Source organism: Microtus pennsylvanicus, chromosome 2 (genome assembly GCF_037038515.1).
Source record: "Microtus pennsylvanicus isolate mMicPen1 chromosome 2, mMicPen1.hap1, whole genome shotgun sequence".
Lineage (NCBI taxonomy): Eukaryota > Metazoa > Chordata > Mammalia > Rodentia > Cricetidae > Microtus > Microtus pennsylvanicus.
In genome coordinates this window covers 96,239,016-96,461,628 of record NC_134580.1, presented here as the reverse complement: position 1 = coordinate 96,461,628, position 222,613 = coordinate 96,239,016, and the positions used below count along the sequence as shown (strand labels likewise).

At 44.9% G+C, this 222,613-nt stretch overlaps 2 protein-coding genes across 3 annotated transcripts; one reads left to right on the top strand and one right to left on the bottom strand.

Annotated features, from left to right (window-relative positions):
* Positions 1-10,186: 10,186 nt before the first annotated feature.
* On the top strand, positions 10,187-129,869 carry Fsip1 (fibrous sheath interacting protein 1). Of its 2 annotated transcripts, none has more exons than XM_075963784.1 (12): positions 10,187-10,383; positions 13,780-13,912; positions 16,063-16,243; positions 18,399-18,562; positions 19,834-19,927; positions 28,851-28,952; positions 30,066-30,178; positions 32,727-32,837; positions 35,575-35,733; positions 43,272-43,406; positions 125,759-126,263; positions 128,351-129,869. In XM_075963784.1, the coding sequence occupies exons 1-12, from the start codon at positions 10,289-10,291 to the stop codon at positions 128,404-128,406; spliced, it is 1,848 nt and encodes a 615-aa protein (XP_075819899.1). In that variant the 5' UTR covers positions 10,187-10,288; the 3' UTR covers positions 128,407-129,869. The 2 variants fall into 2 exon arrangements, with proteins under 2 accessions (XP_075819899.1, XP_075819900.1); XM_075963785.1 differs by having other exon boundaries at positions 10,201-10,383; positions 28,854-28,952.
* Positions 129,870-132,087: 2,218 nt separating this feature from the next.
* Thbs1 (thrombospondin 1) lies at positions 132,088-147,970 on the bottom strand. The gene is made up of 22 exons (XM_075961765.1): positions 147,766-147,970; positions 147,156-147,250; positions 146,264-146,823; positions 145,348-145,423; positions 144,883-145,085; positions 144,673-144,795; positions 143,818-143,911; positions 142,338-142,511; positions 141,678-141,854; positions 141,187-141,360; positions 140,810-140,937; positions 140,553-140,705; positions 139,977-140,195; positions 139,436-139,543; positions 138,728-138,887; positions 138,477-138,595; positions 136,350-136,584; positions 135,952-136,179; positions 135,510-135,781; positions 135,013-135,110; positions 134,768-134,907; positions 132,088-134,158 (listed from the first exon to the last, which is right to left on the bottom strand). The coding sequence occupies exons 2-22, from the start codon at positions 147,220-147,222 to the stop codon at positions 134,151-134,153; spliced, it is 3,516 nt and encodes a 1,171-aa protein (XP_075817880.1). The 5' UTR covers positions 147,223-147,250; positions 147,766-147,970; the 3' UTR covers positions 132,088-134,150.
* Positions 147,971-222,613: the final 74,643 nt, after the last annotated feature.

Genomic DNA, 222,613 nt, shown 5'->3' with positions numbered 1-222,613 from the left:
TTGGCAGAGAGAGACCTGGCGTCCAGTGATGTAAGATGTAGAAGTGGTTCCGTGTGTTTGTAGGTTGAGTCCCGGGAACATAAAACATCAATTAGAATAGTAATTCTGGTTTGTCTATTATGATAAAAATGAAGAGAAAACAAAGCAGACTCCATTAAATAAGGAGTTATGACCAAATACGCAAAAGGCCTAAAGTACAAAATCAACATTTATCAGAACGGCTCGCTCCTAGTCTACTTCACACAGTGGGAGTTCAGAGAGAAACAGTATTTTGAATGTAAACTATGAAAAGGGACCCGTAAGAGACAGTGCAAGCTGTTTAAAATGCCAGGACGGGGCAGCCTGGCCTTGACTAATGAGCTGTCCTCTGTGGCTATTCTCTTATTATTTATTTTGGAGATGTTACCCCGAGAAAAATGATCCCTGTGCATGGCTGCTTAAGACCTTGGGGCTGGTTTGCATACAGCCTCACCACGCTACGCTAATTGCTCTCACTTCCTTAACTTTATATTGCGCCAAGTACAGAAGTTTATGCTAGGGCCAAGCTCTCCATACATATCGTCTCGTCATTTAATTACAATTGATGGTTGATCTTGTTTGCCAAGGTGACAGGTTTAGAGGCAGTCTCATAGGAGAGAAACCTCTTAAGGCTGTCGAGGAGGACAATTCCAGGGCGGTTTAGCTGCAGGTGAGGAGCTGTACCCTGACTACAGGGAGCACCACTCCCAGCCTGAACAAAGAGGAGAGGGTCTATGGAGCACCAGCCTTCGTTCCCTCCCCCTCCCAAGGCTATGTAACCAGCTGATTAACCCTCCAGCTGCCACAAGCTTCTCTGCCATCATAGAGTATATCTCCTCAAACCAGGAACCTAACTAAATCAACAATTCTTCCCTGAGGTTGCTTTGATCTGGTGTTTTTTCATAGCAACTAGGCAAAGATAACTATCACAGAACCCAAGCTGTATTTTAATATGTAGGGCAAGCTACGGAACACAAGGGACAAACACATAAAACTCCGATGGGGTTAGTTCCATTTTGGATTCAAAGGCAAGCTTACCAGTAGGCGGCCTGGCACCTATGTTGGTTTTCAGCCCAGGGTTGATGGCTGCCTTGAAATCATCAATCTTCTCCCCAGGAGTGGCTGTCTCATCGGCCCGCCCCCAGCAGTGGGAGATACCAGGAGCAGCAAGGAGCAGTCTCAGCTGGCTTCAGTGAGGGACCTGCCAGAGTTTGCCTCGGGAAGTTCCTGGCAACTCTCTAATACTGTGCAGGTACAGGGGTGTGCAGGTGACATGACTTTGGAGCTAGCAACATGAGAAAGTTAAGCAGGGTGCCACTGAGGGGACCCCCTCAGAGAAGAGAAGCATCTATCTGTCCCTTTCTCTGAAGGAGGCACTGGGTCAGAAGCTCTCTTGAGGGCAGAGTTAAGAAGATCTTCTTCCCCAGCCCCAAATCACAGCAGGTATCAGAACATAGCTTCATCTTCATTTGTGGTTTCTCTCCCCCCCTCCCTCTCTCTCTTTTTAAAGATTTATTCATTTAGTATTCTGTCTGCATACATGCCTGCAGGCCAGAAGAGAGCACCAGATCTCACTACAGAGATGGTTGTGAGCCACCATGTGTTTGCTGGGGAACTCAGGACCTTTAGAAAAGCAGGCAGTGCTTTTAACCACTGAGCCATCTCTCCAGTCCCATTCATTTGTGCTTTTGCAGGGGACCTGAGTGCAGTTTCAGCTCCCACATTGAGCTTCTTGCAACTGCTGTAACTCTAGCTCTGGGGGGACTGGATACTCTTTTGCAGCCTTTAAGGGTACCCACAAGTGCATGAGTGCACACCCATTTTTACACACACACACACACACAAATACATCAATTAAAATAGAAACCCTTAGCAACAACTCTACAACTTACAGCTCTACTTCTTTGTGTGTGTGTGGGGGGTCGGGGATGGTGGTGAGTGCACATCTGTGAGCACCAGTGTGTGCTAGTTGTTATCATCACCATCTGGCAAGCCCCACTGGACAGTCACAGCACCTGAACAAGGTCACGTGACAATGCATGCCCTAACTCCTTTCACTTAAAAACAAAAACAACAGAAAAACCAAAGGCATCATTATGGTTTTGGAACAACAAGCATTGAAAAGCATCGAGCCTTAAAAAAAACAAAAAAAACCCCAAAAAACAAAAAACCATTGACCAGGACCTGATTCCATGTAGGCATCCACAGTGGACAGGAAGAAGAGGGAAGGTGCAGAATGAGGGAAGTGGGAGGGGCAAAACATTTCCTGTTTCCTACCTTTCTGTTTACAGAGGGACATTACCTGGAGAGCCCTGGTGGGAGCCATCTCTAGGAGCCGCACATTCTGGCAGTGTGGTGCTATCCCAGACCTCTCTGGGCGCAGGGCCTCACCACCCACCCTTCTGAACCATGAACTCTGAACCATGAATTCCCATCATTGTTCCTCAACAGGCGCAGGGTCCAGCTGCCCCCAAATCACTACAGTACTAGCTAAAATGCAGGCTCCTATGTGGTACCCAGACCTGCAGAGTCAGGTTTATAATAAAAAATCAGAGAGAAACTGGGGTTCAACCTGAAGGTCAGAAAAGCAAAACAGCCAGCCACTGGCTCTTACCTCTGCCTCAGTCTGAAATGGCGATCCTGCCTCCAGGAATCTTAGGATGAGACTGGGTCTGAGAGCTGTCTCCTCCAGTTTAATATTCCTCCCTAGGGCTAGGATTAAAGGCATGCACAGCCCAGCTTCTAAGGCAACTCCTGTGGCTACTGCCTGGTCTGTAAGGCTGACCAGTGGGGCTGCTTTACTCTCTGATCTTCAGGTAAGTTTTATTTATTAAAACACAAGTGAAATGCCACTACAGGGTGAGACAAAGAGACCCTCGGGCATCACTGAGAACTCACTGGCAACAGGTTTAGTTCAGTTTTAGTTGTTAACAATGATGCCAGAAAAAGATACTCAACCAAAAGGCATTTTACTTGGAATAAAACGAGACGTTACCCGGGCATTCTTTTAGACATGTTTAATTCCCAGTTCACCCTGGCCTATGTGGATGGCACTGTGGGTATGCTGAACTAGAACGTGCTGGAAGTTAGTGTAAAAAAGAGGAAGTAGAATAAAACATACCCTTTGCACATCTGCTGTTTTTATATAAATAAGTGAGAATTTCCTGTTTTTCTAAAATCATCAAATGGTTTCTATTATCTATTTATAATATTTACTACTATTTTCAGATCTAATTTTCACTTCTCCCGTTTGAATGGCTATTTAAAGATACACCCCAAGCACAGTTCAAGGAACCTGAGATTTCAGTCCAGTGGTCTCTCAGGTCACACCTAACATCCAAGGAAAGCAAGCACCTTTGAACGGCAGAGGCAGTCATTTCAACAGATAGCCAGCGCCATCTAGTGGATCTAAATAAATGTCACCTTTAGACCTTCGCACAGACTGAGAGTCTTTTAGACTCTTAGGGCAGGTTAGTTCTGATGTGACCTGGGGGGGGGGGGCGGGGGGGGGAAAGAACCTCAAACCTAATTTTTTTGATGCTCACCTTCTCAAATATAAATCTGCACGATAATTATTCTAACTAGGGGGATATGGGAAATGAGCAATGAAGAATCTGAGACAAGTCCTAAGCATTCCACAAATGTCATTTTCAATAATGCTAAGCACAGAATCGTGGGAGGTGTAGTCCTCTGTGGCACACACTAATAATAGCCCCTTCACAAGAAATGGCTTTTGAGTTTGCTCTGTGATGCTCTCCCAGCACACTGTTACAGTTGGTAAAAGGCGTATGGTAAGACGGAGGAAACTGGGGCACTACATCTGGTAGTTGCAGCCCCAGATGGAGCACAGTGTGGGCTTTTTCTCAGTCCTTCAAAGCTGACTCTACTCAGAAGGAAAGTGTCAAGAGCGGGGAGAAGTGGGAAACAAAAACAAAATCTGACACAAAATCAACACTGCCATATGTCCCCCAACCTGGAATCAGACCAGAGGAAATTCAGCTTCAAGCACGTTCATCCTACAAAAACTCTTTCTGAATTCTCCTGTAGGCACACTGCTCTCCAGGGAGTATCGGCAGGATGCAGAACTGTAGAAAAAGATGGCACTTCCTGTCCTCTTTGAACGTTAACTGTTTTGAGAGCGACCCCCTCAATATGACACAGAAGTATATGCAAAAAAAAAATTAAGAACAAATACGTAACAACTTCAGTTTGTTAAAGTTTGCTCTCAGGGGCCACACAGACTCTGAGCAGTTTGCAAAATGAGAACAACCGGCGGGAAATACAGTGAGAAGACATATAGAGACAGAAACAAACTCCTCAGGACTGTTTTATGCAAATATGATCAGTAAGGACTTAGTGTGGGATGACTGCGGAGTGAGAGGCACACATTTTCTTCCATTTGGTTTATACAGTTCTCATGTTGCATATATTTTCACAGGCAACTGTTTAAAAAGGGAAAACACCAGAGATCATAGGCAGTCTTCAGAGCTCTGTATTTTCGTGTTTCCTTCCTCCGTCACATCACTAAGAAATGTGAAAAAATTTTAATGGGCCTCATTAAGCACCCAATATAAAAACTGGAGAAAGGGTTTGGGGACCTGGCTCAGCAGGTAAAAAAAAGCACTTGAGTGTGAGGACCTGGGTTCATATCCCTAAAGCCCCACAAAAGCTGGAGGGGGTGATAGACATCTGTAAGCCCAGAGCTCCTCTGGGGAGATAAGGAGTGAGAAAGGGAAAATTCCAGAAAGTTCACGGGCTAGCCAGTCTCAATCTCACATATGCTATGGAAAGATGAAAAAGAGATTCTGTCTCAAGCAGGTGGAAGGTGAAGACTGACACTTGAGATTGTCCCTTGTTGACAGAGGTTTCTGTCCCGCCCGGTTCTTTCATCCCAAAGAAACACACAGAGGCCTACATTAATTATAAACCGATTGGCCTATTAGCTCAGGCTTCTTATTAACTCTTATATCTTACATCTTAACCCGTAATTCTTGCCTGTGTTAACCATGTGGCTTGGTGCCTTTATCACAGGGCATCTCATCTTGCTTCCTTTGCATCTGGGTGATGACTGCAGACTGAGCTTTCCTCTTCCCAGAATTCTCCTGTTCTTGTTGCCCTGCCTCCACTTCCTACCTGGCTACTGGCCAATCAGTGTTTTATTAATAGTAGTACAAGTGACAGGATAAAAGACCATTGTCCCACAGCAGTCTCTGACCTCCACACCCATACTGGCACACCTGGGTTGCATTTGCACACACACATGTGTATTACACAGTCCTTCACATAGTATACACACTTGCACATGCGCACATATAAAGAACAGTGTGTTGGCATGTGGAAATCAAGAAGCAATTTGTGGTCCAGGAGCCCTGATGGCACCTGTGACAGTCCCACCAGAGACCTGATCAGTATTTTATCAAGATCATCCATTGGATGATGTATTTACCATTAAAGGTGGAGCAAGCGGTGTCGATTTCTGACATCTTTGTTCTCAGGGCAGCCGTGGTATCAGTAGTCTATGCAATGATGATCTAATGTGCATCGGGGATCAGAACTGCAAAGCCTTCCCAGCCTCATTTCCCAAGTGCGGACATGGTGGCTCATAAACATTTTTGACTTTATCTAAGGCTATCCAACTATTCAATACTACACTCCTAATAATGCTACTTTCTTCCTTATTACAAACTTTTTTTCATTTCTTATTTTATGTGCATGGGTGTTTTGCCTGCAAGTATGTCTGTGTATTACTTGTGTGCAGTGCTTGCGGAGGCCAGAGAGGGCATCAGATCCCACAGAGTGTTGTAAGCCTATAGTGATACTTTGTTTATGATCTAACAAATAAACTTTGCCTGAAGATCAGAGTGCAAAGCTAGCCACACTAGTCAGCCATAAAGGCTGGGCAGTGGTGGCCACACCTTTAATCCCAGCAGCCACACTAGCCAGCTATGGAGGCCACCAGGCAGTTGTGCACGCCTTTAGTACCAGCTCTAGAGAGGAATATGAGGCAGGATGAGACAGGAACTCGCTCTCCTTTCAGTCTGAAGGTTTCATAGAGGTAAGAGCTCTCTAGTGGTTGGCTGCTTTGTTTCTCTAATCTTTCAGCTTGGACCCCAATATCTGCCTCTGTGTTTTTATTAGTGTTACATAAGCCACCATATGGATGCTGAGGACTAAACTCCAGCCATCTTGAAGAGCAGCCAGTGATCATAACTTCTGAGTCATCTCTCCAGCCCTTCCTCTTTATTAAAACATTTAAAAAGTCGGTGTCATAATTTGGATAACTGTCCCCTAGTGGTGCCAATGCATGTTTCCAGCCTGTGCTGCTATTGGGAGATGCTGCAGCCTTTTCGTAAGGCAGTTGCATGGTATAGTTAGGTGACAGGGAAGGGGAGAACAGTCTCCTTGTCTTCGCTGCTCAGCTGTCATCAGGAAAGCTGGCCTGTCTACCAGTGCTTCTCCCGCGATAGACTGTGCTGCCAAAACCCAAAGAGAAAGGGCCAAGTGATCATGAACTGAAACCGCCAAATGCATGGTCCAAAAATCCAAAAATCTTTCTTCTTTGTAAGTTTGTTCGAAGTGTGATTTTAGATGATTACGTCTTGGGGTGACAGGGCCTTCTCAGGAAGCAAGCCACACAGACATCTGGGAAGCTGTATTCCAGGTAGAGGAACTAGGAAGCTGGTGTGTGTGTGTGTGTGTGTGTGTGTGTGTGTGTGTGTGTGTGTGTGCCTGCACAAGCAGGCCCACTTCTGTGTGTGTGCTGAAGAGACAAGTTGTGTTTCTAAGCCCCTAACAAATACTGACCTTTCACACGGAGAGACAGGAAATCAGAACTACAAGGTTTTGTTTCTCTTTTCCTTTGGTGCCTGGTACCAAAGCAGGCTAAGCACACACAGGCTAAGTACATATTCTGCAATTAAATTACTCTTAAAATACCTCCAACTTTTGTATTCTTACCATTATGATCCCCAAAGCATGTGTTCAAACAATGAGAACTATTAGGGCTGGAAATACTGCTCAGAGGTTAAATGCTTGCCTCTTTGTATGTGTAAAGAAAACAAAGCTATATTTCCATCTCCAGCACCCCCACAAGGACAACAACACCAAAACACAAAGTAAGAAACCCCCCAAATCCAAATTATTAAATTTAGAAGAGTTTGGAAGAATAATAAATTATATTCAAATTCTGGAAAATGCAGAGACCATTACTAAGTAGTATTTGAATAATAAAATATTAACTAAGAGACAACTGATACCAAGGCCAAAGGTTGTAGCATTTTTGAGGGGAACAGAGACACAGAATTATAGTTTAGGTCTACGGAACCAGGTTGTCCCTGAGCAGTATCTGTTAAGGCGAGCACAGGTGGGGTGTTTTTGGTTGTTTGTGGAGACAGTTAATTGACGAGGCATTCTGACTAGTTAGCTAACTAGGTAAGTCCAGGCGAGAAATGCTGAAGGCACTGTGGACACTGTTTATAGCTGTTTACCCAGCTCTGCCGGACCATTTTGTGTCTGGCTGTTAGCAGATGGGCAGGTCCTCTCCCCGCATCTGGACTCCACTTCAGACAGGCAACCTTAGCTCCATCTTTTTCTTTGTTTTTGGTACTGCCATGACTCGTACACAGGGCCCCTCACCTTCCAGTGAGGTACATGCCCAGTCTGGTTACTCAGTTTTTCATATAGCATGTTAATCTACTAGTCAATACCATGTATTGGGAATTGTGAAGGTAAAGAATCCCAATAGTTTGAATCCCAAACTCATTATTTCTTTTTTTTTTAAAATGTATATGTGTATATAAATATATATATGTATATATATGTGTATATATGTACGTGTGTATATATGTATGTGTATATAAATATATGTGTATATATGTATGTATATATAAGTATATGTATGTATATATGTATGTGTGTATGCATATGTGTATATAAATATATATGTATATATGTATGTGTGTATATATGTATGTATATGAATATATATGTGTATATATGTATGTGTGTATATATGTATGTATATGAATATATATGTGTATATGTGTATGTGTGTATATATGCATGTGTATATGAATATATATGTGTATATATGTATGTGTGTATGCATGTGTGCCATGATGCCCATGTGGAGGTCAGCAGAAGCTGTGTGAGTTGGGTCTCTTCTACCTTTACATGGGTTCTGTGGCTTGAATTCTGGCTTCCAGGCATGCATAGCAAATGCCTCTACTTGCTGAGCTGTCTCCCTGGCCCATTTTTATTTCTTGAAACATTGTTTATAGAATTTTTATAATGCATACAATGGTATCAGCTTCCTAATGTTATTTTATTTCCAAGAATGATTCAGTGCAAGTTGGGTGTCGTGATACAGACTTCTAGTTCTAGTACTCAAGAAGCCTAGGCAGAAGGGTGGCAAGTTCCAGAACAGTCTGGGCTACACACACACACACACACACACACACAGAGAGAGAGAGAGAGAGAGAGAGAGAGAGAGAGAGAGAGAGAGAGAGAGAACAGACAATATTAGAAGTGACTCCCTGCTGGCACAGGCAGGGCCCAAATACATATCAGCTCTAAGAAAGAAGTACAGACGAAACTGCATGCCCCTCCCTGGTGTTTCCGCCTGGGTTCCAGGAAGTGGGGACCCCAACTTGTGACTAAGTGTCATAATTTCTGCTCTTGCTTTGGCAGCGGTGCCCTGGATTCTTCGGTTACATCTCTATGCAGGCTGCTAAGGGTTAATTCTCATCCAGAAGCAGAATATTTTCTTCGTTGTTTTGGATCTCCAAACTTTAAGAAAAGGGGGATTTGGAAAAACATAAATTTCCTGAGAAGTCCAGTGGAAACATTAACAGTGAAGGCTAGGGCAACAGAGGCTGGGACAACATTTATCGGGAAGAGACGGCAAGACTGGAGGGCTGCGAGGAAACAGTTTGATCTTTAGGACCTGCGGTCAGTGTAAGGATTTTGAGAAAAGGAGAGTCATGGGGAACACGGAGCCAAGGACGGAGGTTCTGAACATACTGGAGGATACTGTGTTTCCAGTATATAGAAGATGAGGGTTGGGGTGGGGGGGAGGTTGAACCAAAGAGACTACAGGCAGATTATTGCAAACAACTAGGCGAAACCCTGCAGGTGTGAGAAGCCTTTGGATTCTGATACATTTGAATGCAGACCAGTAGCATTAATAAAACACGTGCGAGGAAGAAGAATCGGAGAATCGGTGCCAAAGTTGTTGAGTTGAGCCTGGGAGGAGGGGCTGGAGCGGAGAGAGGAGACAAAAGTGGCTTGATTTTTTTTTTTTTTTTGATCTGCTAAGTTTGAGAAGGTTCTCACACAGCTGAGGGGTCATGCGTTACTGAGGTCCGATAAAGGAATGGGGTTCAGGAGAGACGTCTGACCTGCAGATAGAAAGAGGACCAGTAGCACACAGATGGCATTTACGGCCAGATTTTTACACCCTGTTCTATTTTAGATTACAGCTGTGCTCTTTGGGCAACTCAATTTATACTCATTTGTTCTGACGAAAAAGGTTGAAGAAATACTGTACTTATCCAAAGGCGGGAGCATTAAGGGGCGCTGGGGTAAAAATACCTTGTAAACAATCCAGGGCTATTCAGACCGGAACACAATAGGTGTTGCAAAGCCCCGGGGATGAAGAAAGAACACCAGTTTGGTGATCCAGGCAGCGAGTCCTTATGCACTGCGCACAGAGGAATTTTGAGTAATTATGAAGGCATATAAAGCCATGATAATCCTCTATATTTTACTGCAGCCCAGTCCTTACAAAACGCACACACAGGTGTCCGAATTTGACAAGACTTTCACGTAGGACATCTCTGAGCTGCACATCAGTTTTGCAAGGAGGAGATGACAGTAATATGGGAGGTAACTGAGATCTAAGAGGACAACTGACTTGTAGGACATCCGAGGAGCCGGTCAGAGCCACGTGAACAGCGGGATCCTCGTTCCGGAGACGAGCCTAAATAGGAACAAACCATGCCTCACCGAGAACATTCAGTAAAGGTTATAGGCGGCCTTAGTCTCACAACCTCCATCCCCACCGCTTCAGCAATCTTCCTCGCGCTTTCCGGTCCCCAGTGCCCCTCTCCGACGGGACAGCCCTTTACACATCTCGCGAGACCGAGAGCGCGCGCTTCTAGTTGCCAGGGCAACAGCGTTCTTCGAGGCAGCTGGCCTGGGACCGCGGCATCTTTCATCTCCACAGAGGTGGTGGTGGCGGGAAAAACCCGTCCCCTTCGAGGGGAAGTGGATGACGCTTGGATGTCAGCGGAGCCAGTTAGTGCCTAGGCGTCTAGCCTTCGTCCCCACCGGGAAGGTGAGGGACCGCACGGACCACGGGCAGAGGTCGGTAGCTGTGCGGACCGGCGGAGTCCTGTCGGGCCTCCACTAGGGGCAGAGGGCGGACTTGGTGCCCAGGGACAGGGCCATCGCGGTGGGTGTGGCCTGTCCGCCCAGGCCATAGCAGGGCGTGGCTACAGGGGCGTGGCTATGTCTGGGAGGGCCTGTGGAGTCTCAGGGAAATCACAGTCCCAGCTGGAAACCCTCTGCATTAGTCCATCTTTCTGAACCTTCTTGCCACTGAGGTCTAGAGAACTAGTCAGTAGTTTAGACTGTAAACCGCGCATAGTCATGACGTAGAAAAAAGTGAAAATAGGAAGAGGGCTGGTAGACACTGGCCGGGAACTCTGCTTTTCCTATGATGGAAGAAACGTAAACCAAACCTCTGAACATCTGTCAGGCTGGAGAATATGAACAGGCTTTTCAGACAACCAGATTGGCAACAAATCAATCTAGGGAAACGGGCAGTTTTACCTCATCAGAGAAGATCATGTGCTAACTACATGAGCTGATCAAAAAAAATGGTACAAAACATTGGCATGTATGAGCAGCTATTTGCCACCATTAGAACCTGGTCACATATCTACTTCACTGACTATTATAAGGTGTCTGATATTTTAATTTGATTCCTTTAATACCCTAAGAAAATGTGCATTGTGTATCTTTAAACGAGGAAATGTCTGGAACAAAAACTCTGTTCATACCAGTTGCTCTTTTCACAGTAGACCCGCCTAAGAGTGATTACTAATAACCACACGACAAGCAATATTAGGCTGACCTGAAATCTCCTCTGCCAAGGAAACGAATCCATTCCTTTTCAATGTTGCCATAAGCAAATGTGTAGGGCAAGGGCAGAAAGCGTCCGCATCCTTTGCATATCCTAAGAATGTGCTGTGGCCCAGTTGGCTAGTACTGTTTGTTCCCCCTGGAAGCTCTGGAGGTTTGTGGGCCTCCACAGACCACATGCTCTCAGCCCTGTGTCTTCCTCCCTCCAGCTAGGATGGCCAGATAAACTCCGCTTACAAAGTTCAATGATTTTCCTAGTCTAGAGTCCCGGAATCTTCCAGTTCCTCCAGAACACAGTATAGTCAGACCTGTCCCAGAAATAATCCATTCCTTGGTACCAGCTTCTGTCTTAGTTACTTTCCTGTTACTCTGACAAAGAACCATGGCCAAGGCAACTTGTAAAAGAAAGCCTTCAATGGACTTACAGGCTCAGAAGGGGCGAGTCCATGACGGCAGAGCAAAGGCCATGGCAGCAGGAACAGCTGCGAGCCACGTCTTGGTCTGAAAGTGGAAGGCAGAGAGAGCTAAGAGGGAATGAAGAGAGTTTATTGAAACTTCAAAGGGTGCCCCCTCTCTCGCAAAACACCTCCTCCAATAAGGCTACGCCTCCTAATCTTTCCCAATCGTTTTTACTTTACTTTACTTGTGGACCAAGTAGTTCAACAGAAGAGCTTCTGGGGGTGTTCGCATTCAAATCACCACGATGCTTAGCACATCAGTGATTTCTTTGCCAACTATATATTACTTTTAGCAATAGCTTTTGCTTTTACCAAAATAATATGGCCCAAGTGTTAAACTGTGAAGTGGAATAGAGAAGTTCCCGGTCACGGCCTCTGGAGGCAGCCATCTTGAACTCTTAATTAGCTCTTGTTTTGGCTTTTATTAATTTTTGGATATCCTCTCCAATTTCCTATTATAATAGATTCTTCTACACCCGTCCTTTTGGATACTGTTCCCCACCCCCATACACTCAGTGAAGGCATGATATTGGTTAAATCCATACTCAGTACTCATATAACTAAGCACACACTGTTTGGTTGCTTTCTTGTACAGCTCTTCATTTTTCATGTGGGATTTCTGTGTGACAAGTGGTTCCTTAAACACACAATACATCTATAAGCTCCCAGAACAAAGGTCTTTATTCTGACTTCTTTTCCAGATGGTGAAATACACAGACAGTCTGTGTCAGTTACATTTTCTGTGAACCATGATTTATTTAATTTGATATGCTTGGGAGGGAACATAATAGCAACAGAGCAGATTTTGAAGCAAATGGAAAGATTTCTGGGGTCTTTTAACTGATCCATGACACGGCTGGGTCCCTGTGCCCTGGCCTTTTTTGGATGTGTATCATATTGGCTCTGCCACATGCTTCACTCTCCACTCCTCTCAGGCTGCAGTAAGTCCCCCTTGACAGGATGCTAAGGGCATGGAGAAGACATTTGGCCTTTTAGTGACTTATGCTTTTCGGTGGTGACGTGACGGGGCCAGGGTGATCCATCATCCCACAGTAACCATGTCAAGCCCTTCCTGAGCGAGCCCTGGCCCTTTTACACCGTGTGAATAATGTTGACACCAATGCCTTTCAGTTGCTGAGTGGGAAGGGTTGGCCAACTGTTCTCTGCAGTCAGCAGCAGTTGCACACGGGGCAGCTGGAGGCCAGGCCATGTCATTTCTCAGTGAGCCCGAGAGCAGCTTCAGCTCGTCAATGTCGGAGCTTCCTTCGGGGTGCCGAGCCTCTTTGGACTCTGAGTCTGCGGCTCACAAACTGAATGAAAGGCAGTTTTGTAGGATAAGGAAGGACATTGCAGTCTTAGTGCCTATATATTCATTCATATTTGAGTGGGATTTTCAGTTTCTTCTGATTTCCAGCATGATATTGTTCCCCTGTCCCCAGCGGATCTGTAAGGGTCGTTGTCAAGGGCCTGGTTTGGAAGGGTCTATCCCCAGTGTTTGTCTTCTCCCACTCGTTCAAGCCGTTCTGCCCAGCGTGAGCTAGTCTCACTTCCAGACTTCGCACTAGACATACAGTGGCGATGATGAAGACAGCCTGTGGAGAGTCCCATGCAAAGTGGTTAAGGAGGCAGTTGACAAAGCACAACCAGTTATGCAAGTCTGTCTTGTAATAAAGGCTGCAGGTTCTATTCCCTTGTGTCGGTCAGAAGCAAGACTGCGGACTTCAGGAGGAGGGCTGATTAAATGAGGGCTGTGCTGTGGAGGAAAGCACTCCAAAAAATGTGACCTATCTGGAGCAGGAAGGCTGGAAGGAGGCAGGCTGGAGGCCTTAGCAAGTCCTTATGATGCAGGGGGTTAGGGTTAGAGAGGTGTCCTTGGAGTGTTCTCCTGCGGAAGAGCAAGGTAGCACATTTTTGTTTTTGTTTTCCTGCATCAAGACAGTGAGACAGCATTCACATCTACATCCTGCTTTAACTGCTGTTGGTACCTGATGCATATTCCATGTACTAAGATTCTCTTGATGACACTGAGGAGCGCTTGCTTAAGTATGTGACTGTGGTAGTGAATATGTTCTGAGTCATTGTCTGGAAGCCTAGACTGATCAAGGAGACGTTTAGACCTCTAAATCACTTGCTTCTTAATTCTTTTGGCTTGGTTTAGGATGTCAATGGATATTATAAAGGGAAACCTAGATGGAATTTCAAAACCAGCCTCAAGTTCACGATCACGTCCTGACAGCAGAAGTTCCAATGCTTCTCTGGAGGTGCTCTCGCCAGAACCAGGGGCCTTCAAGGTAATCTTTCATTTGGAAAGGAATCGAGCTCTCTCTCACAACACTTGAGGAGACCAAGGTTGACTCCCATTTTGTCTTCAGACGGTATTCACAGGTTCCTGACTTTTCCGTAGATTGTTCAGGATGTGCATGCTACGTTCTTTTCTCCTCCTCCCCACTACCTTCTTTATTTTTGGGTATGCTTTCTTAAAATCTGTGTTAAACTTTGTTGTGTGTTGTTTGGCTTCATAAGGAAACTTTGTATTCCAGTATCTAATATACACCCACTGATATTTACTATGAAAATGGCTCAGTATTTAAAAATAGATGGTTCAGGTAAACTGCTTGCCACGTACTGTGAGAACCTGAGCTTGAGCCCCCAGAACCACATAAATCTGGGTGTGCCAGTGTACATCGGTATGTCCAGTGTGTCTGTGGTGAGGTGGGGGCGTGTTGGAGACAGGAGAACTCCCCAAAGCTTTTGGCCTGCTAACTTGCTGGCCACAGTGCCTAACAACGGAGACCCTGTGTTATGAAGAGACCCTGTGTTATGAAGAGACCCTGTGTTATGGAGAGACCCTGTGTTATGGAGAGACCCTGTGTTATGAAGAGACCCTGTGTTATGGAGAGACCCTGTGTTATGGAGAGACCCTGTGTTATGAAGAGACCCTGTGTTATGAAGAGACCCTGTGTTATGGAGAGACCCTGTGTTATGGAGAGACCCTGTGTTATGGAGAGACCCTGTGTTATGAAGAGACCCTGTGTTATGAAGAGACCCTGTGTTATGAAGAGACCCTGTGTTATGGAGAGACCCTGTGTTATGGAGAGACCCTGTGTTATGGAGAGACCCTGTGTTATGAAGAGACCCTGTGTTATGAAGAGACCCTGTGTGTAGTAATATGGAGCGGCGACGGGGCTGCGTCTCCAACACCCCAGCCACCTGCTCGGCTAGCTTATGCCCCAAAATAATTACACAGACACTGTATTCGTTTAATCACTGCTTGGCCCTTAGCTCTAGCCCTTACTGGCTAATTCTGATATCCCAATCAACCCATCTCTAATAATCTGTGAGCACCGGTCTTACCAGGAAAGATTCAGCATGTCTGACCTGGCGGCTTGCTTCATTGTGTGCGTCTTCCCGGGAGCAGGGAGCATGGCGTCTCTCTGAGGCGTCTGCTCCGGAGAAGGGAGCTGTCGAGTCTGACCTCACTTCTTCTTCCTCCCCGCATTCTGTTCTGTTTACTCCACCTACCTATGTCCTAACCAATAACATGGGCCAAGGCAGTTCCTTTATTAGCCAATGACCTTCCTCTATCACCTGTGTTATGAAGAGACCCTGTGTTATGAAGAGACCCTGTGTTATGAAGAGACCCTGTGTTGCGCACTTGTCCGTTTATTCTTAGACTCCCTTTTACCTTGAGAGTGGTCCTAGGGCTGCCCATCGCTATGGTGGCGTATCCCACATGTGGGTCCCCCCAGCGGCTGAGGCTGGGGGGCTGGAGTAGACGGCTCCCCTCTGTGGAGAGAGTTTCTTTGAGAACTCAGCTCTTCCTGGGTGTGTTCACCTCACTGTGCCTCCCTTTGTCCTTGGTGGATTTTGGAGGTTTGCAACTGATTTCTCTTGACCCATCCGAGAATGTCCCTTTTTGCCCTCTCTCAGGAAAGCATGGCGGGGCCAAACTGCTGTTTTCACAGTGAAGTTTGCTGAAGCGCAAAGGGGAGTGGAAATAAAATAGGAGAGTGAGATTCACCCAGCATGTGCGTCTCATTAGAAGACTCTCATTAGAAACAGATCTCATTCACAATTTAGAACCGCTTCTGAGTCCTTCAGCTTGCTCAGCAGCAGGCCAGGGGACGGGGCTGCTGCTGTGGACAGCGGGGAGCAGTGCTCCTGGCTCCCGAACAAGGCTCTTTGGGGCCAGTCTCAACTCTTCCCCATTATTACTTAAGATGGGGGGGGCAATGGTATCAATTTAATTTTCAGTGAAGTTGCACTTCATTAACGTTTCTAGAACTCCAGTGCTGGTGTGGGTATTTACACATCTCCATAGGGCTTTCATTAATGTTAAAGGCTACGATATGTGAAGTTTTAAGAAAACATATTATCCTTTTAAGTGTCTTTGAGTGTGAGCATTGTAATTTGGAAATTCTTTTGTTGAAATTATTTTCAGATTGACATGGTCAACAAGTTGAATTCTAATAAGGAGGGCCACTCATCCAGTAGTAGTGTGGAAGGAAGAAGAAATAGTCACGACTGTAAGTGGGCAGACGACTCTGAGCGCACAGACCCAGCCAGAGAGGGCTCAGATGAAGACCTGGACTTGGCTCAACCGATGGTGCCCGAGCCTTCAGGTGGGGTGATCGCTGGGTGATTGGCTGATGATAATCGCAGATACTGCATTTAAAATATTAGAACTATACTTTTTCAGCTAAGTATAAGCAATAAGCCAAAAAGGAAACATACTTTTGGTAAGAAATTAATCATGTTTTTTAGTCTTTGAATACATTTAGAAATATAACAAAACATGTTACTTGATAAGATTATTATTTTGCTCATCTTACATTCATTAAGGGGGAGTATTTCTGTATTGCATGGTGTGGTTCACGGGTCGGTTTTGATGGCTAATGTTGCAGAATGAGATGTTTTAGGCCATTTCTAAGTACCCGTTAAGGGTACTCCCAGTGATGGTGACTGATCCTGATGTCTTAGGAACTCTTTTTCTCATGATATTGAACTAATTCTGGTCGGACTGAGTTAGAACAGCAGTTCTCAGTTGTGAGCTGCAGACCTCTGGGGATGTGGGTGTCTCCGAGACTCTCGCAGAGACCCTGGGAGGTGAACACTATTTTAATCCCACACTGAGGTGCCACCTGCATTTTGGCCTCCTGCCCTGGTAAAATGCTCTGGGAGTGATGATCCAGAAGTAATGGTGAGTTGGCTGCTTGGGCTGAACTGCCACTCCAGACTCTGGCACCAAACTGTACGGGGCTGAAATTAGCTAACTGGCTGTGCCCAGCATCTCTTTATATATTTTTTCATATTGTGTGAGTTTATTCAAAATACGACCTGGCATATGAACTAACTATGGACCGTGAGCCTGGGAATGCCAGGACTGGTAGCTGGGAATTAAACTAGAAGCTATTATATTTGAAGTTTGCAAACAGCATCATCTTAGTAACCTCTTTATTAGGTTGATGTTCTCTTTTTCTCTTAAAAAGGTAGAGATGTACGTTATAGGCAAACATCACTGACTCTGGGCTCTCACTTAGCATGACGCTCCTTTTCAAATGATCTGACCTGGGAGTTCTAAGACTTAGTACTGGAGTTTGTCAGTTTTCACAGGGGTAACTGAGAGGGTAGCTAAGTGCTCACACTATGGAGTCAGACACATGTGGGTGGAGCTTACTGTTTGTTTACTAGTTAGAACACTTTGAATATGCATGTAATTCAGATACAAATTTGCCTCAGTTTACTAATCAAAAGGAAGAGAGAATGCATTGGGCTGCATGAGACTGGCCAGGGCATATGAGTAAATAAATCACTTTGCATTGTGCCCATTGGGCAAGTCTACCCAGACAGGTGCTGTGATTATCATTAGTTGTTACGTTGTCAGGTAAGCCCTGAATGAGAAAACCTCTAAAGTCCTTCATTTCAAATAAGATATCACCTGTTATCGTCTTGTCACAAACATCTTTTTATTTTATTTATTTATTTATTTTTTTTGGTTTTTTGAGACAGGGTTTCTCTGTAGCTTTGGAGCCTGTCCTGGAACTAGCTCTGTAGACCAGGCTGGTCTCGAACTCACAGAGATCTGCCTGCCTCTGCCTCCCGAGTGCTGGGATTAAAGGTGTGCGCCACCACCGCCCGGCTGTCACAAACATCTTTATGTGATTCAGAAAACCAAAGAGAGAGAGAGAGAGAGAGAGAGAGAGAGAGATCGATCAGAAAAAGGCATGTGTGTGGATGTGGAATCAGTGTGTTTACCCACTCTGTGTGAATACCTACCCAGCGTGACCTGCCCTCTACTGGAGTTCTCTGGTACCTGTCTCCTCTTTCAGTTAGTCTGAAACAGTTTAAAAGAGCGTCCATGTCTCAGTCTTTACTTTGGATTTTGCAGGTTTGGATATAAACAATCTCGCAGGATGGAGGAGAAACAACTTGGGACTTAAAATCATAAGAGAACCACTCCTGTGCCCAGCGCCATAACTTACTACCCCTTCAAAGGGTCATGCGGTCCCACTGTAGAACAGAGATAAATGTCTGCCTCTCAGTGTGATCGGACGGTTATATGAGAAGACTCTCAAGAAGTCACTTTGTCCATGAAGTTTGTACTTGATACTAAATGTATTAGGTGTTACCATTGGCCATCAGTATTGATACTAAATGTACTGGGTGTTACCATTGGCCAATGGTATTGGTTGAATGAAAGAACGAGAAGTAAAATCAAAGCAAAGCTTTGCTGTTTTATCAAACCTCACATCGATTTCTCCCTTTAACACAATGCAGATGATTCCAAGCTGGCAGAGCCAGATGCTCAGCTCCTAAACGCTATTCGTAAGATGCACAGACTGGATAAGATACTGGCCAAAAGACAAAGCAGAGAGAAGGAAGTTAAAAAGCAAGGTGCAGAAATGAGGATTAAGCTGTGGGAAGAACTCAAGATGAGAACTGTAAGTCAGTTTCCTAGAATAGTAAGAAAAGTGTGGCCTGTGGTGGTGGTGATGTGGTTCTGCCTTATTGATATGTTTCGCAAAAGTGGTCGCAGTGTGAGTGTGTGTGTGTGTGTGTGTGTGTGTGTGTGTGTGTGTGTTGGGATGGATATTTTCTGGAGCCAGAGAGGATAATTGAGCTGTGACATTTCAGCCTTCTGACACACTCATTACCTGTGGGCAAGCCCAGCAAACCTCTCTTGCTAGCATCTGAGTAGGAAGGGGTGTGATGACGATTTTTATCAAAGATGTATATCTGCTTTTTCTCCTTTGAGTTTATAGTTTGGAGAGAAATAGACAAGCACTCACAAAACATTAAGTCATTATTGGTGTTGTTGATTAAGTAACCCTTTGGGACAAACGAGTCACAGGGCTCACTACATAACGCGCTGCCCAGACTCCTGAGAAGTTACAAATGGCCTCAGCCTGGGCTGGGCTCCATTTGCCTCCCTGTTGCCGCATTTCTGGAGCCTGATTTCAACTTAATGTGGCCTTCGCTGGTCTCTTGTTCTCCATAGCATCAAGAGGTTGCGGATGAACAAATGTTGGCACAGTCTCAGAGCCACTGACTCAGAGGAGAGCAACTGTGAGAAAGGGATTCTGTGTAGCACATGGCCCTTGCTGACAGCCATCCTTGCCACAGGCTAACCTCAGAGGAAGCTCCCTAAGCAGTAAGAGTCAGATGGAGTGAGCAGGGATACATTTATGGGCCTCCTGGGAAGACCATCTGGGTGGGCAGAGAAACTGCTGTCAAATTTAAACAAGAGGATGATTTTATATAATTTAGCAGAAAAAGTGAGTCTGTTTTCTGCTGAAACACAAAACAAATTTTAATTTGTATAAAACTAAGAATTACAATTAGAAGCATAATAAAACATGAGGACAATTTTGAAATTTCAGTTTGGTGGGATACCTGTGGATAACTCAATACACACACACACACACACACATAACTCAATATATATTTGTATGTACCTATGCATCTCTCTCTATATATAGACACACACACATATACACATATATGAAGATACTTTAAACTATAACACTATGTATGTAAGTTCTTTTCTGGAATTTTGGAGAAACAAGAAATTGTAGCAGATTTCCTAGGCAAACGAATGCAAATGAATGACCCCTCTGTGTACATACCCAATTGAGAACTGGGTTGAAATAAGAACGGACAGGTATTTTTACCTTTCTTTTTCATATTTAAACTTAAACTCTTCTCCCATCAGTCTGCAAAAAGTACTGAAGACTTGGAAAATGACGAGGAGTTGGAAAACACGAAAAAGTTTTTGTGTTTGACTTCGGAATCTGCAGGAACAGCTGGTAAGCAGAGGAGGCCGCTAAGCCTTCTTATCCCAGGTTGGCGTGTGCTGCCCCTTTTCTCTGTGAGTTGGCGCATTTCAGAGGAAGAGATGATCGCATTAGATAGGACTGGAGGGAAGTGTCTGAGGATAGGTCTGTTTTAGTGTTTTCAGGGGAGAGAGGGAGAGGGCAGAGGAAACACTGAAGCCAGCCCGGGATGTCTTTGCATTCATTTCCTGTCCTCTTAGATCCTCTAGATGCTACTTCATAACCTCAGTCCTCTCCCTGCTGAGGTCCTGTAAGCAGGTGTTTCTTTCCCGCCCACCAGTTCTCAAATAACCAACTCAGAGGTTGAATATGAATTATAAATGCTCAGCCAATAGCTGAGGCTTATTCCTAACTAGCTCTTACGCTTTAAGTTAACCCATATTCTTATTTACACTTTGCCACATGGTGGCACCTTTATTAGTATAACACATTCATCTCCTGCTCCCTCTTGTGTCTGGCTGGAGAGACTCCTCTGACTCCCATCATTGTTAGTTTGGTCACCCCACCGATACTTCCTGCCTGGCTACTGGCCAATCAGCGTTTTATTAAACAAATTTGAGTGGCAAATCTTTTAAGTGTACAGCAAGGTCTCACCAGAGATCTCTCAGTCCTGTGCAGCCCCCTTGTAAAAATCTATTGCTGGTTTGCCTATTTCTTGTTATCTCACAGCCCTACCTTTAGAGGCCAGCTAGTTTGCTTCTTTCTTTGATTTTTTTTTATTTCCCTGTCTCTCCTATCCTTCCTCCTTTCCTCCCTTCTTTTACAGCAGGATTGTTTCAGACTCCCCTTCCACACGTCACATAGGTGATACTCCAGTTTTGTGTAGGTAGGGCTGCTCTAAGCAGGGCCTCTGAGTTCTGTGAGAAAGCTGGGTTCCTTTTGTCCTTACAAAGGGAATGTTTAACATTTCAGAACCCAAATGCCTGATTCAGGCTCCTGCAAGAGTTCTGGTGGAGGTGTGGTTTGAGGGAGAAAGTCTCTTCACACTTGCTCCTTTTTGGTTCCAGCACTGAGAGCTCAGAACCTTGAATGATTGGGTTTTTTTTTTCCAGTCAAGAATTTCTTTTATTGTTGTCAGTGTTTCTGCTGAATATATATCTCCCAGCATGCATATTGCCTTTTCTGTGATGAAATAGCATTTAAAGATATGGCACTTTGATGTTCCTGCTTAAAGCTTTAGATATGCTCATTACTATTGTGCACCAGACTTTTCTCCTAAGAGTCTGGGTGCTACGTCTGCATTGCCCCGTCTAGATTGAGGGACTTCTTTGTCAGTGAACTTTTCCAAGTCTCTGCTGGTTTTAATGAAAGTGATAAAACATATGCTGGAAAAAGGACAGCCTGCTAAATGACTAGTCCTGGCAAAACATGATAGCTATCTGCAGAAGAATGAGACTAGACCCATGTCTCTCATCCCACACAAAAATCAATTCAAAGCAGATCCAAGTCCCTAGTTTAAACCCACAGCACTGAAACTGCTAGGGACACTTTAGGATACAGGCATTGAAGGAGTGTTCTGAATGGAACCCAATACCATAGAAAATAGACCCAAGAATTGACAATGGGATTTTGAGAAACTAAAAACACTTGATGGGCCAATGAGATGGCTCCGTGGGTAAAGGCACTTGCATCCAAACCTGAAGACCTGGGTTCAAGCTCCAGAATCCACTTGGTAGGTGGAGAGAACCAATCCTGCAAGTTGTCCTCTGACCTCCCCATACCACACAAATGCACATACATGCACATGAGAAATGAACAAATATATATTCAAATAAATTAAAATCTTTGACACAATGAAAGGAACTAACTACAAACTAAACAGAACAGAGAGCCTGCAGACCAGGAGACACTTTTTTTTTTTTTTGGCCAGGACAGATATTCTCAAAAGGAGAAGTACAAATGACTAGTAAATATTTGTTAAAGTGTTCAGCATCCTTAATCACTGCAGAAATATCCATGAAAATGACTTAGGTATTCTGTCTCACACACTCTCAGAGTGACTGTCCTAGAGAAAGCAAATGACAGGTACTGGGGAGGATGTGGGGAAGGAGGAACTCTTCCCCACTGGTCTGGATATAAACTGGTGAAGCCACTGTGGAATCAGGGTGGAAGTGCCTCAGAAAGTCCAACCAGAACTGCCCTATAGCCCAGCGACACCACTCCTGGGCATCTGCCCCAAAGACTCCTGTTCTTATGTAAAAATATACACATGCTTGCGTTTTCTGCAGCTCTATTGACAACAAGAAAAGGAATCAGTCTGGCTGTCCATCGAAAGGTGAACATATAATGAAAAGGCAGTTTATGCACACAGTGGGGTTTTATTGAGCAGTAAAAAAAGTGAAGTTTTCCAGAAAGGAGCTGATTTCCAGGGAGGTCGCCCAGTCTCAGAAAGACAAAGAGTACACTTCCTTGTTCCTATACTGATCCTAGATCCTACTTTTTATATGTGTGTGTTTATGTGGGAGTGAGTGTGTGCAGAGGTCAGGGAACTAGAAAATGGCCCAGGAGAAGGGGAAAGGCAGCACTGAGGGGGCAGTTGGGCAGTGTAATAGAACTCAGAGTGTGAAAGTAGGCTGAGTGACGGAGGCTTCTCAGGATTTCCTTCTTCCTAGCTTGTGTCAAGTGGGCATAAAACTAGCCGGCACACTGATGTCTAACCAGAGAGTGTCTGTGTCCTTAGGAAAGTAGGGTCTTCCCTTGCTGTGACCACAGGAGTGCCAAATATTTGTACATCAGCCACTAGGTGGCAGCATCTAGTCACAACCCGTTCTTAAAGGCCCAAAGCTCTTAGCAGGGGACCTAGTTTGTCTTGAATTAAATTATGCACCTACAGTTAGTGCCGCCTGATACCTAGAGGTCTTCCCTTAGTAACAGCTCCCCAGAGGCGACTCCGTTCTGCCTGGCAGCAGCTCGCCTTTTCTTCTCTTAGAAGTCTAGTCTTCAGCATTTCTCTCCTACACCATTTAGTTTTAGTCTCTCTCTCTCTCTCTCTCTCTCTCTCTCTCTCTCTCTCTCTCTCTCTCTCTCTCTCTCTGTCTCTCTTTCTGTCTCTCTGTCTCTGTCTCTCTCCTCTCTCTCTCCTCTCTCTCTCTCTCTCTCTCTCTCTCTCTCTCTCTCTCTCTCTCTCTCTCTCTTTCTCTCCCTTCTATCCTTATTTCCCTGTGGTATAACTGTATTAGTTTACCTGTTGTGTATAACAAATTAACCTCATAACCTGGTATATTAAAAAACAAGCAAATCTTCTCATGGAATTTCATCCATTTGGAGAAGTGTGGCTGGGCGGTTCTGACAAGGTTTCCTCCTGCCACAAGCTGATGGCCATCTGAAGGCTCCGAGGAGGAGCCCGAGGCAGCTCCTAAAATCACTCACAGCGCTTCCTGGGAGATCTTAGTTCCCTGCTCACCTTTGACAGATTTCTTAGGTTTCTCATGAATTCCACGAATTCCACTGTAGAATACATATGTGTCCTTACAACGAGGCAGCTTGTATCCCTTAGTACTGGGAATGAGTACTCAATAGATTGGGTTATAGTTAGCATTTCCGTGATTACTAGACAATAGTAAAAAGAATATGGTGTCTAACATAGGCTCTTTCGTGTACCAGAGAATTGGCAGGTCTCACATATTTATTAGCAGATTTATTGATTTTGTAGAGCTCTTTGCTATTGCTACCTCAATTGGGGATTACTTTGGCATATTTCCCCAAGGTCTAAGTGATATGGAGAAAAGAGTTTTTATAAATTTATGATTAACTATATTGTAATTTTTAATTATACTTGATTGCATAATATTTTATAATTAATTATATAATGCTATTCATTCTGATTATCTTTAGTTGTATGCCTTGGATTTTGTTAATTTTAAACATATCAACCAGAAAAAAATGTTACTTTTTTGTCTTCTTCAATAATTGTTCTCATTCTCAACACTAACCATTAGTGTTGAAGATTATTCAACCCATTTCAACATCTAATTAAATTATTATGGATTTCTTTCTTGATAAAATTAACATTTTTAAATTAACAGATTTAAACAATGAATCTATCTTTTACTCCTAGGTCAACCCTTCTTGCTTGTGGAAGATTATTATTTTAGTTGGTACCGATTTGAATGATTGAATTTATTCAGATTTATTCAGAAGTTTTGTTTCTATAAAGCAGGATTAGAGGCAGAGAGATGGCTCAGTGGGTTGAGGTACTGGCCGCCAAGCCTGATAAACCGAGTTCCATCTCAGAATCTGCATCCTGAAGGAGAGAACGAGCGCCCTTAAGTTGTCCCCTGACCTCCACATGTGCACTGTGACTTGAGCATGCCCAGCATATATACACATCTATGCACATAAACAAACAAATAAGTAAACAAGTAGAAGCAAAATGCGGCAGGATTAGGTTGTGTGTGTACATGTGTGAGCATTTGTATGTGCATGCACGGATGTTGTAGTGTGAGGGTGAGAATTGGAGTAGTGGGTGTTTGTGTGTGTGTACCTGTGTGAGCATTTGTATGTGCTTGCACAGATGTTGTAGTGTGAGGGTGAGAATTGGAGTAGTGGGTGTTTGTGTGTGTGTACATGTGTGAGCATTTGTATGTGCATGCACGGATGTTGTAGTGTGAGGGTGAGAATTGGAGTAGTGGGTGTTTGTGTGTGTGTACCTGTGTGAGCATTTGTATGTGCTTGCACAGATGTTGTAGTGTGAGGGTGAGAATTGGAGTAGTGGGTGTGTGTACTTGTGTGAGCATTTGTATGTGCTTGCACAGATGTTGTGGTTTGAGGGTGGGAGTGCGAATGGGGGGTGTATGTGCTTTGTTATGTCAGCTTCAGAAAATGAGTGGTCATGGCCACCCATTTATTTCTATGCTTTGAAACAGTTTACATAACATGGGGATTATCTGTTCCCTGAAAGTCTGAACAATTTCACTGGGAAACCCATCTGGCCCAGATCATCTTAGAGGCATTCTCTGACTGTTTCCTTCTCGGCATCTGTCATGTCCACCGTCCTCTTGTTTGCTGGTTCTCTGACTCTCCCCGGTGTCTCTCATGCCCACCGTCCCGTCCCCCTGTTTGCTGGTTCTCTGACTCTTCCTGACACCTCTCATGCCCACTGTCCTCCCATTTGCTGGTTCTTCTGGAGTCAGTTTGGGCAGGACTCCCTCACTCTAGACTTAAAGTCTCCACGTACACAATAAGAAAAGCCCCACTAACGCAGCATCTCGGATCAGTATCTTATTAGTCATTCTCCGTTTTGTGTGTCTTCTCACTATGTCTAATTTTGTTCTTGGTTTTCCCTACTTGAAAAAATAAGAGGGAATTAAGAAAAAAATAAGCCTTTTAATTTTAGCATAGCTCCAAATTGGCAGAAAAATTACAAGCATGGTACAGAGATTTTTTTTTTCTGTCTACACCACCCCTTCAGGGATACCTTTTGTGAGTGTGGTATGTTTGAAGTGAACCAGGCTTGGTATGATCTTATTAAGAAGAGTCCAACTCTATCCACTTTATTCACATTTCTTTAGTTTTTACCTAATTTTCTTTTCCTGTCCCAGGATTCCACGCGTTACATTAGCCTCCTTCGTCAGCTCCTCGTTGTGACACTTCTCCTGCTTCCTGTTTGAGGTGATCTTGGCAGTGCAGAGGCACACTGGTCTGGCATTTTGTAGCTTATCCACCAGTTGGAGTTGAGCTCATGATATTCCCATGATCAGACTGAATTGCACACTCTTGGGAGAAGGATGGCGAGGATGGCAGGGTTAGCGTGCCATTTTCATTACATCACGGTGTTAGCGTGCGTACCGACCGCGCTGTCGATGCTCACATCCCTCCCTGGCTGAGGCAGTGCTGGTCTGAGTTTTCTGTTTTTGTAAAGTCACTCCCTCTCCCTCTGGCCAACTGTTGCTTTAATGAGGAAGAAACTATGCATAGTCTCCATCTGAGGAGTGGGGAGCCTTGCTTTGCCTCACTGCGGGCAGCCCATGGGCCTACATTATTCCATGTTATTCTGCAGGGGAGATGGATCTGTTTCTCTTTTACTCATGCACATCTGTATCAGCATTAGACTGATAAAAGTGGGTTTTGGTTTTATACTTTGAGGTAGATTTCAGTGAACTTTATTGGGTTGGCTCCACTTTCCCATTTTGGCCACGCGATGGTCTCTTAGCTGGTACCTGCCTCCCTTTGCCTCATTTCTGTCACTGTGGGATTTGTTCTGTGTCTCTTGCCAGGCATATCTTCTCGTTTTGATTTCTTGTATATTTCCAACCCAAGCTTCGAATCAGGCTTGTCTCCAAGGAGCCCCGATTCCTGTCACTGGAGAGTGGCATTTAACATCAGCATCTGGATGCCAGGTGCAATTTCCACTAGGAAAAGAAATGTGTGTGCGTGTACTAACCCCTTGTGGACATGTCTGTAAGTGTGCCTATATGTAGCCTTCTCTGTATGACCCAAAATTGAGTTTGCACACACTCATGTGTCTGCCTGTACTCCACCACCCCACGTGGACCATGTGGCCTAACCCTCTTGCTTATCTGTCATGTTCTAGCCTTCTCTCACCCTCTGCCATCTCCTTACTTAACTCTTTAGTTGCACGGCACACAGACAGTGTCGCTAACCCATAGAAGACTTTGGTCACCTGCAATGTAGTCCTCATGTTTAGTTCCTGTTGCCTTTGGTCTTTCAGGCCCCATTTTTCAGAGAGAGAGAGAGAGAGTTTGGGCACCTTTTCATCTGTTCCTATTTCACAAGCTTGCACTCTGCATTTGCTGTACATCTGGATGGTCTCGCCACATTTCTGCATTTCATATGCAGGATTCCTCAGTCTCTTAGTGAGTTTTTCAAAAGGTCTACGAACGTTGATTTTCGCTCTTTATGTTCTGGTGGTAAATGCTTTTTAAAAAGACACAGTGCCATGCATTCACAGTTACTGAATGATCTAGAATAGTTTAATTGCCCTAAAAGAACTCATGTGTGAACCCTCATTCAACTCTCCTTTCTTCCCCAACCTTCTAGCTGCCACTAAGTTATACTTTATTTAATACACTTTCAAGAATGTTGTATAATTGGAATTTTCAGTGAAAACGTTTCCTGACTTCATTCTTTCACTCAGAAGTACATACTCATGCCTTTTGCTGACACGGTAGATAGTCTTTTGTTTGTTGTGAATAATATTTCATTCTATTGATCCATATCTCTTCTAGCTGTATTTTTGTTGCTGTGATAAAATATCCTGACAAAAAGCAATTTAGGGGAGAAAGAATTAGTTCCCAGTTCCCTGCTGCAGTCGTCACCGTGAGAAGTTACAGCAGCAGAACTTTGAGACAGGTGGTCACATCACACCAGTGAAGGGGACAGGTGGTCACATCACACCAGTGAGGGGAGACAGGTGGTCACATCACACCAGTGAGGGGAGACAGGTGGTCACATCACACCAGTGAGGGGAGACAGGTGGTCACATCACACCGGTGAGGGGAGACAGGTGGTCACATCACACCAGTGAAGGGGAACAGGGGGTCACATCACACCAGTGAGGGGAGACAGGTGGTCACATCACACCAGTGAAGGGAGACAGGTGGTCACATCACACCAGTGAAGGGGAACAGGGGGTCACATCACACCAGTGAGGGGAGACAGGTGGTCACATCACACCAGTGAGGGGAGACAGGTGGTCACATCACACCAGTGAGGGGAGACAGGTGGTCACATCACACCAGTGAAGGGAGACAGGGGGTCACATCACACCAGTGAAGGGAGACAGGTGGTCAAGCAGAACGGGTGCTGGAGGCAGGAACTGATGCAGAAGCCATGGAGGGGTGATGATTACTGCCTTGCTCCACATGGCTTTCTCAGACGGCTTTCTTATAGAACCAGGACCACATGCAAAGGATGGTACCACCCATAGTGAGTTGGGCCTTCCCATGTACTTGTCTGTAAGCAACCTTAAGGGAGACATTTTCTCAACTGAGATTCCCTCTTCTCCAATGACTCTCTAGCTTGTGTCAAGTTGATGTAAAACTGGCCAGGAAAAAGATACATTATGATCAAATTAGTTAATATGAAAACATAAAAAAATCACTGCTAAAGAAAAAAAAATGTTTAACATTGCAGTGTCCTTTCTTCTGCATGGATCTTAGCTAACATGGGAGTTTCTAACTTCCATGAGTCTCCCAAATATTCTCTCTCTCTCTCTCTCTCTCTCTCTCTCTCTCTCTCTCTCTCTCTCTCTCTCTCTCTCTGTGTGTGTGTGCAGGTAGGTGGGAGTACCTGCATCGCACATGTGTGGAGATCAGAGGACTTTGTGGAGTTGGTTCTCTCCCTCCACCTTTACTTGGGATGGAGCTCAGGTCTTAAGGCTCGTGCAAGTGCCTTGGCCCATGGAGCCATCTTGCAGGCTTTGTTTTATGTGGCCCAGACTGGCCTTGGATTTGCTCTGAATTCCTGGACCTCTTGAGTTTTCTCCCTATTGCTGAAATTGCAGGTATTTTTTTTTTGCCATCCTGCCCAGCTCAAAGGCATTCTGCTAATGGCTGACTATATAGCTTTAAAACCTTCAACTTGGAGGCCTAAAATAAAGAGGAAAACATAATTCTGTTACCGACTGTGTATATTGCCTGTGTCACAAGCGCGGGGATCTGCCTGGTTTCACCAACAGAGAATGGGATGCTCTAGCATGTTCTCCTGTGTCTAGGAAGTACTGTCTGGCTGTCCTCTGCAGTTTGTTTCCAGGGCTCATGTGATGATGACTGCCATGTCAACTTGGGAGCCACACGGACTTTTCCAGAAACAGTTGTGGTGTGTGGAGCGGACTGAGGAATAGTAGAGAGGTGTTCAATCCTTTCTCTCGCGTCCACTGTGTAGATTATCTTACTTTGTGGACGTTGAACGTTCTTTTTTTCTCTTTTTGTATCAGTAGAGCCTTCACACTGTGAGTTTGAAGACGACTTTTTCCCAGTGTTTCATACTCAGATTTCTCCAGAAAATTATGAAAATTTCATACAGAATATGAAGATGGGTATGTTTAATTTGTGTGATTACATAGATTGTCACAAGAGGATGTTGGCTGTATACGGAAATAGGGAACTTGGTACAATTTAGAGTAAATGGATGAAGAAGAAGGAGCTAGAGTTTAGGGTCAGCACAAGGGCTTAGGCTGAGCTCAATGGCAGAGAGCTCACCTAGGACTTGGAAGGTACTGGGCTCAGTCACAGCACTACGAACATATGTGGCAAATAATCCTTTGTGAGTTGATCCATGGTGAAGTCACTGATTGAAACTTCATTATTGCATCTGATTACTGGATATTTGAAATTTTGCATGATAGTTTTTAAAAAGTATGTAGCAGACTACCTGTCCTTTGGCTCTTACAGCCTTTTTTTTTTCACAATTGTGATTACATGATCACTTTTAATTTTTTCAATGCTAGATTTTACCTGTGAGGAGGGAAAGAAATGATGCATTGATCAAAACAGAAAGGAAACCTTTTTCAAACACAGAGAGGATTTCCTCTTCCCTAACGTGCTCCAAGCCTTAAGTGCAGGAGTTGTCTTTAGATGTATCACTGGGGCTGGACACTCCACCATTGTTTGTTCTCTGCATTTTGATTGGCTGTGAGAAAGGGGAAGATTGTTCTCTGCAGGAAAGAGCCTCCCAATTGGTTATCTAATACCAAGTGGTCAGTCTTCAAATCATATCATACAAGTAACTTTATGCAGACTGAGCAGATTGCATTTAAATGTTTGTGTATCTGTATAATATACATGTCTCAACAATTAAAGGAAAAGAGGCCATGATTTGGGAGATACAGAGAGCAAGTTAGGTACCTGGTAGTGGTGGTGGTAGGGGTTGGAGATAGGAAAGAGAAGGAGGGAAATGATATAATTGTATTTTAATTGCAAAATTATTTTAAAAAGTAGGCTGCCACAGATAGAAATTTGGCTTAAGGAGGATGGGGAGAAAATAAATCTAAAACAAAGAAAAAGTCCATACTCTGTTTCTGGGTCAAGAATTTAAAAATTATTTATTCTATTTATGTTTTTAAGATATATTTTAACATAAACTTAAATGAATTTTTTTGTATGATTCACAATTGTAATTATGAAATCACTTTTAACTCTTCCAATACTAGATTTTACCTGTGATGTGCCATTGATCAAAACAGAAAAGAAGCTCTTTCCAAGTATAGAAAAGATTGAGCTTAGGAGTAAACTCAGCCAAGACTTTATTAAGCGAAACATTGAGGTAGGTATCTCATGATTTGAGAGACAATGTGGGAGTAAGCCGGGGCTGAAAGGGTCATGGTGTGTAATTTATTTGTTGTCTCATGTGTGCATACATGGTGCACATGCCCATACAGGCTTTCTAGTCTAATTACATCACGTCTCCCACCTTGCCCCGCCCCCCCCATCTCCCTCTATCCTATTCTGTCTCTTTCAAAACAGCTAGCTGCAGCTAGGCTTTACTTGATCACTCAGGATAGTCGGAAAAGGGTTTGAACAGTACTTTCCTCCAGATTTTAATTTGTACATCAATAAAGTATGCATGCCAGTGTAACATGAGGGGGCCTGCTTGATGGGGTTTCTGTTCCACCCGGTACCCCACAGCTGGCAAACCCCCAAAGAAAATCACACAGAGGTCTCCATAAGTTATAAAATTGATTGGTCCATTAGCTCAGGCTACTTCCTAGCTCTTGTAGCTTATAGTAACCCATTGTTCTTATCTATGGTAGCCACATGGCTAGTACCTTTCTCAGACGGGCAGATACATCCTGCTTCTTCTGTGGTCTGGGCAGGACTGCGGAGAGCCTTCCTGCTTCCCAGAATACTCCTGTTCTCCTTGCTCTACCTCTACTTCATGTCTAGTTTTCCTGCCTATACTTCCTGCCTGGCCAATCAGCATTTATTTAAAACATGATTGACAGAATACAGACAAGTCTCCCGCACCACGCCAGTATTTATTTATCAACTCATTCTCCTTATGGGACTCGATATTGTAGCTCCTGCATTTAGAACTTGGAGTGAAAACGTTCCTGGCAGAGCAGCAAGGCTGACTTAGAGAGGCCAGCTGGTAATCTACCCCTCTGGCCCCACCTACTGATCCCCCTTCCTACCCCCTTCAGCACCCCCTCCTATCCTCCCCTGATCCCCCAGCATTTGGTCACTATCCTTGATTCAGGGGTCCATCCTTGGTGCACCACAGTTCAGGTAACCTGATTTGGTTTGTCTTTAAGGTACACACAGATGAGTTAAGGGCACAGGGACTTCTTTATTAGCCCAGAATGCTAATTAATTAATCTACAAGATACGTCTGAGGAGTGTTCAACAGTAACAACTTGGACAGCTAGTCACTGGGAAGCCACATTGCAGCAGAGAGAGAGCTGTTTCCTCAGCTCAGGCCTGAAGTTCTCACAACTGGCATGCCATTCCAGGAAGCTTTGTTCCTGCGTCAGTCTGCCACTGCCAGGCTGGCCTCGGCCTCTCTGCCTTCTGTGCTCCATGCGTGTGTAACGTCAGGGAACCGCCTCCAACTTCCTCTACCCTTGTCTCTGCTGGCCCATTGGATCTTGATGTACTGTTTTGTTTCCAAGAGTAGTGGAGTTTTCCGTTTCTGAGTTCTTGCTGATGCACACAATAGCTTCAATTTAGGTCCTCTTCTCTCCTTTCAACAGCAGCAATGGAATCTTTATTTAAATGCCTTCTATGTTAGTCTAGAAATTAGTTTATTTTTGAGATAAGGTCTCATGTAGCTCAGGCTGGCCTCACACTTGGTGGGCAGTTGAGGATGACCTTGAACTTCTGATCCCTCTGCTTCAACGTCCCAAGTGCTGAAATTATAAATACGCGCCAGGCTGCCCAGCTTTGTAAGGCGCCAGAGATTGAACCGAGGGCTTCATGCTTGGGAGGCTACTCCTACCAACTAATCAGTATGCCCGGTCCCAACATTCTAAAAATTTAAAAGCACTTTCACTAAGTGGATGTGTGGTACCAGAAAGTATCCAAGAGTCCTTCTTGGTGTTTCGGCAAATGTTTTTCTACTTCTACATCTGTATATCCATATCTTCTTTAGCAATACATCTGTCTGTCTATCATCTGTATCTATATATATGGAGAAGTTTAAAACAGTTTACACTAATATATATATATTATAATATAAATATAAATATATATATATATATTTATATATATATATATATATAAATGATTTTTGGTGGCTGGGCAATGGTGGCATACACCTTTAATCCCAAAACTCTGGAGGCAGAGTCAGAAGGATCTTTGTGAGTTCTAGTCCAGCCTGGTCTACAAGAGCGAGTTCAAGGACAGTCAGGACTACACAGAGAAACCCTGTTTTGTGGTTAATAAGAAGGCCTGCTTGGAACCAGTGAGATGACTCAGTGGGTAAATAAAGGGTGCTTGCCTCGAGCCTGAGTTCTCTTCCTGGGATCACACAATGAGAGAAAGGGCTCTTCAAGTTGTCTTCTGGCCTCCATATATGTGCTGTAGCTGACAGATGCACACATGAGTTCCAGAGCACGCATCACACACACACACACACACACACACACACACACACACACACACACACACAAAAGAGGGCTTGCATGTCCTGAAAATACCTGCTTGGAGAATGGTCATCTATAAAAGATTTGTCGTAAAATAAAATTACCTAGAAAATCAAAATGCCCAATCTCTCCAGTTTTGAAATTCAGTGTGTCTATTTTGTAGAGTTCTCATTTTATCCCTGGACTTCACACTGCACTGTTGCTTACATTTCTTACTAATACATCCTGTAGTTGGCCAAGAGCCCCAGAAGCCCGGTGGTTATGATCGACAGAGAGAAGAAAAGGCTGGACGAGCTCCTCAAAGGCCTAGACGACACAGACTCGGGCCTGTCCAGTTCTGAGGTATGTAAACTCGGATTGTCAATGACTTTACCTAATCTTTATTACGCCATCAGCTTTTCAGCCCAAATTGACACTTTTCCCCTTAGAAGATATTCTCTGCATTAAAACCCTAATGTTTTCCAAGTTATTCCCTCAAAGAAACATGCTCTTCGTGCTCCCTGAAACACTTGGCATTCTGGTCTGACTTTTATTTCCTCGGACTGAATAAGGATTTGACAGGACCAGAGCATCTTGGCCCTGCCCGTATCCCCTTGCCGCATCTGTTTGTGTCAGATGGCCTGCAGCCAAGTGGGAGACCAGGGTGTACAGGCACACAGGGCAGCGTTGACTGGCGGTTCTAGAGCAGTCCATATGCAGTGATAGCTGAGGTCACAGGGAGGCTGTGCCAGATAACACTAGGCCTCAGCTCTGTGACTATCCCCAGCTGCCAGGATCCTGCAAACGATTTGAGAGAAGCTAGAATATCAGACTTTTAAATGGGAAGCATGTGTTTTAAATGTCACCAATTAATTTCTTGGAAAAAAATTGTATGTGAACAAACATAATAGCCCTTCTTCCACCCCAAATCCAAAGCAAACATCAGAACCTCACAGATTACAACCTCTGAAGGCCCTGTGGCTGCTGGGTGCAGTAATGGAGGCTGGAGCGCGGGGCAGATGAAGCACACTGCTAAGCGCCACCGAAATTTGAGGTTACTTCAGTTTTGCTCATTAGGGTAAATATCTTAGTTTACTAACAAAAACTTAGGTAGCAGAGTTAGACACCCAGGTTTCATTGGTAGTTATTAACTGTGCAGCTGGGCGAGTCACTTCCTGTGGAGGTGGTCAGTATACGTACCTCTCTCTCTAACTGTTCTTGCATTGCTTTGACAGTGAGCTTTTGTGATTAATATTGTTTGGCTTATTGGCTTAGTTAGTATTTATGTTTTATCCCTCACATATTTTAAACACGTAATATCAATTTAAGCAGTATTTTTATTATTTTTAGCTATCTTTTGTTGTTATTTGGAATGACCACTGAGAATATTTGGAACATTTCCTGACTTTAAATTATGGATTTTAGCCTGGTGGTGGTGGCACATGCCTTTAATCCCAGCACTCGGGAGGCAGAGGCAGGCAGATCTCTGGGAGTTCGAGGCCAGCCTGGTCTACAAGAGCTAGTTCCGGGACGGGCACCAAAGCTACAGAGAAACCCTGTCTCAAAAAACCAAAAAAAAATTATGGATTTTAATAATCATATTTGATCTTTTTATTCACTAACTCTTTTTCCAACACATTATTTGGGAATCCAGTCCTATTTCTGACCTGGTATTGTTATATCTATCAACTTCAGAAGTAGTTCCTTGTTCTGGTTGGGTTTGTGTGTCAACTTGACACAAGCTAGCGTCATCATAGAGGAAGGAGCCTCAGTTGAGGAGAGAGGCCTCCATGAGATTCAGTTATAAGGGGTTTTTCTCAATTAGTGATCAATGGGGGAGGGCCCAGCCCGTGGGTGGTGCCACCTCTGTGCTGGTGGTCCTGGGTTCTATAAGAAAGCAGGCTGAGCAAGCCAAGAGAAGCAAGTCAGTAAGCATCACCCTCCATGGCCTCTGCATCAGCTCCTGCCTCCAGGATCCTGCCCTGTTTGAGTTCCTGTCCTGACTTCCTTCGGTGATGAACAGCAATGTTTGGAAGTGTAAGCCGAAAAAAACCCTTTCCATCAGAACTTGGTTTTTGGTCATGTTGTTTCGTCACAGCAACTAAGAAATTCCTAAAATTTTACATCTTGACCGGCCTAGGTTTGTGGGAGGGTTGGTTTTCTCTTCTCCCACTCCTTTCTGCAAATAACATGACATAGTCAGAGCCCTTAGGTCAGTTTTCTGGGTGCAGAAACCACAGTTGAACACCACTCTTCACACTTTGTTCCACCTTTGCAGCCCTGAGGCTGGCAAGTCCCGGATGCAGCTCTTTGTGCCCATTCAGATGGGCTCACCTGTGCCCGATACATAATTATGCCCTATAAACATTCAGTGTGGCAATTTTGAATGGATCCTACAATTGAATCTTAATTTTTAAAGTTTTGTCTTTATTTATGAGCATGCATGCATGCTGTTCACGTGTATGTGCCCACAGAGGCCAAAGCGGGGCGTCAGATCTGGAGGTGAAGTTATGGGCAGTTGTGAGCTACCTAATGTGGGTGTTAGGACCAGCGCTTGGTTCTTTTGCAGAAGGAGGGCCAGCTCTTAACCACTGAGCCATCTCAGCAACTGCCGTGATTGGCTGAGACTCAGTTACTTGGCTACAATAGCATACTGTTAGGTTATAACTGGTTTATATCTTAAGCTAGCTATAGTCCACTATACACAAAGATTTTGGGCTAAACTTATTTGGGCATGGAGACTAGCTAAGGTCAAATTATTTTGCTTCACTGGGATAAAGTTTAAAAATATTGTATTTATTATCAGTTAAAGCTGATTTCTTCCCATCATGTCATAGTTTTATTTTTTGTGTGTTTGTAATTTTTAAGTAGAATAGTGATTATATGAACAAGAATCATATGAGGCTGAGGGAGCCCAAAGAGGCCCTCAGAAGACACTTTACACAGGCTGAGAAGAGAATGCAATCATAGCTTTCCTACCTTTTACTACCCAGGGTTGGTGGTGTGCTTATAAGCCTGGGCTCTGATGGAGAGCTCTGAGAAGTATGTTTTGAAGCAAATGTCGCGTGGGAATGACCTGGTCACATTGGTTTCCTTTTAGGGTGACCAGTGTGGTTGGCTGGTCCCGGGTGAAGGCTACACCCTTGCAGCCACGGAGTCTCAGAAGCTTGCTCAGATTGACACGAAACTTCAGGAATTCTCTGTGCTCTCACCAACGGTCGTCAGTCTTTCTCCAAGACTCGAGAGTCAGAGCAATAAGGTATGTTATTTATTTTTGTTTGTTTGTTTATTTGAGGAGAGAGGGGGAGTTGAGACAGGGTCTCTCTCTATAGAATCCTGGCTGTCCTGGAACTCGCTCTGCAGAACAGGCTGGCCTCAAACTTACAGAGATCTTCCTGTTTCTGCCTCCCAAGTGCTGGGACTAAAGGCCTGCAGCTCCATGCCTGGCTGAACGATAAGCTGTGTTTAACCCAGGAGCACAGATTGCTCAGGTTAGTGCCTGCAAACATTACCACACATGCTTTCTGATCTCAGCTGGAGAGGTTTGTCCCAGCTGCTCTTCTGTGAGTACAACTGAAGATTTTCAGTTTTTCCAGCAGTGTGTATTTTCTTTCGGTTATGTCTACTTTTTTTGTTTTGTTTTGTTTGTTTTTTTCAAGACAGGGTTTCTCTGTAGCTTTGGAGCCTGTCCTGGAACTAGCTCTTGTAGCCCAGGCTAGCCTCGAACTCACAGAGATCCGCCTGCTTCTGCCTCCTGAGTGCTGGGATTAAAGGTGTGTGCCACCACTGCCTGGCTGGTTATGTCTACTTTCTACCCATTTAACTTTCAGTTTGGAATTTTCTAAATTGAGAAATGGGGCAGTTGAGAAGCGACTTATTTTAATAATATCATTTCATCGTGATGTAAGGTAACTTACAGTCATGATTAGGAAGAAGGAAGAAAAATTAATAGTATTCATCAGTCCTTCCAGCCTTTCATCTTTTGGGCCTAGATGTGAACAGAGCCGGTCATGTGCCTCTTACCTGTCACGTTCTTCCAGGTCCTTTAATAGCAAGAACGAAGCTTTCCTGTGATAATCTCTGTCCTCTGACAGCTCTGAAATAAGTGTGGATGGCTCGCTCCAAACTTCTGCGAAGTGCAGAGAGTGTAGTGGACAGAGAAGAGCAGGGCTCGACACAGCGAACTTCCTTCCTGCTCCTCTGCATTCCAGTTCCAAAGGGCTGGTTTGGGCTTGGAGAAAGTGGTATGTGTGTATGTGTGTGCGCGTGTGCGCCTGTGCGTGCATGTGTGTGTGTTGGGGGGTGATTTTGCCATCTCTCTTTCAGCTTTGTAAAAGTCTAAGCAAATCATTTTTCACACAGTTCTATGGTTGTGGGGTTTTCTTTTGTCTTTCAAAAAATTTAAGTATCAGTAATTTATCAGTAAGTCCATTCTAGAAGATACTATTGCTAACTGAAGTTCCCTTAGCTAAAGAAACTGTTAAGATGTCCTGACGAAACAGTTTAATAACTGGTGGCACCTTGGGAGCTTCTCAGCTTCCCTAGGTTAAGTGTCTAAGAGTGGGGAGGGAGCTATCTCAGCTTCCCTAGGTTAAGTGTCTAAGAGTGGGGAGGGAGCTTCTCAGCTTCCCTAGGTTAAGTGTCTAAGAGTGGGGAGGGAGCTATGCCTGACCCCTTGAGCTAGATTTTTGCTAGATTTTGTTTTCATCATCTAAGTCACATTTTTCTTCCAGAGCCCACATTGTGGTTCAGGTAAAGTCATCTCTGAGCCATAATGAAATGGAGAAACCAGTGTACAGCTGTGCCGGTGCGGGCTGGGACCATACAACTGTGCCGGTGTGGGCTGAGGTCATACAACTGTACTGGCGTGGGCTGAGATGGTGCAGTTTTATGGGAAACAACACTTTTTTTTTTTTATACAAAGAAAAGAGAAAACTGCTCCTGGGCTTCCCACTGAATGCAGGAACAGACCAGGAGTGTCATGGTTGCTGAAAAGAAGTAACTGATGCTTCTTCCACACAAAACAGCATATCTTCTCAACATGTGTTCAGTTTCCTCTTGGAGCTTCTCGCCCAATCCAGCACTGCACATTGAACTTTCAAGTAGAAATGCAAACCTAGCGAATTCATTCATGGTGATTATCTTTGAATTGTGAGGTCTTCTGAATAAGTTCACTGAAAAGAATGCGTAAGCTCTTTTTATCTCTGTGTTGCTGGTGAATGGGCTCCAATCTGTTGTTGAGCACAAACACTTAGCATTTGAATTCGTCTTAGTTTCATTCTTCTGCAGACCATTAGCTCATCAGTGGTATTTCTTCTCGAGCCTTTAGGAGAATGCCTTTTAAGTGGATTACACATTCCTACTTAAAGACTTATTCTTATTTCTGTGTGCGCACGTGTGCGAGTGTGCCTGCCTGTGTGTGTCTGCGTGCGTGTTCATGTGGGTGCTAGCAGAGACTGGAAGAGGGTGCCGGGCCTTGTGAGCCACTCTGAGTGCTTCACAGAGCCGTCAGCACTTGTAACTGCAGAACCATCTCTCCTGTTTCTAGATTTCTGCTTTCAAACCAATTCAACAAACATATAGCTTAGGGCTTACTGTTTATTAGAAATTACAGGGACTTAAAGATAAGTCAGGCACATAGTTTACCTTAGAGTACAAAAGCCTTGCTTTGAGTAACATTTTTCAGATCGAGCAGGTTCTATTTAAGATTATATATGTGTGTTCATATATACATTTAACAACAATAAAAAAATAAGAGGTCACTGAAGTTTCTGCTTCCAAAGCATGAGGACCCGAGTTTGATTCCCAGAACTCACCTCAAAAAAGCCACAGAAGACTGCCCACCACATAGCTCAAGGCTGGAGCTGGTGGCTGTGGTGCCAGATAAATTCACAGATGGGTTTCCTTAGGCTCACAAAGTGTTTACAAATGTTCGTAGTCAATATTTAAAAGTTAGGTGAATTCAAATGAAAATGCTAGTTTCTAGTTTTTCTTTGAGAAATTAGAGAATATGCCAGCCCTTCGCCTGACTCCTTGGTGTGGGCTAGTGAACTAGCCTGAGCTGAGTGGCAGCTAGTGTCTCTTCTGGTTCTCCACTTTCCTGTCCACTCGCCGTTCTGTATCATGTTGTCAAGAAAATGGTTTTCTGCACAAGTTGAACACACACAGGCTCCCTGGCATAGCTGCTTGTGGTTACTGTGTGATGTTAAGTTGGTAGGCATGGAAACCTATGACACACACTTTGAAGGTCTCTAGAGATGATCACAGAGGGTACAACCAAAGCTCTGGTCTTTGCAAGAGGGAAGGGGAACATCACCTCTCCTTGCCCTTAGAAGTTTGCGTGTTATGATCTTATATTAATCACATGCCTTATATTAATCACATGCCTGGTGCTCTTAACTATGGAAAAATGTTCTTTAAAGATTTATTTACTTTATGTATGTGAGTGCTCTATCTGCATGTATGCCTTTGTGTCAGAAGAGGGCATCAGATCCCACTATAGATGGTTGTGAGCCACTATGTGGTTGGTGGGAATTGAACTCAGGACCTCTGGAAGAGCAGCCAGTGCTCTTAACCACTGAGCCATCTCTCCAGCCCCAACTATGGAAAAAAGTTTTTAAAGCAACATTTGCCTTTTCCTCTGTGAAAACAAAACCTGTTCTCTCGCTGCTTCTGTAATATTAACAATGCTGTGGCTGCGGTTTCCTTATGTGCTTTTAATCCTCATCTTTGGGAGCCAAAGAGAGCCAATCTCAGCCGTGTTTATTCCTAGGATCTGTGGATTAACCGTGCCTACCTGTGCTTACCAATCTCTTGAGTTGCCAACAAGACAGTCAGTTCTTTCTCTGTATTGGAAAGCGCCCTGTAAAGTTGAGTGATGGCATATAATTTTGTTTTTCTCATTTGTTGCGTAGACTAGATTCCAGCTTTCTCCAGAAGTATCTATGATATGGGAGAGTAGTGTAACATTTAGTTCCTTAAATCCTCAGCAACTGGATTCAATAGTCAGTGCTATTCTTCTTGGCTCTTGTAAAGACACAGACTTTCTTCATCTCTCACGCGATCAGTCTTACTAAATCTAGGATTCCACTTCATGGTTAGAGGGTTCTCCCCCTGCCCCCCATCAAAGGCGAGTTTTCAGAAATGTCTCTTACTGACAAGAGGTAGTTCTTTGTTCTCAAACCACCTAACTTAATTGAATATAATGACTCTCCTTAACTTGATTTTTGTCCTGTGCTTAGAACATTAATTCCATCACTCACAGTTTGATAATGCAAAAACAAACAAACAAACAACCCCCCCCGAACCCTGCAACTATTTGAGTGAAGACATAGTATTTATATTCATCTCTTTTCTTGCCAAAAATCACACAACCGCTGACAGCAAAAAAAATGAGTTTGGTTTGTTTCTTTCTTTCTCAACACTAGCTAACTTAGGAGCAATTTGACATGTAATCCTGAAAAACTATATATTGCCAAGTCCATTCCCCCCAGATTTAAAGCATGGGTTCAGAGCAGGAATCCAGTTACCACTTGGTTTATGCCAGTTACAAGCCCTGACTTTACCTCCCTGCAGAAACCATGGCAGCGTGTCTCAGGGGCATCTGCGTTTGCACTGAAGAATAAACCAGAACTTACTTTAGCATTGCTGGCCTCTAGAGCCAGGCTATTGGAATTCTCATTTAGATCTGGGAAATTGCCCTCGTCTCCCAGCCTCCATTTTTACAGATTATTTTGAATTTTATACTTTTTTTTCTTGCGATGCCTCCAATGCTGGCAAGGTTTCTTTCGTTTCATGGCAACATTCCAAGATGATAAAAATAGTCTGTTTGAAAGATTTTCCCCACTACATTTGGGCAACTGACCCATGTGAGACAAGAAATAGGAGTGAGCCTGGACGTGCAGGGCAGGCTGGCTTCTCCCACGCAGGCCTGTGCTCTTACCGCATGGCTTCTTTGAATATCAAATAACTCAGTGAGCTCTGAGTAATTTCCTTTGTATTTGACTTATGAAAAATGAGTTTATTTAGCTTCAAAGGCCTCTGTGGGCCCAGCCAACATCATAGATATTTTTTAAAGGGTAAACTCAGAATCTCTTGGCAATCAGTTAGTCAGAATAACAAATATCAATTTACCTCAGGGTTAATTCTCTCCTTCTGATGCCATCAGGCACTCTGAGTACATCACAGAGAGCTTTTGCTGAGTTCTCCGCGAAATCCTTGCTGTCTGACTCAGAGTTACAGGAGCAATCTGTTGCTCAGAGACTCCACTGAATTAAATCTCAAAGATGGTGAAGATGACTTCAGCTGGTGTTTGCCGTCAGGAAAGAACTCCCGGCACCAGGCGCTGGCTCAGTCTGCAGCGGGTCACTGGAGAGCACCAGTGATGTTCACTGTTCTCTCCTGGCTTGCCTTCATTACATGGTATTGCTCAGATACTTGAAATAGACAATTATGCTGTCAGAGAGGACGACCAAGGGACCAAGAAAAGATCTCACACACCCTCCCTCCCAGTGCAGAGAACTGCAGATGAGGCAGCAGAAGTTGAGACTTGGGAAGAAGGGATGGCATCTTAGTTGCATACCTGATTGTCCTAGCAGAGTCTGACTGAGCTCTGACCGCCAGGCCTGCACTGTTGAATATGCAGACCATAATCTCTGTCAGAGCAGAACAGAAAGAGGGTTGGTGGAATGCCATGCTTGCTTAAAAATTTTAAAATAAATGACCTTTCTACTTATTAAATTAGTACATTTACTGTAGAAAATTCAAGAACCACAAAAACTAAGAACATTGGAACACACACACATACACTGAATGCAAGGCTTCATGCATGCCAGTCAAGTATTCTATTACTGAAATAGATTCCCATTATTAAATCAAGTTTTATTTTTTTCAAATCATCAAGTTAATTACTGTTAAACTTTCTTCCAGTTTATTCCTGTGCAAAGACAGCTACTGACCCCTTCCCAGGCAATATATCAGTTGGGACAAGAAACAGAAAGCACAGCCAGCTTGGATTTCAGATGCTTGTGCCACTGTGTGCAGCTTTTTAGTGGGTTCTGAGGACCCAAACTCAGGTCCTTGGGCTTGTGGCAAGCGTTTCACACACTGAGCAAACTCCCCACATTACCAGTTACGCAGGAGAACTCTGTCTAATGTGCATTTTGCTGACATTTGTTATAGGTATGATCAAACATTAATTGTGATCAAAGTTCTGAGAACTGACATTAGAGTTTATTGGTCAATACTCGAGCAGCTTCAGTTTGTGTACAGCAAGGTCAGCCATGCTGCTGTCTAGGCAGGGATGTGTGGTATGTGCAAGGAAGGGCCAAGTGATCATAGGAACAATAAGATGGATACAGTGAGCAGGGTTTCCTTTCCAGGTACAGCAGAGAATACTAAAGCTAGATTCAAATGAGTTAGTCTCTGAAGGGAGGTGGAGGGTGGATGCCTGGGGTAGTGGGGAATTAGCAGCAAGAGCATGGCTGAGGTTTGACTCTAAGACCCAGGGGAGTCCCCAGGCCATATATACCTCACTCCTTGCTGTGTTGTTTCTCAGCAGAGGAGGAATCAATCACACTGGAACCCTTTAGTAGGCTTAAACAGTATCTTAAGTAATTCTCTGTTGGGGACTGTGGACCCTCAGACCCAGAATTTTCTGTGACCCCCTTGCCTGCCGGAGTAAACAACTTGTTTTCCTATGGTTGCAGCTGCTCTGAGCAAGAGACCCTTGTGAGTTCCTGATGGTAGGGGAGTGGTTTCTGGTGTGCTTGCAGCTGAAAAATCCCGAGAGCTAGGGCGTGACCATTAGCCAAGGAGAGCCCTATATAAGCTGCCCTGGAACACAATAAAGGGGGCATTCTTGTTTCAAGGATGACCGTCTTTCTCTCTGTCTCTGTGTCTCTCTCTGTCTCTCTCTTTGTGTGTGTGTGTGTGTGTGTGTGTGTGTGTGTGTGTGTGTGTTTCAATCTCCAGCCCCTTACCTGATTTGTGAACCATCCTGTGGTAGACAGGTGGTAACATCATCTTAGTCAGGAGCCAGGTGGAACCGAGATGCAGAGCTTCTGATGTTGCCAAATCCAGTTTCTCCCATAACTATATACCTGCTTCTAATAAAATGGATGGGCACGCTTACAATGCAGCAACAACAGCTGTGATTACCCACACAGTCTCAAGCAGCCACTGTTCCAGTATAGGTGGTGGAAGAACTCACAAAGCCCTGCTTCCAACCAAGGGGTTCTTGGCAACTGATAGCCGCTGGGGCAGGAAGAACCATTTCTTTTTGGAGGTGCAGCCACTGGTAGATGGCACACGCTTCATTCAGTGGACGGCCCACAGCAGTGCACATACGGGCAACACTAAACAGATGTAGTGAGTTATTTGTGTTTTAGAGGAGAGGACATGAAGTTGGGAGATAGGCATGTTGGGGAAGACCCAGGGGAACCAGAGAGGTGAATGGGGAGTGGATATGGTCATATTTCATTGTACAAATGTATTTGCGAAGAATTAGAGAAATTAAAATGAAAATGTGACAGTGCGTAGAGAAACAGCGAGCAGGACTCGGGCTCCTACCCAGCTGGGGCTCTTCCTGCTGTGCCTTCCCTGACTTTATTCCACCGTTTCTTCATGGGTGTTTGGACTTTTAATTCCTCAGGTAGGAAAACTGAAAAGAATTCTAAGCACGGGTTCAAGGGAAGAGACGTTGAGCAACGCAATTGACCCTTACGTCTCGGTCACATTGGGGGGTTTGTGACTGTGCTTTAACCGACCCGTGAGTGAATTATCTCACTTTTAAATTAGGAACCTGACCTGGATGAAGAAGGAAATATGGAGCCAGCTCCAGGAGAAAAGATACTCCGGGACAACAAAGAGCAAAGGGACCAGCGGTCTCGACTGAGAGCCATTGATGGGAAGCTGAGAGAGATCAATGAACAGGTGTGCGCTTTCTCACTTGGCCTGATCGTAGTCCTTCATTGTACGGAGAAGCTGCTCAGTTAGAGTGTTTTTATTTGTTGAATTGGGCATGAGACCTTGCCAGTCTAAATCAAAGCAAAAAATATGATTCATAGGATTTAAGATGATAATATTATTTAGTAATTTACACACGTATTACCTGTAAAGTACTATCTGAACTCAGAATCATAGTGCACAATGATCTGTCTGATAGGAACACACATGTGGAAAATATTCTTATGTATTAGCCTTAATGCTTAAATATTCCCACCTTTGGTTTACAATTAATACAGTTTTAGTTTTAATACAGGGTTAGTAATTTTAAGTCTACTACATATTTTCTTGCTTTTAATTTAAAGCTATATTATTACTGATGACAGATTATATATATATATATATATATATATATATATATATATATATATATATATATATATATTTTATCTAGAGTCTCACTATGTAGCCCAGGCTGGGCTTGGACTTGGTTTTAAGGTGGGAAGGAGTCTTTTGGTTAACAGTTTGCGGTACAGTACATCACGCCAGGGAAAGTGTGGTGGAGAGAGTGACTTTAGCCACTGACTGTGGCAGCAGGAGCCTGAGGCAGCTGGTCACAATGTGTCTGAAGTCAGGAAGCAGGGAGAACAGAGGAACAGTCTCCGATGGATGCTTCTGAGAACTGCTTATTCTGCCTTATTTTCTTATTCTTGACCCCATGATGGAGTATCCTTTCCAGATACTGCTGTCTAAGCTCAGGATCCGAGTTTGAATCCTGAAAGTTATGGTGGAAGAGAGAACCAACTCTTGAAAGTTTTCTTCTGACCTCCATACATGTGCTGTGGCACCCACCTGCCCTCACACACATACACACATACCCACAAACATACCACATGCACGCACACACACATACCTCACATCGCATGCACACACACATATACATCACATGCACACATTATTATAATACAATAATTTAAAAATCCCTGATTTGGTGAAAGGTATCATATATGGCCACAGGATTGGTGAGTTGAAGATCAAACCCACAGCCAGTCTTAGGGAAGGAAAAGGAAGAGCTAAACACGATACAGGAGTCCTGACACCCACTCCCAGAGACACCTGGCTCCCGGGACTGGCTCGTGAGCAAAGGCAGATAAAGCTGCCTTGTTCTGTGCTCCGATGGTTGCCGATAGCTGTCGTGGTCAAGGTTAGCAGAGAGAGCGGGAGTCAATCATTCTGTAGATGGCCGCGGGCCTGTCGTTGCCAGTGAACTTAGCTGTTAGGAGTTGTGGGAAGAAGACACAGCACAGGGAGGTTGAACCCCACACATTTGTATTGAACTGAATATTCACACAGGACTCCAAGAAACAGCTACATAAAATGGCCTCCCTGGGCAAGCTCTTTATTACTTGCCATACAAATGACAGACAGTCTCTGGGGCGGGCACTCTAGTGGTTTCCTCCCTCAGAAGTGGATTTCTGTTGTTTTGGGCGTTCTTGTTCCATCCAGCCTTCTAACCTCCCCCCCGCCACACACAGACTTTATAACTTCCCAGACTATAGTCCTGTTTTGCAAGCGTCAGTTGTGGACACCATAGTTATGATCCAAATTGCTCAACTTTGTGATGTTAGTATGTTGTGAGAATTTTTTCAGGAGGAGAGTGAGCAATCCCCTCCCCCCAATTCCTTAGGTCCTAAAGCTCAACTCCACCAAAGTTCACCGTGGGGACCAATGAGTTCACTAGGCTTACTTCCAGATCCTGAGTGGAGGGTTATGGGCAGGAGTATGGGTGAGCTTAAAGCAGCTCCAGTAGAAGAGCTATGCTCACATGGACGGAGGCTTCCCATGCTGCATGGATGGAGTCCTTCCCCAGCCTTCCTCAGCCTAGATATGTTAGCTCATTCCCAGGCCCCAAGGTTACATGAGATTAGGGCAGAATCTGACCGGGAAGAGTGGATCCTCCAGCGAGGGTCCAGTGACCCACTTCATCCCCTCCTCCTTTGAGGGAATGCCTAGTTGGCAAGCTCAGCTGTGATCTTTTGCGAGCAGACACATCAGTCTCAGGAAGACGGCAGTTATTCTGCTCTGACGATACGACTGTGTATTTGAGTGAGCTTGTTTCTAGACTGAGGATGGGAGCACAGACGGTGAAATGGAAGCTGGAGGGGGGTAATCATGCAGAGGACCCGTGAAATCATCATCCTGGCCAAGGACAGATGAAAGGTGGAAATGCTGAGAGCGAGGAAGGTCACTGCTTACACTAGCAATCAGGGGAGGAGAAAGGACAGGATTGGGTCTCTGAGGGCCAGAAGAGTGCGCTGGTGAGCAGCAGCCCACGGGAAGCCCATCAGCAGGGATTGGCGGTCTCTCTGACAGCCTTCCAAAAAATAGAGACAGTGGGCATTGAGTGGAAACAGGGTGAGGAGAGCTTGGATAATTGCAATGAAGGGCCAGAGGGCGAGGGAGTTGATGGTACTTCAGATTTCATAACCAGAGGAAAAATGAATGCAGTATTGTGTCCCAGATATCAGCTTGGGATCCCGTTGCCCTTCTTTGTTCCAGCTTCAGAATGTATTCCGTGTAACCCACACAGTGCCATGCAACTGCCAGATGTGCGAGGTAGATCTCTACTTCTTGAAGAGAAGATGTCTAGATTCACAAGGAGGAAGATGTCACCACATGAATCAATGATTGCTGTGATTCCATTTGTGTTGAGAATTCATGTGGAAATCCTGGACCCGTTTAGTGTCACATGCTAGCCGCGATAGCTTTAGTAAGGATAGGGATGATGGAAAGGCGAAGAAAGGAAATACACGTTTTCTGGCATGCTAGAGGGAAGAGCATATTGGGACGAAGGTGAATTTTATATTATGTTTTGCATTTTTCTCTATCTTCCCAACTTTAAAAGATGCACAGGTGTTATGTTTGTAAGAAGCGTTAATGTTTATGAATGCGAGAATTTATTGCTGTTTGTCTCTTGCCTGATCTTTAAGCATTTAGAGACAGAGTCACTACAACAAATGGGACTTAGTCTTACTGGTGACTCAGATTCGCATCCACACACCTGTTAGGCCAGCGGAAATATCAGCGATGTGGCCTGATTGTGTGTGAGTGGGGTGAGTTGGGACACAGTCATACTTGAACATACAGCTAGCTTTCCAAACTGTTTTTTCCTCAGGAGACAATTGACTAATAAATATTACAGTGACTATAACATTATTTATATTTGTCCATGTAATCTTACTTTTATAAATATTTCCAAAGAAATAATATCCAAGGAAAACCAAGCCAAGTAGAACAGGAGGCACCGTAAATGGTCTCATATTAATGAATGCTCACACAATTTACACATGGTGAGCCCAGCTGAGGCTATGGCAGGACAAAGATAATGAATACCTGGACCTCAGGAATATGGGACCTTTACGTGGAAATGTCTGGTAGAAAACATAAAAGTCAAAGTTGAAGGTAGATCTCACCAACTGTATGTAATGTATATTATGCACATTAGTGTGTAATGTGTGAATTACATATCACATATGCAATGTGAATATGTAATATGTGACTAGGAATAGCTTTCCTGCTTCCCACTGACTCCCCTTTTCTTCTAAAGGAAGAGGAGTCATAACTGAGGACATCCTAGAAGTTCAGTGTCTCATTTAGAGATATTTTAATTCATTGATGTAATGATGGACTTCTTGATAATTTAAGAAGTAGCAATTTGTGTTTTATCTACACTGAGTGTTCCATTCTGATATTAAGATTTTTTTTTAAGACAAGAAGATCTTTATGTTCTAGGCTGAGGTAAAAATGTCTTTCAGGAAGCAGCGTGGTAATTCCACAGTTAACCACTTTCAATTATGAGATTTGGGATTTTCAAAAGAATCAGCAGTCTGCCTTTACCTCGGCGAGCCCATGAATGATAAAATGGACAGCGGTTTGTCAGCATTGGGAAACTCTTCACGGTTCTAATTGTTCTAAAGTATCCACCACACTTGTCAGGTCTTTATTGTGTCTCCTTTGGGTTCTTTCAGTATTTTGATCTTTTGACATTGCTACTCTATCTTTGCACATTCCTTCCTGTTTCTGTTTCCTGGAAACCACAGGTTGACCTTGTTTGGTGAGTGGAGTTATAATTGCATCAGGGTGCTTAGCTCTCTAAGCCCTGTTGCTTAGCATCGGCCATAAGAATGTGGTTCGCAAAGGGCTATCAGTCCTTGTGTTCTTATGCTTGTTTTGGCTCGTGCTTATCATTTAGCCTGCTATAAGAATATACGGAGCCAAGCCCACAGACCAGGGGCTTTGTTTGCTCAGAGCACTGGAAATCAGCTGTAGAGGGCGGAAGCCTGACTATCACACAGGCAGTTCTGTAAGCTGGAAACCAAAGCACTGAACAGGTAAATGAGATTTCAAAAACTCACAATTAGTTAGCAGTAGACTTAGGCCAACCCTCAGTTTTTCTGGTACCTGAGTCTGTGAACTTCTCAATAAATACAACTATTAATTACTTCCATGTGGGTCAGCCATTCTGTGTGTGGGATTTGTGACAGCCTCATATAGACTGAACCAGTGTGTCTGGCTTTTTTATATTGTTCTGGGAATTCAGCTTAGGTCCTCATGCTTGCTCAGCAAATGCTTCACCGACTGAGCTCTCTCCTTGGTCCACATGCATGTAACTTTTATTAGAGTACTTCTGGCTGGTACCAGTCTCTTGGCGTGCCCAATTTATGAATTAAATGTATACATGTGTGTATAGGAGAGATGGGGCTTGGTGCTAACTGGGGTTTTAGGCATCCAGTGGAGCTCTTGGAACATGTCTTCTGGGGGAATGGATACTGCTTTTCTTCCCCTTTTCCTCCCTCCCTCCCTCCCTCCCTCCCTCCCTCCCTCCCTCCCTCCCTCCTTCCCTCCTTCTTTCCTTCCTTCCATTCTTGAGACAGGGTTTCTCTGTGGAATAGCCCTAGCTGTCCTGAAACTCACTTTGCAGCCCAGGCTGGCCTTGAACTCACAGAGATCTGCCTGCCTTTGCCTCCCAAGTTCTGGGATTAAAGGCGTGCGCCACCATGACTGACTACTGCTTTTCTCATGGTTTCCATCTAAAGCTACTTCTGTCCCGAAGAAAGGACTGACTAAGGCAGTGACACACAGTGACAGCTGCCGGGGTCTGCTTGAAACTTCCCTCAAGTATGAATCCAGACACTCTCTGCTTTATCGAGGAAGATTTGCTGACTAGCAGAGCTGATTTAATTCTGGCACAACTCCTTTGTGAAGACTAGTAGCTGACAGTTTGAGGGTGGGACTGACCAGTAGGCTGTGCTACGCAGGTCGCTGAGTTCAGTCTATCCTTTATGCTGGTACCACAGCTGTGGTGTTAGCCTCCAAACTTCTGGGTCTCAGTACTTGACTCTCCTCTTTCTGTTCTCTGTGTGGCCTTGTGTCTCCTGGACCCAGACTTTCCTAGATATACTCTTGATGTGGTAGGTTCTGCCTTGTGTTTAGTTTAACCATTGACTCCCACATGGCAGGGGATTATGTGGAGGTTCATTTCCTGACATACTGGACCTAGAGATGATTTGTGTGTATTAAATTCTTGTTCCTAGTATCTTTTGTTTACATGACACGATTGGTCTCCAGTTCTGTATTTTTTATACTATTATTTTCAGAGAAGACTTGGTGGCACATGAAAAATATCATCCTTAAAATTCTACCTTAAAAATTTTATTTAAAAAGTTTTTCAGGATTGGCAAGATGGCCCAGTGAGTCAGGGTGTCTGCTGGTAGGCCTGGTGATCTGAGTTCAGTTCTCGGGATACACATGGAGGAAGAGAACCTACTTCTGCAGGTTGTCCTCTGACCTGCACCTGTGGGCCATGGCACCTGAGCACCCACCCCCACACACAAGCACACAACCAATAAATAAAAGTAAAAAAAAAGTTTGATTTTGATTTTTGATCAACTTTATGTATTGACCTAAATGTTGTTTGCTTTGGCTTCAAAAATAAAACAACTTAAAAAGACACATTAATAATAAGAGATGTGCGTGTGTAGGGCAGACATTCGGTAGAAGACACATTAATAATAAGAGATGTGTGTGTGTAGGGCAGACATTCGGTAGAAGACACATTAATAATAAGAGATGTGTGTGTGTGTAGGGCAGACATTCGGTAGAAGACACATTAATAATAAGAGATGTGTGTGTGTAGGGCAGACATTCAGTAGAAGCGCGAATGTCGGTGTCACTTAGCCTGGGTGTTCACTAAGTAGAGTGTGAGCTGGGATAGACGAAGCTCCTGAGGAGGGAAGGGGTGCAAAGGTCAGATTTTCATGGGTATGGCAGAAGGTTTGAAGAAGGACTAACCTGAAAATAATGAATCAGATAAGGTTTCACATTTAGAGACAAACATGGCCGTGCAGTCAGATTTTGTGCCAACCTCCGAGTAAGAAAGTTCTGATTTTACTTGCATGACAGACTAGATGTCTGGAGAAACTCAAAGACCCAAACAAGCTGCATAAGATATAATTTTAAGATGGACTCTTTTTTTATTGAGATATAACCATTCATTTTTATGGGGTAGAGTTTGACAATTTGATACATTGCTTCATCAAGTCATGGTCACAAACACTCTCAGCCTCTTGAATGTCAATAATGTCTACATAGTGGGGACTTTGGTCTCTTTTAATTATTTGAAAAAAATCATAAGTTATCATGACCGATAATTATCCTATATGCTATAGGAAATCACAGTGAATTTCTCCTGTCTGTGCTTTGATTCCCCTTTACCTAACTTCCTTCTGTCCCCTTCCCTCCGCACCCTTCCCTGTCTCTAGTGACCACCATTTCACCTCATTTCTCAGATCAACATTTTAGTTTCCATGAATGAGTGAGAACTGTATTTTTCTTTCTGTGTCTGGCTTGTTTCCCTTAACACCATGGCCTCCAGTTCCATCTGCAGCAGCACGAACGGCAGGACTTCATTTATTTTTCTAAGACTGAATAACATTCCGCTGTGCACACACAGCGTATTTTCCTGGCCCGTTTATTCCTTGGGGGACAGCTTGGCGGAGTCTGGACTTGGCTATCGTGAGTGGGGCAGCAGGGTGGTGTGGAAGGCAGCAGGCCTCTCTTTGGTACAGTGACTTCATTGCTTTGGGGCATGTACTTGTTGGTGGGACATCTGGATCATATGGTGGCTGTATATTTAAAGTTGTTTCTGTGCTGTTTTCTATAATTTTACTAGTTTTTCTTTAATCAGTAATGAATAAAAGAGTTCCTTTGTCTGCACGAACCTTCAGTATTTACAGAGGTTTTGATAATAGCCATTCTTACTGGGACGAGTGATATATGATTTTGGTAGACATTTACCTGGTGGCTAGTGATGGGGAGAGCATGTTCTCAAGCACTTCCTGGCCATTTGGATGTCTTCTTTTGATAAAGGTCCATTCAGACATTAACCGTAGCCTTGAGCACTCTGGCCAGAAAGTCCTCGGTGGATGGACTCTTGCACCTGTTCTCCCCCATTCCGAAGCTGTGTCCTAACTGCCCTGTGTTCTCCCCCATTCTGAAGCTGTGTCCTAACTGCCCTGTGTTCTCCCCCATTCCGAAGCTGTGTCCTCACTGCCCTGTGTTCTCCCCCATTCTGAAGCTGTGTCCTAACTGCCCTGTGTGCTCCCCCATTCCGAAGCTGTGTCCTAACTGCTCTGTGCTCCCCCATTCTGAAGCTGTGTCCTAACTGCCCTGTGTTCTCCCCCATTCTGAAGCTGTGTCTTCACTGCCCTGTGTTACCTTTCTTGTACAGAACTTATTTGGTAAAACCCCATTTTTACTTTTGCTGACTGCTTTAAGGGGACTGTTTCCCAAATTCTTTGCCTATAAAAATGCCTTAAAGTCTTTCTCCTGCGTTTTCTTGTGGTGATTTCAGAGTTTAACAGTCAGGTCTTTGGTAAATTTTGAGTTGGTGTTTTCTGTATGGTGAGAGACAGTCGATCCAATGTCGCTGTTTTGCATGTGTATGTTCAGTCTTACCCGTTGCATTCACTAAAAAGACCCCTCTCCAGAGTTTGCTCTTGATACAGGGTAAAGAAAAACCACCTGGCTAAAGGTATGAGGATTAGTTTTGGGGTTTGTATTCTGTTCCATTGACTTGTGTGTTGATTTCTTTGCCAGTAGCGTGTTGTTTTAGTTGTAGCTTTGCAGTATGTTTGATGCTCAGCATTCTGATGCTTTCAGCATTTGGCAGGGTGGGAGTGGGGTTGCCTTGGCTGTTCCTAGCCTTTATAGTTTCACGTGAATTTTAGGGGTTTTCTTATTTCTGTGTAGGATACTATTGATGTTTTGATGGGAAGTTGATTGAATTTCAGATGCTTTTGGGCAGCACAGCCATGTTAACGATACTAGTACTTCTGAGCCGCAAATGTGGGGCATATTTTTATTTTTTTGTCTTGTATAATTTCTTTCATCAGAATTTTGTATTGTAATTGTACAAACTCTGACTTTCATGGTTAAATTTACTTCTAAATATTGCTTTTGCAGATGTTATAAATGGGGTTACATTCTTGACTTCTTTTTTCAACGAGTTCAATCTTAGTGCCTGAAAGCACTGCTGTTTGAATGGTAGTGTTTGCACCCTTCAAACATACCAAATTTCTCCATCAGTTCCAATGACTTTTCAGAAAGATTTGTCTATTTATTTATTTAGTGTGTGAGCATTTTGCCTGCATGTAATCTGTGCACTGTGTGTGTGCCTGGTGCCTGCAGAGGCCAGAGAGTATCATCAGATAGATTCCTCGGGGGTGAAGTTACAGACGATTGTAAGTTGACGTACGGGTGCTGGAAATCAAATCTGGGTCCTCTTGAGGAGCTGCCAGTGCTCTTAACAGCTGGCCAGCTCCCCAGTGCCATGTAGAACATGGCTTTAGCTGGCAGAAAAATAATAGAGTTTCTTGGAAGACAGAACTAGGAAGACAAGAGGAACTGAGATGGAGGTAAGTGACAGCTGGGACAGCCATTGTCCCTGTATGAGCCATTGGTTTCCAATGTGAGGTGTGAGCTTTAACAGGATGTGTATAGAGTTTCAGGAAGTGAAGCACAAGGCAGGGCGCAGGTCAACCAGAACTCCCATGCTGAGCAGTGCCCCACACAGTGAAAGGCCCGTGGAAGAATTAGGAAGAACCTGGGTCTGGAGAGGAAATTGGAGTGTGTGTGTATGTATGTATGTATGTATATGTGTGTTTGTGGCCCATATCTCTGCTTAGGTTGTGGGTGGACTAGGGTAAAATAAAAAATCTGAGAATTTCTAAGTAGAACATTTGGTTCTGAGTTTACATCCTCACTGCTCATAGTTCTAGGTCCTAGATGGGGGGCAGGGGAGGAGAGCGTCATTCCTGGCTGAAGAAAAGGGAAATGCCCTTGAAGAATGAAGTTTAAACCCAGGCATTAACTAATTCTCACGAGCAAAGCTGAAGGAGCATGAATCCACAATAAAGAACTACCTGCTTCCCTTTCCTGCCAAAGTCTAAGGGAATAACCAACTGTGAACAAGAGTTAACGGAAAGCCACTGTGGAGTCACCTCCACACAGAGCACAGAGTTTGGAATGCCCTATTTCAGAAGGTAACCCCACTCTGTTTAATGTGGTTAAAGAAGTCAAAGTGTCCAGACTGTGTCAAAAGAAGACATGAAATGATGTCCTGTAGTGCTTACACAAACACAAGAATAAAGAGGAGGACATGCTTGGGACTGGGCCTTGGTCTTTTACAGAGTCCTGGTCCCTCATCTGTCACCTGCCCATTTCTGTGGCTTTTCTAAAGCCTTGTGTTGTTATGGCAAGAACACTGTCGGTATTTTCAAACCCATCAGAGAAACATTGTTCTGGAGCTTTTCAGTGCTGGTAGATACCAGGTGTCTACATGATAGGTATGTATATTATTACAACTTAATCAGGATAATGATTTCACTGCTTAATATCTCAGTTTTCCATTTACTCATCCTTCCTTCCCCTCCCACGAGCTCTAGACAATTCTGATCTTTGCAATGGCTCATTTTGCCCCTTCCAGTATGGCACCCAGCAGGATTAATACAGTATGTAAACCTCCAGATGTGTTCCCATCAATTACCCCTGCCTATTGAAGGCGCTCCCTTGATCTTCCATGCATTATCACTGAGATGCGGTCCAATGCACCGTGTTCCTGGTTTACCTGCAGAAGTACATCTTGATTGTGTCCACATTTTGGCAGCTTTAAAGCCGCTGTAATCATTCCTGTGCAGGCTTCTGTGTCGATGTGTTTTCAGTTCGCTTGGCCGTGTATCTAGGAAAACACTGGGTAAATTTTATGGCAAGGTGCTGCTGTTTCAGTTTGCAGCTCCTGATGACAAGTGAGGTGGAGCCCCTATTTATATGCGTCTTTATCAAATGCGTATGTTCCTTGCTAAGTTGTCTGCTCAGATATCCTTGCCGTTTTCAGATTGGGATCTTCATTTGTTTATTGGTGACTTTTATTTATTTATTTATTTTTTATTTCAGATAGAAGTTCTTTATAAAATAAGAGTTTTAGAAATCTCTCTCCCCTTTGTCCTTTACTTTAAGTTCACAAAAACACTTCTCATTGCCTCCATGGATTAATTTTATTTTCTTTTTGCAAATAAAAAAATCTTGATGTAATTTAAAACAACATAAAACCCTAGAGTTTAAAGAATTGTTTTGGGTAATATATAATTGCTCTTTCCATAGGTCAAAAGTGGGGTATTGGCAACTATATGTAATTTGGCCCAATAGAAACCAGAACTCCTGTTTGTAGCTTTCCGCGTGAGCACCTGCTGCTCAAGAGATGATTCTGGGCAGATGTTGCACTCATTTTGGAATCACAGCAGATGCAGACTTCACAGCACAGCCTCAGCTTCCCAAGAGAACCCTGGTGTCAATTCCTTTGCTCACCTACCGTAGAAATGGCTCTTACCTTACGAATCCTTCCTGCCTAAAACTGCATGTAAAATGTGAATAGGCCTGGTCATGGTGCAAATATCCCGGCTCCTGTTTTTTGTTTAGAGCTTCTCTTCCCCTCTCTAGAAGCATAAGCATTTCTTTCTTTCTGAATTCTGCACTGAGTTCATGCAGGACCCCTTGGGCTGCAAAGGGCCCACTAAAGCTTTGGATAGCCTGGGACCAGCCTTTCTTCCCCAAGGCAAAGGGTAGCCCTTGAGGTATTTGTCAGGGCTTCAGAATGGAAGCATTGAACTGTTGCTCTTTCAGAGTCACAATTCATGACTAGTTTTATATTACTTTTACTTGTTCCACAATAGAAAAGGCTCAGAGTTAATTAGATGTAATCAGATTTCTGCATATTTACTAGGTATATTATAGTATATTATATATACTACATATTTCCTGAAAATGGAAGGTGAGGTATAGGCTCAAACTTTTGATTTTGGGGAAAGGATGGGGCTATTCACCAAGTGTGATCATGTGCAGGAGAAAAGAAAACAGCAAGAGACATGTGAAGAAAGTGCTTAACTCGGCCCAAACAGGCACTATCAGAATGGAGACTAATTGCCAGGGAGGCCGCAGGAGAGGCTCTGTGGAGCTGAGGCACACAGTAAACCTCGGAGGGTTTTATTTGGCTCTAATGAGGGCGGGAGTAAGTGGGACTGTACTGCTGGGGAGGGCCAGCTGTGGAGAACTTGGGCGGATCAGCAGCACTTGGGGGTGAATCATAGGAAGTCTGGACTTTCTGCCCCTGACCCAGAGATTCACGATGTTTTAGAAACCTGAGTTTTGCTGAAGCTAAACTGTGAATAGGCTTGTTTGGGCCCAAGTCACTGAGAACATTTTCCAAACTGAGAGCGCATTTTCGGCACCTGGGCGGCATGCTCACTCTCCACCTGCCTTGGCCTCCATACTCGTGAGATCCCAAAAAACACATTTTAGTGTCCTTTCAAGTAAAGACCTTTGGGTTAGTGCTCAGAAAGACGGCAACACCACCTGGGTTCAGTTTGAGTAGATCTGACATTACAGAGATGGCTGATGTGAGTTTAGAATCTTGCAAATCCCTTGGGAGGAAGCTGTGGTGCTTGGGGTGTGTGCTTGTGCTGGGGGATGGGAGTTAATAAAGGGAAGCAACGCTGTATAAGTACAAGGGAGCCATATTGAATAGCAGCCAATGAGTGGCCAGTGAAACTTCAGAACAGTTTGATAAGATCTGAGCTCAACTTTTAGCAGATTATTCTTGGCTGGTTGACTGTGTTTTTATTATCAACAAAGATACATGTGAAAGTTACTTGGAGGATTTTTTAAAACATAGTTGTTCAGTAGAATGAAAGAATTCACACACAGATACTACATTGTCAAAGCTTCCATTCTCCTTACTCTGTGTCCAACACTAATACTGCGGACTCTGCTGAATTCTTCTGTAATTTCTCTCTTGACACTTAGCTCCTCTCTCTCTTAAAGACTTGCAAGCATATTGGTAAAGATACACTTAGAGTAGACCTCTGTAACTTCCTACCCTAGTCTATTACTGTCCCCTCTTATTGTCAGAATTCGGAGGCAACAGCCACATTCCTAAGGAAAGCCCCTCACTATTCTTTGTAATGGAGGTGCCAGGAGAGAGAGGCAGTTCTGTATAATAAGACGAAAGTAGAAGTTTTCTATAAGAAAAGGACTTGGCTGTCCTGTGTCTCTGTCCTTTCCCTTTCTTCGTGGTTGGCACTTGAGGAGAGTGCCTGAGCCCTTTGGAGGCATCTGAAACTGCAAAGACAGTGCAGAGTGTGGTGAAGGCTGGGACAGGGAGGTGTCATGACACCACTGCGTCACCGTCTCTCTTTACCTTGAGCTGATTTCTTCAAATAGAAAACAAAAACAACCAACCGTTCAGAAAAACCCTTTGGTTTGCTGGATTTCTTTTCTGGAAACCATGATAATTAATCTACAGTTCACCTCTGGGCAGATGTAAGATGGTGAACATTTCCTGCTGGGGACAGAGGGAGTTCCAGAGTTTCACAAGGGACAGGCAAGGCACCTTAGCGGGTTTACTCTGTGATAACTGAGTTTGAATCTCAAATGGAAGGTTACACATGCCGTCATCAGTAGCAGGCAGGAACTCCTCCCCATCACGCAAGCATGTGTGGTATAAAAGACCATGGAGTGTGGACACTGTCAACTGAACACAGTCGAGCCGGAACTTCAGGCTAGCGCAGAGTCTCTTGGTGGAGAATAAGTAACTGATGACCGTTTCGTAGACCCCTGAAGATGGCACTGATGAAGACTTGTTGTCTAGGGGCTATAGTGAGCATGTAGAGTGTGAGGGACACTCTTAAGAACCCTGACATAGTAATGTCCTGGACCACTACTGTCCCCTACAAACGTAACAAAAACTGCATCTTTGGAAATCTCCCCAATAGTTAAGAAGGCAGAAAGAAAATAGAGAAATGATATTTAGCCCAACACACTCCAACTATGTTAATGTGTTGTGTCTACTTCACATGTCTCTGAATTGTAGCCTGTGAGCCACAGAACACATCATGGCCAGCCCGGTTCAAGGGCACAGCCTCACAGAGATAATGACTGTCGTGGCTCCAGAGAACAAAATGACAGGTAGTGCTCATGCAGGCTGAGTTATCCTTTTCCAAAGCATTTTCATCTAATTTTACTTTTCTGATGCTGTAGAAGAAATTTCTAGAAGGCTCTAACACTAGGGAACAGTTCTGTGGCAGTGTTTATGCTCTCAGAGTGAGTCTGAGCTTGGCTGTTAGATTAGATCTTTAATACTGGTGGGTAAGGGTGAAAACGGAAATCTCATGGTCACTGAAACCTCATGTGTGGTCTCGGAAAAGAAAGACTACTCTTAATTTTCTCTTAATTTTCCCTTTCCGGTATATGGAGAGGTAGGCAGAGGAGGCCTGTTTGGAGTCAAGTCACTCACAGCACGGTGTCTGACTGACAGGATGGGGATCTGTCAATTTGTTTTTCTTTTCTTTCTTTATTTTTACCATTGTGCCCTTTATGCTGGGAGAGGTGAGAAAAGATGATCCGGGGTGCAGTGCAGGCTGGGCGCCTTCATAGAAGAACTGCTGGGCTCCCTCTCAGCTGGAGCTGTTTTTGCCTCCCAAGGCCTGAGTGTCTCAACAGCATTTCTTTGGGTGCTGTCTGCTAATGTGACCGTTATTTATCCCAGATCACGGGATGCATCAGGTATTCCAGGAAGGTGTCAGCACTTAATCAATCAGCATCAGCTTCATGAGATGGTGTTTAGGCTCCATCGCCACTAAAATGCTTCCCACAGAAGCACTATACATGTGGGAGGGTTTCTGGGTATGTGGAGGCTTTACACTGTTCTCTCCCTGCCTGCCCTGTCCTTGCTCTTGGGCTTCCCTTCCCTTCCTCATCCTTCCCTGGTCTCCTCTCCCTCCATCCCTCTTTCATACCCTTCTGCTGCTGCTTCTTTCTCTTTGTAACTAGATGCACTTTGTAATTGAAAAACAAATTCCTTTGTGCCTAACTTGAAACAACAGAGAACCATTTCAGGAAATAAAGAAGGCAAATTTATTGAGAGAGTTCTTTCTAGTTGTAAAGTACTTATGCAAATATGGTCAGCATTCAGATTTATCTACATAGTAAAAATGATGTCTTAGGGAACCCGGCAACTTAGAAAAATATGTGTCCCCCAAATTCATCCCCCACCATACAGACACAGACATCAACACAGAGACAGATGTACATAGTACAAATGGACACACACAGACACACACACAATACATACAGACACATACAAGCACACACACAGAAACACACAAATATACACACATATGTACCCTTTATTCTTTCCTTTTCTCTGTTCCTCTTTTACTTCTTTCTCTTCTTTCATTATCATTTTACAAAGCCTAGGTCATATCCTTGCATATATTTTAGAGTCTCACTGTTTTGTTTGATAATGCACAATGCAGGGCAGAGAGATCACGAGTGGTCAGGAGTAGGTCCTGTGCTTGCAGAGGACCCACATTGGGTTCTGGTCACTAATGTAGCATAGCTCATAACCATGTGTATCTCCAGCTCCAGGGGACCCAACACCTCTGGCCTTTGAGAGCATCTGCACTCATGTGCAATCCCCCATGCATACACACAATTAAAAATAATAAAAATAAAACATTTAAAAAATAGACAATGGATGATTTAATAGTATGCTATCATATGACTATTGAATGATTCCACTCTTGGTTCATGTCTTGTTATGTCAATGTTTTGTTGTTAGAAATCATGATAGCATGAGTGCATGTTTGTGCCATTATTTTCTTTGGATATATTATCATAACTATCGGTGCTGGAGATCAACCTCATATCTATCACCGAGTTACATCCCAGCCTTTAGTTTTTGACCCAGAGTCTCGCTATGTAGCTTAGACGTTTGAGATGTTGCTCTTTCTGCCTCAGCCTCCCAAGTGCTGGAATTACAACCTTTAGCTGGTAGGACGCATTTGTAAGTGGAATTGCCTGGAGTAGATGTGGGAAGGGTTTGGGTACCAAATTGGCTTCCAGAGAGCTTTTTTTCCCCAGAGAGCTTTTTAATCTGTAGTCTCACTAACAGAGTCTAGAGAGCTGGATCTGTGCCTGCAGTGGTAGCATCCTTTTTAATTTTGCCAATCTGATAATTTCAAGATGATGTCATGCCTTAATTTACATTTTTGGATTCTAGAGAAGTTGAATGTGCTTTCAAATATTTATTAGTAGTTTGTATCTTGGAGCATTTATTTATCAAGGTATTTTTCTTTTAAAAATCTGTCTTTCTATATGTAGAGCATATACTTGCTGTCATACGCGTTCCACATTTAGCTTTTTCCTAAATGTTAATTCTGACTGTTGCTCTCTGACATTAAATTGTTTGCGCCCTTCTTTTCCAATGGAGTCACTGATGAGAATCGTTTTTGGCTGTTGCAGCTTGTTTTTCATTTCTTGAAAGGATTCATCAAAAGTATTTATTTTCTTTTATGTATGAGCCCTGCACTATCTCTAGACTGTGTTTTGAGGAATGCCCCTCAAATCCCCAGCTAATTACATCACGAAAGTACTTGGCATTAGCTTTGAAGACCGCAGCTAATCTCTTCTTTGCTGCACTTCTTGGCATCTAAGGTTCAGATAAGCAATGACAAGTAGAAACAGAAAAAGCTATTTTTTATTGATTAGTCAGCTTTTAGTATTTAAATATAATTGAGAAGTAGCAGTTGCACCCTTTGTATTTTTGTTCATTTAGCTCTTACATTTTATAAAATTGTGTACAACCGACATGACCTAAACTCATCCTTCAGGGAATGTCCTCAGCGAGTTGCTCAAGCAAAGGTTAGTCATCAGTGCTCTTGATAGTCTATTGTGATGAGGCACCATGTGACAGGGCCACCCACTGTCATGAAGATAGCATGGTGATATTAACTTTAACTATAGATTATAATAAAATTAAGGTCCAACGAGATGGCTCATTGGGTAAGGCATTTGTTTTGTAAGTCTGATGACCTAAATTCAGTCCCAGGAGGCCACAGTGGAAGGAGAGAACTCACTCTCAAAAGTTGTCCTTTGACCTTCACACAGGTGCTGTGGCAAATGTATGCACGTGTGCATGCACATGCGCACAAACACACACACAGACCCCCCCCACAGAAACACAGACAACACACTCCACAACAAAAATAAAAATAAATAATTTTTAAAAGATAATAAAAGTAAATCTGTATCTCTAAGAATTTAAAATTAAGTAGGGAACACAAGACAAAAGATAAAACTAGTGGGTATATAAATAATCACGAGAGGCTTTGAAGGATGCATTGTGGAAGATGGTAGGCAAGAAAGAAAACATGGCAGGTAGAGGTTGAGACGTCATTCCAAGAGGAACGGAGGTCTACAGCCGAGGAGGAGCAGTTGGGCACCAGATGCCACAGGGTATGTCTGGGGCTTGGCAGCCATGGTAGGCCGCTGGCAGAGGGCATCGAGGCAGTGTTTAGCAGTGCTCCAGGGTCTCACCCCAGAGAGTCAGTGAGTTGTTTTGCCAATGACATGACTACCACATGAACCTCAGGAAAACAGGCTAAAACACGGGTATAGGGGAGGCGAGAGAAATAGTGCCCACAGAGAAGCAAGATGGCGATCTAAGGGACCCAAACTGTCCTCTTCTAGGACTCTGTCTGCTGGGAACACATAATACTGTTAGTGCATCCTACTATAAAATTGGGGCAAGTGGCTTGAAAAAGAGATATCTGTGAGTGATTGCGGATCTCTACCTCCCTCACTGTAAATATGTCTGCACCTTTTCACTGGGTGACTTTGTGTCTTTAAAAGTGAGTCCATGGCCGGGCGGTGGTGGCGCACGCCTTTAATCCCAGCACTTGGGAGGCAGAGGCAGGCAGATCTCTGTGAGTTCGAGGCCAGTCTGGTCTATAAGAGCTAGTTCCAGGACAGGCAGAGCCACAAAGAAACCCTGTCTCAAAAAACAGAACAAAAAACCAAACAAACATAAACCAACCAACCAAAAAAACCAACAACACCCCCCAAAAAAAACAAAAACCAACAAAAAAAGTGGGTCCATGCCTAATGAGAGCTTGGTACACTGCTGCGCTCAAACGCAGGACTTCATCGGCCACTGCAGACGGCATCTGGATCACTTTCTTTCCTAATGTTTGGTAGGCCTTAGTCATTCATTTAAAGTCTTTAGACAAACCTACAGTTCTTAAAGTTTGACATGTTGATTTCTGTATTCTTAACCACAGCAGGTTGAGGAATGCCCAATGATAAGCCACAGTAAATGGGATCTGCGGATTACGTGGAGATGGCTACTTGCTAAAATCCTTGAATCAGAGTGAAAAAAATATGCCATTTGTAAAGTATAACTATTTTCTTTCTTTTTTTTTTTAATATACGTCACGGTTCTCAGCGTTTGCATCCCTCTGCAATTTAAAATTTAATTGATGTGGCAAATAACAGTTGTGTATCTCACTGACACTTGATGTTCTGATGTATGTGTACACAGTAAGAGAATTAAATCCAGCTAATAAACACAGCCACCACCTCACTTTATTGTTTCCCTGCGCGTAGTGAGAACGTCTCAAATCTATTCCTTAGGTTTCCTGCAGCTGGGATACGATCTTCGTGCTAGCCTGGCAGCTAGGTGGCATAGCCATCATTACTTCTGTTACCTGCAGGCGACAATACCAAGACCCTGAGGGACAGCAGGGACTTGCCCATCCCCCACATTTCCTGCCTTCCAGGACAGCACTGTTAACACCGCTGTTTTAAGCCTCCTTTACCATGATCGGTTGAGTGTCTCCAAGGCCAAGGGCCTCGCTCTGCTGCACATGTCATTTCGTTGCAGGCTGCTTACCCATGGTGTTCAGATCTTTGAAGGGCGAGTCGGTCCTTTCCTGAGTAGGGTAACAATACGGCTCCAGCTCACACAGGTGGTTAGGATAGTTAACTCTTACTCTGGCAGATGTTTTGGGAAATGAGGTGTAGCGCTAGGTCAAGTACCACGCACTGGGCTAGGTCCTCCCCCAGAGGCTTTATTGTTGTGTTTAAGCGTAGGGGGTAAAGCGGGCCACAGCATCTTTCACTGAGCCTGTGGTCATGGAGTGGGCCTCAGTCATCAGCGCATCTGCGAGGGCACAAACCCGGCAGAAACTCTTTCACACCATCTTTACGCGGTTCCTGTGGCTTGTACCCTGGGCTGTTCAGGAGCTACCAGACCATAAAATCCAGCCAGCAAGAAAGCTGGAAGTCACACAGCCCAAAGGTTTATTAAGTGGCATGAAGCGCTATTGTCTTGTGCATGTGTTAAATCACTGCTGTCAGCACAGGACTGTTAAAAAAATCCCGGCTAGTAATAACACGAATAGCACTTTATGGCTGCTAGTAATAACACGAATAGCTCTTTACAGCTTCAAAAGGAGATAAAGAGAGCTCTTAGTCAGCGCTCTGATGGCATCCCAGCACACGTCCTCCTCCGTTTGGTTTTACGAGGACATTGCTCTTGGCAGACGCTCTTGCTTCTGGCAGCAGACTCTAATTATCATACAAATTAAGCTGGGAACTGAGGGGAGGCGCCCAGCCTGCCCCTAGCTGCTTGGACCATAGTTTCAAGGGCTACAATGCCAAGCAGGCATAATGCATAATGCCGGGCCAGGCCTTTGGGAGGACAGGGCTCTGCTCTGTTCCTTCCCACCGAGTTCCACTGCAGGAACCTTAAGTGGCTTAGCTGCCGTGCACACACTGGGACCATTCTTTCTTTTTTCTCCCCCCACCCCCACCCCAGCTTCTTACCCAGGGTTGTCTCTACAGCGTTCCATGAATTAGCCTAACCCACCTGCTCTCATTCAGCGGCTCACATTATGTTTCGGCAGCCATTCTTACACACGAGATTACAAGCGTCTTCACCTGAATCACTTGTAAGTCGTCCTGAAATTGAGGGTTAGGGCTTTCCTTTCCGAGGGTAACAGGCTTTGCTGTGTTGTGTGAGGGGATTAAGCCCTCCATTTAAAAGCCAAAGATAAAGACGCGGATGATGAATCATTTTTTTTTTCTGTATTTTATTCAAGCCAGTGTGTCATTCAAAACTCAGTAATGCCTGCATTTCATGGGTGAAATGATGTTCTAAGCACTTAGGTAGCTCAGGGATGTGAGTCGCGGAGCCCAGCGAGTAGAAAAAGAATTGTGATCCTTGGAGTGGAATCGGGATTTTTAGTTGCTAAACATTTCCCACATAAGCTATTTTGTTTGGACTTTAAATAACCCTTGGCAGGGGTAACTTGGGGTTAATGTGAGGTGAATATTAAGGCCACGGGATTGGCGGCACAGCTGGTACCCAGACATCCAGACATACATGCCATCTCCTTTTTTAGTGGGGTGATTGTTTCTTTCACTTCATTCTGTTGATTGACTTCAGTTTCTATGCCCCATTAGCTCACACCTGTCTCAAGTTCCTGGTCAAATTATCACCCCCCCATTAATATTCTTTCTATTTTTTTTTAACTAGACTTTTGGAACTTGATCATAATTTGTAGCACCTAAAAAGAATCCCTTGGGAACATTTTGTGTAAATTTAAATTTTGCTGACAGTATAAACATTTCCCCCACTCTGGCAAAGAGTTCTACCTTAAAAACAAAACAAAACAAATACCCAAAACACAACAAAAACCAAACCAAAACATAAACCTCTCTTTTCTTCCTGTGCTCCACCTCCCCACTTCCCACTAGTCCATCTCTATGTTCGTTCATTCCCTCCGTCCCTCCCTCTCTCCCTTTCTCTGTTCCTCTTTTGTCCATCTCTCTGTTCCCTTCCTTGCTCCCTTCTTACAAGGCTTTAAGCCTCTTGAAAGAATTGCGAAGAGGGTGGACTGGGGAAAATCCCTTTCAGAACCAACTAGTTCAAAAAAAAGAGAGACTCACAGATGGCTTTTCTTCAGAGAGGAGATTCAGATGGGGGAGGGTCGCCAGGCCTGCTCTCCTCTGTCCCCATAAGGAACCCGAGCGTCCACCCATCCCTCTGCCGGATTGGCTTCACCTGGTCAGGGTCGGCACTTTGGAAAGGAATGACCAATGTCTAGAATGTTGATTCTAGAACTTAATTTCCTGAAGAAGTTTTAGCCTTGGTGGTGCCAGGCGGAACCATGGGGGTGCCTGAGCCTGTGATATGTTGTAGATGAGTCTGAATGAGTGGGCAGAACTGCCTACGCCTCATCCCTGCAAGCCGTAAAGCCAACAACAGGGTTCCAGATAAATCAAATGCCCACTGCTCAGACTAGATCTTATGACGTTGCTCTAGTCATGGGGAATTTGCTAACTGTAGGTGCTGCAAGGTCATAGGCTGGGTTGATTTAAAGAAATCTCTTAAAACCTCAACACTGTTTGTTTAGATTAGACGCCAAGTGGTGCACATTCTGTCTAGTGTGCAGGGTCCCTTGGCTTTGAACATGCCGGGGCTTCTTGACAAGTTATAGGGCTTTGTTGTTTTATTTACTTTCTTACTTATTCGTTCATTTACAGCTTTTGTGCACAGGGCTTATGAAGTGACCTAACTTCACTTAAACACTCAGCCAAAACTCCTGTACCAGCCAAATTTCATAGCCTGGAAAATCTTGAGAGTCATTTTGCTGAGACCCATTGTGTGATAGTGTAGATATCACTCGCAGCCTTCGGGCATGGCATTTTGAAGAGGGTGTGGACGGTGCTTTCCCTCTCGGGTAACCAAGGATTCCCGTTGGGTCCTTTCCGGAGATACCTATGACAGAAAGGATGAGGAAGCCATCTCAGTGCTGTCCTGTGAGCTGAAGGATGCTTTTCCTCAGACAATCAACATCCTGTCTATACTGAGCGGGCTCTTCTTAGTTACTTTTCTGCTGCTCTTGTAAACACCACAACCAGGGCAACTTGTGAAAAGAAAGAATTATTTGGCCCTATGGTTCCCGAGCGGTAACAGTTTATCACAGCGGGCATCCTGACAGCAGGTGGCAGATAGAGCAGCAGGAACAGCCGAGAACTCATATCTCAGACCCAAAGCAAGAAGCAGAACTGGGAATGGCATGTGGCCTGGAAACCTCAAAACTCACCTTTGGAGACATACTTCCTCTAGCAAGGCCACACCCCCCAAGCTACCCAAACAGTGCCACTGCCTAGGGAGCGAACATTCAGATACATGAGCCTATGGGAACATTTTCATTCATACTACCACATGGGCAAAGCTGGGTGCTGTTCCCACACTCAGGAGGCTGAGGCAGGTAGAGTGCTAAGCCAGCTTAGGCTACACAGTGAGTTCCAGACCAGCATGGGCTACAGGTGAGACCCTGTCACCAACAAACAAGACAAAGGAACAAATTGACAGTTGCATAAGATACTCTTTACTGACTTTATGACAAAACATTGTATTTCGTAGTTATAGGGAGAATTAAAGTGTGTCTTCTAAGTTTTATCTTTGCTCATTTGTTAAATGTTAAGTGTGGTATCTTCTTTTGAGGCACCGTTGATTCTTTGGGACAGCTCTAGGCACTATGAAGTACTATTAGGAGATGGAGCAGGGTAGTGGTGCCACCTAGTGGTCACCCTGGTGTGTCTGGTGCAGGGTTGTCCTGGAGAAAGTCCTTGAGAAGAGGTGACAATGATGAACATGCTTTTGCCCTTGGTGGGATAATATTTTATCATTGCTTTCTGGCCACCAAGATTCTCTTGTTCCAAACTTATTTGAAATTAGTTTCAAACAACCTTTTTCCCCCTTATATTTTAAGTTATGTTAATCAAAATTTTGGATTAAACTTGAAAATCATAGCTTAGTCATAGTTTACCATTTTAGCGACATGTTCTCACATGTGATATTGAGAAGCACTCAGGATATCTGCGGGGTATCCCAGATCTTAAGCAAACCTGGACGATGGCCAGTTACGGTGAACTCTTGTCAAAGCCTGTTCTTTGGGGAACAATCTGTTTTACAGAATAGCATAGAAAGAAGAGCAATGAAAATCTGTGTTTTTTAAAGAATATGTTTTTAGTTGAATTGTGTTTCCAAAACACCCAGCACATCAGAGAGGCCACAGGTAACCCACTATATTAATCTCTCTCTCTTTTAAATCCTTAAAGCATCTGTAACCCAAAACTATAACCAATACTGAAGTTTTTCAAAACAAACTGTTAGTGATAGAGATCTTGAATATGAGAACTATCCCCAGGTGGTAGGGCAGACTGCCTACTTAGTAACAAGAAGCCTTTGAAGGTTCCTTTCCATCAAAGGCAGAGCCCCGCCCCCCCAACCCCAAATATTTTTAGGAAAGGACTTTTGCTGACTGTCTTAGGGTATCTATTGCTGTGAAAAGACACTATGATCACGACAACCCTTATAAGGAAAACATTTAATTGGAGCTGGCTTACAGTTTAGAGGTTAGTCCATCATCTAGGGCAGGAAGCATGACAGTGTGCATGCAGGCAGACATGGTGCTGGAGAACCAGCCTAGAGTTCTACATCCAGATCCCCAGGCAGCAGGAAGTGAGCCCCTGGGCCTGGCTTGAGCTTTTGAAACCTCAAAGCCCACCTCTGGTGAAGCATTTCCTCCAGCAAGGCCACACTTCCGTAACTTCACTTCCTATGCATCTGTGGGGGCCATTTTCACTCAGACCACCACACTGACATATAGTTTCTTAAGGAAGATTTTCCTTGACTAGTATCGTGGAATTGGGAAATATTTCTGTGAAAAGCCATAACATGTGATACATACAGCACTTTATTACACACAGATACTTTCCTTCATGGAAAGTCTCCAAGGGGGAGTGAAATAATCGTTACAGAGGCCTTAGGAGGTCTCTCCAGAACACATCAACTCGAGCTAAAGCTTGCCCTCCCTGTAGATGGCGCTGGGTTTGTAGACAGCCCTGATGCCACACAGTTATTAGATTTCATAGGTGCCCGGACTTACTGGGCAGTGACTGCTTAGAGCAGTCAAACCAAATCAAACCACCAACAACCCAAACCAACCAAACCGAACCAAACCAAATAAACCAAACCAAACCAAAACAAACTAAACCAAATAAACCAAACCGAATCAAATAAACCAAACCACCAAACCAAACTAAACCAAATAAACCAAACCAAATCAAATAAACCAAACCACCAAACCAAACTAAACCAAATAAACCAAACCAAACCAATAAACCAAACCATCAAAGCAAACAAACCAAATGCCAAACCAAATCAAACCAAACCAAACCAAACTAAACCAAATAAACCAAACTAAGCCAAATAAACCAAACCACCAAACCAAACTAAACCAAATAAACCAAACCAAACCAAACCAAATAAACCATACCATCAAACCAAACTAAACCAAATAAACCAAACCATGAAAGCAAACAAACCAAATGCCAAACCAAATCAAACCAAACCAAACCAGAACAGAAGAAAGCATGATAATGTTTGGGTTCAAATTGCTGGTATTTCAGTCCTTGCTCTGCCTTGACAGCATGGGACCTTTAAGTAGCTCTTTGTTCATTCTGTTAGTGCAGGTAATAAAACCTCACGGGGTTGAAGGTAAATGCCTGGGATAGTGCCTACTTGGTGTTCCACATATATGAGCGGTTTTCATCCTGTTATGGTAGGGTGGTCACAGTAAGGACACAGTGAGGAGGACAGGGAAACACTCTCTTATTGAGTAAGAAATAAAGACGACTGTCTAGGGAGTGGATAGAAGAGCAATGCATATAGGCTGAGATAATTTGGAAAAGAACTAGAAAATAAATCTGAATTTTAGTATTCCAAAATGCAAGTTATTTTATGTTAGTTTTTCTCATTTGATTTTCCACTAAGGAGAATAGTTTATGATGATTCCTGGTACTACATAAGTGTGTGGACCATTCCCTGATCTTTCATCCAGTGCCTGTTTTGGGGTTTATATCTGTGCCTAAGCATGAGGTGACACCCTTACAGGTTCAGGTTCTGTTCTCCAACATTTTATTTTTTAAGATTTTATTTTATTTTGAGATGGGGTCTCATTCTGTAACACTGGTTGGCTTGGAACTTTGTATGTAGATAAGGCTGATAATATCAAACTTATAGGGATCTGCCTGCCTCTGCCCTCTGAGTCCTGGAATTAAAGATGGATACTATCATGTCTGATTTTATTTTATTTTTACATCGCATGCGCGCGTGCACGCGTGTGTGGGTCAACGTTGTCAATGCCTTTTCCTTGCTACACAATTTCCCGCTGGTTCTGAACTAGCACAAGATGCCAAAGCTACCATCACCTAGAAGATACTGTGCCTTCAGCCTTTTTAGGTCTGAATCTTCAGCGGTTCTGTGAACATTTATGGTCACATAGCTACAATCCATACAGCAGCCCCTGTCAGTTAGGATGCTCAGGGAAAAAATGATCCTGTATTGGACACATCTACAGGACCTTAGCCAGTGTGTACAAGCCTGTATCTGGAATCTTCTTCACTTGACTTCTTTGGTAATTTTAGCTTTTTCAGGTGCCTGCCCTCCCTCCATGTCAGGCTCAGTTACTGTTACTGGGGCTTTAAATCAAGTTGGAATAATGTAGCTGGAAATGGAGTTTTGAAAAGATGAGTTTTGTTATATTTTTTTCCAGCAAATTCACACTTTTTCCATAACTCACAATGGCACATGTGCTCTTCAATGACAAAATTGTAAGCCTGGAAATTTCTGATTGCTATTATGACATATGGTACACACTGCTCTTCCAGAGGAGCCAGTTTGGGTTCCCCGCACCCACATCAGATGATTTACAACCAGAGAATCTGATGCCCCTTTCTGGCCTCTGAGGGCACTCACACACATGTGCACTAACAACACATGTAGACTCACAGATGTGCATTCACATACATGCACCCACACACACATATACTCACGCACACATCTGCACTCACACACATGTGCACTAACAACACATGTAGACTCACAGATGTGCATTCACATACATGCACCCACACACACATATACTCACGCACACATGTGCACATATACACAGACACACCTCTATACACATACTTTTACAAAAAGAAATCTTCATGGCTTTCTCAAATGATTATGGTAATACTGGATGAGTATAAAAATGCAGAGGTCATAGAAGTGTTAAACACAGGAATAAAGGTACTCCGAAATTCTTTCTTTTGGAAAAAAAAACCACACCTTAAAACCAAATCCTCAAACCTAAGAAACTATCTGGTGTTATGTGGCGTGACTTCGAGTTTGTCATACTGAATTTATAATGAACATCTCTCTCTCTTTCTATGTTTGTGTGTATGCATGTGTATGTGTGCATGAATGCTTGTGTGGAGGCCAGAGGTTGACATGGGATGTCTTCCTCTGTTTTCCCACCATATTAATTAATTTTTTTGCAACAATATTGCTCACTGAATCTGAAGCTTGCCAGTTGGCTAGACGGATGGGTCTGTGGCCCTCAGGGATCTCCCTCTCCCTCCAGTGCTGAAGTTACAGAATCATGCTACCACGCCTGGCTTTCTGGGTGCTGGAGATCTAGACTGAGTCCTCACGCTTACACGGCTAGTGCTTTCCCGCTCTGTCACCTCTGCAGCCCCATTGTTTCATTTTCCTATAGAAATCTCAGCAGTGTAACTTCGTGCTTTCTGTGCTGTGGGCGGGAAGGCTCATCATTTCTTAGTGTTCTTAGACTGCTTCGGGAGAAAGGGTTCTTTTTCCTTTATACGACAGACCAGTGCAGCTACAGGTCTCTAACAGTGGGGCTCACAACCCACATGGCATCTGTGTTGGATGGACTTTTGTCCTGGTACTGAGTCTAAATAATATCCCTCCTATATGTAGGATATATGGGAGATCCAGGGCTGTCTGGAGTTGCAGTTAACAAGCACTGGGTCTCCTTGTACCCCGATGCTGATCTGTGTACCATGATGTGATCCAAGATGGCTGCTGGAGCTCTGAGTATTGCAATCATTTCTCAAGTCAGGGATGAAGTCATCTGAGAAGTCGCATATAATATGCATATTCATTATCTACTTAGAAGAAAAAGATGCTGGGGAATGCATCTTTTAACCAAGTGGCTGTATAGGCAGCTAAAGACTGATAATGATGTCAAAAGGGAGTTTCACTGGGAGCCAGCTTGCACCATATCTCAGCACTGGTCGTTACTGAGGTACAGCGGTGTTCCGATGGGGCTCTCTGTACTAGTTCCTGATCTAGATACTTCACAGGTGCCTTGGAAAACTTGTTCACGTTTTCATTTTCTGCTTCTTCATCAGAATATTGGCCAATGGATGTTTCTGAACTTTTGCATATAGATCTATCTTCTTTTATCCTAAAATTCATCTTTAAAATGCTTTAAGATCTTCCTGGGGCCTAGAATTTGGGGCCTCATTCTTTCAGTTCCCCTAGTTCTTGCCACTCTTTGGAGAGGTGTGCTTTATTCATGAAGCTAGCCGAGCACTGGGAGGATGTGTTCCCAAGTTAGACCACCTCAGGATTGCAGCTATGCGACCGTTCACAGAACCGCTGAAGATTCAGACCTAAAAAGGCTGAAGTCACAGTATATTCTAGGTGATGGTAGCTTTGGCATCTTGTGCTAGTTCAGAACCGGCGGGAAATCGTGTAGCAAGGAAAAGGCATTGACAACGTTGCTTGTGATGGTATAGTTGGCTCCTTCTCCTTTCTTGGGTTGGTGTTTCTTAACAAGAGTCAGTCATTGAAATAGTGAGTGTGGGTGTTCCCGTGGGCATCTGCAGCCTCCTGGCACATGGTGGCAGCCTCCCGCTTGATCAGCTGTCAGGCCGGCTCACATTTGGCAGAACTAAGTTAGATTCCACTGCTGTCTCTGTCTCTACTCTGTGACGAGAGTCTGGGTGTTAACGGGGGACTTGACCTATTTCCCGTATCATTTTCAAGGGTCAGAAGTTTTGTCCTAGGTTTATCCAGATATGGCTGATTTCTTTCCTTCTTCCTCCCTCCCTCCTTTCCTTCCTTCCTCTCTCCCTCCCTCCCTCCCTCCCTCCCTCCCTCCCTCCCTCCCTCCCTCCCTCCCTCCCTTCTTTCTTTCTTTTCTCCTCTTTGAAAGAGATTTTCTATTTATTTATTTTTAGTATTTATTTGTTGTGTGTGCATGTGTACACAGTAGGACAGCTTGTGAGAGTCAGTCCTCTCCCCAGGGTTTGTGGATCTTAGAGGTCCAGCTAAGGCTCTCAGGATTGGTGGCAAGAGCCTTTTCCCTGTGAGCCACCACTTTAGTCCCTATCTAATTTTTAAAGCTGTGTTGACGGTATCCAGGGTTCCTGTGGCCTACCATGTAGTCTTTGGGAACATGTTGACTATACAATAGCAACCTTGAACTATCCTCTTTCTAAAAACATTAATGACAATTTAGTTGCTTTTAATTTATAAAAGGAAAAGTTGATTTTTAAGCCCTGGGTAGCTTAGTGAACTTGGCTAAGAATAGACATGGTAATGTGGACAGGTGAACATCCAGACAAGCCCACTCTTGCTTGTGAATTCTCTTTTGAGACCTTTATGATGGGATTTTACTATATTAGAGAAATGCAATAAAATGATACATAAGGAATTAACCCCCCTAAAATCCCACATCAGTTTTCAACCATTTAATCCCAGCAGCTTCATGGCTGGGTGTGGTCAGTTTCCACAGGAAGGCAGACTGGTCCAGGTGATTTCAGGGGCCCTCCTGCATCCTTGGACTGTCCCCAGGGAGGACCCCGGAACTCTGATGTAGTTATTGACTTTAACGCGAAAGAGTGGGAGGATGAATCGGCAGCAGAGGAGAGAGACGCTGCAGCCTGGGTGGGAACTGGGTGGGGGGAGAGTCGCATTGCCACAAAGTGAAGTTTAGGGGTGGTTACATTTTCTGGTATGTATTACTTTAAAATAATCTGAGGATAGTTTTGTGATGTGTGCCTCAGTATTATAAATATGAATGAATGCTGCTCTGTTCCCAACAGAGCACCCCCTCAGTATTTACCTTTCCGACGGGATACTTGACTTGCGGCTCTATTTTTAAAGCCTGTGCTCATTTTGGTGGAGTTGTTCTTGTGGAGTTAGACCACATTTGCATAATTTCCTCCCCCATGAGTGTCTCATTTCAGACTTAAAAGACTATCAAAAGCTTTATTTTTTGTAGTTGTTGGATGGTTTACAGTTAGAAAACACAGGCAAAAGCAGTTACATCTGTTAGCCAAATTCAGCTTTTTTACTCATCGAGTATAATTTTTGTAAATTTTTAAATGTGATGATTGCTAGGTTATATGTCTTAGTAAATGTATTAACTCTTGCTTTAACGTTTTCATATATTTACTATGTATCTACAGAAGCAAACATTACTCACGCATATCTACATGACAGAGCAGTCTACATGCACATATGTGTGCACGGTATGCAGGAAGTCAATAATTATGCTTTGTAAACACACTTTTAATACCTGTCTAAGCCTTTGCCACTGTGTGGGGTTTCACATTTCTCATTTAGATTTTGTACTGTCAAAAATTATTCTAGGGGCTGGAGAGATGGCTCAACAGCTAAGTGTTGCTCTTACAGAGGACCTGAGTGTGATTCCTAGCACCTACATCAGGCAGCTCACAACCTCCTATAATTTCAGCTCCAGGGAAGCCAGAAAATGTGTGTGTGAGTGTGTGCATACATTCATGCACAAGCACATGCGTGTGCCTGTATCAGAATGCCTGCTACAGAATAATTCTTTTTTATGTTTATAACACTATCAACAGTGCATGTGACTTTGGAATGTGCACATGCTCCTCTGTGATTTGTTGTTTCTGAAGGATCAGGCCCCTAAACTCTTCCTCTAATCCCCACCCCGGAGCCCCAAGCAGGAGGGTTCTAATTACTCCACATCTCTAGAGATATAGATTGCAGTACTGGGATTAAACCCAGAGCCTCTTTTTATTTTTATTGAGCTCTACATTTTTCTCTGTTCTCCTCCCTGCCTCTCCCCTCCCCTTCAACCCTCTTCCAAGGTCCACATGCTCCCAATTTACTCAGGAGATCTTGTCTTTTTCTACTTCCCATGTAGATTAGATCCATGTATGTCTCTCTTAGGGTCCTCATTGTTGTCTAGGTTATCTGGGGTTGTGATTTGTAGGCTGGTTTTCTTTGGTTTATGTTTAAAAACCCAGAGCCTCTTACATACTAGGCAAGCGCTCTGCGAGAAGATAGACTCCCAGCCCCCATGTGTGTACATCAGAGAACATAGCTTAGGAAACAAAAACATTTTCATTTTGGCTATTGTCTATCACAAACCACACACCTATTAACACTGACATCATTGATCTGGAGTATTCCTGGGTGTATTCCATGGGTGTCCCCACTGTGCCTCACTCACACCTGGCTTTGTTCTCATTTCCATGGTTGTATGAAACTCCCTTGTGTTCACCTGTGTCTTGACATCTGTCATAGGCAAACAGCACAGCCGTGTCAGTTGGGAGAGTTGAAGGATACAAACTTTTATTGTGTTTACTTTCCTTTTTCTTTGTGGGATGTGTGTGTGTTTGTGTGTGTGCATGGATGTGCGAGTGTGAGTGTGTACATTCCTCTCTGTGCACACACAAGTTAGAGGAGGATGTTGGGTGTCTTTCTCTACAGCTCTTTGTCTTATTCTCTTGGCAGGGTGTTTCAATGGCCCAGAGCTTGCCATTTCAATGAGGCTAGCTGGCCCCTAACCTCCTCGTACATACCCTGGAGTATGGGAACACATAGCCATGCCTGGCTTTTTACGTGGATACTCAGGGTGCAAACTCAGGTCCTCATGTGTGCTCAGATACCAACAAGCTATCTCTCCCCCTAGCTCACCTACTTCTCTTTCTCCAAGGCAGGAAGACAGTTATTTCATGTGCAGTCTTTATAAATGTGTGTCAGTCATGCAGGACTGGAACTCGACCACCTAAAGCAGAGAGCATGCATGTGATGCTTTCATATCTAACTTACGGGTTCTCTAGCATGACTGCTTTAATAGTGTAGAAATGTCAGTCATTACAGGATTTAGGACAGCCTGTTGATGGCTGTGTCTAACGACTATAGCATGTTAAATACCTGACAGTCTGAAACAGCGCTTCATCCTAGAGTACTTCACCTTGGAGGTGAAGCCCACTCTCCTGGAGTTTCCTCTGTGCATTGAACTCTCTCCCCATGTCCAGAGCACACCCTCCTCAGGAATAGTTACTCTATTCACTGAGCTCCTCAGGCTTCTAATTTAGTAACTAAAGGGGCTCCTTTGCTCCTCTTAAAGGTGACCTTTGGGCAAACGTGTGACCGTCTCCATTCACTCAGAGATGGTCACAGATGGGCGTAGATTATGTGGGTGTCTTCTGGAATGCGCCTTTTCAGGGTAATGGTCCTAGTGTTTTTCTTGTCCCCTAGTTTTCCATGGCTGTGTTTATGGCTGAGTGTGTGAACTCGATGTCAAATGAGCAGGCAAAGTGTCCTAATGGATACACAAGCAGAGGTGGTCTAAGGTCTGCTAGCAGTCATTGTTAGTTACACCCGCTTGTATTTCCTTTGATCATAATGAGTGGCGTAGTTTCAGCATCGAGTAAAATAAGTGAAGCAGATCACATATCATATCACGGAAGCTACAGAGGTTTGCACTGTTCAGTGTTTAGGTGGGTGGGGGCTTTAGTTTGATAACAATCAAATTTGGATACATGGTTTAATGTGATCTTGTATTTTTTATTTGAGTTTATATTTGGTTAAAGAGTACCTTTGTGTTGTTAATCTCCTGAGACTTGGTTTATAGGGTTTATAGTCTTATGTTGAAACCATCTCTCTCTCTCTCTCTATTATATACCCATCCATCTACCTACTTATCATCTATTACCCCATAAATCTGTCTATTTTCATCTATCTTTCACTCTATCTATCACTCTATGTATCTGTCTATCTATCACTCTATCACTCTATCTATCTATCTATCTATCACTCTATCTATCATCTATCTATCTATCTATCACTCTATCTATCTATCTATCACTCTATCTATCTATCTATCTATCTATCTATCTATCTATCACTCTATCTATCATCTATCTATCTATCTATCTATCTATCTATCACTCTATCTATCTATCTATCTATCTATCTATCTATCTATCTATCTATCTATCACTCTATCTATCTATCTATCTATCTATCTATCTATCTATCTATCTATCACTCTATCTATCTATCTATCTATCTATCTATCTATCTATCTATCACTCTATCTATCATCTATCTATCTATCTATCTATCTATCTATCTATCTATCACTCTATCTATCTATCTATCTATCTATCTATCTATCTATCTATCACTCTATCTATCTATCTATCTATCTATCTATCTATCTATCTATCTATCTATCACTCTATCTATCATTTATTTTTTTGCAATCCTGAGGATTGAACCTAGAGTTTCATGCACGCCAGGCAAGCACTTTTACCACTGAGCTAACAGCATGTTTGCATGCAGCAGCAGTGTGTCATTGTTAAGGGATGTATAATGACCATGGTGGGCTGAATTTGCTTTAATTTATTGAATATTGTTGCTATGATCTATGTGAATATGTCATCTGCACTACATGTACAAAACTGTCCCTAGTTTCTACTTTGAGTGGATTTAGTGGGTAATAATCCATATTAGAAGTTCTGGTGACACAGCCTTCCAAAGGACTTGGACCAGTTTGTATTCTTGTTGACAATGCTTAGGAAACCTTGCTCACCTGTGTTCTGGTATTACCAGACTTTAAATTTTTGCCAACTATTTGTGGGTTTATAAGTAATTTAATTTGCATTTTCTTGATCACCAAGGAAATTAGATGATTGTTTATATTCTTTTTTACTATAAACCTTCTCTTTAGGAATGACCACTCAACAAACGAACAAACAGAAAATGAGCCGAGCCTGTATGAAAAATAAGAACTATTTTTAATGAAAAGAATAGAAAGCCCCTACTCAGTCTTCTTTGGTTACATTTCCTCCTTATTAGAGGAACTCTTTAGATAGGTTTTTATTTTTAGTTATGTTTATGTTCATATGTGAGAGGACATCTGTTGGGGGCAGAAGAGGGCAGTGGTCCCTGGAGTAGGAGTTTCAGTCAGTTGCGAGCTGCCCCCCATGGGTGCTGGGCACTGGACTCAGGCCCTCTGCATGAGCAGGATGTCCCCATCTTTTCACACAGTTGGTACCAACCTTTAGGTGTTGCTATGGACGAGAGGAATCCTCTTCGCTTTGTAACTCGTGCCTTCACTTTTGTTAAGACGACTTTGGATTCGCAGGTGTTCTTCTAAAAGTCAGGCTTCTCAGTACTTTATTCTCATTTAAAAATTGCAAATAAATAAAAACATTGTGTGGGTAAGCTGTGAATGAGGACATAAAGCTTATTTTTCTACTTCTCATTCTGCATGAGTTTGTTTTTGTCGGGGGATAAGTGCATCAAATATACTTGATGCTGAAAATGTAAAATTGAACATGCAACTCCACAGCTTCTGTTCCTGAATCTAACGTGGTATTCTTTTTTCTTTTAAAATTTTAATGGGAATGTGTCTGGGACATAGCTCAGTTGGTAGAGTGCTTGCCTAGCATGCATGAAGTCCTGGGTGTGATCCCCAGTGTTACATAAATTGGATATGGTGGCAAGGGCCTATAATTCTGGCTTTCAGGATCAGGAGGCAGAGGCAGGAGGATCAAAAGTTCCAGGTCATCCCTAGTTTGATAGGGAGCTCTTGGCCAGGCTGTGCCAGACACCATATCACAGGTTTCTTTTCCCAATGGATTAAAGCAAAAAAATTAATAATTAATATTTAAATGATATAATTAAAAACAAACATTATATATTAAAATATGGCTTGAACACACATCAGCGATAAATGTGTGATTCAGGATAGCAGGCTGTATAGCTGGGATGGAGAGAAACATTTGTTGCTTATGAATTGTCCGTGTTCTAGGTCTTGTGTCAAGTGCCAGGCCATGAGGCATGTTATAGTATTTGAAATATACAGGTATGCATAAAATGTAAATGACTAAATACAGAATTTGGCATTCATGGTCAGATAAGCAGATGTGCCATAAGCTAAAAGTAATAATTAACCAATTTTACAGTGGCATAAAGAAATTTCACATGACTCATAATATTGAGTTGTGTTTGTTCTTAAGTTACTAAAAAGAGCCTTTGAAAAGCCCCCATTTGTTCTTCATCATGACTCGCTAAGTTCCCTTTAATATAGAGACATTGGGGCAGGTTTTGGTCCTGAGGTTTGCTACCCATACACTAAGAATGTGTGTACTGCTGCAGTGGAGAAGTCCACGGTCATCCATGCTGTCGACTGCTCAGCTCTGAAGTGACCAGCTGACTGATGGCCCACATAAAGCTGACACTTAGTACAGAATGCACTGTCAGAGGGTCTCGCACCTTCTTTTGGGTGCTTGGATCACACAATTCCATACTCAACATGCCAGAGATTCCCCTCCCACCTCACTCCACCGTCTCCTCCCTTGATGAACACAGGAGTGGGAGCTTTGTGACCTGGGGAGGGCACCGAGAAGAGTCACACTTGGTCCTGAGTACCAAGACATCTCAGTCTGTCACTTTTCTCCTCTGCCTGATTGTTTCTCGGAGAAAAGGGAAGAGAGGCGGGCAGACAGACATCCCTTAGAGCCAAGCTCTTTCGAAGCACAGCTGAGGGATAGGAGTGTATACCGTGCTGGTGAGAAGGGCAGGGAGGCCAGTCTCTCTGCGACAGCCCTGGATTCTCACCAGCTCCCTGAAGTACACCTTCATCTGGAGAGAAGGAAGCCGAGGCTTGGAGAGGTCTAGTCCCTAGTTCAGTGCCGTCCTGGTAGTGATTGGTAGAGCCAGGAGACACGGAGTGGTGCAGTCTTAAACTCATACAGGTACTCACCACCTGTGCAGACGCTGTGCCTGCAGTGGGGGCCCCAACAAGAAGATGATTTAGTCCAATTCCCAGAGCCCTTTGGGAAAAGGAACTTGGGGAGTAATTTGGTCGCTTTGCATTGAAAGTTAAACTTGAAGTGGCTTCTTTTCATCATTCGCCATGGATAAAGACCGTTTAGATGTGTGACATTTGTGACTGTGGCTGCATTTGGGATTTTTATGTCAGAGAACCAAGGTTTATGAAACCCTTCGGAAAATATCCGCAGCATGCTGAAATAAAGCTGGCGCTGAATAAAAACGTACATTAGTGCAGGAATCCACTGCTCTCCCGGTAAGCACAAGAGGCGTCTGTTGAACCTTGGGAAAAACAAACTCTCGCTCTCTTGGCTTTGGGGGGGGGGTGGCACTAAAATTTGGCGGTTGTGCCCAGGAGTGGGGTAGCAGGGTAGAATGAAAACAGCCTACGGGAGTCTTTAAGACTTTCAAACGCAACCAAATTCAACACCAACATAGTCTTTATAGACCCAGTCCCTGAGTCCTTCATCCCACACAGACAGCTGGGTCATGAAACAAACTGTTTTTGAAAGACAAATTCAATTTAAAAGGATAATTTGCTCTTCTATTTTTACTTAGGATTTAATCCCTCATGCTTAACCAAAGGATAAAAGTATAAAATTTTTCTGTGTAAAATTTCTTCTCAGGGACATCAAAACACCACACAGAAATTATTTAAATTTTTAGTTTTAAATTTTAAGTAATTTATAAAAAATAATTTTAAATAAATTTTTAAATTTTATTTTTTGTTGCTTTGCTTTCTTTATTCAATTAAAAGAATATGCTCAAGAAGTCATTACTATTCATGGTTCAGCCTGATGAACAAGTATTTTATCACAAATGAAATATGTCTTAGAAACGATTAAACATTAACAAAAAACAAACATCAACCTGGTTTTTTTTCCCAACACCTTTTCTCTGTGGGAGGTAACTTTTTTTTTTTAAACTGTTTTTCAAGCACTATTTTTTCAGCCTTCCTCTGGCTTGATTAGAGCACATTTGGTTTAGTTTTGAACTCAGTAAAGAATATGATCGAGTTCCAAAATACAAAATAACATCGTATTTTTCAGGCCAGGTTTATAAAAACGCACATTTAGAAGTTGTTCCCCACAGTCTCTGGGCTGTCCCCAAACATTTGGTATTGCTGTGAGCTGAAGCTTTTGGTAACATGGTTACTTTTGAGTCACAAGAAGTTTCTCCTGGCAGCCGGATTAGGCTTTCCAATTAAGTGACTTTAGCAACACAGCCTTTGACCACACGCTGACAGCCATGGGTCTGTCCAGGAAAGAATTTGGGCTCCCTATTCCAGGCTAACCTAACTTCAGTATTTTTATTGTTGCTTTTTGTCTTGTTTACTTTTGAGTCCTGTCTGCTGTGTGGTTCAGGCTGGGCTCAAATTTGCCGTCATCCTCCATCCACTAAGGCCGGGAGCACAGGTGTATACCACCATACCCGTCTTCCCCAGCTTTCTTCGACAGCGTTAGCAAGTTAAGAACCATCTGTGACTGATGTGATGCGTTTCATTTATTCCTAGTAGGTGGGAAAATAGGTTTTGTTTCCATTATGACAGAGTTTCTTTTCTGAGCTCCTATTTCTCCTCACCCAGCAATCGCTACTGGGACAGGTCTGCTCACTCAAGAAGATTGAACACAAAGCACCCAGTCAAGAGTGTTTGAGTGGGCAATTGCTGGCTGAATGAAGACAGCCTTTGGCTACCGCGTTCTCAAGAAATGGCAGCATGCAGCTGAGATAGCTCACCCACGGCCTCTAGATCAGTTCTTGATAGTGTCCTTGTTCCCTCTTGAAACCTCATGAAGCTTCTGCAATCATATTATTTGGTGGTTTGAGTCAACAATTATCTTCATATCGGGGTTATTCAAGTTGTGTTTTAAAAATTAGCCTGAGCTGCATGCGTTGGCATTCCAGTGTTTAAACATTGTCTCCAGATTTAGGTAAAAGTGAAGTTGTGTCGTTGGTCATAAGAACATATAGAGAAATATTGTAATTTGGAAGGATGGAGCTTCCACAGGTGAGGGCTTGCTCCTAGGACATCTTTCCTGCTGTCCCATGGTGGTGCGCTCTATGATGCTAATGTTGTTAGCAATCACAGCTGCTTGCTAAGCAGCAGCCTGCCCTTCAACTTCAAACTCATTCCTTTTCCCATCAAACTGAACATTGCCTGTGCCTCTCTGTCCCACTTATTGCTAACTTTCATTGTAGACCCAGTGCAGGGGTTGTTATCACGAGACAGCCTGGATGCTGTGGGCAGTTGCCATGACACGGTCCGAATGACACTCTGTCTTGAAATTTCCTCCGCTACACAGATGAGTCCATCACTCCTGAATTCAGCCTCACTCAAGTTCTCAAGGAGCGGGCAGAATGCAGCCAAAATAGCACACCAATGGCCTCTAGCCCAGTTCCTGGTAGTGCCCTTGTTCCCTTCTGAAACCTCATTAATAGTTTTTTTTTGTACCCTGATAATAGGTTTCTCTGCTGATGTAGTAAGTCAGATGAAACCGAATTGAAAAGTAAAAGTTCAGGTTTATTCTGAGCAAAGCAACTCCAGGTGAGTCTCCCGGTACCCGCCCCCGCCCAGAGGTGGAGGCGGGGAAGAGGCAGTAGAAGATCACAAGGCCTAACTAAAGCAGGGTGCTTATGTACCCTGTAGTCAGGGGTGATGATGTCTTCTCCGTAAGCTGGGTTTATGCCCAATTATAACGCTTTTGATGGGGATTAGGCCGCTGAGAACTTCAGGGGAGAAGCTGCCTGCCATGGCCAAGAATGTGGAACTGGGGTTTTGCTGAGAGGGTTTGGAGAGAGAGAAATGGGGCTTTGGAGGAGCGAGCTTGAGCTTTCAGCCTAACACTCAGGAGCTTGGCCTCCACTGACCTAGTTTCTCTCAGTATTCTTTCAAGCCTCCTCACCCCCATAGCCCCTAAAGCTCTTGCTCACAGGATACACGGACTTTTCTAACCCAGAGTTCCCAGCCCTTGGGATCCCTCCTGTAAAAACAGAACTGCAGCAATGGTGCTGCTGTCTGGTACTAGTTTTCTGTGTTAGTGTCTTGTCTTGTGGTGGGGACAAAATGCCTAGCACGATCAACCTAAGAAACGAGGCTTTTTTTGGCTTACCATTCTAGGAGACACATTCAGTCATGACTGAGGAGTCCTGGTGGCAGGAGACTGAAGAGGCAGCTGCTCACATGGCATCCATGCCCAGGAAGCAGAGATGGATGCTCCTGCTCAGCCAGCTCTGTAGTTGGCATTTTCATTGGGCCGCCCACCAGCTTCCCAAATAAAGTCACAGAGACTTCTTATTAGTTACGGATGCTGGGCCTTAGTCCCACTAGACTTTTAACCCCTTTCTAGTCATCTACATTTTGCCTTGGGACTTTTAACCATTCTTTCGTTCTGTATGTTTTGCTTTCTTGCTTCTTTCATGTCCTTCTGTCTGTCTGTTCCCTGTATCTCCCTGGTTTCCTCTGTCTCTCCTGAGCCTAGCTTTTTCCTTCTACTTATTCTCTTTGCCTGGAAGTCCTGCTAGTACTTCCTGTCTAGATATTGGCCATTTGGCTTTTTATTAGAGCAATCAGGTGCCTTAGGCCGGCAAAGTAAACAAATACAATACATCTTTACATGGTTAAACTAATATTCCACAACATAGCGCTCTCTCGCTCTCTCTCTCTCTCTCTCTCTCTCTCTCTCTCTCTCTCTCTCTCTCATTTTTCAAGACAGGGTTTCTCTGTGAAACAGCTCTAGCTGCCCTAGAACTGGCTCTGTAGACCAGGCTGGCCTAGAACTCACGAGGTCCGCCTGCCTCTGCCTCCCGAGTGCTGGGATTAAAGCTGTGCACTACCACCACCTGGCAAAACGATTTTATTACTTTATGTATATTTATGTATATGGTTGCTCTTTCTTTCTGGGCATCTGATCCCATTACAGACGGATGTGAGACACCATGTGTGTGCTGGGAATTGAATTTAGGACCTCAGGAAGAACAGCTAATGCTCTTAACTACTGAGCCATCTCTCCAGCTAGCTATCTCCTTTTTTAAAAATGGAGTTTTAGGATCCCAAGATCCCAGCCCATGGAACAGTGCCTCCCACATTCCGGGGGATTTCCATCTCAATGATTTTTTTTTACTAGTAATTTATGTATCCTGTAATGTCATATTAAAAAAAATCACAGCAATTTTGATTTACTTAACATACTGTTTTCCTTGAGTCATTTTATTATAAGAAATGATAGCATTTAAATATTCTTAATTAAACTATTTTTTAAGGGAGTATCTGTTTTGGGGGCATAGTACTGAGATGAGGGAGTACCAAACACTTTGTCATGCTTTCTCATTAAGTCTCCTGTATGTTTGTTGTTGTTTGAACCCATAAACTCATCTCTTTAGATCTGAGGGTCTTGTCAGAGAAGGAAGAGCCAGGAGAGGCTGAGGAGGAAAGCAAAGACTGGAACTTGAGGCAGAATAGAAAGCAGGAGACTGTGGACATGGAGGGGAGGGAGTGTGGTCGCAGCTTCTCAGCAGCTGAAACCAACACTCCAGCACATTTAACCTTGCTGTGAAGGCCCACGGAGACAATGCTCTTTCTATACAGAGATGTTTTCTAATGTGAAAGTTAAAATAGCGATGAATGATATTTAAAGCCCAAGTATACGTTGTTAGTTACTGCCCTGGTGGCCAGCCCTGGAGGCTCTCCCGTCATCACCTGTCTCCTGGTGTCTTTCCACACACACCCCTTAAAAGTGCTGTCCTTTCTCTTGCTTTTGTTGCTGCTCTCTGGCCTGGTCTGTCTGTCTGTCTGTCTGTCTGTCTGTCTGTCTGTCTGCCTGCCTCTCTCATGTCCCCACTCTGAGACAGCCTTCACTCATTCACTCTCCCCACTCCCTTACCCTTTTGTACTAATTCCGTTGCCTGTGCTGTGTTTTCTTGGTGGCACACCTTGACAGGGCGCGCTGCAGGTACCCACATCGTGCTTTTTATCCTTTGATATTCCCTCTCCTCTTTCTATTTCCTGGTAACCCCACAAGCAACACTATTCATTTTGTTTACATGGAAGTCATCTTAAAGTCTCAGGCAGCTCTTGTGATGTAAGGTTTTCCCTGATCTGCTGTAATCCTATTCCGCGAATCTCAGGAAATACTCCACAATCCCGTTTTCATCCCTTAGTAACCTCTTGAAGATAGTAATTTCAAAACCAAGCAGCAAAATCACACATGGGAAAGACCAATAGGTAGGATTCTCCATGGAGAAGTCCATATGCTCTTGGGTATGTTATTAACCCTTGTGCTTAAAATCCATGGTTTAAAAAAAAAATCTCTCTTAATAAATTCTAACTTTGCTTCCTGCTGGCATGCCCTGAAATTCCTTTCAGTGGTGCAGGCAAGGACCCAGCTTTACCTGAACGGAATTCTCTGAAAAGGGCTCCCTAGGCTGCAGCAGGCGGTGGGGTGGGCTGAGGTGGGGGTGGGTGGAGGTAGACTAGTCTCTGACGGACTCCCTGGTTCAGAGGCAAATCTCCACATAATGAGCTCATTTCGCGGCTGTTTTGTGCTGGTCTGAGTTCTTACTACAGAACGGACACCTTCCATTTTCATAGGGAACGCGTGGAATGTCTGGAATTCTGCTTAGAGAAAGGAATCCGCCTCTTGCTGTGTGGCAGACAACTCTTGCTTTTTTTTTCTTCAGCCCAGCTCACCGGCTTCGTGGGCTTTCCGCTACAGGCTACAACTGCCTGTGCCCGATTCTCAACTGCAGAATTGCTGTAGGCAAACAGGACGGTTAGGTACCCCGCTTCTGAAACATCACAGTTGGAAAGGTTTCAACATCTGGGTCATTCACTTTGAATGTGGGATTTAATTAGATGTTGTGTCTTTGTGTTTCATTTTGCAAGCATTTATGACTATTTCCCGTGAATATCTGTATTTACCCTGAACAAAAACAATTGCAGTTTAATATTGTTATTCATTTTAAAGATATGGGGGTTGTGATCCCACGAGGGGCTGTGGAGGGTCACCTGAGGCCAGGGGGGAGGGGGTGCAACAGGTCACCCAAGGTCTCGTGGGTTAGTGGTGGGCAGGACTTCACAGTGGGTGAGAGACAGATACACCAAGCAGAGAGAGTTTGGGTATAGAGTTTATTTAGTGGGTTATGGAGGGTAAAGGAAAAGAGGGAGGGGAGAAAGAGAGAGAGGCAGAGGGGGGGAAGCAGGAGAAAAGAGTGAGGGGGAGAAGGGGGAGAGAGACAGAGAGGGAGAGAGAAAGAGAGGCAGCAGCCACCTTATCAGAAGAGGGACTAAAAGAGAAAGATGGCAGGCTAGAGGAGGCAGAGATCCTCTTGCCTCAGCAGAAGGGGGAGAGGGGTTGGAGTGGGTGGGGCTTGTCTCTTAAAGGGACAGGATTCCCAGGTAACAGGCCAGCAGATCATAACAAGTATACTTACTGGTTTCATCTTGGCAGCTTCTGTAATAAATGCCACAGCCAATGGACTGAACAATAGTTAACAATTCTCCGTGCAAATAAATGGAAAACAATCATAATAATCCCTTTCTTTGGAAATTTGTCTTTTTTTTATTATACTAAAACTAATTCTTGTAAATTGCAACTTCTTTATTATGTTTGTCTTTCCAGCTCTTGACTGTGCCCTGCTACATACATGACCTGTGATAGAAACCGGAGTTTTAAATGTTGTCATTTTTATTAGATTGGCCATTTTTCCTTGAGAGGTCCTGGATACACAGAGCTGCAGATCAGTTAGTCTGTTCTCTTGCTCCGTCGTTCTGTCTATCGTTAACCAGCTCCAGGTGGCTTACATTTGCTAGAGTTAGTAAGTATGTGAGGTCTCTATGTTGTGAATGGCATCTCTCTCTGTGAAATACAAGAATTCATGAAAGAAAAGGAAACTCGCTGTTTTTCTTTTATACTCGTTATCTTTTGAGACACCACAGAGAAAAGAACAGCTATTTGGATGAAAAAAAAAAGTAAGGACAGGAAAGGACTTCTCCTAGGTATGGCAGAAGGGAAAGTTAATTATAGGTACATGGGCGAACACAGCCAGGGACAGGGATATCTGGTCAACTCCAGAGAGGGTATGACCAGGCTGAGCTGGGCCATGTGGGGAAAGAGGGAGGAGAAGGGAGAGGAGAGAGAGGGATCTGAGGCAGCTCAGTAGCCTGGAGGCCAAGGTTACAAAAGGGTGGATAATCAAAATGTCTGGATTATTTGGGCAGAGCCTCTGGGGGAAGGGCAGCCTAGTCCCTGGGCTTGAGAGTTCAGGGTAGAGGGGGTGTGTATGCCAGCCATACCCTGCAACAAGTAAGCACTGACAGATGCCAGGAGAACCTGGAGGCCAGGTCTGCTTCGATGTGGTAAATAAACAGGCTCCTCAGCCATTTGTGGGTTTGAAATTTAACTCTATTGTACTTCCTACATGACTTTTGTTTAGTTCTGGATGGTACAGTTTGTCTAGAGGAGATACCTGGTCATTAGTTTTTATTTTGTTTTGTTTTGTTTTGTTTTGTTTTGTTGAGACAGGGTTTCTCTGTGTAGCTTTGGAGTCTGTCCTGACCATTATTATTATTAGTAGTAGATCCTCTGGTCTACATTTTATTTAGTATGATAATTAATTAAAGGTTCAATCTTGCCTGGCATGGTAGTCCCTGCTTCAGGCTTTGCTGAGAGGACATCTATAGCTCAGATGTTTGGAGCAAGCCTGAGCAACCCTAATGTGATTATTTGAATATGGATGGCCCATAGGCTCATATATTTGAATGCTTAAGTCACCAGGGAGTGGCACTATTTGAAAGAATTTGAAGGATTAGGAGGTGTGGCCTTGTTGGAGGAAGTACATCACTGGGGGTGATTTTGAGGTTTCCAGAGCCCATGCTAGGCACAGAGTTTCCCGTTCTCTCTACTTACTGATTAGTTGTAGCTCTCAGTTATTGCTTCCGCACCTGTCTGCAGGCTGCATTCATCCTGCCATGATGATAATGAACTATCAGCTAGCCCCAGTTAAATGCTTTCTTTTATAAGAATTGCCTTGGTCATGGTGTCTTTTCTCAGCAATAGAACAGGAATTGAGACACTAAATAAGACTCCATCCTACTACCCCAACTCCTCCCAAGGAGAAAAGACCTCACCCACTGCCTTTATTACTTGACAAATGAAATTATCAACTATCTCCATCATAATGATGCTCTTAAACCTAAGCATGTAGATTGGGAGGAAATGAAGCTACATTTTGGTGTTGGTGACCTTGGGTAAATAGCTCTAAAGGGGTTTGGTTCCAGATTCTTCATTGTAGACCTGGACTATCTTTTCACCAAATTAAATGGTATTCCACGTTCCTACTTCATGTCTAGGGGACCATTACAGGTAAAAAAAAAAGTTTTTGTTGTTGTTGTTCTTAATAAGTATTTTGTCATCTTCCATAGTTCTTGTGAAAAAAAGTAGAGGCTGAATTAGAAGTGATTGTACCAAGTAGTTTAGCCTCTGCCTCAACTCAGTTGAAGAATCTCTTACTGTCTTCATTCCGGCGTTGACTTAGTCTTTAGTAAGCAGTGAACAAGACAGTCTTTTCATTCATTGTTTTATAATGTGGAATGGGAGATTTGGGGGAATTATACATAAAAATATTCTTCCCCTTGGCCAGTGAGATGGCCTAGTGAGTAAAAGTGTCTGCTACTAAGTCTGAAGGCCTGAGTTCCGTACCTGGGACCCACGGTGGAAGATGAGGAAGAACTGCCTATTGGGCTGTAAACGTGCGTGAGTGTGTACGTTCGCGCTGTGACATTTGTGTGACATATGACATTTGTGTGGATAATGAGGCTCTGAGAGGGAGAGTGGAGCGATGATGAAGGCAGTAGCCGAGAGAAGACTTTCAGCAAGTGCTCCAGGAATCTAGTCCATCTATTCTATACGCATGCTCTTCCATGTGTTAGAGATTAGGATGAATGAGATAGCCCTGCTCCCACGGAGGGAGCCAATGCTCCAGAGGAGAGGCCGCAGCTTCTTTCAAATGGGCCTTGTTGCAGCCCAAGAGGAGGAGGTCTTTCCCCCACACAGTGCAGGTTCATACCTTGGGGAAGTCAGAGGTTGCGGTGGAGGAACAGAAGAGCAGCCCTGAAGAAGGCTGAGAAGGAATGTCCCCTTAGAAATACTGAGGAATCGAGGCAGTGTGGAGTACTATTCATGAATCCCAAATAAACTTACTTCATTAGGTGATTTTTCTCCACTAGCGTTCAGCCAGCTTGCAGCAAATTTCTTGATTTTAGTGAAGTTTAATAGGGCCGAACATTTTGATTGGTTACAACAAACAACTTTGGCGAATGAACGGATTGCTTACCTATTTTTAGGGACCTGTTTGAACTTGAATGTTGGTTTAAAAATTCTTGAAAGTGTGCCCATTTATAAGGCAAAACTAAATTTAATTTCTTCCAATTTGTTTAAAGCACAGGCTTTTTGCACACTGGCAAGAAAATGCACCTCACCCCAGTTTTAAATTAATGTACAGACCCGCTAGCCAGCTTTTAACAGCGGACTAAATCGTACCGGCTGAAGGGGTTGCTGTTGAACTTTCAGGATTTTGAAAATGCTGTAATTTTGGTAGCGTGGAAAAGTCTGGTTTTGGCCAATACTGTTTCATGCGAGGACCTCCCTCATCTGGCTGTTGTTGGGGAGCTGTTGTGGTCCACGGGAATCATGCAGTGAGATTGCAGCTGATGAGCAGAAGGCTGACCCACCAGAACGAATGCGTTCTGATGGAGATGAACACAGCTCTCAAAGTGCTGGGCCCGCCACCTTTCACATATCAGCTGAATCTCACAGTGACTCTCTTGTGAAGCCATGAGCACTCTCCCTTGGTGCAAGATTCAGCAGAGTGTGGATTACTGGGCACAGCTTTTTCCCATGTACTGGTTGGTATATTTGGTCATTCCTCCCACTCTGTGGAACCACCAGTGGGAAATTTCATCACACAGTCAATAATCTCAGTTCTCATGGTCTAATCTCTGCTTCGTTCCCTGAGATACATTAGAAACCACCTCCCTGCAACTATCTTCCATTTGGCAGGACATGCAGTCAGGAAAGGAGTCTTTCATATAGATCACATTTGGGACCTTCAAAGATAAAGGGATGTCCAAGCTCAGAGAATTGCCTTTGTTTTGCATGTGTATATAAACTGGAAACTTTACAGAACAGGAGGAGACCAGCAGGAGAAGAATAAAGAAACTGATGCAGAAAAGTAGGGGAGAATTGATTTCACCCTCAGATCTAAGTCCTGTGCTTGCTGTGAGTCTTCTTCTGAACCCTGAGGGGACACTGAGCCTGGCACGCAGAGGTCCCTGAGAGAGCTGTTCTGTTCTTCCCTTCTCTGTATTTCTTTTAACATTCCTCCAATGCTTCAAACAGCTTTCAGTCACTATTAGAAAAGGGTCTACAGTTGGTGACAGACTACTAGACAACACCATTCAACAAGGCTCCGTTACTCTTCCCACTGTGTAATATTTGTCTCCAAGAGCTTCCTTCTTTACAGGGAGGGAGAGGTCAGACTGTCAAACCACTGAGTAAGGCCTTAAAGACTTTAAAAGCCCAGGTTGTAGGAAGATTTTCTATGCCACCAGCCGGTTTTCCAAATACCACACAGAGACTTATTATTAATTATAAATGCTTGACTGGTAGCTTAGGCTTACTTTAACTAGCTCTTGTAACTTAAATTAACCCATTTCTATTCATCTACGTCCTCCTCTGAGGCTTGTTTACCTCCTGTACACACTTCTCATCCTGCTTGCTCTGTGTCTCATGACGTCTCCTCTCGCTTTGCCCTTCTCCCCTTTTCCCCAGCATTCTCTCTGCCCCCCAAACCCTGCCTAGCCATGGGCCAGTCAGCTTTTTATGAACCATGAGAGCAACACGTCTTCACAGTACAGAAGGATTATTCCCCAGCACCAGGTATCTATCCTTTGGAGACTTTTGGCCAGTCTCTTAAAACACTTAAAAAAAGTTGGGTGGTGGTGGCACATACCTTTAATGCCAGCACTTGGGAGGCAGAGGCAGGCAGATCTCTTGGAGTTTGAGACCAGCCTGGTCTACAAGAGCTAGTTCCAGGAAAGCTAGGGCTGTTACATAGAGAAACCCTGTCTTGAAAAAATGAAAAACAAAGAAAAAAAAACCCCCCAAACAAAGAAAAACAACAACAACAACAAAAACCAAAATCCAAAAACCAAAAAAAAAAAAAATCAAAGAAACAAAACAACAACAACAAAACCTTTAAAAGTCTATTACTACAAGTATTAATTGTGTTCTTTCTAGTGATGCAGTGGCCTTTTCTCAATCTCACTCTGTTGTGCTGGATAGGAAGATAATCCTACCTGTCCCCCAAGGCATCAGGAAGTTGATGAACTGCCCAGCATGGATGTGGCAGGCTAGAGCCCTTACTGTCCCCTAATGTGTGCCTGGATCTTCTCCACGAGCAACCTTGCTTGAGGAAGAACTGTGGAGTGTATGACTTAGAGTCTAAATCCAGAATGTCCACCACTTGCCTTTCTTACCATAATCTTCCCTCATCATTTTTGGGGGATACCAGAACCTCATTACAATTCATCTCCCAAAGAATCCTCTTAGACATTGTTCAGTTGTCACCTTTCCTTGATTAGCTTTGTTCTAGGTGTGCCTAACCACAATAACATCATTAGTATTTAACAATAATTTAACTTGCCTAAAACAATTTTCCTTGAGTACATTCGAGAGATGATCTATGCTTCCTGCTCCTCAGAGCTCTCCCACCTCCCCGATTCCAGCCTGAAAGAGAGGCAAGCGCTGTATATTAAATAGGACGTTCTTTTTATGCCATACACTGGATGCTCAGCTGCTTCTGGTTAGTCAGTGGCTTGTTTGCCTGCATTATAATATCCTTTAGGGGTGATCTAGTAGGTTTTGAAAGACATCCTAGCCTGCCTAAGAATATGTATACCTTTCCAGCCTTGCTCTGTGCCAGGTGTTAATGGATGCAGGAGAGTGGGGGGCCCTGATGGGCACTGAATAATAGCCCTATATTCCCCACTAATGGCAAAACCAGGAGAGCTGAGCGAATGAAGAATGCTTCACAGCTGGGCTGAGCTCTATTAGCTGTGACCTGGAATTTATGTCTGTGGTCGGGAAGCCGCATCTCCAGGAGTGTGACGGAGGAGGACTGGGGTAATAAAGTTAATTAGTTTTGACATCTGTAACCAGACCCATGGTGCCCTGACTCTAGATTGTCACACTTTCAGTGGGTTGAGAAAAATGAATTTTCACTAACATTGTCTAGAAAAAGAGAGAAAAAAAAACAATAAAGAAACAGTCTATCCTGGATGTTAAGTAAACACGCCACATCCTTATGAAGTTATATTTGAAATCTTCACCTCACTCAGACTTTTTTTTTCTCAGTGTGATCATGTTATTAAGTACTGGCATGAGAAATGATCCAAATAATACATGTACAAAGAGTCAGATTGACTTAAGCGGGAAAGCTTTACATCAGCTAATCTAGGCTTAGGCAGGCCAGTCTCAGCAGCTGCTCGCCTTCGCCCCACCTGAAGTGCTCACCACTTAGAGGAGGAGGCTACCCTGCTCTGTACTGAGGGAGCTTGTTAAGATAATGGGAGAAGGGGAACACTTAACCCAAGAGTTTGAAGTTACTATTTGGTATACCAGTACCCAGTAACTTTGCAGTAGAGATCCCGAGAAGGATACTTAGTTAATGTGTGTGTGTTTGTGCACGTGCACGCACACGCATGCTTATGGATTGTGTGCACATGCATGTCATGACACATGTCAAGGTCAGATTATAACATAGTCTGTGTTTTGTCCATTTAATGCTGCTACAAAGGAATTTCTGAGAGTGGGTAATTTATAAAGGGCAGAGGTTTGTGACTCTAGAGACTGGGACAAGAGCAAGGGCAGAGGTCTTCTCACCATGTCCTTATGACAGAAGGCGGAGGGAGGAAGGGAGAGGAGAACTAGGAAGAAAGGGGAGATCAGAGGGAGGACAGACTTTCTGGGAGATGGTGAATTTTAAAGCCCGGACCCCACTTCAGAAATAATGGCACCCCTCTGTCACAAAGAACTGATTACCACTTAAAGGTCCCACCTCTCCATGTGTTTGCAGTAAGTTTCCAGCACATGCATTTTGGGGGGCACATTCCACACTTTGGGGGGTACATTCCAACCATGGCTTGGATCTTTTGTTTCAGGAACACATAACTAGTTTTGTAGGAAGGAGGTTGGGAGGCCTGGAGAGGTGCCAGAATGGAAGTGGGCAGAGCTCAGAGGGAGTCTGGCGAGGTGTGCAGATTTGCTTGGTTTCTCAGGAGCCCTATAGGGAACACAGTGCACACTGAAGTAACATTGCAATGCTAACTGAACGGTGCCCTTTGTCCCCAGTGACTTGTGTAGGTACTCCTGAGAATGGCCACACTGTAGCATTAGGTTCCCCCAACCTCATCCTTTATTATGTTCTCATGTGAATTCTGACCACAGACTCCCTGCCCCAGTCAGGTCTATCTTCTTGGTGCTCACAATGACATCTTAGGGTTCAAATCTTTTCTTGTGTGGAGATGTTATCACTTGTCATTTAAAGCCGTCGGAAGCATGCACAGCTACCCTTCTACCTCATCCATTCTCCACTTCCCATTCCATCCGGGCAAGTCTGCCTCAGGCCGACCCTCCTCAACCCAGGAGTCCTTCCCCAGGGCCTTCATTGGTTTTCTCTCTTCCTCCTCCCAGATTCTGTCTGTCCAGTCCTAGCCCACCTTTACAGCCTGGTCAAGACCCTTCTCCATTCGAACTTCCCACAAAGGAAGACAGAGGGGTAGGACAGAGGATATTCAAAGTAGCTGGAACCGGTCATTGTGAGGAAACTCCCACATCGCCTACAACATCAAATGCGCCCTTTCAGCTCCCTCGTATGTGCAGCTCACTGATGTCAAGCTGACTCTGATTCTGGTGCAGCGAGCGCCACAGTTCATCCCCAGTGTGTTTCCTCTTCCAAATGGAACTGTAGTCCTTGAACACAAGCCCCCCAGTCCCTCCTTCACCAGTCCCTGGCAGCCGCTCTCTGTTTCCGGGAATTGGCCACCCTTAGCAGCCCATGTAAGCTCACACAGCTTACTGGATTCCGTTTGCTGATTTCACTTGATATACGTCCTCCAGTTTCGTTTATGTTGCTGAAGGGCCGGAGTTCATCATTTCCAGGCTGAATTACGCCTCGATTCGTTTGTCCACTGTGCTTTGTTTACCATTCACCGTCTGTCAGTGGGTGCTTGGGTTGCTTCCACGTTCTAGCTGTTGTAAAGAATGCTGCCATTAACACGGGTGTCTAAATTTCTGTTTGAATCTCGGCTTTCAGTTCTTTTGGGCATATTCCCAGAAGTGGGATTGCTGAGTCCTATGGTAACCCTGTGTTTGAACGCTTAAAGAACTGCTGTGCTGTTTTTCACAGCAGCTGCACCATTTTACACTCCTACCAGCAGCCTGCAAGGATCCGAGTTTCTCCAAAGCCACAATAGCATTCATTGTTTCCTATGTTCTCCTTCATTTTCACACCCCAGTGATTAATGGGGGAGATTGAGCATTGTTTCACGTGCTTGTTACCATTTCTATAATCTTCTTTAGAGGAGAGTCTATTCATATTCCTGGCCCACTTTTAATTTTTTTTTTTTAATTTTCTGCTATTGAGTTGTTTCCTGTTGTCTTTCTCCATGTGATGTCTGCCTGTCTTGAAACACTTGCCAATGTCTGGCTTGTGTTGGCATGAGCTGCATGTGCCCCTGCCTTCTAGACAAGGTTAGAGCCTAAAAGACAGCGATGGCTTACCTACCTCATTTTCTGGTATGTTTTATGAGGAATTTGAAGTAGTTTACGTGTGCAATTCAATTTGAGTGAGAATGAGAAAACCAGGAAAGGGAAACCTCAACACTGTGTTAAAGAGCTCGGGATGCATATACCTTTACCATACACCTATGCCACACACTGTACGAGGAACGATGAGTGCCAGCCCAGAACCGAGACCTGCAAGCCCTCACTGCTACAGTCTGGAATTTACAATACTCTACCAGGGGCCAGAAGCTTCTGGAAGGCAGAAGCTTTGCTACTGATTGTGCAGTAGCGGAGAGGCTTATTTCAGAGCTGATTACAGAGAATGGAGTATCCAGACCTCCATTCCGTTTCCAGTCTATCTTATCCAGATTATCCAGATTACTACAAATCACCAGGATTGGGAACTCTGAGTATCTTCTTTCTAACCCCACAATATGCAGTTGATGTTTGTGCTGGCTAGTGTCATATCAGCTTAGCACAATTAGAGTCATTTGGGAGGCAGTGACCTCAACTGAGAAAGTGTCCCTGGTGGGCAATCCTGTGCGACATTTTCTTGATTGGCGTGGGAGGGCCCAGCTCACTGTGTGTGGTGCCATTCCTTGGCTAGTGGTCCTGGTCGCTATAAGAAAGCACACTGAGCAAGCCTGAGGAAGAAGTCAATAAGCAGCATTCTTCCGTGGTCTCTGTTTCTGTTCTTGCCTTCAGGTTCATGCCTTGAGTTCCTGCCCCGATTCCCTGGTTGATACACTGCAAACTGTATAATGAAATAAACCCTTTCCCTTCCAAGTAGATTTTGGTCCTGGTGTTTTTTTTTTATCACAGCAATGTTTAATAAGCTTTTTTGGCTAATAAGTTAGTTATGTTCAACCTAGTCTAAAAGAGGATTGTGTTTGCTTATGGAATTTCAGCCAGTTAATAGCTATTAGATGCTATTAAGAAGGAAGTGCTTTTGGATTGAGTTTTTGAGCAGTTTCATCGATAATCTTCCTTTTCCTTTGGTTTTTGAAGTTATTTAAATTAAATCCTGCAGAGAGGAAGTCTGCTTAGATGAGTATATCCAAGATATTTTTTTTAAAGAAAAAGATTAGCTAAGTGAAATCTTTTGATCATCTACTCCACATGTACAAAATTCACAACACTTCTTTATTTCTGTATTCCTTTATCCCCGAATAAGTAGAATTTGCTTTTATAAATACAGATGAAAGTTGAAAATACATAACTGACAAAGCCCTAACTCCAAGTGTAGCAGATGTTTAGAATTAACTTTTAATCAAAACATCAGCACATGTGATTGCAGTCCGCATTGGAAAGTACTCATTGCGGCTGATGAGTTATTCTTCATTCTTGAATAGCGCTGAGTTTTAGGGTTTGTGTGTATGTGTGTGTATGAGAGCGAGAGTGTGTGGGTGTAGTGTGTGTGTGGGAGAGAATATGTATAAGTGCATGTGTGTGTTTGGCGTATGTGTGCCTGGGGGGACATATGGGAGCATGTGGAGAACAGAGGTCAATAGTGGTTGTTGTCTTCCGTTGCTGTCTTAGTTTTAGGAATGGGTTTTTCACTGAACCCGGAGCCTGCTGGTTCAGCTATGTTGCCTGGCCATTGAGCTTCTCGGACTGCCTGTCTCTGTCCACTGATGCTGTGGTTTCAGACTTTCTACCATGGCAGTCTCTTTAGATGGGTCCTGGGGGCCCAGACGCAGGTCCTCAGGCTGGCACAGCGAGCCCTTTACCCGCTGAGCCATCTCCCCAGATATAGGAAAACTTCTGTTGATTTAAATCCAAATGACAAGAAACCCAAATGAATAGTCATTTTATTTAAAGAAGGAAAAATAATAAGAAATGCCTTAGAGCCAGCACAGAGACTTTTAAAATCATGTATTCTTTGAGAATTTCATGCAATGCATTTTGGTCTCATTTACCCCCTCACCACTCTTCCCAGATCTTCTTGGATGTGTAGCTTTCCTTTGGAGCAAGACTAAATTACTGGGAACTACACTCTTAAAGAAAGCCGACTCTCCCTCTCCAGGCAACTGCCAGTTGCCAATAGCTCCGTGGTTAGTATGGGACCTTGTTCCTGCCTCTTCTCTCCATGCAGAGATTTGGTCTGGCTTGAACTTGCATGGGGCTTGTGCATGCTTCACCATCAATGTAAGTTCATGTGCACAGCTGCCTCCTGTATCTGGAGGACACTGTTCCCCGTGTTTATCCATCTCCTCGGCTCTTCCAGTCTTTCCTCATCTTCTGCAGGGGTCCCTGAGCCTCGGGAGGAGGGGATTCTGTATACTTCTTAGAAAACTTCTGGAGGTGTGGCTTAGTCACTGTTCTGTTGCTGTGAAGAGACACCATGACCAAGGCAGCTCTTATAAAGGAAAGCATTTAACTGGAGACTTATTTATAGCTTCAGAGGCTTAGTCCATTATCATCATGGCTGGGAGTATGATGGCACACAGGCAGACATGGTGCTGGAGCAGTAGCTGAGAGTTCTATATCCTGATCTACAGCAGTAAGGAGACAGAGGGAGAGGGAGAGGGAGAGATAGCGCCGGATATGGGCTTTGGAAACCTCAAAGTCCACCCACAGTGGCGTACTTTCTCCAATAAGACCATACCTCTCAATCCTCTTAACCTTACAAAGAGTTCCACTCTCTGGTCACTGGAAGGCATTCTTATTCAAGCCCGCACTTTCCATTCCCTGGCCCCCATAGGCGTGTAGCCATATCATAATGCAAAATGCATTTAGCCAAACTTCCATAGTCCTCATAGTATATCAGTCTCAACGCTATTTAAAAGTCTAAAGTCCAAAGACCCTTCCGAGACTTAAGGCACTCTCTCAACTGTAAACCCCTGTGAAATCAAAATAAAAAGAGCAGACCACATACTTCCAGCATACAATGGCACAGAATATAAATACCTATTCCCAAAGGGATGGAAATGTAGCATAATGAGGAAATACTGGACCAAAGCAAGACCAGGATCAGTAGAGCAAACTCTGACTTCTGCATCTCTATGGCTGATGTCAAAGCACTCTTCAGACCTGCGACTCCTTTCAGCTTTGTTGACCGCAACACACTTCTCTCTCTTGGGCTGGTTCTGTATCGGGTCTCTAGTGCTCCTCAGCAGGTATTCCGTGATTCTGACATCTTTAACACAGCTTCACACAATGCCTTCTCTGGGCCTCCATGTATTGACGCCGGACATCAGGGTACACGCCTGGCCCCAGCAGCTTTCCTTAGCCAAGACCCATAACCGTTTCTTGTATTTGGCTTTAAAGCCAGAACTACATGGTTGAAGCCTCTTAAGTTGTGTTGCTTCATGGGGCATCAGCTTTCTGTTGGCTATGGTCCCCTTCACTGCCTGTGCTTTTCTTTAATTTCTTTCCACAAGAAAGAGACTTAGTGGGATGGGGTCTTGCCCCGAGGTCATCACTCCCTTTATTGTTTTTTTTAGCATCAGCCGTTTCCTTAAACTTTTTATCTCCTTGAGCACAGGACTCAACTTCAAAAAAGCATTTCATGGTGCCCCTTTTCTCCTCAAACTGTGTTTTGTTTGTTTGCTTGTTCTCTCTCTCTCTCTCTCTCTCTCTCTCTCTCTCTCTCTCTCTCTCTCTCTCTTTTTCAAGACAGGTTTTTTTCTGTGTATTTTTGACTGTCCTGGAACTCACTCTGTAGACCAGGCTGGCCTTGAACTCACAGATCTGCCACATTTTATAAATGAGAGTGACCACTAAAAACCACATGACACAGTCAGTACTAGACTGTCTTAGAATTTCATCTGCCAAAGCCACTAATCCAAAGCCTTTCAATTTAGCTTCAGTCAGACTTTAGGACAAAGGCAAAAAGCAGCCACTTTCTTTGCCCAAATCTTAGTAAGTAGACCACTTACTAATATTCTTCCCTCCATAACTTCCTGAGCTGGGCCCCTAAAATTCAAATTTCCCTCAGCACTGTCTTCCATGTTCCTGCTCCCATTAAGCACTGTGGTGTGGGAATGAAACCTTTAGATCTGGGCGTCTTTCCTCACTGCTCTGATGAAGACACTGAGGCACAGGGAAGTGGTTTGCATGAAGTCCTTTTGTGAAGTGGAACCATTTTCTCTGTGTGAGTTCACCCAGCTTCAGTTGCCAAAGATTTACCAATAGTTCCACTTCCTAAGGTAAAATGGGTAAATTAAGCATTTTAGAACATTTTCATCAAAGACTGAGACAAGTACATATTGCTTGGTCTTTGCATTTGAGGGGTGGTAGGAGGTAACTCTTTGGATATTTAAAGGAGACTAAGGAACAAAAAATTAAAAGAAAGGAGACTAGATGTATGCAAAGAAGGAAAGAAGAATAAAATAATAACACCTAATTGATGGAGGAAGGTCATTGGTTAATTAATAAAGAAACTGCTTGGCCCGATAGGTTAGAACATAGGTGGGTGGAGTAAACAGAACAGAATGCTGGGAGGAAGAGGAAGTGAGCTCAGACGCCATGCCGCTCCTCTACAGGGCAGACGCCATGAAGCAAGCTGCCAGGTCAGACATGCTGAATCTTTCCCGGTAAGACTGGTGCTACACAGATTACTAAATATGGGTTAGACAAGATAAGTCACCACCTCGTGGTGGTACACACATTAATAGAAATGGGCCAAGCAGTGTTTATATGAATACAGTTTGTGTGTTGTTATTTTGGGGCATAAGCGAGCCAGGCGGCCAGGAGCCGGGTGGCAGGAATGCAACCTGCAGCTCCTTCTACACCTAATAATATCCACTGGTGTATAATTAAGTGATAAAACGTGAAGCATCAGCTTTGACTATTCAGAGACAGCATTTTCCAAACAGGGTTTCCTTGGGGGATCAGTTACTATGGAATGGGATTTTCATGCTCAAATGTCCTCGTTAGTGTTAACAGTCACCTTGGCACAGCCTAGAGTCATCTTAGAGGAGAGCCTCAACAGAGGAAAGGCCCAGGTCAGCTTGGCCCCTGGGCCTGTCTGTGGGAGACTGTCTTGACTGTTCATTGGTTCAGGAGGGCCCGGCCCACTGTGGTTCATGCCTGTCTAGAAATGGTGTTAGTGAGCATTCTCCTCCATGGTTCCTGCTGTATTTCTTTGGCTGGGAAGGGAGCTCCTTGGTTGCAGGTAGAGCCGTATTGAAATAGCAGGCAGGCTGCCTTAACTTCCCTCAGTGATGGACCATGACTGGCATTATAAGTTGAAATAAGCCATTCCATTCTCCCAATCGCTTTTGGTTAGAATGCTTTACTACACAGGAACAGAAAAGAAATGGGAACACACAGGGAGTCTGTGGAATGCTGATTCTTAACAACCCATGCTAGCTTATTAAAGGCTCAAAGAGTTCACAAACACGCTTGACTTAGTTCAGATCAGTTCCAGATTGGTTTGAAATGTTAACTGTGCTAGAACAGGGCTACATGAAGCCAGAATGAAGCATGCTGGTTAGGGTTCCTGAGGATGAGAAAGTTGACTCTCAGCCCGGCACAACCGAGGCAGCTCTGCTGAGGACCTGATATCCAAGCCGGACACCTAGTGCAGGCAAGAGTGCGGAACTAGCGTCACCACCGGGCTTGGCAGTCAGCTGGCATTCAGTAAATGCCTGCCGAGTCAACACAGGAGGAACAGCTCTGTCTCAGTGGAAGGCCACGGGGCTGTTGCTTGACTGGGATGAAGATGCTGGAAGAGGTGGAAAGAAAGCTGAAGAGGCAGACGTCAGGTTGCGGAGGGTCAAGCAGGGTGTTAGAGACTTGAGCCAACAAGGAGCTCTTGTTGGTTTCTGCACAGAGGGAGACATAGTAGAAACAGTGTTTGGGGGAAAAATAACCCGAGGTGGGATGGAAAAGACCTAAAATATGACGAAGAGTAAAGAGCCCCGGAAAGCAGTATAACCTCTGCGGCTGGAAAGTAGGTCACGTACTGACTTTTAGACAGGCCTAAGTAAGCACATAAACATAGGGTCCTTTCAAATACGGGAGAGAAAAAATAAACTAGACTGTGCCACCTCAGCTCTCTGTGACATCTTGACAAACAGGGACAGTGAAGTTTTATCTGGTTGGGTAGAAAAAATATTCTTACTTTTCTATTAAAACGCGTGAGTTACTATTTTTCTAGAGTATGGAATTCATGAGAAATGCATCTGTCAGGACATCACCAGCTAAGAGAGGGCTAGCGTGGATTTACAAAGTGTTTTTGATGTCTTTAGTTACAAACATGTATGTGAATGAGCCTGCAAGCTCTTCCTCTGCCTCTTATTCCTCTTAGCATCTTATGGGGATCTTCACGGAGCTTTCTGGACGAGAACTAAGACAGTGGTCTGTCAGTGGCATAGATCTGGTCTTCGTTTTGCTGTCGAGGGTTTGGTGGTTTTTCCTCGTTGCTCTGTTTTCTGTTTCCTGTAGGGCAAAGTGTTTTCCGGACCAGGCACAGATGTGATCAAAAGGGGGAAACTCCGCAGCAATACACCTCAGATATCCTACGTAGTGTTTATTTAAAAATGGTGACGTAAAAATGGCACATTATTTAGAGCCTTTATTGCTTGGCAGCTTCCATGCTCAAATTTCCTTAAGGACTGGTCTTGAAATGCGTCACCCTGTGATCTGCTCTGTGGGGATGATGTCTATGTCAAATCCACATTATGAAAGAAGTCCATAAGGAGTCATACAAAGCCATGAGTCCTATGGCCATATGGCAAATGTTTTAGTAAGTTAGGGACTAAAATTAAACTCGTCTGGGTAATTTCAATTGCCAGTACACTCTCAAATTTCTCTGTTTTTTCTTTTTGTAACAATTTAATAACAGATTTTTGTAGCAATTAATGTTTTTCCCCCTTTCAGCAAGTGCTGGGAATTGAACCTAGGAAGTTGAGCATGCTAAAAACACATTCTAGCACTTGAGCTCTTTCCTTGTCCTCCAGTGACTGACTTGATCAACTCAGACAGTTAAGCACGGTCACAATAAGCTTACTTTTAAATTCCAAACTTGGTGCGTCACTCAATATTTTAAAAACCAGTATACCAATCCCATATTCCCGTGTCCCAATTTAGTAGATATTGGTAGAATATTCATGTGCTTTCTGGAAAAATTGCCTGAGGAAGTCTTTATATATATATCTTGGTCCATCCTTGGTGTTTGCAGTCCTGGATTGATTATTTCTTTTGGGAAAGGCAGTCAGTACTGGGGATTGGACCTGGGACAAGCACCTGCAACTAAAATGTATGCCCAGCTCAAGAGAGCACAGGTTTGGTTCACCTGGGGCCAGTAGGACCAGACATGGACATGTGATGCTCCCTACCAGAAAATAAAGCCATATGCTTATGATGGAACCCACCCTCCTGCCCTCTGTCCTGTGTTTCTTAAGAGCAGCTCTGTTCTGGCAGCTTCTCTGGGCTAGAACTGCCTGATGATGGCTCAGTGCCCTTCCTGGGCTTCTGAGTGAGGAATGGAGCCACGGCATTTTACAAGAACAGTGTGAAAACTGGAGGTTTTTCCACTCCAATGGGCAGCAAGCCTTGCAAAACAAGTTCCCCAAACAACATGAAATAAACTGTACAGCAGTTTACTCACAAATTCAAAGTCTCCGCTATGTCCTCTTTTCAGTGCTTGTCCAGAAACCAGCGTCTGTCCTGGAATTTTGAATGTTAATATCTTTGGATACTGCCCTTTCGCCCCTGTGGGAATACTTATTCTTCTTGAGTTTTAAATTTGAAGGTATGGGGCAGAAATCCTCAAGAGTTCCTAACAGCCATAAAACAAGTCATGGGCAATTAAAACAAAGGTTGCCTTCGTGTGTGTGTGTGTGTGTGTGTGTGTGTGTGTCTTAGACGCGCACCTGGAGCAAACCATCATACTAGATTTGACTGATGAACGGGATGGGAGGGTGATGCATGGCATGCCAGTCCGACAGGATGCCTTGGCTGGTGGCAGCCACAGAGGGTTTGGAGGGACCTGTCCCTGGGAAACAAAATGGCCAGCTGTTCCCATCCATCAGTCACCTCTGGACTAGCTATTTTAAGTCCAGAAGTCTAGCTGATACGGACATGACTCACTCAGCTGGGCGACTGGAGGTTAATGTGTCTTCCTGCTATGGGAGGAAGCCCTCAAGGTACCCCAGTTTTGGGTTGTGATGAGCATGGCATTCTAGAAGGAGGTATGTGCAGAGGGGCCAGGGTACAGGGGATGTGTCTGAAGTTCGTTTTAAGAACTTAATACTGAAGCCTGAAATCTAAAGGTGTAAGAAGATGTCTCCCAGGCTCTCTTGGTTGGTAGTTTCGGCTAAGGAAAATTCCTGTTAGCAAGGTGTGCCACTCAGAGGCCTCCTGGCATCGGGCCCTTTGTAGACTTAGAAACCACGCAGCTACATTTTGGCCCTTCAGATATTATTTTAATTTATGGTTGGCACATATCCTTGGCTTTGCAGAATTTTCCACTCATACCAGAGTAAACTGGATGGTTTAAAAAATGTGTTGCTGAGGTTTCAAGGCAGGGTTCAATTTAAGTAACTTGCTTATGAAAGAAAACTTCTCCTGGAACTCAGACTGCAAAAGCACCTTTGTTAAGTATGTGGCATCTTACAGGAATAACCCCCAAAGGACTAGGCCCCGTGTTCCCCTTAATTTGGCTGATGCCTAGTGTTTCTCACCAGATATGTTAAGGAGCTTCTGAACAAATCCAGATAAATTTAAGACTCAAACATGTTCCCTGCTCTCTCTTTGGTAGTTGACAGACAGGCTTGTTATTTTTATTTTTTCTATTTTTTGAGACAGGGTTTCTCTGTGTAGCTCTGGTTGTCCTGGAACCCACACTGCAGACCAGGCTGGACTCAAACTCAGAGACCCGCCTGCCTTTGCCTCCTGAGTGCTGGGATTAAAGATGTGCACCACCACTCCTGGCCCAACAGGCTTATTTTTGATCATAAAATTGGCAAAAAATTTGCTCATGGCCACCCCTTCTGAGTACCTTGGGACTTGTTAATAATGCCCAAGTCCACCTAGTGAGGCAGCTTGCATAGGAGCCTCCTTTGGAGTGTGCTTTGTTAGGATTTATGTGTGCATGCATTTTCCCAGAATTTCTCGGTTTTTATTTCACTAATGATGTTGGTTTTGAAACCAGTAAGAAGAAAATAAAGTCCTTGGACCACATCATGCCACTGGTTAACATTTAAATATTTTAATCCATATAAACTTTGGTATTTCCTCCTGAAATGAAGCAGTTGGCCCCTTCATCTGTGGGTCATTCTTCCCTTTATTGTCCTCTCGTCCCCACTCTATGTTGAATGCAGATCTTTTCTGTTAGGATCTAAGTGAATTCAGCCACAGTTTGACCTCAGGTGTAAATGATTTAGTATACTGCTGTAGGATTTTTTCTGGAGGCAGTCTAAATATGAACTTATCAATTCAAATTTGTGGTTACCATCTGAAAATGGATTGCTTGCTGCTAGAGAGTGGGGGGAGAGGAGAGAGAGGTATGTGTAGATGGCATATCTACAGAGGTCAGACGGTAACCTGTGCGGCTGGCTTTGTCCTTTCACCATATGGGTTCCAGGGGTTGAATTCAGGTTAACAAATGTCTTTACCTGCTAAGCCATCTTGCTGGCCCCCAAAGGAATTGCTTTGAAGACTAAGTAAGGTGCATAATGAAATTTTCCTTTAGAGAAATTTCATTTTCTTTTTAAAAGCCCTGGGGGAAAATGTAGTAGGAAATTCTATTGGAGACAGTGTCGATGAAAGTCGACGGGTTCAGTGACAAGAACCAGTGTGATATTTTACCAAGGGACTAGCTGGATGTGAGTTCTAATCTTAGGTTCACTTAATGGATTTTGATGTTGTTTTGTGAGTCTCCCCAACGTTAGCAAAAGTCCAAATCCTTTTGAAAACTAGTTCCATGTCTCCTTGAGAAACATGTTTGGCTGGGTCTGGAGATGGTTCATTTGTCACAGAGTGTTTGCTGCTCTTGCAGAAGAATTGGTTTAGTTTCTAGCATCCACATGGTGACTCACAGTTATCTTTAATTCTAAGTTCAGGGGATCTAACATGAACTTACGGCTTCTGCAAGCTCTGCTTGCATGTGGTATACTTACATGCAGGCAAAATATTCATTCATGTAAAAATGGATTTTAAAAAGCAGGCTTGGATTTTCTTACCCTGAGAGAGATGGTTTCCTACAAGAAAGGCAAAAAGGCTTTGTAACTTTGAACTTGCAGGCCAAGTCCCAGGAGGGCTGAATATAAAGCAGAAAGCATGTGTGCACTCCTACCCCGAGCAGCATCCTTTATCCCTCCAGATTCCTGTCACAAAAGAATTTGGCTAAATCCAAAGACCCCGAGGTACAAAGGTACAAAAAGACTTTTAAGAGCCACCTGCAGTCTGTGAGTGAGCTGAAGCCAGTCCCTTGCAGGGGTTAGCCCTGCCTAGCTATCGCTCACAAGCAAGTTTAAAAAACAAATTAATTATAGCGCGAGGGAGGCGAAATGTGTATTAAGCTGTATACAGGAAATCCCGTGAGCATCTGGGGAGCTGTGTGCACAGTGAAGAGATGGTCGTTAAAGGGTCATTTTTGTACCACGAATGCTCACAATGTGATACAGTGAGCTTACGCCACTGCAACATCCACAGTGTCCCGGCGTCTTAGTAACTTCGGCAAGTATAGCATTAAAATTGGTGGCTCCACAGCAAAATATTAAATATGAAATCAAAAACATGAAGAGTAATTGCAGGGCTCCCAACCCACATTCTATTCCTGTGATTGCAGTTTGGATTCTTGCAGCTCCCTGTAATTGAGCGCTGCTCAATACTTTTGTGACTATTCGCAACGCCAGAAGACTTACAGCTGCAGATTTACCCTGGCAGCTGGGTGATTTGTTCTGAGTTCTGGAATTTTTTTTATTGTGCTGTTTATTGATTATAAAGGCCCTAGATGGGAGTGGTAGAACTTGTACTTTTTTAAAAAAAGATTTTAATTTTGTTTATGTGTATGGGTATGTGTATGTGTGTATGTATGTATGTGCACATATGTTTGGGTGCCTGCAGAGGGGAGGAAACAGCATCAGATCTCCTGGAGCTGCCTGATCAGGGTGCTAGGAATTGAACTCTGGTCCTTTGGAAGAGCATCCATCTCTCCAGCCTGCAACTGGCATTTTAATTGGATGTAATTATGTTAAGCCATAGGAAAGAGGACAGATTTTGGTCGTAACTCATGCTAATGGTGACAAACTCAATGCCACGACTCAGTTTATTCATTCAGCATCTGGAACAACATCTCATTGGGTAAACACCAAGAAAAACTGTGGCTGGAAAGCCAAGAAGGAAATCCAGTTGTTTGAGGCAGGGTTTCATCCCTGTGTTGTAGCTCAGGCTGGCTTTATCATGAACCTCCTGCCTCGCCTTTCCACATCACTTCATGTATCATAGTTTATCTGTCATCCTGATTGATCGCCTTATTAAATGTTTTGTTAATTGTGGCCAGTTTCCGTGATTCCTTTTTTATTCCTGTCAGTTTAATACGACTGGGTACCATGTGGGATGAGAGGTGCAAAGCAGACATCGGGGAAACTGCATCTTCTCATCACTGATAACCCGACAGTCACCAGTACCCATGGTGCCTCTTCAGAAGACCTGACCGTTGCTTCTTGTTCTGGTGGTGGGTGAGGAGCTGATGCTGCAGCTCAGTCTGCTGTGCCCTGGGGAGCCAGTCCCGCTTCCCGGAGAATGACAGGAATCTGAAAATTCTTTGTTTGACTTAGAAATAGGTAAATGTCATGTGTGCGATGTATTATCATCTTCCCACATTCCCTTTCATTGTTGGAGGCACGCTTGTCTCTAAACATTTCCAGATGTCTGATGGCACTCCCCAGGGCGCGAATGTGAGCCCTGGTGGAAGGGGAATTTTGAACCTTCTCTGGACTGAACAGCTGTGGATATCTAGCCTTTCCCCTAGCATTTAGTTTTTGTTAGTTTTGTTGTAAAATCCTAGTACAAGACAGGAGCTAGATAGTTAGGGACCTGATGTAGCATTGGTATAGTTTCATAAATTTGACTGTTAAATTTTACCTAACACTGATAGAAAGAATGAAGTGTGGGAGGCAGTGGACTAACTCATAAGCCCTGTGCATTTGCTGAAACCAGTTTCCACTACCTTACAGGTGAACTCGGGGCACGGGGGTGCGGGGGGGGGCTCACTGGTCTCAGGGTAGCACCGCTATTAGAATGGAAGCAGAGGGGAATCCAAATAATAAGTGGTCTGAGAAATATTGTATTCTTAATGAATGATTAAAATTATTGCCAAGCCAAGTGTAGTGGCGCATGCCTTTAATTTCAGCACCAGGAGGCAGAGGCAGTAGGACCTCTGTGGGTTCTAGGGCAGCTTGGTCTACAGAGTGAGTTCCAGGCCAGCCAGGCTGCTTAATGAGACCCTGTTTCAAAAATCCAATAACCCAAACCAAGCAATATAAAAACTATATTCAATGCAAGTTAATGAGTATCAATTCAATACAAGTTAATGATGTCATCCTTCAGAGTTCTGTGTGACATGGGGTCAAGTTTTCTTCCTGCTGCCATAGACACAGGAATACAGACAACACTCAAACTCTCCAAAGAGTTCCTCTGCTGTGTTAAAGGGGTGAACCAAGTGGTCCACAGGTTCTCTTCCAGCTTAGGCCAAACAACACACGCAGACTGGACCTTAGGTTGTGTTTGTTAGGCCTGCTGGAGCAGAGGAGACCATTACCTACACCTTGGCAGACTCTCTTCTCGGAGGCTCCCATAGCTGCTTCGTTCACAATGAACCCCTGTAATTTGAAGACAGAGTCTGCAGTATGGCTGGACCAATGGAGAAACTGCTGACCAGAATACCCAAGGATGAGTATCGTCTTCCTTCTTGTGGTTTGGTTTCTCTCTCTTTCCTGTTCTCATCTTCCCAACATCAACTCACTCTTAACAATTACTTAAATATTTTTTATCCGAGGCCCAAGAATAATTTAACTTAAATTGCACATATACGTGAAATAACTACTTAATTTTGTCATCCCCCCCACATGATAGCTGTTCTTTATGCAGTCAGCACACTCCTTCTGAGCTTCTCCACCAGGTAACTTGTTAAGTTCTGGGGTGACAACCACAGCGAGGCAAACTTGACTGTTGCCCAAAGGGCAAAGTACTATATGTGCTGTTTTCATTTCTAAAAATTTTAGATATGTGTGTGTGTGTGTGTGTGTGTGTGTACATGTGCACACACACATATCAACCTTGAATGTTGTTCTCAAGAGCTGTCCACCTTGTCTTTTATGAGACAGAGTAACTGGGGTCTGGTGCTTGCCAATTGGGTTCTGGAGATTCCCCCTTCTTGGCACTGGTACAAACACCAACAGACCCATCTTTTTATGTGGATGCCAGGGTTGAACTTGGGTCCTCAGACTTGCATTCTCTCTCTCTCTCTCTCTCTCTCTCTCTCTCTCTCTCTCTCTCTCTCTCTCTGACACACACACACACACCAATAAAAAATAAAAAAAGCAAATTTAAAAAAATGTGGACCAATAAATCTAATCTCCATGCCTATGTGTGGTGCATGCTGTGAATCTCCAACATTTGACAGTGCATTGCTTCTTTCTTTATATTTGTTATTTCAAGTAGGGAAGGTCTTCTTCGTGTCACTGTGTACTGTAGGGAAGAACCAGAAGGGCAAACCCCTGCGAATGATAGGGCTCGTGTGAACCCCTGGCATAGTCACCCCCATTGCAAAATCCCAATGAGAAGCACAGCATATCCCCTTGCCAAGTACAGCCTTTGAAAAGCCACGATTGTCGAGTTCTGCACACCAGCTTCTAATTCGCTTTTGTTTTTATCCTAAATTACACATAGCTGAAATTATTTGTTCCGATGACAGATGAGGCTTGTGGTTTCCTGGCTTTCTTTTTCCGCTCAGACTTGCAAGAGCTATACTTAAGAAAATGGAGTCAGAAGAACAAGAAAAGTGCCCGTTCTGGTTCATCACCTCCAGTGCGTGCCTCCTGAATTCCTCTAGACCCACCCCACCCCCTGCAGGCCTTCTGTGTTCAGCCAGCACTGACCTCTTGGGTGCAGCTTCAGCAAAAAACCGGAACACTGTGTCTTGGTCTTTGGTGTTGGTGTGTTGTTGGTCAGGAACCCAGAGAATCTGGTAAATGGTGTAAATGTGACTTGTGTCTTGTGTCTTCAAGCCTGTGTCTTGAAATCATCTCCCTTCCCCTTCCTTTTCTTTCCTGTTTCCACTAGGAGAGTTGAATTTCACAATATTCCTCAAATCTCATGGGCTACGTTTGGAATCTGAATGTTTACCTCTGTATTTGTTTTCTTTTTTTATTTATTTTACATACCAACCAGTCCCCTCCCCCCTTTTCTCCTTCCATCCCCTCCACTTTCCCATCTACCCCCTCCCCACTCGCTCCTCCTCCATCTCCACTCAGAAAGGGACAGGATTCCCTCCAGCTTGCACAAAGCTTGGCACATCAAGTTGAGGCAGATCGGAGCTCCTCCCCTTATGTTGAGGAGGGGCCAGGTAATCCAGCATGGGGAATGGGTTCCCAAAAGCCAGCTAAGTGCCAGGGAGAGAGAAATCCTGCTTTCACTGTTAGAAATTTTATTAAGGGACCAAGCTACACGATTGTCACACACATGCAGAGGTCCTAGGCTGGTCCTACACAGGCTTCCTGACTGTCGGTCCAGTGCCTATGAGCTCCTGGGAGCTCAGGTCGGCTGTGTCTGTGGGTCCCCCCATCACAACACAACTGGCTGGTACAATCCCTGCTCCTTTTCTTCTGCAAGACTCTTGGAGTTCAGTGCAGTGCTTGTTGGTGGATCTCTGCCTCTGCTTCCATCAGCCACTGGATAGAGTATCTCCAACCTGTTTTCAGCATGTAACATTGAATCTTAAGTAACCCGGCATTAATTTCTTATAATTTAGAAGGAAGGAAAAAAGAGTGATAAGGTTTAAGGCTTCTGTCAAAATGAAGCAAGTTTGCTAGTCCAAGCCACATACACGTATGTAGAACGAATAGCCCATTCTTTTCCTTTCTACAGATTTTTGTTTCTTTCTAACTTCCCTCCCCTTCCCTCTCAGTCCCCATTGTAGGGCATTCAGCCCAAGTGGTGTTCAGGGCTTTCTCACTGAGCAGCTTACGTGTAATCAAAATACACAGAGTGAAATGGATCAACGTCTTCCATTGATGAAGATTTGTAGGCTTCATGATGTTGCCTTTGTGTGTGTGTGTTTGTGTGTGTGTGTCTCAGAGGACAATTTGGGGGCATCTATTCTCTCCTTCTACCATGTGGGTCCCAGATCATCAGGTCTGGCAGTAATAGTGTGTGGACTGTCACAGCCCTCACAGTTTTCCGTGGCTTGTAGCAAGGCGGGAGGGGACATCTCTGTCCAACACGGGTAATTACTGTTTCTTTCTGTAGCAACTGTATCCTCCGTTTGCTTTGTTTCCCCGATTGTGAGGATTATATTTATTATACACGACCTAGCTATACCGCTCCTTGTCACAAGCCCAGATTTGACATCTTCCTCCGTAGACACTTGTTCAGTCATGCTCATTGCTGTTATTATTCACAGTGGTTAGGAAATGGAAACAAAAGTCCCTTCACTAATGAAAGGATAAGAAAAATGTGGTGCATATACACAGTAGAATATTGTGAGTTTGTAAAGAAAAAAATGCAATCATAAAACCGCAGGTAAATGGGCAGAGGGAGAAAATGTTATATTGAGTAAGGTAGCTGTTTTGTGTGTCTGCTGTGGGGAGGGTCAGCTTGGCACAAGCTACAGATTAGCCTGTAGGCAAGCTGTTGGGGCATCTTCTTGGTTAGTAATTGATGGGAGGGTCTAGTCCATTATGGGAGGTACCACTCCTGGGCAGGTGGTCCTGGATGGTATAAACAGGCTAAGACATGAAGTACAAGCCAGTAAGCAGTGCTCCTCCAAGGCCCCTGCACTAGCTCTTGCCCTGGCTTCCCTCACTGCAGTCTGACAGCGGTAAGCTGAAACAAGCCTTTTCCTCCCCAAGCTGCTTTTGCTCATGGTGTTTATCACAGAGTAGAAACCCTATCGAAGACAGTATCTGAGACCCAGAAAGACAAATGTTCTGTCTTATTCGTGGTTCCTAACTTCAGATCTTCAGACATGAGTCAGTCACCTAAAGTACCAGCAGATACCAGGAAAGTAGAAAGGGACCATGGGGGATGAGGATGGAGCTCAGGATAGGGCCGGGGAAGTCAGACACAAATGATGGGAAGTGGGGAATGGGAACAACAGAGCTGGGGAGGCTTGCCTGGGGGGGGGTGTAAAAATCCTCTTTTTTAATATTGTGAGAAAACAAAAAGCAAAACCAGCCTGCGAAGATGAAATGTCTGAAGTCGCTAAGGACGCACCAGTCCCCTTGCCTAGCCCCAGGCTTCCTTTTACCCTTCTCCCGTGGGCTTTCTGACGCCTCTCTTGCCTTCGCCCTGCTCTGCATTGTGCTTTAAGCCTGTTTACCGGGAAAGACGGACTCAAGCTACTCTGAGAATTTTTCTCTTCTTTGATGCACATATCTGTCCAAATCGGTAACAAATGTTCGTTCTCCTGTGGGTTTAAAATATTCTTGGGAAAATATTAGCAGATATTTTTAAATACTTTTTATGAATCAGCCTTATTGAATACTGAGGGGAAAAGATGAAGGATTACGAATATTATTTCCAGATTCTGTAATTTGTATGGTCAAGGGAGCAGCTCACCAGCTCTCTCTCTTTGCTGTGAAACATTCTTCTGCACCATCTTCTGCAAATTAAGGAAAGTTTTGCAACGTTTTTGAACTTTGTATGAAATCTTTCCAACTTTGGTCCCTATAAAACTCTGTAATTTTTTTTTGACATAATGATGCTTCCTAATTGTTGTGGAATAGAATATTTATTTAACTATATAAAGATGTTTTGCATTTGTTTTTGCTGCATTTGTTTAACTATGTCAAGATGTGTTGCTGTTTCACCTCGCCTGCCTAAGGCACCTGATTGGTCTAATAAAAAGCTAAACGTCCAATACTTAGGCAGAGAAGGGATAGGTGGGGCTGGCAGGCAGAGAGAAAGGAGGGCCAGCTGTGGGGGGGGGGGGGGAGCCAGCCAGATACGGAAGAAGCAGGAAAGCTGGATGGACAGTTTGTAGACGAAGTAAACGAGGTTCAGGACAGCACATAGATCAACAACACTGGGTTCAGTAAAAAAAAAGAGCTGGTCAGATACAAGCCTAAGCTAAGGCTGAGCATTCATAATTAATAATAGGTCTCTGTGTCATGATTTGGGGGTTGGCAGCCCAAGAAAGCCTCTTACACCTAATGATACAAGGAGATGCTTGTAAGGGTTATTTGTCTTTGAACCTCCTTATTTATGAAGCGTGGAACTGGGCATTCCACACTATGTGACTCTTAGCAGGATACCCAACTTGCCTCTCACTGAGAATTCTGGGACCCCCTATTGGTGTTCCTAGTTCTGCTACGGGCATTTGCTGGGTGTAGGCTAGTTGGTATCTATACCCAGAACTGAAGGATGGGCAGTCCACTTAGTGTTTGTCATGTGGTGGAAGCACACAGTTACCAAGACAGCGAGGAGAGTGGTCCAGGCAGTGGCATTGTGGCCCAGGTGGTACGAAGTTGGTGCATTAAGCTCAGCAGAAATACCAGCCACAGATTCCTCGGTGGGATTTTGCTCAGGCAGACTCCAATTCGCTCCTGGTTGGTTGCCAGCACCCTTCTCTAGCCTCCTCAAAAACAGCGTGAGCACATCTGACATGATTTTAATTCCGTTTCTGCTGCAGAAGCCAATAATATCAGGTTGGCTCTTTTTATTATTTGCTTCTAAGAACCCTGATGGATGTGGAATTTGACCCAGGAAATGGCTACAGGAAGTAGAACTGCCAGGGCACGTGTGGCCACTGGGGTTGCTGTCTGGGTTGGTTGGAGCGGATGGCAGTGAAGAATGCAGCTCTAGCAGAGATGGGATGTAGGTGCGCTGTCACACACAGAGGAAACCCCACAAGGGGAGAGAGACCCTATGAGCTACTGGAATGAGGTGCACAGGGAGGGAAAGGCTCACAGGCACGCGCAGGGCTTCCATTAACCAGCTCCGAAGGGATGAGAACCAGCAGCAGGGAGGTGATGCAGCTACTGCTTCTTACCAAGACAGGTGCTTTAAAGAGAGAGAACACGAACTAAAATTCCGAAGTTACCTGTTTTGTTATGGCTCAGAACATAAAACATTCCTATGAACACATATAAAGAAAGTCTCTCACGTAATTTGTTTTATAAAGGTGAAAAGTCAAATCCAGAATGCCAAATTACAGTGTTGGTTAAATCCATAGCCAGGTCCCTTAGGCTTAAGTTACGGCATATCCGGGGAGTGGGACCTAAAAATAGGCAGGGGATAGCAGCAGAAGTTGGTGGACTCAGGGTGCTCTAAGTCCCCAGAGTCCTTTAAGCCAATTCTCCCAGCTGAAGAAGTCCTGCACCTCACTTTGCTGGGGTTCTTCCTGCCCTGAAAATGTCTGTCTCCTGACTCCAGCTGTGTTAGTAAGGCAGATCCGTTCTCTTCACTCATTTTGTGGCACTGCAATCAAACTATCGCTGATAAAACACCCAAGGAACGTGTTTGACAACCACATTTGAAGGGTCTAGGATAAGTAAAGAAAAACAGAGTTTTAGATGGGTTGGATTTCTTGCCAGGGAAGCACTGAGCCAGAGACTCTGCATCCAATATGCTAACACGAATAGATGACATTGATTCTAATAGTTTCTTTGATCTGTTGACCAAAACTTGAACAAAACCTTAGCCCAGAACGAGATGTGTTATGGGATCATGAATACCAACACCCAAGGCTAAGATTGTTGCAGGGGTGGGGGTCTGTCTTGAGCGTGGAGACCTGTATGACAACTGGATTCCTTAAGAGTGTCTTGATGGAGACTTTTGGACGAGAACCTGGAAGATTAATGATGAGGGGCCACTGGAGTCTTTGCGAACAAGAGAACCATTCTGCACTGGCCAGTCCTGATGATGGATGGGGCTACAGTTGTTGCTAGGGACGTTAGGCACATGCAGTAGTGCTTTAGAAGTCCTAGCACTGTACCACGAGAAGACACTGTGGGTAAAATAGCCGCTATAATGTGCATAAAAATGCATATTTAAACAGGAGTAACTAATAAGGGTCCTTGGACATGATCATTGATAACAGGATCTTAGTAACTGAAATAGTCACAGAATTAACTATGTCATCTGGTTTTTATAACAGAAACTCTTGGGTTGGTTTAAGTCAACTCTTGGGTTGGTTTAAACCATTACAACAAACAGACCAAGACCTACGAGTTTATGGGGGCTGTAGCAGGTAGGAGATCTCCTAAAGAAGGTAAAGGTGCTTACTGCCAGACCTGATGACCTGGAACCCACATGGTGGAAGGAGAGAATAGATGCCCCCAAATTGTCCTCTGAGACACACACACACACACACACACACACACACACACACACACACAGGCAACATCATGAAGCCTACAAATCTTCATCAAGCGCCTGTCATTTGCCAGGCCTTGGGAAGATATGGGGACACAGGGTCGAAGAGGACCCTATTCCCTCATTGAAGAAGGTAGACACAGAGGGTACTGCAATGCTGGAACCTGGAGTTCCATGTCTGGGAGACACAGAGGGTGCCTGCCCTCTCCTGGACTTCTCTTGTTCGCACACTGACCTCAGGCTATGAGGTGAAAGGGGCTTTTGCTCTAGGCTACTGTTAGATGTCAAGCAGAAGGGGAGGCATGAGCCCTGCATGCTGTCTGTCAAGGCGTTTCCCTGGGAACAGAATTTAAACTCTCTTGAGCATCAGTGTGAAGGCAAGCTGTGAAGATGAAAAGACCTGGCTGCATTGTTTATTAGATCTGGACCTTGGGTAAAGGTATTTATTTAATCTCTCTGAGCCTTGATTTTCTTATCATTTTAATGCAGTACTCTCAACCCTGTTTATCTCAGCCTCAACTTCACCTGACTCTGGTGCAGCTGGCTGATGATGCAGGCTTGTCTGGACACTTGTCTAATAAAGGACGATGTGCAGGGGAGCAGAGGGATTTGTCTCGGCTTTCTGGGAAAGGGACCACCGAATGCATCACTTATGAAACAATAAAGCACGCCATGCGGACCCTTCTGCATTTGTGTCCAGCTCGCTAGGAGGCTTTTCTGGTTTGCTGGCTAGAGAATTTAGCTTCTAGGATTTGGATGCCAGCATGGCTTGGAGCGTGCTACCCACAGTATATCGTTCTTGGTGGCAGCGCGATCTCACTTTGAGACTGGAAATGTGAAAGGACAGTTCACTGAGCAGCGCTATTAATGGGAGTGCCGTGTTTATGTCGGGCTTTGTGTGCCGTTTGGAAGGCTCGGGGTAATTAGATGCTTCAGATACATGTCTAGACAGGGCCGGGCTGTGGGGGCACTTCCACCCTGGGAAACGCTACAGGTCGCTTGTTTGTGATCAGGAATGGCTGACCCTCATCGGCAAATTCAATGTGAGGTTAGATCTATGGTGCTAGGTTTGTAACCCGCAGGAAAATCAAAGCTGATGCAATTTGACAGGACTGACGGTTTGTCCAACTGGGCCAGGACTGACTTTGCTTGGTGTGGCCTGATTTAAGTGCTGAAAGGGATGGCTGGCTTCCAGATAGCTTTCTGCCATCTGGCCGTGGGCCGGGATTCTGAACTTCCTAGAATCAGGGCTTTGGGTTACATCATTCTGACTCAAAAGGGCTCCTCTAATGTGCGTTATTCCTTGAAAGAGTTATAAGGTGTGGCCTCAGGAGAGTAACGGGGAAGCACAGTTTAGGGCAGGTGGGCCTGAGGTGAGGCAGTAGGACTTGCTTTGAGGTTTTGGACAGAGTATATTGCATGGGGATGGTGTGCTTAGATCCAGAGGGGAGAGTGGGCAGTGGGAGGTCTACGGATGCCTTTGAGAAGTAGATCTTAGCCTTCCTAAGGCTGCAATCCTTTAATGCAATGTCTCATATTGTGGTGACCCCCAACCATAACATTTTTCCATTTCTACTTCATAGCTGTAATTTTGCTACTGCTATGAATCATAATGTAAATATCTGATATGCAGGTTATCTGGTACTCGGCTCACAAAGGGGTTGCAATCCACAGATTGAGAACCGTCACCTTAGGGTCTCGAAGGGGGAAAGGGATAGTGGATACCTGTGTGGGTGAAGCAAGAGACACCCCTCTCCTTACACCCCACGCCCCATGTTTAGGTTTCACAGAGATCTCATTACTTTGAACAAAAGTAAAAGTATCTTGAAGCCAGCCGCTTTCTGGTTATTTCCTTTGGTACTCTCTGGTGCTGGAGATGCAGTTGGCCTCGCTGTAAGCCGGAAGAGTTACATTCTACCTTTGTCCCATGTTGGCTGGCTCTCTCCCAGCATCTAACGGTCTCTGTAGCCCCTAGCCTCTCAAATCTGTCAGGATACATGGGAATCTACTCATGGCAAGTGTTGTGAGATTAACTCTGAAGTTTCATTCTTGGTACCTCAAAGAGACCCTCAAAGCTAAGGGCCAGTCGAATCTGGAAAGTGCGAACTTCAGCCCATAGCTTCCTGAGAAAGCCATCTAGTAGCTGCTGCCAGCTGCAGAGGAAGCTGCGTGCTCACATCCTGGTGGTGGCTGGCACTGCACCTCTTCTACGCCAGGCTTATACAATGAGCACCTTTATGCATGCCTATCTTGCTCAGTACAAATGCTTACTTGTTAGTCTTTCTTAAACTACTACTTTGGAGTCAGCTAGATCCTAGCATTTTTGCCAGTTAGAAGTCTGAGTGGGAGGTTCTGTGGTTTGTCCAATTTTAAACTACGGGAGGAAAAAGAGGACAAGTTTAAACTTACAAATGTCCGTCTCCCCCTGCTACTCGATGGTGTTGTTAAATGCATTGCCTGTCCCTCTGGGGAGAAAGCGATAGTTTCTAGAAAGACAACAGGCAAACCTAAGGAACATTTCACTTGCGGTGTTTTCCCACGTGGCCATGGGATTGCACAGAACGTAGAAAACAGCATGGAGAAAGGGTACGGGAGACACATCTGAGATGCAGAGGAACACCCGGTGTTTGCATGACCTGCCTGGTCTTGCTTTGACGCCTCAGGGGCTGCCAGGGACTGCGGCTTAACTCCCGTCAGACCGACCCTTGTGCTCTGCCTGCAGAAGGTGAGCAGCCCTCCTGTATTTGCAGTGGACAAGTGAACCTTAGCAGTCAAACAGCACCACATGGTCTCTTCTCCACCTTATGCCCATAATTCTCTGCCTGTTTGGGTATGATTTTGGCTTTCTTCCCCTGGCTCAGTTTATAGCCTCCCTTTATGCTCCCTCTGGCTGCTCTGAATAAATATCCTCCCAAGTTTCCAAAGAAATTCCTACTTCCATCCTGCCCTCTGGATCATACTCTGCCACTTGGGTCTTGGCAATGACAATAGGAATCAGCTGGTAAGCCCTGAACCCCAGGGGCCCTCAAGTACCACTTTGCTTTCAATGGTGTTGATGCTGCTGGCCATGACTCTGTGGTCTCTGTACATCGTGAGCACAGCTCTGTGGGCCTTGTGGATCAATTTTCAGAGAGTGTGTGGAGTTCACTGGTGCTGTGTCTCCAGTTGCACCCAATGGGTCAAACCGCCACCCCTCAGAGTCTGCCCAGAAGAGGAAGCTATTGCTTCTTGTCTCGGTTGGGAACAGCAGAACTTGGGGAAATGCTTGGGTGGTTACCACTTAATTATTCAAAGCCACAGCTAAGAAACAGAAGCAGGTGTTAGCTGGTCAGGGCTCACAGGCAAGTGTGACCGATGGTTTCCTGTTGTGAGCCATCTCTAGAGGTATCATGGCTTGACTATCTGCTGGGGGAAGGAATTGACTGATTTGCTTCCACTCCATTGGCTGAGCTTGGCCTCGAATGCAGTGGTGCTCAACTTCTGGATTGTGACACCTTTGGCACACGTCTATCTCCAAAAATATTGACATAACAATTCATAACACTACCAAAATTACAGTTATGAAGTAGCAATGAAATAATTTCATGATTGGGGGTCACCACATTGTGAGGAACTGTATTAGAGGGTCGCAGCGTTAGGAAGCTTGAGAAGCACTGCCTACCTGGTATTTATTCTCTTGCCGTCGTGCAGATCTAGGTGATGGACAAACCGAATCTCCTCACACTGGAGTGCTTCAGTGGCAGGACAGTTTGGCTCCTGGACATGGTACTGTGAGAAAATTTCTTGCTCAACTCCTCTTTTTAGTTCCTAAGGTTGAGCATCGTTTCTTGTGTGGGTTGGGTCCAGGTGAGTGTTCTCTCTCATGGGGGACGGACATCTATTTAAGTCATCTCACAAGTTAGAGGGATCACCCTTGGGGTAGCTATGACTGAACTGATCATACATTGTGGCCCCAGCTCCGGAAAGCAGGAGTCCTTATGATCCTGAGTCAAGTCCTTACCCCAGCTCTTGACAGGTTGCGTGAGACCAGGTACGTCTACTTTGTCTTTACCTAGATTTTGTACCAATAAACAGCCACCTTAGTGCCATTCGTGGGGAGATGTAAGTGGACATCGTTTATTATTCTTTATTATCATTCAACCCTTGTTGACCTGACCTGGCCTTTGATGAGTTCTTCTGCAAGGTAACCCTGTGCTTAGCAGCCATCTCAATCCAGCCAAGAAAACATTGTTGAAGACCTTAGGGACAGTGTTTTAATGGTACTGTAGCTTTGGTTCAAAGTTTGGGTAGTGACAAGAACAAGGTAGCAAGCTGTAGAGAGGCAGTCCCTGTGAGCTGGAGAGGTTCCTGAGGGGCCCATGACACTTTTGACTCCTACATGTAATGAGGCAAGATTTGGCTCTGCCCAAGGTTAAGACTATTGGCTAATGGATGTCTTGACTTCTGCTCCCATCATGACTTCTCCTAACTCAACTCACTTCTATCTAGTAAAATTAAGCATGCACTTTGAGTATAGAAGGCCTTCAGCCATGCAAATGATTCTCATAGCTCATACAAGGCAGGGCATCAGGAATCCCAATGAATTGTGGGAGTGACATACTGGATATTCGTTCCCAGGGTAAGGTATGGAGAAGTCATCTAGTCCTGTATGACCTGAACATCTACTCAACCTGGAACCCCTTTTAGCTTCTTTTTGCAAAGTTGAAAACCTTATGCCCCAGTCAACTTTATTTTTCTGGGAAAATGGGGTGGGGTGGGGCGCAGACCCTCTCTTCTGTAGAACTAGAGCCCTGGCCTGGTTTCAGGAAGGGGAAGGGATAGATATGTGATCAAGGCTATTCCAGTGACTTGCCCAGGACAAAAGGGACCTTGTCTCTAGTATCAGGAAGCAGGAATCTCCCAAAATCCTCTAACAGTAATTGTCCAACAAAATAGAGAAATCAGGACCCTTATTACCAGACACCCACTAGAAATTAGAGCAGTGAGGTTGGTCTTTCTCCTGGGCATTTCCACACCTTTCTTTTTTTAAATATTTATTTATTTTTATTTATTTATTATGTATACAATATTCTGTCTGCTTGTATGCCTGCAGGCCAGAAGAGGGCACCAGACCCCATCACAAATGGTTGTGAGCCACTATGTGGTTGCTGGGAATTGAACTCAGGACCTTTGGAAGAGCAGGCAATGCTCCTAACCTCTGAGCCATCTCTCCAGCCCCTCCACGCCTTTCTAACTATGTTAACGCCACCACAAAAGCCACCGCTTCTTCTCAGGGCTGTTTGCCTTGCCCTTCATCACACGTATTGTTTTTCGTTCCTCCAGTCCTCCCAGCTTCTGACCAGCAAGTGGAATACGGAGGGGCGGACCCAGGGAAAGGACAATAGCCCAAACCCTCTTGAATCCTTAGTTCAACAGGGACAGCTGTTAAAATGAACACTAATTACTTTATAGCCACACTCTTAAGATCTGTTTAACTAACGAACAAGGTTAAAAGAAGTGATATGAGCCTCGTAAGTGTACTATCCCAGTTTGAGTCCAGATTGTTTTTTTCTCTATTCCACCTGGAATGTATTTATAATCTTGTTGGCAAGGGAATGCTCTCCTTCCTTCCATCTGTCTGTCTCGCTTTGTGGTCCAGGCCATCCTCCAGCTTGCAGTCTCCTCACCTCAGCTTGCTGAGTGCTAGGATTACAGGCAGGCGTCACCACACCCAACCACAAGTAGATGTTTTCTGACAAGCAATTCGATTTTATACCTTAGTTCACTATTCAGTGTGTGCTCAGATTTAAAGAGGTTGGTGATGTTGGGCAACACCTTGACAGATAACCCTTTAACTGGCTAGAGAAGTGTCGTTAAGTGACAAGTCCTTTCTCACAGTTTATGTGCTGTGCTTCACAATGACCAACATGGTAGTTTTGGACGTATCTCCTGCCTTGCTTATGCCTGTTCTTGGGGAATCATTCCTACCCCCAATTCCGCCTGAAGCATTGACTTGGTTGGCCATGTTTATACTATGTGAGCCTCACTATATAGGAGATTAGACTAGTGGTGGACACTTGAACCTGACATAGCAAGTCCATCAACTTGACAACGATCATAAAGATACCGTGTTGAAAATTTGATCTAAAGGTCAAAGTGTCTCTAGTCACTGGTGGGTACCAGTTGCACAGGCAAGTGGAGCGGTGGAGGGGAGAAAGAGAGTGGATGGCGAGGATGCACCTGGAAGGAGCACATGAAGAGGCCTGGACCGGAGAGTGATAAACCCTTGACGGGGCTCCCGGTAGCTCAGCTCTAGACTCCAGAAAGCCTGTTGAACTTCATTTCCTGCTCTTGCTGTCCATTAAATGACCTCTTAGACTTCATACCTGTAACTTTGTCACCCTTTTAAAGAAAAATTTATGTGTATGTCTGTATGAGTGAATGCTGTGTGTATGCAGGTGTGTGTGTTCATGCCTGAGTATGCACAGAGGCCAGAAGAAGACTTTGGAGTCCTTGAAGCTGGAGTTTACAGGTGGTCATGAGCCAATCAGCGTGGTTACTGGGGTCCAAACTCATGTTCTCTAGATTGGTGCATGCCCTAAACCTTAACTAAAATAAACTAATACCCATGTGCTGCCAGCAGGGATTGGAGAGTTGTAAACTTTTATCTTGGTAACTAAGGTGCAATGTTTTCTCCTTGTTTGTTTTGAAGGAGAAGTAGTTTTCAGTGAAAACCTTTTTACCTTCGCTCTTGCAGTTGATGATCTAGGACGTTCTGTCTGCCCACCCACTCTCCCTTGTGATCTGGAAATGGTTTTTAGATGGTGTTCTTCAGGAACTCTGTTGGGGAAAAGATGCCTGACAACTTAAGCTCACATCAAAGTCCCGGATTGCTTCTGCAAGCTTGTAATGGTGGATTTTACGGTTGTTTGCACTACGCACCTAATCTCAGTGGCTCTGTCAACAAATCCGGTGCCCAAGTAATTAGAGACTTTTATGGCTGGGGAAACTATAGATGTTGAACACAGGAGAGGTAGGGCTGGGAGTGAGGCAATCCACATCTGTTTCACCTCCAGCAATCAAAATTTCCCCTGAATCAGATTTACTTCCTATACTCAAACTGGCGTTATCTGGGCGGGGAGTGTAAACAGTGGGCACCCTGAACTTTGGGTTCAGAAACTTTGGCTGTAGTGTTTTTATTTTATCTTATTTTTTTAATGAGTTAAAATAAAGGATACTGTGTTTATCTAAAACATAAATCTAGTCTGGGTCAAGATTGAGGATCAAGTGAAATACTCTTTGGAAGAGATTTTTTTCCCTTCTTGAGAAGATGGGTAGAAAGGAAAAGAGCATCAGTGTGGAAGAAGACTCTTGGAGAAGGAGAGAGAGAGAGAGAGAGAGAGAGAGAGAGAGAGAGAGAGAGAGAGAGAGAGAGAGAGAGAGAAAGACTATTTACAGTGACTTCCGTTCAGAGTCTGGACCCAAACCATCTGTGTTCAACAAACCCCAACTCTACTACTGGGCGGCTGTAGACATTGGACATTATTTAACTTATTGGTGCCTCATTTTCCATATCTATAAAGTGAAAATAATAATAAGAATGATATCTATCTCTCAGGCTCACTGCAAAGATTAAAGGAATCAGTGCATATAACATGCATAGAGAAATATCTGGCCTAGAGTAAGTACTTAGAAAATGTTAATTATTACTATTTTGCAAGATATCAGATAGTGCCAGTCAGACCAGTAAGGTGCCTGAGAATTAACCCTACATGTGCTATATGATTTCTCTGATGAAACAAAGTCCAATACCTTTACTCTGATTATTTTCTGTGTGCACGATGACTAATAAAAAAGAATATTCAAAACAAAAGAACTCCGAGTTAGATGAGACAGCTGAAGAATACACATTTTTCTCAGCAGTCTATAGAGCTTCTCTAAAATAGATCATACAGCAGGACCCAAAGCAAGTCTTAATAAGTATAAGAAAACTAATAATTCCTTGTCTTCTCTCTGACTGCAGTGGACTAAATCTAGACATCAGTAGCTAAGAAGCTACAGAACTGCAGAAACTCAAGGAGATTAAACATTGCACTACTGGACGATAGCTAGGTTCTTGAATAAATCAAGAAGGAAGCAAAAATCCAAGAATTGAATGAAAATGAAAGCACACATACCAAAAACATATGAGATACCATGAAAGCCGGCCTTTCAGGGAACTTTACAGCTCCAAGTGACACATGAGAAATCAGATCTAAAGCAAACAACTAGCCCTGCACATTAGGGTCCTGGGAAAATAAGAACAAGCCAAACCCCAAGCAGGAAGAGAAATAAGATCAGGGTGGAAATTAATGGACTAGAAATGAAAAAAGAGAATTCATGAATCTATGAAATAAAGAACTGGAAAGATGACCAAGTTCAACAAACTGCTAACCAAAATTGAGAAGAGAGGCAAACCAATAGAATTAGAGTTGAAAGGGCAGACAGTGCAGTGCATGCCAGGAAACTTCAGAAAACCATCAGGATATAACCTAAAAATGTATAATGCACTAAACTGTTAAATCCAAAATATGAGATAAATATTATCAGACTTGTAACAAGCAATGAGATTGAAACAGCAATATAAAATTTCCCATCTAGACAAAGGGAAGGGCCAAAGAAATTTGCTGATGGATCCTACCAGACTGTTAAAGGTGAACTTACGTCAATCATCCTCAAATTACTCTGTGAAACAGTGAAAGATGGAGTGCTGCCAAATTCTGCTCACAAAGTCAGCATCCTCCTGATACCACGACAACAAGCAAAGGTGTGGACCAGTGGTAGCAGGAGGATGCTGACTTTGTGAGCAGAGTTTCATCATTCCATGTAAGAATCACCAGTAAAATGCCAGCAAACCAAATTCAAGAACACATCAAAAGTGCCATTCACCACAGTATGCTGCTTTCATCCCAGAGATGCAAGGGTGGATCAACACATGCAAATCAATAAATGTAATATGTCATAGAAATCATACGAAGTAAATCACATGACCATTGAGATGTATGTTGAAGGGCTTCTTGTCAAAGATCCAGTAATGTTTTGTGACAAAAGTCCCAAAGAGACAAGAAAGAGAAGGAATGCATTTCAAGATAAAGGATATCCATGACAAACCTGTAGTCAACATTATACTAACTGGGGACCAGACCGGACAGCCACATGGGGAAGAATAAAACTATATCCTGTCCGTCTCCTACCCTGCATGAAATTCAACTCTAAAAGAATCTAGCGCCTTAATTTAAGTCCCGAAGCTGTGAGGGGAAAACAGCGGAGAAAATAGTTCAAGATATTGGCACAGGCCTGTGCTTTCTCGCCAGGGCTCTAGTCGCTCAGCCCCTGAAATGAAAAGCTGTGTAGCAAAGGAAAACATTGAGAGAAGAGGCAGCCCACAGAACGGGGAGGATTCTTCAGTAGCTGCACACTTGACAGAGCGTTAATATCTAGAACACACAAAGAACCCCAGAAGTTGAACAACAACAACAACAAAATCAAACAAACCAGCCAACAGATGGGCTAGGGAAATGAACAGACAGTTCTCAGAAGATGAAACACAACAAACACGAACAAATGTTCTCCCTCACTAGTACGCAGCTTCAGAGGAACACAAATAAAAATGGCACCGAGATTCCATCTCACCCCACCAGGATGGCAGACATCAAGAAAATAAGCAACAGCAGATGCTGGGGGGTGTGGACTAAGAGAACCTTATGTATTGCTGGTGGAGATCTGAATTGTTGTGGCCACTGTGAGAGTCGGCATGGAGGTTTCTCAGAATAGATATGCCGTATGACTCAGCCACATCATTCCTGGGTATTTAACCGGAGGAATCCAAGTTACTGTATTACAGAGATATTTACACAGCAGTGATTATTATAGTATTGTTCACAGTAGCTAAGTTATGGAGCCAACCTAGGTGTCCAACAACTTGGCAGTGGGTAATTAAAAAAAAACTCATAAAGAATGAAGCTATATTGTTGGAAGGAAAGTGGATGCAACTGGAGATAATTGTATGAAGTGAATTAAGCCTGTCTCAGAAAGACAACTATTGGTTGATTTTTCTCTGTGACTCTTATACACACACACACACACACACACACACACACACACACACACACACACACAGAGCAATGATATAAAAGTAGAAGTCAAACAGCTTAGGGGAACAAAGGGGCTAATAGGAAGGAGAGAGAAGGAGCCACATGGGAAATATCCTCAAAGTACATACATACTTTTACAAAACCTTTAAAAAATAGAAGGAAAGAGGACTTTAAAAGGGCAACTGAAATGAAGAAGGGAAGAGGGGCTTTTGCTCTCGGCAGCAGCGGGATCATGCCTAGATGCGCTGGATGCAGGGATGACAAGAGTAGCTGGTTCATGACAGTGTGGAAATCAGCTGTCGTGGACGGTGGATTCTTGGAGATGAGTGCTTGACCAGGTTCCTAGACTTCTTACACAGAATGGCTTAGTCATGGAGCTTGCTAACTCAGGGACATCATGAGCAATCTGGACGAAGCCTTGGCCGTCATAGTCAGGGATGGCTGTATAGAGCCCAAGTGTAGTCCAGCCTAGCATCGTGAGCAGTTAAGTACTTTCCAGAACACTCTGGGCCTCCTTCACTTAACTGATTTCTACCATAGCCATTTATTGAGTTTTCCGTGGGGAAGGCTCTATTGGGAACCGCGAGATGGGATAAGTGGCTCGCGTGGCATTTTCTGATCTACACTGGCACCCAGAAACACTGGGCTAAACTTAAAATTTCAAGATTACTGTATTTGACTCACTTCTGCTGGTAATGATTTCGGGAGAAAAATGATAACAGTTCATCACTGTATTGTGGAGAGGCTAAAGAATACAAGTTTTATTTTTAAAATTGTTTTTGTACCCATAGTCAGCTACTCTCCTGTGTTAACAGGGAAGTGTTCTCTGCACTGGCTTTTTTTGTATGTTTTTCTTTGCATTTTGGTGGCGCTGTGGACTGAATCCAGAGCCTGCACATGACGTATACTCCCTGCCCCCTGCACGTGATGTATACTCCCTACCCCCCAGTGGCGCCTCCGCCCTTTATCTCTTTTTAAAAAACCAGTTGCTTATAAAAAGCCATTTCAGAGGAGTTAGTTGAAAGCTCATCTTCGGTTCTCCATTTCCAAGGTCTTTGTTTGTCCTACAGATAAAAATCACTTTTCTTTTGCCTGGTTCTCCCTCTTTCCCATCCTCTGTATGTGTTTGACTCGGCACCCCTCATTTTCATAAAATATTTTGCTCTCCTCTCAGAGTTCATAATTGCTTTACTCTTCTGGGTAGCTAGCCAAAGTCATCGTCAGAATTTCCAAGCTTCTAACCTATCAGTGTTGCTCTTGGAAACAGCCAAACCTAGACGATTCCATGCCAGTTCCCCCTCCCACCTGCTGCCTCAGAGACCCGACTTCCATAGTCCTTTATTGTCTTGCTCCAACTGGGACCAGTTGTTCTGTTGTCTGACAACTTCATAAGGACAAACGTCCGATAAGGGTGTTTATGTAGTGGGTGTTTATGTAGTGCCTTCTTTCTAAACCAGCTGGCAGTCCCCTCCTTGTGAACGTTTCATGTAAGCAGCACTGGAAGGTGTATTATAAGCCCCTACTGCCTTTGCTGTCTAGTTAATTAGGTTTGTATAGTAGGGTGAAGGAGATGCCCTGAAAATAGGACTAATACCACATCTGGATTCTGGAAGTTATTTATTAAAAGTATGATCTGCTATTCAACTCCTATTTCTTCACATGTATATTGACTTCAGGTTAAGCTATCTGAATTGTATTCCAGATTATCCCTATGAAAACATTTCTAGACAATTTCTTATTATTGTCAAACTCACAGTGGTTGCCTATGAGTCCAAGGCCAGTTTGATCTACATAGTGAGTTCCAGGCCAGTCAGCATTGCAACCCTGTCTCAAACGAAAAAAATTTTTTAAGAAAATAAAAAGTCAGTGGCAACCACTGTGACTATCCAGGGATGAGTGTTTTAAACAAGACATGAATTTAAAAACCCTTTTTCCTGTACCATCATGTGCAGAGACTTGAACCCAGGACTCTGTCCTCCTGAGTGCTGGGATTAAAGTTGTGCATAACCATGCCTTGAGTGACTGAGTTTTACAGATTAGATCAATGTAATTTGGAAAAAATATGATCTATTTTAAAAGCATGATATAAAACTTGTCTACTCTACTGCTTGTTAGTTGCCTGAAAAGGGGTAGGGGAGAGGAAGGAGTCAATTATGCTTGTTCTAATAATGGCGAGACCAACCAGTACTGTACATGTGCCTATACAGCATATACAGAATTTTAGCTGCTTCTTCTGGTTTTGGGGTGTGTGTGTGTGTGTGTGTTACTGGGGATTGAATTCAGGGCCTTGTACACGGTAGTTAGGTACTTCCCCACTGATCTTCATCTCTCATTCCTTCTTTGTGGATATTCACAGCAGGCGAAGAGCATTGCTGAGGTAGAAGTTATGGCCGTGGGGATTGATGAGTAAGCTTTCTTATGGGGCCTGCTTGTTGTCAGGTAGGCGTATTAGTTAGTGTTTTCTTCCGCGTCTCTGAATGCCAACTTACTGGAGGAGGGCACTTTTTCATTGTGTTTCAGTGAAGGAAGCCATTCCTTTCTGAACAGGTTCAGTTTTGTGTTTCCTCAGAACATCACTGGAAGAAAACTGCGGGGTTTTAATGTCAATCACATTTGTTTTTAGAGAATGTCACACATATCGTCAACACACCAGCCACTCCGTAACTCTGTTGGCAGAATGCTTGCCTACCGTGTGCAGAGTCCTGGGTTCATGTCTCTGCACATGACAGTACAGGAAAAAGGGTTTTTAAATTCATGTCTTGTTTAAAACACTCATCCCTGGATAGTATTTACAAGTGGAGACTGAATATGTGTGATCAAATCTTTCTTCCCGGATACGCTGCTCTGGGAATGCCCCTGGCCTCTGCCGAGGCCTGTCACTTGGAAGCCACCGCACAACTCAGGACAGTCCACACCTTCAGCCTTCCTCTTCTGTCCACGGCAGTATTGTCTACTGAAAGCAGTGGACAGACACGTGAATGGTGAATCCCGGGGGTGGGGGTGGGGTGATGGCGGTGCCATTGGTCCTGGTTTCCCCCAGTTTCAGAATTGAGTGGCATGCGGTCTTCCCCGAGGACTGGGTGGAGACAGAGGAATTCCAACAGGAAGTCATGGAAGGATTCCTTTCCGTGTGACCCAGTGGAAGGTGCTTTTTCTTCAGCTCCAGTTGTTTCTCCGTGTGTGGAGGGTGCTAGTGGTTCGTTTTTCTAAAATCAGTGTTGTATGAGTTCCTCCTCCAGACTGCAGTGTACAATTGATTCTGAATTTATTCTGGACATTACTGTCTAGCCTCCTGCAGCTGGAAAGACTTCAGATCAACTTTGCTTCCTGTTTGCACGTGTTGGGTGTGTGTTTTCCTGACACTTGAAGTTCCACTGTATTCTGGATGCTTACCCAGGATAAACACGTTCAATCAGCCAATTGACCGTGAAAACTTCTGATCTGTCTCCTCAGCTGAACACACATCTCTCCGAGGAGCAGCTGAAGTGTCTTCTGGAGGAGTGTATATCCCAACAGAAATGCGTCCCTCTTGCCCTTTCTTCTGGAGGGGAAAACAAAGACGTTGACGCAGCTCCTGAACCTCCCCAGCTTTGCCCATCCATCCCCTGCGGATTACCAGATGAGTCCGAAGTCGAGGTCCAGAAATCCCCGCTAGATGATGCAAACAGGCTTGAGGACGAGGGGTGTGGACCTGCCGTGGGCTCCTATCTCACCAGAGCCTTGGCTGGGCACTACAAAGCAGAAGCTCTCATGGCAGACATGGAGACCATGAAAGAGCTCCAGTTCGCCAAGGAGGAGGCTTTCAGTGATGCAGCAGACTATTTTATGTCAAAGACCGTTGGCATTGGGAAACTGAAAAAGCCCCCTTTCTTGGAGGATGCCCTGGATGCCATCGATGTGGAGTCCTCTTCAGAAGACCAACAGCCAAAGCCTCATCCAGTGGAGCCAGCAGCAGCAGGTAGGCTGGAGAGCGTGTGGTTTGCAAACATTTCTCAGAGTCATCTCAACACAGTGATCCTGTGGGCTAAAGTAGAGGAGGGTGCAATGATGCGCATCTAACGTCAGCCCAGGCACTGCCATCAGGAGCGGGCAAGCCTAGGCGCGTATTTATCAATGTTCTTAAGAGGTGGTGGCACAGGCCTTTAATCCCAGCACTCCGGAGGCAGAGGCAGGCAGATCTCTGTGAGTTCGAGACCAGCCTGGTCTGCAAGAGCTAGTTCCAAGATAGGCTCCAAAACCACAGAAAAACCCTGTCTCGAAAAACCAAAAACAAAAAAAAAAAAAAGAGGTAAGGAGTGGTTAACGCGCTCAGGAGTCTTCATTGTAATTCTACCACCCTGAAGACAGTGTTGATTTTTAGACACAGAGAGAAAGCGTTTTGAATAGCAATAAGTAATTTAAAAAGATTTCAGCCTCTAAACTTTAATAATAAAATTGGCTCTCAGGGAATGTGTTTGTAAAAGACCATGCTCAGATGTAAAGTGCCTGCCCAGACCACTTTTACATTTCCAGATATAATGCATTTTACAATAGTGCAATGGCTCAGGGCCAACCACTATGAGTAGCTTTTAACACAAACAAGTATTCAATTACTTATCTGTGTCAGAAATTGATGTCATAATTTGTGAGCCTATTTAAACAGTTTAAGCTTTAATCTCTAATGTAGCCTACTCTAAAATCCATTCTCTCTCTCTGTTACTATCTATCTATCTATCTATCTATCTATCTATCTATCTATCTATCTAATGTCTGTCTATCCGTCTATTCCCTTTGAGGTCTATGATTGGTTGATTTTGAACTAACACCCACCCCAGTCCCGTGTTTCTGCCTGCTGGGCCACTTCACTTGACAGCCCCACGCTCATTTCTTCATCTTTCCCTCTTAACTCACATTTCCCTCCTGATTCCTGTTTCTTTAACCACTTGGGATGAGATTACAGGAGAAGCAATGGATGCTGGGAGATGGGAGGTGTGATTAGAGGTTAGCCCCCAAGCGTGAATAGCCCTTTGCTGGGTGGGATTTGACCACTGCACAGAAGAGGACTCAAATTCACAAAGCATAGGGCATGCATGTGATGCTATAGCCCCTTCCTTACCTGTCCCAGCTCCCTCTACATCCTGTTTGATACTTCCTTGTAATTACAATGTCACCACAGTTCTTTACCTTGAACCTCTGTAAGTTTGCATGCTCTGAGTATTTCCTGAAGATGGCATTATAACACACACTTTCTGTGCTTGCTTTTTATGCAGAGCACAGTGTTCCCCAGATTTACCCATGTTGCAGCATCTATCCCTGCTCTGCTCTTTTTACTTTGAGTATTCCCTTGTATTGATACAACCCATTTAATCTATCTGTTCATTAATTGATAAGTTCTTGGGCCCTTTTCACCTTTCAGCCATTACATATAATGCTGATATAAATATTTAAATATGACGTTTTGTTGGGCTTTTTTTTTGTGTGTGTTGTTTCCCCTCGAGCTCGGGCATATATGAAGGAGTGGAATTGCGAGGCCTATAGTAACCTTTTGAGGGCAGACAACTTTTGACTATACAACCTACAACTTTCTCCTGATTCCCTTTTTATTGTCTTTTCTTATTTGATTTCATTGTGGTTCTACCTTTTTTGCTAGCCCTTCTACCAAAGACAGAAAACTATGTTCCATTTGCGGAGCAATTTTCCCCCTCTTTTTTAAGAGAAAAAAAGGCAGTGGGTCCTCATGAATCCTACATGCAGCGTTTACTTTTGGCTTCAACCTACTCCTCAGAAGCTTCGTAGAAAGCTAAAAGGTAAATTTTACGTCTTCCCCTAAATCTTCAATTTTTCAACCCTCAATTGTTTTCTGAACAATAGCCCCAGTGAAAAGAGAGACCTTATTTTCCCTGTTGATGTCATCTGCAGTTTTTGGTAACGACTCTATATCAGCAAACAGCCTGTGGTCATTATATTATACAGCAGAATGAATGACTTAATGCTTAACAGGCTGAGTGATTTTTATTAATTATGTGTGTATTCCTGGTTGCATAATCACTGTAGTTATTTTATTAGCAGATACACAGGAGCCTGGAGATGCTGCGGATGAACCAGAAGAACGGAAAGCATGACTTTCTGGGGTTTAAGCCTAAGAAAGTTGGAAATGAAGTGGCGTTATCTATTTTTTCCTGAATTCTTTGTAACAGTGAATGCGTTGTAGAGACTATTCCCCAAATGATCTCAACGTTTGAATTCCTTCTTTGCTGATTACATTCTTTTGATAGCTTTGAAACTTGGGGTGTAAATGTTTGCTGGTTTTTATTCATTGAAATTCCTGGGAAAATTGTTTACAAATGTATCGCTAATGTTACGATCTCAAGGATACTCTATAAGAACCAACATTGTAACATATACGCAGGTGGTGTGAAGTCTAGACGGCACTAGTTTGTTGCTCTCTTTCCTTCTGTTGGGGGCAGTGCAGGAGATGGAATTCAGGGCCTTGTGCATCTGGATGCAAACGTTTTGTTACTAAACTGTATCTCCAGCCCACTGTGTTGGGCTTATGTGTTTCCACTCTTTATGATTCAGGTGGATTGTGGCCACTGTGGCTTTTTGTTCTGCCTCATTTTCCCTTCTCTGTGCCCGTCTGATTGTTTGTACACAAGGAAAGTTGCTGAGTCTGTTCTAGTTAGCGACAATACCTTTCTTTTCTTTCTTTTTTAAAAATACATTTGAAAAATGATTCATTTTTAGTTTATGTACATTGGTATTTTGCCTGTGTGTATGTTTGTGCGAGGGTGTTGGGTCCCCTGGAACTGGAGTTATAGACAGGTGTGAGCTGCCATGTGGGTGCTTGGGAGTGAACCTGGGTTCTCTGGGAGAGTAGCCAGCGCTCTTAGCCGCTGAGCTAGATGATACCTTTCTTAAGTTGCAGCGTGATGGATTTTTTATTACTCTCAGTTTGTTACATTCTTCTGGAGGGTGGGCCTTTTAGCATGCAGGAAATAAAGGTGGGCCTTATTAAAAGAAAGTCTGTATCACCATTTCAAGAGAGAATGTTTATCCAGTTCTGGGTCAGTAATCTGATCTCATGAGAAGCTTTTACGGCCACGTGTGTATGTTGGGTTGGCCTCATAGATGTAAGACTAGTTCATTCCTAATTCATAATAAGCTTATCGCAGCCCAGACTTAGTTTGGATTACTGCATGGACAGCATTGTTTGCTTTTGTCATTTTTGTTTGCTGTCCCTGCTTGACATCAATGATTGCTTATATATTTTCCAGACTTGTTGAAGTGAAGAATCCTATAGCTATTCAAGGGCATGAACATTCCTATGGCTATCTTTGTCCTGTCTTCCCGTTTCAGTTTCCTGTTGGTTCATTTCTGTCGATTTTGAGGTACAGGGGACTGAACCCAGGGCTTTGCACATGCTGGCCAAGAAGCACTCTCCCACATAGCCACACCCTAGCCTATTGTTTACCCATTTAAAATAGCAACTGCACACACTGATGTCCATGTACTGCAATGTGGTTTATTGTAATGCCTGACTTTTGCTGTGTGATGCCGGCAAAAATTAAAAGAGATCACGATCCTGGGTTCTCTCAGAATGCTTTGTGGCACTCCTGGGTACTGAAGAGTTCGGTGGGAACAATCAGAGGGCAGGGGTGGCATGGGGGGGCACTTGGAAGTGGGACAGAGAGAAGGAAGCTATTATTGCGCACCAGCCCTTTAGAAGAGCTCAAGCCTTCTACATCCATGCTTTTCTTGTATTTGGGCTGCGTGTATGAGAGGGGGTGATGATGGGGAGGCAGAGACATAGAGAGAGGAGAGGAGAGAGGAGAGGAGAGAGAAGAGAGAAGCCGAAAGAGAAACACAAAGGAAGCCATTTCTATGGAAATTGCACAGGCTTATGACTTTACAGACAGCTTCTGCAGATGGTGTTTGAGGTACAAGGAGCCCGGCTATTGCCAGAGTTAGGCAAGGGGAAGGAGATAATGAGGTTCCGTAATGAACTTTTTCATTAAAAAGAGTAACACCCTTCCACAGCATGCCAGCTGAAAGCGGCAAGGTTGAATGAGCTAGCTATACAGTGTAATTTAACAGCAGTCTCCTGATTTAAAACCTAACCAAGCCACACCACTCTGGCTTCCTATAAGCTGGGGCGTTTCCTCCAGAACAAGAACAAGAATAAAAATTATAGGGGGGGGGAGAGAGAGAGAGAGAGAGAGACTGACTTTATGAAGGTATTCTGGGGCTGTAGTATAGTTTTTCTAGAAAGGACTCATGAGTAAGCCACCAACACCGCTTTGACTGTAAATTCTGCAGGACCCAGTTTATGGCCTTCCAGCCAAACAGTCCTAGAACACATGACAATAAACTCCCGTATGAGTCAGAGTTTATCATCCAGATGATGTAATTCTAGTTTTTAACAAGTCTTTAATCTGGAATAGCCTACTGACTTGAAGGTCGTTCCTACAGTGAAATGGAAGAAGCCTGGCCCCGAAAGCGCCGACCTGGCCACTTTCCCTGCCTCAGCCCGGTGTTCTCCATCAGCTTTGCTGCAACATTTTGCTAAAAATTAAACAGGGTTCTCCTCCAGGAATCCACATAGGGAGCAACCCGAGCGGAGCTGAGGCCGCATTTCGGATGGTTGTTACTGTCGATCACGTTCTCTGCAATCTGCTAGCTGTCACTACTTCTCTGTGGGCCTGTGGGGCAGGTGCGGCACTTCCTCCTTGCCTCACGCCACCCAAGGCCGTGGTTTTCGACTAGAGAGGTCCAGCCAGGGAAGCAGACTCCACTTACCACAGCCAATCTGTTCTAGTGTTTCCCAGACCTCAAAGCCATCTTTCACCTACTAGTATTTCTCCCTTCATTGATCTGTTTATTAGAATTGGAAATTAGTCAGCTCTGCACATCCATGGTTAATCCATCCAAGCCTCAGATTCTGCTCAGATGTTGAACAGGATAACATTGTCTTCACTGAATAACTTCACACCCACATACATGCCTTCTAAAATTTGCTGTGTTGTAACAAAGTGATCAGAATGATGATGATGATGATGACTGTGTGTGTGTGTGTGTGTGTGTGTGTGTGTGTGTGTGTGTGTGTGTGTGTAGTTTGTAAATGTGAGTGCAGGTGCCTACAAAGGCGACAAGAGGGCCTCAGATCCTTGGCTAGTGTTGCCGGAGATGGCGGTGCTGCCCACAAGGGACACTGTGCTTCGGCTCTCTGCTAACTGCTCAGCCATCTCTCTAGCCCCACCTCTGTAATTCTTTAGTTCTCTGTTTGTGCCCTAAGTCTGTTTTCTCCAAACTACTATCTAGAGCACTAGGCTCAGTCCCAGGACAGCTCCTCCCTGAGGCTTCCCTGGGAGCTGCTGTTCTGTGATCCTGTGACATCACTTAGGGTCAGGAAAAGTCACATGTTCTCCCAGCTGTCCTTTCCTTTGTCATCACTGTTCCTTTTAGAAACAGAACTGGACTTTGAGGATTCAACATAAGACACCTAATATTAATAAAATACGAAATGTTTTCTTTGGGGCCTATGACTCAAGGGTCATTTTTATTTTAAGGTTTTCTTGTGGCAGATTCATGCTTTTTTTTTTCTTCCAAAAATCTAGCAAATGTGTCTTCTGAGTCTAGCGTCTGTCAATCACACAGGAACCATGAATGCTATTTCCTGCCATGCTGTATATGTGGTTAAGAATGTATATGTGGTTAACTGTGCTATTGGTTAAAGGATGACTTTTGCCCATACCCCCATGATAGCCAGACAATCAAGAACAAAATAAACACAGACACAGAAAGTATAAACATAAATTTCCATATGATTTATTGTTGTTCCTTGTACATCAGAAACAGTAAAATACAAGTTACACTGCTTTAGAATGTAAAATGGATAAAAATGTGTACAAAAAAAGCATGTTCCTAGAAAAAAGGGGTATTGGCAAATAGTAAAAACTGGGGAGTCAAAAGCAAAGACAAAAACGAAACCAAAGAAACAAACTAAAACAAAATAAGAAAAACCGACATTTCTTCAATTCAGTGTGCAAACATATAAAAATAGAAATACCAACTCTACAGACAGTATTTCCTGATAAATTATTTAAATAGCATATCTACATAGTCTGAGATCTCTGTTCCAATGGCGATGAGAAAATAATTTATAAAAATAAAGCAACGGAGTACAAGATGTTAGGACAAAACCAGAACCTTGAGAGGTTGTATTTAACATTTCAAAGCTATTTCTTTATTGGGATCATCTTCCGCAAAGGATGCTCATGCTATCTACAACACTGACTTTTCAGACACGACAGTAGTTTTAAGTTTATTGACACTTAAACTCTTTCTACTTGATCCAAAATTCTTTACTCAGTCACACAACAAATGAGGTAATATTTGTATATAAGTTCCACCTTTGTATCTTTTGGGGAAATGAGAGAAAAAAAAAGGAAGGTGATTATGTTTTCTCCTCCCTGGAATAGGCACAGGGTGGGGTGGACTAGCCCTAGAGTATTCATGGCTTCCTTTACAAGGAGAAGCTCGTGCAGCTGGTGGCCACCTAATTCCACTTGGAAAGACAGAAAACTCAGGGGAAAAGCCAAGGGAGCATGAATCATTCACTCTAAGCCCCGAACCGAGAAGCAGCAACTTCTGCTGGCTTTCCACACACTGGTTTTGGAGAGCTTTGCTGATCCACCTCAGCTACCTGCTCACAAACATTTGCCATATGCAATCTAATTCCAGGTAGAACAGGGTTAATAAATAATCTGTATTTACAATCTTACAGTCATAAAGACTCACTACGAGGGTGATTCAGATAGTCCCACGCTTCCTGTTTCAGTAACAATCCTTCAGACATGTCCTCTCCAGAGTAGGGAGAAAAAAAATATAAATATATTACATTGCTAAAGCGTTTGTTAAACAAAAACCAGAAGAGAATTGGAAAACTCCATGGTAATTGAGGAAACAGAAAAAAGAAAAAAGGAAAAGGAATGTTTCAGGTAGGTTGATAGAAAATTTGTGCCGTTCTAACCATAAAATGAAGGCGTGCTGCCCTCCTGCAGAGGCAGCGAGAGCTCACTGAGATGGTCTCCTGTGCTCCTGCTACATCTGCACATTGCGTGTGCAGAACGAACCATCAGTTCCAGCATGACCAGCCAAGGGCAGCCAGACCCCTACCCTGACCACTGCAGATGTGTGATAAGCGCCCGAAGGGAGGAAGTCTGGAAGCCAGGCTTTCCTTCCCTTCCTGTTACTCAAGCGCCCATATGCATGGTCGGGTTAACTCACACAGGTCAGCAGATGGAAATGCAGCAAGTCTGTCTGTCTGTCCCCCGAAAATGACTTAGTACCGAACAAGTAACAGCGCCTCCGGATTCTCTTCATACCATCGTCTCTTGGGTAAGCATCCTCCTTTGGCTCCTGCTTCCCCACTCCTGAGGACCGACGTCAGGGGTGGCTCGGTGCTGAGTTCTAGTGAGTCCTTCTTTCTCTACACGCCTGGAAACGCTTCTGAGAGCGCTGCCTGGAGATGCCCTCACAGAAGCCCTGGCTCTGTGAGGAAGGCGGAGTGCAGTGGGCACCTTCCCAGCGGGAAGTAAAGAGACACTTTCGCTTTCGCGAAAGCAAACTGACGTCATTAGTCTTCATGTTCTTGGAAGATCCATTCTCATTCGTTAAAGGCCGAGAGTGTTGAGTCTGGGTTTGAAGACTGCATTTTCTTGAGGCAGGTCACAGGCTCTAGAAGTCCGTACTACTTAAGAAGAGAAGCAAGGAAGGCAGGGAGAGGTGGTCCTGGCAGGGGGGTTTCCTTTAGCCCTTGGTTCCAGAAGGTGCAATGCCAGTGCTGGTTATGACTGACAGCTAGTGATTAGGAATCTGTTAAGTAAGCAAAGACGTATGTCAATGGAAAGCAATCAACAGGCACACAGTCATCCTAGTATGACTCACTGGACTAGCGGCTCAGGGCTGACTCTCTAGCTCTGACAGGCACAGAATCATGAGCTTGTGGACATCAGACTCAGCAAATATGTACTAAGAACTTGCTCTGTGGTGGGTCTGATGCTAGAGTTTAAGTAACCATGGGATTAAGGAAATGGAGGCACTAAAGCTAAGGCTATCAGTGAAAACCAATACTCTTCCTGTGCCTGGTCTTGTGTTGTGATGGCATGAATAAAACCATAAGCCAAGTATGAGCTACAGAAACACACAGACCTTCAAAGTGCTACCCATAAAGTCTAATGTTTGTAGCTACTTGCTTACTTCTGCCTCTGACCTGTGTAGGAGTTCAGAGACTGCTGGGCAAGCTCATATACCTGATAAAGATTCGGGATGCCATAGATTTCACGTTTAGCATTGTATCCTCAAAAGCAAAATGGAAATGACCAGCCCTCTCCCCAACATCGTCTTCACATGAGACCCTCCTGTCATTGCAATCCTTTTGCTCTGTAGACATGTTAACTGTATGTTCATGGGTGTGGCTCCTACCTCGACATTCGTATTTCATGTCTGAGAAGAACACCATTTCTTGAGAGAAGACAAATAGACCTAGTCTACCACCAGCGTAGGTTTTATCATAAATGGGTCCTGAGTCGGCCATGATTTTCTTTCCTTCATACATCACCACCCTGCACAGAAGAAAAAGATCTCATTCATGGGACTGCCACTTCCCGGTCTTATCCTTTGAGCAGATTTGGTGTGGCTATAGTGAAATTTAATCACAGCAACCTTACCTGATGTAACCCGTCTTTGGCCTGTGGCTAAGCCGCCACCTGTAAGCGGTGAAATCCTTCCAGCCTATGTGACGAGGGTCGTGCCACAGGGTGCGCACCTGAAGGAAAAGGACCAGAAAAGGTTGAAACCCAGCTCCCTCTGAAGATTCAGGTTTCATTCCACATAAAACGGCTTAAAAGCTAACGAGTTGACCTGTGTTTGGAGAAGGGGCAGTATGGAACTTTCCCGAAGGCATCTCTCAGTTACTGTGTGCCACTCAGTGACCATAAAGCAGAGAGGGGACAAGGAAAGGAGGGTTTGGATTGAAGTGGCTGACACTGCCTGAGGATTTAAAGCAGAACTCTTCGCTTTAACCCACTCGCTTCTAACACACTAGAGTTCTGTACCACTGTTGGTGATTCTGGGAGCTTGACAGTCAAGACTCCCCAGTGTGAACTGTCTCTTGTCCTCCCCAGGGGTCCATCAACTCTCCCTTCTAGATGATGTAGCTTCTCACCTGGCCAGGGGTGTTTCCTGTGTGCCACAGGGCATTCCGCAGGTGCTCGCCAGGCCCCGTGGTGGAATTCACAACCTTTACAGACAGGCCTGAATATCCCTGAGCCCTTGTGGGGTTGGTGTCCCAGTAGGTCTGGGTGACTTGTTTCCACATCACGACGTAGAAGCGGCTGCTGGACTGGTAGCCAAACACGAAGCCAGCATAGTCGTCATCCCTCTCGGTGTTGATGAAGAAGGTGCCACTGAAGTCCACGGCATTAAACTCATCATAGCCTGGAAGGCAAGGCCAGAGTCAGATTAAAGGCGGTGGCTTCTACAGGGTTCTCCACAATGTTCCCAGATACCCTGAGGTCATAGGTCCCCTCCACAAGCTCAACGGCCATAATTCATGTTTGCCTCCTTCTGGCGTTATCCCCTCTGGATCTAAGGAGCTCACTACTCACCCACAGCAAGACCAGGGTCACAGTTCACTGTCTGGACAAGCTCTTTGCCCTGATGGCGCACGACCCAGTTAGGGTCATTTTGGGAGGTTCCCTTGGGATCTAGAGGAATCATCTGGAACCGGCGGAAATCGGTTTCACTGATGTCAACGTTCTCAGGACAGATGTCATCAATGTCTGGCACACTGTCATGATCAAAGTCGTCTTTGCAGGCATCACCTCGGCCATCACCTAAGGTCAAAAAAGGCAAACGTTGAATGAAATTCTGAAGTGCTATCACAAATTCACAGTCTCAGAAATACTGGTGTTTGGTTACTTTGTCTTTTCAGGGGCTCTGCTTTTCTTCCTTCTAGACAGCTAAGATGTCAGGCATGCTATTCAGTAGTGGCCACATGACTCACCATCAGAGTCCTTCTGGTCAGGATTGGGCACCAGCCTGCAATTGTCCCTGTCATCAGGGATGCCATCATTGTCATCATCATGGTCGCAGGCATCTCCTTTGCCATCTTTGTCATGGTCGGCCTGGTTGGCATTAGGCACATAGGGACAGTTGTCCATGTTGTTCTGATGGCCATCCTCATCGATGTCCTGATTGTTGTCACAGGTGTCCCCTATGCGGTCTGAGTCAGAGTCCAGCTGGAAGAGAGGCATCAGTGGAGCGTGAATCAAATAATACACACTAAGGTTAAAGGCAACATCAGCACCCCTGGGGCAGGGAAATTCTCTATGGACAGCGGGACCCAGCTTTACTTTCCTATTACCACAGAAGGACTCATCAAGTTTTAAAGAGGGTTTTACCTTGATCCTTATTTTTATGTGACAGTTGGGAAGAGATATTTAATATTTGAAAAATATACACAAGAAGGCTTTCTAACTAACACAGAGTTATTTTTATACCACTCAAGGGAACTCGATGTTTATTGTTTATATCTTAATGCTTACTGAAATCCCCTGATGTACATTTCATAATTTCCCATTGACATTAACAGCCAATTACTGACAGGTCAACTTCTACTCCAGGCCTTGAATCATGGCACAGTCTGTGCAGACTGCTTAATAGGTATGAGATATTAATTACTTTTTTATTTTTGAAGCATTTGATTTTATACATCTATTCCATAAAGATTTCATCTGTTGGCTCAGATAAAGTGTCAAACCCTAAATTTTTTTCAAAACAGATTTTCCCAGAATACTTAGCACTCAATATGTGTGAGGTGCTTAGGGACTGTTTATATAAACACTGGATGTTTTCTTGCTAGTATTTACACAGACTTTGTTTTTGAGATTTTTATATGATGTTTAAATTTGCTTATAAAATTTACTCTAATCTGAGGAATCAAAAATTCATTCAGTGAGGTTAAGATGTTTAATAACCTGGTAGGCCCACACACAAACAGGTGACCTCTTCAGAGAGTACAGGGCAACCAGGGTTTCCTATGATGCTGGCTTGAAGTCATCTTGCTTTTAGAATGATACAACTTCATAATTAGGAGGAACTTGAGTTCTCATTTCTCTAATCCTTAAAAAAAATTTCTGTTTGAATTTCTGATTGCTAAACCTTTCAGAACCATCATTTTAAGAATAAGAAAGCTCATGATGCACAGTGACACAAAAGAACAACTCTGGCCCTGGAAACCCGTGTGCTGACACACACCTGCACCATCGGGAACCCGTGTGCTGACACACACCTACGCCATCGGGAACCCGTGTGCTGACACGCACCTACGCCATCGGGAACCTGTGTGCTGACACGCACCTACGCCATCGGGAACCCGTGTGCTGACACGCACCTACGCCATCGGGAACCTGTGTGCTGACACACATCTGCACCATCGGGAACCTGTGTGCTGACACGCACCTACGCCATCGGGAACCCGTGTGCTGACACGCACCTACGCCATCGGGTGTGCTGACACACACCTGCACCATCGGGAACCTGTGTGCTGACACTCACCTACGCCATCGGGAACCCGTGTGCTGACACGCACCTACACCATCGGGAATCTGTGTGCTGACATGCACCTACGCCATCGGGAACCCATGTGCTGACACACATCTGCACCATCGGGAGCACCCACAGCTTGCACGGGGAGGAGCCCCGAGGCTGGGTTCATTGGGAGAACAGGAGAAATCAGGCTTTCTCCAGCTCTGAGACGTCGTTTAGCTTCCTGATTTCCTACCAGACTCTGTTGCTGACCACGACACAGGTGCTTATTTCACTTCTGGTCACCGCCTCCCTGTTTTCCATGCGTCGGCTCTGACTGTAACTGCCAGTCTCAGCTCTGTGTGTAATTTATCTTAACAGCAGCAGCAAACAAGACCAAGGTCACAGGATTTCTATACTAATCTCTGGGAGAGTTTGCCAAGGGCTCATATCAGGCAAACTCTTTACAGTGCATTGCAAATGGCTCTGGGGATTCTGGGAACCCCAGTAATGGTGGAGCTTGAAGTCTGTTGAACTCACTGCCTTAAAGGCATAGAAAGGAAGACACAACACCCCTGGCGTGATTCTGGGGGAGTTCACCTACCTGGTCTGGATTGTGCTCCAGGGGGCAGTTGTCACACTGGTCTCCAACTCCATCCATGTCAGTGTCCTTCTGGTCCACGTTGTAAACATACTGGCAGTTGTCTCGTTCATTGAGGATGCCTATGGAGCGGGGAGAGATGGGAGCTGAGTCCTGCAGCTTCATACATGTCAACTAAATCCCACAGTAACAGACACTAAGTAAGCCCTGTGTGTCACTGCCTCTGCAGGCCGTCAAGCCAGGGAAAGCCTCACCATCTCCGTCGATGTCCACAGCGCAGGCATCTCCCTCTCCGTTGTTGTCTGTGTCTGCCTGGTCAGGGTTGTGGTTGTAGGGGCAGTTGTCACAGCGGTCTCCCACGTCATCTCTGTCCCAGTCATACTGGGCTGGGTTGTAATGGAACGGACAGTTGTCCTGCAAAGAGGAGAAATGGACACTCGCTGAGACTGCCTAGGAAACCAGCTGATGCCTTCAACCCCATATACAGAACTATACACCCCTAAGGATCTGCAGTGGTTGTCTTGTACTTGGCCGATACACTAACAGTATTCAGCGCAGGTAAAATACCAACATGGGAAGACACAATGGGTGAAAACTAGGTTCTTTTTGGTGACAATGAAAAGAGAGACAAGGTATAACTTCCTCATCTCAGCTATCATCATAAAAATATATTCAGACAGACATTATATCTGAATTGAATCTTGGGAACAGAATGCTATGTGTATCACCGTAATTTCTCAAATTGGGGGAAGCTGTGATGAAAACCAAAACTCTTTAACCATTCTTTAAGCAACACCTGTGTCCAAAGACTATGGAGACATACCGACGAGTTTCTAATGATCTAACACATCAGTTTGGCATATGTGTTTTGTTATTCCTCTGCAAGGCCCTCAGATCCCAGTGTTTCGGGTTGCCATTGTTTCACGAGGATAAAGGAGAACTAGAGAGCATCTTGTCCCTACCCTGTCATCTGGGATTTTGTCATTGTCATCGTCGTCATCACAGGCATCACCGATTCCATCTTTGTCATAGTCTTCCTGCCCTGAGTTGGGAAGGTTGGGGCAGTTGTCCTAAGGTGAAAAAAAGAAGACACACAACAGCTTCAGTTAGCATTCCCTCGCTTGGTACATACATGAAGGCCCACACTGGGATATCCTAACAGAGTGCTCAGGTGCAGGCATGCTTTTAGGGCAAGGTGAAGCCACGAGAGATATTTTGGGAGGTTACTCTTGTGGAGTTCATACATGCTGTGGCCATAAGGCATGCACACTCTGTAAGGCACCAGCAGGGTGGCCTTCTTGAACAAAGCAATTGACTCTGGGATACAGATGTCAAAAGAGCCTGTCCTATTGGAGATATTGGCACCAAATGACTCCAAGATAATAAGAGTTAATGTCCTTCTGCACCTGGGAGGCTTAATCTTCATTTCATTTTCAGTTCCTCAACCTCGGAATTCCTCGGCACACTCCCGAGAGGGAAGCCCACGAGGGAGGCTGGCGGTACCTTTTTGCAGTGGTAAGTTGCATTGGCCACGCACACCAGGTTCTCGTTAGGCCAGCCGTCGAGGTCCGTGTCCTCTCCACAGATGATGCCATTGCCCGCGTAGCCAGGCTTGCACTCACAGCGGTACATGGGGTCACTGTAGTGGCCCAGGTAGTTGCACTTGGCATTCTTGTTGCAGTCGTGTGTCCCATCCGTGCAGGGGTTCCGTGGCTTGCACACCTGAGGGTACAGTATCCCCAGGCTATCACAGAATGCTCGAAAGTCCCAAGACACCATAGAGTCTAGATCCCTCCCCTCCTGAAGCAGACAGAGGCCCTAATAGGAGAAAGGGGGGTTCCTCTGTCCCTCTCCATTCTGAGGATATCCAGGCTACAGGAAAAAGCTGTTTGACATTGAACTGCCCAGCATGTCAAACATGGCCTGTGTAAGCCCATCGGACACAGCTCTTCTCAGCACAGCGTTTTCAAACATGTTGGCCGCCCAGTCTTATATCTGAGACTGGGCATTCCGTGCCCTCTGCTTGTCAGTGGTTTGGTCTACAGCCCCCTTCTACACTGTCCTGCTCCTCCACTGTACCTGCTTGTTGGCCATGGCATGTTCGACCCCTCTGCCAAAGGGCTGGGTGCCAGTGAACCGTGGCGGGCAGGGCAGGCAGTTGTAACCAGGGTCTGTGTTCTTACACCGGTGTTCTCCATTGTGATTGAAGCAGGCATCAGGGACTTCTGTGCACTGTGGATGAAATTGAGAGTTTGCTCAGCACTTGGATAAACGCTGTCTTAAGGAAGGGCCCTGGGCCAGGTTAGCCGCTTTCTCCATTCTGATTGGTTCCTTACCTCATCGACATCTTTGCACTGGATGCCATTTCCGCTGTAGCCAGGAGGACATGCGCCACATTTCCAGCTGCCATCAGGATAACTGGTACACTTGGCACCAGCGAAGCAGGGGTTGGACAGGCATCCATCTGAGATGAGGTAAGAGATAGGTAAATGGTTGCATCTAGGTCGCTGTTAGTGTCATGTGCTCCTTAGAAATGGTACAGAGGAAGACATCGTAGGGTCTCTGTTACTGGGAATGGTCCCCATGCATCTTAGAGTAAACAGACCACCAGGGCCAATGAGAGATGGACAGCCTCCCCTCCCTGAGTGCTGACTGTGGCATTCATAGATCAGAAACCTCCCAGTGTGGTTTTGTTCCTGGCTTCACAGCTCACCAATTGGACAGTCCTGCTTGTTGCAAACTTGATTTTCAGTGACGTCACCAACGCAGTCTTTGCCTCCAAACTGGGGTGTGGGGTTGTTACAGAGTCGGTTGCGTCTCTGCACCCCTCCTCCACAGGTGACAGAGCAGATGTCCCATGGTGACCAGGGACCCCAGCCTCCATTGACTGTAAGAAAGTAAGCCGCATGTAAAAATTCAGTTTTCAGGTGCTTTCGCTGTCCCAGAAGCCTGTCTGGAGCTTGTCGGAAATACCTTCTAACCTGGCCATGGGGAGAATGCTTGGGAACTGGGGATGGTTGGAATGGTTTTCTTTCTGTTTTTCATTAAAAGAAGTCGCTGAACATGCAGGACTTTGTTTCTGTTTGTTTCTCTAGTGAGTGAGCCCCCATGCTCCATGGTCCACTGAACTGGAGGCCACAGAGAGGAGGTAACCAGCCGGGTAGAGCTGCCTCCCATGGGTCCCAGGGTCAGGCCCATACTTACTTGGGCAGGCGTCTTTCTTGCAGGCTTTGGTCTCCCGAGCTTCACCTTCACAGGGCTTCCCATTCATCTGGGGGCTGGGAGAGTTACAGAGCCGGATTCTTGTGATCACACCATCCCCGCAGGTCACAGAACAAGACGACCATGGGGACCAGTGGCTCCAGCCACCATCCTGTTTAACTGAAAGGTAAATCGGATGGTCACAAATGGTACTGCTTTGGAAGGGGCCACAAAGGAAGTCTCAGAAACCAATAATTCTAACAAGTGGTCACTTAAACTAATGAATAGTAGAAACTATGGCCACATGCCAATATACAGGAGAGATAGTATTTAGCTGTCTGTCTGTGCGAGTTGATATCAATAGCCGAACATTTATAGGTTGCTGGTCAAGAGCCAAGGTCTATTCAAATTGTTTCATGTGTATTATCTAGAGAAAATGCCTAATAAAACTTTATCGAGAATGGCTATCATTCCCATGTTATAATTGAGGAGGGGCCTCAGCGAGGGAAGGCCATGCTCAAGAGTGCAGAGGTTTGGAGTATAATGGAGACTCAGATCCCAAGCCCAGAACCTGTGCCCTCAGGCTCCTCGCTACAGAGCTCCTCTTGGTGGGGACAGCATGGAGAAGTGAGATTGTCACCCCTTAGTGGCCATGACGCTTACATCTCTTGTCACACTCCTGGATGTGGCAGGTCCTTGTCTGTACTGAAGAGCCCTCGCATCTGTTGTTGAGGCTGTCACAGGAGCGGCCACGCTGCTGGATTCCATTGCCACATGTTGCAGAGCAGGAAGTCCACTCAGACCAGGGGGACCAGCCATCATCAGCAGAGTCGCTGGCTGTGGGGAGAAACGGGGTCATTTGGCACCCAATGACCATGTGACCCATAAGAGATCTCCCTGGACAAAGGGCACAGAGGGTCCATTATGCAGGAGAAAAAGCAGCACAAATCTTGGACCAGTGGCCCAGGAGTTCATCCCGGGTCACCATGTGTACAGGTCTGGGGTGAAGATGTGCCCTGTGAAGGCCTGCTCACACAGCATGTTCCCCCTTACTGTCTCAAGTGTTTCCAGGTACTGGTGTTGGAGAGCATCAGTGTCTTAGGCAGCTAGTCTTAGTCTATATCCTTCCTGTCAGTCAGGAAAGCCCCGGACCAGGTGTTTGAAGGCAGTCTGACGGGGCTTTGTCTCTGCCTCAGCCATGAGGTTAGCAGGCTTGTCTATCCTCTCACTCTGGCATCTGGTGTCCTCGTACACAGTTTCACAAGAGGAAACTGTTTACTATCTGCTCAGACACCATGACAACAATCACAAGTGTCTGCCAGAGGACAGGGACTCCTGGTTCAGGCTCACAGCCCTGCTAGCTCTCAGCTGACTTTGTCCCCTGTAACTCACATCTCAGATAGACGCTGGACAGAGAGAGATCTGCCCAACACAGAAAAACATGGCTGTGCCACGATTGCTGCCATGGGGTTGACTCTTCTGACCCATGGCACACGTGTGCCACTCTGTACATGTGAGTAAAGGGCAATGGGACATCCCTGGTTTCTTTCCGATCCAAGACGAGTCACTTTTGAGTCACTTTTATGACCTGTGTCTTCCACATTAAAATATCTCCTCAACAAAGCGATAGTACTGGCAACAAGCCCCAGAGGCAGAAAGTCACACAGCTGCAGAGTAGCTGGATTCTTTTTATCGCCCTGGAACTTTAACAGATGCTAATCTCTTAGGGCCTCCAATCATTGCAGATAAAACAGGCACCTTTTCAAGCCTCAATGCAATTCTTACACCAGTTTCTACTAATTCTCGGTGAATAATTTTCTCTAACAAAAAGATTAATTTCTAAAAGCAATCAGCTTAAGCCTACTGATATTCATCTTTTCTCCTCACAGCATAACACCAGAATCCATAAACTCCTTCAAGATCATTGCCTATGCCATAATCCAGTTCAGATTTGGTCACCATGGAGACTCCGGCTCTGTTCAAGAGACTAGCTTCTAGCTATCCAAGTCTGCCTGCAAGAATCTGGTTTGAAATATCTAATGGGCTGGGAGAGGCTGGTCTCCAGTGTCATGTCCCGCTGTCAGGATGTCCCCCCAAACTGAACTAGCCGCTGAAGAATGGTTAGACCATTTTTGGAACTTACGCCAACACCGGGGACAGCATTCTCCATCGGGAACGGTGGCATTGGAGCAGGGCATGATGGGGCAGGACACCTTTTTGCAGATGGTAACTGAGTTCTGCAAGGCAGGTGAAGGAGAGGGAAATATGTTATCAGCACATCGCAAAGAGGAGCTTTCTGTGGCATTTCCATGCTAAGCCACGACTCAACCAGGGCGGTAAATGCGCCAGCAGAGTAGTTTTTATAGGAGGGCTGTCCCTGCTGGATCTGAAGTCCTCAGTGTCACCTAGCTGCAGGGTGGAAAGTTCTTTCTAACTGCTGATCTGTCATGTGTGGAGGTCACAGAACAACACATCTGTGCAAGGGAAGTCACCAAACTCTGTAGTTCCTATTAGCCTCTCAAAGGTAGATACAACTTTATCACTGATTAGAGAAAAATGGGAATTTAACGAGGGTTGCGTCCCCAATTCAGTAATCAGTGGTTTGCATATTAACTTACTTTCCCTGGTGAGCTTGAGATCTGAACAGTGTTAGAAGAACCTACTTGCCAGAGCTGAATACAAACCAGGGCTGGTTCGAAAAGAATGTTCTGAGTAGGTTTTATGTACCTGACATTCAATACCTGGTCTTTGAACTTAAGCAGCTAAATTACTCCAATGTTTAGGTAGATTTGTTCTCCTAGCTACTCAGCCTGATATGGGATTAAGACTTTGATAACCTTTCCAGAGTTAAAAAGGAATTCATAGATGTCATAATTACATATTAAAGGGAAAAAACCACTTTGATAGCAAGGGGGTATTTAACAACGGGTGTGGTCATTTGAGTATCTCCTGAGACACAGGGCATTAAGGCTTACTGTAGTTTGTGAGTGTCCCTTACCTGGCAGTGACACTCAGTGCAGCTATCTACAGTCCATTCCTCATTGTTCCTGTACTGGACTCCATTGTGGAAGCAGAGGGGAGGCCGCCTCAGCTCGCTGGCCAGCTCTCTATTCTCCTCCGTCTGAAAGGGGAGAGTGCTCATGAGTGTCGGGCCTCCCACGGGACCACCCAGAGTGATCTTCAAGGGCTGGCCAATGGGAGCACTGACCACTTTGCGGATGCTGTCCTGCAGCGTTTTCACGATGGTGCGCAGGCTGTTGAATTCCAGGACCATGCTGGAGAGTTCGTCGCAGGAGAGGCCACAGATGGCTTGCAGGTCTTTTGTTTTGTGGCCAGTGTAGTCGGTGCGGATGGCGGGGCTGGAGCCGTTCACCACGTTGTTGTCGAGGGTCAGAAGGATGTTGGCAGCGGCTGAGAAACAACATGCAAGAGAAAGGCTTCAGCCGCTGATGTCACCAGCCCCTGCAGGTTCTTGGTCGTAAGAGACATTTCATTTGGGATGAGGGATGAGTGTAGAGTGAATGCATGCAAGGGTGGAGAACCCTGTGAGGGTCACTTCTGTATACTTCAACTCTGTTTCCCTGGGATACTGTGTACGGATCCTGGAGCTGCTTACTTTTCTCGGGGTATTTTGGTGGGATTCCCCAAATCTTACAAACACAGGGGTACTCACAGCTGGAGCAGCCTTTGTTCCTGAGAATGTCTTCTGGGGTGGTTCCAAAGACAAACCTCACATTCTGCAGCACCCCCTGTGGGTAGAGGACACACAATGTAGGCAGTGGGGGTGGGTGGGGCGGCCTATCTCAGCTCTGCTTGGAAAAGCATGTGACAAGCACTCCCAAAGTTTAAAAGAACTGTGTTAAGATCACCCTGCCAAAATATCACACGGTCATAAATTGCCAAACAACTTCAAAATCCTCATTGTGTCTTCTGCCAACTTGAGCATGTTACAAAGAATCCAGTTATCTAGTTATGAGACTGCTTGGGGGACACAGGAAATGGAATCTGATCCCAAGTCTGGAGAACAGGATACTCCGGTACACTCCCCAGTGTCATCGAGTTAGTGAGGGAGGGAGTTCAAAACCAGAGAGAGAGAGAGAGAGAGAGAGAGAGAGAGAGAGAGAGAGAGAGAGAGAGAGAACACAAGGCACAGCAGCACGTGACCCGACTGCTACTTCTACCTTGGATCCAGACTGGAAACATCCAGAACACCCTATAACCAGACACTCAAATGCTGACAAAGTACCCTTTTCAAGCTGTGTTAAAATTGGCCGGTTATTCTCTTAAGAGCATATAAGCAGTGTCTGCTAATGGACTAGGTGGAGAGTAAAAGGAAAAGCATTTCTTGTTTCTCTGGGTAGCTGTGGAAGCATGATTCCCAGGCCCCTGCATCACTACAACTTAGTTCTTATTAGAAACGTAATTTCTCAGGCCCCTCACCCGACCCACCAAATCTGAAACCCTGGAGTTTGGGGTAGTGATTTGTGATTTAGCCAGCCCTCTGGGGGTGTCCGATGCTCCCTACATCTGGGAATACTTTAGACCACAGACATCTCCACATAGCCTTTACGACAGGTAAAATGATTTACCTGAAAATTGTCGTTGGAGTCTCCCTTGGCAACGCGGAGCCTGGCGACCTTGGCCAAATCCCTGGTAAAGATGCTCTGGATGGGGATGTCTAGTTCAGCGCTCTCCATCTTCTCACAGTCAATGTAGAGCTGGGCTCGGTCCTCTTGCACAAACAGAGTGATGCTCTTCCACTGGGCAGTGGCCAGGAGCGCTTCTTCCACTGACACCACTTGCTGCTTCCCTGGCAGGCTCAGACTCAGGTCCAGGGTGCCTGCTTTGCCGTTGGAGACCACACTGAAGATCTGGCCGGAATTGTCTTTCCGTTCCACGGCCAGGAGTGTGCCCCGGGTCTTCTTCATCTGCCTCAAGGAAGCCAGGAAGATGAAGCCTTTGTCGGCCCACACAGCATCCAGTAGGTCTTGGAACTTGTCATCGGGCACAGGGGGAATCAGGTTGGCGTTTTCAATCCGGAAAGCTGGACTGGACAGGTCAGGGCCCTTCACCAGTCTGCGGCCCGAGCCCTTGCGAGCAGCTCCAATGAGTTCGAAGATGTCAAACACACTGTTGTCGGCCCCTGACTCTGTAAGGCAGACAGGACAATCAGCTTTCTAGGCTGCCAGAGGCAAGGCGAGAACTCTTGGTGATCACCTGGAGCGCTGAATGAACACCGGCAGGGAAACTACACCCTGGCACTAAGGGCACAGAGGAAACAGCCTAGGGAAAACACTGGAGGGGGATGAGAGAGAGAGAGACAGAGAGAGACAGAGAGAGACACAGAGAGAGAGACACAGAGAGAGAGAGACACACAGAGAGAGAGAGAGAGAGAGAGACAGAGAGAGACAGAGACAGAGAGAGACACACACAGAGACACACACACAGAGAGAGACACAGAGAGAGATATCAAAGACTCACCTGGAATGCGATTGCTGCCACACACATGCAACAGGAACAGGACACCTAGTCCCCAGACCAGCTCCATGGTAGAGCCCCTGTGCCCAGCACGGAGCCTGTAACGAGAAGTACAGGATATTAGAACCAGAGACCAGGACACAAGGTGGGAGGGCAGATGTTGTGTGTGTGTGTGTGTGTTTGTCTTTGGCCACATATGTGCTGAAAAGAAAGGCAAAAGGATTTACTTTCCAGAGGGCACCAGTAAAAACTAAGAGCGCCAGAGACAGGGGATTGTGGTGTTCCAGGATGAGGGGCGTAAAGTGATTTAGGGTTTTTCCTTGCAATCCTTTAGACAAGACTACAGAATGTATTTGGGGACATGGACAGCAAAGGTCTGAGGCAGCCTAAAGAGTACTCGGTGAGAAAATCTTGGGGTGTCCTGGAGTAATTGTTTGTGAATCCTAAGGCTGGAGAGAACCAGCTCCAGAAAGTTCTTGAGGGACAGTTAGGGCAAAGAGACCGGGAAAGTAGAAAAAGTAGACGCTCCAGGGGAGTCGCTCGCTCGACCGTCTGCATTCTAGGGGCCTGAGGTGGCTGGTCAGGTGCTCAGCTGCGGCGGTAGGTGGCTTACCTGTGTGCACTGGGGCGCAGCGGCGGGGAGTGGTGGCAAAGGTGCAGTGAAGGACAAGGACACCGAGTCCGGTGGAGACGCTGGGGCAGCCGGTGCGCCCGGAGAGACCGTGGCGGAGCTGGGTGTCTGCGTCGGGATTGCCTGCAGGAGTCTGATGAAGCCGGCTGACTCCGGGCAGTGGCTGGCTTGTTCGAGGAGCACCGGACCATTTAAAGGGACGCTCACATTCCTGGGAATCGTCCTGGCCAATAGGAGTCGGGGCAGGAAGCGGCAGGAGGTGGGGCGGCGGGGGACTGACTACGACACGGGTTCCTCTCTCCGCCTCCCCCCCTCCCCAACGCCTGGCGTGCTGCTCACGGGCTGAAAGTGAAGGGGGGGACGCTGATCGGGCACAGGAGCCCTGGAACTTCTCAGAAAAATAGGTCTCCACCCACGCAGCCTTGGCCCTTGGCTTACTCGGGCTCAGGGCTTAAGCTCTTGCGCCACGGAGGCTGAAGGCTCTCCTCATGAGGGTTCCAGCCCTTCTCCTGAGGGTTCCCATACACAACGCTCCTTTGGGGACCACCTAAGGCCCTTTAAAGGGGTTTTCACTAAAGCTCGTCTCTTTGAATGCTTCAATGACGGAGACACTTGGAGATTGAAAATATCTGGTTTAAAGATAAAAGTGAAAAAGCTAATGTGTCCCACCACTTTAATAAGGAAACAGCCTCTTGGGTAAATCCTGGTGGGGTGGGGGATCCCGCGCCATCTGTGCTTCGCGCTCCACTCCTGCCCCGCACACCTGCCTTCCGCCTGACCCACTAAGGGTGGCAAGTGCGGTGTATCCAGGGCCAGCAGCAGGACCGTGCACTAAAGTCGCCTTCCAGCGGTCCAAGTCCAGAGTTCTTTCCCAGTTCTACTGTGCTTCCTCAGATGGCCGCTTGGGGGCGGCATGTGTATTCTGATTTAGGGGATCCCGGCGGAGAGTTTCTTGTGGCATTTTAAAGAACGAATTCGTGCCCAGCTCCCGCCGGGCAAAAATGAAATTGTGTCTTGAAAAACAGTTTTGTGCCCACTCGTGTTTCTTAACGTGACTGGTTAGAGAATATGCTGAACCGTCTGGCTCCAGGAGCTTACACTTATTTACAGAACCGATCCGTAGAGCAATAAATTACGCGCTGCCTATTATTTTATTCCTCATTTTTCTCCCTAAACGTTCTTTTCATTTTTCGGCTCCCGAAACCGAGGTGTTGGGTTCCATTTCTGTGGGTATACACATTTCCATGAACAGGCCTGATGCTCCCGTCTCTGATGTCTGGTCTTCATGCCACCGGTCCCAAGCCAAGATGACTCCAGCTTCCTGGAATTCCATTCATCTCTTTGGGAAGGGACGTCAGTGACGATGCTTCCCCAGCTGTGGTCCCGCGTGAACAGGCTTGGCCCTGAGTTCAGGGACCCAGGTAAAAGCATTACCAAATAAGGACTTCAGCGTAATCAGAATGGGGCCAGGCGGAGGGACCGGTGGGCCTCTCTCCACTTATCAGTTACACCTGGCTTGATTCCCAGTGCTTGGAAACACCCACGAGTTTACGCTCATCACACAGCAATTTCACTTTCCTTGTGTGGGAGTGTTCTGTGACAAGGTGTCTGTAATCTGCGCGCGCGTGTGTATGCAAGGCACGGAGAGGGGGGGGGCGCTTACAGAGTGTTCCCTAGTTACGCAGGGAACACAGCAAGTGCCTCTGGTAGATAGCTATGTTTCTGACACATGTTTGTTTATTGGACTTCAAATATTCAGAACAAGGAGTAAAAATTTCTACTGGACGATTAGTCAAGCTAGATTCCTGTCCTTGAAGTCACGGGCGGCGCTGACTCATCGGCTCATTGAAGATTCTGGAATCAGCAGCCCGGCTTGTTCTTCGCTTCCGGTTCCTTCCTCAAGGCCCCTTTGCTCTGTGAAAGGCGATTATTTTAAATTTCCTGCTTTGCACTAATTCTTCCTGGTGGGGCCCTTAGCAGCGAACTGTTCCTGGAGTGGGGGGGGGAGGGGGCTAGTAACAAACGTCTTGGGATCCTCTCTTCCCTCTAAATTTTGTGCCACAGAGATGAATGGAAGATACCCACAGAGGTTAAGATGTTTTTCCCCTTGTGAAAACCCACAAGTGCAAGCAGGGCTGCCCCTTCAGGTCACCAGCTCCCCAGACCACGGGTCGTGGACAGCTTGCATGTGGCGTGGCTTCTTTCAGCAATTCAAGACAGGTTTTGACCTCCTCCATGTCTTTCAGACACCACATCATGGAAGAACATTCGTAGAGAAAGTTGGCAGTGGCCTAGGAGATGTTGAATATAAACACAGTCTTTCCCTAAACACAACATGGCAATCCAGCTGTCCTGGTGAAAACAAGGTTGCAGAGGCTGAGGTTCCTAGGCAGCTGTTAGGATCTAGCCCATATAGCCCGATCATCACATACTGGGACCAGATTACAGAAATCCAGCCTGTTCTTGGGACATTACAGAGAATCACACGGGAGGCAATCGGGCTCCCAGATTTCCAGTCACCGTGAAGGAATACGTTACTTAGCAGAGCACCAATCAACTCATTTGTAGAGTGAGACATCAAGATCCTGCCTGCCACTGGGAGTCCCAGAGAGCATCTCGACTTTGTGCAAGAGTCACACACGTGGTTAAAAGATGTGTGTGTAGGTCATAAGATGACGTCCAATGTCTTCCCTTATTGCTTTTCACCTTATTCTTTGAGACAAGATCTTTCTTTGAACATGGGGCTCACTAACGGGCTAGCCTGACTAAGCAGTAAGCCCCTTCTATCCTCATATCTCTGCCTCTCAGTGCTAGGATTACATCTGATTTTTTACGTGGGTCCTGGGGGTGCGAATCTAGGCCCTCAACCTTACACAGCAAGTGCTTTGCTGGCCGAGCCATTTCCCAGCCTGAGTGGAAGGGAACTTTTATACACGGTCAGTTGGAATGTAAACCAGTGCAGCCACAATGGAAGTCAGGAGGGGTCTTCTTGGAGAAACTAAAAATAGGTCTACCATGCGAACAGCTACACTGTACCCACGCATTTACCCACAGGACGTCACATCAACACGCGATGCTTACACACCAGCACTCCCTGCACCATTACACGGGAGTTACTGAGCCAACCTGGGCGAATAGAGAGACGAATAAAGGAAGTGTGACACACACACACACACACACACACACACACACACACACACACACACACAGTCTTTTCTTCAGCCATAAAGGAGAACAAAGTTATGTCCCTTATAAAAACACGGGTGCCACCAGAGGCAAGTCAATCAAGTGAAGGCAGTTTTGGAAAGACAGCTACTATGCTCTCGCTCTTATGTGGTTCCTAGATCTTATGTTGATCTAGAAAATCACGGATGTATGACATGACATTAGAGGAGAACAAAAACTGCCCAGGAGAGAAAAGGGGGAGAGGAGGGGAATGTGGGAGAATAGACTTGATTCCGGCATATCCTTGTGTGACAATGTCCGTATGTACTACACAGGACCATATGCAATGACTGTATACAATGAGTATTTAAAAAAATAAGTATAACTGAGCTGGTTTGCTAAGGAGAAAAACCTACCTGAGTTCTGCGCTTGTATTTCTTGCTGAGACTGAAAAGGTCTCGATCTTGTGACCCTCATGATAGCAGTGACTTTGAAATAAACAGCTTCCTAAGGTGAGGACCACATACTGGAGAGTCCCCGAGGAAGGTTGTGAAGTATTTTCTGGTCTCCCCTCGCCCAAGTAGTGTGGATTCGGTAGTCTGGATTCCTGGGTTAGGTGTGTTCCCACCCAGTGACTTGGCCATGCACTGGGTGACCTTCAGAGGTCCCTGATAAGGAAATCTGTGGACCTGAAAAACCATAAGACAGTGGAGTTCCCAGAACTTCCACGATAGAGTTTTGCTTTAGAAGCTGATTAAACACTCCCTCTTTAAAGACTTGAACTTTCTGAAGGCTTGACGCGCCCCTTCACACCACCTATTTACAAATCAGAATTTTCCAGACGGTCTGCGGTCCTTACATGTCTGCTGCAGATTAAGTGATAATTCTAAGTTTTCTTGGGAGACCACGATGGGTGTCAACTAGAGGAATAAGACGAGCCAACACACAGGACAGCCTGACCACGGCTTGGACTGTGTGAAGATTTCTGAAGATTGATGAAATGAGTTTCAGGGCCTCTCACATGGCTAGATTCCAAGACACCAGAGGGACCTTTGTGAGGTTTGCAAAAGTAACACCTATAAGCCAGAGAACTGAAGGCCTCTGCTTGTCCGTGTTAAGCGGTGTCCCGTTCTCTTTCTCATTTGGATGTTAGAGCTAAGATGACAGTCACACGCGTGAGCCTCATTGAAGAGACGCAGCAGAAAGACATCTCCATGTGGTTTGTGGTCACTTCTACCCAAAATGAAAGAATGACTAGTTTCCCTCGTGTGGGTAGTCCTGCTGCCCACTGAGGTCTAACTTGAAGATGGACATCTGAGGCAGAACACGAAGGATCATGGCATCCAGCAGTGGCTGCTTGTGGATGACGGAGGAGAAACCAAATTTGGCATGTGGCTGAGAGGCTGCAGCCTGGGGAGGAGAGTTGCGGAAGTGTGAGCATCAACATTTTGTTTATTTGTAGAGTTTGTGGTATTTATTGTTTCAGATGATAAAGATTCTCATTTGGGTTCAATATGGAGAAGCATTTTATATATATATATATATATATATATATATATATATATATATATATATGAGAAATAGCTTTTAATAACAACAGCCACTCACTGTAGGGGATTCCGGGATAGGAGATGCAGTAACAACTCACACAATAAAAGAGATGCCTTACTTTTATAGGCTTTTGAAGGGGTCTCTGACTATAGATAAGACCATTCTACAGCGTGAACATACCTGGGGCTTCTACAAGATGGGCATTTAGCTGATTAGTGAAGGTTCAGATAGGATACAAAGCTGTAGCTCAGAGGTTGCCTTGGACTTGGGTTGGGAGCGAAAGTGCAGAGGGCCCTTTCAATAGCAGCACCCGGGGCTAATGTTTATTACTATATTATCTATATTGTATTATATTATTATTTTTGAGTGTGTTGAGACTTTCCTTGTTTAAAAGAAACATTCATTTTATTTAATGCTAAATTCATAATTTGAAATTTTTGTGTAAAATAACCCCCCCTTCCTTGAATCCTTCTTTGGAGAAGGAGGAAAGAAAGGGACTGAAAAGGAACAGAGCTTCAGAAGTCTCCTGGAACTGTGACCAAGGCAGAGGTGAAGCAATGTTCAGGATAATATGCACAGTGACTCCAGACTGGTGCTTTCCTGCATGTATGATAGGTTCGCGTGTATGTACAACGCCTGCACACACCTGTAATCCAGCACTGGGAAGAAAACCTAGGCTACAAAGAGAGACCCTGTCTCAAAAAAAGAAAACCCCAAAATATACATATTCACATATAATCCCTTTAACCTAAACTCAACCAAAAAGAGCAAGAACAACAATAATAATAAAAAGCAGACCATGGTATTAGGGGCATGGTAGACACAGATACTTCTACATGCATTTGAGAATAAGATAAGCTGGAGGCAGGGAAAATGTAATTTACCTGGGCTAATTATGATATGAATTGTTTATCAACAATACCTAATTACCATAATTACTATGTAACAGAATAATAATTAGGTCTGCCGATGACTATCTTAAAGGAACTTGTCTAGGTTTTATTTGACTGCAGCCTCTCCCATTCTCTGTCTAGCTTCACAGAGTACGAAGGCGGAGCCCAGCGACCCATGTGGTAATTAGTTTAAGATTTAAGGCGTTCTGCTTATATTGCTTGCGATGAGGGGTGTGCCACCGCTCTTTACCAGGGAGAGCAGATGGGCCCCGCATCTTTAGCGGGGCTCTGGAGAGCTATGTTTAGGCTAATTACTCTAGCAATTTGGAAGCTGTGGAGGATTACATGCAGCCTGTGGGATAGGCCATTATTTCTCCTTTAATGTTTGCCAGCTCTTTTCCTGCTTCCGTGTATACACTTCAGAAAGCAGATCCTCATTATTTAAGTGGGCACGTTTACTTTCTTTTGTGTTCTCTTGCATCTGTGTTCTGAAGCTTTTATACATTACAGTTATGCTGAGATTATTTATCAAGTGCCCCTTGTGTGCCAAGCATCTGCCAGGCCTGTGAGGGATTGCTGATAATGAAGGCTAGGTCGTAAGGGATGGGCGTGAGCGTGTGTGAGCTCACAGAGCAGGGGGGCACGCCGGCCTGGTTGTGTGTGCAAGGTTGAGGACAGAGAGCGTTCCAGAAAGTTTTCCGTAAGAAATGACGCCTAAGCTCAACGTTAAAAGATTTCATTCAGAAAGGGTTTGGGCTTTTGGAAGCAGAAGAAAGACCAATTAATGTGTTTATCCTCACAGCCACCATTTTTATCTCTGCGAAGCCCACTCAGCACCTGGCTTCAGGAGCCAACCATTCGCCAAGGCCCCAGAAAGCAACATCTGTGTTTTTGAGGGTTCCAAGTGCATTTTGGAAGGGTCATTCTTCTTTCTTCTTCTTGCCATCTGTGTTAAGAAAATACTGCAGGGCCAGGGAAGCAATTAACCAAAGCCAGTAATTGCCTTTCTTCTGAACAGCACGGTGAACTGAGGTTTCCTGGCTGGTAGAGTTGGCTGTGAGTTGTTGCCGGCTGTCTTCTTCGCTGGCAGACTTGCTGGTCACAAGCTTTCAGAAGCTTAGGTCTCTCTCTCTCTCTCTCTCTCTCTCTCTCTCTCTCTCTCACACACACACACACACACACACACACACACACACACTCAAATGCTCCATGCTTCCTTTGTAGATGTTTCTGTAGCATAGAGCCTTCATCCTATTTAGCTTGTAGTAGTCCCCTTCTGCGATGGAAAGAGCAATGAATGAATGAATGAATGAATGAATGAATGAACAAGATAAGCTGTGTTAGTAACACATGTAAGCCTCCGAGAACGAGTAAATAAAGAAAAATGTTAAATTCTTTCCTGTTTCTATGTTCTTAATTATGGTAGCTCATTTCCCCAAACCAAACTGATCTCCAAACAATTTGAATTTCCAAGGAGAGGTGCCCCAGGAAACAAGGAATTTAAAACCAGCGAACTGTGCAAATGCCTGCAATTCACTAGACAGGTCATACTGGGGGAGGGGTGCGATGCCCAATTTGCATTTTCTGGGAGTAGTTTTGGTTTTAAACATGCACAAAACTAAAGGGAGCACAGAAACAAACCTCCAGACAAAAAGTGCTGAATGGCAAACCCAGAGGAGAGTTACCCCAGTTGACACCCACAGCAAGCCGGCAGCTGTGTATTTGGAACCCCCTGAGGTAGGAAGAGATCAGTCCCCTTAGCCACATCCTAACCCAGGGAGCTTCCTTGGCTTCATCTTAAAAAGATACTGATAGAACAGCCTGGCAGAGTTATTATCTGAAACAGTAATGAAATAGAACGAGGAGTGACCCTGCAGTGACTTCCGATGAGGCAGGGGACCTGCCGAGGTGACAGGTGTTTAGGTGGCACAGCTCGCTCCTGGGTGACTGTGGTGAGGTCACGGGTGTTCTGCTTTCCCTCCCACACTGGATATGATAAGCACAACAAGGAAGAGAACATCGTTCTTTCCTGTGCTTTAGCTCCAAGATAGGGTGAATTAGAAATTACATTTAAATGCAAATAATCTTAGGCTGATAATTGTTATGGAATGAATTCAGGGGTTATTTAAAAACACCCTGTGGAAGCTGGGGGCGAACTCAGTTAAATGCTCACCTTACAAGCATAAGGGCTTAAATTGTTAGTATCAGTTTTTAAAATGTGATCCAGGGGTATTTGCTTGTAATCCCAGGGCTTGGGAGGCAGAGACAGGACGATCTTCGGAGAATGGCGGCCTGTCTCCCTGGCCTTCTTGGTGACTCTAAGCAAGCCAGAGGTCCTGTCACAAACCAGTGGACAGTACCCGAGGAACAACACCTGAGATTGTCTTCTAGTCTCTACACACACACCACACCCACACTAACTCCTACACATATGCTGACATTTGCACGTGTTCGGGGGAGCTAAGTATGCTAGCCCTTTGATCTTGGAGGAAGGTGTTGATTTAAATGTCCCACTTACTGCTAAGTACTCACAATCACTATTCTTAGCGCTTTGGCCTGTGAGGAGTCTCTGCTCAGACCACTGCTCACTGTACAAAAAAGCTTCTTCAAGCAAGACTGAGAGCAGGCAGCATCTATGGATATAAACACAGATGCTTAGAAGGCTGTTGATAATTACTCCATTTAGCAAAAATAACAGCAGGCTTCCACGAAGGTTTGTGCTTTCTGTTTTTCTACAGATAGGGTCTTGAATAGGCCAGGCTTGTCTCAAATTCGCTACATAGCCAAGGATGACCTTGAACTTCTGACCTCTTGCCACCACTTCCGAAGTGCTGGAATTAGAGGTATGTGCCGTGATGCATAGCTAAAATCAGATGGTTTTTAAACATTAATTCTCTTAACTTAGTATGTATTTTGACTACTTGTAAATCCAACGAGGAGACCCAACTCTAGATGCCAGAACCTAGACAGTAATTTGAAATCATAACCATAAATTACCCAGCTCAAACCTTGCATGGGTTCAGATCATTATATGTTATGGTTTGAATCTCAAATGATCCCCACAGGCTGTTTTACACTCTTATGTCTCAGCTGTCCACACGAATTTTGAAGGCTATGGAACGTTTAGGAGTTGGGGCCTCGCTGGCAGCAGGAAGTTGTTAGGGCCTTTGAAGGTCACGGTCTTACCACGGTTGCTGGGCATCTTGGTCTACAGGGATGAGAAGAACTTCCACACACTTCTGCCGTCCTGCCTAAAACTCCTTGAAAGGCGGGAGCCCAAGCAAATCTCTCCTCCCTTAAGTTGGTTTTGTCTGATGCTGTGGTCACAGGCACACACGAATAACCCACACCAGTCCACATACCTCTCACTGTAAAGAAGGGCAGCTGCTTTATTTTAATGTTTAGGAAAAGGTGGCAGCCCGAGCCCTTGGCCAGGAGACTCTGGTGCTCGCTCATTCACAGGTTTCGGGAGGCGCAACCATGAAACAATGTAACGCTGTCAGCGGAACTGATTTGCGTTTATAGGAATGATACAAAAGTTAGTCTGTATCAACAGTGACTTCATAAGTTCTCATTACAGAAACGCAGAAGATAGAGGTGCAGAACCACATGGGTGTGCTTTCTTTTTCATCACAGACAACTGCACTGGTTTCTGGATACCATTCCCATCTAGAATTCACTCTTTATGAGTTCATGTCTGCGGCATGTCAACCACAGGAGGCCACCGCAATAGAAGTTCTGATCTGTTTAGCGTGGAGAAGTTGAACGACTGCTTTCTTCATGTGTGGCAAATAGTTGATTATATAGCCTACTAGGGTTTTGCAGAGAAACAGAAGTAACTGGATATATAGACATCTAAGTGGGCTTTCCATCTATTATGCTGAAGAAGCAAGGAATGGTCACCCAGCCGGAAAGTAAGACTTGAAAAGCAGGACCGCTGCTAGCAAGGTTTTCTAGTCCAAGGCTGAGAGCATGAGAGCATGGTGTCTGTCTGTCCAAACCCCTGGGGCTGATGGCCAGAACCTGGAGTTTTGATATTTGGAGGCGGCAGCAGTAGCAGCAGCAGCAGCAGCAGGAGGAGGAGGAGGAGGAAGAGGGAGGAGGAGGAGGAAGAGGAGGGAAAGGTGGGGGAGAGAGAGAGGAGAGAGAGAGAGAGAGAGAGAGAGAGAGAGAGAGAGAGAGAGAGAGAGAGAGAGAAGTAAATAAATTTGTCTTTCATCTGCCCAAACCCTCAGTGGATTGGATGGTGGCTGCCCACACGGGTGACGGAAGATCTTTGTTCAGTCTCTGGTTCAAATGAAATTCGTTCACAGATGTACCCATGATTAGAGATTTTTACAGCGATGGAAAGACCCTCTCTCTCTTCCTTGGCATAATAGATGGAAATCCCACTTAGATGTCTATATATCCAGTTACTTCTGTTTTTCTGCAAAACCCTAGTAGGTTCTTCAGATCTTTGAATACTCTAAAATACTTCTTATCCCCTTTGAGTTGGAAATGCCCAGGATGCTTACCTACTGCTTGTGTTTTGTGTGTGTGTGTGTGTGTGTGTGTGTATGTGTGAGAGAGAGAGAGACAGAGACAGAGACAGAGAAAGAGAGAGTTCAGTTGTATAGTAGAGTCTTTGAAGAACTTCAGTTCTTAGGATACAGTTCTTATTGCAGGATGATAGATTTTAGCTATGACCAGAAGGCTGGATAATATAATTCAGGGTGGGGTCTTTAAAAATGTAGATGCCCACATACCTAAACTCCCCACAGCAAACTATTCTGAGTTAGAGGAGTTTGCTGTTTGGCTGTGAGTGTACGTATCACTGTAAAACTTCTGGGGGAGCCTAAAGGCACTTACCGAGTAGCAATTCCTCCCATTGAAACATTTCATCATGGAGGGACACCTCTTAAGATTCAGGAAGTAAACAATTCAGAGGGCTCAGAAAGGTCCTGAAATTTACAAGATTCACAAGGTCCAGACCCCTTCAAGGTTATGTAAGCAATAAGGACTGCTGAGGAGGTGAGACTCCTCAGCCTGCCAAACTGCCTGCAAGTCGTGTAGAGAGGTCTAGGGCTCCAGATTTTACCCTCGTCACTCGTGCCTGGGTGGGCTTCCAAATGATGGAGCTGCTTTAGTTGTCTATGCGCCTGTAAGTAACTCTTCACCTATACTCCTCTAAGTAATACAATAAACGCTGGTTCACCAAGGTGAACTTTGGGGGTATTATTACATTGGTCTGTAATTGATTCCCTATTTGGGGTTAACAGCTGTTTGCTCCTGTCTCCCCAGAAATAGTGCTATACAACAGCACATTCCAAGGGGAGAATCCCAGGTTTCCGACCTTCTAGCTGATACTGGCTGGTCCCGGTAAGCCCCAGTCTCCCAGTCTCCCAGGCACTGATCCTGTCTTCTGGCTTCTGTCAGCCATCAGTGGCAACAGAGCCCATTTAAGCCGGGGCTGGGATAGGTGAGAAGGCTGAGGGGCAACTATGAAAGAAGAACTTTAGACAGAGTTGAGAGCAAGATGATGGGACCCAGGCGGGATATCAGGCTGTCAGCTGTGCAGGGAAGACATGGCAGAATGGAGTCTAGGGGGGCTGGCACCTGAGAGAGGAGTGGGAGTCCAGGTGGGATGTGGGACAGGACCCAGAGTGCAGTCTTGACCCCGTAGATGAACTGGTGGTGGAGGCTAGCCCTCAGGTATTGCTCATAACACCACACCTATAAATAAATCCTAGTTCTGTGTTCTCTTCATTATCTTCCGGGCAGGTTGTTTTTTAGGGAATTAAGTCTACACTTTGCTGTTCAAGTTCTCCCTTAGGGGCCGTGTTGTCGAATATTGCTTTTGAACTTGATAGGATTTCTAATAACCTATTTCTCCATGTGTTCAAGAGGAAACCTCACTCTCAATGTGGGCAACACCGTTCATGGGCTGGGGTCCCAGACTGAATACAAAGAGCTCGAATATCAGCCTTCATCTCCCTGCTTCGTGACTTCAGGTTTAAATGACAGGCCACCACTCCATCCCTCTGTCTCGATTTCCCTGTCTTGTTGGACTCCACCCTCTCAATCTGTGAGCCAAAAAAACTCCTTCTTCCCATAATTGATTTTGTTGTGTGTGTGGTCACAAGCAATGGAGAAAAGTAGCTGTCGGGGGACGATAATCACACGGGTGACTTCTGCCGTGCATGTTGCCCAGGACCCTACTTGGTGTTTCCCTGGATTTCCGCAGGTTGGACCAGAGGCCCTCTCTCACCTGCCAGTCAAGGCAATCAACGGCAGCAAACCAGGAGGTGTTCTCTTTTCCTGATGCGGTTTAGCCGGGAACTGTTTTGTCTTATTTTTGCTGTGTTTTCTAAGTTCCTCTTACAAGATGAGAGATGATAGGATGAGAAGAGCTTGTTTATAGTTAGTCTTTCTCCAGATATAATTGGACAGGCGTATATTTCCACATTTTGGGGCCAAGAACATTGAGGCCGAAATGAAGTTAAGTAACTTTTCTGTGGCCACAAAACAGTAAGTGGTGGAACTGGGTTGGAAAACCAGGCCTCCCTGGCCCCAAACCTCTGCTTCTTTCATTACCACCTCGGGAGGTCTTTGTGGAAGATCTGCCAGGGGGTAGTGGTGCATTTGTGGCAAGGCTAAGACTCAGCTGCAGTTTTGCTCAGGCACCGGTCTAAGGGCATGTTCTGGGAGTAAGCTTTATTGGAGGATTTTAGAGCAGACCGAGATTTTAGAGCAGCATCTGAGATACGGATGCTGAAGTTAGAAGCTTCAGGTTGCAGGCTGACTTTGCTTGCCTTGCAGTTACACTCAGAGCATCCTGAGCTACACTGTTCAGACTGAGATGGTGGTGACTCTAGAATTGTTCATGTTTGTTCTGAGTGAAGAGGGAAAGCCAGCAGCACACCTCTGAGGAGTTCCTTCAGCAGCAGGTGAACCTCTGAGGATTTCCTTGAGCAGCAGGCAAACCTCTGAGGATTTCCTTGAGCAGCAGGCAAACCTCTGAGGATTTCCTTGAGCAGCAGGCAAACCTCTGAGGATTTCCTTGAGCAGCAGGCAAACCTCTGAGGATTTCCTTGAGCAGCAGGCAAACCTCTGAGGATTTCCTTGAGCTGTGCCTGGTTATTTTGCAGGTGTTTCTGGTTGGTATTCCCCTTTTCTTAGTGTAAGGGAAGTGGTGCATTTGTTGCAAGGCTTTTTCTTAGTGTAAGGGAAGAGTGAGCCTACCGCACCTGATGATACTCCCTGGTCTACCAGGCCTGTGGGACCTTCTGACAAATCAAGGAACCACTGGAGCTGAAAATCCCTGGGGATGGTGTCTACCTTTGCATCTCTCCTGTGAATAGGAAGTGCTTTCAAAGTCTTTGCTGAGGGCTGGAGAGATGGCTTAACAGTTAAGAGTGCTTGATGCTCTTGGAGAGAACCTGGGTTTGGTTCCTAGCCCCCACATGGTGACTCTCTCAATCTCTGGTTCCCTGAGGTTCTGGCCTTTGTGGGCACCAGTCACGCACATGGTTTACTTACATACATGCAGGCAAAACAATGATATGCATAAAACAAAAATAAATATATCTAAAAGAACATTGTGAGATATATCCAAGCCTTTGGTTCCACGTGCACCTTTCTAGGTTAGAGAGACTCCCAGTTCAACAGACCGTGTGGAGAGAAACTCAGTCCACGACACATCTTTATTTTTATTAAGTCATTTACCATTTTAGGGTCCCTTGGTCTCTTTTGGCTCTCTGGCCAACTTCCATCAGCACATCCTTGCGTCTTTAACTTACAGCAGAGGGGAAAGGCGCTGCAAACACCGTCTGCACATCTCAGGGGCTGCTGAGAATTGTGGGTCCTGCTTGTCTTGAAGTTCTCCTCATCTATGGTCCAGGTAGGTCATCCATGACAGGAAGACACATGAAAGGGACACAATCAGTCTTCAGCAGAGTTGAGGGTACAAAGAAGCCAGAGACAGGCTGCCTTCCTCAGAAGCTTAGTCCCCTCCTCCATCTACAGCTTATCAGACAGTTCCTGAGTGAGGAATACGGACTGGAGGTGACAGGCTTTCCATGGGTTTTCCTTCTTTCAGCCTCCACATTAGCCCGTCCAGGTGTCTGGAGCATCCTGGGTGTGGGTGAGGAACTGGGAACAGGAGTGTTTGGTTTTTATTCACGTTTAGAAACTCTCTGAGGTTTGGCCGAGAAAAGAGGCCAGCTTCTTCGGTGTGGCTGGGCTCAGCTGCGAGTGAGAAAATGTGTGCGTGGGACCTTTGAAAAACAGCACAGTTTCGCACCACCGCCGGTTTGTGTGAACATTCCGTCTATTCTTACCACACAGGTGGGGTTGCTCCTCCTTATCAGTTAGCGAAAGGGCAGGTCTTTAGTTTCTGTTTTGTTCGCATTTTTTCCTTCTAATTCTTGTTGTAGAGGTCTGAAGGTTATAGGTTTTAAGGTGGGGATGATCAAGCAAATTCCTTCTCACTGAGTTGTCAAAGAAATCAGAACTCCTAAGTTGCTAAAGGAAAAAACTAAGCAAAGCAAAGCAAACCTTTGCACATGGTGAAGATCCTTATCCAGGGAGGGTGGAGGCACAGACGGCAAGATGGTGCCTGCCCTACTTCGCCTTCTGTTGCTCTGATAAACACCACGACCCAAAGCCGCTGAGGGAGGAAAGGGTTTATTTTAGCTTACAGGTTGCCGTCCGTTATCAAGGAAAGCCAGGGTAGGAGTGCAAGGCAGATGCCGCAGGTAGACACTGAAGCAAGAGACCATGGAGGAATGGGACTGGCTTACTTTCCATGACTGGCTAAGCTTACTGGCTTGAACACCCACCCAGAATCACATACCCTGGCGCCAATTTGATGGGGGCAACTTCTAAGCCGAGAGTCCCTTTTGCACATGTGTTCAGCTGACAAAGCCTCTTCTGTGCTGTATCTTCAAATGTTTAAGTTACAATTCAGTTCTCCTTCATGTCCAGTTTATCTGATATTACATACTCGACATGTGTATTACATGGGACCGGGGAATTCATCACCTTTCTTTTGCCTGGAGTTATGCCAACTGTGTGATAGAACTTTGATCAATTAAGCAATATCTGTGTCCTTGAGCTTTCCTCAGACATTCCCACTGGAGTTATCAAGTTTCCTTTATGTGACAGTTTTCTTTTTAAAATTTTATTTTACTTTTCAAAAACACTCTTTTTTTATTTACATACCAATCCCAGTTCCCTCTCCCTTCTCTCTTCCCACTCCCCGCAACTACCCCCCCATACCACCTCCATCTGCTCCTCAGAGAGGGTGAGGCCTCCCATGGGGAGTCAACAAAGTCTGTCATATCACTTGAGGCAGGACCAAGGCCCTCTCCCCTGTGTCTAGGCTGAGCAAGGTATTTCTCCATAGGGAATGGGCTCCAAAGAGAAAGTTCATGCACTAGGGTTAAATACTGATCCCACTGTCAGTGGCCTCGCAAACTGCCCAAGACACACAACTGTCACCCACATTCAGAGGGCCTAGTTTGGTCCTATGCATGTTCCCCGGATGTCAGTCCGGAGTCAGTGAGCTCCCACTAGCTCAGGTCAACTGTTTCTTTGGGCTTCCCCATCATGGTCTTGCTCATATTGTCTCTCCTCCCTCTCTACAACTGGGCTCCAGGAGCTCAACCCAGTGCTTAGTGCTGGATCTCTGCATCTGCTTCCATCAGTTACTGGATGAAGGTTCTATGATGACAATTAAGGTGGTCATCAATCTGATTACAGGGGAAGGGCAGTTAAGGCACCCTCTCCACTATAGCTTAGAGTCTTAGTTGGGGTCATCATTGTGGGTTTGTGGAATTTCCCTAGTGCTGTATTTCTTGCTAACCCCATAATGACTCCCTCTATCAAGATATCTCTTCCCTTGCTCTTCCTCTCTGACTTTCCCCCAACTCGCCCTTCCTGATCCCTCAAGTTCTCCTCCTCCTTCTCCCCTCCCCACTCCTCTTCTACCCTCCCATGCTCCCAATTCCCCCCCTCTCCCCTCCCCATTCTTCTACCCTCCCATGCTCCCAATTTCCTCAGGAGATCTTGTGTGGCAGTTTTCTAAGGAACATGTTTGAACTTTTTATAATGGCGTAGTTTATAGCAACACCCTGGCGTTTTCACTTGAAATCATGTTGTGAACATTTTCTTATATTAAAAGAGATTGGGACTGCAATGGCTGCAAAGAATCACGTATTTGTCACTCTCTTATCAAACATTTAGGTTGTTTACAGCTTTAACTGAAATGGCAGAAGAGTGACCCCCAAACTGACTTCATTTCCCTTGTTTCCTCAGACTGCCTTAGAGAAGAGGCATCCAGGTCAAAGTGTATGGATGTTTTTAATGGAACTTCATATGTATTATGAACATAATGTATATTATGTTCGTTCTTTACAAAACAGAGTCTAAGGTAGAAATCTGTGTGCGAGACTTTATTGGGGGGCACCCTAACACCTGTGAGAGGATGAGAGTGAGGGTTTGGGTTGAGGAAGTAGAACCATGGTGTCCTGTGACAGAGACATCTTTTCCTTATTTCTGATTATCTACTGTTGAATGTGATGAGGTCACTGTCCACTGTTGAGTATGACATCAATTGTGGGCTCCTCGTATCTGGTCTTTACTATGTTCAGGCCTATTCCTTCTACACACACTTTTTTGAGAGTTCTCGTCATGAGAGGAGATTGAATTTTGCTGTTGCCTTTTTGCCTCTAGAAAGGTGATTGCAATTCTGTCCTTCATTCTGTTACTGAGCTGTGCCCTTGATTGGTCTGCACCTGCCAGTTGGGCCATCCTTGTCTCCTGCATGGCCATTGAACTTGACTGTGGCACATGATTGTTTAGTGTGCTGTTGAATGTGCTTTGTTAATACTAAGAATCTTTACATCTATATTCATCAGGAATATTGGTCTGTAATTTTCTTTTGAAACTGTCTATAACTGGCTTTGTTGTCTGGGTAGCACTGGCCTTAGAAAATGAGCCTATAAATATTTTCCCCTCTTCGATGTTTTGGAAGAGTTTGATAATGACAGGGACTTGAGTCTAATCCTATCCATGTTTGTTAGGGTTTCTTCATGATGTCGTCTGTATCTGGGCTTTTATTTGGGGGAGGCCTTTGATTACTGATTTGATATTCTTGTTGATCTAGACAGATGTTGTATGTCTTCAGAGCTGAGTTGTGACTGATTGCATATTTCTGGGAGTTTATCTCTTTGAGTTCATCAGCTTAGTTGTTGCAGGTTTGCTTCTTGTAGACCCTGTCTTCTCTTGGCAGTTCCACACCATCTGTTGGGACATTTCCTTTCTCAGTTATACTTTTCTTTCTTTGAGCTCTCTCTTTGTTTATTGCTTTATCTGACTACAGATTTGTTAGTTTCGTTTACTTTTTACAAATACCAATCCTAAGTTTCATTGAGACAACTTACAAGAACTTGCCTATGACCTATGTTCCTTCTATGCCTATTGTCTGTCCCATTGTGTCCTCACCCTTACAAAGAGGGTGTGATGGTTCCTTGTTTCCTCAGTTATTCAGGTCATCTTGGGTCTTGTATCCCTCAATACACAAAATCCCTTTTCCTCATGATATGGCTACTTGAATAAATGGCCACAGAACTCTTTAGGGAAGCCAAGCAATGATTACCTTTTATACTTGGTGATCACAAGTTTCCTCCTTTTTATTATTAAATTTTAAATTATCTAATTTTCTTGAGATTATAATTGAATGAAAATGAGGACATCTTCTGCTCCTAGTTATGGTCAAGAAGAAGGTTTTTATTGTAGATATGAGGGAGAGAACAGCTGGAGGCATCTGGAAGAGTCCAGAAAGAGCATGGCAGCAGAATAGACTGAGCCATGCAAAGAGAAAGAGATAAGGGGGAGTGAGAGAGTAAGAGAAGAGAAAGGGGTCAAGAAAGGGACCAGGAGAGGGAGAAGAATGAAGAGGAAGGCATGGACAAAGAGTCAAGAGAGCACATGGTCCAAGAGACTAAGTAATCTAGGAAAGAGAGGCTGGCGGAAGGGAAGTCAGCTCAGGGGATGGAGAGGTTCGGAGTAGAGGACAGGGTGGGAGGTGCCGAGAGAACCAGGACTCTGAACTAGTACTTGCAATGCTGCAAGATGCTGGGAGAACCTGGTGGCCAGTGTCTACTCTGATATTTTGATAGGCACCTCGGCTAACCATTTGTCCTGGGTCTCCTCTGGACATAACAATAATGTAATTGCATGATTTCCCCTTCTCCTTCCTCCTCCCAAACCCTCTCACAAATACCTTATTGCTCTCTTTCAAATCGCTGACCTTTCAACATTAATTGTTGTTATTTGCTCGTACACACACACACACACACACACACACACACACACACCACACACACACATACACACACACACACACACACACACACCCCTAAGTACAACCTGCTCAGTTCATATAACGGTGGTTGTATTTTATGTTTTCAGGGCTGACCATTAGGAATTACAACTAGTTGGTGTACTCATCCCCGGGGAAGACTTGCTCCCACGCTCGGCATTCCTTAGTTGTTTCTAACTCTTTGTGTAGGGTAGAGGCCTCCTGGGCTTTCCCACGCCCACATTGGTGTGTCTAGCCTGCTGTCTTTGTTCAGCTCTTGTTTTAGGCAGTCATGTTGTGAGACTTTATGGTGTAGCTTCTGATCTTCCGAGAAGTGCAGTCTCACACCAAATTATCCATCCCTCTGGCTCTTACAGTCTTTCTCGCTGACCTTTCCCTGATGACCCTAGAGCCATGGTGCAGGAGCTGTATTGTAGCTGTGCCTGTTGGAACTGGGCTCCACAACTCTGGATTGTGATTGGCTTCCAGGAGCCCTTGGTGAGCGGTGAGGACTGCATTATAGATAGGTGTGAGGACAAATATTTATAGTGTAGTTAGGGATTATGTTGCTTCAGTAAAGATTCATGACTTCCTAGACCTGGGTAGTTAACGATTCCTTTATTTTCATTTCCAGCCCACCCTACCAAGGACCTTACCCATGGAGCTTTCAGTCCTATTCCTAAACCCTCTCGGTACTGAGGTAGGTGCAGTGAACTCTTGACTTCCCACAGAACATAATTGGATGGTTACTGTTCTAGATTCCACTGTATACCCCCACCTCACTGGCTCATTCCAGTCCCCCCCCCTTCCATAAGCTATCATGGTAGTTCTGGCTTCATCGTTTTTCTTATTGTATGCCATTGCTTTTTTCTAGTTTCCATGAGACAGTCTTGCCAAGTGTGGCATTATCTGCCTGGTGCTTAGGTGAGGACACCTACACTGTAGGTTTGAATCCTGTAGCTCTTCTGCATTCATATTTATAACCTATATTTTCTTTATCCCACCCTCTGCACCCCAGTTCTGCTTTGCAGCTTACTGATATCTGCTGGTGCATGCTGGTTGGTATCTGAAGTCCTTTTTGGGTCTTGTCTCTTCATGACCCACTTAGATGGTTTGTAAGGTGATCTTTTTGGGCTAGATCCTGAAGGAGACTATTTTTTTTTAATATTGACTCCTGTGTTATCTATAAAGAAAGGGGGCATTACCATTGAACGGGGGAAGTAAGTTATTGGAAGGTCATATGACTTTGGGGTTCAAGACTTTTCAGTGCGTCTCTTAAGACTATTCCCATCTAAACTCTCATGGTCCCACCTTTTCCCAACCACATCCTCAGCTGGAATTGAAATCTCAACCTTTTCTTGTCTCTCCTTTGTTTGTAATTGAACCTGAGGTCATCTCTCAGGTGAGTCTGCCATCTGGTAGCAAAAGGCCAGTCTCTTTTTCTGACTCTCGCACTTCGACTTTAGCTCACAATCGATTGCCTTTGATTCTCGCTGTCTTTCCTAATTCCCTGGTAGTTAGCCCTCAGTAACTGTGGTTTCTTTGGAATGGTTCAGAGCCCATCCTGCCTCACTCCTGATGACTGTTGTCACATGCGCACCAGAGTAACACATGACAGTTGTGCATGCTAGACTCGAGTGATGGAGTCTCCGTAGTCTGTGGACCTGCAATGGTACAGCTCCTGAATCTCACATTAGACTCAGCCTTCTGAGACCACTCGTGAGAGCCATCAGTGTATCCCAGGTTTCCCAGGAAACACTCGAAGGCAGAGATTCATTAGCAAGGTAATATTTTTCGAGACTTTCAAAGACTAGAATCTTGCATGTGTAGGGACATGATTAGACAGAGAAAGGGAGCAGATTTTTACAGTACATCTCTAGCAGTGGCTTTAGGTGGTCCGTGAGGTTGGAGGGTACTGCATGTCTAAGTGAAGGAACTGGGCCATTGATTTTCAATCCATCACTTAGTGACTGCTACTTTCCTCTGGGGCCCACCCTTCACAGCCAAAGATTGCTCTTGGTGAGACACTCAACTATGAGTCGCTGGCAGATGTGGTAGGCAAAATTATAGCACCCATAGATGTCTGTGTCCAATGCATGGAATTTGGGTATATGTTAGGTTTTATGACATAAGGAGCATTAAAGTTGTGTCAGTGATTAAAATGGGGAGATCCTGATATGATTACCAGGTCCTCATAAAAACTAGAGGGAAACAAGAGTATCAGTGATGTTCATGAGGAAGCTTCAGCTTCAAAGATGGAATGGGCCCGTGAGTCAAGGAACGCACGAGACTTTTAGAAGCTGGCCAAGGCAAAGCCCCCAAAGGAAACAGCACAACCAAAACAAACCAGAAAGAAGTAGATTCTTTCATAGAATATCCAGAAAGGAATGTAGGCTTATCAACACCTTGATTTTAGTACCTTAAGACCGATTTCAGACCTAAAAACAGACAAACAAGAGGCAAAAACCCAAACTTCAGAATTATAGCATAGTTTTTAAAAAACACACTTAACCTCATCTTAGAACATAAATAACTAAACGTGTGGAAATTTGTTAACAGTAACTGTAAGTATAGCAGACAGTCTGCCTATAACTAGGGGGCGGCTCCCTTGTTTATGTATGTGTATGTAGGCAGTGAATGCATGTGTAGTGTATGCATGCATATGTGGGCAGTGTATGCATGTGTAGTGTATGCATGCATATGTGGGCAGTGTATGCATGTGTAGTGTATGCAGGTATATGTGGGCAGTGTATGCATGTGTAGTGTATGCAGGTATATGTACTTGTAAGCATGTGTAGTGTATGCAGGTATATGTGTGCAGTGTATCCATGTGTAGTGTATGCATGAATATGTGGGCAGTGAATGCATGTGTAGTGTATGCAGGTATATGTGGGCAGTGTATGCATGTGTAGTGTATGCATGAATATGTGGGCAGTGTATCCATGTGTAGTGTATGCAGGTATATGTGGGCAGTGTATGCATGTGTAGTGTATGCAGGTATATGTGGGCAGTGTATGCATGTGTAGTGTATGCAGGTATATGTGGGCAGTGTATGCATGTGTAGTGTATGCAGGTATATGTGGGCAGTGTATGCATGTGTAGTGTATGCAGGTATATGTGGGCAGTGTATCCATGTGTAGTGTATGCATGAATATGTGGGCAGTGTATCCATGTGTAGTGTATGCATGAATATGTGGGCAGTAAATGCATGTGTAGTGTATGCAGGTATATGTGGGCAGTGTATGCATGTGTAGTGTATGCAGGTATATGTACTTGTAAGCATGTGCAGAGACCAAAGAAAGATGCCAGGTGACCTGATGTATCACTCACTGGCCTGTTCTCTTCTGGAACCTGGGGCTAAGCTGGCCTCCAGCAAGCCTAGAAGCTCTTCCCTCTCTGTTCCAGCTCAAAGGCCTGGTGTGGCAGGTACATAGTTTGTTTTTGTTTTCAAGTGGGTACTGAGATCTGAACTCGTGTCTTCATGTTTACGCAGCAATCCACTCCTATCCCTCCAGCCCTGGCTCCCCTGGTTCTGCAACGAGGCTTTGACAGCTGCTTTCTGTGGGATCTGTCTGACACCATGGCTCTCAAGACTGGATGAACAATGCCATCAAGCAACACAGAGCATTATCTGGGCCTAAAACTATTTTGTTTTCTCTTCTCGATGTGCTTACCATATATTCCCAACAGTAAGATCCATTTCCACCAGTTCTGGTGAAACTTTGAGATCAGATTTTCCACCCAGGCCCGTAGCTCTGTTTCCCATTGCCCATGCTATGGCATGGGAACACAGCGATCTGAGTTTGTTAGCATTGCTTTGGCCTGGCGTTCGGTTGCTCCTGTGTGTGCTCCACGGATCATCTTTCTGCCTGTTGTCTTTCTTGGCAAACCGCTCGCCCTTCATAGCTTTCCTCCGTTGTTCTGACTGGCATTTCTCTCATACTGGTGGATGCCCCTGGGCCAGTTCATATGGTGCTCAGACATCGTGAGGGATGCTCTACTTTAAGCCAGAGGCCATAAATTTGGTGTCTGAAATGTAAAACACAGAAATGGAAAACTTGGGCTTTGGATGCTCAGTGGTAGAGTGCTTGCCTAGCAAGTGCTAGACCTTGCTTGGGTTTGATGCCCAGAAGTATACACACACACACACACACACACACACACACACACACACACACACAGAGAGAGAGAGAGAGAGAGAGAGAGAGAGAGAGAGAGAGAGAGAGAGAGAGAGAGTTAAAAACTTGTTTGAATTCTATGTATCCAGTCTTCAGCTTCTCCTATCTATCCCCCTAGCTCATCACTTGAAATCTTCTTTTAGAAAAATCAATAAGCGAAGCCGCCACTTATCCCCAGCCCTTTGTACTGCCCTGGAGAATGTGCCCAAACCCCTTTTCTCAGTATCCTTTCTCTGAGAGTGAAAGAGGGAAGGAAAGACTATAAAGAACATCTACCGCGATCCCGGTGCTGTGCCGAACACTTGGTACTGACTTAACGCCATCAGCGGGCTTGGTGCTGTTGTTTTCTTTACATACACAAAGGTGAGTTAGTTCTGTTTCTTTATCTCCAAAGTCGGTGTCCTTCACTGCATTGTTGAGAGACACCGAACACATCTTTTGTTGGTGGACAATGGTATTTGGCTAAGTCCTGGTCACCTCCTCATTGATCCCCAAAGGGCTGTGTGTTTGTGTGATTCAGAGCCACAGCTTATCCTCATCTCAAGCTCTTCTGGGGCCTGCAGGACACCCTCACATCTGGGGTCTGCAGAGCACCCTCACATCTGGGGCCTGCAGGGCATCCTCACATCTGGGGCCTGCAGGGCATCCTCACACCTGGGGCCTGCAGGACACCCTCACATCTGGGGTCTGCAGGGCATCCTCACACCTGGGGCCTGCAGGACATCCTCACATCTGGGGTCTGCAGGACACCCTCACATCTGGGGCCTGCAGGGCATCCTCACATCTGGGGGCTGTGGGGCATCCTCACATCTGGGGCCTGCAGGAAACCTTTTTAGGGGTACACACATCTTTCCCAGAGGACTTAACTTGGAAAAAAAATGAGGCAGGCTCTGCCTGTGTATTTCTGTGAAATAAGAGAAAGGAAGATTTGCCTCCTCTTTTACATCTAGGACGGGCGCTTTGATTCAGCATTGCTGCAATGCTGGTTTTCAGTCCCCTTTGGTATTCTAACAGGTTGACCTTTCCTTTTCCAGACGTGTCTTTGTATCTACTGTAGACACTGTCCTTCCTACTTAGTAACAGATTAGGAGAGAGACCTTCCTCTGCCCCTTACATCTTCTCTGGTGATACAACTACTCCTATTCTCTCTCTCTCTCTCTCTCTCTCTCTCTCTCTCTCTCTCTCTCTCTCCCTCCCTCTCTTTCTTTCTCTCTCTCTATCTCAGACCTTTCTCTCCTGACAGGTTGCTGGTCATTTTCTCAGAACCTATACCGTTGCCTTCAGTTTGCTTCTCAAATGACATCTCCACCCTTCATAGCTCCGACTTCTTGGCTAATTTTCCGACTACAGTAGCAAGATGGCTTTGGCTTTGCCAAGCACTCCAGCTTTAAAATGCCAAGGGCACCAATAAATCACCTTTTACTTTTCTCCCTTCTTATTCCACACCTCAAATCTCCCTCCCTAAGGCCAGACACTGCTCTTTGGAAATTTATGGAAAACAGCCGCCAGCAGGCCAGCTCCTCCAAACAGCCATTGGCTTGTTGTCCGTCCAGTAAATAGAAAACTTGGAAACATTTTCCAGAATTTTTTCACCTTTCTTACCTTCCAGCCTTTGTAGCCAGGCCAACCTGGGATTCCACTCCAGAATCCGAGCACAGGAAATAAGCTTAGGAACCACCTAGGTTTGTTGGTTCCTGGGCATTCTTAGGCTTGGAGAATATTTCTGTCTGGCTCCGCTGGCAGCGGACCTCTGAGGGCAGAATGAGGACAGCTCAAAAGCCAGAAGCAAGGCTGTACCCTGTGTCCCGAGCCTGGTCTTGAAACAAAACAGGAAAGATGCACAACTTTCAGTCTCCGTGCTAACACGGCACACGGAGGGCTGCAAAGGCCCCGCCTTCCTGAAGGGCCATTCCCTATGGGCTACCAAAGGGTTTGCAATTGCTTTTCTGTTGGGAAAACTCAAGTTTATTCTTTGGACTCTTTGGTGGCCATTCAGCTCAAAAATGCAGTCTTTCACGTTTGTCCTTGTGGCCTTTTGTCTAAGATAAGGCAACTCTTTCATGGAGGCCGTATTTATCTGTTTGATGAAAATGGCAGACATTTTTCTCTGGGGAAAAAGCTTATGTTTCATTCACACATTTATTACAGACCACAACTATTGGGGACTCTGACGAATGACTTTACAGCTCATCATTTCTCCCTGTATATCTTTCAGTCTGTTTACAAAGGATAACCTATCCGTGTTCCAAGGAAGATAATAATATTTTGGATTGAGGATCTTGGTTCTCCCCTGCTTAGAAGGATTTCTGTTCACATAAGCTTTCAGCTAAGCCCCAGGAGTCTGGAATGCAGTGGGACTAAGCCAAAATCCCGGGCAAACCCTGATGAAAAATGTCTCCTGAGATCACCCACGAGCTTTCCATGGGAGAGTGGGGCCACGGGTCTGTGAGTTTAGAAGTCTTTTCTGAGATCCAGAGATGAAGAGATCATGAGGAGAAGAAGAGGAAGAGGGTACTCACTGTGTCTGGCCTATGGAATTTTAGGCAAATAGTGGGAGTCCCAGAATGGCATTTTCTGCAAATTTTTATCAATAAGACTCTCTAAGAGATGGAAGAAGAAAGAGAGGGACATGTCTGGGGCCAGCTAGGCAACTGCCAGTCAATCAGCCATGAGAAGCAGTGGAAAGTGAGACCTACAGAAGGAAGAAAGGTAAAAATCCCTGAGGCAAATGGTAGATAAAAAGAAACAGGTTAAATTAAGTTAAAAGAGCTAGCCAGAAACATCCTAAGCTAGACTGAGCATTCAAAACTAATAAGGAGTCTTTGTGTCATCATTTGGGAGCTGGTTGGTGGCCCCAGAGAAAAAGCCTGGTGCAGACATGTACGTGTGCGTGTGCGTGTGCGTGTGCGTGTGCGTGTGTGTGTGTGTGTGTGTGTGTGAGAGAGAGAGAGAGAGAGAGAGAGAGAGAGAGAGAGAGAGAGAGAATCACCCGGAGCCTGGAAGCTGGGCCTTCGGTGGCTCCAGAAGTGCAGCTCTGGCCGAGTTCAGATGGCGACCTGAACTTCTTGCTTTAGTGACGTCAGTCAGTCTCTTCCATATTTTGTCAGCCACACTTCAGCCCCCCTTTGCTGACCTGGTCCCCCTGGAATGTGGAAGGCTGTGATTGGAAAGTACCTCAAGACAAAGCTTTTCTTCATTTGAGCCTAGAAAAAAAAATGCCCTCTACCTTCCTAACAGAGCAACTGAAGTCAGGAAATGCTTATCAGAGATCTTAGAATGTGAGTTCTCCCTCTGGCTACTGCTCCTTACCCAATATCTGTCCTTTTCCCCTCCATATCTGCTCCATCACTTTCTCTCACCGTGGTGTTGTGCTTTGAATGTGAAATGTTTCCCGTAGGCCAATGTGTTTGAACGTTTGGCTTCTGGCCAGTCACATTGTTTGGAAGGTGGAGCATTGTGAGGTTGAGCCTGGAGGCTTTATAGCCCAAACCCACTTCTTATTAACTCTCTGCTTCTGGGCTGCTGGCGTGATAAGCTGCCTTCATGCTCCTGCTACCATGGCTTCCCTGCCATGACAGACTGTATCTCTCTTGAACTGCAAGCCAGAAGAAACTATTCTCCCTGAGTTGCTTTTGTTGGGGGTATTTTTATCATAGAAGCAGAAAAATAGTAAAGATGAAGGGAACCTGCTTCTTCCTCTGCTGTTGGTAAAATCCCATGCAGCGGCTCACAGCCAGTGGAGGTTCTGCTTAGATACCACTGTGCGAAGGTTAGAACAGGTTTGAGAAAGAACATATTTGCTGATCCAAGGCTGAGCAGCTATTGGGCTAGAAGGAGTCTGAAAATAATCATTGGGCTGAAGTGGAGAGATACAGGGAGCTCTTCCAGGTTTCAGGGCCAAGGATGTAGCAAGATTGGTGCAGGGAAGGTAGACACAGACGCTGAGAGGAGTGGAGGAGGTTGGATGCGGGTCTCTAAGGTGCTGCCTCAGAATTGATGCTGTGAGGAGAGCTGATACTGAGGCCTGGTTTCAGAAGGTGTGGATCATCCAGTTTTTTCTAATTGTTTTGTTAAGTCTATCTCTTTGATGAGCTCTTTGACAATTGAACTTTGCCATCTTGAGATTCTATCATAGAACCTGGGATCATGAGTGTTGGAGTCAGACAAGCAACTTGACAATCACGTCCTTGCAATACCTCTGCTTACCATGGCTTCTGTGGAAGAAACCCACCCTCCCAAGGAATGCCCATAGCTGTTGGATGTGGCAGGGTCAGGCCACCGGCACAGGCCCTCCATATCTTTGCCTGTGTACCATCTGTCACCTGACAGACTGAGTTTTAGATAACCATGTTCACCAAGAGCTTTTGGACCAGTCCTGACTCTTGGATCTCCAGACCTAACTTTCAGATGTGAACATGACCACAGCCATTCTCCTGGACTCTGACTGAATTTGTGTTTTGGATCTACAGGGCACACATGGTCTATAAATTACTTTAGCCAGTGTCTTAACCTTCCTCAGTACTTTCCAAATGCCAAAATCCAGAATCTACCAAAGTTAGAATGAGCTGTAAAATGGTGGAAAGAAAAAGAAGATTCCTTCAGGTCCCTCCCTGGCCCGTTGGAGCAGAATGACTGGCTTGGGCGTAGGCATTTGCATTTTGACAAGTCTGTAGTTTTGACATAATGCACACGAAAGGTTTAAATCTTCAGTTCTTCATCCACGCCAGTGTTGTTTGGCTGTAAGTCTCTGCCCCTTTGGTTCCTCCTCTTCTCCAGTTACTGAGCCACTGCCCTCATTGTGGCACCGCACACTTCCTGTTCCTTCTGGCAAGGAGGGACCCTCATCCTGTAGGCCCCATGCTACTCTGTTCCTGTCATCTGGTCCTTCACTCTTTCCTCAGTCACACCTCACAGGACTCATCTCATGCTGTAATGTGCCTTAGCTGCTCCCAGGACTCCCCAAAGACACACTAAGTGGGAAAGCCTTGGCCTCTGTTTTCCTTCTACCCCGCGATGTTTAAGAGGGTAACCAAAAATGGGGTGAGGTTCCTGCAGGTTCAGTCACTAGAGAAATTGTCTGTGTTCTTTTCTAGATGGAGGAGAGGGGATGTGGAAATGCAGCCGCAGGGTGACTGGACACGGAGAAGACGAGTAACAGCAATAAATGCTAGCCTCCGATAATTACAATCGAAAAAAATGTCAGCCGCTCATCATGAACCCCTTCTTGGTTCTGTGAGTTTTCCGCATGGATACCATCACAAAGGTGGGTTTTATAAAGCTAGTCTCAACGGAAAGGCTTTTCAACCTTCCACTCTGACTGGATCATGCTAACTTGTAACAGGAGGCGAGGGAAGCCAGGGCTTCTCCTGGGATTTCTGCTGGAATTTGGCTCAGCCTCTGGGTCAGAGGTGGAGAAGCAGCTCAGTGTTGTGGGGAGAAAGGAGAACAGACACCATTGTTTGTTCTTGCAGATGATAACGTGGCCTGCGTGGGCAGAGATGGCTCATTCATTGGCCGGGGGAGCACGTGTCTCAATGCCTTGGTTGTTCCTCACCTTTGTGTAGAGTGAAGCTTGGCAGGCTAGCGGGAGTTAGGAAGCCTGTGAATCGTGGTTAGAAGTTCTCGTTTGAGAGACCCACTTCTAAATGTTAGCTTTGGGGCATCGTGAGGCTGGTGAGAAAATGCAAAACTAGTGTTCTGTAGCCTGTGGACCCCTCCCTCATGTGTCCCTTAAAAGGGACTTTTGAGAAATTGTTCCTAGATAAGCAATCTCTTCGCTTGCTGTTCACTCTCGTAGTTATTTTCTGAACAATTATAAGGCAGGCATCGTCTTTGCTCAGGCAAGTAAGGACAGACATGCCTGTGGGGTTGGAGGGCCGCCGGCGGTGAAGGAGCTCAGAGGCTGGAAGCCCTAGATTTTCCATATGTGTTGTCTTTCCCATGTACTCCAGAACACCTGAACCCTTGAAGGCAAGAATTTGATGTCTGGGACAAACAGCCGTGAGAAGGGCATGTGTGATCTCGGCTCTGTAGTGCATGATACTTACATATTAATATATATTGGTGTCTATTAATGGGCTTTTGATTCATCAGCCATCACAGAGCTATGCCTTCTCTGTTGCATTTGTTCCCTTATCCAAGACAGACAAAAGTGTGTGGGGGGGTCCTACTCTATTCTCTAGTAATGTTGAGTCAAGGGTACCTAGGTCCCTGAAAAGGACAGATGCTTTGTGTTCCTGGACATAGTTCAGTGAGATAGAGAATGAGCGGATGCCAGACAAAACTGGCTCCCTATAGAGGATTGTGTTGCTTCTCATGAGCTTCCTATTGAGTTCTGAAAAGCACATGACCTATTAAGTCAATGGTAATATCCATGTTCCTCTGCAGACAAGGCTTTGACAAACACACCTCAAGAAGTCTGTCCTCTGCTACATCAGGAATGCAGGACTCTTCATCATGAAGGTCTTGGGCCATTCAGGCTCACTTGGCATCCAACAGAGAGGTGGGAAGTTGGCGCTGGAGATGGGATAGTCATCAAGAACATTTAGTTAAATGCTAATAGTCAAACTCAGCTTTGTGCATACCAGGGAAGTACTGAACCACCGAGCTCCATCATCCACCAGCCAGCAGTACTTTAAAAGTCAGCTAGATTGGAGACTTGTGAGCTGGTCTCCGAGCAGATAGAAAGAGAAAAAAGCAGTTCGAAGACCAGGTGCTGTCACCCTAGATGGAGAGAGACAGTGAGAAACCAGCAAGGGCAGGGGCAGTGAGAGGAGGAGAAGAAGCAGACAGAGGAAGTGGTTGTCTCTGAGCCTGGCTCATAGGGCTCGTTTATCTTTGGCATGTAGTAGAATGGAATGGATCAAAACCACCAAATCAGTGTAGAGTATACCTCATCTAGTGTGTATGGTTCCCTTTTCAGCCCTCTCTGGAATTTTCTGCACCCCTTGGGCATGCTTCTGATTATGAGGAACCATGTCATTAAAGTTTAGGATTGTAGAAGTTATTTCCAGGTTTTGAAATTAAAACCCTCACTTTTGAATGGTACTGTAGGGTATGTAATTGGGAGGTATTCCGTAGAGAATGTTGGAATTGAATCCCTCTATGTAAGGAATGGTCACCACAGAGGCCTGGGTCAGGAGGTGACGTACATGGGTGGCCTTTCATCTACCCAAGTGTACCCAGTGGATGGGAATCTGGATTTGCAAAAAGCACAGGGCTTTAACTCTATTTCTACCAGTTGCTGAAAATCTTGATTTGGGGGGATATCAAATCTCTTCATAAATGAAGATATTTTAGATGGTACTTTAATTTTTTTGTTTGCTATAACCAATACTTGATAAGATGCAACTTAAAGGAGAAAGGTTTTTGTTTTTTGTTTTTGGGTTTTTTTTCTTATAATTTGAGAAGAAGTCCATAATCGTAGAAAAGGCATGGTGGCAGGAGTGAGAGGCAGCTGGCTACACTTCATCCACAACCAGAAAACAGTAGGAAGTGGGCTGGTCTACAGAGACTCAAGCCTCCCCGCCCCCTTCCTATCTCCTCCAGGAGGCTCTGCCTCTAAAAGGCCTCACGGTCTTCCAAAACAGTGCCACCAACTGGAGGCCAACTGTTCAAACAGTTGAGCCTGTAGGGAACTTAATCAGATTCAAACCACAACAGATGATAAAGGAAGACAATTTTTTACAGAATGCTTAAGACCCCTTGGGTTTAAATCTGAGAAAACCCTAACCAGAAGCACATTCCTTGAGAAATTAAGATTAATCCCTTGACCTAGACACGGCTTCATATTAGAGAGCCCTGGGTTGCATGTTCCTGTCCCTCGTTGGACTTTGTGATGTAAGCATAAGCAGAGTCCCTTTAGCAAACTTCCCTGGGATTATTCCTCCATAGATGGTGGATGGCTACTCTTGCCTCTGTCAAGGGTGTTGTCATTGTTGGAGTGGTTCCAGCTTGGGCTCATGCTCATGTGATTAGGCTTGACATTGTCCATCTAAACTGTATTACCTACTGGGCCTGCATCCACGGGAGGGAAAGAACTGAGAGCCTTCTGTGAGGAACTCTACATTCTTAACTAGGAATAGCAGTGTGCCTTGCAAGGCTGGCCATCTGCCTGAATCTCCTTCCAGTTAAGAAGGAACGCTCTCTCTGCCTTCTGGTGGCACACCAGGTTAGGCTGAAAATATGTCATTTCCTGGATGTGCCTGGGTCTGCAACTTTCTTCCTCAGACCTCTACAGAAAGAAAATCCCAAATCTAAACTCTGTATTCAGCGCTGATGGTTTTAAAATCAATTCAAACTCAATAGATTATAAAAAGTGTTCCCGATTGTTTTGTTCAATAACTAGATAGTGTGGGAATGATTAGAAGAGCCCAAGTGCAGATTCTAAAGCCATTCTTCCTAGTAGCATCATCTGGGGGCCTCTAAAACCCTTTGGTGCCTGGGGCACACCATAGGCTGATTCTATCAGGATCTGGAGAGACAACTTGAATGGTTGTTGTTGTTGTTGTTTTTCCTAAACTCACTTAGCAATTCCACGTAACAATGAAGCCATGAAGCCAGCAACCACTCTGCTAAAGGAGCATTTTCTAAACTTGAGTCTGTGTAGTCATCCCCTAGAGTCTTGTTCAGTGACCTGCAAATTCTAATCCAGTGGGTCTATGGGGAGTCGGGGTTCCTTACAACCATCTCTTGAGTGTTAGTCTGGGAACCACCACCTGAGATTGGAGTAGCAAGGTGCTCAAAGTGCCAGAGGGTCTTTGACAGTTGGCTGACAGTAAGCCTGGAGCTCGCTGCTAAGTGCCAAGGGTGAGCTGGAAAGAACTGTGAGGACAGAGAACTTGCAGGAAGATTCTGTCCTCTACTAGGCCCAGAAGACTGTAAAAAAAGAGAGGTTTGGGGACATTCGACAAAGACTAAGGAAAGCTAATCGCTGATGACAAGTCGGCTCATCAGACATTAAGGGCATAGCTTGGTGTTAGAAAGCCTGGGCATGGCGATCTGCTTTAGAGTAATACTGCTACTTTCCAAGAGAATGCTGAGGTACCTCAGTGTATGAGTGGCCCTGGGTATAGCTTCCCTTTAAAAGTAAGAGAACCAGTAGATGATTCAAGATATGGGAAGGAAAGCCTTTGGAAAAGAAAGAGAAGCTCTTGTCTCATTGGTGGTCTTTAAATAAACACCGGGAAGCTGGCTCAGAACGAGCTCCGGGTGGAGAAAGCCTCTGAGTAGACCTCCTTCCTGTTGGAAGAATGCCCTGCTATAACCCACCAAGGATCGGGGGAAGAAGGCTGGGGAAGGTGGAGGGTTTGGGTGGGGTCATGTCTACTGCATAGAAGTATCCCTCTGCCTGGACTCAGAATGCACGTGATGTGGGTGCTCATGTTCCCTTCCATGACCAGTTATATAATGTATCTGCCATCCAGGGCCGGGAGGACCACAGTGCTAGACCTCAGAGATGCAGAAGGGAACAAGTACCAGTTTTTATTTGAGTGGCTCCCCAACATTTAGATGGAGATACAGTGTTTGCAGTCAGAGGCATCACCATTGCACAATGAGGTCCTAGTAGGCAATGACTGTAGTTAGGACTGCATTGACTACAAGGCTGGGATCTGAGAACTGCATCCCTGGGATCTTTCTTTTTGTGTCCTTTATATCTGATGTACTGGGTCCCTGCTTTCTCCTCCCCTTTCTTCCCACCCTCCTCCTTTATCTATCTCTCTGCTTTCAGCTCTTCTTTCCCATCCTGACACTTGGCGGGTGTGGGGCAGCGGACATTCGCACTGGGAGGCACATGACTCTACATGGGCATTGCCTGTGATCCCCAGATCTTCTTTTACTTGCTAGAGAGGCCAGTGGAATTTTGGCAGAGAACAGAAGGTTCCATAGCTACGGCTTTGCAGGGTCATGCTCACACAAGCTCTCCTTAGGACACATGTGTACTCCGGAGAGGGTGGGAAGGAGTTTCAGAGGTGGTGACTCTAAATAAAAGTTAGGCGTCTATAGAAGGAAGGGTCAGATGTGAAAGTTGTAGCCCACGGGCACATACAGTGAGGAGCTGCTTTCAGTTCTGAACTGGCCTCAGAGGTGTGTCCAGTTCAGGGGCTGTCTTGGAGGTGAGCACCCTGGACACTGTCCTCAGAGCTGAGCTCACAGACCTGACCTCACTGTCCTCCGGCTCAACTGCTCCACGTTTCCATTTGTTTTTCCATAAATGGCGCTTCTGTGGCTTGAGAGCCAGGGTGCCAAGGCTCATACAGTCCCTGCAGGCCCTGGGGCTCTCTGCCGAAATTGGCACACGCTTCACAGCCAGATGCCGATGGCATACCTGACAGCTGTTACGTGTCCTGCCCATGTGCTATCTGAAAGTCCCTTTATGGCAATGGGATGGCCAAAGGAAGCCATCTGGAGGACACTCAGAATATGTAATTGTCTTGTGAGCAGCGTGGGACTGTGTTCTAAAGAGGTGGCCAGTAAGCGGGGCGGGAGCAGGGAGGAAGGTCAATTAAAATCACAAGCTTGAAGGGGGTTCAAGAGAGAAGCGTGTCCTGGGTGGGGCGTCACAGGAAACCTGTAAGGAATGGAGTCTGGGAGGGGCCCAGTGTGCCATGACATTTCGTATGGGAGTGTGTGGTCACAGTGACAATGTCTTCTTATCTTCCTTGAAATCTGTCCTGACATCTGGGCAGTTGTACCCAGTCTTATTCTTAATCAACCTCTTCCTTTTTGGGGGGGGAGGGAGTCCCATTACAAGGTCTCTGCAACTTACTTTCCCTGTGAAGTAAGTGTGAATGGAGCTTGGGAGTTTAGTATTGTCACAGACATCTGATGAGGGAGACACCATGATGACAAAGGTAGTTTGTCCAGGGTGATGAGCTGACCCCTGTGATTTCCCCCAAATTCTGGAAGCCCAGCTGCATAATCTGTGGTAATGGGGGTGGTGCTTACATTCTCCTCTGGGGAAACAAAAGAGAATTTTATATTGTTAATTAGATGTGCAAAGATCTAATTACACGTTTTTATTTTCTGTCGTGATTCTTGTTGTGTTCCACTGTGTCACTTGCTCCCTAGTTAAAGCATCTCAGATTCTTCTGGTTTGAAAATAGCTCTGACTTAAAAATGGTCAGCGCTAGGGAAACATCTTTTCTGAAAATGTTTCTCCGCCTTTCACTTTCCTGTCCATCCTCTCTTCTTTCCCAGACAGGGGTCTCTTTAGTGGGGCGCAAGGGGCTTCAGATCCTTGCACGAGGGCACATCTAAGCCATTTCCATAAGTAATCGATGCCAACTGAAGATGCCCGTGGTCTCGTGGAGTTTGTTCTGTTCTCTGCTAAAGCAGTAGGTGGCCCTGGCCCCTGCCCCTGTGCAGGCACCCTCATGCTTCTCAGCCCTCCCAGCAGCTAAGGGCCACTCTCAGCTCAAGTCCATTGGCCTGTGACATGAATGTCTGTGTTTCACTTAAAATAAGGTTAAAACTTTAATCCTGTCCGGGCGGTGGTGGCGCACGCCTTTAATCCCAGCACTTGGGAGGCAGAGGCAGGCGGATCTCTGTGAGTTCGAGGCCAGTTTAAAACTAGAACTGGGTCACTGCCTCAGGTGGACAAGGAATGCATTTAGTGACTATTTCTTTTGTTTACTGTGTCTCAGTTGTGTTGCTGCTCTATAGTGTGGTTATAGCTTTGGAATTCTAATTCTGTTCTTCAGTTGCAGTGAGGGAGCTTGCAAACCCTTCTTTTTTCCCAGTTGCTGACCATATCAAGTTCAGATGCCCAGGGCCTAAAGTAAAGCCTCTGAGCCAGAAAATAATCAAACCACCACCACCACCAAAACCTATAACCAAACCATCACCACCACCAAAACCAGTAACCAACCCACCATTACCACCACCAAAACCAATAACCAACCCACCATTACCACCACCAAAACCAATAACCAACCCACTACTACCACCACCAAAACCAACAACCAACCCACCATTACCACCACCAAAACCAATAACCAACCCACCATTACCACCACCAAAACCAATAACCAACCCACCACCACCAAACCCCAAAGGAACAAAGCACTACCTCAAGCCTAATGAAATGCTACTGAAAGTTGATTGGTGCACACAGGCCTGGCTCCATGACATCTACAGTTAGCACCACCGCCTCCATCTCTGATTTCACCTCCCAAATCTATCCTTATAAGATTTTTCTTTCAATCTTGCTTAGCAGACAAGTTTTATTTCCTCAAACCACAATGGGTGTACCTTTCAAAAAGTGTCTTTGTTGAAGTCATTAAACCCCAACACCACTGAGAGTCCTCTCCAGTGTTCTGTCCTTTGTCCCCTGCTTTCTTTAAGGGAAGCCTTCCTGGTGGCCTTGCCCATTGAGAGGACCTCTGCCTGCGGGTTCCGGTGCTCGCGGCTGTCTCACCCCTCACCTTGTCTGTTTGGACAGCTGTCTCGTAGATTTGTAAGGCCCTCAGGACACATCTTTGTCCTTCCACATCCAGGAACTCCTTCTGTAAATTCTGGCCACAGCTCTTATTAGTCATTACTGATAAAGATAATGAAGTAATAACATTTTTTTGATGAGAGAGCAAACAGAGTTTATGAAGTTTTAAGAGCAACCCGACAGGTTCGTGACAGGTAGAATCAGATGGCAAGTCCATTTCCTGTGCGGTTTAAAAGCATTGCATCGGATACTCACCTTCTCCGTAACCAAGCTATTTTATTTATTTATTTATTTACTTACTGAGGCAGGGCCTTTCTACAGAGCCCTGACTATTCTAGAACTTGTTCTGTAGACCAGGCTGGCCTTGAACTTAGCAATCTGCCTGCTTCTGTCTCCTGAGTGCTGAGATTAAAGACGTGCACCATCACGGCCCATAATAAAGTTTCTGACTTGCAGCTTAATATATAAGCTGTCGTCATATTTATTGGCCCATGAGGCAAAAATGTCTTTTCATTTATCCACCGGAAGGGGACTTAGGACTGGATATTGAATCTTTTAAAATGCTTTTGGAATAGCGAATGTTCTATTGAAAAACTATTTAATTCATCGAGAGATGCCTCCTCTAAAGCAGGGGAAAGAACTTGTCAGTCCCGCCCTCCTGCTGGGATTCTGCTCACACTGCAGTCACTGAATCTGATGAAGAAATTTCCTTACGAGCCAGGTAATCCATTTTCTTAGGGAGACCGTGTTTCCTGGGTGTTAGGGGCTTTTGTGTGCACAGTTGAGAGTTCAGAAACAAGTGCACACCTCCTAACAGAACCACTCCCCAAGAGCAGCCTATATGGGCAATTTTTTTCAAACCACCACAGCCTCTGAGCTATGTTTGTGCTTCTCTTCCTTCAGTTATGATGACCTGTTTTAGGATGGGAGGCTCTGGCCTGTTTGTCAACAGAGTGCCACCCTTGAACTACTCCTCCCAGAGTGGCTGGAGGTCATGGTGATGGCTTCCCTTGCCGGGTCTACCTTTTCAAAATCCTCCTGGTGGCACCGGCATGATATTCAGAGAGCTGCCCTCAAGGGCTTTGCATTCAAACCCCAGTAGAAAAGCAGCCCGTGCTCTACGGGAGGGTTTTATAGACACATCCGAGGCAGAGACAGGACAGCTCTGTGTTCCCTCAGTTTCTGCACCTGGCCAGAACCCATGGGTGCTGTATATTTTCACACCATGCTTCTTTCAGACAACTGGAAAACAACAGAAAAAAAAAACCAACCTTGCAATATTGCATGAAAGCCATGGTGCAGCCAGGCCTGAAGGGTGGTTTGCAAGCTGCTGAGCCCCGTCAGGAGCTGGCAAGGCTGAGTGTTTTTGGAAAATGTCTGTGTTTCGTTCTAAGTCTTCATCTCCTGTTTTCTTCCCTGAAGGAAAGGAATGAAACAGGAGAGAGCCCATTTATTTATTTTTTCTGACATTCCCTCATCTGCAGGATATAGGCTGCCAGATTTTTTATGCCCTGCTTTGCTACTGGGCCAGGAGAGAGGAAATTGGAGGTATAGGCGGGAATGATTCCTTGATTTAGAAAGGCAACAATACAGCCAAACAGAATCTGCAGGCCAAGCCTCAGGCTGGTGCCTGCTGGATGAGGCTTTGTATACAACGACCCACATCGCTTGGACCACAATGTGACTGCCTCACTGAAACCTGCCTACAGTCAAACAAAAGAAACAGTCATTCCATGTGATGCATTTTAGCTTTGATAGTTACTCAACTACCTAGGGAGCTTGGGAACCTCTATTTACGCTGCAGCTGGGCTGAGCGAGCCCAAACACTGGAGTTTCCAACCGCAGAGCTTAGCTCCAGTCTTTGGCCATAGTGAGTGTAACCGAGGCAGCTGTTGATTCGTGAGGGCGAGCATGGATGCTGAACACTGTTGTCTGCTTAAGACAAGGATGGGGGCATGCTCCTGGGAATGCATCGCTCTTGGGGTGTACTCCTTCTCCATCAGATATATGCTCTCACCGTCTGGGGTGACCGAGGCCAGTTCGTCATCTGAGGCAGGTATGGTGTGGCCTCTACTCCACTTGTCGTTACTGAAAGAGTGTCACGGAACCTTAGTTGATTTGGTGCTGAGATTCTGTCAAGCAGGGATTCAGACAGTGCTCAATGCCCTGTCCTTTCATGGTTGTCACCCTTTGTCTTGGCTAATGGACAGAGGAAGTTGTCAGATTTTTTGAATGGCAAATATGCCATTCGGTTATTTTATCCAACCTCTGATAGCATCTGAAGAGCATTAGCTGCCCATGGGGAAAAGTTCTAACCCCTAAAAGGAAGTTTGCTTTTCTTTTTCGGGTTATAATCTCCCAGCTCTTACCAAAGGCTAGAGTTAGGATGTGCAAAGATGACAAGATGCGTATTGATACCTTGTAGGTAGATACGCACCAGGCCTCTATTCCAGGATTCAGGTTCTCTCTGAGTCAGTGAAATCATAGTCTCATACTCTGGCCTTACCTTCATGCCTTTTTCCCGAGAATAACACGTAACCTTTCAGTTCAGCTGTCCATTAAAACGAGTTGATTCTGACCGGGAGGGCAGAGTGACAGAGCTGCCACATTGGGATATACGCGTTTTCCTTTGAATTAAGAAAGAAGACAGCGATGAGACGAAGCTAGTGATTACTAGCCCGAGTTTCTCCTCAACTTGCGAAGAAGACATTTAGCACTGTCAACTCAAGGAAGAGCCAGGGCAGAAGTAATGCTTCTGTCTGATAAGCCATGTGGCACCCTGGGGAGGTGTTGATATGGCTCAAGAAATACTGAACTTACAGACTGATACTCTGGGTTCTTGGAATGTTTGTCCATTATTAGCTGCTTAACTAGCAAGTCACAATCTCACTGAGGCGCTGTTTCCTCCTCTGTCAAGTGTGGATAATAAAGCTTGTCTGAATCCCCTCACTGAAAACATAACAGGGCACACTGAGGTTTGGTTACTAGGGGTGTTGGCTACGGAATTACCCGTCAAAGTCAAATATCCCATCTCCTTCTAAGTCCAACACAACAAGCACCCCCCACTCCCCGTACTATTATCTCTCTGATTGAATGGTCGATGAAGGATTTGGTTCTCCTTTAGAGGTTGTGTTGTACAAAAAGAAAGTATCTTTGAACACTAAGGTTTCACTTTAAATGATGAGATTGCCCTAAAAAGGCAGGTGTGAACAGTGGATCCAGATGGAAGAGAAGCAGTCAACACCAAACTATGGCTCAGGGAACATCCTAGAAGAGAAGGTGGAAGGGTTGTAAGAGCCAGAGGACCCGGAAGTCAGCTGAGAAACAATCTATTCAAGAAATAGCTGCTTAAGCAAGGCCCAATCAGTGGCAACATCAACAGACAGGCTAATGCAGATGTAGAGAATTTTTGTGGGGTCCATTGAGGGCTTTAAGTCTCTGGAGCTGTCTTCTGGGCTATGGCTTTCTTGGCTTAGCAGCAGCTCTGCCCCTTGACCTTCAGCTCGAAGGGAGCAGGCACTGCTGGGGTTAGTACTGGAATGCCCAGCCATCCCCTGTGAGTTCCCTTAGTCATCTCTGCAAGCGGTTCCGTGGAAAAGATCTCCTGAATGGGGACTCACCATCTGCTTCCTGCTGGGACCTTGAGTGACAGCAATGGTCAAAATAAGCTCCTTCCCGGGAGGCACAGAGAGGGCCAGAGAAGATAAGGAAGATAAACCTATCTGCCTGCTGCAGAAGGTGCGTGCCAAGCCCCGGGGGAAGCCCTGGGGGATGTAGTCTGAAAGCACTCTGCTCTCTGATTTCACCCGACTACACAGTGCTACATCAATAGCTCTGCTTGCAACAAGATGGCAAAGCTGCATCCCTGTAACAACCCTGTTACTTTATCATGAATGAGTTCCAACATGAGGAACTGAGTCTCAGAGAGGTTTAGTTACTTCTCCAAGGTCTCCAGCACGCACTTACAGACCTGGGATTGAACTCTGGCTGCCTCTAAAGCCCATACCCTGTTCACCATGACAACAGTTAGGGCCCCTCTTTAGTCCGTGGCCGGGTTAATTCCTGGGTGGAACAGTCAGTCTTGTTTGTTTTAGTGATGGGAAAGTGTACAGGAGGCCTGGCTGCTTTGTGAGAGAAGGCCGTGGTGATGAACTTATAAGGAGCTGCGAGATCACTGAGGGGCTGGAGGCGGGGGCTATGTGGTCCAGGCACCGGCAGATAAGGATGCTGCCGCCCTTGAGAAGGCTGAGAATGAGGAATTTGGATTCCTAGTTTTGGCTCTTCCCAGTTCTGCAACACACTGACTTTGACAGTTGCTAGAGATATGACTTTTGTTCAAGTTCAGGAATACTTCTCTGCTCTGGTCTAGGCGTCTGTGAGCCACAAAGGGAATGGCCCTCACAGGTGGCCATCTTTATGAGGGGGGTCACTCCCTCTGATGCTTCCTAAAGGAACGGGTTAACTTCCAAGCAGAGGACAAACAAACACACTTGCTGACCTACTGTTTTTAGAATTAGGGTTGAAACTTTGAGTCCCCCTCCACCCTTCTGAGAGTTGTTCATCAAATCGACCTTCCTGGAAGGGCTGTTCGGAACAGGAGCAGCGGCAGTGGCAGCAGCAGTGTGCCCGCCCACAGAGCTCCAGAGCAGACCCTCTGGGGAGAGCACCTGTAACTCCTGCAGGCTGGGATGGGAGCGCTGCCCTGTTCTCAGTCAGGACACGGGCTCAACCAGAGCACAAGCCCTGCTGAAGGGGTGGGGAGTGTTTGCAATTCTCTTTCAGCCCGAGAAAAGCCACCACTGCGCCCCTGCTAGGATTTTCTTCGGCCTCAGTTCCCCCTTTTTTCTACCTCCCCTTTGCACGTTCATCTCTCCTTCCTGTCTTTCTGATGACCTCCTTCCTTTCCTTAAAGGGTTGTCTCGGTCAGGTTCAGCTTTTTGCTGTGGAATTCAAGGTTTGAGGGAAGTGTTTCTTTTTCAGGTTACATCTATCTGAGGAAGCCCAGCAGAGTTCCTGACCCGTAAGCTGTCATCAGGACACAGAAAGACCCTGACCTCAGGAATTCAAATGACAAAATTATGAACAAGTGAAACTTGGGTTTCTGGAAACTTTGGGGGAGTTCGATAAAACTCACTAATTTTATCTGTGTCTAGTGTCTGTGACAAGGAAGGCAGGACAGAGAGAGTCAGGCCAACTGTGGCTACAACGGCCACACCAAAACCTGTTTTGCTTTAAGTGGGTTTACTTAACTACAATGACACATTTTAGAAATATACAGTGAACAAATCACATTTCTTAGTATTTAAAAATTCCTGGCATGCTTGTCTTTGGGACCCACAGACAATAAAGCAATATTCCCAAGAATTCTCAGAAACTCAAAAAGGCATGATTATCTTAAACACACTTTTGTCTTCATAGTCTATTATTTGGGTAGCTAAGATTCATGTTCAAAACATGAACTGGGCTAAGGTTAGCAATACTTATGAAGGAAGACCTCCCCTTTTCCATGGGATTCAAACACAGTGGGATTTTGAGCTCTCCTCATCCCTCAGCTTTGTAAAGAGCCAGGTAAGGAAGGACTAGGGGAGCCCAGGTTGGCTGTCTAGTCGGGTAGCTCATTTCCTGGGCTTTAGTCCTATAGACCATTCCATCCCCACATCTGACCCGCGATGCAGGATTTTCCACAGTCCAGATTGAGAGTCCATGAGAGAAGTGAGAGGCTATTGCCAGGAATTTTTATTTGTAGAGAAATCTCTTGAGACGCTCTTCTCCATCCCCACCCTACCCGGGTATCCATCCCATTGTGTTTGGCCCAACATCTCTAAAATTCGGTCCAAAAACAATGGGTGAGTCTCTCTCCCAAAGGCCTTATAACTTTAAGTGAAGTTAGGTCTAAAGCTAAGTGTCTGTCTCCCACACCGCCATCTGGTAGGGACACATGGTATCCCATGAGTGAAGCACCTGCAGAGTATCAGCAGGGCTGGGACACTCACCCTGACATCACCTGGCACACACAAAGAGCTGGACACCCTGGACCTGTGAGCTCAGTTTCCAGGGCGGAAAGAGGTAGAGTGCTTGTATGTATTTGGTCCAAAAAAAAATGGCTGCTCCAGGCCTGACCCTGTTGGAGACTTGGTGTTAGGGGAGGTGATGTCACTTTGCTTCCTGCAGCTGCTACAGTCTGAGGAGTCACTCCAACTCCAAAATCCCTGAGAGGAGCAGCAGCTGAAAGACAGCGTGTGTGGGCTTCCGGACCGGAGAAGCGCTTGCACTCAGTGGCAGCAGCAGAAAAGCCACGGGGAAAATAGCAAGTGAGTGAATGGCGGGGCTAGGAGCTGCTGGGCAACCTTGAAGAGAGGTGGCATCTCTCCACACACTAGGCTAGTGCTGACGTCGCTCTTGAGTCTGAGTGGCCAACATAGATAGATCTATGTACTCGTTCTCAGCAAAGGCTAGAAGCTGGAAATACTACCACTGTGTTAGTTCCCCCCCCCTCTCTCTTCATGAGCGGGGGCTTGTGTGACTGGGGGCAGAATGTCCGGGTTGGGTATCTTCCTCAATTCCTCTCTACTTTATACACTGAGGCAGAGTCTTTCACCTGAACCCACATCTCCACCAAACTCAACAGACAACCTAGCCAGCTTGCTTCAGTCTTGGCCTCCAGGGTGCCCTGAAATGCCCAGCTGACATTTACTTGGGTTTGGGGGACCCTAACATTGGTCCTTGCCATCGCACATCAAGGACTCTCCTACCGAGATGTCTCCCTAACCCCAGTTTGGGAGTTTCTGTTGCTTTTAGGATGACTTTGCTATGAACAGGGCATTTCTCTCAACTGGCTGCTCACAGAATCTCAGAACAGTTAGTGTGTGCTAATAACCAACCCAAGTGAAAGTGTGTTCAAACACATGGAATAGCTGCCCAAAAACCTGAAGGCCCAAACTTTCTGACATATGAACATTAGCACACGAAGTGATTAAAAAACCCAGCACTCTCTTGTCGATCTGGTGCTTTGTAAGTGAATTGGAGTGTGTCTGACAATCTGCCGCTTTCTGTAGAGTCCGGTATTCTTGTGCGTCTCTAGCATGTCCCATGGCAGTTAGGAGGACAAGGCCACATTGCTTTTCTTATCACAAAGCCCTTTTCTCCACCCCCCATTTGCCATTCATTAATTCGGTAATAATTGAATCCATTTATCCACCCACTTACTTAGTCATACCTTGTACTAAGAACGTGTGACTGTTGGCTGCAGTGACCAGCGCTGGTGGAAGACTGCCAGCAATGAAGTGTGCTTTCGTCTTTGAGATCCTCACCGTCCTGTTGAACTGAGGCAAATGGCAGCTGAAGGCGCAGAGCCTTCTGTTGGCCTGTGGTGTTAGGAAACTCTCGATCCTTGTGGAAGAGACTTTCTTATTGCTGAGGATACCCGACTCAAGCCACTAAAGGGAGGAGGGGCTTATTTGGCCTCAGGGTTTGAGAGTGTAACAGTCCAGTACATGACAGAGAAGGCGTGGGGCAGGTGGATCCATGGAAGGGGCGGTGTGTGGCTGAGAGTTTTCATCTTTTCACATCTCAACACAACAGGGAGTAGAGATAGGATACAAAGTGGGGTTAGGCTATCAGCCCAATGATCAACATTACAGAAAACTATCGCCACCTTCAGTTGGATTCCAACTTAGAGAGGTTCCCTATACCTTACCCCAAACAGAACAATCAAGTGGCAACCAAGCATGGAGGGGTGGGGGGCAGACTTCACATCTAGACTATAACAGTCGTCAGGGGATGAGGTCTACATGAACATAGCCTGCTCTATTAGCTGGTCTTTCAGGGCAGGACTCCTGGGAACACCAGACGATCACAGTGGGTATGGTGGTTTGAAGGAGAAATGAGCCCTATGGTCTCGGACATTTGAATTATTGGTGCCCAGTTGGTGGCGTTGTCTGGGGAGGTTTAGGAGGTGTAGCCTTGCTAGAAGAGTATGTCACTGAAGGTGGCTTTGGGAGTGAGGCCTCATGGAATTCCAGTTTGTGGGCACTTAGCTTCTTTTTCTGTGTTCTGTCCGCTGCCCGCTACCTCCACCCTGCCCTTATGGACTTTGATCCTCTGGAACCACAAGCCAAAATAAATTTTCTTTCTATGAGTTGCCTTGGTCATGGCGTTTTATCACAGCAACAGCCAAGTGACTGACATGGTGGGTCTAAGACAAAGAACCGTGCTGGCTGGGAGGAAAAGCAGAAGGAAGACCCTGTATCATTTCCCTGACAACTACTTATCACACAGACTTGCTGTGATGCTTGCCATGTGGCAAGTGGCTTATTAATGCTGTATCATAATGTTAAAGGGTAATAAATGCTATGGTTTGAATACGCAATATCCCAGGGAACATTCTTCTCAGGCCTTGGTCCCCAGCTCAGCTTGGTAGTTATGGCACATAGAGAGGTTGGGCCTTGCTGACCGAGGAAGGCCCTGAGGTGACTTCAAAATAAAAGAGCAAAAGTTAGAGTAGATTTTTGCCATTATATGTCTTTTGACTTTGTTCCTGTGTAGAAACAAACTGTTAATAATTTTCTTTCTTATATTGATGACAACAACAGCAACAGCAACATTATCAACAATAATAGCAATAACAATAGCAATAGCAACATCATCAATAATTCCTCTACCCCTGAGCTACAGCCCCAGTTCTCCAAACCTCCAAATACATCTGCAGTCTGTCTGTGGCACCATGGGGATCTCACTGAGGTGACTATTCCGCTGTCTATCAGTGTTCAGGTGTCAGGACTCCATGTCACGGCTCTGAAGTCACAAAGCCTTCTCTCTTTTCTAGTTTCAAGGAAGTGTGGTGAGGTTTGGAGAATGATGGGTTCTTGAAGACGAGGCAACAGGCTTTGGGGCCCAGCAGGCAACATCAGTTCCCTCTGGAGGAGGTTTGGCCAGCACTGGACTCTTCTTAATAACTTTGTAGTCTCAATTTATTCTCAGGAGTTCTCCAGAAGATAATTCTTTCCTAATTTCACCTCAACACACATTTTCCTGGTATCCTTGGCAACATCATAGGCATGTTGGGCACATCATTCCAATCATCCTCAGAACAGCCTTGCATGATTGGCATTACTCGCTGCACCTTGGGTGGAGGAAGTTAAACCTAGAGAGGCTGGACTCGGAATTGTAAGTCTCAATAGCATCTAGGCTTGTCTGGTCCTAAATCTTGCTTTTCTGCTATACCTGAAACATAGATGATTGGTAAATCATCATGCGTTGTTTGAGCTCACTGAGAAACTAGCTCTGAAAGCCACATTGCCCATCCCTCCCCATTCAGACACCAGCATGTTGGGGTCAATGGCCTTTAACATCCCTATCTGGGAATGGGCTGCCTCCCTGACTTTGTGACAGGCTGCAGAGAGAGGAGAGCAAAACAGCCTCAAAATAAAACATTGTATCCTTGAGAACAGTTAGAGGGTGAACTGCCTCCAACAGCAGATACTATTACTTAAGATATAAAAATGCCCACAGTGGTAAAGAGAAGCCAGAAGCTCAGCCATGGGAGGCTCATCCATGGCGAGGGAGCTCAATGGGGAGCCCCACTGACTGCCTCAACTTCCCCAGCCTGTCTGTGCTGGCTGTTACGAGCTCCTTATTTGATGACGCTATCTCTATCTGGTGCTAATTGTTCTTCCGCTTGGAAGCCTCACTGAGGGGGCACCCTGCTCTGTTCCAAACTCTCCACCTTGATCTTCAGCTGTTTTCCTTCAAGGGGCTTCCACAGTCAGTCTCTGGGGTTGTTTTGGGCATCGGATTTTGTGGTGTTTTGCTATCTACCAGTCTGTTTGCCTGCTGTGGACTAGTTAGTCGTTGACTTTGGTTTAACAATAAAGTCCTTCAGCCAGATGTGGTGGCACACGCCTTTAGTTACAGTACTTAGCAGGAAGAGGCAGGTGGACCTACATGAATTCCAGGACAGCCAGGGTTACACAGAGAAAACATAACTTGAAACAAACAAAAAACAAAACAAAATCCTTCAAAACCAAAAGTATAGCCATTATAGGTCATTCCCTGGACTGCACAGAGCAACACTGTATTTCTGCTATTTAACATTTCTATTGTTAGGTATAAAATAATGTGAAGAAGGAAAGGGAGCACACGGAGTGAGTTATGGGTGCTCCTACTAGACACACGAAAGCCAGGAAATACTGAGAACACTGGGCGGAACACCACTTTTCCAATTGGTGTGTGCATACTGCCTTCTCGAAGAAATTAGTCCAGTAGCTAACTTCAAATTTGTCTGTATCTTTGTTTGAACTTCTAGCCTAGCTTTACTCTGCTGAGCTATTGGCCGAAACAGCTTTATTCATCAACCAATAAAAGCAACACATAGACAGAAGGACCTCCCACATCAAAACTGTGTACTAGGTCTCCAGTAGAAAGCATATATGATTTTCTGTATTATTTAGAATCATGTAGAACCTGAGGTAAGTCGACCAAAGCTGTTTGGAAAGTTTCAGAGTTCTTCAGTGCTCTCTGAGCCTCAAGTGACGGCCATGTGTCTTCTGAGACCCTAAGAAGGCTGATAAGGAAACCATATTTGCCAGAGCTTTCCAGAAGAGGGAAGCGGAGGGGCCTCAGTTCTTGATTCATCTAGCCATTCAAGCAGAAGGGCGCTTGGCGCTTGGTCAGGAGCTTTAGGTTTCTGTGTATTTGTTTACAGTACTGGGGTTACATGAAAGTGCTAAGTGGCCCTTCTCCTTTGTGCTCCACAAATGCATTGTGTGTGACACCCCCGCCCCGTTTCCACCTCCATGGTATTTAATCGTTGCTCAGTCTCTGATGAGGCTTCTGTTGTTAGTAAGAGGGTCCAGCCCCCCTCTAGTTCCCAGCATCTCTAGTTTCTCTATAGCTGGAGCGATACAGACTTGGTCTGACTCTTGGCTGCAACATTTTCCAGTGTTTCAAAGCAAGTTGTTCTGTGTTAATCAGTAGCTCTAGAAAACCAAGAAATGCCTGGTTTTTGTTTTTTGTTTTTAACCTCGGAGTGCAGATGAATCAGAAGGGCAGTGTGTGAATCTTTACAGCTCTGTCCTATCTGTGGACGGCCTACAAACTCATGGGATGAACTGCCTTGACCCTCCAGGGCATGAAACAAAGTTGTTGTTGCTATGCATGAAATTCCAGATAAATGTTACTTTTTTTAATTTCCCTTACAATAATTTCATACTTAATGAAATTATTTTGAAAGCTGCTGCTAGAACCTTTTGGCAAACAAGGTTTTCCGACATGAGGAATTCAAAAACTTAGCTACTCTCATACCACAGGGAGGACCAGGATTCGGGGTCAGCTTGTCCAGCTCAAAGTTCCTGTGCCACCACCATTTCATGCTGTCAAGTGACACCCTGGAGCTATGGGGAAGGCTAAGCTGCCAAGGTCCTTGGCACAGACGCCATTCATTTCATGACTATACCTCTAACTGGCTGCGTAAACTCTGGGTTCACTCCTCGGTCTTTCTGTGTCTTTCCCCTTCAGATGGAGGCTCACGTTAGTGATCGTTTCATGTAACAATTGTGAGGACTGATACATATATAGAAATTTCTCTGACTCAGAATAGTAGCAGATACGTACAAGTTCCACAGAATATCAATGGCCACTCACTACCTGAAGTCCTCTGAACCCCTCCTCTGAGCGCTTACCTTTCTGCCACACTCCCTCGGTTCTCTTGGATAAGAGAAGGAGCGAATTGTTCTGTTATTCAACGAATTTCCCAGGGAGACTGAGGCCTAAACAAAGTCAGAGCCTTGGCTCTTTGAATGCAGTATTTTTAAAAATCCTTCCGTGCCAAGATGTGTTTCCTACTCATGTTTCATTCTGAAAAATCAAGAGCGGCCCAGCTGGCTTTTCCTCACTCTTACCCGTGGATGATGGGACCAGTGACTGACAGGGGCACTGAAGGCCACTCAAAGATTCATTATTTATTTATTTTGTGGCCCTGGGGATCGAACCCAGGACCTTGCTCACCCACGAGGCTACACCACTAGTCCCTATTTATTTTGAACTCCCAGGCCTTTTACAGCCTGAGTAAGCATGTCTCTACCAAGCTTTGCCTACAGTCCTCTTCCAGTTTTGGTTTTGATAATGAGATGACAGTGTCATTATGTTTCACATATTGATCTTAAATTTACTCTGTAGCCAAGGCTAGACTTGAATTCAGCATCCTCCTACCTTAGTCAACCAAGCAGTTGAGGAGTTGTAAATGGGACTGCAGGCTACCAGGTCCAGCCCCTGTCTACTTATAAGCCTTACTCTTCACAAACTGTCAAAATTCCTTCTGGCCTTTGTATTCCGTTCTCTGAGGATGAAGACACCTTTAATAACATGTTTGCCCTCACAGAACTGGCAATGACGGGAATCTCATGAAGGAATTAATGAGGTCCCATTCAGAACCTCCTAAACATGGCTGTTGTCACAGACTGAGCTACTCACGATAGTGTTGTGAGAGAAGGGCCTGTGTTTTATCGGGCATTTGCTTTTCTCACTAAAGCAATAATGTTGACAATGACAGAAACTCAACAACATCTATTCTCAGTACTTTCTCAAGTTGGCCTAATAAATTAAAAAAAAAACGGCTATCAGGTCAGTCTGGGATAGGTGCCCAATTTACCTTTTTCTCCTTGGTGCTGCACTTTGCCAGAGGGGCTCTGGAACACTTTCAGCCCAGAACCACAGTTTATCTGGCATGGCTCTGTGACCTAAACCCCTGGCTGGATTTCATCCTATCCCGTTACATCATCGTGACTAAATTTTTCTTGAAAATATGTTGTTTGCCTCCGGCATGTGCTAGCTGACTTGGGCTTGGAAAGCTCTGTCCTGGATGGAGCTACTGATACTGGCGTCCTTTCTAAAGAGCAGGGGTGCTATTTCCTTGAGGCTTCTTTGAGAAGGGGACAGCTAAGTGCTCTAGAAGGAACATTCTGTCTCTTAAACGGAAATTCCACATGCAGCCTATCTCAGCAAGAACCATATACTCCTGACGACAGGAGTTGGATTCTCCTACCGTGTAATTATGCCGGAATTCACGACGGTTCTCGTAGTGACTTAACACTGACCTTATGTTTCTTTCCATGATGACAGCCTGCAGTCTCCTGTTCAGATGCTGGCAAGAGAAACAAGTTGGCTGAACAATATAGGACTGAAGTTTGTAAGTGAACAGAAAGCCTGGCCAAAATCAGAAAAAAACCCAGAAAGCGTTTAAAGGACAGGATGTCCAATCAGGGTAAACTGAGATCACAAAGGCTGTCTTGAGATCTCTGGTCTGCGTTGAAAATGCCAGTCAGCAAAGGTTTGGAACAAGAGGCAAAAAGAACTGCCATCTAGCTTTGTGAGACCAAGAGGGGAGACACATGGTACTCGGAGTGTTCTGTCCCTGTGCTGAGGCTGCCCATAGTCACATCTGTGCGCCAGGTGATGCTATCCATACACCAGCTGATGTGCCCTCATGTTGCTGAATGGAGATCCACGGACCACCATTAATATGCCTCAGGTGAATCTGTTTCCCCCATGAACACTGATAGAACCCCAGAACAGTTCTCCAACTCCTAAACGGGCAACAGGGGGATGCTTCCTGGCTTCATTGGCTCCATTCTGACGGCAGCAGCATCAGCATCAGCATCAGCATCACCTGGGAACTTGACAGAGATGCAGATTCTCAGTTCTACCAAAGATCTCCCTCCTGAGAGGGAGGGACAGCAGCCTACTTTACCCAGCACTCTTCCTGTCCAAGATTCCCGAGCAGGCTAAGATTCCAGAATCATGAATCTAGACCAGTGGTTCTCAACCTGTAGGTTGAGACCTTTGCAGGGGTCGCATATCAGATATTTACAGTGTGATCCATAACAATAGCAAACTTACAGTTATGAAGTAGCAATGAAATGATTTTATAGTTGGGGGTCAGCACAACATGAGGAACTGTATTAAAGGGTTGTAGCCTTAGGAGGGTTGACAACCACTGATCTAGACTATCCCTGCCAATCAACTGCCACATACGTCTCCTAGTCCACTTTAGAGTCTGTGATGGCAGTCCTAAGGCCAAGCAGAGTTTTCGAAAGTGCACCCAAGTGCAGATCAGAACAGGAAACACCCACATCTGGCGCCTGCCTTGATTCAGGAGCCCAGCCCTTCAGTTCCACTCAGGATTAGGTTCAGCTTGGCTGCTGAGAGCTAGGCTTGTCATGATCTCTTCTTTTTCATTAGTCATTCCCTTGACCTCTTCCATTATCCCAGGACCCCAGACCTCGGAGCCAGCTACACAGATTTGTGTGAACAGCCAGGCCCAGCTGGTGTCAGTGCTGATTGTGAGCCCCAAGGCTGGACCTATGCAGGGGCAAATGGAGAAAGGGCTGGGGAGGGTCTGAACATTGTGTGAGCAGGGGATATTCCTCCAATGACGTTTGAAAGGCAGCTTCGCCCAGGTCAATAGGGGGTGGAAGAGTTCCCGCGCTGTGTTTCCCAGGCTGGGTTGACAGACTGGGAATTGGGTCAGACATGGGTGGGCAAGCGCATCAAGTCAGAGACCAACTTTGGAGGAGGGGAAAGTTCTATGTTGTGTCTGCTTTGCCAGGGCTGCAGCCAGGATCTGGGAGAGATGAAGATGAAGAGCTGGTGGTGATGGTGAAATCTCAAGTGCATTATTTTTGTAGTCAGTGTGGCCTCAGGAAAATCGTATCTGGAGCCTTCTGCCCACCCTGCAGCCCTTGGTGGAGCACCAGCTACTCAGGGCGAGTGAAGTATGGTTATTGGGGGGAGAGTCTACAACCACTGATTTACTAAACTAGCGTAATCTCCAGCAGCACTCTGTAAGCGCCTGTCCTTACACCCACAGAGGAGCGTAGTCTTTACCCCTCATTTAAAAAAAAAAATCTCTTTGCAACAGATGGAGACCACTGCAGAAAATCACAACCAATCAAAATGCAGAGTTCTAGAGTCTGGTCCCAATGGATATATCTACAAAGCACTCCGACACCTAAGGCTCAGGAAGCATTGTGGGAGAGTCAGAGGATCAGGGAGTTTGCTGTGAGATTGTGTCTCCCAGTAACGTCAGAAGCTTCACCCATAAACTCTTGCCCTCATGACTGACCGAACATGCCAAACCAGACAGAGAACAGCCCGTGAGTCTTCAGTCCTCCAGAAGAACTAAAACCAGGGACAGGAGCGGTGATCTTCTCCAAGGAAGTGCGCACCAATTGGTTATCATGGCCAGTCAGTAAGTCCTGAAGACATACATACAGATAGCATTACACTGGGAGAACAGATTATATTTAATTGTGTGTGTGTGTGTGTGTGTGCAATAGAAATTAGTGGAGAAAATACCATGAATTTAAAGGAAAGCCAGGAAAGGGTATATGGTATATGGGAGGGTTTGGAGAGAGGAAAGGAAAGTGATAAAAGTTACAATTATATTATAGTCCCAGAAATAAAAAAGGAATGACCTTGACTTAAAGAAATAACAACACTAAAAACAAGAACTATAACAACAAACTACCCCACAATAAAGAAACAAAAGCTTCATTTTCTTTTTGTTTTAAAGTAAAATCTGAATCTTAAAAACCACCCATTTTAACATAATATTCAGTGCTGGTCATATTCTTACTAAGGTCATAATTTTGTTTTTCAGAATTGGGGATTGGGGCACAGGGGACTGGATGGGGAGGAGACAAATCAGAACAAAGTATGTACAGAAATACCACAAAACCTATTACTTTGTATGCTAGTTAAAAAACAAATTTAAGAAATTTATAAAAAATAAATTTAAGAAATTCAGGCAGAGACTCAATAAATCATTTTCTAGGAATTTTGACCCTCCATTGTAAGTTTCAGATTTATTTGTCATAAAGCATTGAGGATAATTTGTGTACCAGTTGAGCTAACTATTTTATGATTATCTTCATGTGAATAAAAATAAATTTCCAACCCTCATAAAAATACCATTTTAACAGTGAGGACAACATCAGAGAGGTAAGAAACTCACCATGTAGAAAGTGCTGGAGCTGAACCTGAAACCCCAGATTTCTAGAAAGAACAATTCTTCCAGGTTTGCAGAGTCCTTGGTCAGATACTCACTATTCACCTCAAATGGTTTTAGAAAGAGGAGAAGAGCTAGGCTTGGTAATCCCAAGACGGGGGAGACTGAGGCAGAAGGATCATGACTGGAGTTTACTTGGGTTACACAGAAAGAATCGGTCTCACAAAACAGCAGAAGAAAAGATGGAGTCGTAGCTCAGTGGTAGAGCCCTTGCTTAGCAAGGCTCTGAGTGTGACCCCAGCACCGAGGCAGGCATACAGTGACATATCCTATATAAACATACAGGTTCAAATATCGTAGAATTGCATTATAAATCATAGTTTTCAGTGTTTTGTTTTCACTTGCTTTTTTCTAGCAAGGTCACCGAATAGTGCCCCAATATCACAGTTCCTTGAATGTTGGAGGCTCAGGAACTGACTTGGCAATGCTTTTCTGGATACAAAGGCATGGAGCAGACTTGAGTCTTACCACCAACCCTTGGGTCCTCCTCTCCCTCCACTATTAGCCCTTCCTCTTGGAGACACAGCCACTGTGGAGCAACTGACAAGAGCTGGCTCCCACCCACTCTGCGCCGCCGTTGGCCTCGCGCATTTGCAGGCACGACAGATTGTAGGCCAGAGGTTTTCTGGCTGGGTTGGTGTTTATGTTTCTCTTCTGGGAACCTGCAGAGTACCTTCTCACGACAAAGAGAACAGAATGTCCAGGTGAGGGCTCCATGTAGGCCCCAGGTCGACTTCTCCATGTTCAATGAACTGAGTGGGTGTTGTCCTCAGCAACGAGGCCCCGCTGCCAGTTTTCAGAGAGCAGTCTTTCGTCTTAACAACCACTGAACCTGATAGAAGAGAAAGTGGGAAGTACTCTACAACACATGGGCACAGGAGACCACTTCCTACGTATAACCCCAGCAGCACAGACATTAAGGGCCTCATTGAGTAAATGGGACCTCCTGAGACTGAGAAGCTTCTGTAAAGCAAAGGACACTGTCACTAAGACAAAAAGGCAACCCACTGACTAGGAAAAGATCTTCACCAACCCCGCAACCGACAAAGGTCTGATCTCCAAAATATATAAAGACCTCAAGAAACTAGACCGTAAAAGGCTAATCAACCCAATTATAAAATGGGGCACTGAGCTGAACAGAGAATTCTCAACAGAAGTTCAAATGGCCAAAAGACACTTAAGGTCATGCTCAACTTCCTTAGCAATCAAGGAAATGCAAATCAAGACAACTTTAAGATACCATCTTACACCTGTCAGAATGGCTAAAATAAAAAACACCAATGATAGCCTTTGCTGGAGAGGTTGTGGAGAAAGGGGTACACTCATCCATTGCTGGTGGGAATGCAAACTTGTGCAACCACTTTGGAAAGCAGTGTGGCGGTTTCTCAGGAAATTCAGGATCAACCTACTCCTGGACGGACCCAGCAATACCACTCTTGGGAATATACCCAAGAGAGGCCCTATCATACAACAAAAGTATATGCTCAACTATGTTCATAGCAGCATTGTTTGTAATAGCCAGAACCTGGAAACAACCTAGATGCCCTTCAACGGAAGAATGGATGAAGAAAGTATGGAATATATACATATTAGAGTACTACTCAGCAGTAAAAAACAAGGACTTCTTGAATTTTGCATGCAAATGGATGGAAATAAAAAACACTATCCTGAGTGAGGTAAGCCAGACCCAAAAAGAGGAACATGGGATGTACTCACTCATATTTGGTTTCTAGCCATAAATAAAGGACATTGAGCCTAGAATTAGTGATCCTAGAGAAGCTAAATAAGAAGGACAACCCAAAGAAAAACATATAGGCATTCTCCTAAATATTAACCTTCATCAGGCGATGAAAGGAGACAGAGACAGAGACCCACATCGGAGTACCGGACAGAAATCTCAAGGTCCAAATTAGGAGCAGAAGGAGAGAGAGCACCAGCAAGGAACTCAGGACCGCGAGGGGTGCATCCACACACTGAGACGATGGGGATGTTCTATCGGGAACTCACCAAGGCCAGCTGGCCTGGGTCTGAAAAAGCCTGGGATAAAACCAGACTCGCTGAATATAGTGGACAATGAGGACTACTGAGAACTCAAGAACAATGGCAATGGGTTTTTGATCCTACTGCACATACTGGCTTTGTGGGAGCCTAGGCAGTTTGGATGCTCACCTTACTAGACTTGGATGGAGGTGGGCAGGTGGGTGGTCCTTGGACTTCCCACAGGGCAGGGAACCCTGATTGCTCTTTGGACTGATGAGGGAGGGGGACTTGGTTGGGGGAGGGGGAGGGAAATGGGAGACGGCGGTGGGGAAGAGACAGAAATCTTTAATAAATAAATAAATAAAGGTACAATAATGGGAATTTTAAAAAGAAGGCCCACTCCATGAGAAGGAGCCCACACCTGTTACTGCTTGGTTCTGTAACCAAGAACCGCAGACTAGAGAGTCCAAGGATCAAGGGTAAGCCCAAATCCTACTGGTCTAAAAGAAATCAATAAAATGACTCCTAATGATAGCCTCCTATTCTCAATAGACCAGTGCCTTATCCAGTCATCATCAGAGAGGTGCTCTTAGGTAGGAGATGGGAACAGATGCAGAGACCCACAACCAGACATTATGTAAAGAGTCTAAATTGGAGAACTCCATCAAATCCCTTCCCTTAGAGATCAGGGAATCCCATGGAAGAAGAGGCAGAAATATTGTAAGAGCCAGAAGTGATGGAGGACACCAGGAAGACAAGTCCCTCTGAATTAACTAAGTAAGGCCCATATGAACTCTCAGAGATGGAAGCAGTAACCACAGGGCCTTCACAAGTCTGCACCAAGTCCTCTGTGTATATATTATAGCTATTAGCTTAGTATTTTTATGGGGCTTCTGCCTGTGAGAATGAGTGGGTCTCTGACTCTTGTCCCTGCTCTTGGGACTCTGTTGGGTTGCTGTGTCCAACTTTGATACGACAGTTTTTGCTTCATCTTAGTATATTTTACTTTGTCAGGTTTGGTTGTCATCTCTTATAAGCCTTTTCTTTTTTAATGAGAGGGAGACAGAAAGGGGGTGGATCTGGAGGGGAGGGAAGATGAGGAAAAATTGGGAGACTAGAGGAAGGGGAAACTATAATCTGGCACACATCTCAGCAAAAGTGTAGATAAACTGAGTGATACATTTATGTTAGAATTCTTTTAATTCCCATATATATTTGTGGAAAGTATAAAATTATTCCTTATTGCTGACATTTGTGTCAATGGAATATAAGTAAAATATAGATACTCTCAGATGATTATTGATGCAAGTTATAATAAATTGTATATAAACAAAATAAATAGAGAGAAAACAAGTGTGTCTGATGAATAAAAGTTTGCTTGAAAATAATAAAAGAAAGAACTGGTACCCAAGGAACCCTTCCCACCACGTCCACTCTTAACTGGACTATTTGGTTCTCTCCCTTTCCACCCTTAAATCCAGCTGGCCTTGGACTTAGATTGGAGCAACAAATTAAAATGGGCATTATTTTCCAGGCTCTTGAGACAGGCCATGAATCTTCCATTTCCCCTCTTGCAACCCAGCTTTGTGTTAAGAAGTCCAGCTGGTCCTGTTAGAGAGAAGAGCACATAGCAGAGACAGAGGTGTCTCAGCTAGGAGCCAGTCACAAGCTGGAGAGAGATGGTCCTAAACCCTCAGTCCTAGCTGGATTTCCTCTGGCACCATTGCTGATCCCTGTGAGAATCCCTAACCTACCAAAAGGACTTGGAATTAAGGACTTATTATTTTAAGCATATTGGGGTAATTTGTTACAAGGCAATAGAAACAGCTGCACACTGGTGGTGACTGTCAATTTGGCAGGACTTAGAGTCATCATGGAAACAAATTACTAGGCGTGTTTGTATTAGAATTTGTAGATTAGGTTAATGGAAGTAAGGAGATTCATTCTTCATGGGAATAAAACCGTCCTCTTGTTTGGAATAAAAAGGAGAAAGGGAGCTGAGAAGCAACTGTCATCACTCCCCGCTTCCAGACTACCAGTGCAGTATGATCAGCTACCTCATGTTCCTGCCACCGTACCTTCTGCTTCCAGATGGACCATATCCCATAAAACTGTAGCCCAAACAAATCCTTCTTTAAGATACTTCTTGTCACCAGGCATGGTGTCTCACACCTTCAAGCCCAGGACCTGAGAAGCAGAGGCAGGAAGACCTCTGTGCATTCCAGGCCAGCTTGGTGTACATAGTTCCGGCCAGTCAGAGCTATATAGTGAGATGTTATTGGGAAAAAAAAAGGAAAGAAAGAAAAAAATAAACAAAAATATTGCTTCCTGATAGGCCAGAGCAGCAGATTATAAAAGTAGCTTTGGTACCTTAATTCATTGCCGGTTGCTATGATGACACACGGAGACAAAAGTGACCGAAGGAAGGGAGGTTTATTTGAGCTCACAGTTCGGAGCTCCAGTCCATCAGGGGGTGGGCATCATGAGAACAGGATCCTGGCACAGCTGGTCAGATGGCGTGTATCGTCAGAGAGCAGGGGCAGGTGGATACTAGTGTTGAACCCATGTTCTCCTCATTTAGTCTAGGTCCCAGCCCAGAGAATGGCTCATCTCAGATGGGGGCGGGGGGCTTCACAGTCCAGTTACCCTAATCTGGATGATCCCTCCCAGGTGCACCCAGAACTCTGCCTCCTAGGTGATCCTAGAGCCTGTCAAGCTGGCAATCAGTACCGACCATCACAAGTGTGGACACTGCAGAGTGACGATGACATACATTTTTTTCCGTTAGGAATTTGTCCATTCATGTTCTAATCTGCTAATTTGGCCCCTATTGTTAATATCCGGGGAATTAGCCCAGACCGGATGTAATGGATCTGGATGCAGTTGGGAAGACACTCTTTGTGTCTTTGTAGGACAATGATCTCAGTACAAAGCTTAGCTCTTTCCCTACTCTACCCATAATCTTACGTTCTCCTCCTCTGTCTTCTCTCCAGTGAGAATAATTTTTATGGCCTCTTGCATGCACACTTAAAGCAAGCTCCTGAGACACAAATCTCTGCGGACCTTGCTCAGGTAGCTGCAGCATAGGTCTGAGGTGAGGGATGTGGGACATGCCAGATCTACTTCCTGCCTGGGTCTCAATTTATTTTCATGACTACGTTGAGCCCTGAAAACATGAGTTGGAAGATACAATGGCTGGGTTAGATAGCCTCATGTTTAAGTATAGCGTACAGGCTCAGAAAATTCACCCCATCTTACTGTAGAGTCTTGTGATTCTAGAACACTCCACCGAAGCTTCAAGACCATTCTTCTAGATCATCTGACTACAAGTCATGTCAACTTCCTTGTAGTATTACCTTGACCAAGGAAAGCTTTTCCTAGGCTGAGGAGGGACAGTTTTGAGGCATAATAGTTGGGAATGTTCATTCAGAAAAAAATGGAAAGAGCATGAAAGCTGGAGATGGAAAAAGTGCTTCAGTCAGCCCTCCCAGTGCTCAGCCATACATACTAGCTCAAGTATGCTCCCTTTTCCCTGCCAATCGCACAGCCAGATTGGAGGTCCCTTGTTTTCTTCCTCAAAGGACATTTCTGGACACCAAACCCACTGCTTTATTTCAGAATGTCATCATCTCTTAGCTATTCTGGTTGTTGGGCTCCTTATCCAACAATGATGGGTTCTTGATGGCTCCCTCGTGGCCTGAGATGGCTTCCCACTAAGGATCTGTGATGCTGTTGCCAGGCCAATTTTTGACTGAAAATATTAGACCCTCAGGGCCTTTACCCTATAATCCCTGTTAGCTTTATCCCAAGTTATGTCACATACCCTCTCCTCATGGGAACTGGGGACAGAAAGATATCCCTGTCAGCCGTCAGCACACAAACTGAACAGTGCTGGAGCTACGAGGCAGCATCCCATTTTAAAATGAACTAGGCAACTTGTCTTAGATGCTACCAAACCACGGTTCTTACCCAGTGGGAAGCATCTATCTGATTCCGATCCCTCCATGTGGAAGGTGAGTGTGTGCTATTCTGTGTTTAGGGATGAGGGTGTTTTTCTTTCTGTGTTATTTGCAGTGGTTACAAAGAGCACTTCTGGGAAGGTGGGAGGAGGAGAATAGATTTTATTTAGATTTTTGTTTTTTGGCTAATGTCTTTCAGAATCTATGATTGAAAACAACACTGCTTACACAGCTCTTGATTTGGGAGGATCCCATGATTGCTGACTCAAAACACTGAGGATGTTTCCCTTGGGTTCACATGAGCTTAGTGGGGAGGTCAGAGTCTCACCCTTCGGAGGGCAGCTGGGACTATTTCCCAAACTCTCTGCATCCATCTACATGTTTACAAGACAGGGTAAAATTCAGAGTTTAGGTAGGGCACCAGGTCTTGCCTCCATCTCCACATCCCACTAACTCTGGTGACAGGAGTCTGTAGCAGTGACAGCGGCCTTCATGGTGGAAGTAGTGAGGCCTCTTTTGGAGCCACTGGGCAGCTTATAAAAACTTGTCTTCAAATCACCCCATTCATCCCTTTTCTTGTGTAACTGGAATATTTATTCCCTTAATTATGGATAATAGACTTTAATAGCCACAGATGCTTTTGGCTTCTTGCTCCTAAGACATGCTGTGATCAGTAGCTCATGGACGCCTGCAGGTGCCATCATTAATCCAGGCAGGCCAGCCAGTGGTTCCCTGCTGTGGCATCCTCACAGGAGCAGAGGGAATCCTTTCTTGCCCAGGGCTGTTCTGCTGCCTGGTGGTCAGCTCTGGGATGCTTCCCCATTGTTGGCAGCCATAGCTAAAGCGAGAAGTGATATGAGAGGTACAAACTGTCTTTATTGTGGGGACACAAAAGGAAATGGGACTCAAAGAGAAACACAGACTCACAGAATCTAGGACAAGGCGGAAGCCACGGTGTCCCATCGCTCTGCCCCTGGGGGATGTGAACAACTATGTAAGCTTGCTTCTGCTCGATCTCCCAAGAGAGCGAAAGAGACCCTTCTTCTGCCTTATAAGAGATCACGTCAGCACACAGAAGTCATACCCTAAGATTGGTACCAAAAATAACTCTTGGCAGAAAGGAATTCCCATAGCCACAGTCTCGTGATCTCCAGGCAAATCTCCACCATGGAGGAGGGGTCAGGCTTGCTCCTCAAGTTCTCTTCAGACCTGGGGTACTTTTCAAATTGGCTGTTGTTCCCATGTAGTAGTAATTTCCCATGAACTGTTTACTGCTCAGACTGCTGTGTCAGTTCTGTCTCCCGAGGGGACTCAGATTTCTACTTCCTGCTAGGTGGATCATCTTATACTATCTAATGTTGTAGGTATTGCCACTAACCCTGCTACACGGATGAGCAAACTGAGGCAGAAGTTGTCGTCCACTCTGAGATGAGCAGGATGTGCCCTCTTTCATTCAGGCCTCTCTGGCCATGTTGCCCACTCTTAGGGTCATTGAGAGGTCATGCGGAACAATCCAGTCTACTTCAGGGATGTTCAGCCTCCTGGCTGCCACACCTGTGCACAACACACAGTATCCGCGAATCCGTGTCATGGAACTGAAGGAACATGGTTGTTCGCCTATTTTGCCTTTGCCTTCCATGGATGACCAAGACAGGCAAACTCTCTTTATGAATAAAATCAGAAGTATTGTTTCCAGATAGCTCCAGAGCCCTTTGAGAAATGAGCTGCAAATGCTATTTATAAATTGGTTTATGAGATTGAATGAAAATAAAAAACATTTTGTGGGCATGGAGGTTTGTGCTTACAGTCTCAGCTACTCAGCAGGCTGAGGCAGGAGGATTGTTCGAACTGTCACTACCCAACAGTCTAGCTGGCTTATGTGTCTTCCTTTGCTTTTCCCAATCCCACTTCATTTTAGCTTTCTGTGCTTCCTCTGACAACCTCTTGCTCCAGGTAAGACTTGACCTTCACAGACAGTCAAGTCTGTGACAGACTCTAGAGTTGAGGACTCCGTTTACAACCTTTGTAAAAGTGCTGGTTTTGTCTTTTTTTTTATGGTACCAGGAAAGGCCAGCTTTCCCTCTTGCTATGTGGACTCCAATGGCTAAGTTCCTGGGCAGTAATCTTGCCACACAGCTGAACCTGAGGCGGTCCCATTGGTGCCTCTCTGACTAGCCCTCAACCTGTCATTGGCCTTCTTGGGGCTAACTTGGAGCAGCCAGGAGGTCCAGCCTCACACTGTTACCCTGTCACATCCTGACTGTGGGAGGCAGGGGGACTTATTTTGCACTTTTACACGTTGGCTTCCCCATTCTTACCTGTTCTGGCAATAATTCCTGTCTTTGAAAGCTGTTGAGAAGAAGAGCAGGGTTCACCTAACACAACTTCCCATCCTTGAGATTCCTTTTTTTGAATTTATATGAGGTTTGCCTTGACGAATAAATGGCAGCATAGGGCCTTGTAAACCTTGTTTCCCAGTGAAGACAGTGGAGAGGCTTGCGAAAATCAGTTTGGCCGAAACCTGTCTCTACACTTGGGTGATGAAGGGACCCCATTTGTAGAGAACAGCAACTGACTCAGGTTGTAAACAGACTGTAATCTCACTGAGGAACATGTTGCAGCAAGCATGCAACCAAGCATTGGCCGGCCACAGCAGCTAGACTGTTCTAAAGATGGCCAAATAAGGCAAATGCCAAACTGTACCAACTGGGTAAATCTCTATATGTCATTTCATATTTTCTGGTGATAAATTCAGCCCACAGTTATTGGAAGAAAGGACATTCTGAACCACCAATCCGTCTAGAATGCTGCCTGGGCTTATGATTCTAGAACATTTTTTTTTCTTAATTCCTCAGATGAACTTTGTTAAATTCAACTTGTGTTTTCACAAAATTATTACAAGTGCAATGTTGGAGTGGCCATCATCATGAGAAAGAAAAAGCACACAGTGTTATCATTCCTCAGTAGAGAGTTGGTATTTCTTTAAAAATATTTCAAGGGGCTGGGCGATGTGTAAGTCGGCAAAGTGCTTGGTCTTAAGTCATCAAATGATCCAGATTTAGGGTGGGACTTCTCAACTCCAGGATCCAATCAAGGAAATCCTTCACAGGTGTGTCCAGCTGCTGGATTTTAGTGGATTCCAGACGTAGTCAAGAAGACAACAAAGGACACCCATTGCAGCCAGCAACCAGCATCTTCTTTAGATTCCTCTTTGAGTTCCTGTCCTGATTGCCCCCAATGGTGGCCTGTGACTTGTAAGTGATGTTAACCCTTTCTTCCCCTACATTGCTTTTGGTCCTGGCATTTGTCACAGCAACAGAAATGAACCTAGAACACTCAAACCCTTCTTTCTATTTCCCTGTTTGCTCTGACCATACTGAAAATGCTATTCTGATTTTTGAGCTACGTCATGCTAGTCTGACCACAGGAATCCTGCACTTGCTGTCCCAACTGCTCTTGTGTTTGAATGGCTGCCTCCCATATACCGTGCAGCTCCCATGGTGATATACAATCACTCCAGATAACTGCCACTCTCCAGCCAGTCCTATTCACTGTCTGGTTATCTTGCATTTATGCATTAATTTTAGCATGGTTTTGGAAAGCAAATTCAGCTTATAGAATGTAGAGTGTTTTAAAAAGTCATCATGTGCAGTTTGCTTTTCTGTCTCCAATATAGAAAGCTCAACGTATCTTTATTTGTTTATTTATTGGTAAAAATTTGACAAGCTCCAATTCATTTCCAGAAGATACCTTAAAAGGATGTAAGTCAACTTATTTTTTGTTGGAGTTACATTGTAGTGAAATACAAGTGGATGATTTCCTTGGGATTTTGACTAGATAGGTTGAGATTGGATTCATTCCCAAATTCTGCCAGTGTGTCCTTTCAACTTACTGCAATGGAGCCTTAGTCTCTCTCCACGTGAGGATTATACAGGCCCTTGGGAGCTGCCCTTCCACCAGGACCATCTGTCTGGCTTGTTGAGACAAGGCTTCTCATTGGCCTGCTACCCAGCCATGAGGCTGCCTACCCTGGGATCCTCCTGCCTCTGCCTACCCAGCACTGGATGTGGGCTCCACTGATCGGCTTTGGATCCTCTCACTTTGAGGAAAATGTTTTATGGACTGTGCCATAAAAATGTCTTATCTCCTTGGATATCTCAAAGCACTTTAGAGAGGTGTCTGGCTCAGTTCCATTTTATTCATTGCATTGCCCATCAAGGTCACCAAGTGGTAGGATTTTAGTTCACATCCCTCTGACTTATCATGTTGGAACCCTGAAAGTCTCAAGGCCTCTGGGGCTTGGAATCCATTCTTCCAAGAAGGATGATGTTCTGGAGAAAGATACCTCTGTAAGAAGGAATTGTGGGACTATTGATACCTCCTGCTGGGATTAGATGCTGAAGCAAAGCCAAGGTCTAAATCTGCTCTAATTCCATCTCCTCCCTGAAGGCCCACCAAACCGGCCTTGTGAGTCAGCAGCACATGTCCCTGGAAGTTATTTGTTCAATTAGTTAAGGCTGCACAACACTGGTAGAATCTTCAAGCCCTTTTCCTTCTGTATTTGCATGTTTTCTTCTTGATCCACAAATAGCTGGCACACCTCCCTGGAGCCTGTAACCGCGGACATTCAACTCTGTCCTACAAGAGAAGGTGCAGCCTATGTGACAAGTTGTATAGCTTTAATTATATACAATACAGGGGCAGTTCAAATGTTTTTAAATTTGTTTTAATATCTAAAATTAGATGAAGTATATAGATATTCTTATTTCTGAATTGTTTTTGGTTTCTAAGGAAGTTTTCTATTGGTTGTCCTAGTCCAGTGTATATAAAAGGAAACATTTTTCTCCTCTTGAGGACAAAGAATATGTCGTTAATTTCACATCTGTGCAGTGAAACTTGTGCTTGTATGAAGGCATGTACACTTGTTTTATATTTGTTGACCTCCATCCTGGCTGGTTTTGTGTGTCATCTTGACACAAGCTAGAGTCATCAGCGAGGAAGGAACTTCAGTTGAGGCAATGCCTCCATGAGATTCAGCTGTAAGGCATTTTCTCAACTAGTGGGGGAGGGCCCAGCCCATGGTGGGTAGTTCCAACCCTGGGTTGGTGGTCTTGGGTTCTATATGAAGGGAGGCTGAGCAAGCCATGGAAAACAAACCAATAAGCAGCATCCTTCCACGGCCTCTGCATCAGCTTCTGCCTCCAGGATCCTATCCTGTTTGAGTTCCTCTCCTGACTTCCTTTAGGGATGAACAACAATGTAGAAGTGTAAGCCAAATAAACCTCTCCTACCCAAAAAACAAAACTTGCTTTTTGGTCATGGTATTTCATCACACCAATAGAAACCCTAAGGAAGACAATCTCCAATGGAAAGTACTCTAGAATTCACCTCATCAAACATGGCCCATGCTTGCCTAAATAGAAGAATCATTTATATCTCCCTGGGACTCCTTTGGAAATGTTAGCATGAGAATTGATAGGGAAGCCCTTAGCAGTCTGAATTGTTAATGTGCATAGGAGTTAATTCTATCATGTGTAAATTTGGAGAGCCCACCCCTATGCTACAGATGGTGTAGAAACTGCCAGTGATTTTTTAAGTTTCTTTAGGTCTTTGGTATTAGGTAAGACAAATACACATTTTCCAAGTAGGACAGAAGGGTTTGTTGTGATGCTGAACAAACACTCTTTGGGGGAATTCAAGAACAGTTGTTGAAGTGCAATTGAGTCTCATACAACAGAATGGTGGTTCCCATCCATCCACGATGTTGCTGCCTTTTTCTATGCATTGACTTCAATTTTCTATGCATTGACTCTTTGTATGGCTCAATGACTTTCCGGTGCCTTCAGTTTGTACATGGTCTGTCAAGGCTCCTCAGCTTGAGTCATCTTACTGTTATCTGCATCCTAGGAGCTCACTGAAACAGTTTCAGTTCCCCAATTCAGTCTTTGTAAGTGGTCATTCCTAAGCTCAACCATTTCTACGACTTGGGCAAGATCCCCAGAGATGGTGTGGCTGGTCACCTATCACTGCATTCACAGGCAACAGTCCTGACAGGCTTGGGGACAGGCATCGCCGGGTGCTTTGTCACTCGATTGCCATGATCCTGTAATTGCTTCTCTAGGCTGTTTTGAGAAACTTCATGATTGTAAGCTGGTACAGTCTTGGGACTGTGCTTGAGACCAGCGTGCCATGGCTTAGTCGCAGACATCCCTCAGAGCTGTGCAACTGAAGGTATACGTGACTGAGCAGCAGCAAGAGACGACGCGTCTGATAAGCCTTTGCTTAGCATTAAGGTTCCTGTGGTCTGATTGCCCAGAGGTTTTCATTGTATTTTGACCGTAGTTTTAGGAGTCTGTGTTAGTTAGGGTTTCTATTGCTGAGAAGAGACACCATGACCACAGCAACTCTTATAAAGGAAAACATCTAATTGAGCCTAGCTTAGAGCGCCAGAGGTTTAGTCCATTATCATGGTGGGACATGGCGGCCTGCAAGCAGACATGGTGCTGGAGAAAGAGCTGAGGGTTCTACATCTTGATCTGCAGGCTACAGGAAGTGAACTGTATTCCACACTGGATGTAGCAAAAGCATAGGAGACCTCAAAGCCCACCCCCACAGTGACACATGTCCTCCATCAAGGCCACACCTTCTGATAGTGCCACTCTCTATGGGTGCTATTTCCTTTCAGACCACCACAGGGTCTAAAGAGTCCTTCAGGAATGCCCCTAGTGGCTATGAGAAAGGGTCAACAGAGGTGTGATGTCTAACAGAAACACCTTTGTGGAATCTATTTCATTTAGAGTGGATCAGTTACTGTTCTGAGTTTTAGCAGTCACGTCAGAAGTGAAGAAGCAAGAAAACTGTTTTGCCCCAAACTTTGTCCCAGTTTTCTTGTGTGTGTGTTTGTGTATTCATGCTTATGTGTGTATGTGTGTGGGTGTGCGCACATCTAACATGTACATGTGTGAGTATGTACATGGAGGTCAGAGGTCAACTTCAGTTGTCATTTCTCAGGTGTGTTCACCATGGTTATTTCTCTGGCCTGAAGCTAGCCAAGTAGGCTAGAATGGCTACCAGAGAGCCTTGGGAATCATCCTGTTTCTGCTTCTCCAGTGCTTGGCTTTTTTTTTTTAATGGGTTTTGGGGATTGGACTCAGATCTTCATTTTCGCAAAGGAAGTATTTCACTCAGCTGTTTTGCAGCCCCATTCTTTGCCCCAATTTACTCTTCTAGGTAAGCTGTTCACTGGACTCCTTGGACATCACCTGGGCTTTGACCACGGGATGTCTACATCCAAAACATGGCTGCTCTTGACTCTCTCAATCCTCAAGTTTAAATCAAAATAAAATTCCGTCTGTCTGATCTCAGATTTACGACTGTTCTGGGAAATGTCACAGAAGCAGAGGCGGTGTTATTACACTAAAAATAATCGCCAGAAGCAGAGTCATGCAGAAGACTTCTGGAGCTCTGGCTTTAAAAGCTCCTGTGATGTCTGGTGACAGGTTCATTTGAGGTCCAAATGATGGAACGCCACTCAGAGGTAGCAACGAATGACTCTGTCTGATTGAGTTCACATGTTAGTTACTGCTGCTCTTTGGTTTCTTTTTGTTTACCATGGGCACAGAATCCTGGGGAAGACCACTGTCAAGGGTCACATTTTCTTCCAGTTGCAAATGGATATGGAAGCTTAAGGCTGGGATCGCAGATGCTTAGATTATAAGATCCCTTTTTATTGTTCTGGCCCATGCGGGATACTTAGCTGCTGCTCTCTATTGCAAAAGAGAAACCCCAAAGTGAAGACTGTGTGTCTCTAGTAAGAGTATGGATGTTGGAGGGCCGAAGTAATCACACACAAAAATACAAGAGTAGAGACAAGGATCCTGGGCCTGAGAGGAGGGGATTCTGAGATGGCAGAAAGAATGCTTTATAAAGACTCCTATAGGGTAGTGATGAGACTTAGGAACTTGAAATCTTTTCTCTCATGCTATTTACTTTTGGAAATCTAATTCTAACCCAGTTAGAAAACTACCCATTCAATTTACATACATTTTATTTTTTAAGAAAAAGGAATGGTGTGTGTGTGTGTGTGTATGTGTGTGTGTGTGTGTGTGTGTGTGTGTGTACAATAAGCTCTTACTCTGTCACCTTGGCTGGCCTTGAACTCACTCTATAGCTCATGTTGGCCTTGTTCCTGCAGGGTCATTCTGCCTCTGTCTCCAAGTAATGGGACTGCTCCACCACACCCAGCTAAGATTTACTTTAAATAAATATTCTCTCCACTTGAGATTTTAAAAGTAGAAAGTCTGAGAAAAGGATCTCGCCTTTTCTCGGGAGGTTGGGTAATTGTTGAAACACTAGACGGTAGACCTACAAGGGCAAATAAAAACACAAGCCTGTCTGGTTCTTGGGATTTTTACAGTGCGCAGCGTGTTCCATACAACACAGTGGTTGCCTGCCTAAGATTTGATCAAAGGGATCATGTCGTGAATGGGGCCTGTGGTTGGTGGGATGAAGGATGGTTTGAGCAAGGGCATTGACATGGGGAATAGCCTGACTAGCATAGAGGTCCACGGTGTGGTGGAAGGAACCTTGCATATCCAGAGAACAGGTTGCAGAAGGTTTTGAGCGAGTGCCTAGTAGACAAGATGGACAAAAGAGAGAGATTAAGAGTTTCATAAGTGGGAAAATGATGGTGAGTGCTTTCAGAGAAATATCTTAGGAAGTTATTAAAAAGTGAGTTGGCAGGCTAGCGTGGTGGCTACTTAAGCAATTTGAAGTTAATGAGGCATGGACCCGGATGGTGAAACCGAAAACTTCAAAGCCATTCAAAGGGACAGATGTTAAGACACAGTGGTAGGAAGGCCTACAGGGAGGAAGGGGACATGGGAGGTTCAGTCTGGAAGACTGAGTGAGAGGAGCTGGTACTGAAGCTGGGGGGGGGGGGTTCTTGGGGAGGAAGCTAGTTTGGCTGGATAGAAAGGTGCCCGACTCAGCAGTGGGAGGACAAAGTTTGAACTTCTACAAGCTGGAGAGGTGAAAAGTCAAGTCAGACTCACAGATCCAAGAGGTTCTAACCTGGTCCTGATAGTTCAAGACACAGAAAGGTGGAGAGAGGTGAGCAGAAGGATTTCCTGAGGGAAAAACAGGTTGGGAGCTGTCAGTCTGGACGTAAGTCATCTCCTGAGCCCCTTGGTCGTTTCTTATTTAGCTTTGAATCTCCAGCTTGAAGCGTTGTGACCAATTAGAACACATCCCAGACCACTGGGAGAGTATGTGATCCTAACCCGCTTTGGAATTAGCCTGTGGCAACACAAGAACCTCAAAGGCAAGCACCTGAAGCCCTCACCTGAGGATGATGGTTCTAGAGCAGGACCAGCTTCTAGCTCTTCCTCCTCAGTGGTGGCGGCTTCATAAATGCAAACATGGGGATGTGTCCAGACTGTATAGCAGCACCGCTCCCGCAGACTGTGTCCGTCACAGACCACACTGCTTCTTTAAAACCCGGAATGATTTCTAAACACAGTTGGATTTTGTGTAAGCCCTTACTTTACAGACTCTTATACATTCCGTCAAGTAGATATTGGCAGTCTTTACTTGTTGAATTCCTAAAGTCTAGAAGCTAGCGGCCAGCACATTTCCTTTGCTTTTTTCCTCCTTCTTTTCCCCTTTGAGAGGAGGCGGCTAGTGTGTTTGGTGTGCCAGCCACCCTGGATGGATGTGAGGCTTTAAAAGGTCCCTTTCTTTGCAGGTAGGTTGGCAGCTGGAATGCTGTTGGCAAAATGGGCAACTTCAGATGCCCGGTCCAGAGCAGTGAAGCCCATTTGAATTGCTTATTCTTTCTTCCTGCTGGGGCTGTCTCATCGTTCTACTGGGTATCCAGTGAGCTGGGGGCATATTTGCTTTCTCCTTTCTAAAGAGTTTCTTTGTGAAAAGACAAAACCAAGATGTTTGTTCTGTCTCTCTCTCCTCTCTTTCTTCTCACCCCCCATCTCTCCTCTTAACTTTTTTTTTTTTGTCCTAGAGAGTAGATTCAAAACTCAAAGTCCTTAGATAGTCTTGAACTTGGCATCTAGCCTAGGGCCTGCTTGCCTTATCTGTTTTTCTGTATTTATACTACTGTGGATACCCTGGCTTCTTGCTGCTGAACAACACAAGATGTTTGCTGCTTAATTTTAGCTCTTGGCCCTGTAGGGCTTCAGTACCCCCAGGCTATGCTAAGAGGTATGCTTGGCATGTCTTCTCTGGGTCGACCTTCTTTCTGGGCATTGCACAGTGCTCTTTTTCTTCAGCTTCTCTCCCCCACAGCGGCCTCATAAATGCCATTGGATAGCCTATGTGGTTACATGATACACAGCTGCTATAGCCCTAAGCTAGGAGCAGGACTGCATGATACCATGGACTCTCTAAGTCAGAGAAGCCCCGAGATCTAGTTTAGGGAATGGAATGGGAAGAAGGGGAGAGAAGAAGGTGTTGCCAGCAGGGGCTGGAGATAGCCCAGCATGGCCTCCAGTAGGTGATCGTCACTGGTGAAGTTAGAACCTGGCTATGTGGCCGAAAAGGCTTTGGAATGCTTCAATGGTTGCCTTAGTTGTTAAGAAGAGACAAGGGAGAGTGTCTGCTTCAGATTTAAATGCTGGCCTGTGGAAACAAGAGAGGAAAAAAAAAACTGAGAGAGCTGGAGGAAAAGAGGCCGAGAGAAATGACAGCATTCATCTAAGACAGGATGGGACCTTCTCAGGAGACAGAATTGCATCCAACTGTCATAACAACGGCTCCATCATCTGTCCGGGGAGCATCCATTTGCCAACAGATAGATGTATCTGTTGTCTTTTAGATGTCCATCTTTTGTCTTGCTTTCACTTGTTAGGCTGAAGTAGTTTTCCACTCTTACCCGGCAGAAACTGTAGCCAGATTTTGGGCTGAGTTAGTTACTTTGCTGTTGCTGTGCTCAAACACCATGACCAAGGCAGCTTAGAAATCAAGAGTTTGTTTGGGCTGTGGTTCCAGAGGGTTAAAGTCCACGATGACAGGGAAACATAGCAACGAGCAGCAGGCCTGGAAGCTGGAGCAGAAAGCCAGGCACTCCCATCTTGAACTACAAGCAGGAAGCCAGGACACTGGCAATGACCAGAGGCTTTGAAACCTTAAGGCCCAGCCCCAGGGATGCACTTCCTCTAGTAAGGCCACGCCTCCCAGACCTTCACAAGCAGCACCACCAGCTGGGGACCACACGAGCCAATGGGGGACATTCTCATCCAAACCACTACCACTACAGTGAGTGAGATGCTTCTTTCCAGCTTATGTCCCCTCAACTTCCCCATCTTTGTATCCTCAGTCTCTTCTCATCTTCATTCAGTGTTCACTTTCTGAGTACCTGCCAAGGCTCCAGGACAGCTCTCAGGCGAATGAGAAAGCCTGGGCCCAGAAAAGAGGGAGAACAACAGGCCTTTTTCTAGTTCAGGTAGAAGGGTGAGATGTGGTTGTTTCCCCTGTTTGTTTCCATGGAGTACCGAGCCTTCTTCTGAGAAGCAGGTGTAGGGAGCCTGCGTGCAAGTGTGTGGGAAATAATCCCAGATAACGACAACGACTCGTTGGCTACTGTTTGTACCACAGTGACTCAGAGGTTCCAGGGAACTAGATTGGGGATATATTATCCCCCAGCGTTGCTGTCTCCAGGTTTGAAAGGCTTTAATGGTGGAGACTCAGCCGTCTTTCCAAGGCCAGTCTGGACTATGTGACATTCTTCCTCAAAAAACAAAACAACAAAACAAAACAAAACAAAAGCTTTTTATCTGTAGAGTGTTTTCTGAGTTGTCATGAAGCCAATGTGCCATGAGATCCGTAAACTGGCCAGCATAGCACCTGATAAATGTGCTTGTTGCATATATGTGTGTGTATGAGACATGTGTATATGTTTATGTATATATATGAGTGTTTTGCATGAGTATGTGCGAGTGTGTTTATATTAGTGTCTCTGTGTGTGTGAAGATTTTTCTTTCACTTCTCTCATGCTTCCTCCCCATTGAATTTTGAATCTGTCTGTGGGTGGTTGTCAATGTCACAGCTACAGACTTTCATACTGACTTGACCTCTTTGATGCACAAGCAACAGAAATACAAAGGAACACCCAGGGTCCAGCAGAAAGTGCTGATAACTACATCTGAACCTGCTTGAACTCACATGTCCAAATGAACCCTGTCTCCTGGTGTGATTCCTGTGTCTTCCTACACCAGCCACTATTTCAGATTGTTAGACCATCTCTGGAATCAAAGGCAAGAACTCTTTAGGTTAGCACTACACACTGGCTTCACATTCCAGCATTTACAGGGTCTCTACTTAGGACTTGCCAGTCAGTGGCTTCCACTGCCTACAGGCTTGAAAACCCAACTTTTCAGCACGTTGTGTAAGATGTTTCTAGAATGATTCTAGCCTTGTCATCCTTGGCTATCAAGTTTCATCTTCACATCCAGTACTCCAGCCTAATGGGACCACACAGAGCTTAGCAATGAATTCCCCTTGCAGAGCCCCAGAATGCTCTGCCATCTCAAACGCCACTATCTGTGAACGTCCCTGTCTCCATCACACCCTGAAGTTTGAATGGCAACTTCCTTTATGATTCATTACAGTGGCTGCCCATTTCCCTTATAACAGACAGCTCACTATGCTAGCCATTTGCCTGCTTGTGTGTCTATGGCGTAGGAGCTCTTTGAGGCTAGAGACCTTGCCTGAAGAAATGGCCTGTATCCCATCTGACTGTCCTTTTGGAATTTAATGTCACTAAAAGAGAAAAGTGCCTCGTGTTTTACCATGCTCTCCAGTCATGACTGTTTTCTTCCTGGGACCGGACCACTCACAGCCAAAAGAAGGATAAGATTCAATGACACATGTTTCTGTATTTAATTTTCTCTTGATTTTTATTTCCCATTTTATTTATATTTTGCCACATTTTTTATCTGTATTTTGCTAAGATATATGGATATTCACATCTATGCCTATGCATGCTTGTAGAGTGTATTCACTTGAGGAATGGCTGTAGCTTACCTTTAGAGATGGCATCTCACCGTTAAAGTTTCTTTTGACTAAAAAAATTCCAAAGTGCTTTTGAAGGTTCAGGTAGCTAGCACCCCTGGTTAGCCCTGAATGCTTTACCACCCAGCTCACACGCTCTCCTAGCCACACACCTGGCCTCAGGTATGCAGAACGTACTGGGCTAAGAGACAGAACGGGAGGACTCTCCTGTTTATCTCTACCATTGTCTAGTTAAGGTCTCTCATCTTCCCCACTGTGCAGTACGGAACTTGACTCCACTGTCTCTGGGTGCTTTCTGCCTCTGAGACATTAATAAGTTGTGAGCAAGTGGTGTCTAAGTATGAATTCACTTATGAAAACCCTTTCAACACTGGTTAAAAGGCAGTTTTAACTAGGCTCCACCCTACGGAGAAGAATAAAATAAAAAGCGAGAGGTCTATGAGAAAGTAACTTTGTCCACACCAGATCACACAGTGTGCTTGGATTCCCTTAGTAAGAAAGCCAGTTGTTTTCCAAATGCTTTCTTTCTAAGAAGTACAGTTTGTCGGTGTTTGATAAAAGAATCAAGAGTCAAATTGCCTGCAGTGCCTTGTAGGTTTGGAAGTTACAAAGTAACTTTGGGAATTTTAGGCTTAAGTAGGAAGGGAAAGGGTGCGGGTAAAATATTCCCACATGTGCTATCTGCTGGGAATAACTGGCCTGGTTGGGAACGGAGAGAAGGGTTTTGTCTGTAGTCAGGGGCAGGAATGGCCTCTGAGCTGAGGGCCATTTGCTTTAAAGGGGATTCTGGTACCTCTCATCTCTAAGCCTCTTGGGCTGCAGTGGCTCCGCCGTGGACATCTTGCTGCACCCACCTCCCACGGAAGGAATAGCAAGTTTTATATGGAAATTCCCGATCCTGGTTCAGACTCAGCTGATGGTCTGGAGTCCTTGTTTTGCAAATTGAAAAGCCAATAACCGATGCTCAGAGCCATTCATCAATTAGCCTCGAGTCTCACAACTCACAAACGACAGGGCTGGGGTCAGAGTCCGGGTGTCCTGAATCTCTGGAAGGTGACTCCCTCCATGTTCCTTTTCTTTCTACTTTCACATTTGATGTCTTGTGGCTCCTCAGCATAGCTTAGAAGTACACTTGGAAGTGGAAAAAGAGACATGAAGCTAAAGCCCCGCTTTGTTCGAAAAGCCCCCAAGAACAACCATTTGCATGACCACAGAGCTGAAATGGCGAAGAGGTATAGGGAACTTTCTTATTAGCGAATCTTGTAAAATTGTAAGACACTTTCAGCTGTTCCTGTTGGAGGACAACCTGTGAAAAGCTAGCTGTAAGTAAGAGTCAACACATGCCAGGCGAGGGGCTTGCTTGGTTGGTGAAGGAGAATGAGGAGATGGCTCAGTGGGTAAAGGTGCTCGAAGGCAAGCCCGATGACCTGAATTCGAGTCCCAAGATGCACATGGTGGAGTGTGAGAACTGATTCCCACAGTCTGTTCTCTGACCCTCACGTCTGAAATGTGGCACTGGACATCCAGTAATGCACCCCCTCCCATGTACTAGAAATGAAAAGACATGCTAGTGAAAGAATCTAAGGATAACCCAGTACCACTGTACCAATACTGTTAACTTAAACTCCTGGTCACTACTATTCCTAAGACCTCCTGACGTCCATGTGTGTCTATCATGGTAGGATTTGCACAGGAGAAACTTTACCCTAGAGAGACTTTCTGGCCTGGGAGGTAGATATTTGACCTGCACCACCTATATTGTCTCTTCCCATCATGGCAGATTCTGACTTTAACTGAGGTCAAAGACTGAGCAAAGATTTCTAAGATGAAGCCAGAAACACTATGGTTGGCACAAATGGGCATGATAGGAGTCACCACGAGAAAGGGTCCCGAGGTCTCAGTGACCGAGTACTTTGTGGGCATCTAGTCTCCTGTCCCTGGCTTCTGTGTTGAGTTGAGGATTCATAGTTTCTTTTCTGTTCATAAAATGGAGAGGAAATGCAGCTGAGCCCAAGAAACTAAGTCCATTCTGAAAATAGCTTCTCCCGGTCTGACGCAGCATCACAAGACTGCTCACCAGCCGATCTTTCTTTTAAAATCTAGCCGGGTGGTGGTGGCTCACGCCTTTAATCCCAGCACTAGGGAAGCAGAGGTTATTCTAGGCCCTGACAAGCTGACAAGATGATATAAACTAGGAAAGGAACTTCTGGGCCTGTCTGTGGGAATTCTTTAGGTTAGATTAGCCCTGATGCAGGCCCGTGGGGCATTGTCTAGTTCAACTAAACTGAAGCAGAAATCCTCACCCTGATTCGGGTCGTACTACCGAATGGCTATTTCCTGGATTACATGAAAAGGACAATGGGACCCAAGCATCGACATTCACTGTTCTCTGCTTCCTGACTGTGGATGCAGTTTGACCAGCTGCCTCAGGATCCTGCTCCCATGACTCCCTCGCGCTCTGCCCTGACGGAATATACCCTCAAAGAATTAGCCAAAATAAACCCTTCCCTTGTGCTCTGCTCAGGGTGTTTTATCACAGCAACAGAGACATAGCTAATGCGAGCGGGGAGAAATGTTGCTCCCCAACCGCGTGAGGCTAGTCACCATTGGAAACAGTCACAGCCACCATTTAGGAGTATGAAGAATGGTTGGACTTCTCTATGGGCTGAGTAAACCAGGAGCAACTCTTCGCTCAAGGGAACTCAAGGGAAGATTGTTACACAGAAAGTTTACTACCTTGTGAACATCTGGGGCCAGTTATTAGAAATAAAAAAATGAGACACGTATTTTAATCACACACCAGAAGCGAAACTAATAAAATGAAAGTGTCTGCTGAGGAAACACAATAAAAAATAAAACAACCTCAAACTTTATTGGTAGCAAGGAGAACCATGGCTATTCAAGGACCAGCCAGTAAACCACGGGGGTGTGGGCTTGCGTCTTTGACTATAACGTAGGCTTTTGGACTAAATGAAGAATTCAAATAAAGCAGATGAGGGAAGAAAGTTAACTGTGGACCACTAAAGCCAAGTTTGTGGATTCTAATAGCTTAAGTTCTACAGGTTTATTTTTGGTGAGCTGGTAGATGTTTTGACTCTATGTATAAGGCTCAGTTCTTACCCTAGAGAGAAGAATATTCTGTAGTAAGAACAACATAGATATATATGGGTTCTGTTTCTCCACTGTTTTTCCTTCTGCTCAGGCTGGCTAGCTGCGACAGGAAATAAACCTTTATGAGGCAGTAACAGGGTCTTCCCAGAATGGGGGTAGGAAAGGGAGTTACCAATGACTGTAGCAATGGTGATTCCTTGTTGAAATCACAGTGTATCAAGGACTATTTTTTCCTTTTTTAATTGGTTTTATTGAGCTATACATTTTTCTTTGCTCCTCTCTCTGCGTATCCCCTCTCCTTCAACCTTCTCCCATGATACCCACACTCCCAATTTACTCAGGAGATCTTGTCTTTTTCTACTTCCCATGTAGATTAGATTCATGTATGTCTCTCTTAGGGTCCTCATTGTTGTCTAGTTTCTCTCGGATTGTGATTTGTAGGCTGGTTTTCTTTGCTTTATGTTTAAGAACCACTTTTGAGTGAGTGCATGTGATCATTGTTTTTCTGGGTCTGGGTTACCTCACTCAATATGATGTTTTCTAGCTCCATTTATTTGCCTGAAATTTCAGGATGTCATTATTTTTTTTCTCTGTGTACTACTCCATTGTGTAAATGAACCACATTTTCCTTATCCATTCTTTTTAGTCGAGGGGCATTTAGGTTGTTTTCAGGTTCTGGCTATGACAAACAAAGCTGCTACGAACATAGTTGAGCATATGTCCTTGTGGTACGATTGAGCATCCTTTGGATATACCCAAAAGTGACATTGCTGGGTCTTGAGGAAGGTTGTTTCCTAATTTTCTGAGAAATTGCCAGACTGATATCCCAAGGGGCTGTACCAGCTTGCACTCCCATCCTCAATGCAAAAGTGTTCCCTTTTCCCCACAACCTCTCCAGGATAAGTTGTCATCAGTGTTTTTGATCTTGACCATTCTTACAGGTGTAAGGTGGAATCTCAGAGTTGTTTGGATTTGCATTTCTCTGATGACTAAAGATGTTGAGCATTTCCTTAAGTGTCTTTCAGCCATTTTAGATTCCTCTGTTGAGAGTTCTCTGTTTAGGTCTGTACTTCATTTTTTTTTTTGGATTATTTGTTATTTTGATGACCAATTTTTTGAGTTCTTTGTATATTTTGGAGATCAGACATCTGTCTGATGTGGGGTTAGTGAAGATCTTTTTCCATTCTGTAGCCTGCCATTTTGTCTTGTTGACAGTGTCCTTTGCTTTACAGAAGTTTTTCAGTTTCAGGAGGTTCCATTTATTAATTGTTTTTCTCAGTGTCTGTGCTACTGGGGTTACATTTAGGAAGTAGTCTCCTGTGCCAATGTGTTCAAGTGTTCTTCCCACTTCCTCTTCTATGAGGTTCAGTGTGGCTGGCTTTATGTTAAGGTCTTTGATCCATTTGTGCATGGTGATAGATATGGATCTTTACTCTTCTACATGTTGATACCTAGTTATGCCAGCACCATTTGTTAAATATGCTTTTCTTTTTCCATTTTATTTTTTTTTGCTTCTTTGTCAAAAATCAGGTGTTTGTAGGTGTGGATTAATATCCAGGTCTTCTATTCGGTTCCATTGGTCCTCCTGTCTGTTCTTATGCCAATGCCAGGCTGTTTTCAGTACTGTAGCTCTGTAGTAGAGTTTGAAGTCAGGGATTGTGATGCCTCCAGAAGTCCATTTTTTGTAAGATTGTTTTGGCTATCCTGGGTGTGTATCAAGGACTATTTAAGGACAATTGATTTGTTAACCCGAGAGGATGCAGGGCTTGTTTTCTGAGTTCTTGTCTTATAGCTGTGGTACCAGTTGTGACTCATTTACTCAATGGCAGCTTTGATGATATTGTTATCTCCATGAAGATGCCGTTAGTGTCCATGTTCAAGACTCTGCTCTTTGCTCTGCCTGAGCGTTTGCCTTTCCCTGTGGGTGCAGTCACCCATTTGAAGAAACAGGCTCTGGCCAGTTTCTTCAAGGTCTTGGCCTCCAACATATGCTGCTTATGAACTGAGTTATATGGCCAATGATACCCTGGGAAAGAGAAGAGGCAATAGAAGGCATTGCTGGGACCAGAGAGCCGACAGGAAGCTGGGGTAAGGACTGCCCTACCGCAGCTAAGGTGACCAT

Bases quoted from the DNA above. Each gene is read 5' to 3' on its own strand.
- Thbs1 (XM_075961765.1), bottom strand. From the start codon at position 147,222: ATGGAGCTGGTCTGGGGACTAGGTGTCCTGTTCCTGTTGCATGTGTGT. The intron at 141,361-141,677 runs GTAAGTATGGGC...ACTTTCTTACAG, and splicing joins CAAGAAAGACGCCTGCCCAA to TCAATGGAGGCTGGGGTCCC. The intron at 135,111-135,509 runs GTGAGAAGCTAC...CTTTTCCTTCAG, and splicing joins CAGGAAACACCCCTGGCCAG to GTGCGCACCCTGTGGCACGA.
- Fsip1 (XM_075963784.1), top strand. From the start codon at position 10,289: ATGACGCTTGGATGTCAGCGGAGCCAGTTAGTGCCTAGGCGTCTAGCC. The intron at 18,563-19,833 runs GTAAGTCAGTTT...TTCTCCCATCAG, and splicing joins AAGAACTCAAGATGAGAACT to TCTGCAAAAAGTACTGAAGA. The intron at 19,928-28,850 runs GTAAGCAGAGGA...TTTTTGTATCAG, and splicing joins GGAATCTGCAGGAACAGCTG to TAGAGCCTTCACACTGTGAG.